At 40.2% G+C, this 244,341-nt stretch overlaps 5 protein-coding genes and 1 long non-coding RNA gene across 21 annotated transcripts; 4 read left to right on the top strand and 2 right to left on the bottom strand.

Annotated features, from left to right (window-relative positions):
- Positions 1-12,046: 12,046 nt before the first annotated feature.
- On the top strand, positions 12,047-16,353 carry LYSET (lysosomal enzyme trafficking factor). Of its 3 annotated transcripts, none has more exons than XM_040068635.2 (2): positions 12,047-12,176; positions 14,229-16,353. In XM_040068635.2, exon 2 carries the CDS (start codon positions 14,245-14,247, stop codon positions 14,638-14,640), a length of 396 nt encoding a protein of 131 aa, XP_039924569.1. In that variant the 5' UTR covers positions 12,047-12,176; positions 14,229-14,244; the 3' UTR covers positions 14,641-16,353. The 3 variants fall into 3 exon arrangements, with proteins under 3 accessions (XP_039924569.1, XP_039924570.1, XP_039924571.1); XM_040068636.2 differs by lacking the exon at positions 12,047-12,176 and adding an exon at positions 12,211-12,448; XM_040068637.1 differs by lacking the exon at positions 12,047-12,176 and adding an exon at positions 12,623-12,641.
- Positions 16,354-20,394: 4,041 nt separating this feature from the next.
- Positions 20,395-21,543, bottom strand: GON7 (GON7 subunit of KEOPS complex). Its single transcript, XM_040068220.2, has 2 exons — positions 20,983-21,543; positions 20,395-20,885 (listed from the first exon to the last, which is right to left on the bottom strand). Exons 1-2 carry the CDS (start codon positions 21,218-21,220, stop codon positions 20,758-20,760), a joined length of 366 nt encoding a protein of 121 aa, XP_039924154.1. The 5' UTR covers positions 21,221-21,543; the 3' UTR covers positions 20,395-20,757.
- On the top strand, positions 21,369-31,288 carry UBR7 (ubiquitin protein ligase E3 component n-recognin 7). The gene is made up of 11 exons (XM_040068219.1): positions 21,369-21,571; positions 21,697-21,830; positions 21,974-22,034; positions 23,105-23,200; positions 24,311-24,364; positions 25,211-25,316; positions 26,385-26,569; positions 27,113-27,244; positions 27,629-27,791; positions 28,561-28,622; positions 29,357-31,288. The coding sequence occupies exons 1-11, from the start codon at positions 21,407-21,409 to the stop codon at positions 29,447-29,449; spliced, it is 1,251 nt and encodes a 416-aa protein (XP_039924153.1). The 5' UTR covers positions 21,369-21,406; the 3' UTR covers positions 29,450-31,288.
- A 1,344-nt stretch (positions 31,289-32,632) lies between these two features.
- On the bottom strand, positions 32,633-84,503 carry BTBD7 (BTB domain containing 7). 5 transcript variants are annotated; one of them, XM_040067242.2, is made up of 13 exons: positions 84,401-84,503; positions 65,183-65,368; positions 59,215-60,294; positions 50,139-50,347; positions 48,912-48,987; positions 46,471-46,631; positions 46,007-46,150; positions 45,662-45,775; positions 43,982-44,171; positions 40,586-40,764; positions 39,501-39,929; positions 37,412-37,537; positions 32,633-37,132 (listed from the first exon to the last, which is right to left on the bottom strand). In XM_040067242.2, the coding sequence occupies exons 2-13, from the start codon at positions 65,262-65,264 to the stop codon at positions 36,722-36,724; spliced, it is 3,201 nt and encodes a 1,066-aa protein (XP_039923176.1). In that variant the 5' UTR covers positions 65,265-65,368; positions 84,401-84,503; the 3' UTR covers positions 32,633-36,721. The 5 variants fall into 5 exon arrangements, with proteins under 5 accessions (XP_039923176.1, XP_039923172.1, XP_039923173.1 ...); XM_040067243.2 differs by having other exon boundaries at positions 36,729-36,905; XM_040067238.2 differs by having other exon boundaries at positions 32,633-37,537.
- An 18,628-nt stretch (positions 84,504-103,131) lies between these two features.
- LOC120754299 (uncharacterized) lies at positions 103,132-105,841 on the top strand. Its single transcript, XR_005701373.2, has 2 exons — positions 103,132-103,596; positions 104,438-105,841. It is a non-coding gene; the product is annotated as an uncharacterized LOC120754299 (long non-coding RNA).
- A 1,170-nt stretch (positions 105,842-107,011) lies between these two features.
- Positions 107,012-222,659, top strand: UNC79 (unc-79 homolog, NALCN channel complex subunit). 10 transcript variants are annotated; one of them, XM_040067868.2, is made up of 53 exons: positions 113,950-114,005; positions 115,774-116,057; positions 119,370-119,490; positions 125,068-125,372; positions 128,720-128,890; positions 131,748-131,840; positions 133,129-133,184; positions 133,809-133,938; positions 135,519-135,583; positions 137,351-137,439; positions 138,596-138,636; positions 139,917-139,945; positions 140,986-141,215; positions 141,551-141,722; positions 144,725-144,955; positions 146,724-146,914; positions 147,737-147,860; positions 149,173-149,313; positions 150,631-150,852; positions 151,490-151,717; positions 153,104-153,245; positions 153,626-153,705; positions 153,790-153,938; positions 155,649-155,806; positions 156,147-156,328; positions 157,606-157,807; positions 159,406-159,585; positions 160,652-160,717; positions 164,501-164,787; positions 168,409-168,591; positions 169,312-169,474; positions 172,317-172,469; positions 173,776-174,999; positions 176,807-176,914; positions 181,210-181,326; positions 183,395-183,478; positions 185,153-185,255; positions 186,997-187,137; positions 191,049-191,087; positions 192,055-192,167; positions 192,252-192,337; positions 193,163-193,336; positions 194,921-194,989; positions 195,607-195,717; positions 201,172-201,276; positions 204,855-204,932; positions 207,402-207,491; positions 210,853-211,028; positions 212,691-212,877; positions 214,211-214,408; positions 217,004-217,081; positions 220,637-220,678; positions 221,364-222,659. In XM_040067868.2, the coding sequence occupies exons 4-53, from the start codon at positions 125,126-125,128 to the stop codon at positions 221,562-221,564; spliced, it is 7,929 nt and encodes a 2,642-aa protein (XP_039923802.1). In that variant the 5' UTR covers positions 113,950-114,005; positions 115,774-116,057; positions 119,370-119,490; positions 125,068-125,125; the 3' UTR covers positions 221,565-222,659. The 10 variants fall into 10 exon arrangements, with proteins under 10 accessions (XP_039923803.1, XP_039923800.1, XP_039923796.1 ...); XM_040067869.2 differs by lacking the exons at positions 113,950-114,005; positions 115,774-116,057 and adding an exon at positions 107,012-107,108; XM_040067866.2 differs by lacking the exon at positions 115,774-116,057 and having other exon boundaries at positions 113,916-114,005; positions 125,227-125,372.
- Positions 222,660-244,341: the final 21,682 nt, after the last annotated feature.

Below are 244,341 nucleotides of genomic sequence, written 5' to 3'. Positions count from 1 at the left end.
CCCTCCCATTGTGGGCCCCCTTCTCGTGCCTGATGCTGCCCAGCTGCTCTGCTCTGAAGGACTGGGTGCCCATGGAGATGGCACAGGACAGGCCTTGCCAGCTGGAAATCAGACAATCATTGCACAGTCAGCTAAATCAGGTGATGCTGTCCAAAGACACCAAAAATTGCCACTTGTTCTCACTTTCTGCCACAGCCTCCTTCACATCAGTTGATGTGCTTATGTGACTGTGCAAGAACAGAATAAGGGAGCCAGGAACTGAGATGGACCTAAACAAACCCAGAACATTGACAACCGTATTTAAGTCAGGCTAAACCAATTCCTTAGTCTGGATCACCATTTTTTTTCCTACCTGTTTATAGTGGCACAAGGCAATGAAGAGGTTGGAAAAAACAAGCCAGGAAGAGAAGGCATCAAACTGCTCTTTTGGTGGCAATCCCACTTCACAGTAGCAGCAGGGATGAGGAAGGCATGGTTCACCTCTACTCCCTCACTCACCCAACAACCTATGCAGTTTATGCTTCAGTATTCCTATTTCATAAAGAAAAGAAGGATTAATGAGTATTGTCTGAGGCTCATTGGTATTTCTGATCTTTTAGATATCAGCAGAAGTAAGTCAGGTAAAAGAGCTCAAAAACCTTCCAAAAGAGGGTAACAATGTCTGGCAGGTGACCAGCCCATGCAGGACCATTCAAGGATTCCTGAGCCCATATCAGCCCCAATGGAGTGCTGCTTAGATGGCTGCCTGTCACACTGAGAGCACAGCAAGCTCTTTTGTTCCAGCCATGAAAACAGGGTAACTACGGGGGGGGTTGAAACTGTAAGAAAACCACCTTTACGAGGAGGTTTACATCTTACTTTATATACAACCCAAAATGTTTTTTATCCTGAGCTCTGATGAATGTATATGCTGCAGGAAAGTAAGAAAAGGTCTGGCTGCCAAGTTTACTTGCTTGTCATGTAGCATATCGGGGACAGACTCTGTATAAGCTCATAAGCCAAGGAAAGTCTTTCATCAGTGAATAAAGAATTTGAAGCCACAAAAACCCCGTGTGGCTGAGACAAAAAATGACAAAGTCCTGTGCCAATATAATTATGTCAGTAGGAGCAGATTTTTTCAAACTGCGTAACTTCTGCTAGTCAAAACCCAACTGTGGACACAGACGCACAGCTACATTACTGTAGCTCTCTTGCCTTCTACTATGGCAATCAGTTTTGTGGAAATACTGCTCATGCAAACTCTTTCAGTACAGACATATGGAGATATATACTTAGGTGATTGCTTCACCATAGTTAAAATTATTCAAACTTTATGTGCAAGGAAATCCTGAAGGATTGTTCTCTGAAGAATTTGGGTGACCTCACAGTTTATTAAGGTTTGAATTGAGACTTGGATAAGGATTAGGCTGCAGTGGTGGGGTGGGTTTTTTTTGGTTTTTTTTTTTTTTTTTTTTTTTTTTTTAAATTGGGTTGTTTAAAGTACCTATAACAATTCTGGGAGCATGCTTACAGCAAAATGAGCCATCTTACCACATATTTTGTATTGCTGTAATTTATTATCTATATAAGTGACCTGGACATATATGAATCCTGCCACTATTGTCCCATATTTTGCTGGCTTTCATCTGTCTTTGCTTCTCTTATTGAGAACATGTTCAAGGTGACCTAAAGAACATATCCTCATTCCAGTGGTTCTTCACTTCCATGAGTTGTTTGGGGCTACAGTTGAACCTTTTAAACTGCTAAAACTGAGAAAACAGGAAAAATACAAGTCCAGTGTGGCCACACCATCACTTGCACTTTCTTCTCATGCTTATGCCCCCAGTGATTGAGGACCCTTTTCCTGTTTTGTTTAAATGCTTCCTTAGAGTTCACCAACAGTTCACAGGCCATTGTGCTTGCTGATTTTGTACAGTCCCATCAGGAGACACTGGCTTTCCTCTCTCTGGGGAGGGCAGCAATTTCCATCTTTTTCAAAAGCTACCACAATGTATAGTCTTATAAAAGCAAAAAGCATAGATGCAGAAGAGCATTTCCAAAGCCCATGCCAGCAGTATTCCAAAGCCAACTAACTTTAGTGTATTAAAGAAAAAAAAACAACCAAACAAACCAAATCCATCTGATAGTATCCCAGCATATGAGCATGTTGCATAAAGACACACCTCATTTTTGCCAGTGACACACAGAGGAAACTCAAGCTTCATCAACAGGATGTAGAAAAGCTTTTGGAAACTATCCCAATCCTAACCAAAACGAGCCTCCCTTGGACAGATGAGTTCTTTTGGGTATGCCACAACTATCCTGAAGTTAACTAAGGATGCTCCTGGGTGATCATCTAGAGGCACTGTTGGGAAAGCCCAGCTTTGAGTCAGGTGCTGTTTCTCTTATGCTCACACACCTTTCATACTTAGGCATCAGTGGTGCACTAACTTGATTCCTACTTACTACTCCCCTGGAGGCAGGAATATAACCTGTCTTGCTCCACCATCATCCCCCATCCTTGGCTTTTTCCCACTCAGAGTACATTTCGAAACATTATCTAATCCCCACAGTCAATAACCAAAAGATGCTTTTTTCCCCCTTCTTGTTCAAGTACCAGTCTCATATCCAAAGATTAAACTATACATATACATCTCCTCCACATCACCAACACTCTGTCCTGTAACATCCCGTTCCTGCCTCCTGCTACATGCAGCCCTTCTAAAAGAAGAAGGCCATGTAGAAAAGAACTGGGAATTCAGGAGACAAGTAGAAAACAGGAGTTAATCAGCTGTAGTGTAAAAGGAAAAAGGGAAAAAAAACCAAGCCAAGCCACCAGCAACAAAACGAGCTGGAATAAATCAACTGAGACCACAATTTGGTTATAGCCCTGAGCATTTAGTAGATGCTCAGGCTTGTAAAGTGAAATAGAGAGCTCATAGCTCATTTAGAATCACAAACTTTCAGACATTTCAGATTGCCTAGGTCCTGTAAGACACTTGTAGTTGCATAGATGATAAATTCCATTAATACTTGTTGTATCACTGTGCTATTAAATTTATTATCTCACATACTCAGCGCCTGACAGTCTGTAAATAAAACTTAGGCAATGAGCACATCTTAAGCCTCAGGTTCCGGTGTGACCTCTGAAGAAAGCTTTTCACATGGATGAAAAGTTTGTCCTAACCTGTGCCTATGAAGATGCCCATTGTTTGATAAGGGATGAGCTAACATACCTATTCCCTCCATCAGAAGTGCCAACTGTCCCAATACATATAGAACTCAGTGTCTAAAAGAGGTCTATGTATTTGTTTTTGAAATTGTGTAATGAATACAGATACATACACAGTCCTTCTTTTTTGGGAAAACAAACTTAACAACTTGGAGGACAAGTTAGAAGAATGTTCTTCTTGAACTCTCAGCACTTTGTGTAGTGGTTATTTCTGCTCCATTTGCACTATGAAGTGGGATTCTATTTCACATAGAGGCCTGCCAGGAGAAATCAGAGAGGTTGAGGAACTTCCTAAACCAGACGAAAGCACTCATGCCACCATTTAGATGGCAGAGGCTTCAGGATATACCAAGGAGCTGTCATAAAAGTGTATCAAAGCACTTAAGTAATTTTTTGGCTACTTTGACTATAGAGTTCTCTCAAGAAAATGGTTTTATAAGTTGAATTAGAAGTTAGCCCAGATGTCTTCAGGGTAAAGTTGATAGTTGGTTTCAGGTTAGATTTTGGCTACTCTGCAAAACCAAAAGAACCTGCCAGAAGGATTTACCGCAACTTGTAGGACATCTTCTGAAGAAGATGAAGCCTGGATTAGGGTGGGGGAGAATAATACACACGCGGGTCTTGTCAAAAGATCTCATCTACTCCATCTTGAGAGAATTCAAACCTGAACTCCTCTTTGCTAATCCTCTTCACTCACTATCAATGACAATAGCCCCAAAAGACTGGTTTATCATCACCCCACACAGCTGGGGAAAGGAGAATTTGCATGTGTCACAGACTTTTCTACAGTAACAAAACTCTTGCGTTGCTGGCTAATATTGGTGGGTTTTGGGGGGCCTAATTTGTGCAGATTTCCAGAGAAGGGGCATCTACACCTTCTGTTCTGCTGTTCTCTAATTTTTGCTGGGTGGAGCCACTCCAGAAAAGTATCAGGCTGCCTAATTTTGCCAAGCTAAGGATTTTCCACTGCTTCAGAGGCTGTTTTGCCAAAGCACTTAGAACTATCACTTCAAAAACATGCAACAACTTGAGAATTATAGTTTCTAGATAGTGGGGAGAAAAAAAAAAAAAAAAAAAAAAAAGAGAGTGACAGAATAGAAGATGAAAAAATCTTGAAATTGTAAGCTCTGCTTCAACACTCAGAATAGGCTTACGTTTGCATCACAATCCATTGCAACATCATTATTTATGCACTGGATTCACTGCTGAAACACTTCAACTGGTAACAGTTACCCAGAACACCATAAACTCCTGGAAAACGAGCTCTGCACTATGTAGAGGCATCATTTTAGAATGGAGGTGTTCTAACTCCTATTAAACAAAGCAGTGCAGAAATGCACCTACAGTGACACACTCATTTAAGCCAGATACTTTTTCATGTGGAGAAGGTATTGATTTGGATGCACTTAAACTTGCTACAGTCTCATAGCAGTGTATTTCTTTACCCTCCCAGTACCTTCATGTTGTTATGATGACTACGTTTACATTGATGAAAGGCAAATGTATATTTTTGTGGAGAAGTGGACATTTCCCCTCTTTAAGAATGCCAACAAATGCAGTAATAGATGTGCTAAGCAGGAGACATTTAAATACTCACTTAGAATGGTATGACAGATTATGGCAGTAAGCATTATTGAAATTTCATTTTATATAGCACAGAGAAGAAGCTTAAAAATTCTGCACAGTAAGGAAAAAATGTAATGCTTTTTCCTTTAAAGATTTGCAAATACTGCTTAATGTGCTTTTGTTAAATGAAATGCAAATACTTACTTACTAATAAATTATTGAAAATTTCCCTTTGAGAGTAACCATCAACTGCTGTTAATATCTCTGTTCAAATGTTTGAGTCATTCTGTATCTCTGTGCTGATTTCTGGTACAGACCTCTAGTATGGGCTTCAGAAAAAGGAAAATTCAGGTGTAAGACTAGGTAAGCACTTAAAAGCTTCACAGCTATAGTTAACTGACTTATCTTTCACTAAAGATAAACAGGACAACAACAGGAGCCCTCCATACAGATGAGGAAGATTTACTTCCAGTTGATGTCATTTGTATGAAAGCCTCCCCTCTCACGCTAGCCTCTCAGTTGAGCTGACAGTGTGCACTTGTGACAGCTGAGCTGACATTGAGCACTTCAGTGAGTAACGAGGTGCTCTGCGGGTCTGGAGCCTCGATAAACCATCAGGTACTTCTGTCATTCAGCCTACTTCTGACAGTGATTTCCCATTGCCTTGGACAAGTTCTGTTTTTTTATAATCTATGCAGACATTTTTGTGACTAAGAACCTATCAACCCCCACATTATCTGGGTGGATATCTTACACATATGACTCTTGCTGTACATTTTAATGTTAGTAACTATGGGTAATTCCTAAGCTCTAAGAGGACAGAGGGGAGTGTGGGCCTGATATTTCTAAGTCTGAAGAGATTTTAGCCTGCTAGCAGTGCTAACTGTTTCCCAAGGGAAAAGTTCTCAAGAAAGCCTCTTCTCAAAACAATCTTGGCAAACAACTACCCCTTCCCAAAACAATCTTTCTCCAGGTGGTGTTTTGCTGATTCTCTAGTTTCACCAATGGGATTAGAGAGGTGTCATTCCTAGTCACCAATCATGCTGAGTCTGTAGCCGAACACCTTACAAAAAGTAGTAAGAATTAGACAATAAAGCCTTCTATACTCTTTGCCTTCTGAAATACTTGGAGTCTTCAGTCTTTCTTTTGTGTCCTACAGCGACAAGGGAAGAGGTTCCTAAAAGACACACACAAAAACTTTTGTTTGTTTGTTTGGGTTTTGGTTTTTGTTTGTTTGTTTGGTTGTTTTTCTTTGTTTGTTGTTGTGGTTTTGGTTTTGTCTTTGTTTTTGAAAGGTTAGATTCTGCAAATCTTAAACAATATGCTGTGTACCTCCTCCATACCTCCATCCTGGTCTATGCAAAAAAGTTGTGATCCTTTGAATTTGGGAAAAGGCCTGATCTGAACTGAGTTCTTTCACTGTGTGTTTAGTAAAAGAAAGTTATGTTTCTGGAAAGTGTAAATATAGATACTACCTGTTGCGTATAGTTTACAGTCTAGAGCAAGATAGGTACACCCTGGAAACTGGGAATCTCAGAAGAGACAATAACTAAATGTCTTTAAAATTATTCTATGGTATTACTGACTTGCTTCACATAAGCACCACTGAAAGAGAGATAAATAGTGGAAATTTTTTTAAAAAAGATCACTCATGTGAGGATGGAGCAGTCACTCTCTGAGATGATCAGATGTTTCTCCTGCAGTATCTACATGGACAGAAGAAGGATTCTGTTTTTCTTTTTAACATGGGTCATTCTTCAGTTAACTTGTTTAAATAATCAAACATGTTGACAGCAGCAAACTCAGCATGGAAATTCAATAACTGTTCCTTTCTGGCATTATGAGCTGACTTCAGTTGAAAATGTGAACAAACAGAATTCTCAGGAGTTTAATGGCAGCCTTGGAAGTGGACTTGGGGTGTTTTTTTTAATATTATTTGTGGGGATTTAATTAAAAACAATAAATTGTAATGAATAAAGGTTTTGTTGAAATGCAATTTATAACTGTAAACTATTTTGAAAAAAATTCTGCAGGAAAACTCTCTTTCCTCCAAGGCCAGTACAGTGTAGGGTCATACCACTGGAGCTGTGAGATCAATATCTGCATTTCTTCTGCATAAATTATATTTGTCCTCTGTTTGAATAAATGTCATGGAGAGGAATAGTCAGTTACCAGACACCTCTGCCCATATCCTTTCAGCATGTTTTGCCAGTTATTGCTCAATTTTGAAGCCACTTTGTAATTGGCTGAAAAAGAGAAGGTAAAAGCCAAGATTTTATCTCTTTCCCACTGGAATTGTTTTACCAAAGACGATGCAGCCATGAGGGGTACATTCAGAGGTAACTAATGAATGAGGAGCATCTGTGTAGTGAAGACAGAGTTCAGTCTAAAATATCAAGGCCCTTCTTCATAAAAGACTTAGTTCTGTATAGGCATTTTGACAAAGGGTAGTAGTATGTAATTCTTCCTTTGGCAGACATTTACTGGGGATGTTTGAGAGAATGGGATAGCTATTCCATTTGTAAATATCAAAAAGTTTGTTGGAAAGATAATAAATATCTCTACAACTAAGAACAAAGTATGAATGGTATTCAAAGAACATGGATAGCGTGTTGCCTGAAGCTTAACTCAGGTGTGGCTGCTGCTAAAAAACAAATGGTAGAAGCAGAATTTCAGGAACTGAGAATTAAAGATTAAGGTAATTTAAGGTCCCAAAAATTCAAAGTATACAAAGCAAGTCAAAAGTGGAAAAGATCACATTCCAGCTCGCTGAATAGCTCTGCTTCATGTGGTCAGTGTAGTCAAATCAAGCAAATATACTATTTCAATTTGAAATGAGAAGAAATAAAATACAAGAATTCTATCCTATAGAAAAGTTTCTTGCATGCTCTCAAACGAATGTGCTACACTCTATAAGAAAACAGGCGTCTGCAACAAAAAAGTTCAAAACCAGCACTACAGACAAAACAACCACCCAAGAAAAAATGAAATCAGATTATAGCCTTATTTTCAGAAGAAACAATAGTTCTAAAACACAAACTAAAAATTCATAAAACATATGAATTGAAGCAAACGAATGTTCTTGACTCACACTAAATTATAAGAAACTGATCAAAATTACTTATTACACCACAACATAATACTACTAAACTCACTGTAACTACATCTAATAAATAAAATTCCTACAAGCTGCAAAAACACTGGGCATGCACTCACTGATAAAAATTCACAGAAGTACTGTAAGCATTGTTCTGAGGAAAAAAAAAAAAAAAAAAGAGGCATTCTCTTTTCCCAATGTACATCCTTAGATTTTTCATACGTAACTTCAGATTAACTTAAAAACCTTTCCTTTCTGTATTTCGTTATAAATACAGCACTAACTTCCCTTTTAACACAAAGGAGAGTTGGCCTAGCTGGAGCTGAGGGCAGATGTCATGTGAGGCTTGAGTTTCCATGTGTGTTTTCTTTCTCCAGTCAAACACTGATTCTTCAATTTGCTCTGTGCCCTACCTTTGGAGCACAGGGAAGAGATGCGAGCTCATAAGGGTCTGAATAAATCTTCCTTTCTTCCAGTTGTCCTTTTCCATAACTGGCAAGCGAGCATTTTCAAGGAGCTTTGTGCTTCACGCCTCACTCCTCAGAATCTTAGCCCTACCCTAAAACTAGTCTAACTCTCTTTGCTTAAGGTTAGGTATGATCTTCACAGGACCAGCACATGTGCTCGTGCCCTGTTCTCCTCATTTATGTCAGTTCTCTCCTTGGAATCCCAACATACATGCAGTCTGTAAGGATTCTAGTTCTCTAGCCAAGAGCTTGGTTTAGAGTAGGATTAAGAAGGAAAAGATCCAGGAACGTGATGTTCTAGATGAATTAAAGATCAGTGTCCTTCAAAGCAGAAGGCACATGTCATCTTGTCAGAAAGTTCTCTGTTATTAGATTCTCACTTCTTGATGTTGGGGAGGATGAAGCCAGAGAAGTAATTTCTACACTTGATCACTTGTCACTGAGAACCTAGTAAAACTCTGCTAAATATAAGATCCACCCCAAAGGATGTGAGATACATTCTGTTTTTCAGCTTCTGCCTTCCATTTGGAAGGCCAACTAATTTCGGTTTAGGATTAGATTACAACTCACCCTTCTGATTCCTCTTGCCAACCCTCATTTATCCTATGTAGTTTGTCAGGATCCTGAGCACCCTAACAGGCCTCATTAGTCCCAACAATCCTCCCCTGACCCCTCCCATGGGCTCAGGAGCCCCACTTTCCCCAGTCCCGTGCTTTCAGATCATGACCTGTGTTGTGTTAGTACATGTCCCCAGCTCAGCCATGACTGTGCCAAGCCATGTTTATCTGAGTCTGGAGATACAGACTGACTTCCCAGCTTGGCCTCAGTCTTTTTTTAATCAGTATGGATCTTCATGGCAATTGCTAGGTGATGTGTGACTCTAGTTCTCACTGAATCTGACCCTAGCCTGTGGGCTGCCTTCACAGCTTGACCTTGGACCTGCCTTGTTACTTGCCTGATGCTCTGTACTCCTGGCTGAATCTGATGTGCTCTGCTTGCATTGCTCAGGATCTGTGGGACTGGGCCTGGGCAGTGAGCCTCTGGCCCATCACCTGTGGTATTACGCTTGGCTTCTGCCCTCTTTGGAACAGCCAGTTCTTGCTGCTCCATTGCTTTTTTGTTTTACCTTCAAAATAAACCAAAAATTTCTATAAAAATACGTCACATGTCAAAAGTAAGTGAAACACCTTTTTCTTTTAATGCTACAAAATCCCATGATTAATTATCTGATTCTGTTCATTAAATATTATTTCCTTTGGATTCAGCAGAATTCTATCTTCTCCTTTGGTTTCCCAAGCTGAATATTACCTTTTTGAGTCTCACCAGGTGTATGTTCTCATTTCAATATGCAGAGTTATGAGTACTTTCCCCTTATTATTACCAGCACTTGTGACTGGAATTTGTCTCAAGCTGAGAACAGTTGCTTCTTGTTCTACTAATTTTGGTATTATTCCCTCCCCACTCCGAGGCCTGCTGCTGAAACTAGCCAACCAACAAACTCTCAGTTGAGCGATGTGCTCTGTCCCTTCCTATACTATGGCAGAGATTAAGTATAACACTGAATTTATGTAGAGATTAAGATCTAGCCCAAAAATACTACAAATCACTCTGTCTGGTGTTATGCCTTAGCTTTCAAAGGCAGCTTGTGATTGTTATAACAAGTCTTCAAATTTTTTACATCCTTCTCTTTATAGCCACAATCTCAGGTTCTTGGTTACCACAGAAGACTCCTGGTTGAGTCTTTTAACATACTTGGTTTACAAACAGGTTAAATCCTAAACCATCCTCTCTTTCCGACTCCAGCCATTCAGTGAAAAGACAGGCTTCTTAAGTAGGAATAAGATACACATTTCACTGATTTTTCTTCAGAATCTTAAGTGCAAATTCAGGTTTTACACTTAGCACATGTATCCACTGCCAAGCCGTGCATTCACACAGTTGTGTGTTAATTTGTACTGAAACCCTTCTCTTTGACATCTAGGTGGGTATTTTAAAATAAACTGGTTCATCATTACCTCTAACCTCAATATAAGAAAATGCAATATAGCCATGCTTGTGTGGAAGGTCTGTCAGCAACACAGGAGTTTTATTCACTTTTAGATCATCACCACCTGTAAGAACAGAAAGAATGCCATTTAGTTGAGAGAAGTGTCCCAGGGGTAATTAACTGTATGTAGCTATTCATATCTACATGTGTCATCAGAACTACACTAATAGTTTATTTAAACTTTGGGAAAGATAATGAAATCTTCATTCAGCTGAAGAAAAGTATAAAATCTCTGACCTGGGAGTCAGGGTGTTTTGCTCAGGTTGGCTCTGCCTGTGGTGCTGGGCGCCATCTCGTGTCACTTTTGGGCCTTTAGTTCAATGAGCATTAAAACAATAATAATAAGTAAAAACCTCCAAACAAACAAAACCCCAAACAAAAACAACAACAACAAACCACAAAAAAAATCCCACCAAAACAAAAAACAACTCCACAAACAAACACCCCACCAACACCCAACAAAAAACAAACAAATAAAACAAGCAACAAAACAAACAAAACCAAACAAAAAAAACCCCAAAACCCAGAACAGTACGACTTAAGGTGAAGTTGCTCTGTGACAGGGGATTTGTGTCTCTGACTCTGATGGGCTATCAACAGTGTCCCTTTTCTCTCCTGATATCTGCAGTGCCGTGCATTTGTTCATCAGGTGTCCTGACTATAATCCAAAACACCAGCTTCTAACGCTTTCCATTTGTAAACACCAAACATAGCAGGCTAAGCCATCAGATATTAGATTTTGCAGCAGCTCTTATTTGCTGTCTCACATGCACCTACTACATCCCCAAGAAAAGTGGCAGAAGATCCTATGTACTTAAACATAAAAAAAAAAGTTATTGCTTTAGCATCTTTCATTTCTTACTGGGCATTCCTTTTAAAATCCTTTTTTAGCCTCCTTCTTAATGACAGCTGTCTGAGAGGGGATTGTGGCCGCTGCTGCTTTCTCTTTAAGAAATGGTAGTTTTCGCATGACTTAAGGATACAATTTAGTAACACTTAATTAAGTTTCACTTAATTTGTAACGCCATGCAGTTTCGGCATTACCAGGCACGGAGCTCGCCTCACACAGTTTCAGAATTCAGGCAAACACGTTCTGCACACACAAACTCTCCCCAAATCATCGCCGTCATTGAACAGCGCACACATAACCGTATAATTTTGCTGTCAATTTAAATGATCTTTTAGCGTCATTAAAAGCACCTCGTTAGTAGATCATAGAAACATATGGACCTTAAATATCATCTGGTCCCAACCCCCATTGCCATGGGATAATAAGCATATCTCCTGATAATTTAATTTAATAGAAATAATCCACTACGTCATGTTTACGTATAAGCATATACTGGGGTTTGACTACACGTATGCCACTTGCTGGACCGTTTCAGTCTCTGTTGTAACTTCCTTAGTAATCTTTGCTGTTACTTCCCTCGACGGGGTCACTCCGCCACTGTGTCAAAACCCCACAGTTCGGGTCTCTCCCCACCCCGAAGGAGCCGAGCGCCGCCTCAGCGCGGCGCCGCCATTTTGGGCGAGGCCACTCCGGCCGCAGAGGGGCGCGCGCCCGAGCCAAGATGGCCGCCGGCCAAGGCGCCCGCCCCGGATGCGGCCGCGCGCCCCGGCAGCCGTAGCCCCGTGCCGGAAGTGGCGGTGCCGGCGGGCGGCCATGGCGGCGGGCGGGCAGCGGGGCGGGCCCGCGGGACTCGCCGCCTCCCGGCGCCGCGGCGCGGGCTGAGGGGAGCGGGCCGCCCGCCGCCGCCCTCCCGCTCCCTCCTTCTCCGCCGGAGGAAGGTAAGGAGCTGCCGGCGCCGAGAAGGGGCCCGTGGCGGCGAAGCGCGTCTCGCCCGGAGAGCGGGTCCGGGGGGCGGTCGCGTGAGGAGACCCCCAGTGGGGTGAAGGGCTCCGAGAACCCTCGCGGGTGTGCCCAAAAGCTTCAAGTTGGAGTTGGGTGCGAAAAAGGAGAATAACAATGAGTAAACTCTTTAACCTCAGCCTCTTTCGTATAACCGGGAGCTAGGGCTTCTCTTCTGGCTGCTGCTCAAGGGCAGGATCAAAACGCGCTGGTATTTACCTTCTTAAGTCTACTGCTGTTTTGATAGCGTTTGTGCTTTCAGTATGTATATACCTAGGGACGGTTTGTTGTCCTCGAAGGCGACAACTCGTGAGCCAGCTCGGATATGCCGAACTGCTGGAAAAAACAGGCAGCGGCTTATTTCGCGGACCTGGTGTTCAAGTTTTTACCCTGTGGATTAACAGGTCCTCTCACGATTTTTTCAGTTGTTCTACTAGACGTATTGACTGGGGGTAATAAAGGGACACGTGCAGCTGAGTTATACAGAAGGATCAGCTGAACGAGAAGTTGTCATTACTTAAGTCTGCAATAGTTCTCTCAAATATTTACTGTTCCTTTGCAGGTATTCACTGTTCCTTCTCAGGTATTTGTGTCCCTGTATGCTTGACTCTTTTAGCCACCATAAATGCAGCAGTGTGATGGCCAGAATAATATCTGCAGGGCTGCCTTGACCTGCCAGATTCTGTCATGTCAGGATTGGGGATATCCCTCAGTTATGTAAAACCAGGAAGTAAATTTTTCAAGATTGCCAATCAAACTGGCAGATTAGTCAGTCTCAGAAAGGGTGATTTAGAATGGTGTAATGATTTTGTATAATTTATGGTAAATTTTCTAATGCTTCCATGATTTGTTACTGTTTTCTATGCATAATTAATTTTTCAGTAAGCATTTCTGCCTGATATTTTAAGGGCCTGATATATTTTCTTTAAAAAGTACTACATAGATGGATTTTACACTTCTCAAGGAAAAGATAGAAGTAAAAGCCCAAAGGTCTGAAAAAACTTTTTTTATTTTGGAGAGCCCTAGTCAGGTACAGAGAAGCAGTGGTTCTCCCTGCCTTGTGGAAGGGCTGTTTGGAGGGAAGGAGGTGATGACTTTGTTTGTGTGGAGGTCCTCCAGCTGGGGTGTTTGTGACTGGCTTGAAGAGTGTTTCCAGTCACCTAGACCCTTGCAGCCAGCTGGAGATCTGAAGCAGCTCAAATTGAGCCCAGCGGTGTCTGTGGGGCTCCAATAAATAATTTGTGCTTTTCCTGAAAAGTGCCCAGTGGTGAGCGTCTGTTTTGTTCTGTGCCGAGGCATTGAGCAGTGAAGGTGTGCAGCTCAGTTCCTCTGGAAGGCCTGTGGCAAATGTCTGCACAGGAAGAGCAGTTAGGAGCGAGTAACATGGCTATAGCACCTTCATGTGTGCAGGTACATACCTTTAGTACAGCCTAAGCCTTGAACCTCATGTTCAAATTGAAAATGTCCCTTTCTGTGGTTCATAAATGAGCACTCAGGTAGAGCTTAGTACAGCTGGATGTTGCTGCACCACCGACAAGCAGTGGTACCATTCCTGGCTGTTTAGCAGCATGTTTGTCTTGCAGGCATCAAAGAACTTTCCAAACTTTCCGTATTTATAGAGAAACTTATATTATCCCAACTCTGTCTAGAGACATTGAGGGCAGATGGGGTTAGTAACTTACCCGACTGATGACTTTTGTTTTGTTTTGTTCCCTGAGTACCTAACATTAGCCAGGTATATCCTGGTAGCCAGCAGGCCCTAAACTATCCAGAGCCATCAGTGGAGCTTCTTATGTTGTTGCCATTAACATGTTGCTGGCAGAGTAATGATTTTCTATGATGTAGGAAAAACCCAGGTCTTCAGAAATTGATGTGTGTGCTGTTTTAACTAATGTGTAATGCAAAGTTATAGAAAGTTAACTTAAGGAAACCACCTTTTCCAACCCCTCCTTTTCCAAGCAGTACTGAATGTTTGTCACCTTTTGTTTCAGGTGCAGAGCATGGAGAATGATGAACTTCCGCCAGAGGATGGGCTGGATTGGAGTGGGGCTGTACTTGTTAGCAAGTGCTGCGGCTTTTTATTATGTCTTTGAAATCAATGAGACTTACAACAAACTAGCACTGGAGCACATTCAGCAACACCCCAAGGAGCCACAGGAAGGAACCACATGGACACACTCCTTAAAAGTACGACTGCTATCCTTGCCGTTTTGGCTGTGGACGATAATATTTTTAATACCATATTTACAGATGTTCTTGTTCCTCTATTCCTGTACAAGAGCTGACCCCAAAACTGTTGGGTATTGCATCATTCCTATCTGCTTGGCTGTTATTTGCAATCGTCATCAAACATTTGTGAAGGCCTCTAATCAGATCAGTAGATTACAACTGATTGACACTTAGCTCAACTTCTAGTTTCTGTTGCTGCTCCGATGCTGATTCTGTTGCTTGATCTAATCACAAGACTGAAGTTCTGAGTGAAGGCTGGAAAGAGCCTTTTCTTTCAGACTGATAAGCAATGAAGAGAGTGACTGTTTTCTATTTAAAACAAATGAGTAACTACAAAGGTTTTTAATTATGGATCTATCAAGTGGTCAGTGGGAGAGCCCTGTGTGACACAAGATGGAAGTATTCCTCATTTTGCCTTAACGATGCAAAATTGCAACTCTCCATCTGAAATGTCTTGTGGGGAGACAAGTTTCTGGTCCACAGCTTTGCTCCTCTGTGCAAAAAAGTGATTTCCTACGTTTTCCCTTGGAGTGAAATCAGTGAAAAGATACTTCATTTGTGGTAAATGTAAAAGGAAAAAAGAAATTAAGATCGTGATTATAAAAGCTGCACTTAAAACAATTCTTTGCTTTTTCTTTTTTTCTTTTATTATCTACATCAGTGCTGTTTTTAATGACTTTTTAAAAAATTAGTTTGGATATAAAAACAGGAAGCAAAGAATAAAGTTTGTGCAAACCTTTAAAGATAAAAAGTACATTTTTTCCTGTGGTAGCCTACTTGTTTTCAGTCAGCACAACAGTCCTACACTGTAGTAGGCAGGCAGCGAGGAGTGGCATAGGCCTGGAGCTTGGTGCTTTAAACTGTTCCTACATCAAAAGCAGCCTATGCTGGCATTGGCCTGTGGTCTGCATAGAAATTCTTTTGCATTTCCTTCTGTTGTGTCACTTGATAAAATCACAAGCTAATGAAGTTTATGACCATTCTAATTTCACTCCAGATATCATGCAAAACCATATTACAGGAGAACTGATATATTAGAAAAACTTTGAATTTGGGAAAGTTAACTGGTTGGGGTATACTACGAACAGGTTGTAAGACAGATAATCATGTTTCTTCCAGAAATTCAAAGTAAGATATCTTCTTCTCATTCTTGTAATGAACGCAAATTTCTTCAGTCATACTGAAATTCCACTGAGATTTCTTTGCCATAGTTTCAACCTCTATTTTTCAGTGCTATTTTGGAAAAGCATATTTTGAATAAGACTGAATCTGTTCTTTCTTCCTGCCTGTTTTTGTTTCTTCTGAGAAAAACTAAATTTTTGTCCCAGCCGTGATGGAAATAACAAGTATGAAAACAGTGCAAAATATACTTCTCAGAAGCAGTAGGCTCAACAGAATTGTGAGCTAAACTCCTTGACTATAACTTCAACTGTATGTGATTGTTCATTCCTAATCATGACAAATGCTAGTCCATTTCTGACTGCATTAAGGGAATCCCGAAGAGTGTCATCTTTCTCTTGCTTTGGGAAGAGAATACTATTTTCAGTGTTGCTATGTTTAAGCATAGCATTTCTAACACCTTAAACTTTCTGTTTGCACTTGGAGGTACTTTTGAGACAATGGTTTCAATTGTCTGTTGAATTGTCAGTGTTGGTGCTAGGACCTAAAAACAATGTAGCCATTGCAAGAAGGTTTTGAGTTCTAAGTGCAATATGAAAAGGAGGAAGCTGCCATCTTAGTATGCTGGAGTAAGAGTAAATTATAACCTCTGACGAGTAGTTAGTATCTTGGGGAGTCAGAGCTTTTAAGTTGTGTTGTTTCTCAACTTTTAAAATCACTATGCTATTTATCTAAAAAATAAAAACTTTTCAATGTTTATAAACACAAGTCTATTAACGCAGATACTTATCAATAGCTTTTCATTTTTGTTGTTTGTTTTTTGTTTAGTGGGGTTTTTTTGGGTGTTTCATGCCAGACAGCAGTGCTGGCCATCAGTTGCTGTAGCCTGTGCTCATGTCCTTCCCTCAGTGTGCGTGTTCAGTTCATTTTTGTTGTCCTCTTATGCTCTGTGTCCTAATTACTTGTTTGTAGCCTGAAATTTTGGGGCTTTGCTGGATGGGATGCAACCAAATCCTGGTGTTTCTTTGTGTGAGAGATACCTCTGGCTGGACTGTTTTTAACTTGACCCTATGGTTTTAAACTGAACAGTTACATTGTGTGCAAATGGAATTATTTAAAGAGCCAAGAACATAAGAGGAAGCATCAAAAATAGAAGATGATAGGGAAGAACTGCCTAATTTTCTGTCATGCAAGCATGTGACCCTTAGCAAATTCGCTAGGAGGCCTGGTGGGATGACCCACGCTGTCTGGATGTGGAGCATGTGCTGGGCATGGCAGGGACTTGCAAAACAGAGGCTCGTGTTCATAGACTTTTCCATCAGAAGCCTGGTTTTGGATTACAGCTGCTGACAGGCATGTGCTTTGCAAGTAACTACAGAAAAACACAGTCCAATTCAAGCAAATGCTATGTGTGTAAGGATTTGAGCTTGAAGTGGAAAGCAGCACTGGAGAACTATTAACATAGTGTATACAAATACTAGACAGTGGAAGTAGGAAAAGAGCTAAGTTAGCTCTGCTGGTGCTTCCAGCATTTTTTGGCAACAGGAGAACATCACCAGGTGAAATTTTACCCACAGGGTAAATCATTGAAAGACTATAAAAAATAACGATAAATTGTTTTTTACTGTAGTATTTAAAAAAAAGAAGTAGTGAAATAACTTTCACTTGATTATTATGAAAATTTATAGGTATTGTAGGCTGATTGCCTGAGTCACCAAAGACCTGCCTGTAACAGAAAATAACATCATCTACAAACTTTTGGGATAATCAAGCTTGAAGTTTTGCAATGTTCTGAGCTTTAATGTTCTGCCAACAAAGTGAGTAGCTGTAACACAAGGGTGATTAATGATCATCTGTATGCCACTTACCCTGGATTTCTTTTTATCCATTTGTGTCACAAGATAAAGGATTGTCAGACTGCTTGAACATCCCTTGAGCAGTCTCAGTGTTAGTTTTTTAGCTGTTTGACCTTCACCTGACAGTCCCGTCCCATCTCAGGAATGGGTCTGCCACATATTTGTAAGTGCTACTGAGCCTGTTTTTTACTTTCTGCCATGGAGGAGCAGGTCCAATGAAGAGCATAACATGAGGCTGCAGCCCTTCAAACTTGGACAAAAGTAAGTTCCAATAAAACGTGTTCCTTATGACACGCTTCTTCCACCAGCAAAGTAGGACCACAAATTTGATTCCTTTTTTTAAATTAAAAATGAGTATTGATTTATTCCTGGAACAAAACATTCCAGTTGGTGCAGAATAGGTATTAACTCTCTTTATTTTCTCTTGCCAGGTCCATTGTTTTCTTTCTCTAGTTTCTCTTACTAGTTCTTTAAAAATCCTGCATTTTATGTCACAGTCTTTGATAAGAACCACTTTTCTACAAATGACCTAATGCACAAAAGCAGTTTAATAATTTTATCGTGTAGTTAAATTTTAAGAACTGACTTACCATAGGTCTCCTTAAAGATACCCTTATGATGCAGATTTCTTCTGGGAAGAAAGAACATGCTACAGCCATAAGAAGGTACTTCTGCTCAGCTTGGGCCTCAGGACCCATGTCTAATCCATTTGGTTGGTGCATGTGCCCAGAACCACTGCTCAGGTGTTCACACTGCTGAGTGCTAACATAGTCACCACAAATTAAGCCCCATGATGTCCCAGCTACCAATTACTGGGTATTTTACAGAGAATCTGATACTCATAATAGCTTGTGCATAAATTACCTTTTAAGATGGACTGAGTGGGAATTAAATGATGGCTGTGGATCTCTTTCCTTGGAGCTAGGAAAGGCATTGCACTTTTAGACAGTACCCCAATTACTGGGCATAATGGGATTGCCTCCTTTCCCTCACAGAACTGAGTGCCTTGCATACTTGAGACTTAAAGTTTTGGTGTGTTTTTTATTTTTTTGTTTGTTTTGTTTTGTTTTTTGTTTTTTTTAAACACCGAACACTGCAACCTGTTAAGTTCCTTCACGAAGCCTCAAAGTTGTTTGAGCCAGCAAATTCAGTATTTCAAAACAGTAACGAGTATGTCATATAATCCCAGTCTTTGTGAGGGAGGCAAGCTTTGACATTTTTGTTGTAACATTTTGTAACTAGTAATTGGTTCTCATCAAAATACTACCAAGAATTTAGTATCCCATCAGCTCTTTTAATATCATACAAACATACCAGCATTCTCCCTTTTATTTTAGTGAGGAAATCCACTGAGCCCGCTTTGGGCCAGTAAAAGGAAGTTCTATTAGTAAGATGTACAGACTTCACTGAACAGTGCAGATTTGGTGAACTGATCTTGTTCTGTGCCCACGTGAAGGCTGGTTAGGTACAAAAGTACTATGTCTCTCTGAGGTGAAGAACATAGCATCTTTTTTTCCATTGAGGCTCACCTCTGCCTAAAATTCAGGGCCACAGCTGACCAGATGGAGTTCAGAACACAACTGTAGGGGAGTAGGAGGGTAGGGAACCACATCACACTAAAGCTTCCTGAGCCTGGTAACCTCGCAGCAACTCTTAGAAAAATGAAGTCTGTTGAGTGAGGGCACTTTTGCCACAAGCAAACCTTAAACTTAGAATTGCATACGGTCCCCTGAAACTCGAGTGCTCTTTTGTCATTTGAAAGTTTTGGTAGCTACAGTAAGGACTAGCAAGGATTCTTAAAGGCAGAAATTTGTGTTAGTTTTTGACTCAATGCTCATTGGTATTTTCTGGAGCCCAGTGCAGCATATTCCGTGTCCAGGCTAACAGAATAAAAGAAGTATCCTATTACTGGAATGTTACCTGCACTTACTCCTGTGCTAAGTTAGGGTCTGTTGCTTTAGACCAAAGGTTTTCAGTCCATAATACACCAGTGGTCTGTTTGCACAGTTTATATGTAAAGGCCACAAATTCCCCCCTAATGTTAAACTTCTCAGCCATCACACAGTTCATATCATTTCTGGAGGAAAAGGGAAAACACTGCTCTCAGATGCAGGTGTAGAAGCTTCCAAAATTATAGAACAAAGCTCATATAAGATGTCATCACTTTAACATAGACCATATGAAAGAGCACTTCTGATACATTTATCAGACTACTTCTTTGTACAAAGTGTTGCCTTTGTCATTTTGATAAGACACTTCCTGCCATAAATTATCTACCCTAGAATACTTAGAGCATTTTATCACTTGATGATGTTGCAGCCTGACACAAGATTGGAGTTAAGTATAACATTCTCTCATCCTTGGCAACTAAACCTCCTTAGTCTTCTGAGTTGGTCTTTTTAGTTATGCCTCTATCCCATCTGCCGACAGAAGAATATCTTTGAGTATCTGAGTACATAAATTTCAAGGATACATTTATTGGACCTCATCTCTGACTGCTCCCTGCATTTCAAATCAATGCAGACAATTTTGTCCTCATAAAAGTTAATTTATTTCCACATTTTGTCCTACATACGTAAATCTCAAGATTTGCTCAGTTTTCCATAATATAAACAAACTGTGTCAGGAGAACACAAAAAAAAAAAAAAAAGGAAAATAACCCCCCAAAATGCTTTTTACACTATTCATTCAGGCTGTTAAATTCTTCTACAGAACACTCAGGCTCTATGCAGTGACTCAAGAGTGTTTTATACCTGTTCACAGAGGCTTCTTGATTGACAAGTGACTAAACCCTAGTAGATGATAGGCAAAAATAATCTTCCACTGCAGGATTGTACAGGAACAGGCACAATCCTATAAATGCTTGTTAATTTTGATACTTGTAGTGATCTTATATTGTTTTCTCTCCATCCAAGTTGTCTTGTACTTTTTAAGATCGTATTTGACAAAATAACTCTTCAGGTTTTATTGCTTTATTTTAAAAGTGGTATCACATGAAGAAATACTGTGACTCGGAATAAGTTATTAAAAAACATACCAATCAGATTTGTCAGGAAAGTTTTATACTTGCCAACTAGTTTACCAAAAATCTGGTGTCAGCATAACACTGGCACCCCGTAAACACCACGCTGCTCACACCCAGGCGCATCCTTTCGGAAAGGCTTCCGTATTGAAACAGTTGTCGGGATGGACATTTCGCATTTAAACAGGAGCAGCAGCGCCGCAGGAGCCGGCCCGCGCAGCGGGCCCGGGACACTTACAGTCGGTACAGCCGTACGCGGCTGTCTAGGCGCGCACCCGGCCTCCAGCGCCGCCCTCACGGCTGCTGCACCTTCGTCCGCTTCAGGGGAGGGTCACCGCCGCCCACCGCCGCGTCCACGTTGTTTTCGTCTTCGTCTTCATCCTCCACGTCGTCATCATAGTCGTCGTCATCCCCGCCAGCACCTGCCGGAATTCGGGCGGGCGCGGGTGACCGGTGCGGGGCGCGGGCGGCGCCCCGGGGCCGGCGGAGCCCCCTTGGCGCGTCCCCCCCGCCACTCACCGCGCGGCGCGCCGTCCGCCGCCGCCCGCTCCTCCTGCACCAGCGGCGCCAGCAGCTCCACCACCCGCTCCTGCAGCTCGCTCAGGGCCCCCCGGAGCCCGCGCAGCTGGGCCGCCTCGCCCTCCTCCGCCGCCGGGTACGGCACCCGCACCGTCAGCGTCCGCCCGTCGCGGCCCCGCAGCTCCGCCACCAGATCCCGCCCCGGGCCCGGGTCCGTGGCCGCCACCGGGTCCGCCATCGCCGCTCTCGCGCCCGCCCCGCCGGTCACGTGCCGGCCGCGCGGGCCGCCCCACCCCGCGGTGACGCACCGCCCAGGGTCACGTGGGGCGCGCGCGATTCCGCTTCCGCTGTGGCGCCCCCTGGCGCCTCCTTGGCTCCGGGTTTCCCGCCTCGCTTCGCGCTCCTCGGCCTTCGCGGCCCGGCGATGGAGGCGGCGGCTCCCGAGGGCGCCGAGCCGGGGAGCGGCGGGAGCGGCGCGGAGGAACCCGTGGTGTCCCTGGCGGAGGTGCTGGCGGAGAACGAGGAGCTGGAGAAGGAAGCGCGGGCCGTGCTGGGGGGCAGCGACCACGAGCGCTGCAGTTACTCACAGGTGGGGGCGGGGCCGGGGGCCCGGGGCCCGGGGCGGAGCCTGAGGCGGAGGGGCGGGCCCGGGGCGTGACCCGGGGCGGGGCGGTGTCCTTGCCCTCACGCCGCGGCCGGTCCGTGTCTCCGCAGGGCGCGGTGAAGCGGCAGGCGCTGTACGCCTGCAGCACCTGCACGCCGCCCGGCGCCGAGCCCGCGGGGATCTGCCTGGCCTGCAGCTACGAGTGCCACGGCACCCACCGCCTCTTCGAGCTCTACACCAAGAGGTACGGGCGGGGGGCGGGAGCGGCCGTGTAGGACCCTCACAGCTGTCGTGGCTCCCGATGAACTGCTGGGAGTTGTTAAGAATGCAAAACTCAGCGTGTTCTCGCTTAATCTAAACCCTGAAGCGCTACGTTTTTCTTTCCAGGAATTTCCGCTGTGACTGTGGAAATAGCAAGTTCAAAAATCTGCAGTGCAAGTTACTCCCGGTAAGTCCAGACGTGTTTCAGGCATTCAGAATCAAAACAGTCTTGGGAGGTTGGTGCCTTGCCTCAGCCAGTGCCGACTCATGTGATGCCTCCAGTCTTCCCAGGAAGTTAAAAAAGATGGGAATATTACCGCAGGGTATAAAGATGTTAAAGGACCAAAGGGGAATGCTGGGTGGAGAAGGAACATTTGATACTTGTCATCCACGAGCAGCAGTTCTGCATCCATGGTCAGCACACTTACAGAAGCAGGGTGTAGTGTTTCTGCACTAATACATTTCATAAGCTTTAAGCTGTTTCAGAATAACCTTTTGGTGTGCAATTTTGCCATTGCATTAAGAAAATTTAAGGCTGTGCTGCTGTCAGAGGGACAGTTCCCTTTCCTTCTTTGTGGTGGCATTAGTGCCTTAATATTTTGTCACCAGAGCCTACTGATGCAATGGTTCTTTACTGTACTAAGCTGCCTGTACTTATGTACTTGGAGGGCATTTTGAACTTGTCAAGCAGCTGGTAAACTTCTGGGAAGCAGCAGCAGGATGCTGCTTGACTCGCTTGCAGTGGTGCTCCCAGGATTAATAACAATCCAAGCATTGAAACCGACAGGGGTTGTGTGTATGCCTAGTTTGTTTGGAGAGAATTGAAATGGATTCAGAGCTACTCAGCAAAGTCAGGGTGCAGAGACCCCTGTGACGATTTTGAGGTGTTACCATTTCTCATTTGAGTCAATGAAATGGACTACGTGGTTGTTCCTTCTGCTTCAGTTCAGTGAAAATTAAATTGTACAGGTTAAGTGAGCTTCAACATTTGTCCATTAATCTGTCTTGGCACTGCAGTTGCCATTTGTTACAAAGGTGAATAGACTGTTTTGTCCCTTTGCTTTTGAACCTTAGCATTCCTCATGTGTCCTGTCTGCTGCTCAGTGTTGAGCAGAGGTGTCTGGAAAATATCTTCCTTTTGGTATAGTCAGATTGATGAAAATAATGATGCTTTTAGGAAATGAGGGGGAACATAAACTGTGTTTTTACTGGTTTTTATTGTGTTGTCTATTGAGACTTTTCCCCCTTTTCTCCTAGGAAAAGGTCAAGGTGAATTCAGGAAATAAATATAATGACAATTTCTATGGATTGTACTGTACTTGTAAGAGACCTTACCCTGATCCTGAAGATGAGGTAAGAATTACAAAATCTAGTAGTAATCTTATATAGATGGTATTTATGTTAGATATTGTGTAAAGGGTGGTCACTGAGCTGCTTTTCAAGGAAGATCCCACTTCAGGAAATCCTTATGTTCCATATTGGTTGTCTGAAGTAATTACTTGATAGATTTTTTTTTTTTTTTTTTTAAATGGTAAGGTATGTTTATGCCATAGAGACAGATGAGGAGGACAAGGCATCATTTGGACAAAATGGTGCTGCAGCTCCCTGAAGTTGCAGAGTTCCCCTAGGGGACAGGGTTATCATCATCTTGAGAAATGTGGCTAGTGCAGAATAAACACATTGCATGTGTTAGCAGAGACCAGAACCTACTTCCCCATGCCTGCAGCAATGCTCTGGCAAGGCTTCTGGGAATGGGGAGTGTCTGTCCTGTCCTGTAGCACTAGCTACAGTCCTTGATGCTAGTCAGACTTTTTTGTCTCTCTGAAACAGTAAAACACATCACTGGATTTGCATGTGCATGCTGTTGTTTGCAGTCACAGAAATCAGGTGTTTTAAAGAACAGGGAAGACACAACTCTTTCAAATACCAAAAAAGCATTTTATAAGCTTCCCCCTCTGAAGTTCAGAGACAGTTAAAAACATTTCTGAAGAAAATGAAGTAATAGTTGTTTCATAACAGAGCACTTCAAACTGTCCTGGATGGTGACCAGTTAAGTTCGATTCTGGCATCTTATAGACCTGATGACAGTGTGAATATCAGGATCTTTCTTCTGCTGAGCTGTCTGTTCATGCATTTCTGCTTATAGGGAAAAGGATACCAGTAGTGTATTAACTTTTATCTCACCTTTCTGTGAGAAAGTCTTGCCCTGCTGGGAAGACTGGTTTTGTAGTAATAAATGGGATTTCCACAGCCTCAGTCATAGGAGAGATGAAGTGTGCTGTTGAACCAGAGGGAAGCAAACCGACTAACAAAGCACTAACTACTTACTAATGGCAGCTCCCTGTGGGGGATGAAGAGGGAAATGCAATTCACCTGAGCAGGATTTGCATGATAGTGCAGTTTGAGACTTGTGGAAGATTCTGGAGGTTGCTGTTAATGCTAACAAAACGATTGTTCATCTAGATTCCAGATGAGATGATTCAATGCATAGTTTGTGAAGACTGGTTCCATGGAAGGGTAAGGAAACTATAAATAGCAGAACTGCCATTTGCACAGGAACAAGTTGGTGATGGTTAGGTTTTATGGTAATTCTTACTTGGGAAGTTTGCTGTAGTTCTCAAAAGAGATTATTACATGAGTTCCAAGGCATTTGTTTTCAGGTTATGCAGAGGAGCACTGAAAGTAATCCTGCACTGCTGTCCACTCCAGTTAAAAAAATACTGGAAAGAGTCCTACCTTTTTGAAGGTTAGCACTGCAGAATAAAATAATTACTATAACTGTCTCTTTAATTAGAAAAATCAGTATAGTTGATGAGGAAAAGATTCTTGCTGAGGCATATCATCAACTACCTGAATAGTTTTTCCTTCAAAAGAGTGCCTTTTAAACTCTTAATTCTTTTACGTAGCATAGAACAGACTGTGCTGTTCATTCTTGATTTCAAACTTTGGGGAAGTCTTTAGAAAGCAGCCAAGCACTGTAGTGAGTGCCCTAGTAAATGGGTAAGCATTAAGGATTCAGCCTCTTGTGCCTTGAAGGGCACAAGTGAAATTCTCTGTTTGAAGTTGCGGGATCAAAGAGTAAAAAAGAGATGATTTGCTTCAATAATGTGTTCTTGTAGATAAACTTCTTTTGTAAACTTTTTGTCTTTTGTATTTCTTTTGTATTGTAACTGTATGAATAAAGAGTGTTGTGCTGCATACTATGCGCTTTGCAGGAATACTTTTTCAGAAGAAAGCCACTAAGTGCTTTTAATTGCCCAAATAGTTCTCATCAATTTATGGACAGCTTTGGGACTTAATTCTTCTCAAATTCAGTGACCAATATGAGTGCTTCAGTACTGTGTGCTTGCTTCTTTCTGACAGCACCTTGGTGCAGTTCCCCCTGAAAGTGGAGACTTCCATGAGATGGTGTGCCAGGCCTGCATGAAACATTGCCATTTCCTATGGGCTTATGCATCGCAATTAGCAGGTAAAGAAAGTTAAGAGATCTGAGCCATTATTTTGTGAGCATGTATTTCTCATATGTAGTTGATTAATTATGTAATACTGGCTTTAAGTGGTTGGAAAAATGATACTCGTTAATTTTATTGGACAATCACCTTCAGCAGTGGAACATGTGGGGTGGCAGTAACTTGTGTAAAAAAAAAAAAAAGCAGTTTTCATTCTTAATTCTGTGCTGCTTGCTTTTAGTTACTTTATCACAGATGTTTAGCACAAAATGGTTGAAGATTTAATACTTGACTTAAGGAACTTAATTTCTAAACTGGATTAAAGAACTGAATAGCCATCCTAAGGGAAACAGTGAGGCAAACAGTTCTCACAGATGCTTTGGGCCGCAAAGAGTGAATGATAGTGACATGAAATGAATATATTTAATGTTAATCTGAGCAGGGCTGGGGTTGTGCTCAGGACACATGTTCCCTGTGGTCACACCAGGCCTCTCTCAGCTCTGTGGACTTAAAAGGATAGATGACGTGATTTTCTGTGGAAAGAGCTAGTTTCTCATAGTCTCCTAAAAAACACTACTTGTATCAACTGCTGATAGATTTCTTATGTGCCTAAAATTTCAATGGTATTTTCAAGGATGGCTACCTGGAGTTCTTTTCCTTCTAATGTAAATAGCACGGAACAGGGCATTTGTCTGTTTTTGGTTTTCCTGCTTCTAACCAGCTTTGTCACAGGGCACATACTTGAATTGGCATCAAAACAGAAACTTTTTTTAAATAAACAAGAGATTAGTGTATTTAATCTGTGGTGGTGTTTTTGAGGTGTGTTTGGAGAAAATGAAAAACTCTGACAAACTGACATGTGCAAAAAAGCACATGGCAGTTACTGAAACTATGATAGCTAGCAAGGGGTATCAAGAAGGACAAGCATCTTGGTGAAGAACTCTCGAATTGTGATACCCTCTTCCCTCTCCTAGGGCTTAGATTTTGGGAAGCAGAGTGTTTTAGGATAGGAGAAGCAGAGAGAACATCTGTAGTGATCTGTACTTTTTCTGGCACAGTATTTTTACTTGTGGGTATGTATCTTCTAGTTCCTCCTTTGACCAAAGCAAACTCCCTTGAAGATGAAGGGATTGTCCTGAAGGTAGAGGAAAATGAAGAGCAGAAGAAAGACATAAAAAAAGAAAGTGGAATGGAACACCATGACACAAAGGAGGAAAAGCAATTGGAACAATTTAATGAGCCATCCACTAGCTCTGGGCCTGCCTGTCCTGAGGTAAAATGTACCTTCTTTTCTGACCTGGACATCTTCATGCTGCTGATAGTTGAAGTGAAAGCTCCCCTCACTCAGTACAGGCTCAGGGAATGGGTGCTGTGCTCAATCTGTTCCCATGTTCCTCTTCAGTCAGTGACCTTTCAGAGCTGCAGTCTCTGTGGAGCACGGTGTAGGCTGCAGAACAAGAGGTGAAATGTCTCTTTGCAGATGGGCTACATCTGTCCCTTCTTCTCAGCCACCTGGCCAGTACGCTGAGGTGACTTCTGTTTGTTCTAATACATGGTGCAGCTGCACTTGCACGATGGTCCAGCTGTGAGCTCTTAAATTCTTAGAGTGTTGCAGTAAATTTCTACAGAAATTTCCCATGGAAATTGTTGAAACCATATCAGAATTCTCATGTGGATGGTAAATAGAGGTTGTTTATAAAAATAAATGTGTTTGAGACAAAAGAAAATTCTTGCCTAAGGAAAAGGACATGCCCAAAAGAACAGGGTGTCTTTGAAGCGGCATTATAGAGTGCTGACCACTCTCATTTTAATTCAGGTAGTTACTAAGAGTGAGGAGCCAGTCTGCAAGCTGAAAGAGCTCCAAAGCAAGCCATTTGTAAAAAAAGATACTGCTACCTTTTGGCCATCGAACTGGAGGAGCAAATTATGCACTTGTGAGGACTGTCTGGTATGTATGTTCTCTTCATTACCATCACAGATGTGGGAGGGGCAGGGAGGAGCTCCCAGACAACCACTGAGGAGAAGCTTTAGGTAAAATCTGTGTGAATATTCTTAATGCTGAAACTTCCCTTCACTCCACATAAGGATTCACACTGAATCCTATGGAATTAATATAACATGAAAGGGCTTCTAAATGTTTGTCTTTTCTTTGCTGCTTATATCCAGTGTTGGTTGGAAGTTGTTGTCAGGAGACTCTGAAATACTGGATACAGATTCACTGTGTTATTTTTATTGTTGTTATTTGTGATACAGAACACAACAAGGATTGGAGGAGAGCACCTCCATCTGAGAAGTTTTGTGACATAAAAGTAAATTTTACTTTATTCTCCAGAAAATGTATTCAGAGCTTGAAGTCCAGTTCCTGACAGACGAATGTGACACTGTCTTGGCTTATGAAAATAAGGGTACCAGTGACCAAGAGACAGAGAGAAGAGATCCTTTAATGGACACCCTTAACAGTATGAACAGAGTCCAGCAAGTGGAACTCATCTGTGGTAAATACAACTTCATTTTTAGAATCTGCCCTAACACACTTTACCTGAATAGTTTGCCACAAGAGATTGATATCAGGCCTTGCAGTGTACTGTCAAACAATTTTGGAGTGACATGCAGACAGCTCTATGACAGGTTGCACACCTCAGTCAGGCTTGGTCCTCTCTGAACTTTCACCCTATTTAACATCTTCGATACTGTAATGATGGTGATGTATTGTAATGTGAATATTTAAACATTAATTTGAACTTCTGCTGACTGGCTGATTTATCTTACCCCATTCTGTTTGGCAATCTCCTGTTGGCTGGGCAGTGCCCGCCAGGCGTCCCCTGTAGCTCTGCTCCAGAGCACAGGGATGAGGCCGTGCTGAGGGGTTTTGTACCTGGAGCTGTGTTTCTCTCTTGCAGTCAGGGCTCTGCACTCTGGTGAGGACAGTGTCCCAATCCCGAGTTACAGGCTGGGCCTTTCCACCACCACCCACACAGGCTTTGTGGGGGGAAGCTGGGATCAGGGGCAGTCTTTTAGTTAATTATACTAATTCACTCACTGATCTCTAGGCCCTTCTCTGAAATCAACCCAAACAGACACACTACATAGGTTAGTCTCATAAATTATTAGGCTTCTCATGTTTACATTATTATTATTAATCTAATTCAAACCTAGAGTTGTCTGAAATAAACCTAACAGATGACAAGAAGTAGGACAAGTTGTGTTCTTGAGCCAGTGTTAAACTAAAACTGGGTATCTTACTTTATTTTCTTTGTCATCCAGAATACAATGATTTAAAGACAGAACTGACTGACTATCTCAGGAGGTTTGCAGATGAGGGAACGGTAAGGTGCAATTTCCAGAATTTGTTTGCCAGAAAACGTGTTTTAAAGAACTGTTGAGGTCTGGGTGATGAATACCATGATGTTCTGTTGTAATGTTTTTTCTTGTCTGTTGGAGTTGCTGGTACTGCAGTAGAATTCATAAATCCCTTATTTCATTCAAGTTTAACAGTTCCTTAATGACATTGTTGAGAGATAATGGGAACTTCACAGAAGTTCCTGTCTCCAAGGTACTGAGAGCTGTTCTTACATTTAAATGAAAGTTCTCTTGCTCTAGGTAAGATATTCAGGAAGAAAAGCTCTTAAATTTTCTGTTTTTTCTTAGATTGTCAGTTGTTTCCCTGCAGGAACTTGCCTTTTGTTTTTTGGGTTTTTTTTTTGCTGACTTGCTGTATTGCCATTCATAGTTACATTGGAATGACCATGAAGTGAGCAAGTGAAAATCTTGCTTTGTGTTAAATTTTCTGATGGTAAAAGCAAGAGGTCAAAGTCATTAAAATACCATTGGAAGCTTTGCTCCATGTGTTTGTTCTGCCTTTGGGGAACTCGTTTCCCTGTTCGTATTATCTACAATAGAATTTGGGCATTAATCCTCTCTGTCGCGTGCAACGGGAATGCTGTACCAGAGAAAATTCAGGGTATTTGCTTTTCTGTGCTTTGTGGATTATGTGTGGAGATAAAACAGGATCCTTTAATTAAGGTCTTGCACTACAACTTGGGTTTCATACTTCTTCTAGGTGGTTAAAAGAGAAGACATTCAGCACTTCTTTGAAGAATTTCAGTCTCGGAAAAGGCGACGGACTAACAGGATGCAGTACTACTGTAGTTAGACTGAGAGGGTTTGGGTCTGAAAGGACAACTGGCAAAACAATGCTCACTGGCAAACAGAAAAGGCATCTTCCTTTTTTGGCTTCTCATCAAAATCCTGCTGTCCAGGAACCATCATCATGTTGTCTTATACTTCTTTCATTTGCAGCACCTAAAACATGTTCTTAACAAATGCTTACACTGCACTTAGAGGGATTTCAGTACCGATCATCTTTGTATTCCCGTGAAAGCCGGCCTTGTCTCCCGGGGGGGAGGGCTGGCACCGGAGCAGCGTGTCCTGCTGCTTCCCTGTCGCCTCTTCCCCGCTCACCGCCGGGGCCCGGAGCCGCGGCTGCGCTGCACCCGCCCGGGCTCTCCCCTGCACTGCCCTCGGTGCAGGGGACGCGCTCCCGCCTTTCCTGCTTCAGTGGCTGTGTCTCCTCCCTTCGGGCTGTAGCGATGCGCGGGAGGTGCCTGTTCCTGCCCTCAGCGGCTGGGATGGGCCTGGCTGTGGCTGAACCCAGCCCGGGGGCTGCTCGCAGATGGGAAAGCAGAGCTTAGGCTTGCTGCAAAAGAGTCTTCTATCTGGTTTTATACATTTAAAAAAGCCCTTATTTCTACTATTGAACAGTGGTGAAAAAATTGTCAGATTATCTTAATTCACTCATCGGAACTTAAGAGCTAGGAGGAGGTACTAAATTACAAAGTAAGCATGGGGGAGGGGGTTTGTTATATGCTTTGATTTTAGCCTACAGCCAGTTCTACTTTATAAATGTTGCTGAAAACAGTGCAGCGTCCTGGTATTTTGCTACAGTATGAAATGTTCTTTTTATAACCACTGTGATAATCATGGGACAGGAGATGTTTCACTGACTTTTAAGACTACATTTAGCTACAATTAAAAATTAAGATTTTGTAAGTTTGGAGCCTAATGTAGTTAGACCCCAAAACATATATTAAAGTTCTAGTTTTTGAGGATTTCTTTATCATGGGGTACTATTCTGCTTCCATGTTAATGGTTTTTGAAAAGCAAAGGTAGACTTCTATCATTCTCACTATTAACTGTTTCTGACCACTTTATTTACAAAGAGTAGTTTAGCATAGATGCTCAGCTGAGCAGTTTCATAGAACATAGAATATTCTGAGGTGGAAGGGACCCATCAGGCTCATCACATCTAACTCCTGGCCCTGCATAGAACACCCCAAGAGTCACACCCTGTGCCTGAGAGCATTGTTCAAACACTTCTTGAACTCTTGTCAGGCTTGGGGCTGTGACCACGTCCCTGCGGAGCCTGTTCACCCTCTGAGTGAAAAACCTTTCCCTGAAATCCAACCTAAACTTTCCCTGACACAACTTCAGGGCATTCCCTCAGTCCTGGCACTGGGCACCACAGAGAAGAGATCAGTGCCTGCCCCTCCTCTTCCCCTCTCAGGAAGTTGTAACTGCAGTGGGGTCTCCCCTCCGTCTGCTCCAGGCTGCACAGATCAAGTGACCTCAGCTACTCCTCACATGGCTTCCCCTCAAGGCCCTTCAAAGTCCTCCTGCCCCTCCTTTGGACTCTCTAACAGCTTTGTATGTATTTTATATTGTGGTGCCCAAAACTGCCCCAGCTCAGAGAGGCGGGGACAATCCCCTCCCTTGCCCAGCTGGCAGTGCTGTGTCTGGTGCCCCCAGGACAAGGGTGGCCCTCCTGGCTGCCAGGGCACTGATAACTTATGCTCCATGTGTCATCGACCCCCAGGGCCCTTTCCTAGTTGCTTTTAAATTTAACTCTGGGTATTGTACATGATCTTTTTTTGGTAGCAATTGTTATGGGAGCTGTAACTGCACATCTAACTTCAATATAAAAAAATTAAAAGAACTGTTCACTGTGTACTGTCTTGTTTTCTCTCAGTGCTGCTGTAGTGTTTTGTTTCCATCCATGATCCAGGCAGACACAGGGAACCCAGTGATGGCCTGTTTGCCAAGCCACCCCCATAGTGGGGGCTAGTCAAGCCCAGGATTCCGAGACCTACCAGGTGTGAAACAAGGAATTGCAGCCTGCTGGCAAGTACGGTTCAGATCAGGACAGGGTCGTGCTTCCTCTATGTTGCAGTTTCTGTAATTCACTGGAGGAGTGGGGGAGAGAATGCCCAAAGGCAATTGTGTTTTCCACAGGAAAAAAGCAGTGAGAGGCCCCAGTGACCACTTGTAGCCCAGAGCCAGCCTTGCTGTGTTTGAGAAAACACAGCAGTGATGGAAGGAGTGAGTTCAGATGTGGAATTCCTGTGGCTCCAGTTGCAGAGCACAGGACCAGAACTGACCATGAACACTGTCCATTCCTGGCATCAGCCTGTACTGAAGCAGGGCCTACCCCTTTCCAGTGCTGAAAGCCTCCCCTTAGCAAAAAGACATCAAGCATCCTCTCCTCTGAGGTTGGCCGGCTTAGAAGCACTGTTGCACAGTGACAGAAAGCCTGTAACAAAAAATGTTAACATTGTCTAATTTAGGGAGCTGCCAGAAGTCATCTTCCTGGGTGTGGGAGTGAAGATGTCAGTAATTAACACCTGGTACCACACCGCTCTCCCTCTCCTCACCCACGTGTGCTCTGTGTGAGGGTGTAACTCACAGTATTTTGTTCCTCTACATCAGAGTGAGACCAGGCAAGGCCAGGTGCCACTTCTGAACTTCAGTCATTGCTCTGAAGCAGCGAGCCACTTGTTCCTGAGAGGGAGCTGCAATGAACAGTCAGCTGGAATAGTCAGCAGGGAAACTGCAGCCTGGGAGTGCTGGGTACTGAACATATCTGTCCAGCTGCTCTGACGAGAAAATGAACACTTGCTTCCTTGCACCCAGGGCTGCGCCCCAAGGCCCAGCTCTAAGCAGCCCTATTGCCTTTCACAAGGCATGGCCTCAGTCAATTAGGCTCTAGCCAGAACTCACAGAACTGCTTTACTGAAATGCTTTTCATTTTTATTAACTGCCTGAGGAGAGTGACTGATTTCAAATCCCTCTTTACACTGGTTTATTTATATCACGCCTTTGGTGTTCACAGCGTTATTGTGCACCTTTTTTCCCAAAAGCCTTTACACTTGGAGGGCATCTTTCTGTTTGTACTGCTGGGCTCCTTTCCCAGGCCGTGGCCCCTGCAGTCTGGAGGGAGCAGGGCAGGGCGGTGGGTGCAGCCAGGCAGCAGCAGCTCAGGGGAAGCAGCCACACAACCACGTTCTATACAAGCCATTTATTTGAAATGCCAACTATACGTAGGATAAAGTCAGTGTTACATGCTTCTCAGCAACAGTAGAAAAATAGAACCAGTGAAAACCTTTTTACAACTGTAATGGTACTCAAAAGAGAAATGTATTGTTTTACAATGCATCACACAAGACTAGAATTCAAGTTTGGAGGTACCTAAATAAAAATACTATTTTTTTAAAAAAAACACTATGTACAATTGAAGCGTAAACAAGTTTTACAAAGTACTGGTTATGCAGGTTGTAGAAAAAACACTTGCATAGGACATGAAGTCAGTTTAAGAAAGTTTTCTGAGCCTTTAGCATTGAAGGCACTTGACTTTATACCAGTAACAACACAAGGACAAGAAACAAATCCTTAACACTGCCAAGGGCAGGGCTGCCTTCTGGCAGTACAGGTAATTACAGAAACCCCAAATGCGGTTTTACAAGTTTCCCTCTAAGCTGTTCCCTGCATCCAGCAGGGCTCAGCACCACCTCTACCACACAAGCATAGAATTATTAGAAGAACAGTGCCTCAAACAGCATTAGTGTTCTTTCAAAAAAAAAAAAAAACCCACCCAAAAACAACCAACCCAGAAAAACAACCAAACCAAAAACCCACACAAAACACCCAGCTCCCCTGTGCCCTCCCCCTTCCCGAACCCAAACCAAAGAAATCCCTAAAGACGTACATTTGGGACATTCTGAGACCAAAACCCAGGGCCTACAAGTACAGGTGGCCACAGCCTTAATTTTTGTAAGTGAAAATCCCGAAGAACAGGAAAATACAACATGAAACTGCCAATCAACAAAGCAGTTACTAATACACAACTACAATAATTCCGTGGAACAACAAAACATTTCAAAGGAAGAATGTGTTTTAGGAATTAAGTTATTCATCCATATATTAAGGAAAAGAGGAGTTGGGTTTGGGGGAAAGGGGAATAAGACCTTTTTGCACATTGCTCACTAAATGCAAGTCTGAGCTCTCTCTTTAACAGAACAAGGAGCATGAATCTCCCTCATTCAAAAAGAACAATGCTTATACCTCTGTCCTCAAGCAAAATAGTCAATAATCTGTCATCTCCATCTAACTTATAAGAGGAAAAGGTGTCAATCTCCAGCCTAATCAGAAAGTGCTTCATGTAAACAAGGAGCTTCTGCACCAAAGTTTCAGTAGACAGAGAACAAAGAGTAGCAGGTAGCACAGGTACCTGTGATGTGCGAGTGAGATGTAGGATGAACACTGGCTTCTGATATATGCTGAATAATGCTGCCATGAAAAATGGTCTCGCCCCTCTGCACATCCCAAGTAGGAAATCCTGCTCTGGAGTACAAAAACAAAGTTCCAGTAATTCAAGAAATCCTTCTTTTCCACTTCACACCAGCTGCCATTAACTGCCATCTTCTTCCCAATTCAAAATATGCAAGTGAAAACACAGATTGTCTACATGGCCTGATTGTCTTCATGGCCTCAAAAGGAATTGTATTTCATTCTGCATCTACTTTTATACACTATATTCATTCTTTTTTTAATACTGCTCAGTTCCTGAGACTTCAGAAACAATTTTGTATTCTAAAATGCAGACATGTCCTCCTCAGAGGCATTTCTCACCACCTTATTCCAAAGCCAAAGCATTTCATGATTTCCCTAAAACCATAACCTCAAAACTTCTCATTTATCAGTCACACCCCCCATAAATTTCAAGTTTCAAAGTTCTATCTGTAGATCTCAGTCCCACCTCTGCCCAAGTACACAGTGCCACTTCAAACTATGATAATCAGAATTGTTTTCCTGAAGTACATCTATCAGTTTTAGGCAAAAATATTGAGAATAATACGTTTTCTGAGGACAGCTGTAATTTTTTAGTAGTCAAGCTGCCAACACACATGATGTAAGGGAGTTTTGGGGTTCTTGTGTGTGCTGAAAGTTACTGGTTCTAGTGAGCCGGTCTCATGCTGGTGACGATGAGACCCTCGTGTGCGGTTAGAGCTCTGCAGTCTGCACTGTGCTCAGATCTTCAGAAGAAACCCAACCAGCCTCAGTCTCAACCTGCAGCAGGCACCATCCCCCCACTGACGACTTCTTGCATTTAACAATGTTCTACACCACAGTCCCATGGAAACCCCACAGATGGGTGATGAAGCCAGGAACACCCCGTGCCTTGACTGTGGGTTAAAAACAAAAAAAGCTGATAGAGGGGAAAAAAAAAAAAAAAAAAATCTCCTCACCCACAAGACACATCACCTGCAGAGTTTAGGCAAGTTTCTGCTCCAGTCCTACACCATGCTTTCCAGGGCTGCATGTCAAAAGGAGCACCTGCAGAACTACCATGGAAGCAGGTCTATAGATGTGTCTGCAGGAGATATAGGGTTTATTGGTTAATTTATCTAGAAGCTATTTGGTAGCTTGGAAATGCAGTATTCAATATATTTCAGTAACACTGTATTGTTACCGGGCCCTTCATACTTTAATGAAACACATTAGGTAAGAATCTGCCATCAGCTAAAACCAAAAGTAAAGTTGCAGCTAGATTTCTTTTAAACAGTTTTAAGCACTTTGAGCTGCAGGAAGCAATTCAACCTACCCTTAAAGCACTCCTTAGGTCACATCTGGGACTATAGTTTTCTGCTACAGGGAAACTCATTATAGAAACTGCATTTAACTCACCCCAAACACGACTTTACCAGCAATCACTACTCTGCAGTTGCATCAGATCCCAATCCTGAATGCAATGAATTTGTTGTTAAAACTGCACAGTGAGTATTAAGGATGTACTTCATGATTGTAACCTTTCCCCTGGTGCTCTGCTGAACCCCGCCCCAGCTAAGCATCCTTCCCTCCTCACATCCTGTTAACAGGAGAATCTCATTGCTGTGCTTTCAAAGAGCACATCAGGCAATGGAGGTGTAATTTAAGAGTGCCAAAGCTTCACACATGTGGCGATGCCGAAGCAGTGACTCTCTACTTGGATTCTGCTCGCAGAACAGCTGCACCTGTGGGGCCAGGTAAGGAACACTGAACGTTGCTGAGAGTGAAGCCCTTTTGTAAGCACAGGCAGGAAAAAGCAAGGCCATGGGCTGTCACCCTCCCACATGTTCAGGCAACAGCAAAGGTTCTATGCCTCGTCTCCCTGACACTCCAGTTAGCAGGAATCCGCTCCTCTGGTCTTCGCTTACCATGGATGAGCAGCTGGAAGAACGAGTAATCACTATAATTTTTACAGTATTTCTAGATTTATTTCTAAATGGGCAAATCAGCAATTCTAGTCTGTCTAGTAAGTGCTTCCTGCTTCCAGGTGATCATGGAGTCCTCCATGATCACAGCTGAAACAGACTCAAGTTGTCATAGTCCAGTGAATTTCACAGGAATTTGGATTCCTAAATATCTCTCTGGATTCTTAAAACCCCAAATGTAATTCTTGATGTGGGTTTACTATGTATATAAAGATAAGACCAGCTGCCAGAACTTTTCTAACAAAATACTAGATTGGATTCTTGCCATAGTCATAAAAATCAGGAAGATTTCAATCTAAACAAACGAACAAAAAATCCAACTAAAAATGTAGTTTTTTTGATGTGCTGTTCTTTGGAATTCCTATAATTAAAAAATAAACACATTGTTATTATCTCATAAGAAAATACATTTCATAATGTGCAACCCAATGCACATAGGGAATCGGCATGTGAAAGGGTAAATGCAAAAGTATGAAAATACAGTCCTTTAAATGTGACATTAAAGTTTAACATATTAGTACAAAACTAATACACTAAAATAGATGTACAGGTGCAAAAGGCTACCAGGTTGTAGAAAAAAGGTACCAGTTTCTGTTTTTTAAAAGGCTTAATTAAATCTGCTCCAAAAAAAAAAAAAAAGCAACAAAATAAACCCAGAAGCAGCTTTAAAACCAAACCGATAACATGCAGTCTCTAATAAAGCAATGTATGCACAAAAGAAGTGAGCAAAGCTGAAGTTTTCTGCTGGCGTGAAAGAATTTCTCCGACAGAAGTCAGGCCAGAAGTTGCAAGGAATGGGATGTTTACAGCTCTTAGGCACAGAGAAATACTGGAGGTTGCTTTCATAGGGCAGATTTTTTGTACAGGAAGTCTGGTTTGTTTGGAGACCTCCTTCCTCTGCTTACTCCATCTTCCCTTTCCAAATCTGCATTTCTCTGTGCTCCGTGTTCCAATGGCTCATCATCTGCCAGTCTCCTACCGGGTCTCTCTTCGGGCACGTCAGAGTTGTACGCAGAGAGTGAAGGTCTGTTGGAGGTTAGCCCATAGGTTAAATCCGTTTCCACTTTTGCTCTTCCCCTGACGTGAACAGGGCCATTCCCAGCGTTCTCCTGGGCAGCCAGTGCCAAGTCCAGTCGCTGGGGAGGTTGTTCTAAGACATCGAGGTGTATTGGCTCATTCTTTTGCCTGTGTTGATGCCCATCATGTGAGAGCAGGTATTCCCTCCTAGAATCCTCTTGCTTTTTGGGAGATATCTGGGAAGGTAGATAGGCTGACTTTAAGCCACTTGGTGATGCCTTATTGTGGCTGTACAAATCTGGGCCAAAATAAATGCCTTGTGAAGGCAAAGGACTGTGCCTGTTGGGTGCTGGAGTAGAGGGTCTGCATGCAGCATTAGAGAAGTCATAGAAGTCAGGATATTCCTGCGGATTTTCTCGAGCATCTATTTTTTGCTCTATTGCATGTTTTTTCCGAGAAGTAGGCATGTGTCTGTTCTGAATACATGAAATGTGCTGGGGTGGGCCGGGGCCTACCTCTGTAACCGCCTGGCTCAGCTCCGTGTCCACTGTGAGCTCCGGTAATCTTCTGTCTTTCAGAGACATTGCTGACACACCCATTGCGATGTCTGGCATCAGTTCATTCAGCAAGGGCTGTGTACACTGGAAAAGAAAAGAAATTGGTCCATGGAAACAAAGACAATGGCTAAACACAAACTGTATTTAGGATGGTTTTGGTCATTCAAAATGGCATTTTCTTAATCTGCTTTAGTCTTGCCAACTTCAGCCTGCAAGTTTCCTGCACGGTTTAAAGAACACATCTATCCACCAGCCTTCACCTTCCTGCTTCTTTCCTTCACGAAGCTGTTGTGTCACAATTACAGCTCCTCTTAAATGCATCTTGCCTTGAACATGCAGTAAAGGATGCTGTACTGCTGAACTTCTTAAAGGCAGGCCTGCTTTAAGCCACTTACAATTATCAAACCAAACAAGGTGTGCTTGGTGCAGAGCCTAACAAATGGTTGGTCACAGTCCACAGTTCCAGTGCAGGGAAGCCATGACACACATGTCATCACTATAGACACAACCCTTCTGCTTGCATTCCCCATTTTAAAATTAGTAAACTACCCAAGTGTGTGCAGGACAGCCTCAGGGCTTGGGGGAGCATCATTTGAAGGGCTCACTAGATCCACAGAGTACCTGGAAGCTGCTGTGTGGCATTCTTCACACCTACCCCATGCTTGCCTCACTGCAGAATTGCTCATTTTACAACACTCCATACAGAAGAGTGAGAACTTCTACTTACATTTATCATTTCTCATGAAAGCAATTTCAGTGATCATTGACTCACAAATTGCAGAAAGAATACAGACCGAAAATATCACCTATATTAAGCCTCTGCTCCCCCTTGCATTACTTATGGACACGTTCTAGCAGAAATATTTGATATGAAAAAGGTTACTATATAGTTTCCTTAGGGAAGTCAATATTGATCAAAGGAGAGTGACATGCTATGAATCTCACCTTTGTCCAAACAATGACACACATTTCTAATACGAAGTTATATATTTTATTCTAAAATAAAAAAGAAGTGCAATATATTTAAGACAATTGCTAATGGGAAGAAAATAAAATCCATTTTTCCAATCAAAACCCAAGGATCAAATCTGCATCTCATGTGCCACAACTATGCACTGACTGTTTTTTCACAGCAGAAATAAATTCTGGATTCTTCACTCAGCACTTCCTGCATTTCACAAAGCTATGTCTTTACTGCATATCTTATAGTTCACTGTCTTTATTGCATCATATTGTAGTTCAGCAACTATAATGACTGCTTTTAAACGTTGTAACAAACCCCTTTGTATCAACAATTACCAATTTCTGCTTGCCAATTCTTTTTCAAATACTTCTGAGCCGTAAAGCTTTCATACTCTTCATACATGTCTAAAAGCAACCTGCTTACTTCAGACTACTGACCTGTGAATAGCCAAAATATCCCCACAACTTCTACCTGTGAATTACAGTGTGCAGTCCACTACTGAAGTTGGCACATGCTTTGTTTTAGTGTAGAGCAAACGACATTTGCCACACAAGGGGCGGCTGAGGTCACTTGGTCTGTTCAGCCTGGACGAGACTGAGGGGAGACCCCACTGCAGTTACAAGTTCCTGAGAGGGGAAGAGGAGGAGCACACACTGATCTCTGCTCTATTATGACCAGGTACAGGTCTGAGGGAATGGCCTGGAATTGTGTCAGGAGAGGTTTAGATTGGATATTAGAAAAAGGTTCTTCACCCAGAGGGTGGCTGGGCACTGAACAGACCTTGTCGGTCCCTTCCAACTCAGGATATTTTGTGATACTATGATTTCAGAAGATTCCTGAGTGCTATTCGTCCCTCCTATAGAGCTCCTGCCCTGGAATGTTCATTCTCCCAGGGATTAGGGCATGCCTTTGGGACAGAGAATGCTGACAGACAGTTCTGTAGAAAAACCTCCTAACCAATGGAGATGCTCTTTTTATTTAACAAAACCAAGTCACTTCATCATAACGCTTCCCTCCAGCTCCTTCGATGAGGTACTTTGAGCAACCAAAAATCGGCAAAAGAGGAGAAATCACAACACTTACTACCTGTTTCTCAGCTGCCATCACTGCTGCCGCCGCCGCCACCGTCTGCCGGCCCAGAGCGGCGGTGTTGGTGCAGTCGGGAGGCGCCGCCTTCACGCCGGGCAGGTAAACGGGCGGCGCGGCTTTGGGGGCCGTCCGCGAGTGGAACAGCGAGTGGTTACACGGGTAGGAAAAGGAACGCGAGGGATGTTGACTTGGCACCCTTTGTTTCCAGCCCACTTTGAACTGGTTATGAATAGGAGTTGCTGGTGGATGGTATGGAGGTGGAGGAGGGGGCAATGGGGGATGGAAGGCCACGAAAGAGTCCAGTTCTGTAAACATGGTTTCTGCAGTGGGAGTGCTGTTGACGCGACATCGTCCGGACTGTCTCACTGTCAGCAGTGGGCTTTCATCCCCAAATCGCTCATCAGGAAAGAATTTGTGAGGATTCTGCGAAGGTAAAAAACACAGCATGTAACAAGACAAAGCAGGAAGCCATTTAGAAAAATCTCCCGAACTGACACTCTCAGAAACATGCTAATGCTGTAACTGCCTGGCTGCGCTACATACACGCTCACCAACACTCGAGGTGACTATGGCTACCATGCAAAATAGATTGGAGTTTTTTGAAAATAATACGAGAAGCATCAGATTCACTGTAAGTCGACCAACAAACGCATTTGCTTTAGCACCGGTGTATAATCAGAAGAGGGATTTTCAGTTTCCCAGTCCTGACATGTACGGTGCAGACCTACAGCAAAGTTAGCACTTTTTCTCCTCTCTGTTTTAAGAATAAATAATAATCTAGGTTTCAAGTTAGGGGTTCTACTGTTCTCATCAACTCTCGCTTTAGCAATTTTATTTTCTCCTCAAATTTTGTGTCAATAAGAGCCTCCCGAAAGGCAACGACTCTTGAGAAAACTATTTATACATTGCACTTACAACTTTATAAAATCACATACGTCAAATGCAACTGGCATTTGCACCTGAACAGTCCCACAGGTATTTCAAAGCGCTCGTGCACCTGCACGTATCCACAGCAAGTACTCCTATTGCAGAGTACACGGTCAAGCCCCTCCATGGTGGTCCACAGGCACTCCTCATACCTGCAGGAGCTCAGCAGCAGCGTCGGACAGCCCGAACTCCCGCAGCACACGGATCTGGATCTCGTAACTGACCGTGGCGCCCTCCCCACAGTTGAGCGCGTAGGCTCTTTGCACCTGCTCGGTGTGGCGCAGCTCCTGCAGCCGCTTGATCATCTCTTTCACAACCAGGAGATTGGGGACTGGAGGGATAACAGACAATGGGGTGGGCATAACAGAGAGGCCTTTTTTTCAACTGTGAGACAGTAAGTTTGATTGCAATGGTTAGATTTATTCGGAAGGAAAAATCTAACATCAGGCTGTCTTGGCTTATTTTTTTGTTGTTAAGAAACACTCTGCCAAGAACTGTTCAACTTACACGTGTTCCATGGAGCATCATTAAGCCACATGGGATAACACACCTGATACGAATGATAAAAACATACACCACTTCTCCAGCTTCTGCTAGAATGAGCCACAAATACAGCTTTCATTGTAAACCCCCTATGATGCAGGAATTCCATGATTTGAGGTGGGGGCAGGATATCTTAAATAACAACTGAATGTTCCCTCATGAATTGCACGGGCCAAGAATTCATTGATTTTTTTGGCATACGCTTCATACTTCTAACACAGTTCTATAATCACGAGACCATAACACCAGTATGTAACTAGAGAAAGAGCATTTTACAAAAGTTACATGAACTATCAGCCAACAAAAACCTGTTAAAATTATGTTGTTTTATGCAGTCATATTGAAATAATTTTTAAAAAACCATTCCAAAAGAAAGTAATGTATAATTTTGGGTATTTATCCTGTTGCAAGACTTTCTCATGCCATTTCTTACAGCTATTCGATGATGAATGGTATTTCTCTGTGATGTTTCTGTCCTAAGGAAAACGTGCATATAAATAGAGAAGACAAATCCAGATCTTTGATTGTGTAAGTCCTTGGCATCTGATCCTTCACCAACTTTACAAGTGTTATGTATTACCATGACCAGATGTCCGTAATGAAAGCTCATAAAAATTAAACAGATCATACAGCAAGAACAGTGTGAAAACACATTTGCATTACAGAGAAGGAGCAAACCCAACCCCACACAATTACAACTGGTCCAAATTTCACAAAGTTTACACTGGTACATGAAGGAGAACTATATGTAGTGCAAAATATTCCCCCCTCAATGGAGTTCCTGTACTGAAAGGGGAGGGAAGGAACCCATTCTAACACTTGTAAATAAGTCTTCTATGCTACCCTCCACACACTTTAATTGTTCTGAAAAATCCTGGTTTACCAGCCAGATGTTTAGCTACAGCCAGCATTTTGCTAATACTTAAAGAAGAGGATCTAAGAGAAGTCTGAAGCAGTTCTCCAAACCAGTAGGCATAAAAACGACATAAGGTTTTAATTAAAATTAAAAATACTGCCTTCTCAAACCCTGGTTTGTTTTGGTGTTTTTTTTTTACTATTATTCATGTGAAACACATGGAAGAAAGATTATGTACATAAAAAAATATAATTCTCTCGGTTGCAAGATTTCTAATTCAGACTGAAACTGGAAAATGCATAAAGAAACTCAACCACTTGCAGAACCTGGCCTCAAGTTAGAGTAGGCTTCAGCTGAACTCAATATACAATAGTGTTGCAGAAAGAGCACTAAGACACACTGCCAGCAGGTTTGTGCAAATACACTCCTCAGGCAGTGGGTCCTAGGAGAAGCCAGGGACAGATGGGGAGCAGCCAAGCTGTGAAGCACCCCCCGTTCTGAGCCCGGCCCAAGGGCCATGGAGGAGATGCTGCCCAGCTCTCCCCTGGCACTCCCTGTGCTCCATCTGTGCTTCAGGATGGATTCCTGTACAAGTCAGAGCTTGGGACAGGCTTTAATCTCCTCACATTAACTGGGCCCCATCTGCCCATTCCAGCAAAAAGGCACTGGCAAACCAATCAATTCTTTTGCTTAATGACAAGACTAAGCAAAGCAGACAGTTACCAGGACACAATTCCTGTGCTCCAACTACTGGCCAGGCACAGAGATCATATCTATGTTCAAATCAAAGGACTAGCAATAATTCCTACCTATTAAACTCTACAGAACCAAAATGCACGGGAGTTTCAAATTAGTCAAGTTGTCTCATGCTTGCCAACAGAGCCCGTTTTTTTTTTAAGAACATGAGAACTTTGGCAAAACACTGAAGACCTCTGAGAACCTGTTGCCTTTCTCAATTTCTTTGGAAATTAAGATTGAGCAAAGTGTTATCAAAGTCCTATCTTATATAAAATACTTTATATTCAATTCATGGTAAGTATGTCTACACTTTTCTGGGGAGAGAAGTCCCCAGAAGTACTGTAATGCACCATTGACATGTCACGTTTTTGCTGATAGCTCCAAATTTCTAAACAAACAACTGATACTTTTATTAAATTTTTCAAACAGAAATTTTCAGAAGTTCCTTTTCAGCTTTATCAAGTTTCTTTCCAGACTACAAACAAACAGATCAAAACCATTCTACAAATTTTCCCAGAAATATTATCTAAGATTTCTTAGAAATCTTTGCTTTTCCTAGGAAATCTGCAGATTCCTAGAAATCTTAAATTAAAATTCAATCTTGGTTATTTAGCTACCTAATCCTGCCCTCCAAAACATCCATTGACCCTTCCAACTTGTCATCAGTTGCAAGTTTTGCCAGTGTTTTCTCTATGCACACCGTGTATTAATGGAACAGGGGAAAGGCAGGAAGAGCAAGATGCTTTAGGAACCCCGCTAGATACATTCCTCCAGTCTGACACCAAAAGATCATATTCATAAATGACAAAATATATTTCGTATATATTTTCCTGGTTTGCCTATGGGGAATGTCACACCAATCATCCTGAAGTCAAGAGAGGCCATATTTACTTGAGCCTATAAAAATGTACCCTGACACATTCTTCCATAAGGAACTAGGCTGGCTTGGCTTCAAAGCTAACGTGGATTTGGTAAATTGAAGTAAATGTGCTTTGAGCGCCCACTCCCAGTGCTTTTTTGGCATCCTTCATTCAGCTGATTTCTTTACAAGTTATGTTCTTTGGCTCTCGATTTTTGAAAGAAATTTTTCAGACTCACAGATCTTACCTATATCGAACAACCGGTTTGCAGAAAACTGAGAACCCTGTAAAAAATTCTGAGAATAGAGAGCCAGGCTCCAGCAAGTGTTCTACTGTGCTTAATCAGTCCAAGAGTTTTGTTCTCTAACTAGTTACTCTGCCATCTGAAACCAGTTAATATCTTTAGGACAGACCAAAGCAAAAGGACTACTCCTGGTGCAGAGCTACTCACTGAGGAAACGATGAAGTTCAATAAGTGACAGTGACTCCCCCCAGGCCCAAGTGCCCACACCCAGGAGATGGCTCGGCACGGGAAGCCACCAGCAGCTTACCTGGGATCTCGTTGGCTATAACTGAGGGAGGGCTGGTCTGGTTCGTGCTGACTTGCTGGTGGGTGATCACGTGGCAGCACTGCGGCACGGCGTTGTTCACCATGTACAGCGTGTCGGGCACGTTGGACATGCGCACCATGCGCAGGCGAACCAGGTCCGTTTGCTCCACCATCATCTCGTCCAGCACCGACTGCAACGACAGCCACCAGAGGCTCGTGAAGGCGCCGCACGCAGCCACTGCCGCAAGCGCAGCCCCAGCCACACGAGTCCAGCCGTGGCTACACCACAGTAACATTGTCAGGTCACAAACAACGGCTGGCTTTTCATCAGCATTTCCCATTCCATTTCCCAGTCATGAGCGCGGCTGAGTTTCAGAGCTGGCAGCAGGCAGGAGAATAGTTTGGGAAGGACACTTTGTTCATTTTAACCTGTCAGATTAGAACTGACCCTCTCGAGGCCGGACCCTCTGAACTTAAGACAATTACTGCCTGTGAGTCTCAGCTTTCTCTGGCTTTGAGAGAAAGCACTAGCCTGAAATAGAAACATGTTTTCCTCAGACAACTGAAAGAATAGAAAAAGATTTATGCCTACCCTTTGAAGATTCTTACTTAAGATCAAATGAATTTATTTCAAAAAATGGGAGACTAGCAGGGGAGTAAGAAAAAAAAAAAAGATCAAAAATCACTCGTTCACAATTTTTTCATTTTACAATAATTAAACTATCTATAGGAGGAGTAAAGTTACCAGAGACTACGTATGAGAGTCCTCCCTCTAAGGGTAAAATGTTTTAAAAAATATTAACAGCATAATATGAAACAGTTCTACTTCCTAAGTAGGAATTCTGACAGGGGTGTGGGAGTTGTTAGAATGAACTTTTTATTTTGGATAAATACTAAAGCACGCCCTTAACATATACCTGAAAACTAAGAGTCAAAGCTTTTATCATGTTTTTGTTAGTTTTAACAATCTAAGACGCAAAGAGAACATTTTAACCAGATAGACTTCCTCTGCTATTTTAGTGCCACTTGATGCTAACTGCTGTGCCCAAAATGCAAAGTAGTTTTATTTCTTCCCTTCCCTCACAGAGGACATCAATAACACCTTACACTTTCAGAAGACATTTTCTCTCCAAGGCACAGGACAAAAGCTCCAAATTCTCCAGAGCAGACGTCAGAGTCTGTAGGTGATGTGGATGCACACATCTTCACCTAACCCTCTTGCTCTGATTTCACCTGCACTGCTGGGACTCACAAGCTCTCACCTCAAGTCAGAGCTACCAGAAGTGGTGGCATTGATCAGTGACACAAAGGCTCCCATTGTGTCAAACAGAGCGTGGCACATTCCTGCCCCACACAGCACCAGCTCCACCCTACCACCAAACATCAGAGATGCTACAAGATCTTCGGCTTGACAGTGTTCATGCAAGAAATTAAACAGGGAAGCGACTGCCTGAGAGGGAAACAAAGGACCTCATTCAGATTGGACACAGGATATTTATTCCATTTTGCGGAGGATCACAAGATTTTGGGTATGTTCCGATTCAAACAAGAAGATGAAATATCAGTCCTCTGCCCAGTGGAATAGCAGCTCCCCACCCAGCTCTGGTGGGAGCTGGGGAGCCTGAAAGAGCTGGCACCAAGGTTGCTGACTAGCTGCAGACTGGGACTCTCAGGCTCTCACCTTGCCATCCGCCTGCCAGGAGGGCTGCCGAGGAGCTGGGCCGGCAAACTGGCTGGAAACCAGGGAGGTTTCCCTCAGAACGTTGCTTTGTTTCCGGTGGAATTTCATCAAGATCTGTCTCGCAAAAATTTCAATTTCGACAAAAAAAAATTTTGTTGAAATTTTTTCTGACCGGTTCTAGAGACTTGAGCCTGATGATCAATCTTGTAAGTCTTGTTAAACTGAAAATGTTAGTATTTTAGGCCAGTACAAGTAAAGACACACAAACCATCCCAAAATCTTTCCCTGCTTACAGAACCCCCTGATGACTCCAATCTGAGAACAGTCAAGTGTTGCTGATATTACCTTAGCCTCCTCCACATATGGCGAGAACAGTCTTGGCCGCACATATATTCCAGCATTTTTTTGCCGCAGCCAGGCATTTGACTTTCCACCTTCTGATGTTGGTAGCATGTCTGAAGGAGGAGTACTAATCAGGCCTCTCTTCATCTTTAGGAATCAAGAAAGAGTTTTACGGTTTTTAAGATATGAATATGGTAAAAACTTGTAGTAAATTAATTCTTTACGCCAAATCCTCACACCACTGATTTTTCTTTAGCCTTCTGATAGATTTAAAGAACACCAAACCTAACCAGAAAAAGAGTGTTATACATCTATTACTCTCAATGATAACATTTTAGAAGTTAATCCTTAAAATAAACAAACAAAACCAACACCCACCAAAGCAAAAACCCCCTCACACCTGAACACTGTAACATGTGAAGAACAAAGAACCCAGAGATGGTAGTTGTATGAGACTGCTGACTTACTGCATCACTCAGTACTTCACTGTTCATGGGTAAGATGTGCTCAATGCGGACAAAAGGTAAAAGTGGAGACAGGATCTCCCTCAACTCTTCAATGTCAAGATCTCTCCTTTTCACACCTCTTTTATTCACACTGTGAGCAGTACCACTGAGTAAATTAGGCTCTGTGGGAAGGAACAAGACATGCTAAGTTTTCATCAGAAAGTTTAAAGAGGAAAGCACGAGGTGCAGGCTTAGAGTAAGTTAAAGAAAAGGAAGGAAAATTCTCATTTTGTATCAGTAGCGCTCATCAGCACTGTTCCACAAAACTAACAACCGAACATAGCACTTGGTGCTATGCTCTATTTGGCAGAGTGGTGGATTGATCAAAGGATGGATTCCCTGAAACTGGAGGTCTTTTCCAACCTAAATGATTCTATGATTTTGCCTCGTGTCTTAAAACCTTATATGAAGCATGCACAGAGACAGGTTCAGTTTATACCTGCATGGGCCATTGGCACAGCTGCCAGTTTCAGTGTAAGTCAGGCAGAAAATACAAACATAGCATTTGTAATAAACATTTGGAAAGCTCTATAAAGAGCTATGCTATGAAACAGTTGTGCCTCCCTGCTAGCAGTTTCCCCAAAGACTATCCCATAGCTCCTCTGCCTTTCCCCAGTAGTTGTCAAAGACACTTTCTACAAAGTAAGGTCTGAAGAGTCCTCAGGAATATATTATTCTAGCTTCCTCATGTAACCCACCTCAGCAAAATGGTGTCAAGCCCACTCAAATTGCTCTCATGGTCACAGGACACCTCTTTGTACCAGAAGTGGCATCTTCCTGGAGACAGCAAGATAACCAAGCAGCCCACACGTGTGTTTTAGCTACTGTACCCAACCTGAATTTGACTGAGTTGCTTCCCTCTTTGAGGAAACCTGTCAAACATATCCACCCTCCCTTGGTACACTCAGCTCAAGTCTTGGCCACAGCTCCTTACATTCTCTAATGCTTTGTGGCATTTTAGTGACACCATCACACATTCAGAGCTGCAATATAAGGAGTGCCACTGAGGAATTTAGATGAAATTACTAGACTAAATCTGGTCCTAATCTGACAGAATTTGGCATCTCTATTTCTGCTTCTGCTCATTGTGTTACCTGATGATCCCAGATAAGAGATGTGAGCTGTTTACTTAATGAATGCCAGAGCAGGAAGCTGTGCTGTGATCCCAAAGGACCAGCTTCTGCCCCAGCCCAGGTCTGTTACTGTTTAACTGGCTCCACTCATGTTCAGTGTGGCCTAGGACAAACTTGGAAAATCCTGGTTTGGAAATAGGTTAATACTTACTCAGGACACTAGAAGCACATCCTTTAACTTTTTGTTGCATTTCATACAACATGTCCATGACAAAGCAGTTGTACTGCAAGCAGTAACAGTGAATTTCAAAGGTATGGCCAGCCTTCCCAAGACAGTAGTTACACCAGTACTGCTCTGTTTTCCTCCAGCAGGCTCTTCCATTTCTGTTCCTCTTCTGGCACTATGTGATTGACACTTTGTAGTGCAGATGAACTACAAGATCCTTGCATTTGCTATTTGTGACATACATGTTTAACCTATTCTCATACCCAACACGTATAAGATTGCCCTTGAAGTTACCCTTGTAGCAATGATGTGCATCTAGGCTCGTAAAAATACATTTACATCGACTTCAGGGAAAACACTGGTGCCACTTGTTGGCTCGTTTCTCACTACCACAGATTCCTGTCAGAGAGACACACTCGAACTGAAGTGAAAGGCTGCCACAGTGAATTAAGAGTGAGACTGCTGTGAGAAGCCTGCATAACAAGATACTGCAGGGGGCTTTATTTGAAGAATTAGTTACAAGAAAAATAATTCTGAGACAACAGGAAACCAACCAGACTTCAAAATCAGACAGTCATAGAGGTTGAAATGTTTGAAACTCTAAAAGTTTTGTTCAGTCACAATCTCTTCCCACACCTCCCCAGGTACATTGCCCTTCACTGCATCCAGCTGGGATGTGAATACCTTCAAGGATGGAGATCCCACAACTAATCTGGGCAATCTGTGCCAGTATCTGACCATCTTCACAACTTCTTGTATTTCAGTTAATGCCTCATTGCCTCTCATCTTGTCCTGGGAGCCAAGAGAAAAGTGCTGCTGCTCTATTTTCTTTGCTTCCTGCCATTAGATATTTATAGATTCTGCTAAGATCCCCCTCTAAGCCTTTTTTTCTTCAGGCTAAACAATCCCATCTCCCTCAGAATGCTGCGTTCTCATTTCAGATAACAAAACCTTTAAAGCAAGCAAGAGCATTTGCTCTGTTTTGACTACACTACGGACAAAGTAGATTGAATTTCCCCAAGTTACAGACAGACTCACAAAATAGAACTGCCATAAATTTTGGGTTATTTGATTTAGTACTGCATGGTTTAAAGGATCCTCACCTCGATCTGCTATCCTCTTCATCAACTGGTGTTCTCCCCATTTAATCAGATATTTAAGAATATCTTGTTCACTTGCCTGTAGAAAGAGGAAGTCAGTAATCTGTATATGCTTAATGTCACATGCACATACACAAAAGAAAAAAAAATATCACAGGTCTTTTACAGCTCTAAAGAAACACAGTTGTACCTAAGCATGAAGTGTTTGCATTTTGTGATCTGCTTACCACTTTCTCCTAATATTTTAAGCTGTACTACAGGTATATCACCACCATAATTTCTAGATTCATATCACTTACTGAATCCCTAGGAAGAGGAAGAAGTTTTGTATAGAAGGAAAAAATTTATTTAATATGGAAACTTACAGGTGTAAAGGTTGAATTACTACATTTAATTAAAAGGGGCATTTCTATTTCTGGGTGTTTCAAGCTTTTGTTTAACATTACAGATTCAGCAATATAAGCTCAGGAGTACTGTTAACTGTAGTTTCTGAAATGTTTCAAGTAAGTAAACAAAACTTAAAAAAACACTTTAAATAATCTCTAGCACTTCATCATTTACAAAAAAGTAAGATTGAGATGAATGCAGTTAAAAAATAATCTAGTAATCTTTAAGCTATTAAAGGGTGGTCATCATTATAAAGATATCTCCCCTGAAGAGCAATGGCAGCAAAAATCCAGACTCTTTCTTCTGGCCAGTACAGTTCTCTCTCCTTAAAACCATACAATCACTGAAGGCAAGTCACAATAAAAAAATAAAAGAAATTCTGCAATACTTGTCAGAGAACGTATTTTTCTCTCTGCATGAAAATAAATTGAGTTTTCTGAACCATTTCTAGTTTATCAGCTCCCACTGCCCCAAATTAGCATGTTTATTGTAACAGCAAAACTACTTCCACCATGTAATTTTATAAATGCTTTAAACAGGCATGGCAAATGTTAGGTTCAGAAATGCTTTGTTTAAAATAATTTGCATCCATTTATAAACTATTATTACAATTTTAAGCAACAGCATATACCACATTTAGGTTGTGTTACAAGCCAAGAACAAAACAATTTTTTTAATCGCTACTTCCATTTCATTTTTTTACGTATTACAGAAGGAGCGCATAGTGTGCACCAGCCCTCTTCAGCCTACAATTCAAAATCAACTACTCCCAAGCATTTCCTAATAATGGTAGAATACATCCTGCCTCTAGCAGGAGCAGCTGTGTTCTGCATGGCAGGTTACCTGTAAATAGTCAGACTGAATAGCTGTGAGCAGGTGGTCCTTGCTGAGCTCGTAGAAGACCTCTGAAGTCATGACCTGGGTAAACTCCTCACAGAGGAAATGCAGCGCTTGGCGATGTACCCACTTGGAACCGTACGGCTGAGAGCTCCACTTCAGAATGGCAATTAAGGTGTCCAGAGAGATGCTCTCAGCAATAATATCTTCACAGCCTAAGAAATAAGGGTGACAATCAACCATGGTGTTACAGAGGCACTTTGACCCTGAAGGAATAATACATGTGGCTAAATCTGTATATATACACCCAGTGAGAGTAAAGACAGGTGCCCTACAGACCAAGGTTGAAAACAAGGTTACACTTTGTCTAAGAGTACAATAATTTTAACAGTGGTTTATGATTCCAACTATACAGTTATTTACTTTTTAAAGGCACATGAAGCATCATGGCTGCTGGCATGCCTGGATAAACAACTGGAAAGCTAGTTCAACCCAGTCAGAATCCCTTTTGGTTATCTGAGTTTTTAACACATTTTAACACTGAGAATTTCAGTCACTACTGTTGGCAGCAGATTTACAGAAACCCATGAACTGTAACAACGGTGGGATTTCTGCCTGGATCCCTTTGCTCATGGACCCTCCTGAGACAGACCAGGCAGAGAAGAAACGCAAGCTGTAACAGTGTTGGTACTCAGCTACTCAGTCCAGGATGAGGGCAGCAAAGCATCATTTTCTGACTCACAGAGAAGGCAGGAAGCAGTGGATGGCTGCTCCAGGCCACCACAATGGCCCCAAGTATCCAGCAAGGAACAGAGGGCACCAGGAAAGGGAGCACATTCTCTGACAGGGAAGCAGAAGGGAGGCAGATTTATGGAAAGTCTGTTAGAGTTTCTCCCTACCCACTGCTTTCTTAGGATCTACTCTTTCACAGGATACACATCTTCTGGAGGAGAGAGAGTACAGTTAAAACTCCTGAAGGGAAATGGAGCTGATTTGGAAGAAATGAGGGAAGACATACTGTGGGAGGGCTGAAAACATGGGTACTTGGGACTACAGAGTTAAGACAGATGGCACCACAGTGTTGCTAACTTGAAGTCTCCAATAGCACTTTGTTATTCCATTTGTACTTCTGGTTTAGCACAAAGATAGCAATTTAAAGAAAAAAATTCTCAGAATTATACATTCCAGTCTCAACCCACTACAGCCACAAAATTACAGCTGTGTTTATGCCTCTAAGAGGTCCCCAGACAGTTCAGAGCTACATGTCTACACTGCAAATCTACTTCTTATACATCATCATTTTTCTCCCAGTTTCAAAGATAACTAAAAATTAAACTTTGTTGTTTAGGGATGTGTATTGCATTACTTTGACACAGTAATCTCAACCCTAGTCAAGACAAAGATGGGTCTCCTGATGCTACCAATTTTTTCACTGGCTGCATACAGATAAAAATGCACTAGCAACAATTAACAGAAATGAAAGAAAAATCTTACTTTTCTACATAGAACAGCATACAGAATATACAGTGTTCATTCCATTTCCATTTTAACGAATAACGTGAAAGACATGTTTTTAAGGAGTAGGTAGTAACAAGTGAACAAGCTTCTTCAAGCAGGATGGAATCTATCAAAGGAGCTACTATTTAGAAATAGTCACTAAAATGGGAATTTAATCAGGAGGTGAAGAAGGTAGTAGAAACCAACAGTTTAAACACGAGACTGGTTATAAATTTACTTGTCTTATTAGAAACACATATTTGTACCCAATACTATAACAACCACAATGTGCTAATTGTAAGAACAATATTCTACCAATAAAATTTTCTAAGCATTTTAGGAATATGCCTGAATGTATACGCAGTTTTGGACACAACCTTCATTAAATTTCTAAAGCAATTTATAAGGGTAATGTCTGTCCCCCAACAGCAATGCATTTTGCACCAGTTCACATTTAAACAAAACTTTCCTCAACAAGCAGCTGGACAATTTGGTTTTTTGCATGTCTGATCCACCTGAGAAAGGGAAAACTGAAGGCAGCCATTGACAGAAGGGCAACCCAGAGCACACACGCTTCTGACCGACGCAGCACATGCAGCATTACACTTTGCATCCCCAGACAGACTCTCCATTTGCCTCTGGCAAAGGGGTGAGCGGTGAGTCGTGCTTCAACACAACTGCTTCGTCCTTCACCATTACTGAAAGAGCATGGCACTTCCCAGAGCCACCCATCTCCACGAGGTTACATAGTACCATTACTACTGCTAGTAACCGCAGATGGCTCGTTACATCTAGATACTGGCCTCTAACCCACATGGTAAGCACTGGCCTTAAGTGAGCAGGGCGCCGGCAACAAGGATGGGTTGGAGGCACTTGGAACATCATTCCAGTCATCACCAGTACAGGTAAGAGCAGAGCATGAGAATTGTTCTGAAATACACTCTGTGAAACTGCCCCTCTAGATGGGGGAATTCCCCAGATTCCTAAAGGATGAAGTCTTAAAAAGTTCTGGTCAAGAATCTGAGAAACCGCCTTAAACAAACAAAAAAGAAACAACTAAACCATCCAAAACGCAACTTATCATCAAAAAAAAAAAAGAGCTCAAAATACTTCAGCATATGTCAGGAAAATGAGTAAATGAAGTCTGAAGCTTTCCACTTCATTATCCATTTTTAACCAAACAGCAAAGGGCTGACATTGCATTTAACTTTGTCATGGAAGTCTCTCCCAGCTTTCCATTTGGGGCTCAAGAAAGGAAAATGTTAAGTTAGCAGTAAACCTGGCACGTGAACGAAAGCAATGACTAGCTGCAATTTGCTTAAGAGAGGAGTTTGACTCCCATGAATAAGAAACAAAATAGTTTGAAACCATTATTTAGGGTCATCTGCACTCATCCTTCCCCTGCTAAATCCTAACACAATTTTTTGCATGCAGTTATTCTGCTTGCATGCAAGCTGACTTCAGCAGAAACTGAAGAAACTGCATTCCCCTGAACACTAAACATCACACGTAAGGACTGCTCCATTTCAAAGGCAGTAAAGTAAACCCACACACTGCAATCAGTCACCAGGAAACTCAAACTACAAGAGCAGAGACTTATCTCAAAATTAATGCCATTCCTAGTATTTCATCTGATATTTATTTTTGAAGTAAAGATGCCTGCTCCTTGAAAAGACACCAGAAATGCAGTTCTAAAGATCTGAGCAACACCGATTCATAGAAACAGTGCATCAGCTCAGTCTCAATTCTTCTGTCAAGTTCCATTATTGCACAACTGACAATGACATGACATCAGGTGAAAAGCTCATTAGGGATGACTAGCAAATGAAACAGTCTTTTTCCTAATTTTAGCAATGGGTCAGAAGTGTGGGATTATTAAAAGTATTTCTCCTGAAGTAAGCATAAGGTAATAATTAAAGTGTTTTTTGAGCTTCTAAATAAATTGGGGCAACCCAATTCTAGCTATGGAAGGAATCCAACTTCCTTTCTTCTTTGGCAGAAGTTTTTTCTGCTTTAACAATCAGCCACTTGGCAAAAGAAGTAGTCATCTAATAGCCACAATATTGCTCTTCACAGTGGAATAGAGTGTTTTTTCTTGTGAATACCATTTTTTAATACTCAGGCAGCAAGAGCCTTCCCAAGATCCCTCTGCAGTGTCCCACAAGCTTCTGTGACCATAACTGCCTTTCAGAGAGCCAACCTGGAATCTACAAAAAGGAAAGACACCTATCAGATTTTGCACAAATGATGCTATTCCATGCACTCCTTTTGCTGGATGCAGATGGACCCTGCCTACCATCAGGTCCTGTCTGCTTCCACAGCTCTCTCTCTAATGCAGTCCCACACACAGCCTTCCAGACAGAACCTTGAGCCCACACTTAGCATTCTAGCTACTGGCTTGGGATCAGGACAGTTGACAGACCTACTGAAGACAAATTAACTGCCTTCAACAGATAGCAAAAGTGGCATTAAGCAAAGCTTTTACTACAAAACTCATAGCTTGATTTAATTCATTCTGTGCTGAAGACTTTCCCCCTAAACTTGTGCACACCAGTGGAGCCAATGGGAAAAAAAAGTAGTAGGAATTCATTTTAACACTGAACTGGAATCTAGAAGCTAGTCAATGTTTTTTGTCACATTAGGAGAGACCATACTGGCAATCACAGGAACGGTAGTTACTGAATTTTTTTGAATGTGTATTTAATATAATCTACCATAGGATCCCTGGCATTTCAGTATTTCAGCCCTCCTCAGACCAAGAGTACTTTTGATGTCAGATAATATCTGCTTCTAGATCAAAGCTGTACTACTGAATATGGTTTACAATAAAGTTTCTAAGTTCTCATACTTGTCAAGAGTAAACTCAGCACCTAAAATAAAAGCGAAGGAAAGCAAAAAGTCAGAAATTGAGTTACTTTTTGTCAGTCTTTAGAAAACTTTGAATCTGGTGACAGAAAAGGTTCTCAGGTAAAACTATTTCATAAGGTCCCACTACCCAAAAGTCTATCACAGCAAAACATTCTGTAACATCACCTCAGTGGGAGTATTCATGACAGTGGGCAATAGGGCCAAGATGCAGTAGAAGATTCACATACGTAATATAGATATCTAATAAAACTAATATGCCTGAAGTCAAACTTCCCTGCAACAGCAGGGCAGTACAGTGAGAATGGAAGTGGGGAGCAGGGAACTGACCTGGTTTTAGTAACTGTGCTACAGAAGAGCAAGGGGTAAGTGATATTAAACCCAATATTTGTGAGTCAATGTGTTAAAATAATTGCACCAGTACAATTGACAGAGAGCAGCGATGTAGCATGAAGACAGAAAAACTGCAACTGAGGGTAGAAATACAGGCAGAGCACAGTAATGTTCCACTAAGGGAAGTGCTCCAACCTCCTGGAGAGGGCTCTAATCCTCATAGCCTCTGTGAAATCCCTGAAGAGCCTCACTTCTGACAGCAACAACTACCAGAGCACCCCTGAGAGCAGTGTCAGTCCTATTAGGTACAAATGGGTTTCAGTATGATCAGCTCTATTGACCAGATATGCCTGCTGATTAGTTCATTTATTCAAATTAGTTCATTCAAAGATCCATTTCAGTTTCTCTTGGAAGATAAGTGACAGTCCTTAGCTACAACAAATTAAGATGAAGGCAGAGGGAATTCTAGATAAAGGTAGTCCTGCTTTACTTGGATGATAAAGATTCATTGCACATACTCATACTATCACTGTCTTCACCACAGGGAAACTATTTATTAAATCACAATAGTCAGAAAAAGGGAATATCACTGTGTTAGGAATGGGAAAATTTCCATGGAAAGAGTCAAAGCTGAATCATCTGAAATGGAAGAAAAATTACAACAGCTGGATACTTAGAAAGGTCCCTGAAGACAAATCAAACTAAAATCTGTTGAAAATAAAAACAGCTGATCAGAAGCTTTAAAATACATCAACTTCACTTGACACTCAGTTACAAACACCCAGGCAAAAGCGAGTGCAAGTGAGAAAAATGAATTGGAAAGAGTATCCAGACTTAACATAATAATCCCAAAATATTTTCCACGAAACCAGGGAAACAAGCTTTTGCCAATTTGCATTTGGCTAGCAGGAGTGAACTGAAACAAAAAACTTTAGCCGAGGGTGTGGAAATCTAGAGGAGAAACTTAAGACATCAGCTACTGTGAAAGCCAGTTGATGGGATCAGTCAGTACTTGGGCAGAACTGGACACCTGCTGCACCAGAGTGGAAAAACACTGCCAGAAGTCCAAGCTCAGAGACCTCAGGAGAACTGCCTGCTCAGTGGCCTCCAACACCTACACAGTGCTGTCTCTTCCACATCACTCTGCATAACATCTAGAGGTCAGATGTTTGAGTGACAGCTTCCAGCATTGAAGTCTCTTAGCTGCAAAATCAGGGAACAGGATGAATACTACTGAAATTAAGATCTTCCATCTACCTCATGTTAAATACCATAATAAGTGAGGACAAGATGCTACAATGAAGTCAGAAACAAGAACAGAGGTCAGGACTAAAGCACATCCTTAAGTGATGTCAGTCACATGGAGGCATAGAGCTTTCCCTGACCAAATAAGATTCCTTTTAATTTTGATTATAAGATTATACCACAGCAGTTCTTCCGTGTCTGCACAGTACCAATGACCTAAACATGAACTCTGCAAATTAAGTATGAAACTATTAGATTCTGACTCCACTGGCATATACAGATTTACAGAGTGCTTATTACTTTCTCCTGTAGCTAGGGAATGCAACACCAATTTGTAAAATCCTAATTAGGTGAAGTTAACATCCAGAATTTCAATATCTGAAGGAGTGCCAAACCTACATTTTCTGGTATTTGATAATTTAATAGATTTCAACACTTGCTGATTTTACCGTATTTCTCCCCTATGTATAATTACAGCCCCACCCCTCAATCTCACTACTTTTGTGGTCAAGAAGGGATTTACTACGGAAAGAAGAAAACCTCTGAATGCCACTGCATCCTTCTACCTCCTCCCTATGACCACTCCCAAAACACTACAGCCCCAGTTCACCCAGAGGGCTACCAAGACCCCTGCACTGCTGTATTCGCTGGCTCCAGCCACTCAAGCGTGTTGCTGAGATACAAGCCCAGTGCAGCTCCTGCTGCTGCTTTTCTTTTTACTCTGCTAGAGGTAGTACTGGGGGAACACTTCCAGGAAAAAGTAGAGATCTGGTTACCACTGACTCATGGAATATACATTCCAGAGCAGCACCGTTCCGTAGTGCATTACTGAAAAGAGTGCCAGTTTAGGACATGCTGCTCCAAGCGAGCTCAACTTAAAGAGAGCAGAAACAAACTCAGCACCAAATAAAATATCAGAAAATAAAAGTAATTTTCCCATCTATAAGTTTACCTAAGTTTCTCTTGAATGTTCTCTGTCATTGTTTTTCTGCTTTGCTATAACTGACACTGCTTCATCAGAGCATCTCCAGATCACAGTTGTTCCAGTTTAGGTTTCCAATCCGAGGAAAAGAATTACACCCTGTTCATTTATGAAACAGTGCATACTTATTCAGTGTCTCACTGAGGGTTTCATTCTTCATTCTCCATTTAATTCTCTCATTAGTATTCCCTGAGCATGTTAAATCCTTTTAGCACTTGTGTATATGAGCATGCACCAAAATTGAGAAACTCCATCACCTCTTTAATTTCAACTCATTTTCCTTTCTGGCTTTCAGCTGATCTACAGAGCTGTTCTCAAGTACTATTAGATTGTACATATCATACAGAAATTAACTTAATGCCATAGTTCAACTATAGTAAAACTTCTTGCCCCTTCTAAGACATTAAGTTTCTAGGTGTACTGAGAAGGAAAGAAGAGAGGGTCTGAAGGAGTGCCATGATGTTGACCAAAGTACTGGAGAACTTAGCCTATGAGGAAAGACTGAAGGAAGTTAAGTTATCTTGTCCCTCAAGAAGAGAAGGCTCAGGGGACCTTGTCACAATATTCCCAGACCCTGAGCTACTGTAGGGCAGCTATAAAGAGGACAGGAGTTCTCACAAGAAGAGAACAAGGGGCAACAGGTGTAAGTTGCACTGGAAAACATCTCAACACGAGATGTTTCTGCAATGAGAACAATCACTTTGCCAGGACAATCTCCCCAGGGACACAGTATAGTCTCCATCACTGGTGGTTTTCAAGAACTGATTGGACAGAATGCTGGACAATCTCACCTAGGCTCCCTTTCTCACTTGCATAGGTTGGATCCTATCATCTTTTGAGGCCCCTTCTAACCTGGGCTGCTCTATGATGGGATGATTCTGAGCCTAAGAACAGCCCAATTGCATCCTGTAGAATGTTGCCTCAAAAAATACATCCCCTTTGACCTGTGCAAGTTTTATTGCAGTACAATTATTTCAGCTTTCAGCACAATCTGAAAATTAGTTTCCTAATGGCAAACACTACATGAGCTACAACAGTTCTGTTAGTTTCTCATATCCTTATCACTCTCAGTTTCATGTAACTATTAAGAGAACCCATTAAAAATATGACCTCTTCCTGCAGTACTTATGCTGCCCTTTCCTGTCCACTCTTTATCTAGTTTCCTATTTTACTTAGAACTATTTTATAGCTTACAATATAAGGTTTCTATCTTGTCAAACTTAATTTGACAGCTAGAAGTCATGGATGTACAGATCAATTTTGAAAAGTTACTTTAGTTAAAAAAATTAAGCTGGTTTAAACAAATTATGTTGCTGATAGGCCAGTGAGTTCCGTTTTCCCTTTCTCAGCTCAAAAGTAAAATTCTTATTCCACATCAGCAAGGCCTGAAGCAATTCCCATATTTCAGTATACATCCCATGGCCATTAAATAGCTCAAACACCAACAGACAAAACTGTGGGCAAAGCTGCTGCCATCACAAGAAATACCATTAGTTCACTGGTGCTTGGACACCTCACCTGAGATTGCAGTAATTCCAGTCAGGAGGTTGTATGTAAACAAGATTTGAATGATGTTCAAGAATAATGCAAGTAGTAAAAGTTTCCAAACTTTATGTCTGAAAATACTGACTGACCCTGCCTTCAGTTCTGTTCATAGAGGGGCAGACATTAAAGACCTAACACTACCGCAATTAAGCTGTTTAAGTTTTCCTTCCAACAGCAAGATTGCAGGGTTGTTGTCTTTGACATACACTACAGAAACAGTCATTCAAGTTTACAGCTTTGTTAACATATACAGACACTTCCTAACAAGTCTAAATATTTCCTCCTCTCGAAACGGATCTCTCTGTAGTTTACACCCAAAAAATGGACTGCAGAAAGCAGATAAGCTTTCTAAGATAAGCATTAGAAATATCAAGACCAGTTATACATACTTGATAGAATTAACATGCTTCAACAGTGATGCACCATGCAACTAAATCTCTTTCATTTCTTCTGTCTCTAGAAAATAGATGCATTATTGACAACTTACAGATGGAAAACAAATTCCATCTCTAAGGGAACTATCAGCCACTGACAGCTGACATCCCTAGGCTGCAAAATTGCTAAAACTTGTTCTAATAAGGCCATATATTCTACAGCGAGGACAGTATTACATACCTTGTGCAAGCATGTTAAACTCCAAGAACAGTGCTATGTGATAAAGCTCCATAGCCTCTTCTGCCCTAGTCATGTTTAGTTTTCCTGCTACAAGAGCCTGAACTTCACTTAAACTGCCCACCGAAGGACTGGAGTGCAAAACAGAGAGGTCCACCACATCTGTATACATACAGTTCAAAATGACCTTAGCGTATTTTTTTGGTATGATAGACTCATCCAATATAATTCTAGTTGGAGTCCGTAGAGTTCGGTCTGTGATTTCTTCACCAGTTCGTATCCTCCTCTGCAGCAAGTGACGGAAAAAGGGAGACCGTGACGAAATAATAGCTTTGTGAGCTCTGAGCTCTTCATCTAGACAGTTCTGACTCCCACCAAAAGTTTCAACTAAGTCAGAGTTGGATGAAAAGCTAAGAACCACATCGTAGTAGCACATATAATCAAACAGGGCGCGCATGTCAACATCTAAGGAATTTGGCGTTCCAAATTCTTCACTAAGCTGCACAAGAATATCAACGTTTTGGAATCTCGAATCCTCCATGCCAAACTCGCCCGTGTAAAGGTAGTGTAACAAAGCAGAAAACATAGGCATATCTATGCCAGCTGTGTTAATATCCATTATTATTTCTGCCCCGTACTCTGGTGACGAAGAAAGCAGCGTCTTAAAAAATGGACACCTTGCCGCCAATATCGCACGATGCACAGGAAAACAAGTTTCTTGAAATATTAAGTCTACATCAGTACAATATTTGTATTGATAAAGTTCAGCCATGTCTTTTTGTAGCGTCCTGGCTTCTGGTCTCGCCAAATTAGCTTGTAGATAAAGTTCCTTTAAGGCCGACGTTCCTTCGTATTCTTCTACTAATGCATTAACATCTCTGACATCCCAGCCTGAGAGGAGTTCACGCATCTGCTTGGCGTGGTCAGCAGATCGGCTCGATTTCCGACGCTTAATGAATTTCTTTTTGAGGGTGGCAAGACCAGAGGTTTTCTTTTTCTTGTCTTGAGGTTTCTCGTGGCCATGGTCAAGGCTATACAGCTTCGATTCACAGCCAAAACCTTGATGAGAGTAGGATGATGTCCCTAAAGGCAAAAAGGAAAATTGAACACATTTATTCTCTAAATTTAAAAAGAAGGTCCGTAACACCTAAATACTCCGTCAATGATGCTGCAAGTTATACAATTTTTTCTTCTCCTCATATCAGATACTATAACAGCTGAAAACCTGACGGAAGCCTTTTCTGGCCATTAAGAACAAAGCCTTTTATTTGCATCTACAAAGTTTCTAGTTTGCTGGGTTTCAGGGTGTTCTGGCTTGGTTTTAATTTTTTTTTTTTTTTTTAATGTATTCAATTTTAAGAAACAAGCAGTGCCAGTTGATGTAGCTCTACAGCATATGGTACACTTATCTAGGCAGGAAGAGAATATTGCAGTTGTAACATTAAAAGTGAATACAGTACCAAAACACTCAGGGATTATTTTCAGAGCAAATTTAGCAATAAAAGTAAAAATCCTGTCATCTGATAACCAAGTGATGCCAAAGTCGAACACGTAAAATAGGCTCCTTTTCACAGAACTATAAATACTAATTTGTGCATACACACCATCAAAAGGAATATGGAGAATGGAAGTTTTACCATATTATTAAAGATTTCCTTTGAATAGAGCATTATACAATTAAATTATACATATAATTATTTTTCTTCTCAAAAATAATTTATAGGGAAATTATATTATGAACTAATACTGATAGCAATTCAGTGAGTAAAAAAAAGGAATTAGATTCTGTATTTCTACAAGTAATGGAAAACCAAAGTAGAGTTTTAGAAAACAAAAGGAGTCTTTAACATAGCTTTAAGGTGAGTGTCATGCTTCTGTTTTAGGGTTATTTCCTAATTTAAGTTTATTTACAGAGCTTTCACTCTAAGCCAGATGGTGAAGAACCTCAGACATGACAAGAAAAGAGCAAAAGAAGTATACAAACCCAACCTCCACTTCTGGACCAAAGAAGAATGAGAAGAAAACATTTGCAAATGCTACACAAATCAGTAACAATCACAGCTTCATCTGAAATAGTATTTGTCAGTTTTCTGTCAGGAACAGTTCATGTTTCTATTAGTGTAGCTTTACTACTTGTTGCCTTTTTTTTTAATCTTCCAAAGCCCATCCTAGAACCAGAGCTTTTGGGGCCTTTTACAACTTGTTGTATCACTGCAATCTCACAGCTCCACCTGTTTCAGGCAGATTCACTGTGATGCTGTTTTGACAGTGATATTATGGGTCAGTCTGATAAAATCCAGGGCATTTAGTTGTCTTGTGATTTCAAGCATTTCTCGAACTTTGAAACACACAGGAGTAATTCAAAGCTGTATTTGAGTCTAAGGCAGCTGTAGCAATCTAACAATTCTGTAAACTGTTTTATTGCTTAAGACTCAATAACTAAGTTAAATTAAACCAGTGACTTTTATTTCAAGCTAATTAAAACTCCCACAAATCATACAATGCAGTGGTTTTATGATTCTTCTAAAGTTTTACTAATAGTAAAAACTTTGAGAAGGAACTTTGCTTTATTTGAGGAAAGACATCTAACCATTTCATCCAAGTTTATAATTTGCTCGATCAGGCAACATGTTATGAATAATATTGAAGTTTCAAGAAGTGAAAAGAATATCAGTTTAAATTAAAATAACAGGAGTAACTCAAGACAACTTCAACAAAGAGGTTGTGCTGCAAAATCCACCATAAAAATTCCTTCCATATGCTATACTAGATATGACAATGGAAAAGTTAGAGATTCGGCCTCCTGCTGATAGAGACAAGCATAGAATTTCTGCTTCATTTAAAGAGGTACATTTCACAATAAAAGTAAAACTACACTTCGGTCACTCTATAATGACAGATTCTGTTTCCAGAGAACATGCCAGCTCATTTCTGTTTGAAGTACGTTGGATTCTAATGGCAAATTTGAGTGCAGAACATTCTCTAACATTCTACTAAAGAAAAACTAGGACACTGCAAGTCTCAATTCCTTTCTTCCCTGAAGGCTGCTGTGAAGTATTACTTGCACATGAATCCCCACAAAATACTAAAACACCATTCAAACCTTTGTGGACCCTGAGCTACTTACAAGATTTAACTTTGGAGGCAGTGCAAACAGTGCTTTTAACCCTTACAAACAGATAAAGCACTGCTGCAAAAGCACCACCACACAACTGCTTTTTGAAGAAAGAGAGATGCACCATCAGAGTCTCTCTGTGTTCACAACAGCTGGTGGCTTCATATCCCTCAAAGAAAGAATCTGCAAGAGAATCTTTCTGGGCTGCCTGTACTCCTTCATAAGGCAGCAGCATTAAAAGTAGGAAAAAATAAATTATTCCTCAGCATTATACTAAAAGGCACCAGTCTATTAAATGCTGCTCAAAAGCAATTGCTACTTCATGCCCCTAGACCATACCCAGCTTGGGACAGACAAGTACTTACAGGAGCAGATGACTGCCAAGAGGAGCTGCTTGGGAACTTGACAATGAAAAAGGGGATCTGTTTAGTCCTTTGCATGCCCACACATTTTAATATCTAATTATAGAGCTCTATTTAAAAAAGCAAACATCTTGAACAGATGTACCACCCTAGGAAATGCTGTGAAATCCTCCTCCTGAATGCTGCAGGCAAAACAGCAAGAAGATGACTAGTTAAGCTTTTGCTAAAACAAAAGTATTATTTTCCAGTAAGCACACTACACTATTTTTACTGATTTCTCTCCTCTTCATAAACTATAAGCAACTAGGATGAAGACAACTAATAGAAACTCACACTATCAAACTGCTGTGCTTTGCCATATCGGTCCTCAGACTTCAGCGTTCATCCTACATTTAGCATGAAACACAGTGTGCTGCTTTAATGGTAAAGCAGCACATCTAAAACAAACCCATAAGCCTAAATCCAGCTTCCCAGAATAAGGCAACATATTATGCAGCTATTATAACCCTATCCCCCAGTTCTTTAGGGTAGTAAATAGATCTAAAGCCGCCTATATAAAAAAGCCCCCACAATACAATAAAAACAGACACCGCCTCCCACCCAAACAAATGAATAAAACCGCCAACAGCTAAACCCAAACATGTAAAAGCTGATACAACATTAAAACATTATTATTATGGCAAGTGAGGAAAACCTCAGCTATCAATTTTAGAATACACCTATTTTCTACTGAGAAAGCTACAGAAACCAATCATCAAACCAAAATCAAAATGAGAACGAGCCAAATGCCATGAAGTGGGAAGAAGAGATGTACCCATGTGATGTAGCTAGCACACCCATGGAACCCCATAATATCAGGATATTTCAGCAAGAATTTAACCCACAACACTCATCTGCCTTCCCTAAGATGAGAAGAGCACATGCTTTTAGGCCTTCCTCAAAAAGAGTCTCAGGCACAATTTACCCTGTAGGTAATGGGGGTCAGTAAATGTAATGTAATGTAATGTAATGTAATAGTAAATGTAATGTGATGTATTACATAATGGGTTTCTACTTTGAGTTTAATAATGAAGAGTATCAACTAAACCTTCCACATATCATGTAGAAAGTTTCTTGGGAATTTAATGAAGCCTTTGGAAATCTCTTCAAATCTGCTCAAAAGGTGTTTCAGCCTGCAAATCTGCCCGTTTCAAGGGCTCTAAGGGTTTCTCTTCACTCAACATAGTGCCAGATTGAAAAACACCAAGACATGTAAGAAAAGCATTTTAGCTGCATTTTAGAAAGCATATATGCAGTCTGGAGCAAATCTTTTACTAGGTAGTTGTGAAACACTGAAAATATATAAACCCTTGAGGGGAACTTTACAGCATGGATATCCATGACGTTAGGACTAGAAATTCTTCCTCTACATGCTGTGACAGCACACACATCCTGAAATGTAACAGTTTGTGGTCTGTCCCCAAATGAGATCTCAGAGCTAGGAATGCCATGAAAGCTGAGAAAAAAGAAAATTTACAAAGTGAGTCAATTCTTCCTCTGCTAAGGATGTCACCCTGCTTTCAATGGTAATTAAAAAGAGAAGTAACACTGAATATCAATAACTACTTATGCAGTGTTGCAAGCTGAGGCATAAAGGAGAAAAGCATTTATAAACTATTGATGTTATTTACTGCTAAGATCATTCTTCAGGCTGTCAGGGTTGTATTTTTTTTAAGGAATATTTATCTTCTCAGAGACTGCCTTCTTTCAGATTCATAACATAGCTGTTTATTATTTATAGTGTGACAGTACTTAGATCTACACTGAGGTCTCTTTGTACTAGACTGAAAAACACATAAAGGTAATGCCTGCCCCAGTTACAACTAGGATGAGAAAATACTTCCTTAAGGGCACTTCAACACATGTCTCCAGCTAAGCGAGGTCCTGGCTTGTAACAATACTGTTAGGACAGCAAGTACCCCCATTCCCCATTTTACAGAAACAGGAAAAGGAAGAGAAGCTGTCTTCAAGCCTGTTTGTTACTTTAACAGGTTTATTACTAGAGAGATCTCTTCTAGCAGTAAGAAGGTAATTAATTCCCTTGGACACAATGTCAATACTACAATGAATACTGATGATCAAGGGTTTTACATGTTTTGATACAGTTTGACAGAAATTCTGAGTAAGAGTAGAAAACAGTACAAGTATTACCTGAAAGCAACTGCTCTTGAACTGGGAAGACTAGCACGCATGGTTTAATTAAAAAAAGCTCCACTAATTTTATTTAAATAACTTGACAACTATTTACTGGCAAAAGGCAGATCAACTCTTTGCGTACATTGGCCAAACAGATGGACAGAACTGAATTTCATGCACGATTAAGCTTGAATGGATTCAAACTGGTGACCTAGAAAATAGAAGCTCTCCATAACATTTCTGCAAGCAAATCAAATCCAGTGCATACACAATCCACCGAGTCATTTACGGAAGTGACAAGATAACTGAAAAGAGTTACCTATGAATGTCTGTTGTGCCTGTGAATTTCCCCCTACCCTTGGGGAACATGAGTGAGGGTAGTTAGATGCATTAGCACCCATTTTCTTCAGTCATTCAGGCATTCCGCCTGCTGGCTCTTCAATGTATAATCCCATAATCCTTCACAAATCTTCAATCCCAGGTCCAGCGTTCTGTTCCTCCATTTCTGAAGAACAAAAACACCAATAAGGTACTTCATTATTTGTCACTAAATGTTATGTGGTTTAGATAAAATCAACTCAGCTTTCAGCACACAGTATTTTCATAAAATCTCCAACACTTTCAAGATAGCCTTTTATTTGAATGATGAAACCAAGATCAGAAATAGGGGTTTTTTTCCCCCTGTAATTTTCCAAACCATTCACAAATTATATGATATATTGCAACATGGAACAGGATGGCTATCAAACTTTTAGCTAAGAAATTTTCAAGGAGAGCTTGGTCTAGACTAGGTATATTCTCCTTTGACTATACCAAGAAAGACTTTTCATACATGTTTATACCTATTCCCACATGGTTAAAAAATCCCAAACTGAATAATATTGATAGAGAAAGCTAAATAAGGCAGTCCTACTGGAGATTATACCATCATCATTGACTTCAGCTGCATTTGTATTCATAACATTACATAGTTCTCATTCAGTACTGTTTTTCAAATTTAGACTTGAAAAGACCTAGAAGTACATTTAAAATAGTAAAAATAAGGCATTCAAGGATTCATTAAGGTTTTTTTTTTTGCATTAGAAAACATCTTAGAAATCAGTTCTGAGGTAATTTGAACAAGGATTCATTGCTAACGTACAACAAAGACATCCTAATTTATTCCAATATTAGCAGTGTTAAAATATTAATACTGAAAAATGAAAGTTACCACATGAAGACCACTACTGTCAACTGAACACTTGTGCCCCCTTCCAAAACAAACATGAAGATAAAGTCATACAAAGGTAAAATCTGTACTAAGAATCTTTTAGATTCCCTTAATATTGTGAACACACATAGATTTGCTATATGCTTCTGAATTTTTTTCCGTTCTTGGTAGTCTCTCTTGGCATGTTAAATTGGCCAAGAAAGTGACATGCAAGTGCATCTTTCACGGAAACATGCAGTGCAGATCCTGGGGAGCAGAAATCGAGAGACAAGCCAGGAAGGAAAAGGCTGCAAATTGCTGTAGGCACAGAGGGGACAGGAATAAGTGCTCCAGGATTTGAGGGCTGGTTCCACAAGGAGGAAGAGTAGGGAAGGGTTTGAAAACTTGGCTTTACAGACGTGGTTATCAGGCAGAATTGCTGCTCTGGTGTTTCCATATCCCAGGGTGGCCTCACACACTGCAGCCTACTGAGCACTAGCGGAATTCTGCTAGGGCAGGAGACACAACCACAGTCCACAGCAACTTTCCAGCCAACTTGAGCCAACCTGCAGGGTTGTAAATGAGAAAAGGGAGCTTCCATGCCTGCCCTCCCTAGTGAGATGGCCAGGTCGTCTCAACTGCATACAATCTTGAACTCAGCTCCATGCAGATTCAGCTTGCTACACATCAGGAAACACAGATCAAATACCCTCCTACAGGAATGGAATCCTACTCAGGATGAAGATAGAACCAGAGCACACACAAAACAGGCAACATCACATCACTGAACAGCAGTAAAACTTCTCAGCAAACACAAACTGTTGGATCAGTTCAGTTTTAGCCGTTGCACGCACTCATTTTCTCCCTTGTGCAGAAATAAGCTGTTCAAAGATTACAGAATCCATATGTGCAAATCTCTACTTCATTTACGAAAAGCTTCACTGACTTAAGAAAAAATGCTTAGAAAATTCATTAAAACAGTGACACTCCACGTGATTTCTGTATGTACCAGGAATATGTTGCTTGAATGTGGTGTAAATTTCTAGATGGAATTAGTTACAGTCAGGACAAACTTTGTGAAGGTAAAAGACACCCTTCAGTTTGAATGCTAACTTACTCACAGGTAAAGAGTAGCAACCTGAGTAGATATTCCAACAATTTTCCTTTTCTCACCTAAAGTTGGGACTGGCTTATTTGGACGTGAGTCCTGGAATAATGCCATTGTTATTCTACTTTTCTGCATTCAGCTGTGGTGTGACAACTCATATATTAGATGTCTACTAACAGTTTTCACTTCTTCCTAACACAGGAAAGAGCTCAGGAGCTAAGTAAAAAAGGGAAGAAAAAAAGAAGTGTTGGGCTTTTCTTCTTTTTATAAGTAAGCACTCAATATTTAGAACCAAGTCCCAGGATGAAGTTAATAACTTCCATCTCCTTCCACCTGGCAATAAATACGTGCCAAAAAAGAGAGGGAATGCAATCAAGGAATATATGCAACTGTTCAATACCACTAGCAGTCAATGCTTGAATTTACAAACCAGGATTTAAATAAACTTGAAAAGGAACGTCATAAAAAATTCCTAAAATACACAATAGATAAAATTATTTTATTTGGAGGCTTACCACAATAACATTGTTACGCATTAAGCCTGAGCATAGTGCAGAAAGAATTCACTCCCTAAATTTAGAATACATAACTTCCATGTTCTGCTAAGTCATGGGTGTGCAGGCTGATTTCTTAAGAGTTTTGCATTTTGAATTCAAACATTTTGTAATTCATAAAGTATATTGGGCCCCGTGGCTCAAAACCAATGATAGCTTTAGTTCCACTACTGTCCTTAACCTCATGTATCAACTGAAAGTACATTTCTTTTATTTTTTAATACAGTACTAAATTTTACAAGATAATATTATATAACCCATGTCACATTTCCCAAAAAATTTAGCTAGTACCAGTGATGAACTCCGTCCTGGAGGAAGTCCTGCCTTCCTTTCTTCATTCTCATAACCACTTTTCCTATCTTGTTTGTTCTGTCCCTAGTATTTTGTAAACCAGATACAATGACCCACATTAGAGCCAACCTAAACAAAAAGTCACAAGAGTATCAGTCAACCAATTTGTTTGTTATGGCATCACATGAATACTTGCACTATTGCATCTTTTGACAGCAAAGTGTACTTGAAGCACTCATGGATTCAGATGCTTTTTTGGTTTGGTTTGCTATTGTCCACTTCAGCCTCTGTACTAAACACAGCCTACCTGACAGCAGTTAATCTAGCATATAACTAGCTGAGTCTAGTCAATACAACTCAACTACTGCAAAAATGCCAAGTCGAGAATGCAGCTTCTCCACTTTGAAAAGCACTTGTAAAAGGAGAGGAACATAAAAATGAAGAAAAAAACTCCAAATCACAAACAATTAGACCTTCAGCTGCAAAAGGAAAGATAGATTTCGTCTTTTCTCGCAGAAGTTATCCTGCATACCAAAAGTTCCCTTATTTCAGCTTCTGTGAAGAACTTTTTAATTGCATTTTAGCCTCAGAATACGGCCATGGAATTTTGTTTGTTTTAAAAACTACCATCAGGTGAACTTTTCTTTCCTTTTTATTAAAAGCCTGCATGCATTCCTGTAAGCATTACCAAAGTGAAACTAAATTCAACATCTGCTGACCAACTGAAATAGTTGTTGAGAGCAGTGACGCATGCACAGATGTGTTATGGACGTACACACACAGGAAAAGAGTTAAACTATGTCAAAGCTTGTTTAAAAAAGCCTGTACTGCAGAAAAACTAAAAACTATATGGTGCGTGTTATGCGAAACAAGGAAGTTAATAGAAACCAAGATTGCCACCCCAAATCCTACAAAACAGCAAAGAAGTGACTTTCAGATTATACTGATACTCAGAATAAAATTTAAAAAAACACCCCAAAACAAACAGACAAACAAACAAAAAAAAAAAAACACAAAAAACCCCCACTCCAACAAAAACAAAACAAAACCAAAAAAAAACACACACAAAAAGACTCCCACAAACAAAAAAATCCACCCCGTAAGTCTGGTTAAAGGTTTCAGAACCTGAAATAAGTTTCTCAGTCTTCTCAGTATTTTTCACACTGAACCTAAAATCCTACAAACCAACATGACATGCATCTGAGGTATCTGGGCTGACTGCCAGGTATTCCTAGACTGGGAGTTTTGATCTAACAAAACGTGTCTGCACAGAATGGACTCAGGGTAACAGCAACATTTTGTTTATATCATCACTCAATACACACGTTTCATAAAATTTCCCGTAAATCACTGGGATCCAATTAATATAAAGGGCAAGTTGGGGAGTGCTACAACAGGTTTTACAACCATTTGATATTTCCCCTGTAAAATTTTAAGAACTTTGTATTTCTTTTGGAGTTGCTGCCATAGGATTATGCAATAGCATAATACTAAAACCAGAGTTGGAAATTATATCTAGTACATGCACATACCTGTACCAACATGGTATCTCAGGTTTTCTTTTTACCTAACATGTTTTAAATATACTATGAGTAAATGACAAGAAGTTATCATAATAACTTATTCAAGTTTGCTTAGATTTTTATCCAGACCATATAAAATGCTATGCTGTTTCGCCCCAGCATCTCATTTCAAGTAACAAGGACAACTTTACTGCAAGATGAGATGACAAGATCCAGCAATAAAAAGCATCAACCCCAGTAAGGAAACACATCAACTAAACTTCAGCAAAGACAAACGTATCTCCATAGAAGTTAGGTAGCTCAATAACTAAAACAGAAAAAACTCGTGAGAATGGACCATTGCTGTAATGCTAAAGTATATCCCACCAGCTTGCCTTAATATTCTGAACCTGCCTCCAGCAGAACAGTGCTCTGGTAACCAAGAGAGAGCCCTGAGCCATCACAAGTGATTCAGGAACAATCCCATGTTCAGAAGAACAGAAGGAAGTTCCCATCCACTGAGAAGTTTCCAGAGCCAGCCCTGGCCATGCTGGTTGTTATGCAGTACACCGCTGGAATAACAAGTTAACAACACTCAAAGGCACAAGCTCTCAAAAATGAAGACAAAGTTGCTCGTGGCTGGAGTTCCAACTGCTTGTTCAGATGTGCATGGAGTTATTTACCTCATTTTTCTTACTGTGCTACTCTTTTCTTACTCCTTTCCAAGTAAGAGGAGTTGACAGAACTGAGTGCTACCTGTCCTGACCTTCCTCTTTTTCCATGGATGGGACACTCAGAGGTACTGGCACACTCTCACATTTTGTGACGTGGAGTCTCCAATCTCACAAGTGTACATGCTAAAGGACTGATGCATATGGGACAGTGTACCTGAGAGAAATTGTCTAACTGGCAAGTAATTTTCCGTTCAAAGGAAATAACTGAAGTTTGAAGGCTCAGATGATTATGCCAGACACACATGCAAATCCACGCAAAGCCTATTTTGATTCCTTTTTATAATCCAGTCAAGCAATCAACCTTTATCATTATTCAAAATGAACTGGATGATACAACAGTAAGATTCCACTGAAACAGCTGAAAGTTTGTGGTTTAGATCAATTCTGTACAAAAAATACGAAATGGATGACTTTCTTTATGGGCTAATGAATCTGTGTTATTCCATTATTTACTGCATTAGAAAGAAAGAAAATTCCCATAAACAGAACACTAGAACTTAAGCCACATCAGCAGTTACCAGCTCAAGAGGGCAGGAAAAAGCAGATATAACTAGATTATGAAAGTGACTGCATTACTCAGTGCTCTGCTGGGAATCATGTGTTCCAGCTATCACAAAGAACCCTTTCTTATAGTTAAGCATGAAATTTACAGCATTTTCTCTTCCATGAAGTAGTATGCTTCTCCATCAAGAAGTTCTTTCAAAATGGAGGTGATAAAAACACAACAGTCCTAGCTTTTTATTTCTAGATTTGTTGAGAATCACTGGACTGAGTTTTAGTGGGAAAAAACCTGTACTGATTTTCAACCTTTTCTTTGAGGACTCAGAGAGATAGTTAAAAGAACTATGCTTAAATAGAGCACAAAGGAGTGTCGACTAGAAGATACACACACTTAAGAAATTGAAAACACTGAGCAGCATTTCAACACTGAAAAAAACCCCACACAACTTACAGGAAAAAAAACTCTTTTCAATGCTGTCTTTGCAAACAGAGCTCAAAGTAGTATTTCTGATGATCAGCAAAGGAATTTCAAGAAAGATACGAACATGTCACATCACAGAAGTAAATAAATAATGTCATTAACAGGACTGACAGGTCAAATCACTAACAGCAGTGTGGAGGCAGGTGACATCAACATATTTATATTCCTCTAAACACAAAAATTTCCAGCAGCTAAAAAATTCAAACACACAAAGAACACAGAGACTAACTGAAGTACAGCAGTACAATCCTGCATGGAATAGAGTGCTCCTGCCAAGCAACTTAAATGTCCTCATACACTGGCAAATAAATTTTCATCTCTCTACGTCAGTAATTCTTCCAGTTGGTCACAAAAACACACTAATTTACCAAAAGCCTATTCTTACTGATAACATTCATATGAAAGACTTAACTAATGCTCCTGAAGATGAATTCAAAACACTTCTTTCAGGCAAATGAGCAAGAGCTCATTTATGGCCCTCTAGGACTCCCTTGAAGTGAAGTGACAGCATGTATTCTTCAATGACTCTCAATTTTTTCACAAGTTAACTTGAAAGGAACATTATCTGATTTAGATAAAAAACATCATTAAATCTACTTTATAAGAGAATCAGAGAAATCCTATCCACCAAATCTTTATCAATATCACTAAACAGAGTAATTAGGTATGAACACATCCATTTACAGGAAAATGAGTATAATTAATTTTAGCCAATCTAGAATAATTGCAGCATATTCTGACATACTGTGATAAATTCTGAGGACTCTAAATTCCTAGATTCAAAAGGCCTCTTCTGAGAAAAAATTACCCACATGATTTTTTAAGAACAGCAAATATTCTTTGGTTCAGATATATGAACACATCAGCTGGTTAAGAGAGAAAAAGGAACTTCCAAGTTACATTAAGTGTACCTCAAAAAATGGAATAGACTTTTTTTTTTTTTTTTTTAAGTAGTCTGGTTTTTTTTCTTTCCATTGAAGTTCAAGGCCTACACTTTGTCTTGTCAGGCAGTGCGCTAACTCATGGAGATTTCAGCTAGATTCAGCTTCAGACACTGAGGCCAAATACCAGTCTGCTAAGAGCACTGCCCTCCTCAGTGTGTCTCCAGACAATGATTGTCTATTACTGCAGCAATATCCATGGTCACCTGGTCCTTTTCCCCCACTGAAAAAGGCAGAAGTGGAGCAGAAGTAACCCTCTACATGAAGCTCTACCACCTTTATAAAGCCTGTTTCATGGGTTCTTATCCCCGTACCCTTTATCTGTCAACAGGATTGCTGCTTCTTCTGGAACAGGGTAGTCTTTCATCTCTGCAGTCTTCTACTCCCATGGAATTTTATTCTGGTTAGTCTGAGAGTGCTCCCCAAAGATCTGTGTCTCATTAAGGGAATTCCTTCTCTTGCTCAAGCTGTGACCCAACCACAACACAAAATCCTGTTTTCAGTTGTCAAATCTACTAAGACAGGAAAATCTTGGCTCAAATCCCAATCAAATGCAAGATCCATACACCCTACAGTTTTCCTTGTACTAGAGTAATTTTCTCTTTTTATCCAAGCCCAATTATTTCACAGAAAGCCATTTACTCTGAATGAGGACATGGGAGCTTCCTGTACACAATAATGCTTGTAAATTCAGCGCACAGTTACATTCACACTTCTCTCAGAATATGCTGCCTCTGAGAACATTAGAGTCACTAACAGGGCAATCCCAGACACTGTGCTCTCCACCTAAATAAGCAGACAAGCAGCACCCATGCTATCCTCATGATTTACTATTTTCAACCCATCTTCAAAAAAGCAACCTTTTAATCACTCAGCTTTAGTTTCCTTATTAACTTCCACAGTCTGAGTCATCTCTAGTGATGACATTGCTTGGGGTTTTCACAACAATAGCTCCAACATCAAAGCAGACTAAAAAGTCTTGGACCCACAAACTGATCAGCCATCCCACATGGGTGGCCTCTTTTAATAGATCAGACAAAAAACTACTTCTATCTTAATTTGGCTGCAATCAACTCTTCATCCTGCCAGCCAGTCATTGTATCAGTAACAACATTTTGTGGTATTTCTGTTGCTTGGTTCATCATTCCTCATGACTACAGTGTTTCCATACAACACTCTTCCTTTATGCTCAAGCTTCCACGATGCTTGGTAACAATACACAGCTCATCTATCCACTGAAACCTCTGCCTGTAGCTAAAAAGGCTATTACCAATATTGTCATATATCCATAACATTTTTCTCTACACTTCAGGTCTTAATACACCACCATTCCTTTTCTTTTGTACACCATCCTCTCTGTGGGTCCTTTTGTCATCACACAACAGCCATTCCACCCATTCAGCCTTTTCTCCTTGATAAAACAAGGCTGCTAGCATCATTCCTTATGCATTTAACACTAATGTGTACATCTATACACAACAGAAAAACTGGGGGAAGGAACACGAAAAGGTGTAGTAAAGAACTCAAAAGGCAATTAGTCCAGTCATACCATGAGACTTCATGAATTTTATTAAAGAAACACTGATTTTCCTCACTGAAGACAGCATTAAGTCACAGCCAAAAAATTGCTACAGTTTGAATACTTTGAACATTTTACAGCTACAGTTTCAATACTTTCCACAGTAAGCCACAAGCCAGGACAAGTCTTGCATCCAACAAAACCACAGTTGCAATCTGGATTTAAAATGCATTACTTGGTATGTACAAACCCAAGTTGGTTCACCGACACTGGTTCCATGCACTTTTCCTCAGCGCCAGCGCTCACCACAGCTACCACCAGCATCTCCCCAAAGCTCCTCCATCGTGTCAGCAACTAAACACAAGTATTTTCTTCTGTGAGATTTTTTTCTCCCCAGTGTAGGTATCTCCCTGCACCAGTTTCCCAAACGGCTCAAGGAACCCAGATGATGCCCCAGGGAAGGAAGAACAGCAAGAAAAGGTTACTTTTACTACCACAATCAAACACAACATGCAGTTTGACTAATACTCCGTTGACGGTCTCCAAAAAATAAATATTCCCAGTCCCCAGGCACCTATTCGTGTAGCAATGCTGTATCCCTTCACTGTAGCAGACATTTGGAAGGCCATGCAAGTCCTGACTGGACGTGTTTGTTTTCAGTTGATCTTTTGGTGCGCCTGCTCCAGCCATTGCCCAAGAACAGCACCGCCTCAGTCTTCATTCAGCCAGCTACCACCGTCAGTGAAAACATCTTACTTTAAGTGGGCAACTATAAGCCCACTTTTGCAATAGTCTTTTTCTTCTCCAGAGCTCCTAAAAAATTAACAGTAGGAAAAATTACCGGCAAAGCAAGGGCAGTCCTAGCAGAAAAAGGAAATTCGGACAGCAGTAGCTACTGCTAGGATTCATGATGACAGTGCTCCCTGTATCCAGGTGGCTGATTGCTGTTTCTTTGGCCTGTACTTATTTTTCTCTGTATTTGTGCAGTTTGTTCCCTCTTCGGTTAACAACACTTCACACAGCAGCCATAACTACTAAAGAGGTCCATGGGGGTTGTTGCTTTGTTGAATGCTTAGATGATTTTAAATTTGCAGTGCCAGAACATATGCATCTAGGTATATTACTCATATAGGAAAAAATATAAAGCCAAATCTATGTGAATTTTAATATATTCCCCTCAATATAGTGAACTCATTCTCTGACAAGGAGAAGCTAACTGTGCAAGCAGGACTCACTGCCTGTCACCTCTTAGCAGGTACATCAGATACTACCACTAAAGTCAAACTAGCAGGCAACTGTACTTTTCCCTCCCACTCCATCCTGCCAAGGGGTTTTCTTGCTTCCCCTCACACTACATACAGAGATTATACGATCACAAACCAAGTAATTTTAATTTCTGATCCATTGCCCCACTGCTGGAGAGAGTGGCAGATAACAGACAGGGAGAGAGAACTCCAGCACGTTTGTCTGACAGGCAGCTAAAACTGGAACAGGATCTCACAGCTCTCAATATGAAGAGAGCAGACTATTCCTATAAGACTGCCTCACAGCCCCACAAAACTATACCCCTGTAGTAACTCCTTCTGTTCTGAGTGACTCTTCAAGTCACTCTGGCCCGGCACCAGTGTTGACACTCACACCTTCCCCTTGTTTCCTAACATCCACAGTCACTCCCAAGCCCATTCTGTTCACTGCTGCAGGAAGCAATACAAAATCAAATTGTAAAATTGATTGTACATGGTATTTACACAACAGCTGACTTACACGAGACCATGTAAACTGGTTATGTACTGCTGCCTCCCTGAGCAAGGGTGAAATTCCTGGTCAAACCCACAGAACATTTTCCATGTATTTAGAGGTCTTTAAGACAAACCTCCCTCCCCTCCCCCAGCACAATGATCTTATACCTGTTCCTACAAATCAATTATATCTGTATATACTAAGATTTTAACAGTTACTTAAAAACTTACACATTCGAAAGATGTCTCCTTTGGTTGGACTCTTCTGTATGGTTAATTTAAATTCATTAACTTCAGCAGAAAATGTTAAGATCCACACTGATTTCACCAACTAACATTTATATCACATCTGATGCCAAGAAATCTTTCTATGCTGTTCACTTCAAAGATTTCAGCCAGTTTGAAGATAGTAGCAAAATACATTAATATCACAATACTTCCCATCAAATCCTTCCAAAAATTCCACCAGTAACTTCAGTTTCAGTAGTTGCCTTCATTAATACCTACATTTAGATTCCATAAAAGTGTAGCAAGAACTAAATGCTCCCAAACTTTAGGGAATATCCTGCCCAAAACTACAGGAATTCATTTCAGAAAATATACTTTCTCAATCATAAAAGAAATCAATTAAGGAAGGAAAGACTTAGTCAGAAAACCAGACTAGTACTTAGCCTACAATTAAGTTGGAGCTTTGTTTACATTTTCCCCTTGGCAAGAAAAGGAAGTTATGTCTTCCACATTTCCTGCAACAAGCTCTCTCTGCACTTCCAAAGCATTTTTTTTTGTTCTGTAACATGAATATGCAAGTTTTACAGAACAGTCAAAAGAGCATCACACATGTTGACATAACGTTGTTTCTGAAAACAGACACCAATCATGTACATATTTAATGAATTCAGCCACATCTACACATAACTCATGAACACAGACTTTTAAAGGCTGCAGAGTCAGAAAAGCTTATGGGGTGGTTTTTTGTTTAACTATTTGCTAAGGCAAATCTGCCCTTTGAGCAGACTTGATATGCCTTAACTCCTCCTTCTCTCCCCACAAGATTTGAAGCTTTTCAGATCTCCCAGAATACTAAAAAAAAGAAAGAGATTTTTCAAAGAAATCAAACAAAACTTTTAGAAGGAAAGCAAAAGTCTGTTGCATTGCACTAATTACAGGAGTTACTCCATTGCAGAAACCCATTGCTTCTAACATAATTTTGGACCAAATTTTGCTCATCTTTCTCTCTCATACACAACTGTCCTTGATACCACAATTCCTTTACATTCAAATAAAGGGCAAAATGCAGAAACATTGCCAGCCTGTGCTCTGCTTCTCAAACCTCCTTTGATTCTTCCATGATTTGAAAAGTTCATTAATGTATAGAAAAAAAGACAACATTGTCACACACACACACACACACACACACACACACACACACACACAAAAAAAAAATCTCACTTCCCTCTCTATCTAGATATTATTCCCACTCAACTCTCCATTCATGTTCAATGAACAGGAAAACAGGAACAGTTTTTAGCTGGAACAGTTTTCATATTAACAAAAATAAAAGGTTCATTTCAATAAGGAAACACATTAATCTTGTATATATGGAAAAAAGGGCAAGTTCCCTTTCCTTCCAAACATAAAACAAGGATGAAACTCCAGATCCACAAGATATTTAAATAAAAGCACCCTCATTACTAAGTTGAAGATTGCTCGTGCATAATACAATTGAGCTTTGATGCAGCTAACACTCAGTCACAAAATGTGGAATTTTCCAATTCAATTCTCCAGCAAAAATAAGTTGGTAGCTAAAAACAGAATGAAGGAAGAAGGGAAGGAGGAGAAAGGACAGCAGATGCCCAAGGTAGTGGTGGGGAAATACCTAGACTGGCACAAGTCTGTTAATCCAAAGGGGAAACTTTGAACCAATAATTAACTGAGAAATTATGCAGTAACAAAATTACCTCAGATGTTCTCAGCGGAGAAATTCAAATGCCTTGAGAAACTTAGAACAAGACACAACAAATTCTATTTTACTTGCAGTGGAAAAGCCCTTAGTAGTATGAACAGATATTTTAGAAAGTTTGTAATAAGACTGTACTTCTGATTAATATAATTTTCAGAAAACATGCAATTTAAGCTTTAAAACCAACTTTAAGTAGTAACTGCCCCAGTTATAACATCAAAGACTAGGGTCAAATGCAGTTAAAGACAGGCAGCTTTGATGCAGTGCAGAAATACATCTAAGTGTCACTTTACTGGAGGTTACTAGGTCTTCAGATCCATGCCTAGAACTACAAAATACAACTAGACAGGTCTTATACTATATGTTAACCTTACTGTGTTAGAAGGGTATTTTGGCATTTCAAGTCCAAATGCACATTTCCAGAAGTGCTTAATGGAGGACTAAATCCTACAGAGATTTTAATGACCAAATAAGAAGCACGAGGTACTTTTTGATCTAAATAATGTACCTTTTAACATATTTTTAAAAAAGGATACAGCAAATTATTTTCTTAAATATTATCTTTGGCTATACAAAAAAAACCCTCCAAAATAAGAAACAATTGGCCAAGCTTGGATTTAAGAATTTAAAGCAGTAAACACATGTTCTCATCCAAAATTTAGATAAGCTAATCACTCATGAAAATAAACTGCAGAGAAGATGGAGACACTTGATAAGCTGGGAGCATGGGGAGGCTCACAGGAACCCTGAGTAGCTTCTCATGCTGTCAGATACATTCCTTTGTAGAAATTATGGTGCTTACATCCAGCTCACCAGTAACTGTTGCCTCTTAGTACTGATCCCGCTTAGATTAGCCCTCATTCATTCCAAGGCCATCAGTACACTGAGTAACACAAAGCTTCTCATCTCCAGCATGCATTTTGTCAACTCAGCATTCTTATATCTTGTTTGTCTCTGAGGTATAATAATAATAATAAAAAAATTCAAAGTCTTCCTAGAAGTACCTCATTGTAGACTGGCAAAGGTATTTTCAATTTAAAATGACAATATAAGCAATTCGATGTATTTGAGAGAGCAGCAGTCACTATTAGAATGATTCTAAAGAAATCCATGAACCTATTAACATTAACCTCTACCTCCATTCTAGACATTTTATATGCATTTCATCTCTCAAGATGTCTGAAGTTGAGATGTCCAGTATAGGATGATCCAAGGTACAACATCAGCCTTTAATATATTCACATGCTACGTTAGTCTGGGATTCTTTGGGGTTTCTTTAAAAAACCCAGTGTGTATACGTCTAGACTCTTCCCTTCTTCAGGATGAAATCTTCTGCTCATTCAGTTAAGTACCACAAGCAGCTTCAGAGGTTGTTAGCCATTTATGTATTTTAAGACATATATCTGGGTACATGAGAAAAAACCTCTGAATGCCCCCACATGTAAAAAGAACTTCAGCACAACCTCATTGTACACACTGCAAAATTTAAGTGGATAAGCATTATAATTATCACAGCAGCAGGAAGGCTTTAAATAAGACATGTTTCTAGACAAAGTCAAAAAATCACCAAATCTACAGCAAACCCAGTTTAACAGTGAACGAACCACTTCTCCCACACTTCTACATCAAAAATCATCATTTGAAAAAAGCTAAAGTAGAACATCAAAAGAGATCAAAGAATAAGGGAGCACCAGTCCACAAAACACTGTCTTGTTGCATTCTGATTGTATTTGTTATGTTGGAATGCTTTTAATCAGCTCTCAAGTAGCATTTCCAATATCGGGGTCAGAAGAAAAAAAACCATGAAAAGGAACTTTTGTCACTCATACTGATTATTTTTAAAGCACTTAAAATAACCTACCCATTTACAGAAGTGTTTTATATTCTTCATTGCAGTAGAGATCTGGAGTAGCAGATAAGCAAAGCAGCACTTCAATTTCTCACTAATGCAACGTGATCTACTCGGTCAGTCAAAAAATACTTCATATAAATAGGTATAAAGCTTTACTCAGGTCAGATGCCTTCATAAGACACTGGTATTCCTCCTCTTTGTATATGAAACCTTGATTAAAATCTCAGTGGCAGACTTTGAGAACAATCTTCTCTCACCTAAAGCGCAGTTTAAAATACACAGGCAAGCACACACAGATACATTTTGCAGCTCTACTGATCCCACAGAGCGTCTGAAAGTTCTGGGTCACAAAATAATAAGCCCAACTAAAGAACCAACAGCAGTCACTTTTTACATTACTGTTTCCATCAGCTCCTTTGAGTTTAGCCGTTGTTACCATCAGCAGAATGGTAAAATGTCCTGATGGTTATCCTGAGACTAGGTTTTAACAGATCTTGGACAAAGTTTCCAAATTAGAAGAATCTTGCATATCATTAACAAGCTTGATCTCTCTCCAAAGCCCTTCCCACTAAATAATGTTAAAGATCAGAAGTGATGTAGAAAAAGAGATTAATCTTAAAAGCTGCAAGTTACCACAATGAAATGATCCTGTAAGAAAGAGGAGAGAGTAGAAATAAAAAGCCTCTTTAACAATATGGGGAATCACAATAACTGCAGAACTAGGAAGATAGTCTTTAAAAGTGATTTTTAAAAATTAAATTCTACCCTTTACTATTTACTACAGTGGGGTGGAAACAGGGTATGATAAGAATGAAAAGCAAGGATGAATACATAAAAAATCCCATCTTTATATAGGAAGAGCTGAACAAACAGTGACATTTGAGCGCCATAAAAAATATACAGTATGAATGATCACTGAATTCAAACAAAATTTGAGGACTAAGATCAAATAGGATTTAGAAAATGATCAGTCAGTTACCCAGGTAATGGTTCACACATGAATGCCAAGTTTGAAAAACAAAGTAAGATCACTTAGAAGGTACTTCCGAAACATAAAACTGATTTTAGAAGACGTGGCCCAAAACACTATACCTCCACACTTCATACTGGAAGTTTCTTCTTAATCAGTTTTGACTGCTGTTAATTTTTTTCTTGTATGTTTTAGCACTTGAACACCTAAATCACCAGTTTAAACCCATTGATGATAGAAAATCCACAACAGACTAGACATGCCTGCAAGGCCACCAGTAGTTAAAGTTCATATTCAGTAGTGTTTGGTGTAAGCTTGCACAATACCTGCACACAATGGAGCAAACAAATCAGATTTAAATTTAACTAAGTGTCTAGTTAGGTATGTACTTGAACCCAACACATCAGGCAACACAGTTCCACCCCAATCCCCCTTACCTCCCTGGCCTCACCTCTACACTGTGCTGGCAAACTGAATTTCCACAGCAATGTGATGACCCAGCTGAAGGATCTAACATGAAGTTATTTTGTACTTTAGTGGTTTATTTTTCATACAGAGCAATTTCCTGAATGTTTCAGAGTGAAGCCATGTAAACAACACTACCAACACAGCTGAGGGGACAGTGCAGGAAGTAAGGAAAAGAAGCAGTGGACTTAAAGTGTTTAAACCAATTTCACCAATAAGCATTATCAGGAACCTAATAGGCATCCTTATTATTGTGGGTTCCCCCTACCAGTAGGACAGGGAACAGAATCAGGAGTAAAAGAAATGCAGTAAAACTCATGGGTTGAGATAAGTACAGCCTAATAATTGAAATAAACCAAAATATAACAATCCTAATAACAATTTTGATCCCCTAGTGTCCATGCATTACATAGAAGGCATCATTACTGATGGTATCCTTCTTGGGAAGACATGTAGGACAGACTGGATGGGTGTAAAATGCAAGACTAGATTCAAATGTGGCATGGGCAGTCCCTTCTTGTAGCTCAGGCATACTGGTAAGCCAACACAGGAAAGAGCATTCTAAAAATCCACAATAGCTTCTATCCAAAGATTTAAGGACACTGACAAGATTTATCCTTCAAAGAACCCGGGAAATGAAACAAAGCAAATAGCTAGATGACTCACTGGAAGCTCACCTAACACACCTGAACTAGGACTCCTGGTCCCCACTGCATGTACAACAAAGTTGTGCATCAGGTTTCCAGCCTAGCGTGAAGAAACGGGAAAAGCTATTCATGTGGTAACAGAAATCAAAGGCCATGTAAATATGTTGAGAAAAAGCAAACAAACAAAATGAAATTTAGAGTTAATACTAAAATGAGCAGTTCTCTATCAAGATTTGCTGTAAGAGCAGTTTCTCATCAGTCTCATTAGGAATACAGTTATTTCTTCTTAAGTGCAATCTCAGAGTTTCCTTATAGATCTGTTTATTGATTAATGGGAACTACACACAGTCCATCAATATGTCCATAGGATGTTTTCATTCATCTGTTTGCCTCTGAAAGGCAGCCAGCTACAACTATCTCAGTCACCACAGTGTACCCAAGACATTGGAATAAATTCCCCTTTTCTTGCACGTGGGCTGGTATATCAAGAGCAAAGAAGCATCACGGCGGGAGAGGAGCAAGCAGGGTTAGTGTCCCACCTCCTCCTACGGCCATGTGCAGGACCCCAAGACAGCACACCACCAATGCAGCTTGCTAACAGGACAGAAAACATTGTTCCCTGCCTAAAATTCAGCCCTAGCAAACCTTGAAATTAATTGTCATCAGTGACAATTAATCTGTAAACCTTGACACCATGTACAGAGCAACTTGAAAGGCCGCCTTCAAAATGAAGACTCAGTATTTTGTTGTTAATTCATCAAGCTCTGGCAGTTTCACTGAATTAAATTTAAAAAGCTGGCTGCAAAGGCAGCACATTCTGCTCTAATTTAACAGTGAGCAACACAGCTTCACAACAAAGTTTGGAGCTTCTCAGACAATCTTGGAAACTAAGAGGGGGAAAAAAAAACCAAAAATCCCACTGTGACAAATCCATGCAAGCCTTCCAGGAGAGCTTATAAAAGTAATTCTATTCTTTCATGTATGAGTCTTTGCAAATCAGTCCATGCCAACTATAAGCATTACACCACCACTGTATCTATGACTCAGCAAGGGAATCTGGACATATGAAGAGAATTCACTTACTAATGTAAGAGGTAAGGATTTTTAAAATGGCAACAATTACAACAATGCTACAGTAAATGAACCAAGACAACTTGTGACCGTGCTCCTTGTATGTTTAAGCATACAAACTAGATTAGAATGTCAAATCCATTTGTACATTGGCTGAAGTTTGAAAGCAAGTAAAACAATGCTTAGTGCAGTTGAGCTGAAATACAAAGGATTCAACAGCTGTTTTCATCTCCAGTGAACAAAAACAAACACTGGTTGTACATCTGATGCAAAACACTGAGCTCCATTTCCAAGATTACCTGTGTGCAGCCCGAGCTATGCAAGTCCAGCTTTAGAGGTAAATACAAACCAGAGAGCAGTTGGCAGCTTTATGTTGTAACTTGATTTACTGAAACACTCCTGACACGTTTACATATATGCAAGAACAGATAGTAATGTTTACAGGACAGCAACTGACACAGCAAAGTAGCAAGTTCTTAAATGGCTCAATAATGCTTTGGTCCATCAACTGAGACTAGTTATGTAGTTGACAAATTGTCCCAAAAAGGGAGAAAACATCACAATCCATACCTTCTCAATACATTATCTTCATACAGATATTCTACACAATAAGCACTCAGACCTTGCCTTGTAAGCATTACGGTCCACAGAATCTGTCCATTAACAACAGACTTCTGTTCCACATCCTCATAAATAAAATCTACAGAATTATTTTTGTTTCACTGCTAGCAGACTCTTAGTCAACAAGGGGTGGAGGAAGAAGTATTTTCATTGAATTCTTAAGTAAAAAGTTCAAATGGAGAAAGATCTAAGAAGAAATTCCCCTCTCTGCACCAGCCTGTGTGAAGGACACTAATACAGAACTAGGATGAAGTATTTGAAACAATAAAGGAGAAGCTTAGAACACTGATCCTCTTCCCTAAGATCTTTCAAACAAAGAGGATATAAAGCTTTACCTTCTCAAGCTTTTCAGTGTCTCAACACGAGTTATGAGGTTTAAAAATTTTTTATTTGAGCTTCTGTTTGTTTTTTTTTTTTTTTTTTCCCTGCATCTCTAAATGAAAACGGAGCATGAAGTACGTGGTAAAACCCGAGGTGATCACATACCAACGGTGTATCTGCCAAACACTCTAAATTTGTTATTATGTTACACTACTTTGAAGCAAAGTTTCGAGCGATGCTACACTGCCGAAGGTAAATTCTCACACAAACTATCATTGCATCAACACGTATTTTATTATCCTACTATCGTATTTTATGTTAGCACTCGACATGTGTGTCATCTTTCACCCAACGGCCTCAAATGGGATGGTGGGGAAGAGCAAGTAGAAACACGAACAAACAGAAAAGCACTTATCCCACTGGCAGCAGGAATATTCCAGAGGCACGAGCGAACACATCACCTACAAAGCTCCCCAAGTTTCTCCGGGAACACCGCGGTAACACCTGTACAGAGAGGAGCGGGACCAAACGCCACAGATGCCGGGGCAGCGGCAATCGCCGGGCCGCGGGCACAGCCACGGGACGGGCTGACCGGCACGGCGGAGCCCCGCGGCCGCTCTCGCACCGGAGTGACACGGGCGGAGCTCCGCGGCTGCGGGAGCACGAGCCCCGCACCAGCTCCTGCGGGAGGCGGCTTCAAGCACCTCTCCGGCCCCGCGGGGAGCTGCGCCGGGGCGGAAGGGAGAGAAGAAGGGAGAGAGGAAGAGAGGGAAGGGGCGGCGAGGCAGGACCCGACAGCGCGGACAGGCACAGCCGAGGCCGCTGCTGCCCCTCCGGACCGCGGACCCTGCGGGCCGGGAGCGGCACGGGCAGCAAGGCTCCTTCCCGCGGCGGGGCCCCACGGAGCCGCGGGCTGGCAGCGGCTCGGCGGGACAAGCTGCCCGCAGCCGGCCCGGCAGGGCGCGCACCGAGCCCCGCCGTGGGGACGTCGACGGTCTTGCCCCCTTCCCTCCGCCGTCGTGACACCGAGCCCGCGTCCCCCTCCCGGCCCGGCTCCCCGCGGTGCCTCACCTCCGGCAGCCGCTCGCCGCCGCCATCCTCCCGCTCAGCGCCGCCCGCTCCCGCCCGGCCCCGCTCCGGCCGCCGCCATTTTGCTCCCGAGCCCCAGGCTCGGCCGGGCAGCGGGAGCGCGCAGGGCGCCTGCGCGGCGGCGGCGCTGCGGCGCGCGAGCCACGTGGTCCGGGAGGGCGGGGCGGGGCGGTGCTGAGGGGCCGGGGCGGGGCGGGGCGGGGCGGGGCGGGGCGGCTCTGAGGGGCGGGCCGGAGCTGAGGGGCCGGGGCGGGGCGGGGCGGGGCGGGAGGCGGTGGCCGCGGGTGCCGGGGGGTCCCGGTGGGTCCCGGTGGGTCCCGGCGGGTCCTGATGGGTCGGGGACCTCAGTGCTTTTCCCCGCACGGCCAGTCTGGGCTCCTGCGGAAAAGCCGAGCCCGGCGTTTGTGCCCCTGCCGCGATCCCCTCTCCAACGCCGCGTGCACTGCCTGCTCTGTTTGACACGTCTCCCAAGCTTGTTGCCATGCCCAGATGCAGAGGTGTCTGCGATGTAAGTGGTGTGTCTGCACATGTTCTTTGTCCTTGAGACTAAAGTAAGCTGCTTATGTTAAGCCCGTGTCTGTCTCCTTGCTTTGCCAAACTGCTGTGAGCTTGTTAGAGGCAGGGCACGGTCAGATTCCAGTTTTATTGTTCTTACTAGGAACATGTACTGCCCACCTGGAAATAAACTCCCACCACCGTTCCAGCTTCTGATGACCTCTCTCAGCATGAGAAATTAGTATTTCACTCGTCTAGGTGAAAATAGGTGCCAGCAGTAAAAATGCTTCTAGCTGTTCCCAGCATTGCTGGTATCACGCCGGCTGCATTCAGAGAAAGGTGCATGTTGATACAGTCTTGATCAGCGCATATTTGCTACCTTGTCTGTAAGATCACTGTTTTCTAAATCGGTGAGAGTGACCAAAAATACCTGTTGGCATTTTATTAGGACAATAAATACTCTTAAGTGAACTGAACAACTTGTGCCCGCTAAAAGAACAAAGTGCCGTGTGTCTATATATGAGAAGGTCTGAGAAAAGTTCCATACATGGGCCGAAAATTTGATTAAATCACATGTTAGAAAATACTCAGCAAGCTGAAAGCCACATCTATGGTTCCTGGCTGGTAAAAGCAAGCTATGACTGATTACATCCCCTCCTGATTCTGCTGACAGTCCATTTCTGGAGGGAAGCCTCCCTCCCACTTGGCATCCTGCTTTCCTCCATCTCTGTAATTAACTTGCCTGAATGCTGCCGACCTCCCTAACTACCACTTGGCACAGCATCCCATAGTGCTCAGCAGCTTACCAAGGGGCTAGGGATAAAACAGCTTCTAGTATATTTGGCAATGCTGTAGACTGTTTTCTTACTGATTTCAGCCTAAAAACAGAGGAGAAATGCAGTATCATGTGCTCCTGGGGGTTTTAACCATCTTAGTTATTTATGTGTTTTCTGATATTGTAGTATACAAGAGCATCACCTTTACTTCCATATCTGCACAGTACCAGAGGTGTAGGAATTTTTATCACTGGAATATAATTGCTGAAGTTCATGCTGTCAGGGTTATGCTTATATCTGTTCAAGGGGGTCTGTTTCTTGTTAATGGGATGTCTTTGCAAGCTGTTGTTGCTGTTGTCATGAGAGCTCATAAAACTGACTGGTGGGCAGAGCTCAGCCTCTTTGAACTATTGCCTGCTAGAGCCTTCCCACCTTTCTATTTCAGTCTCTTTTCTTGCACCTGTCCTAAGCCTGCTTTGCATTTCCTGCTATTAGGAATATTCCTGGTATGGAATGCCATATACACAGTGTCCACCTTAGTTTTATTTTACCCTATTTTTCTGTAGAATTGTGTTACATATGTTCATATTGCCTGCCTAGACATATAAGGATTTAAATCTATTACCTCTGTGCTAAAATATTTTTAACTCAATCCATTTCTCATTCGGGTCCTTATGCAATTTGAGGAAAGGCTGAGCCACCAAAGTCAGGCAGCCAACAGAAAGAAGCAACTAAAAATTAAACTGCAGTAGTTTTAAAACACATAGAACTGTTAATTTAAATGTATTTGTTAGGAGAAAGTGTCACAGATGAAGTTCTAAAATATGAACAGTGTGAGACAACCCCAGCCTCTCTATGTCTTTCATGATTTACGGTATAATTGTTAAAATTATAGCAGTGGCTTGCTGAAAGCAGCATAGAGATAAGAACAAGTTGAAGCTAAATAAGAAATGTTCAGGTCACAGAGTTCTTAGAGTGAAGGGAAACAATACATGAGCTTGGTTTTCAGGTGAGAGGAACCAGTTATGAATTTGCTCCCAAATTTCTGTTGTTAGGTGAAAAAGACCAGTCAATTCTCCAGCAAACCTGGCTCATAATCTTATAGGTAATGAAAATGAGAAAGGAAAAGAAGTCTTGCAGGCCGAATGTTTGTTTTGTTAGTGGTCTTTTTTAGTATTCTAATACCATTAACTAGAATGTAGTCAAAATGGGTGGTCGGATTAAAGTACAAAGATCTTGCTCTGCAATAGTCATCCTTCTAGTAGCTAAAATAAACCTTCTTTCTTATGACTCAGAGACAAACTGTGTGTTGGGTAACAGTTTAGGGGAGATATCTGGCAGGTTGGAAGGGAGGATGGCTACCATGTGTTTTCTTTTACATGAGACTTTAAAGCATAGAGGTCACCCCTTGACTGTAGCACACTGTCATTGTCTTTGAGGATTGCGTGGTCTCATGGACTAGACAGCTGGGAAGAGGCACACCAAAATAAGCTGACTAACTCCTTCTGCCACCTGGGATCTTGGTGCAGAAGACAGGTACAAACCTTGATGTGGAGGAGTGGGAAATGGAAGCTCATTGCATTTACATGCAGGTAATGTGTTTTCTGAGATGAAAGGATAGGAGAATCACACAACACCCCCATAGCATGTGCACTAGCATCACTTCCCTGATCATTTAATTATAATCCTCACCCTGCATTCTGAGAAATAAATTGATCTTCCATTTTTATCAGGATTGAGATATATTTGGCTTGATCAGTTTAAAATAATCTCTTGATGTCCCAATGAGTAAAACCTTATATATGCCTTAAATATTGTAAAATGTCATCTCCTCTTTAGAACATAGAGCATCTGTCTGAGCTGCACAATGGTTCTCAGTACCTCTGCTCATACAGAAGGATTACTGATATCAGTAAGTAATTTATAGAAGTCGTTGCAAAAACATGAATAAAACACTCATACAGTGCTTTATTCATGTTTTTGAAGGGACTTCTTTAAAATACTTACTGATGATAATCCCTGTACTGATACATTGTATTTTATCTACAAATGCAAGAGTGTTATGAAAAATTGATTATGTGCCACAGCTTATTAAAAATAAAACCAACCCCAATGTATGTTGTAGTTCACTTACCCTCCATTTTCACTAGGAAGATCAAGCTTTGAAATGCCCTTTGGATGATATTTATCAGAGTTTATTGAAGTGAAATATACTTGAAAAAAAAACCCCAACTGGTTCATTTCCATTTCTTATTTTTTTGTCTGTGATTCACTTCCTAGACTTTGAGATGTTTCATTTGATTTCCATTCCCAATGTGTACCGTTTGTGATTATTAGTAACATTTATTGGTGTGTTGTGTGGGGGCTGTAATCAAACCCAGGGTCCCTCTGTGCTGGATGGTGTGCCAAACACAGATTACGGTACATGGTCTAAAGAATTTATCCATTAACTGCAAGATGTGATCATGGAAGGTACCTCCTGCAAACCAGTGAGAAAACCAGATGTGTATAGTTTTCAGTGAGAGCTGGGTCATGCCCCATGTTGCAGAAGGTACTTCTGGGTGCCATCCTTACTACAGAAATAATGTCAGTTGCATGAGTTAGAAAATCTGGTTCTGTCTTCCGGTAAATGACATGGTTTTATTCATGACCATTTCAAGTGTAACTTTCTGCCATTAGATACAAAATCTTTAGAATCCAGTTTACCCTGATTTTTTTATTTATTAGTGTATTTCAGTTCAATTTTACAGCACTCAGGGAAGTGTATAATGGCTAAAGAAAAAAGCCCAGAATATTTAATATATTGTCTGTTCATTGGTAACTGATTGACAATAACTGAATGCTCAAGGGCTGAAAAATGGATTGAAGACTGAAGCTTATTTTTCTAAACAGGCTTCATTTCTATCAGTGGTATTTGTGAGATTCTGTGAATATATAGAACTGGACCATAACAAACTCTTTAATGTTATTCTTTGTCTGTTGTCTTTCTTACTCCCTGAGCTTTTCTCGCTATCTAAACCTACTTAAAAATGTTGTAGATTGTTATTTACCATACTCATACAAACATTGCTCACACATTTACAGCAAGTGACAGACCCTCAAAGAACAGGATGCAGTTGACACACCAGCCACAGCAGCTGACTTTCTGTAACCAGTGAGGGCAGAGCAAGACCTGTGTTCCTTATGTGAAATAGGTGCTGTGGAAGCACAGCAGTGACATAAATGCTCTTTCTGCCATGGTTTTGCTTGTTCTTTCAATCACCAGATCTTCACACAGAGACTGAGTCCTGTGTTCTGGCAAGAGAGCTGAGGAAGGAAGGTGAGGGTAAAGGATTTTGTTTGCTGCTAGCAGAAGAGAAGGAGGCTGCCCAGGGGCATCTGTGATGAGGGCCGCCATGTACCTGGGATCTGCTATGAGATCTCCGCCTGTACTGTGATGAAGAGAATTCCCTCTCAATATGTGCAGGGCAAAGCTGAAGGGCACAGAGACACTTTGCTTGTCTGAGGAATTGAGTGAGGTGAGATAGCTGTATCCAGCTAGAAAAAAGTACAAACTGTTACTGTGAAGATGTTAAACAGGGCCTGGCCCAAGCACGTGGTAGAAGACGTACATCAGGGGCCTTTGAAGAAGCACAAGGGAAAGAAGGAGCATCAGATTCCAAGGTAAATGGGGAGGCCTGGAGATAAGTGTCTGTGGAGCAACCCGGCACCTTAAGAAATGATAGGAGGGTTGGTGGTGGTTTATGCCAGGAGGTTAAACCTTACAGAATTAATGGCCTTTGAAGTCCGTGAACTGACAATGCTGGGCAGCCCGTGGCCATTACATTTAGACAAACCTACATTGGGAGGTACAATCGAGATCTCAAATTAAAACACACAAAATTAATTGGCTTGCCTGTGTGACCTTTATGTAGCTAACTTCTGCATGTTCACGGGGAATATCTCTCGCTCTCATCACCAAAGCATTTCCTAAAAGCAATGTTACCTTATTGTAAATCAAATTTCATTTGGATTAACCTTTAGTTGGGTCCTTAAAAGAAGGTTGTTATGTGTACATAAGGGGGTTGGTTGTTGTTACTGATGTTGCAGTGTGACTGAGGTCTTGGTGAGGGTATAATCACTCACCCTGTGGCTGCATTCCTTGGTAAATGCTCTTTGTAATTTCTCAGTACAGAGAAAGATGCCAAACCCAAACCACTGATGATGATGGCAAATTTATACAGCCTTGGCAGTATAATCCTGCACTCCTGGTCTTTTCCTACCATGTAGTACTTATCAAGTGATGCTTTTTTCTCCCATTCCTGTGTGCAGTGTGCACAATGTAAGATGTCTGTGGAATGAGCAGTTACTCAATACATTGATCTCTCCTCACAGTTCAGTGTGACACCATGCCTACTTTGCAGCACACTTCAACCTAAATGCAGAGTTGCTCCCTTCCTAAAGCCCTTTCTGTGGCACCTGAGTCCTTCACAAGCACTAATGAATTTTCAAGAAGCAGTTGCTACAACCACCCTGTAGATTACAACGTGAGGATTGTTATTCTGTAATTATGAATAATTACAGAATTATTCATGTGGAGAATCTGCTTGCTGTGGGGGCTCTGTTGGGTGCCCAGGCCCATGTGGGCTCTGGGCAGCACTGCAGCACCTGCTGTGCTTAGAACTTGTGTCCTGTTCTGTTCAGTTGCAGCTGTGAGCCTGCCCTCCTGCAAACTGGGCTCCAGGATTTCGAGTCAAGCACTCAGAACATGAGGAACAGACAGCTAACCACAACTTATGAGAAGTTCAAGTAATAACTGATTATTACACTGTTATTCTTTGGCAGAGGCAAAGTTGGATCCCCAGGAGAGCACTTAGCTAGGAGACAGTCATTTCTCTTCCTAAAATTTCCTGCTTTGTCCCATCTGTGCCTTCCAAGTTCTGCAGTATGCTGACCAAAGATTAACATATGGACATTTTTTTTTTAAAATGTGCATCCCTGATTTATACCCAGAATAGATTCATCCTATAAATCATCTATCTGTTTAGACCCAGCTATGACCCAGTTGGATCTGGCTGTCATAAAGTGCAGTTACTGATGTTAAAAATAGTTTTCCAGTGGAACTTATATACAACTTTTTATTACATAGCATCCGTTGATTTTGTAGCACTGACTGGAATTTGTCTATGTATTTAATGTATGGATCAAATAACAAACTGATTGGGAAGTTCATGCCAGAAAGGTGATAGTAGATCAATGGGAGGTACAAGAAGTAATAACATGCGTATAAAGCCTGTTCAACGAATCATAGAATCATAGAATCAATTAGGTTGGAAAAGACCTTTAAGATCATTGAGTCCAATTATTAACTCAGCACTGCCAAGTTCACAATAAACCATGTTCGTAAGCACCTCATCTGGACATCTTTTAAATCCCTCCAGGGATGATGACTCCACCACTGCCCTGGGCAGCCTGTTCCAGTGCTGGATGACCATTTCAGTGAAGAAATTCACACACAGAATCTCACAGAGAATCACTTAGGTTGAAAAAGACATTGAAGATTATATACTCCAACCTTTGACCTATCTCTCTTCTGTCAGCTAGACCAGAGCACTAAGTGACATATCCAGTCATTTCTTGAACACTTCCAGGGATGGTGACTCCATCACCTTTCTGGGCAGTAGGGCATTCCAAAGCTTAGCAACCCTCTCTGTGAAGAATTTTTTTCCTGAGATATCCACACAGATCATCTAAGCCCAAGTCCTGGCCCTGCACAGAACAGCCCTGAGAATCACACCATGTGCCCGAGAAGTTTGTCCAAATGCTTCTTGAACTCTAGCAGTCTTGGTGCTGTGACCACTTCCTTGGTTCTTTGTACTTAATTTAAACTGGTAAGCCTCCTAAGGAGCTGCTTGATCAACAGTGGATGTTATTACTGTCCTTGTTCTACTGTCTCAACAAAGAAACCTGGATGATGAACCTGTTATCAAGCTGAGTAATGTCTGGACCAGACTGAGTGGGTCTGGTTTTTGAGAGAGGTTGTGCTAGAAATGTATTGAAACAATCAATCATTGTGAAATCAATCATTGTTAGTGAAAGAGAAATGCTAACAATATCTTCAGATGCTGGAAGGTTTTGGCTAGTGAAGCAAGAACAACAGGTAGAGTAGCCAGTGGTCAGGGTGGGAGGCAACCTTGAAAGTAGTCAACATGATGGAGATCTAAGCTCCTTAAAGAGAGCTGAGCATGGTAATGGACTGCTCTCCATCAGCAAAATTTTCCTAGTGACAAATCTAAATATTCTTTACTGCAATTTAAGTTCACTACTTTTTGTTCCGTCAACAGCAGGCACGGGAAACAGTTGGTTATTCTCTTAGTCTTTTCAAATACTTTTATTGTACAAGTCTGGAAGACAGTCACCTTCCCCCTCCTTCTGTACTTAGACTAAATAATTCCAACTTCTTCAGCTTTTCCCTGTGGATATGTTGTGGTTCTTGGTTGTTCTCCTTACACTTCTTTGTTGTCTTTGTGATTAGGTTACAACTTTCTTGAAGTCCAGGTCCCAAACTAGATGCCAGATTGCAGTACAGGTTATTCCAGTAGCATGTGCTGTAGGGGACTCCTTCAAATGCTTCATGATGATGCTTTTGTGCATATCTCCCAATATTTTACCTTCTTGTATTTTGTGTGATCAGTTATCCTGGGTGCAGAATATTCTGTCCTTTGTTATTTGTCTAAATTTTTCCTTGTTCATGTTGTGTTGCCTGTGATTGAGACAAACTGGCTTCCTTACACACACCTCCTGTTCTTTCTCCACTTTGCATTAGTGCAACTGTGCCAGTCATGTTTTTCTCAGGGCGGACAAATTTTCTGAGACTTCTTTTCCTCTTGGTCATATTTTCCTTAGGACCTGTGTGATTTTCATGGAAAGCAGACTTTATTCTGCTGTTCTTCTGCATCCCTTAACAAAAATGAGGAGCACTTACTTCCTAGTCTCAGCTACCTTTTCTCCACATTCTCAACCAGTTTCCCTCTACTGCTTGCAATCAAATGGAAAGTGAGCTCTCTTCTACCTGTATTCTATGTATTCTATGTGTTCTACCTGTATTCTATGTATGGTGTTCACCTCATCACTAAACATCTTCTAAGAGTTTTCTGGACAATCTGTTCTGTATATTTTTTTTTTTCCTTAATAAAAATGCAGATGCTGAATCTCCATGGCTTACTAATTTGTACCTTTGACTGATTCTACAAGCTGGTCTCAAAAAGAGTTGTCTGCATCATCTGCCCTGTGACACCACCCTTGTGCATTTTCTTCTTTGCCATTATGCATATGTTAATATTATAGTAAATGGATTATTCCTCTCTCAATTGTGCAACTTCAGTAGTAACTGATTTATTGTATTTATGATTCCCAGCATTTCTTGTTTATTTCCTGTATTTCTTGCATTAATAAACAAATATCTGAGGTGTTCAGGAAATTGACTCACTGTCCTTCACAGCCTTCTTATGACCCTTATGAGTACAAAGCAAAGATACCGATCCCCACTTCTCGAAGGTGGACTGAACATCTATGCAGTAATTTGTAGAACAGTGTTTCAGGAATCCAAGCTCTTCTGCTGCTACAACTTATGCAGACAAATGTTCATTTTCAAGATGTCTTTCTTACTGTCTTGCCCTTAAATCCCAACTGGAAGAATAAAAAAGGGTTCAAGGTGACTCCCCTGCTGCCTCACCCTCTCTCTTTGCACCTTGCAGTTACTACCTGTCCCTTCAGTCTTTCTTCTAGAAGTATCCTTGGCACTCACATGGATGAAGAGCATGAAGAAATAACCACTAAACTGGTGGGGCTTCTAATCTCATGAAGACCCAAGTCCTGGAAAGAAGGAAGCTATGAAGCATTGACTGAAGATACTTTGCCTTTTCAGACTGAGAGGTGTATAAGACAACAGTGTTGGTCGTTCCATGTGTGGGATTGACCCGTTTTGCTTCCTGACAGTAGTAGTGCTGATGGTGCCAGGGGGATTGGCAATTCCACACCAAGCCACAAAACATTTCAGAGATAAATGAAATGTTATTGACAGGTTTTAGTTCAGAAGTAACAGTTAATGAAAACCTATGACTCCTACGATGAGACCTGAGATAACGTTAAGGGTGTTAGCAGTGTCTCATTACGACAGAAAAAGTGCATGGAAAATCACACAAATACTGACACTGAGATTCTGATGAGTCTTTTAAGTAAGAATTTAAGATGAAGAGGTCCTGTATGAACATAGTGGGATTATATTATATTCATGGGTTAACTGCTGGAGGTGGGGGACTGTATCCCTGGATCATCACAACCAAGGATTAGAATTTGCTGGAGCAGCCCACAACGTATATGGAATGGGTAGTACTCACATATCCCATGAAAAGCTTCGAGTTAACAGCCAGAGTTACAACAATTGCCTGAATGAGATGATTGCTTTGGAAGCCCCTTTAAAATAGAAGTAGGTTTAAGCTGTGTCAGATGTAGTTCTATGTTGAATGATGATTCAAGGGGTTTTGTATGCAGAGTGTAGGTGCAGATCTGAACAGATAAAGTGAGCCCTGAATGCAGTAAACTGAAATTGATAGCACATCACTGTGATTTAAATTAATAATGTGCTGAAAGTCTGGTTTTGCTTACGTTTCAAGATTTTGACTCTGCTTTCCTTTTTACCTTTGAAGTTAATGTTCACTGCAGAGTGATGCTCATTTTTTCCCAAGCACTTTCATCCTCTGCCTCAGGCCATCCCATGTACATGAGAGGAGATCTGTGTGAAAGGTTTTTTCAAATCCCTCCTTAAAATTAATTTCTGCTATGAATCTTATGATAAGCTAATGATAAGCTGCTACTGTTTGCTGTGTTGCATGTGGTGTTCACCTCATTACTCACCACTTTCAAAATAAAGGAGTCTAATGTGCCAGAAGCTATAACCTTGGTAAGACCAGTTCTGCTTCTGTAGACTTTTGCAGCTGTCTGAGGATGTCAAAGCATAATCCGGCTGTGAAAATGGTATTTTAGGGTAAAGATAAGCCTCTGGAGCTTTGTTGGGACAGTGAGTTCACCAATTCCTTTTGTGATATTGGAAGAAAAAAATGAATTAATGTCAGATCCTGATAATTTTTCTCCTTGGTGTCTGATTCTCCTCCAACTTCACTTTCTAAAGAGTTTCTTTATTTGACCTGTTTAGATTCTAGCATAGCTCCTGCAGTAGTTTGTATGTTGCTATATGGATAGCACCCAGCTTTGTGGCATAACATCGACTGGCAATGCATACCCTCCTGAATTACACCTGTGCTCTGGAGAGAACAATCCAGGATTAGGCACGGTGAGCAAGTCTTTTATTAGAGCAATGGAACTAATGCAACCAAGCTGTTACATCACTGCTTGGGGATATTAACCTAATCCCAAGAGTAGTACAGATATTTAGCAAGGTGTTGGGCATTTCTTTGCTGCACACCAGAGGTGTACTCTTAGGTTCCTACAGGTAATATTCACATTCAGTCCATAATTCTCTGCAGGCAAACTTTTGAGAGTAAAGTGAGTGTTGCAGGCAGAAGGTATTACCTTTGACAAAAATGTCAAAGACCACCAACTGAAATGGATGGCCTGGCTCTGCACTGGACCCAGGATTACAGTATCCTTGAGAGCTGAACATGGCAATTACTTTGTGATGCCTACCCATAGCAGCAGAAAAAGCCAAAAGATTATGTGCGCTTGAGACCTCATGAAAAAGATACAATGGTGATCTTAAAAGCAGGCACAGTACATTTATGCAAATTGGACGAATGGGGCTACTGACTGGCTTGCTTTTGCAAGCCTCCAGCTGATAGCAATCAGCTATTGGGATAAATTTTTTATTGTCTTGTCCAAAATCCAGTGTATTGAACAATCATACCATGGGTTGTCTCCTCCCTCTGTCTGCATTGGCCCAGTGCCACAGTTGTACAACGCCAGTTTATACCAGCTGGGACTCCTGACTATGATTTGCTTACTCATCAGGTTCCAAGGGGAAAATATAAATAGTACTTAACTCTCTTACTGCTCTTTACAAAAAACCAAAAAAAACCCCCAAACTAAACAAACAACAACAACAACAAAAAAACCCCAAAAAACCCAAACAAACAAAAAACAAAACAAAACAAAACCCCAAAACCAAACCAAACCAAACCAAACCAAACCAACAACAAAAAAAATCCACAAAAAACCCCACCCCAAAACCCAACCAAAGCCTCCCCCCAACAAAAACCCCAAAACAACAAGCAAAAACCCACCAAAACAAAACAAAAATGCCCCTACAAAAACAAGCAAAAAAACCCCCAAACCCAAAAACAAACGAAAAAACACCACCAAAGAGTCTCATGAGTCTCATCGACATTTAAACAGAAGAGAAAAGCTAAATACTGTCCAAGGTAAAGCACTGAAATTTTGGTGTCTCAAGGAAAAGGGCAAAAATCTGATATTGTCCCACTAAAATAGATAGAAACACTCTCACTGGTGGATGTAGGATAAATCTTCAAATTGCCATAAAGGTCCCTTAGGAAATTCAAATAGCTTTCAGAGGAATTCAGCATTTCATTGCCTCCACCAGTGTTAGCAATATGTTGATTATTTTTGTGATTGCAAATAAAGGAAGCAGCCAGTTTGGGTCTTCACCACCTTCAGAAATATCTCCTGTAAAAACTTGCAAAATGCTCAGCTTTTCTCAAGGCAGTTACTTTGTATTGAATGTGAAACAGAATCAGAAGCAGAAAGCAGGATCCTCCTCCTTGTGCCTGCACCTTCTGGGAAGCGCCTTTCAGTGTCTGGAGGGTCAGGCTGTTGTCAGCCCCCAGCACACCCAGGAGCAGCCAGTCACACAACACTGTACCGTGCAGAGGTTCAGACTTTCAGCTGGGACTTTGCTGCATTTAGCCGTGCCAGAACTGTGGGAGAAATCTTAACCTAGTCATGTTAAGTAATGCCTGTATCCCAGCTCTCACACCATTGACTATTTGAGCTTACAGAACAAAAATGTTGTGTACTACATACAGCAGCCAAAAGCACAACAGAGAATATCTGTTGTCCCAGGTTTCAAGCAATTTTTAAGTTGTTTTTCGTGCTATTTAACAAGTGGATAAAAATCTTATCCTGCAGCAGAGCAAAACCAGAGCTAAGTCGTTGTACACCCGACCAGCTGGAGGTAACCGAGCCTGCTTGGTATGGCACAGTGAATTAGTGCCATCTACAGCGCGAAATGGGTCTTGACGATGGAAAGCTGTCAGGGGTTTAAACTACACTCAAATCAAAACCTCATGCACAAAAAATTACCTTACAATTTAAAACCAAATAAAGACATGATTAAAAGCCAGAAGAAATGAAATTAAAAGCTTGCTATGTATTAAAATAGTAATAGAAAAATTAATATATTTGAATAAAAGTTTTGCTCTTGAATATGCTTGATCCCAGCATAGATCGATGTATTCATATGTTATAGAAATTTTTTTCTCATCTCATTTATTTTTGCTATAGTTATTTAACTGAGCTTGAAGTAAATAACAAAATGTCACCTAGTGCCCTTCTTAATAAGCTTTATGCAATAACATGTTAAACCTGCTCTGGGTCCTCTGGTGTCATTGGTATTACTTACTTACAGTTCAGGAGGAGAGAATCTGAACTCAGTTAAGTAAATTCCACATGGTGTAGTTTTCCTTGCTAATGCAGTTAATCAAAACCCAAGAGCATGTTGCCCTTTTGAGGTGCTGTGCCCTTGACCAAGGCATGTGAACATTTGATTGAGCTTTACCTATTCCCATAGGAAGTTGTCTCCATTGTCTCTTATGTGCTGTGTTCAGGCAGTAAAAAAGGGGGATTTTATGATAATAAACTGAATGATTCACTTCTTCCTCCCCTTGTACAGTCTCACAGCAAGGGGACTGAGCCTGATTGCTCTTCAGCCTTTACATGCCATAAATACAATTTGGATGGAGAATGAGTTTCTGACAACTGGATGTGGAGTTATCCTAAACTCTTACACAAATTGGCAATCAGGTTCTGAAAGCAAGAGCAGCATCCCAATTTCTGCACCTCAGTGCCTAAGTGGAACCTCCAACAACAATCTCTGAGAGACACCAATAGAGATTGACTTCTCCATTTGCCACTACTGATATTTCTAAAATTAAATGGACCTGAGAATAGGAACTGAAGAAGCAGGCTCTGATCTCAAGGTCCCCCACAACTTTCCTCACTGCTTCCCTCTCTCCCCTTCCCTCTTTGCTTGCATTTCTCCTCAGTATTTATATGTCTTTGCATTTAGATCCATTGTTTTCTTATGTCAGTGATATTATGTCTATTGTACTTAGGGTAGTACATGGCAAATCCAAGGACATACTTTTTCCTTTTTTTTATACATACTGTGTATAACAGACTTATTAAATGTTGAAGCAATACTTGCAGTAATATAATGTACCAGCCATTCTTTCCAGGAAATTCATAAGTGTTTAGAAATACCCAGTCTCATTGATCAGTATGGATACTGATCGATCCATGCAGAGAGCCCACACCAGTTGTGAAAACCTTGTTTGATTTTCTGAGCCTGGGATCAGTAAGGCATTGATTCCTGCCATCAAATTTAATCAAGTTGTCTTTGTCAGGAGCATAACCTCTCTTAAACTCAGTAGAGGAAGATGGGAATATGCCCTGTAGATTAAGATTTTAGGCGCACACTGGTAGAAAGGGTAGATCTATACCATTGAAGAAATCAGAAACAATGATAGAAAGAATTTATGACGTCCATGCTCCTTAGATACCTCGATAAAGTCTGGAGGATGAATTCACTAGAGACAGGAGCTGAAATGAAGGACACTATTAATATATATATTTTTTTCCTTTAAAGTCAAAACAGCTGTAGCATTATGAAGAAGTCTGTTATGTCTGTGTTCAAGGACATGAGAATTAATCAGCTGTTTTTCTTAGAAGGATTATGTTGAAGAAATACCTGCTTTCATTTTTCCTTCTGCTCAGAAACAACCTGTAAAATATGAAATACTCAGTAAGTGCTCAAGGCAAAATGCCATTTATAATTAGCTTGAAAATGGTTTGTTTATTCAAAACACAGTGATGACTTCAGTGTTATTAAGCCTGCTTGGGCAATGCTCTTGAGCAATATATATTCCAGATTGTTAGTATGCAGCATCTGATCCCAGCATTTGGTTCCTCTCTCTGATACATTCTAGAAATTCAGGAGAAACTTCTCACAAGGGAATGAGCTTTCCCTCTCTTGGGAAGGGGAGCAGGGCTGAGCTCACTATCCACGATGTGTGCCTGGAGAGCCAGGAACGCGCAGGTCGCGGCTCGGGGACACGCGAGATACCCTGCCTGGGGTGTCCCCTCACCTTGGCCAAGTCCCATCGTTGCATTAACACCCCCCCCCCGCCCTTGCAGCCGTTTCTTCCAAAGGTTCTTCTCGTGCAACTTGAACAAGGTTAAGGTTCAGAAAGAAAAGGTCATGAATTTATGGTATAACTCGTCTAGATTGTGTCTCTTGCGAAGCGTGTTTTCTGTCTCTAAAGAAGCAGCTCACAGCAGGGTCACCACCAAATCCTCTGTATTCTACTATAATTATCATTGAATTGCAATTTATGGAAAAAATATTACTGATACCAGGCACATTTATAAATGTCAAATGTATTTCTTTTTATTGAAGGCCGTTTTTAAAAAGGCGTCCAAGTAGCAGAAATAGAATTTATTTTCTTCCAAATATGAAATTTATGCAGGGCAAGTTAAAATGTTAGAAATTTCTCATTAAAAGAAAATAAGGCTCAGCCTTCAAAAAACTTCAAGGTAATTATAGAGTACTTCATTTTCAAATTAAATTCTTACATTTCAACATAGTTCTAGAGGTTAGATACTACAATCAATACAATTGTCCTAAATTTATGTCGCTATAAGACTCATGTTTTGAATTCTTCTGTATCTTCATGCATCTTTAATCTTTTATGACAATGATAGTTCAGAAATTCATTCATTCCTACTGAAAGGTTTTCTGTGAAAAAGCAAAGACAATCACAACTAGTCTTTAGAATATAACATAAAGAAATTTATTTATGAGAGTATTATTATAGGCAGACCAAGGAAAGTTCCCACAAAACACCCAATGGTTAAAAAATTTCTCTCCAATAATGTCATTGGAGCCATTTTATCAGGACTGTGGATCAGAAGATTAGTGATAATGAGTGATAATTTTCAGAGAAATTTCAACATGTGTTTAGATCTGTATGTTCTATTCTCTTTAAAATAAGGATTTCAATGTTTATATCCAGGGAGGGTTAACAATCCTCTGTTCAGCAGGCTCGGTTCCCCCAGATGATATTCTGAAACCAAGTACTATGAAAAATAGCATTAACTTCCAGTATTGCCTTCCTGCACACTCAACTCACCTTTAAAAATAAAATAAACAAGTAGTCTCACACAGAAATCGAACTGCTGAAACAGCCTTACACTGTTATCTACAATCTTCCCCCAGGAGCAAATGAGGGAGAAAATGAGCTACAAAATCAGGGGGTGGCGCTGTCTCTGTGTGTTAATTACAAGTGCTTTGCACTGGCACTAATGGGAATGTTATTACCTGTATCAGCATCCGGGTGGCCAGAGAACCTGCCCTAGGACCTGCCCTCGCAGCTAAGGTGTGAGGAAATGGTACAAGCAAATTAACAAGGGACCTCAGCAATTCAAAAGCAAATTATTCCAATGACAGCAGTCTAAAGAGCAAATACTCTTAAAAGCAGGGCTCTTAAAGAGTGAAGGAGCAAGGAACCACCCTGTGGGATTTGGGAAAAATCTCACCTATGCTGGGAAAAATACAGAATTTATTTTTATGATAGCGAAGAAGAAGAAAGCACATAGATAAACTGTGCCAGGGGAGCTTTGAAGTCCTCCTGCCATTCTGATGGGACCAATAACAAACCTAGGAACAGCAAAAAGCTTTTAAAATCTAAACTTAACGCGAGAAAACTCCTAGTGTTCACAAGTGGTGTATAAGTACTGTCTGGAGGGTTGGCAATGCGAGTATGGAGGAGGCTGAGCGTCCCCAGGCACTGACTGAGACAGACTGAGTGAGAAACAAAAGGGCCAGTGCTGAGCCAAGAACAGCTGAGCCTTTTGGGGGACACTTTTGACAAATATTGTTCCGTGCCATGTGAAGATAGCAGTGCTCTGGCTGTCAGTGCCAGGCTACAGCTCTGTTCTGAGCTGGGGCAATGGTCATGGGCAAGGGTGGTTTGCATTTACAGCTCGGTTAGTGGAAGGTAAGTGAACCAAATACATGCAGGAAACATCAAGATGACCACAGCTCACAGCTGAAGTGCAAAAAATAGATTTATTCCATCATCTCACTGGCTGGAGGATTCCAAAATCAAATGGAGACACATGTGCTGCTAAGCTCATTTTAGCAGGGGTAAAGTGTGGCTAGGCCTCAGTCCTTTGTTACAGAAAAAAAAGGGTCTTGGACATGCACAAATCTTCCCCCGGCTGTGTTTTACAATCTCTGAACTTCTTATTTCCCTTCCCCCTTATGAAAAGGCTGCCAGCCTGTCTGAGGAATGCTGTTATGTTTGTTAACAACACTTTGCTATCTGCGTGAGAAAGCTCTTCTATAGCAGACAGAAAACAACCCAAAGTGAACACAAATACATGAATTTTCTCACACTGAGAGAAATATCTCCCAGTTGCAAGGTTAGTTTTTGAGCGAAAACAATTCTAGAAACAACTTGTTTTCCTCTCTCCGGAGGAGAGGTTCCGAAAGCTGAAAGATGAGAGCCAAGCACAGCAAGATTAATGAGAGGCACTGTTGCTATTGTAGGACAGCGTTTGATTTAATTTTAATACAGGAATTAATGCTCAAGTAGTCTGAGCAGGAGATAGAAAGGGGAATCTGAGTAAGAATTTGTGAAGTTTCCAATCCTCACAACTAGGAAAGGAAACTAGTAAGGAAAAAGAAAATCAACATAGGGAGCATGAAACACAAAAGCAAATACCCAAAAAGAAGTAGCAGAACTCAAACCCTATTACTTTAAAATATCGTGTATCATATATCTGGGACAATCTCTCTTGCTGCTGGAGGGTCTGTCGCAGGAAGTTTGCTTGCTTATGGTTATCCACTGTGTGCTTGGCTGCTGTTGCCTCAGCTGATGAATATAAATCAGTCTTTTGCTTTCTGGTTACTTTAGACACATCTTCCAGACGTATTTATTTATGGATAAATTCTGTATTTGTTACAGAGAGATAGGATATTTAGTGTTTGGGGAGAATTTACAGGGAAATAAAACAATCAAAAAACTCCAACTTGTCTCACCCTCCATAAAATCAAGCAGTTAAATTTACAGAGATAAGAAAACCACAGCTCTGGCAAATGACATGCCAGATATGTCTGTTTAATCACTGATCCACCACAGTTTGTGTCGACTTCTAACTCTTTGTTCTTCATGCCTTGCTAACCTATTCTGGACATTGTCAAAAACCCTCATGCTGAGACTCTCCTGACCATCAGTGTTTTTGGAAGTGAGCTTCAGGGGTGTACTCTGATGAGAAGGATGCTATAGTTACCCAGTTCAGGATTTGATAATTAAAAGCAAGAGGAAACACAGCAAAAATGAATAAAATACATTTAGAAATGAGTAGGGAATCTAATAAATCACCTGTTTACTGCAGCTGAGTAAAAATCTTCATGTCTGCATATAACAGGCATAGAATTCATCTCTCAAAAATGTCCATACTGAAAATGGCTCAGTCCATAGCTGAGGGGAGCATTATTTACTTCCCTGTCTCTCCACCTCTGGGTGCACATTTTAAACAGATGTGTACAGACTGTCAGATGTCTGATTGCTGTGGCTGAAAGCTGCCTAGCTATAAACCAGCCCCAGTTTGCAAGATGAGCTGCTTAATTAGGCGCTGGTTCCTGGGCTAACAGCTCCTAAGCCTGGGCTTAGAGCCATGGAATTGTAACTCTCCAGTCCTGCATGCAGAGTAGACATGTCCATCTCTGTGTCTGCCCAGCTACTTGTGTGCTTAAATAATCTCCTACCAGAAATGCTGGTAACATTTTTCTGCCTTTGTCTGTTACCCTATCACACATTTTGTTTTGATCCTGAGCCCAGGCAGGTGACTTCGTGTTTCCTTGCTGTGGAAGGCTGCTTTCTCAGGAGGGAAGCCTCACAGCTCCACCGTACACGTGGATTAATGATGGTTTGGGTAGGGTGTGCAAGAAGGAGATATTCTCTGCAGTGGGAGCAAGGAAGTATTTTATTCAATTTGGTCATTTATGGGTCAGTTTCTTGAATGAAACTAGTAAGTGAACTAGTACGCAAACAGGAATTTCAGAGAGTACGTAACTGGGGTGCAAGAAATTTGTGTGGAGAGACATATGCGTAGGGGAAGGTTCTTGTCGATAGGAGGACAGCCAGCTTTCTCCATTTTGCTCACGGCATCGGCAGCAGCAACAGACTCCTCCCACCCCTGGGCTCAGCAGCTTAACCCGGTGTGGCGGTGGGAGGTGGCTGCAACATGCCCAGGTGCTCCTCTCGCAGCCAACAGGCACAAGCACACACTCCTGCTGCTGCTGACCAGGGACAGGGCTTGGTGCTCCTTGCACCCAGCTTAGAAACCAAGGGACTTGACTGACAAGCGGTCTTCATTGAAGAGAATTCAGCATACAGGCTTTGAGCAACAGACAATAACAAAGGACTGAGAAATTCCTGGCAGCAGCAGTCACTTGCTAGTCAGGATATCCCAGCTGCGCTCTCTCCTCTCCGGGCTGAAATGACGGGCCCTGTAACGCATTGTGGATCTCGGCTCTTCTGCTTCAGGTCTGCCACTTGGAGCAGTCGCTGGATCCACAGCTCCCCACCCGAGGACAAACAGGGACTGCTGGTGAGTTCTGTCTCTGAGCCTTTTAATTTTTTTTTTTTTTCCTCATGCAAGTCCATCTTCTTGGAAGAGCTTTCTCTTGCTGTTCTTTTTCATATAGAAAATATTTGTTTTCTTCATACCAACTAGAGGCTAGCTCTGCCCAGGAGCTCCCTCCACTCCTCAAAGAAGTTTGTCTCCTCCCGTTTCCTAGAAGGGAAATTTGTGCCTGAGAGGAAGGGAATGCTGTCATACCATCCTATAAAGTCACAAAATCTATTTCTGTGGGGTGTTTTTTATAATCTTTGATTATAGCCTCCAGCACAAATATTCCAGCATGTGATTATAGAAGACCAACTAAATTTATTTAACTGAATAATTTAACTAAAATTTCAGCACCAGCTCTCTACCCTATTGTTAGTAAATACCCAAATCTTGTTTATCTGAATAGTGGTGAGCTGTGCTACTGTAACTATTAAGCAAATAGTACTGTTTCTATAAAGATTTTATTTATAAAAAGCTCAAGAAATAGGCACTGATGTACTGAATCTGTAGGAAAATAAGACATTTGCCTAATATCTTTTAATGTGCCTTTTATTGTTTTAAATGTGTCTTGTATAAGCATGTTGGTGCATGGATTGGACTAAGATACTTTTCTTTCCGACTGCCATATATTGCTAGTGCTTTTAGTTCCAACATGTAAAATAATCCTCTGTGGATTATTTTTCCTTAAGAATCTGTCCCATCTCTGGAATATTAGCTGCAGAAGTTCAATAATACTACATAATTTGCTTGGCAATAGACATCTTAGTCTGGGAGCATTTCAATTTGTTTAGCTTTATTTAACCTTATTTCTTTGATTTAGGAGACAATCATTGGATTCTCAGCATTTTCACTGGCAATTCTTGGACCAGCTGGATGGGTCCTGTGCCACCTTTCAAGCTATAAAAAGAAATAGAAAACATCCCTCCGAAACTAAGACCTGAAGACTACAATAAACTATAATCCTCCAAACTTGGACTCTCTTTAAATTCCCCATTCCCACACTGTCACCCATCCCCTGGGCCAGATCCCAGAAAGCATTTGCAGATACTGAGATATTGATACTGATACTTGTAGAACTGAGCCCAGATATACAATGGTGTAATGATACAAAAGAGTGGCAGGTCTACTCTGCATCACCTGCAACATTGGACCATTGGATCTGTCATCAGGTACTGTGAGAAATGGAAGATTGAGGAGGAGGACTGTAAACACGCTCAGTTTAGCTGTTGAAAAACACATATATCATGCTAATTGTTGTTTGACCTTGTGTTTTAGACAAGTAGAACATCTTTGTCTGGGAAACATAGGCCTGTGGTAGACTTAAAGGCACCCTATCAAACATGCTTGAGTATCCTGCCCTTCTGTGGGCAAGATTAAAGCACAGTGGTAAATTATACTTGTGTGAATCCCTGAAATACAGGAAAGAATAACAGGTTTGCTGATCCTCCACCATGGACCAAGCTTTGCAGTGCCTGTGTTCCCACTTGTGTGCCTCTCCTGTCTGCTGCTTTGGTGATCCCTGGTTAGTAAGGTAACAAAAATTAGTTTACTCTGCCTTTCATCCATGGTTTTATCATTGTTACTGTGTCCTCTCTGCACCAGCTCATACAGGCACCATCAGCAATTTAAAGTAAATAAATGGAAAAAAATACAGTAAAAATATTTTATAGTCATCTCAGACTAAATCTCTGAGAATTTAGGACCGTTTTCTTGAGAGTTTCTCTTTAATCTTTACATGTCTTCTTTTGATGTGTTCCTTTTCCACAAGTATATATGTTTTTCTGCAGATGATGATTGTCAGGTATTTCAATTTATTTTCAGTTTCTAGATTAAGATGTTTGACCTTTGAGAGATTTTTCCCATGACTGCTATTTGCAATTACTAGGATAAATACTTTGAAGTCTAGATTAAATTTGAGAAATGTACGCTAAATAACACTTGTTTTGCCATGTTACATGTGTAATAAAAGAATGCCTTCTAATGATTTCATGTCTGTCTTGCAAGAAAATACAAAATATGAACATTTTGTGATGCTTAAGGATTATGTATTGTCATGCTTAAGTATTAACAGAATATAATTTAAAATTCCATTAAGTCATTTGTGCTGTCTAATATCAAAACAGATTCTGAAAGTAGGGCTGTGAATGTGAAAAGTGTATATTCTTGCTGTATTTCTAAAGCATGATTTTCAAATAAATTGTCTGAGTTCCTTTCAGCCTTGTAACGGTGACTGAAGTTTTTGGAGTGAGAATGGAAGCATTCATCCTGAGTGCTTAAAGAAAGTCATACTAGTTAATTTTTTTTCCAAGAAATTATAGCTTTGTCACTTAGTTGAACAGTCTGATGTGAAAGCCCAGTTGTGTATGTGGAAAGTTTCACACAGATTTGAATGAGGGTTGGATATATGCCTGCATTCCTGGTATCCAGAGAAAAAGCAATGCCAGTAACTGAAAGGCACTTGGACAAGCAATCTTAAGCTTTGCTTCTGCACACTGTGAGCACATCCTTTGGAATCATAAGGGTATTTTGCAGAATCTTTTGTAAAAATCGGGTTTGAACATTTCAGTGCATCTGCTTGTTCTGTATCTGATTTCATCATCCTTCTCTCACCTAGTAGTGCTTAAATAAATCAGTAAGATATTACATTTCAGTTGTACTTGTCCTCTTAAATTATGGCAATGAGTAATAAGATTGCCTGGTTTAATACATACTTGGGGGATGTGAGTAAAGCACTGAGAATTGTGTTGGATGGAATGAGGTAACAGATACATAGGGATGTTTATACTGAAGCAGGGATAATTTTTAGAAACTACTCACCTGAAGAGCTTAAAATTTAAGTGGTTTTTTCAAATATTTTTTTTTCAGATTTTTCAGTCCACTTCAAGCATTTATTCCTGAAAGTTTCCTAATTTTTTCCTAATGATTACATTTTCCCTAATTTATTCCTAATGATTACATTTTACAGGCATTTAAGAATGCTTCAGTCTTCATGTAACCATCTTTACTGAATGCAAATAGATCTTTAAGCCTGTAACTGGAAGCTCTGGGGAATGTGGTGCATAGAAAACCAAGATGAAAAGGAGAGAAGCCACGCTGTTGCAGGAGCCTTTATTGCTTACACTTAAATTAAGAAGCCCAGTAGTGTTCAGCTTATGGTCCATAAACACTCTGGGTCTGCAAGAAGTAGTGGGGGAATATTATGCTGTGGTCAGTAGGCCTGAATTTGTAATAGATGGGACAATTTTAAGGATCTGCAGATGAGAAAAATATATCCCCAAGTAAGGTGCAGCAGCATTCCTACAGTGTGCTTTAGGAGTGTCCCCATTCCGTCAGTTCACTTTCTGTTTCCACCAAGGTTCCTGTTTCTGATAGTCCACCTTTTGTTTTGTCTTAGGTTACTCCTAGACTCCTCTGTAGAACAAATCAATTTGGAGGAGAGACTAGACATCTTACTGGCTCCTAGAGAGACAGCCTCCAAAGGCAGGAGCAAGGTCAGTCAGCTTTACTTGTTACTGAGCCAGGATCTTGACCCTGGCGTGGGTCACAAACTTGGTACAGGTGTGGTAAAGCACCAAGGACCTCAGCAGTGTTGAGTGTCACATGCTTTCTCCTCATTTCCTTGTGGAAAGTCTCTTTTGTTCTCTGTAATGGTTTTTGCCCAGCACAAACATTTTACAAATGTTTTTACTTGAGTGTAGAAACTAAAGCAAATGTCTGGTTTCCTTCATTTCTCTGTTCATTTCTTTGCCTTTGGGCCGTGATGCTGTGCTAGGTTTAAGAAGGCAGTATTTTGACACTTGTCATTCTGATTCCTAAAGCATTACTACCGCTACAATGTGCTTTTATTTTAGTCATGTAGGTAGGTGGTATCATCAATTCTGCACAAGTCTGATATTAAAGGTAAGAAAAAACCCCAGCTTTTTGCGAGGGAGCTATAATTCAGCCAGGGTGATGCTAATTTCCACAAACTTGGCGTGTTAGCTGTCACAAAGACTGCCTCTTAGAATAGTATATCCAGTCTCTGATTTTATAATAGTCTCAGTGCATGCTTATCAAATTTGTGCTAATTCTTTATGCAGGTCACCATGTATTTCTGAAACTCCAATGCTATGGCAACAAATTAAGTATTTTGTTCACTTAGAGGCTAATGACATTACTCTAGAAGAGAAATTGAGGGCATTTATCACAGATTTGTATAGTGACAGATGCTGACAAATGTAATAATAAAGCAAACATCCACAGACTTATCTGATGTAAGTATCAGAATAAGAGGAAAATTACGGTTTTGTAAGTACAGTCAAATAACCACTGTATTTCTTAATAACATTTTGTTTTCCCGAGGTCTTAATTATTCTAAATTGGGGAAAGAAAGAACAAATATCAACACCACAATCTGGCTACTCTGTTGGAAACACATGACTAGCAATGAGACATAGAGCCCTTTACTGCTCCATCTCTCACTTTAAAGCAGCCCAAGCCAGTGATGACTGAAATGAATTTGTCACATGCCAGATGGCATAACTGATATGGGTCGGTGGCTTCAGCCAGGCTTCTGGTCACATCATGATCACTTCTGCCATTACTGCCAACTTGTTCTCTATTCTAATGCTCTGTCCTATCCAAATGCCTATCTTACTATAAGCCTTCCTTCTCAGAATAGTTACTTTCCTACCCTCCCACAGGAGGATGGTTGGATTGATATTTTTTCTGTACATAGTGCTGTGTGATAGTACCACTAAAGGAAGTTTTCTTCGCATTTTTAGGTCTCAGCACAGAGGCTAAAATTAGATCTCTTCATCTCAGAAGAAATTATTTCCCTGCACAAGACTACAAGCTGTCAGTAGTATTGTGTTACTTTGTGCAGACATGATTTTCTGTGAGCAAGAAGAGGTGCTTTCCCTGTTCACTGTCTCTTGGATGATGCTGGTTGACCCAGGTGCCAGAGCCCTGAGGAACTGCTCTAGAAAACATCCTGTGGCAACCAGGATACATGCTGTAGCCTATCTGACTTAAGCCTAACTGCTCAGTTTAATCCCAGACAGACTTTTACCTCAAGCGATTATATATTTTACAATCATTCATGAGGATTAGTTCTTACACAAAGCAAAGATCAAGAGACAAATTTAATTTAGTATAGTAAAACTGTTGCTGTGAAATACACTCATCTGAGCCTGAGGGACTCCTGCTGTTTGAGTCTGGCAGGGAGGAGGTTGGTCCCTCTGCAGGAGGTGTTCAGGGGCTCCAGTTCCATACCAAGACCCTTTCATTGGCATAAGTTTAGCCTTGTACATATCCAGAAAGCACCATGTGGATTGAAAAATCCTGCAAGACACAGAAACTTGACTCCTCCTGCTCCAGTTCACTCTGTGTTTGGCTTTTCTTATTGCAATTACCCTTGCCTCCCTCCGTGCCACAGCCTTCAATTCAGATAGGCTTGTAGTGATTAAAGGAAAAATTTAAGGCATTCCAAACTTGTCCCCACCTCTACTGCAGTTTTTAATATCCCTGTCCCAGTGCAGTTATTGATAATCTCCTGCCAAAATTGGTGAGGAAGTTTAAAAAAATTGAGCCATTGGCTTAAAATAAATGAAATTGGAAGTTAGCTGTTTTTGTTTGGTGTTTTGATAAAGCTTACAAGGCATTTCCTTGCCTCTCATTCAGGCATTGAAATCCTCATTTGTTTCAAACGTTGTTAATATTGCATTGAAGTCTTTGAATATGTCAGGCAAGAGTTAGTTTTTATTTAGAATTCAAATAGAGACCCATGTAATTACATGACTCAAGAAGCTGAGCCTTTAAGGAAAACAGCATGAGAATGTTTCAAGGGTTGATAACAGTGAACATGTCTGGATACAGATGTGCAGATACATATCCCTGTAAGCTCATACATTGATTTAGTCTTATACATGAATGAATTCACTTCAATTTATGAACAGTTGAATAAATTTTCTGTACATAATTCAAGGTAGGAGGGCTTAGGATTTGTATTTTTCAGAAAGGATTACCTTTCTAAAAGTAGATTAGAATGCTTGGAGATTTTAAAAAAGGGAACACTAGATTTTGAGTCTTTTTGAAGCTGAATACTTGAAAATGTAATTCAAAGTGACAGTAGTCACATAAATAGTGATTTCTGCTCTTGATTACCTTTTTTCTTCTTACAGGATATTTCATTAATTTATTCCTGAACTATGTTGTAACTACAGTACACACTCTTAGGCAGGGAAAATTTAGTTAGAAGCCAGCACAATCCACAGAAAAAATATGTTCCACATCCCTTCCGCACCTTACCTACCTTATCCTGCAAAAGCCACAGCCACAAAACAAGACACACAAATCCAGGGAACATGATAGGATGCACTCACAAGTGCTGAGGGAGTCAGCCAATGACACTGTAAGACTGATTTTTATTATCTTTTAAAAAGGCCAAAGCAACTGTGAGAGTCCTGAAAAACAGAAGAAAGCAAGTGCCACTCCTATTTTCAAAAAGGACAAGCAGGAGTATCTGGGAAATTATAGGTCATTTGTCTTTACCTTGATTCATGGGAAGATAATGGAGCAAATAATCCTGTAAACCACTTCCAAACACATTAAGGACAGGAATGTTATTTGGAGTAGTCAGTGTGCATTTGCAAAGGGAAAACTATGCCTGACCAACTTGAGAGCCTTCTGCAACAAAATTACAAACTCGGTGTGGGAGGAGAAAGCAGTGAAAGCTTATCTTTAGCAAGACTTTCATCAATGCTTCCCATTACATCAGCAAAGACAAGTTGATGAAATATGGACTAGGCAAGATGACTGATGTGAATTGAAAAGTGGCCAAACAAACTGCCAGGCTCAAAGGGTTGTGATCAGAGGCAAAAAGAAATCCAGCTGGGGACCAGTCACCAGCGTTGCACTGCAGGGATCAACCCTGGGCCAGTACAGTTTGATGTCTCTGCCAGTGACCCAGATGATGGGACACGCTCTGCAGATGATGCAAAACTGGGAGAAGCAGTTGATCCACCAGCAGGGTACTGGCCAGCGCTGCCATTCAAATGTGTCTTGAGAGCTTGGAGATGTGGACCCACATGAGTCTCATGAAGTTCAACAGGTGAAAATCCAAGTCATGCATATCAGAGGGATAACTAAGCACCAGTACAGGCTGGGGCTGAGCAGCTGAAAAGCAGCTCGGCAAAGAGTGACGCAGGCGTCCTGGTGGACACCAAGTTGACTGTGAGCCAGTGATGAGCCTTTGTGGCAAAAAGGCCAACAGGATCCTGGGATGCAGTAGGAAAAGCATGGCTAGCTGGTCAAGGGAGGTGTTTATACTCCTCTACTTGGCACTGGTTAGACCTGACTGGAGTTCTGTGTCTGGTTCTGGACTCACCAGTACAAGAAAGACATGAGTATACTGGAGTAAGTCGAGGGAAGGGTTAAGTGATGAAGAGACTGGAGCACCTGTCCTATAAAAGGGTGCTGAGAGAACTGGGATTGTTCAGCACTAAAGTCAAAAGATTTGGTGTGGGGAGTGGATCTTGTCAGTGTGTATAAATACCTGAAGAGAGGGACTAAGATGATGGAACCAGACTTTTTTCAGTGGAGCTCAGTGACAGGACCACAGGCAATAGGCACAAACTGAAATACAAGAATTTCCACTTCAACAGAAGAAAAAACTTTCTACTGTGAGGATGGTCAAACTTTTGAACAAGATGTGTAGAGAAGTTGTGGGGTCTTTATGCTTGCAGATGTTTGAAACCTAGCTGGACATGGCTTGGAGTAATTTCGTCTAGCTGACCTTGCTTTGATCAGGGAAGTTAGGGTAGACAAGCCCCAGTCTTTCCAACCTCAAAAATTCCATGATTCTGTGAAATTTCCCCTCATCAACTCAGAAAGTAGCATTTATTCTTTCAGTTTTCATCGGTTGGTATGTAAAATTTCCACTCCTCATTCATTTAATGTTAAAAATATGTTCTTCCATTAATGATTTGTGGGCTTTAAGATGCCTGCAGCTTTTATGTGTTCTCTTAACTGAGTGTGTGCAGAGGCAAAAACCATATGGATGTAAACCTTACTGCTTAAAATGGTTTCCAGTGGAGAATTGTACCCATTTTGTTAGGCATATTCATGAGGATCTTGCTGAGATATTATGACTTTGGTTCAGCCCAGAAACTTGAGAAATTAATTCCCAGAGGATCACGTTTCTATATTTGCTCCTTAATGACATTTGTTCACAATTTAAAGTGTAAGTCTCTATACTTGAATTAACAAACTAGGCAACTATTGAATTATTTTACTGAACAGACTACTTGCATAGGATTTATTTAGGGCTTAAACATTGTTTAGACAATGCAGAAGGACTCATAAGTAATGAATTGTTTACTGTGTATCTGAGCTACATGCTGTACTATGTAGGACCTTGTTCAGTAAATGCAGGCATAGCTGCAATTTTCAGGCACTTAAGCCAAAGAAGAAATTTTACATGAGAAATGGAATTAATATTTTCTCAGTGTACTCCTGCTTTATCAACCTGAGTGTTTTTAATAAGCTCACCACTCTGATGTGTGAACACTTGGTATATTTTAAAGATACTTATGGAAGCTCAGTTCCCCTCAGTGCAGAATTTCCTATTGTTCTATAATGAGAAATAAAGCTGTTCAGATTGATTTGTTGCATCAACAGACAGAAATTCAAAGATGAAACCTGTCTTCAATATCATGAAACCTGTCTTCAGTATCTTATTTCAATGAAGTCTGGAAGCCATTTGGCTGTATTTTCATCACTTACGCTCCAGGTTGTGACATGTGGGTTGGGGGAAGCAGATTTGTAGTGTCACATGGCCTCTCTGGGCGCTTCACTAAATAAAGCTTCTATTAAAAGAAAAAAACTTAAATATTTACTCTCAAATATTTGAACGTAAAAGAGAAAATAGTGATGTAAGTTGGCTTTGCTCTGTCTTTGGGGCTCACAAGCAGCAGGGAGTGTGGAAAGAACTATGGCCTCCAGTAAGAGCTCTGTTTTGCACCTAATTAAGTGGTGTTGAAGAAACATTGCTCACGCAGTATTTTTAGAAAATTGCCTTCAGAAAAAATGCTAACCAGTTAAATGCCAGCGAACAGCATCTGCCCCTTCCTCGAGGTTCATGGCACCAAATGTGCCTTGTCCCAAGCTCAGGGCAGCAGTAATTTGGAGGCATTGCATTTTATGATGAATAAGAAAACATATCTATTTTCCTCCACCTCCACAGCACAGTTGTCTTTGGCTGCCACAGGCCTACTTATCTTACACAGCCCAGCATTTTGAGGAGAGTATGTCACAATGGATTTTTTTTGTGTGTAAATATCAAGACTCCCATGCCCTTGCTGATTAAATACTGCCGGGCAGTATTTTATTACTTCCACATAGCTTTTTCGGAGGTCTGAGGATCTGAAAAACAGGTATGGAAATTTTCAGAAAAGAAACTCATAGCTAACCAGGTCTCATTTCTGAGACCTGGTAAGGTCAGGTCAGGACGCTGGTGAGGCTGACAGGATGCACAGCAGTGAAATAATTTCTCTTGGAGCAAATAAATTTTATTGTTATTACTGCACTCCCACTACAACTGGACGAAGGTCTTTTCATCCCACCTTCGTCCTGGGGCTGTCACAATAGCTGCGATCTGGTGATGGAGAGTGACACGGTCGGGGCTGAGCGCAGCTCTTGTCTCCCCGGGAAATGCTTGGCGGTCCCGCGGTGCTTGGTGCACTATGGAAACAGGCAGGGGAAAGCCGGGCCAGAGAACCTGACTGCCCCCGCCTGGGGTACACAGCTGGAGCCCAGGGGTCGAGGGGAGAGGTGCGCAAGGGAGCTGCGGTCCTGTTCCGCGTCAAGGATCACACGGAGCCCACGGCAGGGCTCCTGGAAGTGCCACCACCGCTGTCATCGCTCAGTGCAGCTCTCGCGGACCCGGCCGGGAGGGCACCGCCAGCCCCTCCGCGGCACCGCCGGGGCTTATCTAGAGCTCCGGCTCGGCAGCTCCCAACTCGACGTTGTGACGAGCTCGGCGGGGCCACAGCCCCGCTGGGGCGGGTGCCCTAGGACTGCCCCAGGGCCAGCCGGCCTCCCCCTCCCCATCGCATTCCATCGCATCCCATCGCATCCCATGGCGTCCCCAGTCCCCCGTTCCCCGTCCCATCTGGCACCCCGTCCCTGCTGAGGGTGCTGCTCGCCGCGGCCGCCGGGCGCGCTGCCCCTTTAAGCGCGCTCCCGCCCGGTCCCGCCCGCCCGCCGCTCCCCGGCCCGCAGCCCTGCGGCACCGGCGGCGGCACCGGCGGCGGCACCGGCACCGGCAGCTGCATCGCGGCCGGGGGCCGGCGCTCCGCGGCGCCGAGGGGCAGAGCGGGGCGGCAGCATGTCCACCAAGGCGGAGCAGTGTGAGTAGGGCCGGCGGGCGCCGGGCCGGGGTCCGTCCGAGGGGAGGGGAGCGGGGCCGGGGGCGCCGTCCCGCCGATGGCGCTGCCCCGCCGCCGCCCGCCCGGCGCCCCGGCTCTGCCCGGGCTCCTGCCGCGGTCTGCGGCGGCCGCGAGCAGGCGGTGCAGGGGGAGGGGGCTGCCGGCGTTCTGGCTCTTTCTGTCGGAGCCGCCGCCGGCGCCGGTGGCCGCAGCCCCCGGAGCCCCTCGCCGTCCGGGCGGCCCGCTCGGGGCGGCGGCGCGTTCGTGCAAAGGCGGCGCCGGGGAGCCGACGGGGGAAATGGGGGATCGGAGCTGAGAGAGGTAATATTGAGACCGCCGGCTTCGCCCCCCGCCCCACGGCGGGAGCGGTCCAGCCTGCCCCGTCTGCCGGCGCTGCGCCCTGCCCGAAGGATGCGGCCACCTGCGAGAGCAGAGGTGACGCACGCGTTGCCACCTTGCGGGTGGTCCTGCAGAGAGACGGAGCGAGAAGGGTCCTGCTGCCGTTCTTGCCCGGGCCGCTCACCTTTTGGCTGAATGTGGGCTGGGTGTTTGTGTCTCGCCTGAAGGCCGCCTGGCACGGTGCCCGGTCCCAGCAGGACTCCCCCGGGTGCGGGCATCCCCCTGCCCGCGGCCAGCGTGCCTCTGCTTGGCCGCGGGTGTTTTACCCACCATGTTGGCTAGATCTGATCAGAGCACGATTCGATGACATGGTGGTTGGGGTACCTGCATCTGGGCCGTGGAAGTGCTCCCCGCTGTTATCGCTCATGACACCTGGTGTGTCTGCAAGAGCCCTGATGGTATGCTGAAAAGAAAATGCTGGGCTAGTCGAGCTCGTCACCCATGTCAAAGCTACTTTCTTGTCTGGTACAGTGTCATGGTTATGAACAGGCAGTCTGTGACCAGGAGGCTGGACTGATATTTGTCATGGTGACGTGATGTGATTTGACACTTCACATGCTGAGACTTGCTCTCTTTCTCCTCCAGGTCACTGAGAAGATCCTTGTGTTTATATATACCAATGCTGAACTGATCTAACAAAAAGTACCTGTGTGTTTTTTTTCCTTTAGGGTTTACTGCTTATTTGCAGTGATGGATGATTTTGCTTTAAAAATATTGTGCAGATGTTAATTCATTGCTGTAAAGGTGCAGTTCTAGCCTCATAAATAGAGACAGTGTTTTGACTGTGCAGAAGCCCTGAATTGTGCAGTGTTTGGATTTGTACTGTTCTGTTGTTGCTGCCTTCCCCACCTTCCACCTGAGTTCTGTAGTTTTTTCTTCTTTTGCGTGATGCTTACACATTAATTACACTTCCTTCACACTGCCTTGTGGAAGAATTTGTGCTACTTTTTGTCCCAGCACCAGCTATGGTGTTTTCTTCCTTTTCTATTCTACCTTCTCTGTTCCTCCATTCCTAATGCTTTTGGTCTGCTCTGTTTGGGCTTCTCTTTCATATTTTATCCTTGGCTATTTTTCTTTTTCCTCCCTTTGTACTTTTCAAGACACTGCGTCTAGGCCTGCCGTATCCCTATTGCTCTCTATTTGAAGATTTACTTAGGGTCCAGATTTCAGATCTCTCTGCCTTCTAATGTTCCTTTTCATGATATTCCTGAAAGAGTATTTGGTTAATGGACATATCCTGTGCATTCTAACCTGCTGAATGTATTTTTTTGTCAAGGCTGCTCCCCTGACTAGTTCTTATGGCATTACCAAATGTCTTTGTCTCTACCTAACTTCAAGATTCCCTCACCAGCAATTTTTGAGTAATGGACTCTGACAAGGATGTGTTGGTGTGCATACATCACTACCAGTCAAACTTTCAAACCCCAGCTGTCGCTGTTGTTGCTTCTGCCCTCACTGAGTGACAGGCAAGAGCCAGAATGTCTTGGGAAGGACTCAAGTTGCAAGTCATAATGAATCTGTTTACCAAGAACATCAGTGAAACACTACGACTGAGGAATCACACTGATGGGAACAGAAGATGTGCTGGTCTAAACATGAATCCCACAGCTCTTGGGCAGGTTCTCTGAACAACAGGTAAAATGGTGTCAGTCTGGGAAGTTGCCTGGAGAAGCTTCTCTTTTTTGTGACCACACACATCTTGTGTTGCATACCAGATATATCTACAGTGACTTTCATCATTTGACTCTTTGCTTGAGATGTTCTGATGTTCTGTTGTATTAAAAAAAAAAGTGAATTCTTTTTCACCTTATAAAACAGTAATTGGTGTTTAGTTGTGGTAAGTAATGTCCTGGGAATGCCTGATGCCTGTTCCCCTTCAGGACAATGGAGCAACCAAGGCCATCTTTGAGGACTCCAAGTGGTTTCACTCTTGGTTCAGTCAATGCTTACAGGGGGGTTGAGGAGTTTAGGGAGGTGTGTGTAGATGCTAGAGAGATACTTATTTGTTTTTGGTGGTGAACCTTTGACAGTGGCCAAGTACTTCCACAGGGTGACATCACTTTTTGAAGTGTGTCTCTGGGTACTCTGAAACTCAGAAAATTGGGTCATTCACACGCTTGCTGTAACTTGAAAGCTGGCAAAGTTTTTGCTCTAGGGCTTTCCTTCGGAAATTTCTTTGTGTTCTGGGAGACTGTGGTGAAATGGACAGAGTTTTGGGAAACAGAACTGAGAAGTGAGGCTGAAACCTTTAGCCTAAAGCTAATGTTTATATTTAGGCTTTATAAAGTTTTCTCTCTTGATATTTGGCCTGATTCAATTGCACAACAATGCCAATTAATACAAATAAATAGATTTCCATCTTTATTTTTAAAAAAAGCAGTTTGAGTGATTCTAGATACCCTATGCCCTTTATTTAAAGTTAGTAACTGTAGAGAGGAACACAGCTCTCTGAAATACATCTAGATCTGAATTCTGTAATAATCTTTGGCGGTTTTTTAGTCCATTTAATTTACATATATCTGACAGCAAACCATGGCAGCCACAGTAATCTGTGCACCTTGCTGTGAATTGTTCTTGGTTGGGTACTGTCTTGCATAGTCTGTGTCCTTGACAAATATACTTAGTTTCATACTTTTTTCCCCCCGACCAGAGAAAGAAACATCACAAAATACATTTAAGGAGTCATTGCTTTCTTAGTCTAGGAATTAAACTAGATTAGTTTTTGTGACAGTTGAAAGAAATGTCTACCTTTTAAATTATCTGATGAGATAGCCTGCAAATCTGGGACTAAAACTGAGATTAATGGCAGAAAGGATGAGGTGTGAGGTGAAGAGGGGAAAAGAGTCTTGGACTGCTCAAGTCAACCTCTGTAGTGTGGAGAGAAACACATCCTGCCCAGATGTTCCTACCCAGGTGGTTTGGGGGCTCTACAGGCAGCCGGTTACGGCTGCTCTCACACAGCACAACCTCCTGCAAAGCACAGTTCGTGTGCCACAGGCCAGTGTGGTGGCCTGAAAGGCTCTGCTCTTGCTCCCACCTATCCCGAGGCGATCTGAGACTGTGTGACAGAACTTCTGTTTTCAATTGTTTGAGGGGAGGGGAAAAAGCCATGATTGGTTTTTAGTTATTCATTGATGTCACCTTAAAATAAATTTGTGAAGTAAAAGACTTAAAGATGAGGAGATATAGCTCAAGACGCTTATACATTTTTAGTGTGTTGCTTTTGCATATGCATTGTGACAGTGTCCCTGGTTGAGTTTTTGCTTGCTGGTTTCACACAGACCTCAGCCCTTCAGTCACATGATGGGCTTTCTCCTTGTGATGAAGCCAGGTAATATCATGAGGGAGACTTTTGTCTGTAGAAGCTTCACTTGCTGCAGGAACTGGGGAGTGCTATCCTTAGAGCGGGAAATGAATGACCTTGGTTGGGTGCTGCAAGATTGGATTTCTTGACATGCATTCAAGAAACAGTATTCTTCATTTGATGATGATGTGTGTATTCCTCATTTTATGGATAATTAACTTGAAATTCTCAAACCTCATTTGTTTTGTGGCTCAGAGAATCTTATGTTTTCTGGATCTGAAAGTCCAGTGTATACTGTTACCTATACTTATACCTATATGTAGCCTATAATGGCTCTCAGTATCTCAAGCTGAGCCTCCAACAGTATTTGCAGACACTTTGCTTTTAGTGTCTGTCCATCTGTCTTTTTCTGCAATATGGATACAGTGTCACCCCTTCTCATTCAACTTGCCAGTGGCACAGAAAAAAAATCAAAATTCATGAGCTGTTCAGCTATCTCAGCAGGGAGAAGCATAGTGATGTCTCTCAGGTTGTTAGTACCTTTCTGTTCAGTGGAGGACTCAATGGTATTCATTGCTTAATAAATGCCATTTGACCATGAAAATAAAACAAAGTATTGACTAATTGCTTGTTTAGGAAGCATGATTTATCTTCCACACTGAAGGAACCCTGTAGGGGAGCAAGGTATATCTTGGTCTAGTGAAAGACTGTTATAACCATATGCTTAAGGGTTGAAAGAATTCAGAACCATCTCCCCTTTTAACTGTCTTGTACAGTCTGGGTGCACTTTTAACATGATGAAGAGTTCCCAGGCAGCTGTCCTTTCATGAGGCTGTGTCTGCAGTGCAGCACAGCTGAGCAGCCCTCTGCCCAGCCAATACACTCTCTCTCAGCAGAGTTGATTAATCTGAGTGGAGCAAGAACAGTTGTGTGTGTGTAGGTGTCTACATGAGACTGTCTTGTGCTGTATAGGCAATATAAGGCAAAGCAGCCAGGGTGGGTAGTCACTTTTTTTCCCAACACTGAACAAGGATTCCTATTAGAAAATAAGCCCACTGTTACTTGTAATACAACCAAAATTGGTTTCAGTGGAGGTGTACACCTCCGATTGCTCTTTGAAATCTCCTTATCTGCTTGATCACACTTCCTAAGACAAATAAACAGCAGACGCTTCGCTCTTTTCATATCTTTAGTTCATTGCATAAAGTAAATGTATGGCTCACAGTAAATCACATAAGATCTCTCTGTCTTAGCTTATATCTCTGCTTCGGCTGTAGAAGTACTTATCTGTCTTACATGAACCTCCTGTGGTCCAATGACTCATTCATTATAAATCAATCTTGAGAGGCTTGGAGACATGGAAGAAGTGCAGAGTGGTAATACATATTTTTTAATTTGCTAGCACTAAGTTTGCCTAATACAGATGCAGAAATTCACTTCCATTCTCCCTGGCACTCTTTTACATTTTTTTTGGTCAGAACAGAAGGAACAGAGAGATTTTTCTGTTTATTGAGTTTAATACTTAAAAAAAAAAAAAAAAAAAAAAAAAAAAAAGGGAATAGAAGAAACAGACATGACTCTGTCAAGGTCTGCAAAAAACCTAAATGAAAGTTTTTGTGTTTGTCTTTTTGTCTTTCATGTAGTTGCTTCCAAAATCCGTTACCTTCAAGAATACCACAACCGAGTTCTCCACAACATATACCCTGTGCCCTCTGGAACTGACATTGCAAATACTCTGAAATACTTTTCTCAGACGTTATTGAGGTAAGTTTTGACTAATGCTCTTGAAGAAAAAAGAGCTAAAGAATTATAGGGGATATTGATTGGCTTTGAATTGGTTGCCAGATTTAATGGGTCAATGGTCAGCCAAAAAGAGTCAGAGCATAATTTAAGAAAAATATGATGTGAACGAATCTCTTCAGTGGCTGTTGCCCAATTTGCCCAGTTAAGCCCCCTTACTGAGTGACTGATTCTAGAATAAACTTGGTTGATTATGCATTTGCTTGGCCCTCCTAAGACTTAGCTGAATGCACAAATATGCTGAACTTGTGAAGAAAGGAGTTTGTGACCTAGAGAGTTTTAGACGTGTGTAATCATGAATGCCTTGGCAGTTCTGGTGCCTCAGAATCCCAGAGTGATGAGCCAGCTGAGCAAGCACAACTGGGTTCCTTCTGTGCCGTAGTTCAGCTCTCCTGGGTTCTGGTTCAGTCCCTTGGAACAACAGGAGGAGACACAAAGTTTGTATACAGATCTGGATTTGGATGGCAACAACACATCAGGATCGTTCTGAGCCACCGTTTTTGACTTAGTCTAATGTTTAGTAATAATATATATAGTGCTTAAATACAACATGAATACAGAATACATTATGGATAGGAAATAACTACCTCTTGTCTTCCTAAAAAAATAGAAAAAAATGTGAGACTTTATTAGGAATGATGTACACTCCACAGTACTGCTTAGTGGATTTGTATTTCCAAATTGTTTTTAAAATGGCTTTTGACCATGAAGAGGGGATTTTTACCTGCTGGTTTTGGCTCGCACTGGTTTTCACACCCAGAAAAATGCAGTTCAAACTGCATTTCTATGCATAGCTTCCTGGTTTATACCTGGAAAGATTGTCCCTGCTGTCAGAAAGTAGTTTGGCAATAAAGCTATTTGCCTTATTTGAAGAGGAAACATTAACAAAATGCAATTTACCCATATATTTGTACATATACTCCTATGATGTGTACAAGTTGAGAAGCAAGAATTTAAACTTGAGCAAATGAGAACAGTTCATTCTAACATTCAAAGAGCCTGGGATACATCAAAATTTTCTTGACCCTGTTTATAAGGAGAGACACTTAGAAATAATATTTAGTGTAACACCTGTTCACAGCAAACTTGAAACCTCCTGTTTACTTTTGAAAATTTCAAGAGCAGAACTGTTTGTTTCCCTCCTCATTTAGACTGTTGAAGAAACTTACAGCAGCCAGTAGGACTTTTTGTTTGAAGGTTAATAAATTAAATTTTGTCTCATTGTATTGAGCAGTGGGAAAAAAATGTTCAAGGAGTCACTGAACATATTTCTGAAATGTGTCTCTGTTCCCACATCAGGCTGTTATGGTGGACTGTATGCACAACACACACTTAAATTGCATTTAAGCAAGATTACTTATGATGAGACAGCTTTTGCTTAAATACTGTGAGCCTTTAAGCTGTTAAAGCAAGAAAGTTGGACTTGATTCTGAATGTTTTCTCTTTTAGCTGTAACTAGCAAGTGCTATAATGAGGTATGTTTCTTTTTGGTCAGAAGTTCACTGGGTCAGGATAGTTTAAGAATTTAGATTTAGAATGTGCTGCTTAAAGAAAGCATCTTTACAGCACGCTGTGGTCTTCTTCTTTCTAAACAGTACAGCTGACCTGACCTGTTGATAAATTCTTCACACTCCAGGAGCAGTTCTTGGCCTTACTGAAAAAGTTTTCTACTTAGCAACTATGAGAGCAGATCAGAAGTCAGGGTAGCTGTTGCACAGTCGAGGAACTCCATTTGTTTTATTTCATGTTCAGAATGGGACTGAACCAAAACCCTCTTGATAATGCTGAACCCCATGGGGCAGAAGTGATACTCATCTGATACACAAATGGCTTTGTCCTTCATGATCTGGGATCTGATCAGCCTCAGAACTGAAAGGATATGAGAAATTAATGCCAGGGCTTGGATCTAAACTTAAGTGGACTGAGTTCTGATACTCAGCAAGGTCAAATTCACATTCTAAATCCCTGTAACTGGGGAGTTTGAGCTGTGGGTCAAAGGCTGAGTGCTATGGTTGAACCAGTATAAGTTTATACACTTGCTGATACTAAGAAAAGAGATGGATAAAAAACCAAAACAACACACCCTGTATTTAGTGTGGCAGATGGAAAGAAGGAAACTCCCACCCACTGTGTGCAGATCTCTGCAAGATTTATCCTAAAACTAAACAGACTGGCTAAGAACCTTTCTGAAGAGCATGTTCAAAAATTCCTTTGAATATTATGCAGGCTGAGTCTCCTTTCTGCCTCCTACACTGAGACTCCATTGCACAAGGGTTAACATCAATGATAGAAGTACATGGTGGAGAATAATCTTTCTAGCTTTACACAGAGCATATGCAATCAATTTGGGCTGTTAGGGACAAACAATTCTTGGTGAGGATGTATAGTCATAGAAATAATGAAGGAATAGTCAGAGAAATTCCACATAATGATTGGGTTTTATAGTAGATTTTACTGTTGATTATGCTTTTACCTTTCCATATTATGGACACGCTGACTGTGTTCTTTTCAGTGGGCCATGCCCACTGTTTTGAATCACATTCATATGTGTGTCATTTTGCTGGCAAAAGATGGATTGCACAAGAGATAATTTGCTCCTTTGCTCTGTATGCAGCCTTCATAAATTACAAACTCAGGGGTGGGGGGAACTGATGTGGAATGACTGAAAAAAATAAATTCCTTATTTCTATAACAAACATCACATAAAATCACCATACACAATGCATAACACATTGATTCATTTAGTTCTTCTTTAATTTTCTCTTTGGGCAAAGCATTTCTTTACATTACAGCATGAATTTGTTTCATGCCCTACTCATTTTCAGTGATTTCTCCCTCATTTGAGGAATGATCTAAGGCTTAATAAACACCTTGCAGAAAAGCTTATTCCTTCACACTTTCCTGAAGAAAATTCTCCATATGTATTTCTAAGTAAAGTACTTATTGTGAGGCATAGTTATAAATGCCTTGGTGGCTAATTAATGGTCAAGCTTGTTTTGCTGCCTTGGTGAGATGCAATTTCACTTGTAGGCATTTTAGGAAACCTTTCCAAGAAGGCACTAATTTTGGGATAGATCTGCAGCAAAGATATACACATCTTGAAATAAGCCTTGGTAGCTTTGCCCCTTATTGCAGAGCAAGTTCAGTATGGAGTAAATTCAGTATGGAGTTATGATTTGCAGATACTCCAAATTCTCAGTACTTGGTTTGCATTGAACCAGAAGCAAACTGCAGTCATTGTATCTTGGTCTTAAGGGACTTCCTAGATTTTCAGTTTTTGACTCCTCTGTTTATTGCCTTTTAAAAACACAGGTCAGGCAAAAGCCTGGACATGAAATTTTTGGATTCTTTAATTTGTTTTTTTAAACAAATTTAATTTGTTGTTTTAAATTTGGTGTGGTTCCAGCTGGAATTTAGATCTAGTCTTATTACTGTTAAACAAAAGGAAGCCCTGATCAAAATACAGTAAGTGTCCTTCGGCATCTAATCCAGAGATGGGCCCATAGCTCAGTGTAAAAAAAAATAAATTAATATCCTTTCTGGAAATAAATGCTGTTGGAGTGATGTTTTGGCAAGTAAAGAGATGGCTGATTGGTATTATCTGTCAGTAGACAAGAAAGGAATATAGTGTAGCACCTTCATATGTCTAAACATAAGCTGAAAAATATGGCAAATGAACATCAAGCAAATTAAAAGGAATCAGCACTCTGATAATTGGTTTTTAAAGTCATACTAGATCTTAGGTGATGTTCTGATACAATTTCGTAAACACCGCTGTGAGAGCGATTATGTTTATTTTACTGGACATTGGGTAACAGAAACCAAAATAATCTGCCAAATATGTGAGGCACGATAAAAAAAAAAAAAGAAAAAAAAGAAGGAGTTTCATAAGACAGACTGTGTCTGTCATCTCTGACTGCAAGGGTGATGTAATAGTAGCCAAGTAGCCTTGGGATAGTAGCCACTTGGCAAAGATCTGTTTTTGTAAAAGTGTTTTATATTTATGGCACCTTAGCAAGGGTTTGGCTTACTTGTGTAAATTGTTGAATTGACTTGGAGGTAAGATTTGCTGAGGTGATTTTATGGTAGGGATTTCTGTACTGTTAAAGAGAAGAGAGGTTTCCAGAAGTGCTCTCTCTCTTGATATAATTCTGCTCTACACGAGTCAGTGGAAATCTTAGTGCCATTGACTTGTCTTTTAAGTTTTAGCACTGACTGTGGGAACAGAGTTAAACCAACAGCAAGTGCTTTTGGAAATCCCAATGACTGAGAGGTGCAAAAGGTGCTTTAAAAAGGAAACAAACAAACAAACAAAAACCATTGTGTGTGGGTTCATATATTTAAAAGGTATATTATATTTCATAGGCACATATGGAGATTATGAACTATCCCCATAATTGCTTGATAACTAAAATATAACACTGCTTAAGTGACAATTTATTTCTATTTAAAATAGTGGGGTTTATCTTTTTTAAAAATAAATTAGATTACCATGTTTACAACCATGTTTGCAACAATTTTAAAACTACATAACAAGCTGGTTGACGTATAGCCTCTATTTTGATTCCCACTAAATTCTTTTTATTTTTTGAAATTATCTCTCCTTTAGTTTATAGTGAGTTTTGTTGAATAATAACGTAAGTAACAGCAGGAGTGTATGGTAACATACTGTCTGATCTGCAGTTACATAATTGGTCTTGCTTGCTTAGCCCTTAGATTTTTGAAGGTAACTATTTACCCAAGGAGTGTTTGTATTCATAAAGCAAAATGTTTCCTCCCTAAACATGGGCAGAATTAAAAACACACATAAACAACCATTATCATTAGCTCACAAACATATGCTAAAGACCATCTACTATATATTATTTTATGACTTTTCCAAATGTAGTTTAGTTAACATTTTAGAAATATTATATTATTTCTAAATCCATGTGCCTGTTTAAACTTCATTATCTCAAATGATACTGAGTGAGTGGTCATGAAACAGTATCATAAAATACATACAGACATTATTTTAATGCAATAAACATGTGATTTTTAAGACTATCTTAACAAACACACATGTTTATTCTTTGCTAAAACATGTTTCTGCAAGTGCCACACCTATATTTTGCATGTTTTCAGTCAGTTGGCTCAAAAGATTATAGGGGGGAAAAAATAAAGCTCTCAAAATCCTCAGAATCTCAGAGCAAAATACCAGCCTGTTTTGACACAGCTAAACACTTATAAGTCTTAGAATTTTTCTTAACTGTGAAACATGGGTAGGGCACTGAAACATGCATTTTTATATTTTTGCTCCTTATGAACCAGATAACACATGAGATGCAATGAAATTTTCCTAGATGCCAATTTCTAATTCTCTTATCTTGAAGCATGGAAGTAAACGGTTGCTAGATTTGTAGACATGCTGGTTTCGGTAGTGATTGCATCTTATGTGGGACGTATCTGGTCTTTTATTATTTGTTTTATAGTGTCATTTCAATGTAATGTGCTGTTCTTTGTGTCTTTGTTGTCTCTTTTTTTTCTTTGTCCCCCCAACAGCATTTTGTCCCGCACAGGGAAGAAGGAGAATCAAGATGCCTCCAATTTGACAGTGCCCATGACCATGTGTCTTTTTCCTGTGCCATTCCCACTCACCCCATCTCTAAGACCACAGGTCAGTTCCATCAACCCTACTGTTACTCGCTCCCTCCTTTACAGCGTCCTGCGAGATGCTCCATCTGAACGTGGCCAGCAAAGTCGCGATGCTCAGTTATCAGACTACCCATCCTTGGACTATCAAGGACTTTACGTGACACTGGTGACACTACTGGATCTAGTTCCCTTGCTACAACATGGGCAACATGGTAAGCAGGCCCTTGAATGATTCCAGTGCTGTGAATCCATGAGTGATGCATATATCCAGTAGAAGAGATGGGCCTAAACTGACCTGGATCTGGATTTCAAATCTCCTGGGATGCGTTTGTATCCAAGTGTTCTGTCTGACCTTCTTAAATAAAGGAATTTTTTTTGCTGAATGTGGATTTGGGTTTGAATTCTGAGGTTGTCTGATTTTTAGTGATGTGCTGGTGGTATGTAACTAAAATACAACGATATGTTACAAAAATTAGACAGATGGGTGTAAAAATACCCAGATTTTTAACTTGAATCTGCTGGGATAACTTCAGACTGTCTTTTTGGGTTGGGTCTCTTAAAAGCGCACAAAGAGCTTGGAAATGTGTATCTGGCCTATAACAAATACACAGATTGAGTGTTCTGGTGAAGGTCCATCTCTACACATTGGAGAAAAAACCACAGTAATTGTGCTTTGAGATGGCTTTAAAATACTCCTGTGTAGAAAAGATACCAGCATCTCTGTCTGACTCAGAGGAAAACAATGTTGTCTTATATTTTAAATTAGCTGCAAGTGGTTTTTGTGGCTGTGTTGTGTTTGTATTGTTTTCCTCAAGTTCTGCTCTGCATCTGTCTGCCTTGTTAATCTGTTAACCTTTCCATACTGGGATTCAGTGGCCCAGCATTCTCCCTATGTATTAGCCAATATTAATTTCCACTGTGGTATCATGCTGTATTACTTATATAGATCAGTATAGGAAGATGGTTGTCTATCTGATAATGCTGTTGAAATTCTTCAGGAGGAAAGTTGTTTCTGCTAAGTGCTGAATTCCCTTTGAGCTGGCAGCAGTATGTTTGAATGCAAGACTGCTGCTTTAGGAAATGGTATGATCTTGCAAAAGCAAGGCCCATAGCAAGATGCAGACTTGTTGGCTTCAATTCTTAGAAATGGAGTTAATTATCAAAGAAGTCTTTTCCTAAATAGATAACATGGTGATAATTAACAATCACCGGAGACCTGTAAAGAACAAATAACATTGGGCAAACTTTTTTTTTTTTTTTTCCATGCCAACACAATGGCTCTCCTTGTGTGGTTTTCCTGTCCCTAGTCACATTTTTGTTGCTGTGTCACTTTACATTCTAGTAGGTAATCCTGGGACATGGTCCCCACTTGAGTGAAGAAAATAATCTAGGAGTAATTACCAGTGGCTTGGCAGCTGGAAGGGTATACTAGTGGGAAATCTTACAGAAGTCTGTGCTGCATCTAGTGTTACTAGATATTTTAATTTTTTTATGTAGCTGATAGAATTTGGATTTACAAGTGTTATCAAGGTGTTGCTAGCATGTGCTTTGTGTGACAGATATGTGACTGAAGTCATTGTGGCAAGTTGCATTCTTTTTTGAAGCATCTCCAAAGGAGAAATGTAGAATACTATGCTTAAGAGAGAAATTAAAGAAAATAGAGGCAATACTGGCTTGGAAGCTGTATTGCAGAGAGCTCTGGTTGCTAACAGTAGATCAGAGAAGACTATAATTCACCAACATATAAATAATATTCTATCAATGTATAAACATTTTTTTTTACATATGAGACACCCATAGCATTATGTTTATTATTTTAACAGCCCTAGCAAAGCCTCATCTGGAGTAAAATTTTCAGATTTGTCCATCTAGCTTCAAGAAAAACATGTACTGTTTGTGAAGAGTCCAGGAAAAGAACAAGAATGACTTGAGGTCTAGAAATTGTGAACAGTGAGAGGAAACCAGAAAAAAAATTGGTTTATCTAGCTTAGAGAAAAATGGAAGGGAGATGTGATTGTATGTGAAAATATGTAAAGGTTGCTGTGAGGAGAAATAAACTAAACCAATCTATTTGTGGTTACAGTTGATCAGGATAGGAAGTTATGCACATAAACAGCAGCATTGGAAATTTTTTTAATAAAAAAGATCTTTATATGATAAAGATGATTAGGCATTAGGATGAATTGACAGGAGAAGGAGTGAAGTGTCTTGCAGGTTTTTAAGAACATTTTAGATAAATATGTGCCAGGAATAATTTGGTTGACTCATGCTTGGGGCAAGGGGAGATCGCTTGCTATTTTGTGTGGTTTCATATGGTTCTGTGTGCGGAGAATTAAATTTTGCAATACCACTTGTGATTTATTTCTTCCTCAGCTTAGTAATTAATTAAAAGAAATACGTATTTTTTTATTCAGAACAATCCGTGTGGTTTGGTAAGTACAACTGCTGCGCAAGGCAATCCTGAGCTTTGGCCCGATCAGGCTGTAAAAGCTGTATTAACTGGTGAATATGTATTGCAAGAGAGAAGCACTCTGCAGCATTTAGGATCTGGTTAGTCTCTTGCATGGATGCTGGCCAGAACCACTGAAATGGAGTGCCAGTTTTAATTTTCGCTATGAGCGGCAGATCTCTCTGCGCCTTACAGAGACAGTTTTAAATCACACCGTTTGTACAGGTGAGACTGAAGGCCTGTGTAATGTACTTAAACCGGGGAATAATTAACAAACACAGGAGGAAAGCCTTCTGATGTCTTTGGATTGTCGTACAGGTTCATGCTCAGGGTTCATTGAGTGCTGCAACTTTTGTCAGAGGGTTAGGGGCACCAGCTCTCATTTGGGAGAGAGTATGAAGATTATTCCACAGTGCCACAATAAACTATGCCTTCCCTTAGGATCTTAAAATGTTGAACAGTTATTAAGTATCCTTTCCAAAGAGTTACAATATGATTTATTAGAATAAGTATTGAAAATCTTGATAAATATTCCTATCCTTTTAAGCTCTGGCCACTTTTGGCTTCAATGGTTTCCCTGGAGATCAAGCTCTGTAGTTTAATCACATGTGGTTTGAAAAACACAGTGACACTTCCTGTAGTCAATATATGTGAGGTACTTTACAGAACTCTTGAGGGTAATTAAGATAAACTTCTTATTTTAAAATGACTGATAAAGATTAGAATGCTTTTTGCAAAATCTGGCCTTCAATACAATGTGCATTTTAAATTCTGATCCTAGTAACATCTCTGCTTAAATTCAAGCCATTGTACATTAATCACCGTGTGATTAAAATCAACATTGATTTTAACAGATTATTTTGTAAGCTATAGCTTTGATATTCCCTTCAGACTCTCTGGAGTTGTATTCAACAGCTGTTTCCCTCTATTTAGGAGGGACTTAAAAATTGAGGGTGAACTCACTTGTCTACAGTGATTAGCTACCTAAATTACTTTGAGAGGAATGCTAGAATTGAAATATAATTTATTTTTTAGTTTTGTAAACAAGTACCTAGTCATAATTGCGTTTTCATTGTAATGATTCTATATTTCTTTCATTTTATTCAACAGATCTTGGGCAATCAATTTTTTACACTACTACATGCTTACTTCCTTTTCTCAGTGATGATATTTTGAGTACTTTACCCTATACAATGATTTCAACATTAGCTACCTTTCCTCCATTTCTGCACAAGGATATTATAGAGTATCTCAGCACATCTTTTCTGCCCATGGCTATATGTAAGTAGAACTCAATCGAGTGTTGTTTTGTCTTGGCACATAATGGCATCAGACCGTACGAGTCAAAATTTGATCTGTCGTAGAATTGTAATGGAACATCAATCTACTTACATACATAAAATAATTTCATGTGACTATTTTTCAAAGGGAAATAGCTCTGTAATTTTTATTTATTTGTTATGCTGTGTTTTGGTGTGAATTCTTCCTTCATTTAAAGTGTGACGTTTATTTAAGAAATCACTGTTTTCAGATTCAGAACTTTCAGTGCCAGGAGTGGGAGTTTTGAATACAGAATCAATGGGCAAACTTCTCCTGAAATAATAGATGCAATAGCAACATGCATAATTTTTGCATCTGGACTATATCTGAATGTACAAGTATGATTTTTCTCAGTGTGGTGACGTTGTGGTGAATTTCTGATTTTCTCCCTCTCTGTCTTCTTGGCACTTTCTCTCTAAGTTCTGTACTAAATAGCTGTGCCTGTAATGTCTCCTATCCATAAGAGTTAGCACTGAATCTGATGGTCCCTGCCTTTTTTCCTCTTTTTTTTTTTTACTTCCCCTCTGTCACATGACTACTTAGCTTCGTAGTCCCTGCACAGTGTGGATTTGAGGTGTGTTCTGAATGCTTGTCCATGTACCTGAGAAAAAGCTTGATAGGACTTGAGCAGTCACGAGAAACGTAACCATTTTCTGCAGAGAGAATCACTAGGGTCAGTATTAGGTCAGTTTTAACCAACAAGCTTTTTACTGTGTGTGACCAAACACTGGAGCAGTTTGCCAGAGCAGTTACAGATTCTCCATCCTAGCAAATGCTCGAAACACCATTTGCCCTGGGTACCTGCTCTAGTTGGCTTTCTTTGAGCAGAGGGATTGGCCAAGATGATCGCCAGAGGTCCCTTTTAATATCAACCATTCTGTGGTTTTGTGAGAATGTCTCCTCCTTGCCTCTATATTCCCGAACTTTGTGGAAGAACATGAACAACTTTTGTACAGAGATCAAGAGTAATGTCATTTAAGCATGCAGAAGATGCTGAAAGAACCATAGTCCAGTGTTTTTAGATTAATATTTGATGCAAGTTTAACACCTGTATTTTCTGATTTGACCAGTCAATGATCTTGGAAAAGTCCCCTAACTATCTTGGACCTCAGTTTTTCCATGTAAAATATTAATTTTCAATACATTGTAATGAGGTTTTCTTTATTAACTTTGACATGTCTAATGACAGTGTGCAAATCAAAATTGCTAAGATGTATTTCATACGTATGTGCAGTAGGTCCTCTTTGGGTTAGGAGCAGAATGTTGCATTAAACAACTTCTTTTTCCACTGCTGTAACCTGTTAAAGAAGAGCTGAGATTTATCCTTTTTGTCCTCAGATCTGTAGAACTATACCTCAGAATAAGCATTTGATGAGTCAAATCCTTGATTTACTTAAATAGATGCTGTTCCCCAACTGCCCTTGACAGAGATTGCATCCTTGCATTTGCATTTGTCATGCTGGCTTTCTTCTCTCTCAGTTTTGGTGAGATTTCTGTATGAAACCAGTCTGCTGCTTTTTAAATTTACTAATCTAGTACAGCGTCCTACTTTTTTGCTGATGGCTATGTTTAATTGCCCAGTTAGAGCTATCAAGTATTTTTTAAATTTAAATCCATAAAAAATACACCTTTCTGTAATAATTTGGGGCACTTATTTATGCAGATAAGATTCAAAAATAAATGAATGAAGTGCAGTGAAGAGAGCCATAGTAATGTTGTGTCATGTGGAGAACAGACAGGGAGAAATTCTCCATTTTCTCTCCCTCCTTTGTTTCTATTTGAGTGTTCTTTTAATTGGTCTCCTTGTCTTTCCCTGCTGGGAATTATATATGCTCCTTTGCAAGGCAAGTGCAGAACCTTTCCTCCCTTAGTGTTTAGTTCTGATTCAAACCAAAAGAGAGGATGCAAGAGATTGTCTAAGCAGTTGGAGAGCCAGATGGGAGGGATGAAAACAGCTCACTGAGCTGGTAGCTACAGTTCTATGCTTCTATCCCAAATGCTTGGTATTTGGGTCCTGGCAGGCAGGCTTGGGAAAATGCTGTGAGGGTGGAAAGATGCTTGTGGCATCTCTGTGTAGGAGCTTGCCTTCAAAGCCACGTTGCCATGTGAAAGTTCTGCAGGGTTTTTACAAATATATACCATTTAATAGTAACCCACTTCATGGGTTACCAGGAGGAACTCTGGCCACTTTCTGTGTGAGGTAAAAGATACTGAGGTAAAAGATGCTCAGTGCTGCTGTTCATCATTATCTCAGCACAGTTCACATAACAATGGGACCAGGGTTTCTCCTATGTAGCTGTAACTTGAGCTCTTAGCCGATGCTCCCTGAGAAGCAATCTGTGCCATACACCGGCAGCTATCACCAGCCCCAGCCCTTCCCTGGCACACCTCAGCATCAGGCTTTCCATTTGTTCTTGACTCCAGTTCCTCCTTGCCCTTCCTACAATCCAACGCCTAGGTCCTTGGCTGTACAAGTGATGTTATTTGGACCAATCTGTGGGTTCTGAAGGAGAGGGCCTGAGAAGGCAACTGGTTGATGCAGTTTTAGGGATGAAGTTGCACTGATCTGGAAAACGGGGTGCATGCTCCGTGGATCAATACCTAGCCATCTTTCTCTTCCACCAGAAAAAGTGCTTCACCCCCCAATAAAGAGTGTTTCTAGATTTTTTAGATTTTTTTTTTTAATTTGTTTGGTTTTTGTTTTCATGACATGGCGCCTTGGGAATTTTATCTGCATGAGTTGGAATCAGTTACATGCATTCTCATGTGATTTTCATATTACAATAGAAAAATTATTTATTTTTTCCTTTTTTTTAAGTGGGATCTTCAAAACGAGAAGGTGTTCCAGCACATGTCAATCTGTCTGCATCATCAATGCTGATGATTGCAATGCAGTACACATCAAACCCAGGTATGTGAAAACATGCAACATGGTATCATTCATTCTGAAACTATCAGTCAGGAGGTATTGTCACACACAATCAGAAAAGTTTTCATTATGGGAAAAAACTGTGTTGTTATCCAGCACAGGATGAAAAAAATGATTTATTTTAGTCAAAACTGAGGTTTCTGAACATCATGCTGGAAATAATAATTATGTAGATAAGAGATCTCTTTGTGATGAAGAAAAAGGAGTTGGCCCAGGATTGGAGACTTTGATCTACTCATGTTTGACATCAGAATATAGTGTTGATATATCTAATGCCAATGTTGGAGAGAAGTTCCACTTACCTTGACTACAGAAATTCATAGTAACTGTCTTATACTATGATTCAAATATCACTGAATTCACAACTGGTACTGTCTTTCTAAAGAAGACAGGTAATGCTGTCTGCAGGCTTAATGGAATTATAATGAAGTTAAATGTAATTACAAGTATCTAAACAAAAGTCACACAGTCCCTGTGAAACCATTGGGATCACATAACCAAATTGAAACAATATTTAACTCCAGTGAGCAGTTACATTGCATGATCATCAGCTGTCAACTGTCTCCTCTCTTATGTGGATGGGTAAAATGTGTGTGGAGGAACCCCACTGCATTGTGTGAGGAGTGTCACATCATCCTAATGTGCTTCACACAGGTAAATGAAAGCAGAACACCGTTTTAAAAAGCTGCTTGCAGAAGTCAGGGTTTTTTTCATTAAATGTTCTGTCTTTGGTTTTGGTGATTTCTGTGTTCGAACCATCGGAGAAAAATGTCGCCCTGTGGTTTTTGGGAAGTCAGACATGTAAAGTACTTCACTCGGCTCTCATGTTTGATACAGAGTGGCTCCTACAGCCTTTGGTGTATGTGGGAATAATATGTTGTTACGTGTGACTTCCATTGTTGCCTCAAGATGAGTGACAAGATACCCATTTACACTGTGGCAGAGGGACAAAGGTTTAGTGGATCAGCAGATATTTTTCAATTAGATGTGTTTGAAAAAGATCTCCATTGCTGCGCAAAAAGCTGTACCCTCATAGTAATCATCTTCTTGCATTTTTTGACAGAAAGAAGTTACTAATATTCAGTTTTTTATATTTTGTGATGACTCTCAGGACATTGATTCTTTAGCAAGCCCTTTAAAATAAAAAAAAATATTTGAATGAGGCATAGAGTTTTGGATGGACAAAGCAAAGCCAATCAACTGATTACGTCACTTTTGTAACCTGAGTTTCCATGTTTGTATTAAGTCTATACTGTCTTTTCTCTCTCAGTGTATCACTGCCAGTTATTGGAATGCCTTATGAAATATAAGCAAGAAGTATGGAAAGTAAGTTTATGATCATATATCCTTTGTGGAAATGACTGTGCTTGGGTAGTAATGAAAAACAGATGGCTTGAAAATTGAACTGACTGTATGCCAAGAAGTTGTAAATGATCTTTACATCCAATCCTCCCTCTGGATTTTGGAGAGGAAGGTCCCTCTAATTTTTAGTTTACAGAGGCAATTCCATGTTTTATAGAACAGAGCTCTGTTTCCCTGAGTACTGTGTGGTTGTGGCTCTAATGAACAGAAATTTTAATAATGAGCAGGCTTCTCAGTTCATGTGGGACTGGACTTTTATGAGAACTGTTTGTGGTGTTATTGTCTGAATCTACTCTGAATCTGGTATTTATCTGTATTTCACCTCTTTGCTCCATGGCTAGACAGAGAATTCATTTTGCTCCGTTCATGCTCTGTGGGGTGGGTGGTTGCTGTTGCATGCTCTGATCAAACTCAGCATTGGAGTTTGGTCATCTAATGTGTCTCTAAGAGCAAATACAAAGGAAGTTTCTTAGGGCATGAAATGTATTAATTTTGTGTGTTCAGCTATCTTTGAACAGAAGTACAGTATATTGAATTGTGGGTTTTTTACCTTGCAAAAATAAACATTTTGTACATGTCTTTCCGTAGGATTTGTTGTATGTAATAGCCTATGGACCATCTCAAGTTAAGCCTCCAGCAGTACAAATGTTATTTCACTATTGGCCCAATTTGAAGCCCCCTGGGGCTATCAGTGAGTACAGAGGACTGCAGTACACAGGTCAGTGCAACTGGTTTGGTACAGGCCAAAATAAATAAATAAATAAATAAATAAATAAATAAATAAAGTGAAGTGTTAGTCACATTTTTACAGTTCTATGATGTATTTTGACTTTTTTTGTTTGAGAAATTGTACTTTCATAACAATATGCGATATCCATTTATCTGCATTTTCAAAAGATGTTGTGAAAAATAAAAACTCAGATCGCGGCTAGTAAATATGTTATCTTACTCACAATATTAACTAAACCTCAACAAGAGAAGAAATAAATATCGTGTTTGTAACAAATAGTCTATGAAACTTCTGCCTGGGCCTCCCAACAGTTCTGATTTATGCTCCTTTCAATTATTGCTTTGGTTGCTTTTGTTGTGCCAGCTGCTAATACTGCTGCTGTTGCTAAGACTTCTTATCTGGCTGTTACTGTCAAATAAAGTCAGGTGATGTCGAGTGCAGTTAGTGTAGTGGATAAATTCTCAGGGTTGATTACAGGATGAAAATGTGGGACAAAGTCAGGAATGCAGCTGGAGTAGGTGGATGGTACCAAGTCCTCTGCCACACTCCCCCGAGATACTGATGGGACAGTGCTGCTACAGGGGTGACTGTCCAGCAACAGCTAAGGACCTGCTTTTCCTGCCTGTCTGTCTCAACTAGTTTCAAATAATCTCTGGTATATGGCATATGTTTTGTTCACTTTTAAAGTTTCTGAACCAGAATGTGACATTTTAAATTATGAAAATGAGGGGTTGGAAGAAACCTTAGAAGACCCCTAGAACAACTCAAGTGCAGCCTGAAGGTTCCCAGTAGAAGTTTTTCTGATCTGTTCTAAAGCCTTCCATTGAAGGGTTGATAAATTTTCTTGACTATTTAGAAAAGAAATTAATTCTTCATGTACTGCTCTGCATCACTTCTTCCATGCAAGCAGGTCTGTAAACTAACCATGATAATATTCTTTTTGAACTATTACTAGCACTGGATATACTGTTTTTTTTCCTTATATGTAAGTTTTTTGCTAATATATCCCAGAATGGGATGAGTATTATCTGCAGTTGCATGGCATTTTGACCTGAGGACGTCCCGTAGAGCATCCAAGTGATGCCTTTTGAGCATCCCTTTGTTGTTTACTTCCTGTCATTACACACCTAAGATTCCTTCTGTCACTGGACTAGTTTTCCTTGGTCATACCTGTGTTTTCATTTTGCCTGGGAATGTAACTGAATTTTCTCAGCTACTCCTACCATCTTGCTCCTGGGGTGGAAGGATAGTTAATTATTTCCAGATGCTGGTGAGATCAAGAAGGGTCTGCAGCAGGAATGTCTGTGTCTTAGTTTTCCCATTTTCTCGCTGAATCTATGGTTCATTTAATTATGTTGTAAATAAGTCAGAAGGCCTGTATGTTCAAGGTTGTTTATTGTAATTATTAATAATTACTGTAATTGTTCCTGAGGAATGGCTATTTTTATTGTACTGATATTTGTGTAGTACTTAGTATGAGAGGATCTTTTTCTTGATTGAGACCACTAGACACGAAGGGTATAAATATCTCTTCTCATTTATTAACCAGCCCTGTTTTGGTTTTGCAGCCTGGAATCCTATTCATTGCCAGCACATTGAGTGCCACAACGCGATTAACAAACCAGCTGTGAAGGTACTGCTGTTGCTTTAGGGGCCAAAGCCAGCTGTCTGGGGCAGGGGAGGTTGTACTTTGACCCCAGCCATGTGCTCTGGTGGTGTGCAGGTGGCCAAAAGCAGGTGCTATGGCAGCACAAAGCCAGTTGAGACCAAGGGGGCCACACCTTTGTGAATATGTTCTTCAGCTGCCTAAAGCAACTACTGCAGAAAATCTTGAAATTAAACATGGCGATGGTTGTAGAGAACTTTATAAAATCCTAAACTGGCTCCTGGTTAATCCATGTAAATGTTTTCCTGAACATGTATATGTATATAAATATGTGCACAAATATTACTGTACACAGGAAACATTATTTCAGTTACATAGGTACATATTCACCTTGGTATCTTGATTGATCTCATACAATGCACCTACTCTGGTTATGATCCTTTGCTTGAAATATGTCCTAAAGCAAAGAGCAATAAAGCTTTATTTAACTTTTCTGCAGCCCTCTTTGAGGGAGGTAGATTTTATCTTTACTGTTTACGTGTTCAGTAAAAATGAAAAAGGTTTGATCAGGCTCACAGAACAATTTGATAGCAGAGGCAAGAACAGCAACCCAAGTCCAGAGTATATTACATTTAGGTGTAGCGATGAATTCGTTTGTATCTATTTAAATATGGAGGTACAACCAATTTTCCTGGCATCAATTTGTATACTAATATTTCTTCAGTCAAACATTCTTCTGTGAGGCTTTTCCACAGTCTGTGATAGGACGTAATGATGACGCTTATTTCAAAAGTCCTGCAAGGGACCACCTTCTTGCCAACTCCAATCATTCTCAGTGATCCCTCTCTCACAGGAAAGGAACACCTTTCAGCATTTTCACAGGAAAAATGCTGAAAGGTGTTCCTTCATGTTGTAGTGCTCACTAGATTCAGGCTAATAACAAAATAGAGCAAAATATTTAAAAAGTACAGTTTCAAGCTTTTCAGATTAAATACCTGAATATTTTTGATTGATATGTTAGGCTAATTTTGACAGAACCAGATTTGACCAGTCATCACTCAGAAAAATGTAGCCTATTCTTTCCTGAATAGAGGATTCGGTTAACAAAGATGAAAAACATTCAAAGAGGTATTTGTCTTTATATATAAAATCTGGCACTCAAATGGAGTAAGAAACCTTTTGATGAGAGTGGTTCAGATACAGTGCATGCTTAATACGGTTGAGCGTTTCCTTACTAGTACAAAACAGTTGAACAAATGTGCATGGAACTGGCTGTTAACTGTAACTGTTTTCTGTAATTGACTTATGTGAAAGGATAAAAGCTAATGCAAGACAAAGTCTGGACCTATGTTGCCAAGGGAACTGTGAGTCTTTGTTCTGTCACTGCAGTTGTGCTCTATACTTAAAAATAGTGATGGCTGAAAATTAGATTTTGCTGGAAGAGGCAGTTTTGAGAGAGAAAAATCTAGACTTTTCCATTACCTTGTCCTAAACAATGGATCCTTTATCTCTTTGGGGAAAAAAAGTAGCAGTGTATAGATATAACAAAATGTACTTGTCTTTCAGAAAGTGATAATATTGGCGCTGAAATATGTCCTGTTTTTTTACAGGCTCTCACATCCCTGTATTTGTTAGAAATATGACACATGCTGAGTATTTTCTTTCAGAATACTAAATGCTCTTAACACATATCAAAGCTATGTTATATTATATGTCCTAGCATTAACATGGTGAACTTTTTCAGCAAGCTTCAATGAAAAGAGATGTTAATCCTTTTCCTTCTCCTTGTTTCAGATGTGCATTGACCCATCTCTGTCTGTGGCTTTGGGTGATAAGCCACCTCCCCTATATCTTTGTGAAGAATGCAGCCAAAGAATTGCAGGGTAGGTAAACCAAGAACTGGAAAATGCTTAATACTGTCAGATTCCAGAGTTCATAACTTTGGAGTTTTGCTTTTTTGCAGTACGGCTAGCATATAATTCATATAGGTAAACCTACTGAAATATATGGAGCACACTGCCACAGTGTGAATGAGGATTACAGATATTTACCCCACATGATCAGCATTTGCACCTACCTTAAACAGAGCTTTTGAGATCTCTGAAAGAATAGATACTGTGGGATGCATTGACTATGATAGGGAAACCTCATTAATGAACCAGCTTATGCTTATGAAACCTTTTTGTACTTGTCTATTAGTTGTCATTTAAAACAGAACATTACACCGAAAGTTCTTTGACAGAGCTTTCACTAATGTTTTGTAACATGTATTTCAGATTAGTCTCTCAGATATACCATGAAGCAGCAGAGATCAAAGAAATTGATCCATGATTGGCCAGTACTTGGAAGGAATATGCCCTGAGATAAAATAACCTCACTTTGTTTTCATATTTGGTTGTCTTTTTACCCTTAAATTGCTACTTTGGTTTGCTTTAATATACAAAATCTAATACTTACAGTCAGTGTCAGTCATTACTTCAAATGGACAAGGTTACAAGTAGTTCAGAACCTAAGGGAGTGTTTTTCTCCTCAGTTTCAGCCAACTTTAAATTATACTGGCTGTGGGAAAATCAATTACTTCTCACCTTAGGTTTATAAGTCATCATTGAGTTAAAGCTGCAGGAAAAAGTAATTGAATTCGGTAGAAGCATATCTTCTAAGGACACTCACAAAAAACAGTACTGGTACTTTGGTTTCTTTTCTATGTTCATCTGTTGTTCTTCACTATGATTTCTTAGCTGTCAGACTTTCAGAGCACACTCTCTTTTAATTTGATAAATTTAGGTTCAAAAGTAATTCTTGAAAGCCTTGGACATGGTGACCAACATCATCAAAGTGGCAATTTACAGTAAGACAGCACAACAAAGAGATATAATATAAACCAGTAATTTATAAAACTACATTTGAAAAAAGCAGCTTCAGAATAATGGCATTCCTACCACATTGATTTATCTAAATTTCCTCTGTGCAAAAATAAATCTGTGTATACATATATATTTATGTATAAAAAGAAATGTAATTATATATGCATTTTTACAGGGATCACAGTGAATGGTTGATTGATGTTCTTCTGCCACAAGGTAAGAGGTATTTTAAGGATAGGTACAAACTAATCGTAATTGTACAAAGCTATGCTGATATTTGTCCATGCTGTATTACTTGAACTGCTGCATTCTGTTCAAAACTGTTGGTTTGTTGTTGTTTTTTATTTATTTATTTATTTATTTATTTATTTATTTTTATTTTTTTATTTTTTATTTTAAAGTAGTTTGTACTTAATGCTGCTTAATGTCCTTAAAGTACTATGAAGAATTGACTAATCCTCTATCTGAAATACTATGCATCTCTTTGTGTCTGAGGAAACAGAGACAATTGAAGAGATTTTCAAATCTTGAAGCATTCCCAATTGTAGCTGAATTTTAAAAATGTATTTGTGTCCCACAGCACTGTCCAAAAAATAGGGCTAGTTTTTCCAGTAACCTGGGTCTGATTTGGGAGCTCTAAAAGCTGCTGAAAATCTATAACATGAAATTGCAAAGGATATCAGAAAAGGACATAAAATATTTTTCAATGATCCAGTCATTGGTCCAGTCATTGTCCTTTGGCCAGTGAGAAAACCTGATATTTTGTTATCTACTAGGGATGCAGACAAAGTGTGTTGAGAGACTAATCAGTATATTATCTAAAACAACCCTTCCAGGGATAGAATGAAGACACTGCCTCTCTCTTTGCTTTGCTAACTGAAAATTCTTAAGCGGTTGAGATTGTTTTGCTGTCTGCTTTTAGTTGAAATGTCACCCAGATTAAGGATGCTTTATTTACTTAAGGGAACCACTTCTTTTTAATCAGCCACTTAAACTTACTGAATCATATGTTGCCAGGGCTACAGCTCAAATAGCTGCTGCTTACAGGTTGGATCAGCAAACATTTCACTCTGAAATTATGGGCCACAGACATAGTGGCTGCTTCTACATTGTTCGTCCATATTCACTACCCTTTTATGCCAAGAGCTTTCATAAGCAGTGCTGGTCCACCTGAGCGATGTCTCCTGCAGCACGCCGCAGTCGTGTGTACGAGGTGTACAAGGCTTTCACAAGTCTGTCTGTGAGGCAGAAACATGAGCAGAAGGTGGATGGGTTGCAGAACACACCACACTTAATGCACCAAGGCTGTTATTGCATTTCAAAGTAGAAATAGCCGTAGGCCTAAGTGTACAGTGTCCTAACTTATGCAGGCTTATCTGGAAACACAAGTTTAGCCCAGAGACTTCCTTGCAGGATGTCCATCTTCCCATGGCTGCCGTAGTAAACCAGAAAGACCGTCACTTTGTGTTCATGTTTTGTATGCCTTCCCCTTACAGCTGAAATTTCTGCTATATGTCAGAAGAAGGTAAGATTCAGCCATTTGTATGATTGGGCATGATTTGATGTTGTGTGTAATGTCATTCCATTACTGTGTAGTGTGTTCTTCTTTGTACCATTCCAAAACTTCACATTTTTCATGAATGCATTTATTGGTGGATGGAAATGATTCAGCAGCAGCAGGTTTCTTTTTGTTAAAACTGACAATGTTGATTTAAGTTGTAGGTTTTATTTTAAGCGGCGATTAGTAAAGCAATCCAATTATGCAGTTGAGCTCTGTTTGTATTCTATAACTCTGCTTATGAAGAGGATAGAACAAGAGATGAATTTTAAATCTAAGTGTTTATATATCTTCTCATCTCCTTGAAGTCTTGGATTAATCCTAAGTTGGACAAAAATCATACTTTAAAATGTGTATTTTTAAAAATACACGGACTGAAAATCTTCAGTGCTTGGCTCTAAAAAGGTTGCTGACAAAAAGAATCTGCTTGCAGTACATACCAGCTAATGTGTTTTATTAAGACTTACGGTGTCTAACATACTATAATTCTCATGTGGTTAAGAAAACTTTTCTGTTGGGCTGGATTGCTAGGTGGCGGAAATTTCAGGTGCTTATTTCAAAGGCTTGTACAGTTTCCTATGATAAGGCAGATCCTTACGTAGCATAAACTGTGGCATGGTGGCACCATTTTTTGCACTCCTAAGGATCTACCTGTTGCTACCTGTAACTTAAAAAGACCTTCTGAAGCATAAGCAGGTGTTAAGAGAACTACTGTAAAATGTAGAGATTGCTCCAAGCCAGGAGGTTGAGGTTGATGACTTAAATGTCAGTTTGGTGTTTCAGAAGAGGAGCAACTGTGACGTTTAAGTCCAGGCTCAGCATTTAGTCCTGAGCTTATCTTTCTGGAAGGTCGGCGATGTTTGGCATCAGGAGGTCGCACACAGCTGCGCTTGCACAGAGCGATCTTGGAAATAGCCGACGCTTGAGCCAGCTCCCTAGTGCTGACTCCCACCCCTGGTTCCGGTTCCATTTCCTGATACCCCGCGGCCCGATTTTTTATTTTCCAGAACTGCAGCTCCCACGTCAGGAGAGCTGTTGTCACGTGCTTCTCGGCGGGCTGCTGCGGCCGCCACGGCAACAGGCCGGTGCGCTACTGCAAAAGGTGCCACTCGAACCACCACAGCAGCGAGGTGGGCGCGGCCGCAGAAACACACCTGTACCAGACCTCGCCTCCCCCCATCAACACGCGCGAGTGCGGGGCAGAGGAGCTTGTCTGCACCGTGGAAGCTGTCATCAGGTAACGCTTGTGACTCAGGGCGGCTTCTGCGCCGTCCGCGCGGGAAGCACGATCAGGCTTTCACGTAAACATTGCCTGCGGATCTCGTGCGGGTGGATTTTAGTTTCACCGGGATAATTTGAGAGCGGACACTGAACTTCTGCTGCTTTAGCAGAGGATGGCTCAGGGGGGAGTGTTGTCCTGATGAGGAAGTCAGCCTGGAATCGTAGGATTTGATGTTATTTAGTTTCAGGAAAGTGATGACATCATATGGCTTAACGTCTAGTTACTCTTGATTACGTACCTGTATCCACTGCAGGAAAGGCGCATTCACTGACCGTGAACTTGTTTCACAGCTTGCTGAAAGAAGCAGAGTTTCATGCAGAGCAGAGGGAGCATGAACTCAACCGAAGGAGACAGATGGGGCTTTCCTCTTCCCATCACTCCCTGGACAACACAGACTTTGATAATAAAGATGATGACAAGCATGACCAACGCCTCCTGAGCCAGTTTGGAATATGGTTCTTGGTAAGAAATTCTTGCTTTCTTCTCTCTTCTTGGCTGCTTCTCTTTTACTTTCTGAAGTCTGTTTTACCTATTTTTATTTTTTTTCCCCCTCTCTTCTTGGCTTCAGTTGGAGACTTATTCTGATTTGTAAGCAAAACTTGATCCTGTGAAGCTGTCAGACTTGGAGATTTCATAAGTAGTTTGGGTGGAGCTGCTGATGGCCTCTGAGTCTGCTACAAAGTGTATAATGGAATTATTCACCATCAGTTTTTTAATTGACTTCGTATTTGCCATGTTCACAAGTGCCTCTTATTGAGTGCCATTATTTTAACTTTAAAAGGCAGTCCCTTAAAAATCTATATTTCACCTTCCAGCTTTCAACATCACTTTCTGGAAGCAGAGCTTTCTCTCTTACCTCTGAATAGGCTGGAGGATTCTTAGTGGGATGCTGCTCCTTCCTGCACTCAGCTTGATCAAGTTGTGTCAGTTTTCTAGGGTGACTTTATGATGCTTGTATCCCCAATGGTCTGTTCTGTTTATGCTGGATGTTAAGTTCTGCACCTTTAAGACTGGTTCTGAGAGCAAAGGGAGGAAAGAAGCACGCAGTTTGTTTGCAGAAACTGCACTTGCTCCTCCGCATTCCCTCTCACAGACTGCTGTCTGCAGCACGGACGGTACGATAGAGCTCTCCTCTGCTTTTAGTTAGTTTTTTTAGTTAGCTGAGGCAGAGAAGTTCCCCAGACTGTGGCTTTTCTTTTTCTTGGAGCTGATCAGCCCTGCTCTGGACTGAAAACCCAGAAAAACACCGGGAGCTCACACCTGTGGCCCACCTGGGTCCGGGACATGGTATTTTCCAGTGCAGGAGGGACTGATAAGAGACTGAGCAAGCCGAGCTACACTCCACAACAAGGACCTTCTGAATTTGCCATCTCTTCAGAACAGCAAGAGGTTCCATTGTTTAATATTATTCATTTTTTATGCTTGTGAATACTTGGCTTGTTAAATAAAGTTTCTTCCACTTTTCTCCAAGGAAATCTTTTCCTGAACCAGTTGGGAAGGAGCCACTTGAGTCTGCTTTTTAGAGGGACCCCTTTGGAAGTTTCCTCCCAAATTTGCCCTAAACCACGACAGTCAGTCAGTGTACTCCATTCACCTGGTGTGGGTCAACACAATGAAGCCCTGCTGGTTCTTCCCACACAGTAGCTACCAGAAATTATTCCAGAACAGCAGGACTGCTGCTGGCTAGTTCATGAGCAGGCCAGGCTGCAAGCCTGATAGATCCTCAGAAACTGCATTTTGCAGTTCTCCTTAAGGCGAATTCTCTTGCTCAGGCTCCTTCCAATTCACCTTTCCTCTCAGGCTCTCTCTTCAGTCACCCAGTGACAGGCGGGCAAATAGCAGAACCCTCATCCATTATCTAAACAGAGATAGGATCTCTGGGTGGCAGGGTGGTAAGTGTGGAATTCCATAGTGCCAAAAAAGCTGCTCTGCAGTTTCAAGGGACTACATGAATAAACTTCATATTCTGCTGACATCTTGTGGCTTTTGTTGTTTAATGTTGTTTTAGAATTAAAGACATCTATTATTTTTTAATTGTGTCATGTGCATGTATTCTGTATCAAATAATGTTTTATTAAGACTGAAGGCCTATATTTCGAGAAGTGGAATTGAAGTGCAAACAGAGCAAGTTGCATTTCACTGTGTGTGCCTCATCCCTGACATTCAAAGTGTACCTTTCTGTGGCAGGGAGGAAGGACTCATTCATTCTGTTCTTGGGAAATCTCTTGACCTCTCTGTAGTGGGTATTGACAGAGGTGACCGCACAGGTTGTGAGAAATCTTGGGCTGCTGCTTTCCTTCATAAAAGGACTATCTTTCATGCAGAATTTGGATGAGGGTCAAGAGTTCCTACTAAAAAGGCTTCCAGCTGATACTGCCTTTGAGTCAATGCTCAGCTGAGCCAAACACAAGGAAGCAAACACCTTATCTTCAACCTGCAATGAAGTAGAAGACTGTACTTTCAATTGGCAAGAGGTTTGATAGCTGCGAAATCTCAAGAAAAATCATGGAGGAAAAACATTTGTTGAATGGGTTCTGGTTTCTCTGGGAAGGAGAGCTGTAATTTCTTTCTCCAGATATGACATGGACATTTCTCTGTTGTTCACTTGCTGCAAGGCAGTGGTCACCATTTTCAGGTTGCCAAGTGCTGAGAGTGCAGCTTTCACTAGGAAATGACAATGAATAGCTGATAGGTGGTTAAAGGAGCTTCTAAATTCTCCTGGCATCCATTCTTTGCATTCAGTGCAGCAACCTGACTTGAAACTTCTCTTCTGAACCCAGAGGATACCAAGAGCTCAAACATCAGCTAATTAAAAGCTTAGCAATGTGCTGGCCTGTGAACTAGGGGTAGAAATTGGTCCCAGATTTGGGACAGTTTTACAGTCCAGGTATAATTTTAGAGAGTTTGGAGAAGGGGAGAAGAATGTTAATCATTATGTGGGAATTTCTGAGGACTAAAAACTCATATTCATACCCCAAATGAGGATAAAAATTCAAGATTGGAATCTTTTTGTAAAGTAAAGATCGCTTATTACATTAGGTAGGCATTTTCTTTCAGAATTTTTGAAGTTCCTGATTTGACTTGTCTTTTTATCTGGTACATATGTGTGTGTATGTATATCCTATATTTTACTAGGTATTACTGTACCTTCTGAAATTAAAAGTAATTTTAAATTTCAAACCAAGAAGTTTGTCAAAGCACTCTATACTGATTTTTTTTTTTCAGTGTTGAAAGTAAATAAAAAAATTCAGTGCCTGGGTTTTTTTCCCCTTTTATTGGTACTTTCTGGTTATGAGAATTTTTGTCAATTGTCCTGTACCAGCCTCTACTTAAAACAGATCATCTCATTTGTCTCCTATGTAATCTGCATCCTCATAACTCTGAGAATATGCAAAATATAGTGGACAAAAATTTCCCATCTTTAATTCTGGAAATGAAAGTTGGTTTGTGTTTCTCTCTTCCAGGTGAGCCTTTGCACTCCCAGTGAGAACACACCCACGGAGAGTTTAGCAAGGCTGGTTAGCATGGTGTTCCAGTGGTTTCACTCTACAGCTTACATGATGGACGATGAAGTTGGTAGCCTGGTTGAGAAGCTGAAGCCCCAGTTTGTTACTAAGTGGTTGAAGACTGTTTGTGATGTCCGGTTCGATGTCATGGTTATGTGCCTCCTTCCTAAGCCGATGGAGTTTGCCAGGGTAAGAACAATCTATCTGAGGCTCCCTTATTTGCTACAGAGATTAAGGTCTTAAGTAAAATCACCTTTTCTTTCCCAGCTCTGACAAGACAAAGAAATCTCAGTGGTAGAGGGAGCAGTGGAATTTGGGAATTCTTCCTCTTCATAGCATTTTTAGTTTTACTGTGTTAGAAATTAGGCATTATTTACACTAACGTGAAGGCAGATTGGAAGAATATTATAGGTATTGAAAGGTACTGTACATTTTTGATAGCTGCACATTTTCATTATGCTGACGTACCCAAACTTGTCTTTGCTAAAAGGTATCATTTGCCTACTCCCAGGTGTAAGCCTGTCCTTTAGTGATGTTTCTTTGCTCTTTTCATGCTTCATGTCTTCAGCTGTGAATTAAGGTTTATGAAATCACACAGTTGTACCTGAAGGGAGCACTGGGAATACTGATGCTGACTTCAGAGACCTAATTTGAGTGACTCAATCAAGATCCCAGCCTGACATGGTTTGGGTTTGCTTGTTGCTGATGGAGAGAGAGATTTACCTGGAAGGTTATCCAGGGTGCCTAAGTGCAACCATTGGTGCAGCCTCTTCTAGAAAGAGTCATTCTTTCTGTCCATTAGTCGTGGAGCAGAATTCACCACTTAGTCATGCTTTTTTAAGACTCTCTTTTTCTGAGCCTCTCATGCAAAATATCCAGAGGACATGTTGGCCTTGTTTCCAAAAATTAAGTGGCTAGACTTGCAAGGGCCATAAAGATTTTGTGTGATGTGTTACATCATCAGAAATGAACTGTACATCCATGGCTTTTCATGACATAATATATGGGACTTGCTGTACATGTGCAAATCAGTGTGGATGTGTGTTTTACTCTGAACTATTGCTGTAAGGTACACCTGGCTGTGGGAGGATTGAGGTCAGCTGAGGCAATTTGAAAGGTGGATGGATGCTTTGAATATTAGAAACTGAACAAAAGAGACTGGCTTTGAGGTTAAGGGGAAAAGGAAGAACTGAGCCTCATGCTGTAATCTCTTACAGATTTTTTTCTTGGATCCAACCCCTCTTTTGAGTTTTGTTACCCCCCTACTGCAATACTGAAGACTGGACCAAAAACTTGCCAGATTTGCAAGGATTCACTAGAACATGAAGACAAATAGCCATGAAATTAGCTGTGATAAATGAAGGAAAAATAGTTTGCTGGCCGAGATTGCCAGTAATTGCTGCCAAAACAGCAGGCATCTCTAGAGCCATTAGTCAGGAACAGCAGATGTGAGCTGAGGTCAGTTAGAATAATTAATCTCTGTATGCCAATTACTTATGTACTTAGAAGCATATTTTTTTGCTTCCATCACTTAGAACCTTTCTTCAAAAAACCCTAAACAAACATCCATGAAAGAACACCTTGTACAGACTAAGTTTTTCAGAATAAAGACCCAGAACTATAACAAGTTGCCCAGAGCAAAAAACTGATGGTGCAAGTTTGTCCAAATAAATCTGTGCCTTTTTGAGAATTGTAAATAATCATACACTGAATCATGGCTTGGAAGTGAGCAAACTTCATTTAAGTCTTGGACAATGCTTTTGTGTACTGTCAGTCAAATGAAAGAGGAAAAAACAATGCAGCTCCATGGCTGAATTCTAAATTCTGACTTGAAGGTATTAATGATCACCTCCAAAAATTTCCTGGCTGCAACACACTGAGCAAATCTGTGATATCGAGCATGTTACAGGGACTAGAAATACTGTTCATCAGTATAATTCCTGGAAATAACCCACAGGTTGGTGGATACTGGGACAAATCATGTAGTGCTGTAACCCAGTTAAAAGAAGGGCTGAATCGAATCCTCTGCTTGATTCCATACAACGTGATAAACCAGTCGGTGTGGGAGTGTATCATGCCAGAATGGCTGGAAGCTATAAGGACAGAAGTGCCTGAAAACCAACTGAAAGAGTTTCGGGAAGTGCTGAGGTATGTAGGCATGTGGTGGAATCAATCTGGCCTTGCATGCGTTTGTTGAGGTTTTAGTATTCTAAGATGGTGACAATAATAAAAATGCCTATGTGTGCAATAGACAGTAGGGAGTGAACGCTTCGGATTTGTTCTTATATCTTATGTTTAGACTAAAGGATTTAAGCTTTGGGAAAGTTTTCTTTTATTGCTCCTGATATCTTTGTATCAAGAGCCAACTACATGGATGCTTCTTTGGTGTGAGCTAGGCGCATTTTTAGTGTGCTTCGTGCAGCATGTTGGAAGGACCATCTTTCTCCTCCTGTCAATGAGAAATGGCAGGGATTAATAGAGCTGGCATTGATGTATTTGTTTAGCTAATATCTTTCCCTATTGAGTAAAGGAAACACCAGAATAGGAATAGTGATGGAGTCATAGTTTTACGTCTGGTTTATGACTTTGGCAGTAAAACTTCACATTGCCTTTTAACTGATGACAGGGCCCTGAAACTGACTGTAAGTTCACATTTGTAGGTATTGCTCTAAACTTTTTTTAGTGCAAACATGGAGTAATGGACTAATGAGATGAGAAATTTTCCAATTTTCATTGGAAAAGATATTGCTATCAAATGAAACTGGACGTATGTGATGTCAGTTCTTAAGGTGCATCACCAAATTCAGAGATGGCCTTGTATAGTCAGGACAGGTGATAGCAGCAGCCTAGCTCAGCTCCCGTGGAGGGTGAGGCTGCAAGTGACATTAGCTTTCTACCAGTTTTTTGTTCTATCTCACACGTGTTTGCCATACTAACTCACTGATGCTATGTTTTTGTTCTATTTTTCAGCAAAATGTTTGACACTGAGCTTTGTCCTCTCCCTTTCTCCTTGGAGGAGATGTTTGGCTTTATTAGCTGTCGATTCACAGGGTATCCATCTTCTGTGCAAGAGCAGGCGTTGCTTTGGCTGCATGTAAGTGTCCTTGCTTGACAAGTCATGCTGAAACAGCTGATAGTTTTGAAAAAGAATCTGCTTTTCCAAAGTTGATGTACCCCTCCTGCCCTTTGCTTAGCTCCAATGTAAGGATGGTTTGTAGACAGACCCTGAGGTTGCTAACCCATCATGAGCAATAACCTAGTTGGCAAGGTGGGGATCAGTCAGAGGTTGCACTCAGTAGTCTTGGGGATTTTTTCTTACCTAAATGATTTTGTGATTCTTTAAAAATGGAAGCCTGGGAATTTCTTTAACCTTTGTCAATTGAGCCTTTAGGGCCATTGAGTTGGCTGACTTTTTTTACAGCATTACTTTTTAGTCTTCACAGAGATTGGTCTGTGAATTCCAAAATCAATTCCAGACTCCAGAAACAGCTGGAGCTGTTCTTGCATATGAAGAGCTGGATTAGACTAGCTCTGTACCCACCAAGCTTTCTTCTGCTCTGGCCCTTTTTGTGCTATATTTGCCCACAAAACTGGCATTCAACCAATGTTCATATTAAAAGCTGCAGGGATAATCATGTCAGCTGAGGGCAATGAATTCAAAAAGGATATAAAATTTTCCACAGCACCTCAGAATAATACCTGTAATTTTCACTATTCTTTTCCACAGAGAGTTATTTTAATTAAGCCTCTGCAATGACCAATTTACCTGATTGTAATTTCAATTTTCAGGTATACAGAGTTTTCAAGTAAAGCATGATTTTTTTTAGATTTTTTTCTTGAATTAATAACACTTAATGACAAGTACAAATGAGCTTATGTTTATCTGAGTGTTAGTGGCATAATAGATTGTGAATGTTCTCTAAGTGATGTGCAGTTAACAATCCTGTCACTATGCTGACACCTGTAGGCTACCATTCTGACCAGATTCTTAGAATGAAAAAAGGAATTCAGTTTTAAGGAATAATAGATAAATAAATAGTTACTCATTCAAGTATTGGTAATACTTTTGCTTTACATATTTTTTTTTTGTGGAATAACCTCACATCCTTGTGTGTTTGTGCATAAAACTAATCTTAAGGTGCACCAAGTGGATGCCAAGAAATATTTTGAAAATGCCTGTTTTATTTTGCCCTGATTCTAACAGCAGTCTAAGCTTGCACCTCACCTCATTGAATCCCAAAATTAAATGCACAGAACTTGCTAAACTGAGTTACTTGTTACAGATATATTACATATGTTACAAAAATGTTAGAGATATGTTGCATGTTACAAAAATGCATAAAATGTAGCTGCTGCTTGTGATCCATCTCGAAACTCATACTTTCTTATTTATTGTCTTTCCTCAGGTGTTGTCTGAACTAGACATTGTTGTTCCTCTTCAGTTACTAATCAGCATGTTTTCTGATGGAGTTAATTCTGTAAAAGAATTAGCAAATCAAAGAAAATCAAGAGTCAGTGAACTGGCGGGAAATCTTGCAGCTCGGAGGGTAACTGTTATTTATCCTGCTTATTTTTTTTTTGCTTATAACAGTCTTCCGAATAGAGTCCACATGAAGATTTAAAAATCCACTTTCATTATGGCTATATTTGATTGAAAACACTGTACATTTTGAAAATGAAAGAAAATTCACATGTCTTCTGTTAATATCACTCTCATATAAAAGTGTAAAGATGCTACAGGTAGGAACTTGGTGTCTTTTCCAACCTTTTTTATTCTTTGCACCTTCTATTGATAACCATCAGGAATAAATTGTTATAGACAACTGGTCCTCCAGAGTGACCTTTTGTATTCTGGTATGAATTTGGTGTGCCTGGGTATGTTTTGAAATGGTGAGAGAGCAGAATTTATTTCTGTTTCCCGGCATTTTTCATCCCAAACACTAGAGATGCAGAATTTGATCTAAAGTTGTCTGTCAAAGGCTTATGGTCTAGAAGAAAGCATGTACAAATCTGTAGATGCAACACATACTTGGTCTGATGTGACAACTTCCAAGTAGTTTGGATGAAGTGTTTCAAGGACAGCAGGAGCAAGGTTGCTTGAAAGACTGGATTCTTTAGATTCAAGGAACTACAGCATCTAGGCAGTTGATGATTTCTTACATGTGGTCTCCTGGTCTTCTGATGTAGCTCTGCAGCGAGCACTGCCACACCTTGCCCATGATCATTTCTAAACTAAGCAGAAGAAATGGCCAAACTTACTGTCTGGTCTTTCAGACCATACCTGGCCTGAAAATAGACCTCATGTGTCATCTAAGTGTGTCTCTCCCTGCAATGCCTCCAAGTTCTCAGGATGTTTTAGATGCCGTGCTGTGGTGTGGGCATAAATCACTGCAGACATGCACAGCTTATTGCCATTGTGTCTAATTAATTTCTGGCTACCTATATCCTTGGTACAGCCTTAGTTAACAAAGTTCTCTTGAGGTGGGATCCTTTATTAGCCTCCTGCTATTAAAGTCAGTGTCCATGGATTATGAAGCAGATTGTTGTAAGCTGAGGCTGCTTTACTCTCTGCACCGATTTTCAGTTTGGTTTTTGATGTTGAAATTCTCCTTAGTAGGAATAACATAATGGGTGTCAGCTGCTTAGCTTAAGAGAACGCATACATCTGGGCAGAATACGGCTCCTGTACTTCCCTTGTATCTTATTGTTCTGTGGTGTTAAAGGACACCTGCATATTTTGAAAAAAAGCTACAGGAGGGAGTGGCAAGGCTGTCAGAGTTCTTGCTATTTTTGCCATTTTCATATAGAATGAGATTGCTTAAATGTCTACCAGTCATTTGGACATGTTTTTTTTATGTTTTCAGGTAAGCGTTGCTTCTGACCCTGGGCGCAGAGTTCAGCACAACATGCTGAGTCCTTTCCCAAGCCCCTTCCAGAGCCCATTTCGGAGTCCAATACGTAGTCCTTTTCACAGCCCTTTCAAGAATTTTGGGCATCCTGGTGAAAAAACAATTGATTTTGAATGTGAAGATGAGGAAATGAATCTTAATTGCTTCATTCTGATGTTTGATCTAATCCTAAAGCAGGTACTTGCAGAAGAAAAATGCCCACGTGCAAGGAACACTGAAGTTCTGTAGTCACTTTTGGCCCTCCTGTATTGATTATCTTTCTGCTTATGGCCTGGCATTGATTCTTTTGATCCTGTATTGATTCTCTTTCTGCTAAGGGCCTGGTGTGAAGTGTAAGGCATTTAAATCCCAGTACAGCTGTCATCAGCCTTTGTCTCTATAGAAATTATAGGTTCATGTTCAAAGAAGTACCTCCACATTCAGGTTAGATACTAACCTGACACTAGTGAAAGGAACTTTTCCTTAGAGTTTTGTTTATTTTTACAGACTAGAGGCAGAGATTTGTTGATAAGCTTAGGTTAGATACTCAATTTTTGGATAGCTGAGTTTCTACATTGTGAATCCAAGGACAAGTGCTTTGGATGATAGTCTCCAGGTAAAATTAATGGATTTTGTGCTTGAAATTGTCTATTTACTCTAGCTGTTTGAGCTTGGGTCTCAACATCAGTGGCCGTTTAAAGTTCTGAGTTACAATTTATCTCAGATTCTTCCCAGTACTGTAATGTAAACTACCAGAAACATAAGAAGAGACAGACAGTTTGTACTCTGCCTTTTAAATGAATAATAAATCCTTACTCTTTTCGCTTCCTTTCAGATGGAACTCCAGGATGATGGTGTCACTTTGGGCTTAGAGAACAGCATCTCAAAAGATATAATATCCATCATAAACAATGTGTTTCAGGCACCCTGGGGTGGTTCTCACACCTGTCAGAAAGATGAAAAAGCAGTAGAATGTGGTCTGTGCCAGTCCAGCATTCTGTGTTACCAGCTGGGTTTTGAGCTGCTGGAACAGCTTGCTCCAAAGGAAGAAATCAGGCTTGTGGTAAGTAGAGCAGGAAAGGCTCTGTATTATGGGTGTTCTGAAAATCCTTCACTATTCTCATTCCATTGTGCTCACGGGGGGCAAAGCTGCACTGACTTTTGGCATGAGGGACTCGGGAGATTAAAGCAAAATGCCATTGAACTGTAAAGTTTCCTGAGTTTGAATTGATTCAAAGAACCCAGGGAAGATGGCAATATTCATCCACTATGAATGCTTCCCCCATGAACACTGAAGTGCTATTTCACTTTGGAAGTGCATCACTCCAGTTCTACTGTGTCTCAAATAAAATGTGAAGTGTTAATACTTATCTTTTGTTAAAAGCAAAGAGTAGATACTTTGAAATGATTAATGATTTTGAGTGAATCAGTTGTCCAGTGAGCATGCCTTAGTTGGAGCTTGACTGAAATGCTGAGCACAGTGGAGGGAAAACTGAATTTACTTCAGGTTGAGTATCCAACTTTATCAGACCCAGATATGTACTCTCCAGTCACTAGTCATCATGAAAAGTTCTCTGTAGCTTTGCAGAAGAATTGGAGCATTTCAGTGGTGGTCTGATGAATTTATTTTAAGCTGGACGTCTATTAGATGTAACTGTTCCATCTGGTAGTTGAGAAGAGGGCATCATTCCATTTACTCTGATGCTCATTTGCTGTGGTGTGTTAGTAGCAGATTTTTATTAGCTTTTTTCTTCAGTGGAGGGAATAATGATGCCTTTTTATGTGTCAAATTTTCAGAATTTCATTAGATGTGTATGCTGGAAGTAGGTATTTCGCACATAGTATTCAATAACTTGTGCAAGAAAAATCATCTCACGACCCTCCAGTACAGATTCTCATCTCAACTGAGAATTAGCGAGCAGTGCAGTCTTTTGGGTGCTGGGACTTTTCCAGAATTCACCCTGAAATTTACAACATAAATGTCACAATGGGAGCCTTTAATCCTGAGCTTCTTGCCATAGGCAGAAGTAACTCCAGCCTGGAGTTCATATTTTTCAATGTGACAGTGGTTGAGGTAGGTCCTGCTGCTCAGCCTGCGACTCCACACTAGTGCAGGGAATACCCTGCTCCTGTTTGTTACTCCTTTCAGGCAAGGATGACAAACTTGGTGCAGTATTGGCCCTTTGTTTGAATCTCCTTTAGCTCCAATATGGATTTACAGTTTCTGTTAAATCAATGTCTGCAACACAATTTTTTTTGTCAGTATGCATTTGCTGATGCAAAATATTAGACATGTAGGTGATTTGAGTGACAAATGTACACGGAACTAAACAAAGTCTACCTCATTTGAGCTCAGTTTGTCACACCAAATGTAGCTTAGACAGCAGGATGTGGCCTCATGTATGTAGGAAACATCAAGAAATGAATTTAACATATTATATTCTTAAAGGAGCCCACAGATAACCTCGAAGATAGTCTTCTGTATACTAGACCTGAGTTTATTATAGGAACTGAAGGAGAAGATGAAGACAAATCAGCACCAAAGCACGGAGAAAACCCAGGACATCACACAGAGACCACAGAAAATGCTGGTAGGTAGAGGCTGAAAAGGTTATTGCAGTAAGGCTTTAAAAGAAATACTCATATACAAGACAGGTGTCTGAAGCAGTCGTAAGTCCAACAGTGCACAGTCACTTTTTTTGTCATGCATTTAATTATTTCTCAAGTGAAAGGCTGTAAATAAGTTGATAGCAAGTGTGACTGTCTCCCAAAAGTGTTAAGGGAAGTGTTGGCTTTTTGAACATATAAAGTAGAAGAAACATTAGATGCCACATTCCATGCTATGCTAACTGCTGCTTACAGGGTTAATGTGCCTAGAATTAATCTCTCATCACCTTAACATTCTTTAGTTTAATTTTGAATTTGTAGATAAAAGAATTTTAATATTGTCTGTAACTTACCTTTTTAACAGCGATAAAGAATGACACAGAAAGGAAGTTTTGTTATCAGCAACTTCCAGTTACCTTGAAGCTCATATACACTATATTGCAGGTAACATTGATTACTTGTTAGTTTAGTTTGTGTTGTTGACAAAGCGGTGTCATTGTGTTGAGAGAGGAACATCTGTTTACACAGGAGATGTCAAGGTTTGAAGAACCAGACATTCTTTTTAACATGCTGAATTGTCTGAAGATCCTGTGTCTTCATGGGGAATGCCTGTATATCGCAAGAAAAGACCATCCACAATTTCTTGCCTATATTCAAGATCACATGTTGATTGCAAGGTGGGTTTTTATTGCACATTTTGTCTTTATACTTCATTGGTTCTCGAAGTTACACTTGTTACTGTCAGAGAATTTGCAAGTTTGCTATGAAAAATTAACAAGAGCGGTAGAGAAGTGTGGAAAGATTAAAAAACCTGTATAAAAGTTATTGCACAGGCTAATTAAGATGTAAATTAAATCAAGGTAACCCTGCATTGTCCATTATGGCTACTCCATTGTGAAACACCTCTTTTGCAATGAGTCAGAGTCCCTTATATTCAGCAATACCATTAGCTGAGACTGATGTGTCTTCCTGGACTCTACAAAATAAAATAAAGGATATTGTGGAGGCAGATTGTATAAACACAGTTTATAGGGCCTTAGCATGAAAGCTGAGAGAACGGTAGTATTTCAGCTTATTTTTTTGAGGGACAGGAAGTTTGTTCACTTAGAATCCGAGCGAATTGGATTGAAATCTTTGTGTTTTAAGATTCTCTTTGGAGAAAGGGACTTTTGTAGAAAACTAGCTGAGTAAATATCACCATTTGATCTTCTGAAATAGTGTTTGTCAGCACTTAACAGGTGCTCTGTATCAATTTCACTGAGCATCTCCCAAGTCTTAGGGTTTTAGCAGCCTAGAGAATGTCCTGAGTCTAAATACCAGTAAATTGTGAATATCCAACTTCTTAGTTATATGTGTGTTCATGTGATTTGTGGTGCCAAGACAGTTTGTGTGGCTTATGTGGCGTAGATGGTCATGCTGAAACTCCTAATTCTTAGCATAGATTGTGTTCCATGGCAGTTGTCTTGAATTAGGCAAACTCTTTCAAAATGAAGTATTTGAAAATGAGGAATACCTGAGCCTGGATTTTCAAGATAAAATGCTGTAGTTGAAGATTTGCAAGTAGCTCTGTGTCCTGGTTTAGGACAAATTAGGAAGAACTTCTAAAGGGGTCCCTCTAAAAAGCAGATTCAAGCAGCCTCTCCCCCAACTGGTTTGGGAAAAGATTTCCTTGGAGAAAAGTGGAAGAAACCTGTTTATTTAAAAAGCCAAGTATTCACAAGCATAAAAAATGAATAATATTAAACAATGGAACCTCTTGCTGTTCTGAAGAGATGGCAAATTCAGAAGGTCCTTGTTGTGGAGTGTAGCTCGGCTTGCTCAGTCTCTTATCAGTCCCTCCTGCACTGGAAAATACCATGTCCTGGACCCAGGTGGGCCACAGGTGTGAGCTCCCGGTGTTTTTCTGGGTTTTCAGTCCAGAGCAGGGCTGATCAGTTCCAAGAAAAAGAAAAGCCACAGTCTGGGGTACTTTGCCTCTGCTAGCTAAAAAACTAACTAAAAGCAAAGGAGAGCTCTCTCCCGCTGTCTGTGCTGCAGACAGCACAGTCTATGAGAAGGAAATATGAAGCTCTTATCTCTAGGTTTTGAATGCAACCACCTCAGACATTCCACCGCTTCTCCTTCTCCCCCTCTTCATTCTCAGATCTAGTTTTAAAGGTGCAAAACTTATTTCTGGGCTAAACAGATGAACAGGGTTACAATTCAGCTGCATAAAGTCACCCCAGGACACTCTGTTTCCTACTCTGTTTTTTCTACAATCCGCTCCATAGTATTCACATAAATGCCCAGCATGGCTCAAAGATTTTCATGGCAAGTTTTTACATTTAGAAGAAAGGATATCAAGGGAGTGTCTTTATAAGCAGGCTTGCTCTCTTTTGTCTTGCCAGCTTATGGGGAGTTGTGAAGTCTGAGTTCTCTCAGCTTTCTTCCCTGGCAGTCCCACTTCTTCTTCATGCGCTTTCGCTTCCTCATGGAGCTGACATTTTCTGGACAATCATAAACAGCAATTTCAACAGTAAAGACTGGAAGATGAGATTTGAAGCAGGTAGGCCTGAGAAATGTACTCTATTTTCTCTTCATTTCTTCTCTGAAGAAGTAGCGCTTTCTCTGCAGTAACTGAGATCATCATCCAACATATAATGGATGACGATCTTTTACTACTTTGGAGAGTTTGGGAGATAGTTTGGTGCTTAACTATGGCATAACAGTGTGCAGTAAAATAGAGGAGAAGATGAGACATTTTGGATAACAAAAATCAAAATTACAACTCTTTCTTGCTATTTTTCATTGTTACTTTCTCAGCTGTGCTAATTTCTAGGAAATGTGTATTTATTAGTACATAAACCATTGCCTAAATGAATATGCCTCTTGTCTTGATGCTACAGTTGAGAAAGTGGCTGTGTTGTGTAGATTTTTGGATATTCACTCTGTGACAAAAAATCACCTACTGAAGTACTCTTTGGCTCATGCATTCTGCTGTTTCCTGACTGCTGTGGAAGATGTCAACCCAGCAGTGGCTACAAGAGCTGGACTATTACTTGACACCATAAAGAGGCCAGCTTTACAGGTGGGTGTGCTGCATGGGAAAAATACATTCCAATGGGAAACTGGCTTTTCAGATGGAGTTCAGATATACAACATCACAGTCACTGCTCATAGCTCTTTAGGCAAGCGTTATTGGTCTTTGTGCTTGACATGTGCACAGAACAGCCAAGGGAAATGATACTGCCCTACCCCCAATTTAGAATCATAGAACCATTTACATTGGAAAAAATAATTTTTATGATCAAGTCCAACCATAAATATTTCAATGACTGCAGTGGATTATTATTGTGTTTGAACTGCTGTTGTAGAAAACTGTAAATGTGGTTTTTTTTATTATTTGAAAACAATTATTTTTCAATTTAAAATATATTTCTAAGTCTTATAAGACCCTGCTGAGCTCACAGTGAAAAAATATATTTGAGAACAACCAAATATGGTCTTGATCTTTTCAAGATTTACTTACCCATGCAATTTTATGAATGTGACTGCCAGTCAGGATTCACATGATTAAATCTAAACAGATAAGTAAGTGAGAAAAGCAAAATAAAAAAAAATAAATCTCATAGAACAATCCAGTTCTAGTTCTCTGTAGAATAGAATAAATATGTATTTTAAAAACTTCAGGGTTACTGCCTACAAAAAGCTGTTAATATTTGCTAGTTTAACTCAATTTGGTACCTTTTCAAAATAGTTTCCAGAGAGCTTGAGTTCAATGATACCGTTACTGAACTTGGATTCAGTGAGACCAATACACTTCACTTTCACATTCAATATGTGGTCTTTCTTCTCAGATGTTAATCTTGACACTACAGACAAAATTCTAGTGCAGATAATGTACAGAAGAATTTTGAGGCAAAATGCCTCTGCTATGCTTTACAATGTAATCTTTCATCCCCTGTTTAGCCTTGGTGATTCAGTCTTTTTGTAATTAAGGGCTTGATTCAGGTACCTAAATGTAAGGTTTTTGTCAGATGGAGAGCGTGAGCAGAGTACTTTGATACTCTGTATCAAATATGCAGTAGGATAGAATGTTGCCTGTAACTTTGTATTACTCAAAATCTTAGAAAATTCTACCTTCAAAATATGATGCTGATTTATCTCTTTACTTACCTTACTTTCCCTCTGATATCAGTAACCTTAGTTCTGATTTAAAGGACTTGGTAGAAAAAAGGAGCTAAACCTTGATCCTGCACTAACTGATGGGAGAAGTTATGAGCTTTGACCTCCCTTTGCTTTAAAAAAATCCTTAAAAGATCTCATGTCTCAGTTTTGTGTTGTTTTCTTTGTTTCCCTCTATAGGGTCTCTGCCTTTGCCTTGATTTCCAGTTTGACACAGTTGTCAAGGATAGGCCCACAATTCTTAGTAAGCTTTTGCTACTTCATTTTCTAAAAGCAGATATCCCAGCTTTGAGCTGGGAGTTCTTTGTGAATCGTTTTGAGACCCTATCTTTGGAGGCACAACTTCATCTGGACTGCAACAAAGAATTTCCTTTCCCAACAAGTAAGCACAATTCAAATCAACCTGATCACTTTTTATCAGCTTCTGGAATTTTAGCTGCCTGCAAGAGTCTGAGAGAGTTGCAGGTCTCACATGTATAAATTCTCTGAAATTAAGTAATCTTTCAGGCCAAAATAAAATAAATTGAAGTAAGCATTTTTTACTTCCTGAATACAGATTAGGCTGTATTATGTTGCACCTTTGGGTGTCGTGTTTTGCTCTCACTAGATTGCCAGCCTTGGTTGAATTGTGATCTGGTTCTATGATCACCTGCAACCTGCATTATCCCACTTGTTCCACTGTAGAAATTCTAATGCTGTCATATTTGCCATTCTCCACATTCCAGATCATGCCCAACCCTGTCCTGTGGTGGTCTGTACAAAGTCAGCCCCAGGAGTTGTTTCACCCTCAAAAAAGCCCTAATGTATTAGGCACAGCATAAGAGATACATGGACTCCTAGAGCTAGTGCTCAGTTAACTATTTTTGCAGTGACAAATGTTTTTAAATGTTTGTCCTGTTCAAACTTGGTTTCTTGATGAGACATCAAATCTCCTTCCTTTCACTATAGAGATACTAAAAATTAATTCATGCATAATTTTTTAGAATGCTGAATAATTGAAAACTTCCTAACCCAAGTGGTGGCCCATGAATCAGATCTATTTCCAACTGATTTTCCTGGAGGAGATGGGAACAGCTGTTTGAACAGTGCAGGTTCCCTCAGCATCCTAATGCTTCCTTCTACTTTTGCATGGAGCCCTGTGCCTAAAAAAGTCTAGGAGCTGCAACTGCTCCACAGGGGAGGGGTGGAACTGCAAAGGCGTTTTCTTCTCCATTTGTGAGTAGCTTGACCCACTGCTGGGAACTGCTGCTGTGGCCTGCGGATGGAGTCCTGGCACTAGTTTGTAACACCTCTGGCTGTAAATGTAGGGCATTATCTTTAAATCAGAATATTTTGGAGTGATTTAAAATAAGCAGAAAATAATTTGCAGATTTCTTTTTAACCTTTCTCTTTGCCATTTCAAAGAGATGGATGATGCAAAGAATGGGCTCACTGACTTCAGTCACTCAGATGATTAAACTCAAAGGGTTCCAGTGCACTATACACGAGTATGGAAAAGTATTGGTGATCCCATTAAGACATGCAGTGATACTGCTGATACCACTGTAACTCCATAATCAACAGGGTTTTGAGTTCAAAATCAGGATGGTAGGTGCAGGCAGAACAGGAGGTTAATAAGGCAAAACTAGAGGCCATTGTTAGGTATGAGTGCACTAAATGTGATCCATACTGGTGAGATTTTTGAGCTTTTAAATAGGGGGCACCTCATATTCTCTTAGCCTGAAATTAACTTTTGGTTTCAAGAATCTTTTTTGACCAAGTAACAGCATAATTTTTTGACACAGTTATGCCTTTAGGAGTTTTATGGCTTTCAGAATGAGAGCATGTAAATGAGTACCTTGCAGATGGACCCCGTGGGCCCATTTGAAACTTTCTTGGCTTGAGTGGGACGCGGGGCCCAGCTGCATTTGGCACTTGGCAGCAGTAGGACCTCCCCATGCTGTGGAATGAATCCTAACTTGGTCCATTGCATTTGCAAAGCGATCACTGCTGTCCGGACAAACGTGGCCAACCTCAGTGATGCGGCAATGTGGAAGATCAAGAGGGCTCGTTTCGCACGAAACCGCCAGAAGAGCGTGCGCTCCCTGAGGGACAGCGTGAAGGGACCCGCCGAGTCCAAGAGAGCGCTCTCCCTTCCAGAAACCTTAACCACCAAAATTCGTTGAGTACCTATTTACATTTTTGTGACACACCTCTGTCGTCTCCCCTAGGATCATATCCTGTTGATGGGTACACATTGGAGTTGTGAATATTTTTCCAATTGGGATAGCAAGTTTAGGTTTCTGACTGCTTTGGGCATTACTCAGATAGTGACAAGTTAGTGAGTTTGACAAAGAACACAGACCTTGTGTCTAGATGTGTCTGTTTGAAATGCCAGAATAAAATGCTCCAAGACTAGTTCCTCTTTTCTAGATCTTATTTTCTATTTGCGGCTAATATCCAATAGTTTTGTCTTAAATAGATACAGATTTTACAGAAAATGTCCTCTATTACTAAGATATTTAATTAGATCTTTTAATTATAATTATTAATCAGTGCATGCAGCATATGCTAGATGTCTTAAAAGCAGCTGTTAATGTTTCAAATGAGTTTTTGAATATATTCACAATTCTGTCGTTAAGGAAACAATGTCCATGCAACATATCCTTCCTGCTGGCTTCTACAGGAGGACTTTGGTGCTGGAAAAACCATAGGATTGTATGCAGACACCTTTCCAAGCAGAAATAACACTTATTTACACTTGGCTGTTCTCATTTAGAGAATTTTGCAAGCACAGATTAGTCTTTATATTCAAATTGGACCTCTCACATTAGTCTTACCCATATAATAGGAACTGATAAAACTTTTGAACCCGGGTGCTAGTGAACTACTAACTTAAAAGGTAATTTTCTTTCCAACACTGCAATATATATTTGCTCCGACACAATCCCTTCGAATACTTTGGGATTCTTAGGTAATCCTTCATGACCAATTACTGATGCTGCACAGACACTCCTGTGTGGTGACTCTTGTACCAGCAAAATTAAATGATGGAGAAAACTAGAGTTATAGAATATGGTGCACAAAATCTGTAGGGCACACGAGTGACATGTTCCAAGCAGTTACACTCACTGCCTGACAACAGTCCATGAGTAAATGAACATAAATGTGCTAGCACTGAATATATGCAAAGTGTAAGATGTCAGGGCTACCTTATTAAACAGAGTTGCTCTTGTTTTTTTTAAAGCTGTGAGCTTGACCAGACATGAGCAGTCTGCACCAGCACTTGGAGGAACACCAGAGCAAACACCAGGTGGGTGTGACAAAGGACGTGTGTTTTGATGGAACAGGAACAGGAAGGCTCTAACTCTGACTTTCTTGCTGAATCATGAGATAAACTTACACAAGATGGGAGTTGTCTTAATGGCAGAGTGAATCACATCTCAGCATGGTTCCAAAAAGTGTAAATTGAAGCTGTGCTCTCCATCTGTACTGAAAGCTGTCTCCAGTTGTAAATAGGTTGTTGGAGTTGGAAGGAGGTTATTCAGTCAGTCAGCTATGCCAGCAGTGCCTCACCCTCCTGTGTTTGATTGCCCACAAGTAAATATTTGCTAGACTGGCCCATGGGTCACGTGTTTGAGTCTGATCTTTGAGTCCTTCAGGTTTTAAAGACAGCAGACAGAATGCTTTTGCCTGTCAGCACTGTATATTGCACTTGTCTCCTCTGCATGCTTATAGATATCTCAAGTCCATTATTTTGTATTTACTGACATCTTCTGAAGATGTCACCCTTCTGTCAGGGGTGTAGAATAGGTAGCGCAGCAGGATCCAAGCAATCTCTCAATAATTGTGGCTACTGACAGTTATTGCTCTGAGTCCTGTGTAGACTGATGATTTGGAAGTGAAAAGATGTCAGATTAAGATCTTTTCATGTTCTGTCTTCAAGACTGAGAGTGCTTCCAACAGATGTAAATTCCTAATCAAAATATATCAACTTATTCGATGATCATCTGAAAGGAAGACACCTTGTTACTGTGGGAGCTGACTAAGCTGTGAAATGAAATAGGGGAGTTTCTGAGTTAGCAGGATATAGTGCTGCTGTGCTAGCCCAGTGAGAGCTGGAAATCAACCAATTCCTTACAGAACATATGTGTGGGTTGTCACGGGCTCACAGAGGGAACAAGCGACATAATGAGGCAATAAACAGGTATATCAGTGGATGATTGTTCTTCATTTAATAGCACCGACCACCTGCTCAATACTGGGCTTAAAGGAATTTGTTGCATAAGAAGTGTCAGTCTCACAGTAGGCATTATTAGCCATTGTGGTTTTATTAGGTGTGTTTTGGTGTTTCTACACTTTACTTTCCAGGCTTAGGTAGTTCATCACCTAAGGTTAAAACAAAGTTTCCACTAAAAATGTGTTTATAAAATGTTTCATGTAGCTACTGATCTCAAGAAAATTCTGATAAAATGATTCAGAATATGACAGATGATTTGGGAGCTGGAAGACTAATTACTGTCCCTTTTCTCCTGCCCAATATTTATTATTTCTTCCTAAAAGCTTAAATGTTTGTAAAAATATTTTTTTGTGGTTTGTTTCAGTTTTTAACACTGTGTTGGCAGTACTGAGCATGTCTGATTCGGCTAAGGAACTGACTCCTAAATGGAGGATGTACATCTGTTGTAGAAAAACATGTATTTTATACATAGCCCTTGAATGAACTGGTTTTCATGCTTATCTGTTCTTTCTGGATCTAAAACAGGCATCCTTGTACAATCCAAATGCAAGCTGAATGCAGTGTGCATCCTGTATGGATTAAACACCAGGAGCATATCCTCTACCGTATCCTGGACAGTCAGTGAGAGAGTTTCATTGATAGGGATCACAGCTGGGGTGATGCAGCATGATGTAATTCTGATCTGATGCTTTATGTTACATTGTGATATACCTTCAAGTAATTTGAAGGTAAAGGGGTCTGATAGAAGTGGCACATAAATAAAGAGACGAATCTTTGGAGGTGAGGCTAGGTTGAATTCAGGTGTGGAGGCTGTGTAGTACCTGGCTGTCTGTGTGTTTGGTGATGTCAGAAGGTTTTGATGAGGGTTGGGGAGGATATGTGTGTGTGTCTATATACCTTGTATAGGCACATACAAATGCACATTAATTTTAAGGCATTAAAGTTACCTTAGCCTCTGTTAAGACAGAGCTGTCTTGGTTTTGCATTCCTAGCTTAGATCTAAAGAGCATCATGTAATAACAGATACCCTGTATCTTGTGTTGATGAAATTAATGTTTAGTTTAGACTTGGTACAACCTAAGACTCATTTCAGACAGCAGAAGAAGTTTTCCAGACTCTGAAGATCTCTTGATTAAACTGGATTTTACAGTTTTTGTAGTTTTAAACAAGTAGTTCTCCATTGCTGGTTTTTTGCAGGTTCCTACATCAGAAATAAAAAGGAGGGTGACTGACATTCCATAGACTTGATCCTTAGTAGATCTATAACAAACAAATGAGGGTGAAGCTCTGTTCACTCTATCCTGCTGTGTAGTTTTCCCTGAGGATAAAGTATGAGAAATGAGATCTTTAAGGCATTGGAAAGTGTAGTAATATTTCTGGAAAAATAAAATGTCAGGACAAGTCCTGGGAAGTGTTAGAGTTATGAAACACTTTCACAGTTGAACATTTTATCACTGAGTTTCTAAATTATATTGTTCAGCAAGTGAAAATAAAATGGTTTAATCTTTTCAGATTAATTACTCTTTGAATTCTGTTTGGAGAACCAGTATTTTTTTAGAGCCCAATGATCTTTCCATTCATTTCCTCTTATCTCCTTCTTTATTTTATTGAAAAATCTCACAACATGTTACAAAGATGAAAAGAAATATGGCTGAATAATACAGTCATCCTTATGAAAAGTGTGTCTTTATGATATAATTACATGGAAAATTTTATCCTGGCTGTAATATTATGTAAGAATATAAGATTATTTCTCAGTTTATGTCCATGAAGCTAAGATTACTTTCTGTGTACATTTTTGAAGTACTTGTGGAATTTTTTTTTGCTTTATTTCTGATTCTAATTATTTCAGAATTCATTGTTTTCTTTTTTATTTGCAAATCTTGGCCCAGCAAAAGCTTGGGTAAAGAATTTCCATTTCTAAGGAGGGTTTTTAAGTAAAAAATCCCAGTGAAAACTTTCTGGAACAAAAGATATTGTATAACATAAAGTTCATTATTATAAGACGAATAAAGGAAAGTTATTCTTAATAGAAATGGATCTGAAAATTCCTGCCCCCTGCATAGTTTTAATTTTCACCTGTCATAGAAATGACAACCATCTCCCATGCTTTGCAAAACAGCCAAAAAAATCATAATCACCCACCAAGACAAGTGCTATATACTTTAAAATTATTTTTTAAAATTACAGACACTGCAGTTTTTCTTGTGAAGAACCGAAGAGAGATATACCAGAAAGGAGTCTTTGGTCAGAATAGCATATCACATTAAGAATATGGGTAAATTAGAATATTGAAATAACACAATTTATTTAAAAGTTATTTGTAGTAATACAAGTTTTTAAAGTTATTTAAGAGAAATACATATTCATGCTAATAGGAGAAGTCTTCATTCTGTGTTTAATCATTATTTGTACAATTTTTAATATTTCCTACCCTTGCCATTTTGTACATTTTCCACTGGCAAAGACTGATATCTGTTAATATTTATGGAGGAAAGATTGATACCCATACCAGATGAGAATTTGGTGGCAGTAGGATTTGATGAATGTGGAAGAATAATAATGTTCAATTTGGTGGAAGTGCACTGGGATGGGAAATGTGGTGCTCCACTAAAGCTGAGAGAGTTGAGTGTACAGAGTATGTGTTTCTGTACTGTTGGACCTGAGGCAGCAGAGGAACAATGTCCTCAGAAATGCATGCCTGTCTCCTGCAATTTCACTGTTTGTATTTGGGCAGAAATGGAGAAGTGATCTCTGGAAAAAAAAATCTGCTGTGTTCTGCACCCCGTTTTTTTGATTTACAGAGTTTACACAGTGTTCTCCAGTGTCTTATAACAATGTCTCTTGTGCCCATAGGACAACCTTCCCCAGAGAATGATAATACAATAAAAGACCTGCTGCCAGAGGATGCTGGGATTGACCACCAGACTGTCCACCAGCTCATTACAGTGCTCATGAAGTTCATGGCAAAGGATGAGAGCAGCGCAGAGTCGGATATCAGCAGCGCTAAAGCTTTCAACACCGTCAAGCGCCACCTGTATGTCCTGCTTGGCTACGATCAGCAGGAAGGATGCTTCATGATTGCACCCCAGAAAATGCGTGTTTCGACCTGCTTTAATGCCTTTATTGCTGGAATAGCACAAGTAGGTGAAGGCACTAACTAGTTTTTTGCTGCTATTTGTTATTGCCTGTTGTTGAAATAATGGTAGCACAGCCTTCTGTATAGCAAGATATTGGCTGAATGCGGTAATCCTACTTAAAACTTCAACATCTTTTCAGCTTGTGAAAAAATTTCGTTTCACTGGTGGTCTAAAGCTGCTGCATCATTGGCAAAGAGATTGTAGTTTTGTGTGCATGGAGGCATGCAAATACTACCACTGTGTGAAAACCTAGACTGCTTCTAACCTCTGCCTTCTTTCACTAGCCTTTGAATGCCCTACTTTCCTCATGAGTATTTCCTCCTTTCTTCTTCAGGAAGACCTGGGATCTATGTGTTCTTGTTTTGTTTCCCTGTGTGAATGGTCTGTGAACTCTTCAGCATTCTTCACTTTGTAGGCAGCTCGTTTTTCTTTCTTACAGTGCGCCAGGACTTTCTGTTCTCCCTAGGGAAATAGCACTCTCCCTTTTCCTAGGGTGTGCTATTGCCAACAGGAACTTTTGACTGTATTGCTATGATAAATGACCAAGCACATCCCTTGCCTTGAGCCTTCATTCTCCATCTTGTAAGGAGGACCATAATTTTCTACCTCACAAGGTTCTTCTAAGGCTCAGTTAGTTCCCACTGATAGAGTAGTGGGTCATACTGTGCCAAAGAATGTTATGCACTTGCAGAGTATTGCTATTTGCAGTGGGGCATCATCATCACTTCAATGCTTTTTCCTTATCACAGTCTCTCATAAGGGATTACCTTAGGGGAGGAAGAGGGCTGTGATTTCAGATGGCCATTGTAACCTTCAAACTTTGCTCGAAGCTATCCTTGTCTCTTCTGGATCTGCAATTCTTACCAAGATTTTCTGGTTCATGCATTGGTGATTTTTCAAAGTTAAATGTGATGTTGACAGTTGATAAACTTTCACAGCTGGGGAGATATCAGGGATCCGTATTTCAGGAGGCAAGTATAGATGGTGTTGATACAAACTGGGTAGCTGCAAATGCATCGGGTTCCATTGTCCCAGAGCACTATGGCTCTGTGTTAATCATCCTGCAGTTGTGCACTTTTAAATTAAAGAATGTAAAAGGAGATTCAGACTTGTTGCCCTTGTATTGAGAGTCTGGAAGTGGCAGTTCAGATCACAGGGCAGCATCTTCCATATTTGTGTTTTCCAAGTTTGGAAGCCCAGATTTCAGTGATTATAATTGGCCTGATTTTCAGAATACTCCTTACTGCAACTGTAAATATTAGCCCCTGCCTTTCTCTTCCACCTTTAAAATGTCTTGTGAGAGCCAAATTCATAATTTGTTTTTAAAAGCTTTATAACTGAATCCTGTTTCCTCTGATGTCAAAAGGAGTTTGAGAGCTTCAATAGGCCAGGGTTTTTCCTCTGTGCAGGAGACTTTAATTTGTATTTTAGGAGAATTCTTTTCTTAGCTAAAGATTCTTTCTAATCATTCATTTAGCTTAGGACTGCTTTGTGTTTGGAATCACCTTTCTTGCAAGAGAAATGCCACTTGCAATCCGAAGATGTGTTTACAGAGTGAAAATGGAGCACTGACCTCTTAAGAGATCTATTTCTTTCCCAAGCCATAAATACTTGCTTTACCCCGTCAGCTGCATAAAGTTTGGGATTAGGTTAGCCTTCTGGTTCGTTGATTTTGATTCCAAGCGTGGTTCGAGCGGACAGTTCGATTTAAAACCACCCTCAGTTGTCTCAGTATTTTTCACCGTAAACTCGCCGTGCTCTGGACTCCCAGGGCCCGGCTTTCTCTGCACTGGCGGTGTGTGCCCGCGCGGTGGCGCCCTTGCGCAGCGCCTCGTCCCGGCGCGGGCTTCGCTCCGCCTCTCCCGCCGCCTTCGTTCCTTCGTTCCTTCGTTCCTTCGTTCCTTCGTTCCTTTTTTCCTTCATTCCTTTTTTCCTTCATTCCTTTTTTCCTTCATTCCTTCGTTCTTTATTCCTTCATTCCTTTATTCCTTCATTCCTTCGTTCCTTTATACCTACATTCCTTTATTCCTTTGTTCCTTCATTATTTCGTTCCTTCATTCCTTTGTTCCTTCATTCCTTCTTTCCTTTATTCCTTCATTCCTTTGTTCCTTTATTCCTTCGTTCCTTCGTTATTTTGTTCCTTCATTCCTTCTTTCCTTCATTCCTTATTTTCCTGCCACAGCTTTGCGTTACGGGATGTGCTCGGTCAGGCAGCGCTCTGTCTGCTTTGTGTGGATGAGCTTTTCCTAACCGTGCTGTGTAACTGTCCCTTCCTGAGGGAATGTGGCATTACAGGGTAGGACCAAATTTGGGGATTATAAATCATATATTCCACTGGATCACCCTACATGGATAGATGTGGGATTCATCTGTTTAGCTGTACACATGTAACACAAGCATTTGAGACAGCTGCACATCAAAATGGAGAGTTTTACAGGGAAAAACGTCTAGTCAGCTTGTTCAGGAGAGAACTTGAGACCACCAGTTTATTGTTTGTAAATTAGCGTCATCTGCTTCTTCTAATAAAACCAAAACAAGTATAGGCTGTCTGTTTAGATGTAGAGAGCTGCTGATAAAATTCAGTAAGTCCGCTGAAGCTGCAGGGACATGTCAGATCTTGGGGGTTTGCTGGACTTGCCTTGCCCTGCTGTTACACGCTCCCAGGTGCCAACCAGCATAGGGCAGCATCAGGCACAAGGGCTGTGTGGAGCCTTGTTATGATCTAGTTTAACCGTGATTTTAAAAACAGCTCATGTTGGAAGACTGATAGGGAGATTATAAAAAATGCCATTGCTGTTTCAAGCGAAAACACATTGTGCCCAAGGAGTGGGGATATATGGGTTTTCTGCACTTTTGAATCACTCCTAGGATTCAAACCACTGGCCCCAAAGAGCATGATGCTCTCCAAAGGTCATGGTGGAGGTAAGACATGTGACTAACAGTAATCAGAGCAGCCTGTCTGCAGCAACACCACTACTTAGGATTGATGAGCATTTTATTTAGAGCAAGATATTTTTAATTTGCTTTATTCTTGGATCCTTTAGGATTTATGTGCTTAAACTTCCTAACATAGTACACACTCTTACCTTTGGTAGAGAGTGGGAACCTAGTGTTCATTACCTGGTTCCAGAACCTGGGGCTTAAAAAACCTTAAGGCCTAATGTCACAAGCCTATTGAGAAAAAAAATGAAAACTGCCAGTACAATGCTAAAATGTTAACATGAAGCCCCCAAATAAGCAAACTGCTCAGCTCCCCAAAACTCACAAGTGCATCCTGTTAAACATGGGATACGCATGATATGGTTTCCTGTACTGAAGCACGATCAACTTGTGCTATAATACAAGGCTATTTCAGCATAATATATTTTATGAACTTGCCAGTCTATCCTAAAATGTAAACTGTGCTGGATGAAAGGCTTTCAGAACATATTTTCTCTGTTTCATTCTGCCGAACTGGCTAAAATGAGAAGGTGGCAGCTTGCAGAAAGCTTTTAAATGCTAGTGAGATTTCCTTAAAACCACTGATTTCTTTTCACTTAGCTAATACCTCAACTGTATTAATGATTTTGTTTTTTAACATCAGTGGATTTGGTTTTGGTGAGGTAACTCCTGTGTTCTTTTCAGGTGATGGACTATAACATCAACCTGGGAAAACACCTTCTTCCCTTGGTGGTGCAGGTGTTGAAATATTGCAGTTGTCCTCAGCTAAGGCATTACTTTCAGCAGCCTCCTCGCTGCTCCCTCTGGTCCCTCAAACCTCACATTCGGCAGATGTGGTTAAAGGCTTTGCTTGTTATCCTCTATAAGGTGAGTGGTCTTAACAAGAGGAATTCCACAGAAAAATTTACACTTCAATTTGTAATTTGTTACAGGGAACTCCTAAATGAATGGCAGGTGAATGGAACTGTAAACGACAATTTTCTTTGATATACTTACTCACTGCATTTAATTTAAGTGTCTGAAATAGTTAGGATTTAGTCTATGCTATGCTTTGCTGTGTTTCTGCAATCTTTATTGTCTTCCAAGTGTTTACTTGAGAAAGGAAAATATGGATAATAAAACAGGAAAATAATGTGTGAAATTCCAGTGAGGACTATTTTGAATAACTCGGAATTAGTTTTAAAAAAACAATAGTGATTTTAAATGGGGGAGTGTGTCAGTTTAGCAGTTTGTATTCTTCAGCTGAGTGATGCTTTTTAGGAAATACTGTTAAAATGTAATGCTTTTATGCACTGAAATGGAGATGTGAATACTTTTGATATGCTTAACAAATTTCTAGCAGGTCTGTATGGCAGACAAGGAAGTGCAGACACTAAATGTTACTATTATGGACATTTAATATTTTGTTAAAATAATTCTGTGTACAAAGCTGGCAACAGTCCTGCTTCTCATGATATGTTTGGAAATGTATAATCAAAGGGCATCCAGCTGACAATATTAATGTAATTTTTCTGTTTTACTGCCTAAATGTTTGTCCAAGGAGAAGAGATTGTTTTTAAGCTGAAGTTTTTCTCTTTTGCTGACCAGTACCCCTACAGAGACTGTGAAATCAGCAAGATTGTACTTCACCTAATCCACATCACAGTCAATACCCTCAACGCTCAGTATCACAGCTGCAAGCCACATGCAACTGCTGGTCCTTTGTATAGTGACAACAGTAACATAAGCCGATACAGTGAAAAGGAGAAAGGTACTTTTAACACTCTAATTTGTATAAGAATCATTGATTTAATTCATTAAGTCTTGCAGATGTTGTAGAAATGGGTAAATACAGTCTGAACTTTAGAACATAATTCTTGGAGTTGAGTCTGAAATGTGACTTACCTGACCAGGATAGCCAAATATAGTGAGAGACGTTCTCAGCTGCTCCCTACGCTGAGCATAGCACAGTGGCCTCACATCTCTCAGGGGAGTGTATCTTAGACTTAATGATTCAGTCTGCGTGTCTGCAGAGTCCTTGGCCTTTTCTATGGCAGTGCTAGCTGATCCTGCAAACACACAAAGTGTGCAACCGGCCTGACTCCGCATTCTGACTTAACTTTGTAATAACATGAAATAGTAGCAAATATTGTTACTGAAAAGAGAAGACTGTGAATTCAGTCTATAGTTTGCTTTTCTCTTTAAAGGAGCTGAAGTTGACAAGGTTAATGCAAACATGTAGGTGGGTGTCTAAAAGCAGAAGAATGGTTCAATACTTTGTGTCTGTGAGCTCTATATGTGCCTGCTAGGTGTAGCAGAGGTACTGTGATCAGGTGAACTGGTGTAAGCTTGGGCTTCAAATGCCATGGTGTCCCTGAGTGTAGTTCCTTAGGTTTGTGAAGTTAGTTACATAAGTTAGTTACATAATAAGTGTTAATGATTAACAGGTTCTTTTGGTATTCTGTCATCTTCTTTCAGCTATTTTGCCTTTTAGCTGCTTATTTGCTGTTTACATCTTCCTTCTCAAATAGTCTTGGTAGTATGCAGCAAACTCCTCTGAAGAAAAATCCAAGAAACTCTGGTTTTCATGTCAGTATCTTTTCCTCTTTTGCTGCTTGTTGCTTGTGAAAAGATGACCAGCAAAACAAGAGCACAACATTTTGTTTACCTGAACACCCTATTACTCTGCTCCAGCAAATTAAAGCAATCTTAATGTTGATTTAAACTATATATTGCATAACCTCACTCAGCTGGACATTTTATATTGTTGTGGAGGGTTAAGACACAACTGTGGCCTTACTATGAATCTGTCTTTGTTTTGAGGCAAGTTAATGACTGAATCCATAATGACTAACTAATGCATTTATAAAGTGCACTAACTTTCTGGATTGATTCTGAGACATTTTAAGGACAAACTGAGGTACCCAAGTACCCAGCTTGTCCAGTACTGGTTCCGTGGGTGGCCTTGTGTCTCAATTCAGCATTGTTTCCTTATGTTTACAGTAAGGAGAATAACATTTACTTGCTTCCCAAAGCTATTGTGAAGGGCTTGGAGCTGCACAGAGGTAAAGGACTGTAAACGGGCAACTTTTACTCTGTAGATACTGACTTAACCACAGGGCTTGTTCTCCTCCTTTGGGGAAGGGCTGCAGAAAAGGGAAGATGTAGAAAGTTTTCTTTCACCTGCCAAAAACAGCCAGTGTAATTCCATAGGTACTTAGAAAGTTGAAGGCTTTCCCACTTTTTCTAAAGAGACTTGTTTAATCACTGGGCAGGTAGTGTGTATGTGTGTTGCTGTCATCATCAGAGGTGGTGTTTAGATAGTGAACAGATGAGGATTTTGTTGTCAGGCAGCCAAAAAATCCTATGCTAAAGATGGATCTCCCCACTGTTGAACTTTTTTCCTAATTTTTCTGCCAAACTTTGTTGTGGGGATCATGAGTGTTGTGGGGATCAAGTGTACAGAGTGCTGTAGAACTGATGCTAAATATTGTGGCAAGAAGCATTTATTGCTAAGGGGAAGAAGAAGTTACACATAGGACATGACATAAAAAGTGATCTTCTAACTTATTAAAGAGAGTTCCTGTAGAAATTCTTACCATCAACTTTGATTAATCTTTCTGGATTCATCATTTCAATTAGGTATATTGTCCCTGATGCCTTTAGGTGGCAGTTTCATAGCTTCACATGTACTAGCAGCTTCTCAGCAATTTCATAGCAGAAGATATTTATGTCTCTTTTAAATCTTCAGTTTTTGTCCATTCTAGCTCTTTGACTTACTTGCCCCTTCCCTCCCAGACACCAAATGCATTTCCTCTCCATATTTTCTTGCTAGAATAAACAAGGCAAACTTTGTTTTTCTTTTGAGTGCTCTGTTTTCTTTATTGTCCCAGTAGTATTTCTTACTTCTTTGGAGATGAATCACTGGATGTAGAATTACAGAATGATTCCATGAGATAGATACGGATTTTTTTTTTTCCTTTCTTTAATAGACATTTCATAAAGATGATATGGCATTTTTTGACGGACAAATAGATTTGGATCTTTTTCTTTGCCATTTTCATCTGGCTGGTCTCAAATCAAAGCACAATGTTTTACTATTACTACTTAGATCAATAATTTCATAATTCAAACTTTTAGGTCTTATTCTATTAATATTATAATTATCAGGTTCCCGAGATGATACATTTCTTTTTTTTTCACTGTCTTATTTTACTGGTTTATTATTGCCTTGCAGTTCTTTCACTATTTTCCATCCACTTCAATTTACCATTTCTCAGTGAGCACTACAGAATTTGTTTACTCAAGTCATTGTCCTGATCTAGTCTATTTCTTCCGTCTAAAGAATCTCTATTATTATCACTAGAGAAGATCAAATTAGAATGGTAAAAGCTTTGCTATGCTTTTGTTGCACTGTAACCCATTTTTCATTTGTCTCTGACCTTAATTCAAGATGTAACAAGGATGACAGAGTTAAACCTGGGATAAAAATTTCCTTGCAAACTTCATTTTTCAATTCAAGTTTAGTTGACACTAGCTGAGGTTTTGTTGGACAGCTTTTCATTCAAGAAATTGCAGTTTCTTAAGAGTAATAACATTTTTTCTTTCTCCAGCAGAGGAAGACAGTGTTTTTGATGAATCTGATATCCATGATACACCAACTGGACCTTGCAATAAAGAGTCTCAAACCTTCTTTGCAAGACTGAAAAGAATTGGTGGCAGCAAAATGGTGAAATATCAACCAGTTGAGATGAATGCTCAGAGAAGTATGAATTGTTTTGTTAGTATAAACTCATGCAGAAATACAATTTCCTACTCTTAGTTTCAAGCTACCATCTTTCTTCGTAGAGTTTGTTGCACTGCCTAATTTTAGTATAACTAATCTGCCTGACTCTGAAGAACACTCATTTCCCTGAATGAGTTATCTTTCAGGAATATCGAAGTAGGCACTCCAGAGTAAAAATACCTAAAATCAGCAGTTGTTTTCTGAAACACAATTAAGAGGATTTTTTTGAATTTTCTTCAATCATTGGGCTGAAGACTTTTTACTTAAATTATTTTTTCCCAATAATTGATTTTGTTGATAAGGTGGGACTATACACTAAGCAACTTTGTTGCTGCTGCAATTATTATGGTTTTCCATTGGCAAAAATGGGGTTTTCAAAATGTAGGAACTATTTTAATTTCAAATCTATGTGTATGGAATCAATAGTCTAAAAAAAAGTTGAAGAGATTTTCAGTACCACCCACCTATCTGTGTTTTGGTTTTTTTTTTCCTTTTAGGTGCTTGCAGAGGGAGGGGAAGTGATTCTGGCTAGAGTGAACGCTTAAACTTCTATCACTGTTTTTTCTGCACAGTGATTCGTATGTGGAGTATTTTGAAATATGGGGATATTAATGATTAGGAATATCCTGTTTTATGTGAAAATATGTAGTATTTTCACCATGATAATAACAATGGTGATAACGTTTGGAAATGTTCTCACTGAGTGTGTGCACAGTGGCAGTGCCAGCAGGTGTAGCTGTGCTCACTGCCCTCCTCCCCAGGATGAGGAGGGAGGACTGAGTGCTGTGATAGCTGCTGGACTCTGCTGGGTTCTAGGATCATCAGGGAAAAATTCTCTGATCTCAGGTTTGTGCTGCAATATCCTCACTGCCAATACTGCCCTTGCTTCTTGAATCAGAAGCATCCATTTTAAGCCCTTTCTGCTGCAGTAAATAAGAGGTGTACTACATGCAGCCATCCCAAGTATCTGTGGAAATTACATGCCTATGCCATCTCCTTTCAATGCACAAAGTTAAACAGTCTATCATCAAGGTACATCTGTCCAGGATGAATAGACTTTGGACAGCATTTAGGTAAACTCTGCTATCCAAATTGCAGGGTTTTGCTATTATTTGTTGTAAAAATCCATATAATTTAGTTCTGAGGTTAAAACAAAATGTAGGCAATGTTGACTAATACTGGGTTTGTATTTAAAATGTCAGTCATGTTGAATTGTGATATAAAGATGAAGGTATCTGCCAAAAGTCTCCAACTGAGGTAGTATTAGCTTTTTCTGTTTTGATCAGGTGAAATAGAGCTGGCTGAATATAGAGAGACGGGGGCCTTACAAGACAGTATTCTACGCTGTGTGAGAGAAGAAAGCATTCAGAAAAAAAAACTGCGCTCTCTGAAACAAAAATCTCTTGATATAGGGAATGCAGACTCCCTGCTGTTCTCGTTAGACGAACATCGCAGGAAGTCCTGCATAGACCGGTGTGACTTAGAAAAGCCTCCTGTCCCCGCTGCCTACGCCACACACAGGCACAGCGATCTCGGACGGTCTCGGCAGAATTCTTCTACTAAAGCTGAAAACATAGACATGCAAGAAAGCCTTCCTCATACAGAGAGTTTCCAGGAAGCAAAAAGACCTGTCATACCCGAGGTTAGGCTAAATTGCATGGAAACCTATGAAGTGAAAGTGGACTCCCCGGTTAAAACTGCTGGTCCCAAGGAAGATTTAGATCTGATAGATTTGTCTTCCGATTCAACATCGGGTCCTGAAAAACATTCAGTGCTCTCCACTTCAGACAGTGACTCTTTAGTCTTTGAACCACTTCCTCCCCTTAGAATAGTGGAGAGTGATGAAGAAGAAGAAACAACAAACCCGCTGAATGATGAGGTCTCTGGCAAAACTGCTGTTTCATCTCCTTCAACTCCTATCAATGTGTCTGCACTCAGCCTCAGCACAACTCCGCTGGTACAGTTCAGCATTGAAGATTGCTCCAAAGACTTTAGTTCTAAGGATACGAGCAACAGTGCTTCAGCAGGAATAGAGGAGGTCATTTCCACTTCTCCCAAAGATCAGAAGGACTCTTCAGAGTTAGTTAAACCAGAAGAATTTCACGACATGTCCTCTGGAAACTCACTGACACTGAAACAGAAAAGGGACCTGCTGCAGAAATCGTCTGCCCTTCCAGAAATGTCCCTTGATGATAACTCTGAGCTCAGTGTGGAGGAAATTAAACCTAGTGGAACAATTCCAAGTCCAAATGTAAAGACAGTCCTTATTAAAGTCCCTGAAGATTCTGAAAAGCAAACAGAAAGTGATAAACTTGATACCAATACAGAGTCTGACACTGAACAAAACACAGAGCAGAAACAAGAAGGGGAGACTGAGGAGTCAGAATTTAAGATTCAGATTGTTCCTCGCCAGAGGAAACAGAGGAAGATTGCTGTGAGTGCTATTCAGAGAGAATACCTGGACATTTCTTTTAACATCCTTGACAAGCTGGGAGAGCAGAAGGAGGCAGGTGAGCTCACTCACCCGATCAAAAGGCTTATTTTTGCATGAAGGTTTTAGTAACAGACCTGTGTAAGGGAATGTGTATATTTATAGTGAGACGTGGGTATTTATAGCATCTGATGTGCTGGCTGAGTGCTTTCAGGTGCTTGTTTCTCACAAGGAATGTGCTAACCATTCAGGTATAATGATTGTGTAAAGGGCCCATTTGAAAAGGAAATGGAGTTCTGTGACAAAAATACTCATTCTGATATCCAAGTTCGGGAATGAAACCCCCTGTCCTCTTTATGCTGGGAGTCAGAAAAATGGTCATGCTTCTGTGCCTTTTATCCTGCTAATCTAGTCCATGCTACCCTGATTCTCTTTTGGGGTAATGATTTTTGGCCCTTATTTCTTTTGCCAGGTTAAGGCAGTTGAAAGCAGAATGCATCACAAAGTGTAGGACTGAGCAGGCTGTGGACTTCAGGAGTAAGAGCACTTGGGATTAACCATAGTTTTCATTTAGACATAGACATACGTATATCTTTTGTTTTTGTACACTAAAACATGTTTTTAGCCTTCTTTGTACTGGTTATCCACAAAGTTTTCATGGCCTGTGTTTGTTAAAGATTTAAAATACAAAGAGGGGCAATCCTCTGTGTACCCTAAGGTTTTTTTTTTTTTCTTTTTTCTTTTTTTTTTTTTTTTTTTTTTCTTTTTTTTCTTTTCTTTTCAGGTGATTTCAATGCAAAGTTTTGTTACTAAGTTTTTTCAGGTGGAGAGAAAGTGAGTTTTAGCTTTTCCTCAGATTCCAGTTGGCTCTATCAAACCATTTGAAAAACTGTATGCTGCTGCCTTCTTAATTTCTTGGCTGTTTTTTTTTTTTCCTTAGGATTTTTCAGTTATTAGAATTTTACCAGGGTTTTTAACATATTAACCAAAAAGGACAGAATCTGTCAGGCCTCAGTTCTTTGCTGTCATTAAAGTGAGGGGGAATATTTATGAATTCTTGACCTTGCTTTTTTTCTTAGTTACTTCAGAGGGAGCCACAGTATAAATTCTTCTTAGGATATTCCACTTTTACAAGGTGAAATTGTTCCATGTAATCATAGTTACACTGTTCCCTTTATGTTTCAGGCCTGTCGTCCCATTTATGGTTCTAATAAGCTGAAGGACTACTGGAGCTTTATAAAAATTAAAGAGAGCTGAGTGCTTTTGAACCTTTCATATAGGGACGCGTGGTCTTGAAAGAATTGTTCAATTAGACTCAGTGCTTTTTTGACCATTAACAAGGGCCAGTTTCCATGCAGTAATGAACACTCTTACCCTTGAAACTGCTTGGAAGGGCTGTCCCAGTTCTGAAACACCATGTGGAACCTGTATAATGCAGAACTTTAAATTTTGAATCTTCAGGATCAAATGCTAAATCAGCAGTCTCTTGTTTGAAAACTGATGACACATTGGAGTTAAGGATTTTAAAAGATGCTAAGCTGTCACTTAAATTAGCTTTACATCAGTGGTCTCTCTCTTATTTCCACGTTGGTGGTTCCAATAATCACTTGAGTGGGATCAATATCAAACTCTATGTGCGTTTATTAGTTGTGAGTTCTAAAGACTACAGGCAGAATTCTCCTTTGAAAAGTGATTTTAAGAAATAGATCCCTGTTCCCCTATAAAAATTCTTATGACAAACACACTGAATCCTTTTAAAACTACTGGGAATGCCAGATGGTGAATGGAGGACTGAAATGATGTGTAAACGGCATCTAGGGAGAAGGAAGATAAAAAACTTTGTTGATTTTAAATGCTGAGAGTTTAAGCACGATTTTCACATGCAGATCCTGCTGCCAAAGGACTTTCAACGCTGGAAATGCCAAGAGAGTCATCATCTGCACCAACCCTTGAAGCAGGTGTTCCAGAGACAAGTAGTCACTCTTCCATATCAAGTAAGTTTACCTCTGGTCTGAGGATTAAAATCAAAGTTACTGTATTTGTGCATCAGATGCACATCATGTATGGTAAATTCTTTCCTCTGAGTTCCCTTGATTCTTCAAAGTACAGCTGTTTTGGATATCATTAGAACTGTTAAATCTCTGATGGTCAGCAGAGTTTTAAGAGTTAGTAGATAAAAATTTTCTCTTGGGACATGGCAAGTTTGAAAAATGTGGTTTTCTTGAATTAAAGCAGGTAGCAGCTAAGAGCAGTAATTCACCAAAGCTGAATGTTTATTTTCCCCTGTGAGAAAGCATTGTCAACTGTCAGTGCATAGAAGCAGAAGCTGAGAGTCCACAGGGCTGTTACTATGGCCTTTGGTAGATTTTTTGCTATACCTTAGGAAATAAAGTCTCTTGTTATTTTGTAAAATGCCTTGAATGCCACTTCCTCAGCTGCTCGCTGAAATGTGGTAGCTCTTTAGCTGGGACTCCCATAACCATTTCAATTGAAAGGGAACTATGTTGTTTGAAGTAGACATGACACATGGCTTAACAGAGCACAGGAAGACAAGATGTTAAGGTGGAGGTACCTTAGAACACTTAACGAAATTCAGCATGGTGTGTCCATCTAGGTAACACATCTGAAGGCCAGAGGGGGAGAACTGTGGCTAGTAAAAAAGGGAAGGGAAATGACTTTGATACCAGTGAACTTCTCGGTCAGCTCAACTGTCTTGCTGAACTTCAATTTCAGATTACTATAGCAGCGTTAAATTTTAGTTTCTGAAATTTGTCATCACTGATTTGATTGGAAGGCATGTCTGGCTTATTAAAGGAAGAATGTTATTTTAGACATGCTAGTTCAGTACCTCCCCAGTTTTCCCACAGGCATCTCAGGTCGTGTACATCTCGTAGAGTACATTTGTTGGCCACCTAATGATACAGATGTCACTAAAGCAGCTGAAGAGGTGCCAGTTAAGACCGATCTCTCTTGCTTTTAGCCTAGTGCTAGTGGTTCCTGGAAATTCCAACATATGAAACTGAGAATAGTACCTATATGATGCTGAGCCTGCACTCCTATGTAAATATTTCTTTACTCTTTCTGGAAACTTGCCTCAGTTTCCAGCGGCGGAAAGGGATATTAATTCTTCCATTGTGTCTCCTGTACATTTAGACTGAAATGGTTTTAATCTTCTACTGTGTATCTTTACAGTGCTTTGCATAGTAGGCCCAGATCAGGAGTGTGAACACGAGGCACTTCTGTTAACACAAATAGGTAATATTACCTGTACAGCCAGTGCCTGGCCACACAAAGAATACATCATTGACTGCAATGGGAAGATTTTGCCTTTGGGCTTCTCTTTTGGAGTAGAGAATTCTACAGGAACGGAAGGACTGACCAGATCAGTAGATAACAAATGGAAAATGTTGCCAGCCACTGTATGAAGGTTACTGATCTTTTAATGGGCTTGTTAGGTTTCTTGTAGAAAACCTGATAGAGGAAAACCTCCTCCCTGTCATGGTCTAACTCCAGCCACCATCCAAGCCACAGGCAGCCACTTGCTCACACTCCCACCAGCAGGATAGGGGAGAGAATGGGTAGGGTAAAGCCTGGAAAACTCATGGCTTGGGATAAAGACAGTTTAATAGGGTAAGCAAAACCCATGCATGCAAACAGAGCAAAACAAGGAATTAATTCCCTGCTTCCCATGGACAGGTAGGTGTTCTGCCATCTCCAGGAGAGCAGAGCCCCATCACATGTAATGTTGACTTGGGAAGATGAAATTGATCACTCCAAATGTGTCTCCCCTTCCTCCTTCCTTAGCACACTTTATATACTGAGCATGATGCCATATGGTCTGGAATAGCCCTTTGGTCAGTTTGGGTCACTTATCCTGGCTGCATCTCTTCCCAACCCTCCATGCATCCCCAGTCTCCTCACCAGTGTGACAGCAGAGAAAGCAGAAAAGGCCTTGGCTCTGTGTAAGCCCTGCTCAGCAATAACAAAAACATCTCTTTATTATCAACACTGTGCTCAGCACAAATCCAAACACAGCCCTGTACCAGCCATGGTGTTGAAAATTAACTCTACCTCAGCTGAAGCCAGCACAACTCCGCTTACCACTAGTCAGTCACAGGCATCAAAAGTCACATGCTGGTCCACAGAAGTCATCCTGAATCCAACACTCTTCAAAGGCTGGTAACTCTGATATTTTTGGAGTTTTAGATTTTTTTGGTAGCTCTCTGGTGGTTTGGATTTTGTTGTTTTTTTGGTTTTTTTTTTTACCCTTATCATTATTTGAAATCATTCCTGTCATTGAGAAATCAAGTAAATAATCCTGGAAATCCAAACCTGATTAACAAAAGCCTGATTATGTGATATATTCACTAAGGTTTTTAATTACAATTGCAAAAAGCTGCTAAGAAAATTCAAAGAGATCATTTTCTCTATTTTGAGTCATCTGTACTCCAGGCAGTCTTGTCAGTTCTAACATTAATTGCTGTTCTTTTATCAGGAAATTCTATGCTTGATAAAATTATATAGCATCTATTTAAGATCATTGCCCTGGAAACGATGGAAATTTTATTTTTCTCTTGATTTGCTGTGAAAGGCAGCTGCAATATAACTTTTAAAAGTGAAACAGAATGGTCTCTTGGTCTGGTTCAACTCTACAGGTTCAGTTATACCACAACTATTTCACAGAAATGCTGCACTTGGGCCAAAAAAAGGAGTTTAAATGCACTTCAAAAGGATATAACTGGAAAGGATTAAAGAGGAAAAACTTAAATAAATCTAATAAAAAAAATTTCAGTGCAGATTTTCATTGAAGTATTCATTTTGGTTGTTACTACTCAAGGCCTGTATTTGTTTTGTTTTATCTTTGAGGGAGTACTCTACTTTGAATTTTAAACTCTCTGATAGAAAATGAGTAAGGCAAGTTTAGGAGAAGGCACTCAACCCTTCTGAGCTTTCTTAAAATTGCAGTTTGTCCCTTATCTGTACTTCTTTATCACAGTTAATAATGTGAAATGCTGTGTTTAATTTCACAGCTTAGATGATTACTGTTTGGAATTTTAGAATGGAACTTCCTGATAGTGGTCATTTTAATGCTGTTGAATGTAGTTGCAGATGAAAATGATCATTCAGAGAAGATTTTACTTTGATGCCCTTGCTCCAAGAGCCTGTTGAGGGAAAAACTTAAAACTATACTTAAGGCAGCATTTTAAAAGCTTTCCTGAATACTTGTGTCAGCAGTTTCACTTGTTCAAGCAGGGCCTTAAAACTCTGTTTTCATACAGTGAACAATGATTTTAGTTTCAATGGTGGAAGTATTGCTCAGGCTCAATTGTCCAAGTGAATGTATTGTGCTCATTCAGTTTGAATTTTTTTTATGGATGGAGAAAAAAGTGAGACTGTCAGGAGTAATGTATGATCTCGTTCTTCCTCAATTTAATTAGAGAAAATACATAGAATCATTTAAGTTGGAAATGAGCTTTGAGATCCTTGAGTCCAGCCTAAGATTGCTAGTCCATTGCTAAGTCATGTTCTTAAGCACCACATATGAACCAAAAGTCTTAAGTCTCCTTTGTGGTTTTACTTAGAGCATTATCCAGTGTCACATATCTCATAAATCAATCTTTTTAATGAATTAAGTTGTTGGATGAATAGAAATTGAATGTTTGTTGCTTGATATCTATCTCTGTAAGAAAAATGGCAGTGAAGTTACAGAAGGGTCTCATCTTCAAAGGCTGCTGGCTTCCCACTCCAGCAGAATGTGCAGGTGTTCTGCCTGAGGGGTGGGTATGTAGGGGGCGAGTTCAGGTCCTGCCACCCATGAAGGATGCTAGTGGTACACAGTGTCAGTGAATTTGTTTTTCTAAGGTCAGCATGGACACAGCAGTGCTCCATGCTTTGCTGGGAGGAGACTGGGTTTCCTTCTTCGGTATGCTGTATGTGAGTGAGAGTCAAGTGTGTACATTTATTGCCTCTCAGCATGGGAGTTTTGGGGCAGTATTTTAACACTTCACAGACACCAAGTCTTTTGATGAGCTTTCATAATGTTTGGAAGCAAAAAGGCACTGACAGTTGACACAGTGAATCAAAGTCTCTTCTGACTGATGGCACTGGGGCCAGAATTGTACCCTGGATAGTTGTATGAAAGGTGCATACTGACTTGAGCAAGATCCTTAGAGCAAGCCATCATTGTCATTTCAGTATTTATATCATGCTGGCTTGTAAGATCAGGAAATGAGAGTAGTTCTAAATGTTGTCTGAGCTCCTGAAATCCTTTTGCATTTCTGACTTGCAGCTCAGTTCAGACAAATGAAAAGAGGCTCTTTGGGAGCTCTGACAATGAACCAGCTAATGAAGAGGCAGCTGGAACACCAGTCTAGTGCTCCCCACAATATCAGCACTTGGGATACTGGTGAGCTGCATTTATTGTTCTTTATTTCTATTTCCTAAACCAATTACTGTGTAACAATCCACTTTAAAAAAAGAAAAGAAAAGAAAAAAAAAAAGAGAGTATTTCTATTCTACCATTGCAGATAAGTGATCAGTATCAAGTCTAAAGTGAATCTTTATAGAGAGTACAAGATTATCACCTAGTAAGAGTTGGAATAGTTACATATTTGGGAGGTAGACCCTCTGGTACAGTGTTGTCTCTTTAATTGTGCATATTATTCAGATTATTTCCTGGTCTCATTGAAAGAAATGGAAGTATCACTCTTGAATCCATTAGGTATAGGATTTCATCCTTGGTGCATGGAAACATTCATTTGTGTGTGTGTTTACAATGGTGTTGGTACACCACAGAGTTGTGCCTTATACCAGCCGGTTTTGTTTCTCTTTAAAGAAGTTTTTACCAACTCATACTGAACACCTGAAGTTTCTGTTTACTCACTGTTTTTTCTCCTTTAAATATGAATGCAAAGCAATGAAAACTGAATTAAGCATGTAATTTACTTGCTACTCATTTTATTTTTTTTTCCTTCTGTAAAACACTTTCAGTTATAACAAATTCATAGCAGATATCACTAAACAATAAATTAATTCTGGTTTATCAAAAATGCTAGATATTTTAGTGCCCATTTTGATGTTAGTGACATTACAAAATTGTGCTTCTCAGAAATTTATCAGCAGATCCAGATGCATCTAGAGAAGGAATGCTTAAAATATTATATGGAACTTAGCATGCTGAATGAATATCTTACCATCAGCCCTCGACAGCTGAGTTGAAATTTTTGGTTAATTTTGTCTTCAGCATCAAGTTTCCATCAAACTAAGTTGTGTTGCTGAAGAGGGGCTAAAGATATGGTGCATAGTTGAGGATTATCCTTTCTATTCCAGTCTGCTGAATAGCATGCTCAGCATGAGACCCTTAAATCATAAAGGTCAGAATGTGCCAGTGGTAACAATGGGGGGTTTGTCCTATCAGCAGGTAAGTTTATTTGTTGAAGAGACTTAGCTGGATCACCTCATCTCTCAGGCAGAGTTTTAGAGATTTAAAAGTTATTGCCTTTGTTCTGCAAGGAGTACTTAGCCTGTGTTCAAAATGAACAGGTCAATACTCAAAGCTCAGAATCTCTGAGTTCTGAATCTCTGTCTAGTTAATCTTGTTCCAAATCTAGTAGCTTTCTTCACAACATCGATGACTTTTCCCTCCAATATTCGGTTCAGCTAAAGGCCTTCAAGCACGGAGAGGCAAAATGAAATGCTCTTTTCTGGAAAGCTTTGCACCTCTCAGTCTCTTGCTCAACCACTAGATTCAGAGTAGAACTTTTATTTGGACAGTGGTTTGTTTGTTTGTTTGTTTGTTTTTGTGGGTTTTGTTTTGTTTTGTTTTTTTCAGGTCAAATGCTGACTCTGTGACAGTTTTTCATTTCAATGTCACACCACAATTTTAAGACTCATTATACTCATGCATACCAGCTAGGAAGTAGTCTCATCCCACATAAATATATGATGTGTTTGGTACATGCATGCTTTATTAATTTATTTTTTATTGTTGTGTCTCTTCCATTCTTATTTCAAACCACTCTTTTCCCAAGCTTGCTGTCTTGTAAAAAAAAAAAAAAAAAGTTTTGTGCCTGGTTTCTGTCAGTACAAACTATATCTTCTAGTATCTTGGTATTTCTAAACACTTGTTTCTTTCTCTTTTTGTGGCTCAGATATTCTGTAACTTGTAGAATCTTCGTGGTTAGCACTTCCTTTCCTGTTTAATGACTTGTCTAAAATGCCTTCTTTATTATTAGAGGTTATCTGTGTCCTTTCTCCTGTATGGGCTTCTTTGATCTTTCTTCCCCCTTCTTTTCTATGCTTAAAAAATAAACTTTTTTTTTTTCTTTTTTTTTTCTTTTTTTTTTTTTTTTTTCCCTATAGCAGTTTTGTTTATCTTTCTCTTGTTTTAACTGTTTAAGACTTGTGGTGCTGTTGACTGGTTACAGGTGCTGGACTTGTGGTTCTGGAGACTGAAGTTCTTTCTTTATTCACAGAGCAGATACAGCATGGAAAGAGGCTGTGCAATGTCCCTGTTTGCCTAAACCCAGATTTGGAGGGACCACCACTGAGAATCAGAGGTTAGTTCAGCATTTGTTTGACCTGGTCCTCTGCCAAGACTACCAGGAAGATTTCATGGTTAATACAAAATGGTGCTGAATTTTGTGTTCTGTTCAGCTGTTAAAGCCCTCAACTGTCCTGCAGAAAGTATGCAGAGAGTGGCTGAATCTCATTTCTGTATAAACTCTCCTCCCCCACAGCTGAAATACATCCAGACTCTCTTACAGCCCTGCAGTGGGGCACTGACCTACTTTCTTTGCCTAAATCATGTTTTTTTCCTACTGTTTATTGCACAAGAGAGGACATTTTTGAGTAGTTAAATCTTATTCCAACATTGTAACATGCATTATGACGGCTGTTAGCATTTGTGTGCTGCAGTGGAACTTGTATCTAGAGAATGTGAATGAAACTTCCAAAGTTATGGCAGATGGATCTTCATGCATCTGAGAGGGGAAGAAAAACCTGTCTATGAATTCTATACCTATCCCCTGCATTCTAGATGTTGTTCTACATCACTGGAGTATTCTAGCCTTGAAGTGTCTGCTCATATCCAATAAAACCTTAGGGAGCAATTATAAAGTTCTGAACTATGGATGTAAAATAATGTTTCCTTCCATGCTTCATAAAATGGTTGTTTAAAACCTGCCTTATTCTCATTTCACTCCACTTACTTTGAGTTCAGAAATTGGGGGAGCTTCTTAGCTTACTTTGCCTGTGAGCTGATGTTAAATTTGCTTTTCCTGCAGTAACCAGGATTATGTCATAATGAATTCCATCTAAACCCCACATAGAGAAGCTTCCTCCTGTTTCCATAGTTAAATATTACCAGAGCAGGCTAATGTTAATATTAAATCTGAATCTATAGATTGAAGCAACCAGAAAGAAAATTGGCAATGGATTGCTTAAACTGTAATTTGGGAAAGCAGAACTTGGAGAAGTTCTGGAGAAGAATTTGGAGTTCTTTGAGAAGAATTTTGATCTTCTATAATGCCTAACTTTTCCTAGTAAAATAAGCATTTATCAGAAATTAGGTGCACAAAAAGTGCCAAGGGCAAAGGGAGCCCCATATGTTGGCATGACCGCAGTGGGTTGTGCTCTCAGCTGAACAACTCAGCTTTGAAGAATAAAGATACTTTTGAAAATTTTCTGTGGAAAGCATTTCTGGTGATCAGCCCTCTAATATTCTCAGTTCCTTATGAATTGTTTCTTCTCCCTGTCCTTTCCTGGTTTATCTCCTGTGACTCTCTTAGGGATAGTATGAATAGATTGATGACCTGCTGTTGAGACATGTGAACTTGATTCCTTCTTCCTGTAACTGAGAACCATGGGAAGTCAATTCCCAAATGTATGGGGGGACACTGCAAGTCTTCTGATGTCCAGTCTTGTAGCAACTGTAGAATCATCTTCTCTACCTAGTAGATACAATTGCGTCCAATTTCCTGGAATTTTTGGTTTATGTTATCTTTTTTCCCCAGGGATTTATCTATTTTTAATTGATAGTTTTAGGTAATTGGAATAATCTGGTAGAAGCAAAGAATGTGCTTATATGTCTTTTTATAGACACAATTTATTTCTTATTTCTAGGGACAGTAAAGTCATTGTGGATATTCTTTAGAAGTCTGCTTATCAAGCATTTTGGATTTCTGCTTGACGATTCTTTCCTTTTTTTAAATTCTTTTCCTAATTGCCTTAAGGTGCTACAAAATCTAGTTTGCTGTCAGCACCGAGTATAGTCAGTATGTTTGTACCTGCACCAGAAGAATTTGCTGATGACCAGCCCATTCTGATGACTGACAAGTAAGTGGGTTTTTTTCTCTCCTTTCAAAGAACTAGCTGAACTTCAACTATGTCAAGTATAGATATACTTGATGCAAATACAGAGTCCGTTCTATCCTTTATCTCCGTGCTAAGTTGTTGGTTTGTCTTTGGTTTTTTTTAGCCCCAAGATAAAGATTTTCTAAACACTGCTAGCAAGATGTGTTTTCAATTCAGTAGCATCCGGATGATTGTGCACAGGTGAAATGATGACTCAGGCTATTGCATGTGCACAGAGGGCTGGGGAAGAGCTTTCCATCTTGCTTTAAATCAAGGGTTCCTTGTGATGCATCAAAAACCTCTTTTGTCTTAGGGGGAAGATGAGAGAGGTTCCATTTAAAAATTTCTTTGGGTTTCTGTTGAAATCAGTAGCTGTTGATGTGTCATCATTTGTAATCTACATAGCTTTTTTAATGCTGATACTCACTGATCCTCAAAGCTTTTGCCAACCTCTATTGTTTGGTTAAAATGCCTGTAAAGGGAATGTTAAACAGAAGTGTATTCATTTAATAGAGTAGTAAAGCAGTCAGCAGAGAGCTATGCATTGATTTGTTCTAAACTTGGGAAGAGAAACCACAAGTTCCTCTGTGTGCTCAGTCCAGTAGACAGACAGACATGCAGGGATGATCACTGCAGAAAGACAGGGCCATTGTGCAGGCTGAGACTGCTGGTGGACTTTATTGTGTGACAAAGTGAAACACCCCAAAGTCAGTCTGGTCTGTGTCACTTCCCTTGGCCATTTCCCCAAAGCTCAACCACTACCTATTAACATACAGACCAGCTGAGCTTGACTTCCGTGACTTTGTTGGCATATTTTCTTTATGTTCGGTAAAAAAGGCAAGAAAATTGCCTGTTCAATCCCATGAAGTTAAAATCTCACAATCTGTTGGAGTCATTAGCAACTCATGGATCAAATTAAGCTAGCCTTCTTACTAGGCTGAGATAAGCCAATTTCCCACATTGGTTTGCCTTTTTCATAGGTTGTGAAAGCCTTTCTCATCTCTCCAAAATCTGACATCCCCTTTATAATTTGACATTTTGGAGCCCCTTCAGACCTTCATCAGTTGTCTTTGAGCATTTCAGGAAGGATAAATGACTCAGCTGCAAATCTGCCCTGGGAAAGGAGACTTTTCTGAAATCTAAGGTTCTGTGCCCCCGAGAGGTCTTTTCATTTATTTCTTAATAGCTGTAACTGCTGTGGGAACCAATCAGATCATTGTTTTCTAATTGTATAATTTGTTATTCATAATTCATGACTGACAGGAAGGGCAATGTGAAATTGTTCCATCTCTTTAAGATCATCAGTGAGTGTCATTGTTTGTGTCTATGGTGCCTGGGACTTAGCCCAAGCTGCACAAACGGGCTGCGCTCGCGTTGCTGAGGCCAGTCTTCACCGCTGCGGATTTCTCTTGGATAGTGCAAACTGATGCAGTCCAGGGAGCTGGAGCACAATTACCAATGAAGGACTCAAAACAAGGCCTGCCCTGTGGCCCTCTTTCATTTGTCACTAAAGAAACAGGCGGTGTTGCTAGTGAGAAGTTTTATTAATGTTTGAAAACTACGGAATGTTACTAATTATAGAATTACATTATCTTTCTAAATAAATGTGGAACAGAATGTACTAAGTAATAATACTTTAAAAAGACATAATTATACACAGTTCTATGTGTAGTAATGCTTTGTTTGAAACTTGTTAACATCAGGATTAAAAACTTCCTTGCAGGTGCCATGACTGTGGGGCTGTTCTGGAAGAATATGATGAGGAAACATTAGGCCTGGCCATCGTTGTGCTCTCAACCTTCATTCATCTCAGTCCAGACTTGGCTGCTCCCCTGCTGCTGGACATCATGCAGTCTGTAGGAAGGTAAATTCAGGACTTTCCTCTCTCCAGTGAAGTTGAAAGAATTTTGTACCTGTATGAAGTTCACATAAACTTCAGTATACAAAGGTGTATTTTTTAAAACTCTTAAGTAAATAACATCTGGTTCTGTCTTGTGTCTTTGTAACTCATAATTTTATAAATTTCTTCTGTAGTTTCTTCCACTGTAAGTTCAATTTTTGCCAGCTCCTTTGATGTTCTCCCTTTTTACCCTCCAAAGGGAAATTCCAGCTCAGGAATCTCCTCAGTTTGTCCTGCTGTAAGCAGTGATGTCAAGAATAAATTCAGATTTTCTACAGTACCCTTATTTTTTTACTACCCTGTTTATTACCTGAACAGCAACTGGTGCAGCAATTGGTGTGCTTCTTAATCTTGGTTCTTGAAAGAAAAGAAAATTTAGTTAGAAAATGTTAGTTTTTATTCCTCCTGCTAGTTGCTCCTAAAACTGTTTGGGGTTTTTTTTGTTTGTTTTTTTTTTCCTCCCTCCTGGTGGTTTTTTATACCCCATTTGTCAGAATTTATGCTCTTTTCTGCTCTTCTGCTTTCATTTGAGACAGGACTTCATCTTTTTGAAAGAAGCCTTCTCTCTTCCAAAAACCTCCCTTACCTTATTTTCATCTGCTCTCTTGAAGTCTTTCTTAACAACTAGAGTACCTTGGCCCTGCATTTCCAGTATAATGTTCATAAAGAGCTTCTGTGCATCTTAGAAAAATTCTCTTGGCTCCCCCTTGTTACTGGTTTGACAGAATTTTTCACTTTTATGTGGTTTCTGCTTTAGAAGTTATGCAGAAGTGTGGTCAGCTTTTCTGAACTTTGCTCCTGGAGGGGTGTTGACTCCTAGATATGATCATTCATTAACATACCTGATACTCTCCAGTCTCTTCAACCATATTTTGCATGCTAGGTGAAAGTTTGCATTGCCTTATAAGGGCTTCCAAACCAGCTGCTGTATGAAATTGTCTCTGAGAAATTCTTGAACATTTGCTGCTATTATTTTTCTGTTACTTCTGCCCACTGTGCATGGGATAATTAAAGTGTACCATTACCATTGAATTATGTGTGGCTGCTGTCTCGGCCACTTCCACAACTTCTTGCCTCTGAGGTGAGATGGATGTGATGGAGTGTTCCAGAATAAATTTCTGAGTAGCACTAGACATGCAGAAACGTTGCACAGCTCTCCTCCTCCATGTTCTTTTTGGTGACTGAAGTTCAAATTGCTTGACTGTGGCTTCTCTAGGGGCATGGCTCTCCACAGCCCTGCTTCTCTACTACCTCCCAATTCCATTTCCACACAGCAGCTCGAGTCCTCCGTTTCCATTAATTGCAAGGCTGCAGTTCCCTGCTGTCACTGCTAATTAACTCAGATGGAGGCAAAGTTTCTGCTCAGATGGATGCTGCACATTCTGTGTGACTCTTGTAAATACAGCAGTACTACAGCCACAGAGAGTAAATAATTTGGAAGATGAATTATCAGGGAAGGAGGGTTAAGTGGGCTGCATTCTTCTGTGTTTTGAGGAGGAAATGCTGCATCTTTAGAGTCCGATAGCTGATTGTTCTAGAGCAGCAGATGACAGTGCAACATGGGATATTCCGGGTAAACGTCCTGTCTTGTTCCTGCTGGTTGCAATTTCTGGCAAATTCTAGGTCCAATAAGAGGCTCCCCACAAAGGAATTACTTCAAAAATATGCAAAATCAGTAGTATATATAAGCAGAGAGGCATTCAGGTGCCTCATATATACACCTTGCTCTTTCGTCAAGTGGAGCTTACAAATCGAGCTACTACTTTCATGCATAGAAGAGGAAATAAGGAGTTAGGAAGTCCAAAGTCTTTCAGAATACCTAGACGACACACGGAAAGATTTTTGAAAGTTTTTTGGGTACCCACAGGCACAGGTAGGCAGCTGTTGGGATTTTCAGAAGGGAAAAAAATTCTGGATTCAAGTTACTGACAATTAAAGCTTGAAGTGTTTCCAAGACTCTGACATTTAAGTTTATGATCTGGTTCCTGAGTCAAGCTTTTTGACTTGGTGATTGTTATTTAACTGATTTCCACTGAGATTTAGCTTTCCAAGGATTAAAGCTTTGTTTGAAAGTTACATTTAGACTTGAGTTAGTGAGGAGCTGTGAAAAGCTTAACTTCTGTTCCTAACATGTACAGATTCAGACACATCTATTTCCTGTTCTGCTTTGTGGTCTGCAAAGTGGAGGTAATGATGAGAGTTCATGGCATTTGTGCAATAAAATATTTACAGTAGTAATGATAAATATATACAGACTGTACATTTCAAAAAGTTTCCGATGTTCCCAAATGTTTATTGTAGTTCATGTCAGGTCAAATTTTTCCAAAGTTAGAAACCTAGTGTTTTGTTTGTCACAAAACCCACTCTTGCGTTATCACATTCAAAAGCAGAAGAAAACCCAAAATTAGACTTTGATTTCTTTTAGAAAAAGGATTTTACACTGTGTTTCTGTGCTCCAGTAGATTTTTGAAAACAGGTATCGTCCATTGGGCATGTGATTGGTCTCGCTGCATTCTGCAGAAATCCTTGTGTGCCTAAATGTAAGCTGATGCTACAGATATTCCAGAATAAAAGCCTGTATTGCTTGACAACAGCTTCAGACTGTTCTCACCCAGAATTAGCTTTGCACATCAGAAATAATATGTTGTATTTTAGTATGGATTCCTCTTAATGATACTGGAGTCAGGATCTCTAATGTGTTTTTCTGATTTATGCCAGAACAACTGAAGATAATATTACCTTTAATCTCCTGCATCATCAAATTTGAGATTATTGCATTGTTGGAAGTGTGCTGTGTCCCCAGCCTGTCATGCATAATTCATTAAAGTCGCCATAATTTTGGTTCACGCTGTTGAATGGCTGCCTTAGGGTCCTTTTTGGATTTTACTGTGTTGATTAGAGAGGAAACTGTCTTCAGAACAGGAGGTGACCAAAGATGAGCAACAGCTAAGTCCAGGATAGAAGGATCATGAATCAAAAAACCCCCACTGAAGATTAGATACAAAATAATGTAGCTCTATGAACTTTTCCCTTAGACTTATCAACTTTTACCATCTGAAATACTGCTTTCCAGCAGATTAAAGTAAAATTGTTATAGTGTTTTGTATATATGGGATGCTTCCAGTGTCTGTTTTTATATTGGCTTTACAGTGTACAGCTTTCTAATATTTTTTGGTATTAAAGGTGTTTTGCTTTGATAATGTAAGCCCTGATTCTATTCATTTATTTGTGCTGCATATTGAATTGCATGATTTTACTCGCCACCAAATGCCCATATTTGGCCATAAAGTCTATATTTAGACACTAAAATAAATGACCTGGTTTTTGAGAATACCGTAGTTTTCATCTGACTTTGGAAGAGCTTGTAGGTAAATAGTGGGTTTGAAATTAGGCTAGTTATTTAGGTGAAATAAATAGGTTATTTAGTTTATCTGAAACTAGAAGCCTCAATTGAGATGGCCAAGCAAAGAATTTTTTCTTAGTCTGTGTTGCTGCATTAATCTGAAACAATTCAGTCAGTAGGCAGCTTCTGGAAAACTTATTTTCTCTCTAAAAAAATTAATTATCCATGATATGCTGTAGGGCAAAAATATTACCTCATTATCTTTGTGCTGCTAGAGGGAGGCAAGATTTATCTTTAGAGCAGTTGAGCGTTAGTGAGACTGCAAGACTGAATAGAGTTTATACCATGCAAACATAATTTTTCTGAATTTAGGCACTCTTCAGAAGATCTTTATGATAACATTTTAAATGTTCTCTAAAATTTGTGTGTATTATTTGTTTAAAACGGTACTTTATTGTCTTACTTAAAAATGAAACATACACACACAAAAAAAGCATATGAGCTTAAATTTCTTTTTTTATTTTTATTCCAGGTTGGCATCAAGTACCAGTTTTTCTAATCAAGCAGAAAGGTACGTTAGCAAAGGATACCTTGACAAAGGTGAAACAAGCAGTCTAAAGCATCATCTTCCTTGACACTGAAATCAAATAAATTTAACCTTAAAAAAATGTTATTTAAAATTTGTGAGTTAAAGGGAAAAACTGCATTTTCCGCTTTTTTTCACATATCCTTTGTTTTCTGGAGATGAACACGAGCCCATAATTATATATGTTAAAGCTGGAAAAAATCAGGTTCAGATGCTGTTTGGTCTTCACAATTTCAGTGCAGCTTTTTCTAACTGGTTCCGTGTTCAGTATTTGTCTTGATAAACTCTCTCCATACATTCAATCAAGTGAATCATCCTTGGCCATGGAGAATCCCTGGTAGTGATGCCTCATTATGTAAATCAGATGCTGAACAGGATAAATTCATTTTGTGAAGCTGTAAAGCGTGTTAAGATGTGCAATTTGTGAGTAAATAGATAATACTTGGGCTTTTAAAATTAAACCACTCATTTATGAATGATTAGGGAGTACTTCATCTTTTGAAGGAAACTGCAAGGGGCAAATGAATATTATAATGTTTTTGCTTACCTGTTGTTCATGCGTTTTGTTGTAAGCCAGTAATCTTATTCTGTGTCATTGAAATGCACAAGGTGAGAGCAAGATAATATTTCAAATTCAGATGACTCACAAATAAAACTACGTGGAGAATCAGGAAAAATATAGCTATTTATTGGGACAAATACTTGAAATATGTGTATGTATTTTTTTTATCTATTCATAGTTGAGCTCAAGTCATAAAATTAACATGCTGTACTTTTTTTCAGGATCAGGACACTTCCGTTTTTGAGTGCCTCACTCATAACTGAACACTTCCATAATTAAAAAGAATAGCATCATCCTTTTTTTCTCCATGTAGTCAGCTATGACAAGTGTCTAATCTGCACTGCAATGCAATTTTTTTCTTCTTTTCTCTTCTCTTCTCTTCATTTTCAGCATGATGATCCCTGGAAATGCTGCAGGTGTGGCCAAGCAGTTCCTCCGTTGTGTGTTCCACCAGCTGGCTCCCAATGGCATCTTCCCTCAGCTCTTCCAGAGCATTATTAAAGGTAATGTGCAATACCTGAGAGCATTTCTGACCCTCAGTTTCCTCTGTATGAACAGCCAGTGCAAAAATGTCATTCAAATTTCAGATGGAAGCTTTTTACGGACCTTAGCCACGTCTCTGATGGACTTCAGTGAGCTGAGTTCCATTGCTGCTCTGAGCCAGCTGTTAGAGGTACGTTGACAATTGGCTGTGGAAGTGATGGTACTTTTATTAGCATTATCAGGGTCATTTCTCCTCATTCGAGTTCAAACTTATTTCATCAAAAACACTGATTTTTTGTTTTGTCCTCCCTGGAAGTAATGAGGCTCTCCTCACCACAGGTAGTGTGTCCCATTCCTTCCCCAAGGACTATTTTTTGTTTTCAGGAGCATTTCTACTCATACATCTCAGTTCTCCCTCTTCATTTTATCTGATGACAGTTTCTCTTAAGTATTCCAGAAATCTATTGCCTGCCTTTGACTGACTGCCTTCTATGCAGCTGGTTTATTTCTACTGTACCATTTTTCCTCCTGCTAGAACTAGTCACTTCTCTTCCAAGAACATTGCAATTGCCTCATACATAGATGTTGGTATCGCTTTAAAACTGCTCCTTGTCTTTCCGGGCCTCACCCTAGGACACAAGCCACAAAAGCATACATGGTTTACAGAACGTTAATGAATATATCTTCTTTAAAACTGTCTAAAGGAAAACATGAAAAATCTGCTGCTGAACACTTTGACTTTGGTTTTTTCTACTGCCATGCCAGTCTAAGCAGATTATGAGTTAGAGCCCTGCTTATAACATTTTGGCTCAAAATCTTTTGGTCAGTACTTAGGAACTGTTAGACTAACTTTCACACAAATAGCTCAAATCCCCAGCACAACACTATCATTAGTATTATAGAAAAAATATGCAGTACTTGGTCCCAACAAATTAACCTCAGCACTTCCAAATACCATGTCAGGGTCCATTTCTGCGTGTGTATGATTGTTCACGGTTCTCGTTTTGTTTCCCAGGGTTTAAACAACAAAAAGAATTTGCCGGCAGGGGGTGCGATGCTGCGCTGTTTGGAAAACATTGCTGCCTTTATGGAAGCCTTGCCGATGGATTCCCCCAGCAACCTCTGGACCACCATTAGTAACCAGTTCCAGACCTTTCTGACTAAACTCCCATGTGTTTTGCCTCTTAAGGTAGGGTGTGTGGACATCTGAAACAAGCTGGACTTGGTCAGGATGTATTGAAACTGTGCAAGAACTGTGGATAACCTGTCAGAGTGGGTTGTGAATGTTTCCCGATGATTCAGCTAATGTTTCCAGAGGACTGGATATATTGTGTCTCTGGTCCACCCCTTTAATTAAGTGTTCTGTGGGTAACAGCACCAACTCTGGCCAGGGTACTTTTCACTTCTTTCTTGGCATTTTTCCTATGCATTTTCTATGCCCTGTCTCAGTCGGATTAGAATGCTGTGTTTGAGAAAGTCAGTATTTAGACAATGAAAATCCATCTGTTTTTAACTGTTTTTAACTCTTAAGAAGAGCAGCACCACCTATTTAATTTGCTAAAAGTACACAGTAGTCAGGCAGAGAGAACTGAGACTATTGGAACTTGGGACTTAGCCAGTTTATAGCTCTGCTTGTAATAGAATGTTGTTACAGAAACTGAATTCAGAAGCTCTGGGCTCTGATTTCTGAATGCTCAGAGGTCATACAGCAGGATCTTATATCCTGGTGTATATATTTCAGCAAATACAGTAAAAACTTTTGAGTCTTTCCAGTAAACTCCCGTAAATTAAACAGAATCCTCATGCACTTACTCTGTTTCCTGTGGTATGAATGAACCCAGTGGTAATTTCTTCTATACAAAGCAGTGTTGTTCCATATGGGCTGAGGGATCCAAAATCTAAATCTGACTGATAACATTGTCTTCTAAATTAGTTGTCACCAACTGGCTACATGAATGATATTAAATTCCTTGGCACTATTATGCAATAGTCAGATCTTGAAACCTCTTTAGATTTTGGTAAATTATGGCATTATACTTTAGTACTTACTAAGCCAAACAGGCAATAACCTTTGCTTCTGTGTACTAGCCACCCCAATCTGCTGTGTCTTACGTAACTGAAATAAATAGGAAGAAATTAATTGGATCCTAGTGGTTCCAACTGCTAATCCACCATTCATGGAACCTTTAGGTGGAGTGTCTACTCTGATTTCCTTTCTATTCATGGAAGGTATTATTAGTGATACAAGTAAAGCAGTTGCTTTCTCCTGAACTTTCAATCTCCTGTTGTTTTCTTTAGGGTCATAGGGGACCCTTTGATATTCTAGGTGTTTACAGCAGGGGTGAGGCAAGACAATGGATTGATCCTGAAAAGTCCATTCAGTACTGTAACCTGTGTGATTTACTTGAAATAAAGATTACATCATAAGGAACAACTTAAGGAATCTGAAACAGCTGCTGCCAATGTTACAGGTTGAGAGATGTCTTGAGATGCTAGGGAAAATATCATAGTCCAGGACAAGCACAGAAATATAAAATAAGGTAGATGGTGGGCACCTATGCTGCGGCATGTTACCACTGAAGGGGTATGATTGGGATATGTTTGTGTTGAAGAATAAGCCAGTTTAGAGAAAAAGTTAAAAATCAATCACCAGGGATTATTTTTCAGACTTCACTTGTAAGTTAGTCATAACTGCTACCACTATAAGCAAGATATGTACACAGAAAGATACTAACTTCTTTTCTTTTTCTTTTCTGCCTTCAACTATACTCAGTGTTCTTTAGACTCTAGTTTAAGAATCATGATTTGCTTGTTGAAGATACCTACCACTAGTGCCACCAGGGTAAGTTCTAAGAAGACAAAATTCTATTACCTCAAATTTAGCCAGCCTGTGCAATTGTATGCATGTGTTCATATCCCCTGGCTAGGAAAGTATTATATGTAAGCATATAATTGTACTGTCCAATACTGTTTGGAAAATGATAAGAGCTTTGGAATCTAGGTTACAGTAAAATGGGGGTAGAATTACATTCTTGTGTGGGTGTGAATGTATGTCTTCTTAAAGATTTGAAGTTCTCTTTTTTTATTCTCTCCTCTATTTTTTTCCTAAAAAAAAAAAAAAAAAAAGAGGGGAAAAAAAAAAAAAAAGAGTGATGAGCTTTTTTAGACATTTTCCAGTACAATTCCACTGAAGTCAGTGAGGTTTTCCAGCATAAACTCTACAGAATCTCTTATAAACACTGTGTCACAAGTGAAACTATTTTCTAACTTTTTGTTTCTAATTTCCGAAAGAAGCATGAAGGTATATGATACAGCTGTTTGACCAAAACAGTGTGAATCCCAGGAAGATAGCCTCTGAGCTAAAAATAATGCTGTTCCATTCAAGCCTTTCAGAGTCGGAATGCTGCTCTGCTTTTTTGGGCAACGAGTTATTGATTTCTGTAACACATGTCATTGCAGAGTCTTCTGGAACCTTTTTCAAAATTACTAAGTTTTGTAATTCAGAATGCTGTCTTCACTCTGGCCTACCTGGTGGAACTGTGTGGTTTGTGCTACCGAGCCTTCACAAAGGTAACAATGACACTGTATCTTTTTTAGGGACAAGTGAAAATAGGACAAAGTCGTGCTTCCTACAACTAGTTTGGAAGTAAAGATGGAGTCAGTGTCAAGCTTCAGGCATGACAACAGTTTTAATGTTAATCAAGTGGTCATCATGGTTCAATGCCTTTTAAAAATGCCGAGTTTTACATTCACAGTAAAGACACTGAATGATGAGAACCTGCTGCAAATGGTGCTCAGAAAACTATTTTGATGTGATTTTGGGACTTGGACTTTTTTTCTCATGTTGAGAAGATACCTGGTATTCGTGCATCACTTAAAATGTCTATACAGTCATATCTTTCCTAGTGCACAACTTCAGCCATGTAACTTGTGAGTAAAAATTTAAATATTCCTGGTAGTGCCTTTTGAGAGGACAGCTGTGAGGGTAGGGAGTAGACAGCTAAGTAAAATGGAAGACTCCAAGTTAGGAGCTTTCCATCTTAGATCCTGTCCATTCTGTATTGGATATTTTCCTTTGTCAGGCGTGCTGTTGCTATGTAAAAAAGAAAACAGTATATGTACACTTCTAAAAAGTTTTAAAGATTCCTGGATGAAAGCTGTGGTGTACAAATAACAGTCATTACTTGGTTTTTGTAGCTGTCAGTGAGAAGTTTAATAAAAATGCAATTGCACCTAAGGTCATACATACTCCATTACATAGATTGTCAAGGTATTGAGCAAAAATGTTGCCTTCACCACTACCGTGCACAGTTTTCCATTCTTGATACGTTTGCCAGAAGAGTAAATAATCCTCAGGAAACATTCTGTCATAAGTAGCTACATGATTTTCTCTTTTGATAATGTACAACTGGAACATGCTTTGCTTGAGTCTTGTTAAGACTTAAAATATCACTGTACAAACAGTGAAGAAGAAATGATAAAAGCAGTGACACTCTCACAGGAAAACTGCACCACAAGAAAATAAGAACCATTTTTAGAAAATGTAGTGGTTTGAAACATTAAATAGAAATTAACTGTTTAATCACAGCAAGCAAGTTCTAGCTTTTTGTCTCATTTGAAAGAGAAGTGTTTATGCAATGGAATAATCCTGAATACAGAAGAGATTGCCTAGCTTTTGGAATTATTTTGAATTATATGTATAGTTAAGGGTTTGGGCAAGGCAAAGCGAGTAAAATGTTAGCTTGAAGCCTAATAGTGGTTTTTTTCATTGAAACAGAAAAGCCTCATTTAAAACTGAAGCAAAGATACCCCTCTTGCATTTGTGATCTTATCAGAGTGTTTCATATACCTGCTAAAGCAAATTGTGAACTACAGGAAATTTTTCACTTTCGTCAGGCTCTGCAGTTTCAGAAAAATGTAGTTGAAACCATGGTATTAGAAAACCCACACATGTTTCTTGCATGCTTCCTGGTTGATTGTTCTATTAATATAGTGAGTACTTAATTACACCCAGGAAGCTTGGATTACAGTGCTTGGTAAAATCTTCTTCATTTAGTTTAATGCAACCTGATGACCCAGAAATGGAAGCCTTACTGAATGTTCTGCATTTGTGTAGCCACAAAATAGTTAATTTAGTGGAACTCCACATTACATTATATTTCTGAAAGCTTACTGTAGTTTTGCCTTAGAAATGTCAAATTAATGACTGCTGTTAGAAAAAACACCAAATCAGTTATGATGTCTGTGTTTCTCTACAGTGGAAATCACTGTAGGTTAATAAGAGTGCTGTGGTAGAGGCTCACATACAAGTGAATTCCAGAAGGAATATAATTGTGAGCATTGAAACTATTCAAATGTAATTGCTTGTTTTGCAATTTTGAGTGTGCTGACTGGAACGAAACACCAAGTTTCAGCTAAGCTGTGGAGGATTCTTGTCTTTTCAAAGAGCAAGCTACTCTGGCATGCACTTTGTAGAGGTCAGTGCAGTACAACCACTCCAAATCTTTTTTTACTCCAATGTTTTCCTAATACCCTGTGGCAGGAATATCTGAGTTTCTCTTGTCTTGGAGCCTGAAGACTCACGTCAATCTGATATTTCCTTGTCTGAGTTTCTGTTCCAGGTCAGCAATTTGGTTTTTTCAGTGCCTTTGGAATTCTCAGTTGAGAGTAACATCTCTTCTGTGGATTGTAATCTTCTTATCTTTAGTTTTCCTTTCAAGTGCCTTAAGGTCCTAAATGGACACTTTCTGGCATTCTTATCTCTCACAGCTGCAGAAGCTTGAACCTAAACTTAGCCTTTTGCTAGTGTCTTCTTGTCCCTTACTAAAGAAATGATTTTAACGCCGCATGATTTTATGACTAATTTTTTTAAATATTAAGAGGTGGGTCTTCAGTATTTTTAATTACTGTAGTAGCAGCAGTGATAAAATAAAGATTTTTGCTTATACTGGATTACTTGGAGGATAACAATCTCCATTAAAGATCCAAATTTACTCTTATTACTGAGTTTGGACCCTGAGGTACTACTAGAACTTCAGTAGTTTCATGTTCTACATATTGCCTTGTGGTTAGTCACAATTTGAAGGTTGTAAAGCTGTTTTCTATATGGATGTCTGGACATTTGAGAGAGTCAATTTGGCTGAACAGTGGCTGAAGTAGTGTGTTCTTGACACTTCTGGTACGATTTTTACATGTGGCTCCCCTGGGTGTTATTCTCAAGAAACAATGGCTTTGTGGCAGAATGTAAAGTTTATACATATTTATCACCATCAGGATGATAGGAATAAGTAGACTTGGATAGGAATGATACTCTGGGCTGTTGACTTATACGCCATCACTCCTGATGTACAGTGCAGGAAGCAAGAGGTCAGATGTCAAGAAACCATTTTGCCTGATTTTGCTCAATCTCTCTTCATTGCATGTGCTTAACAAACTTTAAGAGTTTAGACTGTGAGACAGGAGACTTCTTTGAGAAAGAGGCAGTTAGCTGTTGTATTATCCCTAAAGCCAAGAAAAGCTGGGATGCATGGACACTGTGCTTTCTTTCCTGTGTTCTGACAAAGCAATTTATTATGGCCCAATTATATCCTTCATAGCATAGATGTTGGTATGTAAAATAGCTGAACGGTTGTGGAAGAATTATGTCTTCCTTCTTTTTCAGTATGTGCAGGCTACTGGACTGGGTTACCAATAGGAACTTCTGCTCCACTCTTTAGGGGGATGTTATTGTCAACTGACTTGAGTGTGGCACTGCATAGTCCGTGTCTCAGGTCTGAGAGGGCTTGAGATGGTGGGAATGAGGGAAAGGACACTCTTCCTGGGGAATTCTACCAAGTAATCAGGACTGGTTTACACCATGGGTATTATGCACCCTACTGGTTCTCTCAGAATGTCGTAGTTTCAGGGACAGTTCAGGTAATGACAGGAAGAATGATCCAACGGTTGGAGTTCCACATACTGAGCAACTAAGTCACGGCTCTTCTGTCTGAAAGAGCAGCAGCTGATGGGAATGTGAGAGAGGTCTGCAAGGTCACAAGTGATCCAGATAGGGATGGGTAATTTCATTCCTTTCTAGTGCAAAGAACATACTAAGTTCATAGGAACTAGACAAAGCAAGTAGAGGGAAGTGATTCTTCAACAGCATGTGACTCTTTGCCAAGTATCATTTGTGCTAAAGGTTGGCATGAGTCCCAGAGGTCAATGGACAGTTATGTGGAAGAGAAATACATTGAGAGCTTTGAATTATACGAAACCACACTGAGCTCAGAAGTTCCCTGAACTGAAAATAGTTGGTGAAATTATACATGCTTGCCTTGTTCTTATTCTTGCATTTGCTTCTGCTTATGGCCTTGTTGGAGGTAACTTACTGAAGACATTCGTTCCCATCTGACCTCTCCTGGATATTCTTATAATGTATATTTTTTATCAGAGCACCACTCATGCATGTGAAATGTGTGACTTTTGAATACTTGTCCCCTCAAGTAACGGTTTCACAATACAGCTGATTCTGGAGTGTTAGCTTCCTGCAAGTTTATCTGCCTAGCCTGCAGCAATATAGTCAGACAAGGACAGGGACTGCAGTTTGGGACCCATTCTGTCTTCTAAATGTGTTATCTGTTTGAACACTCCATGTAATCGAGGGGGAAACTAGGAGCTTGAAATATGGTCTCTTGATTCACAGTCATCATAACTTCCATGAAATGCATTCCATTCAGTTGTCTTGGTACCTTCTCTCAAATCGTCTTGATATTTAAAATCTCTTTTCATTCAAAGATGTGTGGGTGCTGTGGGAGACATGCTCTATTCCTGCAAGCTTTCTTTGACAGTATGCCACACAGGTACTGTGGGGACATCAGTTCTCTGAAGAGGAACCCTGGTGACTGCTTGGTCTGCTGCAACAAAAGCTCACTCTGACTTTCAGCTTCTCCTCTGTGCAGCTGGAGGTGGCCTTCAAATTGTCTCTCCTAATTAGCTCATAAAACTTCTTTGAGGAAGAAACAAATGATCCCATTTTACAGATTTTATGGAGAAACTGAGGCCCTGACTGAGTAGAAATTTTCACACGCTTAAGTAAGCAGGCAAGTTCATGGGCTTTACAAGATAGAGGATGCTAGGTTTTAGATTTTAAGCACACTTTGAATATACTCTCATTATTAGACAATTCATTTCATCTCTGATGATTGTCTGAGATAGAGCATGGTGCTCCTGCTTATCAAAATTCTTGAGTCGCTGTAGTCAGTAGCAGGTTATAGATTAGTTTCATGTTTTTATCTTGTCGTCTAAAGTTGGAGAATGTCAAAGTAAAATGTATAACAAGCCCATCTTATCTCTTGAACCTCCTTGCTGACTCAGCCCTACAACTCTATTCTTAGACTTCCGTGTTCTAATCTGCACTGGCTGATTTCCCCCATGTTTTAAAGTTTTTCTGTTGTAGCAGCTGTAGCCAAGACTGTTTTTATCGTGGAAGTGGAAAAGTACTGCCAGTCTAATGAGTGGAAATAGATGGTCCAAGCAGCTGTACTGGAGGCACTATTTTTTTAAAGGGGAATAACAACAGAAAAGGAGTATGGTGAAATGTAAACTGTTTTTGGCAGGTTCCGTGGAAGAATAATGCTAAATACTCTAGCAATCTTGTTCTTTGTCAGTCCTTCCTGCTTTCCTTTTTTCATGGGACTACTTAATGAAAGCTATGTTTACATGCCTGGGCTTTATAACTGTTTTATAAAATCTATCTGTATTTCATGTGTGAAATACTAAATCTTGAATATAATCAAAGTTTTTCTTTGATGGTTTCAAGATTTGAAACCATCAGAGAGAAATAACTATCTTCATTGATGTCTGTTCAATTAAGTCTGTAGAATTATATAAATTATGAGTGATATTGGCTTTTTCTTTAGACAGTAGAAACCAGTACATTTCTCTAACTTTGTTATTCTCAGACTTAGATAAAAAGTATCTTTAAGTTTTACTAGTTGCTGTCAGTGAATTTCAGGACATTCATAATTCTGTGATTTTTTGTTGCAGGAAAGGGACAAATTCTACTTGACACGCTGTGTTATATTGGAGTTACTGCAAGCGCTCAAGTTAAAGTCACCCTTACCAGACATGAATCTGCTGCTGTTGGTGCAGGTACAGAAAATTCTGATGGAATTCTCACACTGTTCCTGTCTTGCCCAGGTTTGGGAGTAGGGCAGAGGCTGAAGAGCTAAGTCCAACATGGTTACAGAAAGTACCAGCAATGTCTGGGGAAGCAAGAGCTTTTTAAATCCAAACCCAGTTGCATTTGTATGCATTGGTGCATACATTAAGGCTCCTACATTAAAATTTAAGAAACTAAATATGGAATCCAAATTTCACATAATGATAATGACCTGTGCATCACTGCTGATGTATTGAAGATCACAGAATATATCATGATTTGGAAGGGACCCATAAGGGTTGAGTCCATTGAGTTTTATATCATGTCCTGTTGGGGCAGCTGCCCCTGGTGCTGCCTTCTCTTCATATCCTAGCCTCAAACCCTTGTCATCAGCTTGTGTGGGAGGGGGTCCTAGTTGAGTGGGTCACAACTCAGTTTCTGGCAGTAAGTTTTTCTCCAGTTCCTGTCGGCCATTTTGTTTCCTGTAGTTTTTTAGCAAAGGATACATTGACAATATTTCTGCTGCTTTCATTCTGTGGGGTCAAGCTACCACTGAAAAATATGAGGAAATGAGATACAGACTTGTGAAAACTTCTGCCTCCAATAAGGGAAGTGTGGCGCAGTTTGGCATCGCAAGCCTGTCCCACCAAAACCATTTGCTGAAGTCCATCAAATGTAATCACAGGTAGTGGGCTCTCATTGTTTACAATGAGATAATGATATGTAAGGAACTTAAATTTAGAAACTTAAAATTATGGGGGACCAACATAACAGCACTTCAAAAGGTCCAGGTGAGGTGTTTATTACACAGATCCCTCATAATGCTCCCAGCATCACAGCTCCATTCACTCTTTCCCTTCCCATTGTGGGTCAAAGCTTCATGTAGCTTACTATGGACTCAATTTCTTTTGAGTACTGGTACATTACTCATAGTAAGTAAGTGATAGCCAATTGAATAATACAGACAAAATAATAATAATACAGACAAATGAAATTATATAGCAGTTAGGATAACTCTGAAAACAATTATTATGCCATCAGTGTTAGGGGAAGAAGCTGGGAAGGGAAGACTAACACGTGAGGTTTTTTTTTCTTTTCATGGTTAAAGGTTGTTTTTAAAAATCCATTTAAGTTAAAAAGCACAAGTCTGTCTTTTTTTTTTTTTTTTTAAAATTATTATTAAACCCAAACTTATTTTTTTCAGTCCCAGGCAATACCATCAAATAACAATCACCAACCTCTTTCTGTTTTACAACTGCAGTGATGCACCTTGATACCATGGACATTGATTTTTGTTGACTTGAACTGACTTTCCCTGTATTATAGAATAAAGAAATTATTCTGCATTACTCCTATAGTTCAGTTTTGTGTCCACCCCAAAGCATTACAGTCCCCTAGTCTAGTCCTTCTTGAATTTGTCATTTGAGAATGCAAACAGGCCATGTCATATTTGGCAGTGGGGCTTAACTGATTTACACTTGTCCTTCATATTGAGTCAATTGCCTGAGAGACCCAGTAATCAAAACTCTCTCTTACATTACCTTTATCTCATAAAGATAAAATGGTAATTGCCTGGATTTTCCTCCTAGCACTGTTTCCATATGCTGTATTCACTTTGGGATGTATTCATACCTAACACAACAGCATCTAATGTGGATATAAATGTCTTTTATGATGTCTCTCTTTCAGAGGCTGATGAAGTGATTCATATTTCCTGCTATCCAAAGCAGCCAGCTTCTGTTTTTATGCAGTCAGTGGTGAAGAATAGGGGTTGTATTCACACCATCTGCCAGAGATGCCTACTTGGAGGCATGATGACTGCTTCTCCCATTGACTGTGCAAATTGGCAGCTGTCAGTAGTATGTGGTCTGAATCACTCAACAGCCTCTGGAATTGCAATACCATAGTAACCACTAAGCCCATCCTAATCACCACTGTAATTTAAGAAATCTGCCAGTAAAAATGCATTTGTCTCTTATTTTTAAATTATCTCTGGTGCCATTAATAGAATGAAGGGATTGGTTCACCTCTTTACCACACAAAACCACTACGATATTAATTCATACTGTATGCTTTTGAATGAAAAAAGCCATAGCAGAGTTAACACAGCACCAAATAGAAATGGTTTTAATTTCCAACAGTTATGCCTTCATGGACATGTTAGCCTGTATGTAAGATTCCATACAGACAGTGCACACAGAATACAGAGATTCTGTCAAAATGTTCCAGATAACAAAGGAGCTAGGAGCACTTTGATTTAATGATAGATCAGTCGTGGGCTGACTAACAAAGGAGTTCCTAGAAAGGTACATTTGACACCCACATTTATCCAGATTACATGGTGCCATCAGTGTCATTGCTGACATTAAGGCTAAGATGAGAGTTAACTTTATCCCACTTTGCAAAGAATGAGAATTTTTAACCAGATCACTCCAATCTTTGCTTAGGTGTCCTGGATGATAAAGGGTACGGAAAGACTGTCTCCTTGATTTGTCCTAGCAAATGAAAGCCATCATGTACATGCTGCTGTTCCATGGGTTTCCATAGGAACTGCTTCTTCACAGCATTTTGTTTCCCAGTACTTCTCTCCTGCTCACATTTCATCATCACATATCTTCAGGAATTCCATTGACTTCAAATTATACCGGTGTCTCTAGAATTTACTTGTGCAGTCAGTCTCTAAGATTCAATGTATCTGATCTGTTTTGTTGTAAAGCTTGTAGAAGTGTAAGAGTAAATTCTAGGGTTGTAAAGGATATTTTGAAATACTTTCATGAGGAGCAGTCAAAAACCAAACCAAACAAAAAAACTTGCTCAAGTGCAGAGACAATGTTAGGACATTGTTGTAGGAACAACCAAATCATTTGCAGGGTGTCCAATGCATTATTGAAGTTTATAATGATTACATAACAGCATTAGCAAGTTTAATGTATGAATGATGTGGGCATTGGAGATTTTAGGTCAAGGGATTGGGAAACAAGGAAAAAGGTAAAATAAAAGCATGAGAAAAGCAATGAGAGATATGCTACTGCAATAGCATGCAATGACCATCTCTCAGAAACAGCTTGTTTATGTAGTATTGTGCAGCAGTTATACCACACCATACTAGTATGTTGTCAACTTCAAAACTCTTTATATAATTCATCATTGTAGAACTTCAGTGAACATGTTATAATATCACAGTGAAGAATATGGCATCCTGCCTTATTCTCTCTCCTGTTTCACTCTATAATGGAAGAGGAACATTTGATAAATGCAAGAAATAGCAACTTTTTTTTTTTCATAAAGAAAATCTGATTTGTTGCACAATATTCTTCAAATTGCTCGTGCATAGCATATATGTTAATTAAGCACATTAAAGTCAGATTTTTTTTCAATAAAATTATCTCATTTATAATGGTGAGTTAAGTAGGTTGTTTATAAAAAAAGAGATCTCTAAAGGCAAATTTCCTTGAATAAAAGCAAGAAAAGATCTGAACTGATTTTAATGAAGTAATGAATAAATTATTAGTGTCTTCAGGTTCCTCAAAAATAATTAAAAAATAACTTGCCTTTAATTTCTTCTTAGTTTGTTTGTGCAGATGCTGGAACAAAACTAGCTGAATCAACAATCCTACATAAACAGATGATTGCCTCAATGCCTGGAGTAAGTATTGAAGCAAAGTCCATTTCTTAGTTCTGTTGTTCTGATTTTTTTTTTTTTTTTAATACATCTTATTCAGCTTGCTTTGCTTCATTTTAATGCTCTTTCCTTTTCATTTCTCCTCTGATTGGCAAGATGTATTACAGGCAGAGGTTGAGATGCTTCATCCTTTTTACTAATGGTGGAAAAGTTCTGAATTTGATGTTGCTTCCCTTGTTTTCACTGATAACCTGTAGTCATGTAATTGACTTCAGTGGAGCCTGTGCTCAAAAAGTCAAATCAAAGATCTGCAATTCTCAGTGGGGAGCAGACCAGCTGAATGCATCAAAAAAATGGTAGCAGGATGGAAAGTGCAAGCCATTGCCTCCATTCTCACAAAAGATTATCTGATTAAAGATTGGAGTTAATGGTATTTTTCTAGTAATGTGTAAGTCATTCACCTATATCCTGCTGATGAGTGTAGCTAAATTACAAGTACTCCTAATTGCCCAGGCACTGAATATGCACCTGGTGAATATGGGAGGAAGTAACACAATGGGAGGTCTTGACACATGACACACATGACTGAGTACCCAAGCAGATGGAAGAGGGTTAGCCGAGGATTGCTTCACAAGCTGAGTGAGGAAAACTTGTTTCCCTATGTGTGTGTCAGCTTTAGGGATGACTTAATAGGATCTTTCCCATGTATCTTCTGAAGTGCGTGATTTTTTAAAATGCTAATCTTTAATAATACCTTTCCTCCCAACAGGATATTTTAATTTATACTTGCTTTGAATAGATAGACTAACACTGGTGTTACAAGGTATGATAGGAACATGATAATTTCAGAAGAAATCATAGAAAATTAGGATGCCTACTGCTTGCATGAAACAGAACAGGTTGTTGGAGAGAAGTCTTGTGAAACTGAGCAGTTAGTTTCAGAGACTGGAGTGTAATCTCTTTCATAATTCTATTATTCAATATTCCAGAACCCAGGTCAAATCCTTCTTGCACATAAACTGAACGGAGGATATACTGACAGGGTTCCCAATGACCATATTTTACTGGTTTTTATTCTGTCATGGGAACTGACAGGAACAACATTTGAAAAGCCAGAAGGTGGCATAGTAAGGTAACATACAAAAATGAGGAGTGCCCAGGTCAGTTGTTTAAATATAGAATGCTGGCAGTTTTTAAAATTTCAGCCACTAAAACTCAACTGTGGCTTAATAATTTTGTGACTAAAACTAAATCTAGTTCATTTGTATGCTCAGATAGGATAATCGGCTTCTATGCTTCAAAGTGCAGGTAATCAAAAGGAGGTCAAGGAACAGTAGTTTTCTTCTGTAAGCTTTACTGCAGTGTTCTGCCCTGAGCCTATAACTTCGGATAAAGTAGATTTTTGTGACTTCAAAAAGATATCTAATTTAATAATGTAATCATTTAGCCTCAGAAGTTAAGCATTTCTTTTACTTGGTCCCTAAGAATGAGGCCTCCATAGTTCCTGTTGAATTCAGCTAGCATTATCTTCACCTCAGACTATTAACATATTAACAGAGGTTTATGTGATACCTAGTGGGTCGGTAGTATCACCTTTGGAAAGCTTCCCTGCAGGGTTCTCTGATCTATTCAAACCCCTTATTTAATCTGACAGCTTTGTTCTGTTGACTGCTTTATGCACCTTGGGCACATCTTGTGCTAGCTGAGGGCCAGATTCACATTTGTCACTGTTCTAGGAAAAGGATTATGAAAATTTGTAGTGCATGAATACAGCAAGCACCACATTGTGTCCTTTTGTTTTCCCTTTGAGGTTGTTTTTGCTCTGGCACAGGTGGCTTCTCAATAAGCTCATACCTTTATGATCTAGCTGGAGCACTGCATAGCTTAAGTGCCATTAAGATGCTGCATTTTGAATGCTTTTTATTCAGAAATATACAATAAATATTTGTTAGCTCTTGCGAAAAGGAAAAAATATAATACATTTCAGTGATGCTCATTTTAGTGATGTTTACATATAAAATACCTGAAGTTATTTAAACTGTTTTTCCATTGTGATTAATGTGAAATAAGGGCATCTGTGCCTGTGATTGAATTTTGTTCTCTTTGATTGCAACTGATTGGCTCCAATTGCAGAAATGATCAGCTGCTTGAAAAACTGAGTTGTTCAATTCTCACGGAGTTTTTAAGACTTTGATTCTGGGCCACTATAAATTTCAGGATGACATGACAAGAATATTCTTGAAAGTTTCATCAGTTAATCTTTTATTGCTGTCATAGATAAGAGTATTTTATGATGCATGAAGAAATTACAGAAGCTGGGCTATCTTCTTATATTATAATCAGATAAGAGGACATAATACAGTGAGAAGAAGAACATCAAAGAATACCTATTTCTAATTATTCTAAAAAGTAAAATAAAGAATTTGAGACAGACCAGTTGTATTCTGGTGAAGCAAAACCTGGTACTTAAACTTCTTTTTTTTTATGTTTTAGTGTGGAACAGCAGCAATGGAATGTATGAGGCAGTATGTTGGGGAAGTGCTGGATTTCATTGCAGATATGCATACCTTAACCAAACTGAAGGTTGGTTCTGGCATACATTGATCTAAAGTGTATGAATTTTTTTTGACAAAAATAGTTTTCTGTAAGGAACCTGCCTAGGAGACATGGTAGGAAGTATTTGAGGATGACTGACAGGTTTTTTCTTTTTCTTTTAAAAAAATATTAGTGCTGTTCTAGATTAGAGACTTCTGTGGCATCAGTAGAAAGTAGCTTATGTGGTCTTGAAATGGAGGCCAATTCAAATATTGTGAGCACACAATAAAAATGCAGGCATGATTTTTTTAAAATGTTGAAGATAAGCAAATATCATACCAAAGTCACTGTGAGAAGCAGTTGTGTTTAATATCACCCAGGGAAGCATAAAACTCCTTGCCTGTATAACAAGTACACGCTTGTGGAGGATTCCTGTGTCTCTTTTAGACAAAGTCACTTAAATTTATTTGAAGTTCAGAGGTAATTAAAATGCGGTAATTAACCTAAAAAGGGGAGTTTTCTCTTTTTCTAATGGATGCTGTTGTTTTCTTTGTCAAGTTATATTCTGTTGAGGTGGGGAAAAACCAAATACCTCTTACCTCTGTAGTCCAAAATGCATTCAATTTCTTTATCGTTGTTGAATAGCAAATTGATAAGAGGAGTGATAGGAAAAAACTTCTGTTAAAATAAAGTATTTTATTTTAACAGAATGCATTTCATCAAAAGATCCTAGTACTCATTAGCTAATCAAAACCTAGAATTCCTGTTTCATGGAGCAACTTCATGTTCCTATTAAATTTCCTACAGAATGGAAATTCTCTAAGATGTTTTGAAAAATAAGTAGCCTAAGTAACATTGCTGCTCTGAAGATTATTTATGAAGCAATGAGATAAGAATTTTTACACTACTAGTTTCTCACACACTCACTTGTTCACTGTCCCTCTGGCCCCTCAACCCCGCCTTGTGCCACCTTATTGCATGTTAATAATACTTACCACAAAGGAAGAAGAATCCCAGCTAAACTGAAACTTGTGCCTTGAAACTCATGGTAACTGTATTTTACTTGGCCAAATATTCCTTTCCTAAATTCTTACCCTGTTGGCCATGAATTCCTTTGAATTGAAAAAAAAAAAAATAGTCTCAGGGAAGCAGCCTGTTGTGCTGGAGCAGAAATTTACTTCAAAGCACAAAGTAATTAGTCATTTGAAGTTGAACTGGATTGCCTTCCCACTCTATCCTATTAAGTTATTCACCCATTTCTGTTACAGTTCAGAACTGCTTTCAGAATAGGTAGGCAAATGAATCATAAATTAGGCAAGAGATGCATCTGGGTTGCTAGTTCCACAAAAAAAAAAGAAAAAATGGGCTTACCTGAAACCAGGAATGGGGAAAATTTCTTATAAATACTTGCAGGTATCCTCTGTCATGTGCAAAATGTTTCTGTAGAAAAGTTACTGTCGTTTGAACTTTTTCCTTCTGCCCATTTCCCTTGAGCAGTAGTCTGATTTTTAGAACTATTCTTACAGTGCTGAAGTCTGATGGTTACTACTTCTCCTCAGTGGGACTATTCATTTTTAAAAAATTTATATATGGTTATAGGTAGAATGTGAACTTAAACTTTTACCTCTTTTTTCACTTTCATGTTTTGAAATTGGACAAGAAGCCTCCCAAATCAGTCATCTGACCATTTAAAACGAAGTCAGAAATTTCATGTTGTTTTGATTTAGCCATGTAATACAGGAATCTGAGGACAAATTTAGCGTAATTTTATGTATGGCAAAGAATAAGCTTTTCTGTCTTAGAAAATTAAAAGGCAGTTTTTATTTAAACAGATAAAACTTACTTTGTGGTTTCAACATGTTTGAGAAAATATTTGTAAGCATTTCTAAGTTTACGAATAGTCAGAACTTCAAACAAATTCACAACATCTAGGTTCAAATTCTTGCAAGCTCACTTAATATATTTGCTTACATTGCTTGGGTTCTATTAACAGAGGTGTTACTCCCTAGAAAATGAGTCCTAAGATCATCCGATTATACAATTTCTTATGACAAGTGTGTATGATCAACAGCATCCGGGGTTATCGCTAACAAGGAATGCCATATGATTTATATGACCAGTAACAATCCCAACAGCTGAAGGTGGTTTTCAAATTTGGAAATTTGTACTCTCTGTAGGAATTCAGAGAACGGAGGCAGTTAAAGTTGTTTATTTATATCCAATGTCATCTTTTGCATATCCAAGGATAATTTCTTTGAAAGAGGCTAATTATTTTCAGTCCTGTATTTTAGGAACTACTGCACTGTAGAAAAGGTATAAATGTTAATTCTCAAGATAATTGGAATTCAGTGTACTGTTTCTGTTCCGTTTCTTATGGTTTCTTTTTCCCTTTGAGATAACATCCTAATTGGTAAAGCTTAGCAGGATTTCATTTAGAAAATTCCACCATTTTTGAAGATTTATAATGTATCTGCATAACTGTTTGTCCTTTTTACCTGTCTGTATAACAAAGTCATTAAATATTCATGATGGTACATAGAGGATTTTTCTCTTGAAAAAAACTTTAAGTGCAATTTGATAGTGTAAGTTTCTGGGGTCAGATACTTATGTGTTACAAAAATATTACTGGTTCAGTGATTTCTATCCTGTAATAATAATTGAATAACTGATGACCTGATTTTCTTTTGCGAAGCATATGGCTCTCCTCTTAAGCAAGCAACTGCAGTCAGCATGTGTTCTGTTATAGCCTAGTACCAGAAGGTAATGCAAGGTTAGCTAAATAGAAATACAAAAGTATCTCAAGAAGCAGCAATGAAACATCCCTTAAAGCTGGCAAAGCGGAATAAATTATCTTTACAGGCATAAATGTTTGAGTGTTTCTTGGTAAGAGTTTTGGCCTTTTTTATTGCCATGGCTTAAAGGCATTTGTAATGCAACAGTACAGTGTAGCTGATTAGTGCAATATAGTCATTGCTGGTGAAGAAGTGAGAGCTTCTTTCTGAACATGTAAGTGGAATATTGCACACGGAAGGCATTTCCTGCCCAGGTGCTGTCCAGTTAAATGGTTAGATTATTTCATTTTTACCCAAGCTCTCTGGATGTGCAAGCATTAGTTTGTATTTACCAGCTGTTGAGTTTGCTGATACAAAAGCTGTCTGTACATTTTGCCCAATTTATATTTTGTCTGGCCTCTTGGAATTGCAGCCCTCTGTGGGAAGATCTGCATCATACAGGTGTTACTAATAAAGGGATTGGAGAAATTTTAAAAGTCTATTTCTGAGCTTTGTTTTGTAGACACAGTTAGAGATCCTGTGAAGGAATTGAAGGAGAGTGAGATAGAATATGCTGTTTATGTGTAGTTCAAGTAAAATACTCTTTTTGGGTAGGAAATCAGATATTTTCCTTGCAGAGTCACATGAAGACTTGTTCTCAGCCACTGCATGAAGATACATTTGGTGGACATCTGAAAGTTGGTTTAGCTCAGATTGCTGCTATGGAAATCACCCGGGGAAACCACAGGGACAACAAAGCTGTGATCCGGTATTTGCCTTGGCTTTACCATCCGCCTTCGGCCATGCAGCAAGGGTGAGAATGCTTTTCCACAAAAAGGAATACTAAAATGAGTTAGAAATCTTCACAAAATCATATTATTTCTAGATTCCATAGATAAGACCCTCAGTAGGAAATGGTGGCAGTGGGACATTGAAACAGCTGCTCAGCATCTCGTTGATCCTTAACTGAGGAATTTGTCAATGTAATATTTAAAGTACATGCCAAAGGGATAGTGGAGGTAACTCTAGGGGCTTGACTGGAGTAACACTGGAAATTAACTTGATTCTTGGTCTAGGTGAAGACATTAAAAAGCACACAGGCACTTGATCAGTCCTAGAATTACAGAAAATATTCTCTGAATTATAGATAATACTATATTACAATATACATTACAATACAATACATTATATTACAATACCTTTGAAATTATGGAGTGCAAATGAGTGAGAGCTCTTAAGTGTAGGCCTAATGACGTATGATAAACTACTAACTTCACCTGGATAAAGTTAAATGAGAGAAATCCTGCTCAAGACATGTTTTCTGTCCAATTTCATTGTGAGAAATCCTGATATACAGTGTTTATTTTCTAAAAAAAGGGGGAGTACTGTCCCTTGTGTTACAGTGACGAGTTGTTTCAGGTGTAGGCAATTGGACTACGTTTCAACAAACCTGTATTCCTGTCCCAGCTTTGTCCCAGACTATCTGTCCAAGATTCTGAGGGCTAAGCTATTTAGGCTCCAGTCCTTCAGGTATATCTCCATGTGCATTTACATTGAGCATATCTGCACTTGGAAATAATGAAGTGCTGATCTCCTTGCACTTTAGCTACTTATATGTTAAAAAAAAAAAGGAACACATGTTCCTAATTGAAAGTAATAAATTACTGTAAGATCCTATAAGGACTTGAGGAAGAACATTGTATCAGATTTTTTTAAAAACCAAAAATTAATGGAATGCCTCTTGGGTAATATGAGTCTTTGACAATGACATCAATTGGAAACTAAAACCAGCAGGGAGAGTGTCCTAGTAAATAGTAAATACTGATTTATTGATGGAAAAAGAATATTTTTTTCCCCTATGCCTATGAATTCAAATGAGCATTTGGTCAGAGCTTGGAAGTGGCAAAAGGACAGACAAGATGGCACCAGTAAAGGCCTCTTCCTTTTTAGATTATATAAGCACAATGCTTTGCAATTAGACACTGCACTAGATGGTGGATAAATACTTGTGTCACAAAAAAGCATAGTCCCTGCCCTCAAAAACACAAATATGCAAGGAGAGGCTCAAGAATGCAGAAATTAACTGCACTTTACCAATGGAGAAGTGGAACACAGTGGGGGTGAAGCAGCCGGCTGGTGTCCAGGGGAGCTGAGAGGAGCATTTCCACTTGGGCAATCCTTCCCATCTGATGATATCTGTGTGACAAAATCATTGTATGTGGAAGCAATGGATCTGTGAATGCTTTAACCTTTCATAGAGACTGTTTCTTCAATCCACCAAATAGGTTCTATTTGACTTGTATTTGGTATGTCAAGGCCTCCAAGTTCTGTGTGGTTGGAATCTTCCCACACGCTGTACCAATGATCTGGGTCTCCAGCACACTGAGACTGTATCTGCCAAACGTGCATAAGGCTCCATATTTTGGGGAAAGCTAGAAAACTTAGTATCATTGTAAAATCTGCTCTTTCTTGACAGGCCCAAGGAGTTCATAGAATGTGTCTCACACATTCGTTTGCTGTCCTGGCTACTTCTGGGGTCTCTGACACACAATGTTGTCTGTCCAAATTCTCCATCATCTTGCATGCCTATTCCACTGGATGCAGGTTCACAAATTGCTGACCACCTTATTGTTATTCTGATTGGGTTTCCAGAGCAATCAAAGGTAAGTGATTATGTGTTTTCAGTAGAGATATATTATGTATTTGCCTTATTGCAAACATCTATTTTTAGTAAGAAAAAAGGAGGGATAAAAGCTTAATAAAACCCAGGACCCAGGAAAGAAACGTCTGCACAGTTTTCCTTACGTGCCTAAAAAACTGATGCAATTAGTACACTTAAGTTTGAGGCTTGGCTATTCCAAAATGTCTGAACACAGGAGTGAGGAAAGAAACACTGAATTCCAAATTGAAGCTTTAGCAATGACTGTCTCTGTAGCAAATCTCTCAGAGTTATTTATTCTTGTTGTATGTTTGCATTGGATAGCATGTAAATGATTCTATGATCAAAACAATTACAAACTGATGATTCAAGCACAACTTTTTTCTTCAGGTGTTCAGGAGAAGAAGAGTTATTACAGATTACAAGACATTTGTGACAGTAGTTTAAGACAAATATAGAAGCAGTCTTTGACACCAACAGGTTTTTATTAGTGACAGAAGCAGAATGATCACAGATTTATCTTAAAAATAAAATTGTCCTTTCCTTCCGTCCACCCAGCCAAAACACTGATGCTTCCCATTCATTTCTTTGGCCTTTTTTTGCTCTTTCAAATACCTCTTTCCAGTTACCAAGCAACCATTGCAATGTTTGGTGCAGTCATACTGCCACAGAGCATGAGTCCCTCTTGTACTTGCAAACTGAGAAAACATCTCTGACCAGAAGCATCTTTCGTGTAATGAAGTAGTTAATGGCCAGCAGTCCTGGAGGCTCAGACACTGTGATATATAACAAGGATTAGCAAGGAGCCATGCCTGAGTATGCAAGATGAATTCTCTTTCCTTGACTGTTTTCTTGTGACTATGAGCAGTCCCAGCAAAGGAGAAATGGCAGATTAACAGAACAGATGTAAAATTATGTGTTTTGTATGATAACTGTCCTTTCAGGTTCTGAAGTGGAGTCATATGTGCCAGAGCCTTCAGGCCTTCCACAGATTGCAGTGGAGATTTCCATTAAGAAAGTTACAGAAATAGTCCTGAATACCTGTTTTGCAAAACTAACTTTATTTTAAAGGGACTGACCTTAATGATAGGCACTTAGACAGCGTGGGAGCGTATTTGCAAATGCGGTTTTTGATCTGAAAATATAAACCCATTTTTTAAACATGGAAAAAGTGTTATCAAGGGTATTTGACTTCCTAGTTCCTAATGGGAGGGAAACACGGGAAAGTGAGGGGCAAAACTGCACAGTGGGACACATGGCAAGGGAGAAAAGCCTCTGTACTGTATCCCAATGCACGTATTTAAATAAACATTTTCGTCTATTTTCTGGTTCTACAGACATCTGTTCTGCACATGTGTTCCCTGTTCCATGCATTTATATTTGCTCAGCTCTGGACAGTGTATTGTGAACAAACAGCAGTAGCTCCGACAGTCCAGAATCAGAATGAATTTAGCTTTACAGCGATCCTCACAGCCCTGGAGTTCTGGAGCCGAGTGACACCGAGCATCCTGCAGCTAATGGCACATAACAAAGTGGTAAGTCATGTGCTGCAGACAGATTTAGTACAGATTAAACTCAGAGGAGGCTTGTCTCTGTTTCAGTGGAATACAACAGACTATGAATAACATCATAAAGTGACTTGGATGCTTTTGAGAAATTAAAAGGATAGCTAATTAGTAGTTATTTAACCTCACAGGGGGGCTGAAACAGGATCTAGCCAGAATCTGCCTGAAACTGCATCAGAGGCTTGTGTCGCTGGTTGTTGGATTAAGAGCTCCTTGCATCACTTCTCATTTTATATATTCCTGCTCTTAACTGTGGTCTGTTCTTTATCTGGCTCTGCTTTACAGCAGAAATGGACTGTTCTAGGATAATTCTGTGAATATCCATTTGATTATTTTTTACCACGTGATGATGAAAAAATACACAACTGCTGACAACTGGCCACCCATAATTCACAGGTTACTCATCATAAATAAGCTACATAAATATCCCTTGAAACATTTTTGAGTAATGATTGACTGGAATGAGACATCTCTAGAGATAAGATTTAGAAGGGAAACGTTCACTGTGTCCAGAAGTCATCCAAACCATTTGCTTGGAAATTACCTTTAAACGTTTGTTTACCTCAAATACTTGCTTCAGTTGGAACAACTTTGCACAATAAGAACCCGGGGGGCTTCCAGCAGCCCTCTCATAGCTGCTCCTTTGCTTACCCTGGACTAATGATTCTCTGTACCTGCAGGCTTAGGGTTAAGAGCTTGTTGCTGATGGGCAAGGCCTATTGTGTTTCCCACATCCCAGATAGTCACGACAGGTCAAAACTTTTTAACTGGCTCTGGAAAGCCTGCTGTTAGTGGGAAACATTTTTATACATGGCCCATTTCTCTTAAGTTAGGTCTTAATGTTTGGGTTTTTAAGGTTTGCTGCTACCCAAGTTTTCATTCTTGGTTTGTTTTGGTTTTCTTTTTTCTTTTTTAAATGTAGACCTGCTATGTGTAGGGAAATTGTTTTATGTAATTTCCCTTTCCCCATGTGAAACATCTTCCATCCCTGGCAGGTATGGACCTTGCCCTTTTAATTGTAATTGCATGGGCTGCGCTTGAATGTCTCAGCCAGTTACTATTTCCTGTGTCTTGTCCATATCAGGCAATGACCACCTAAAGCTGTCCCTAGATGATGTTTTAGCCTCTGACATGTGTTGAGGTCTCTGTGGTTCACAAGCCATTGCTGGGAACAGTAGTTCAGGAAGCTCCATTTGAAGGAAAGGGAAGTGTGTGTAGCATTTCCAACCAGCCCGTTGTCTAGTTAGACACAAAAGCCTCTTGTCGAGCCCGAGGACAAGAATATGACTGGGAAGTCGCAAGTTCCAATCCTTTTTCTGAAAGTATATCATGATGTAGCTTTAAAGCTACAGTTATTAAGCTCTCTGCCTCAGCTCTTGTTCTGTGAAATGTAGATGATAATACTTGCCTGTCTCACAGGGGTGTTGTGAGGTTTGTTAGTTAGTGTTTGTGAAGCACTTTGAGAAGCACAACATAAAAGCTAAGTTTATTATTATCAGGGGGAATATACATGTAGTTTAGACAGGCACTGTAAATAGTCATTGCTGGCTCAGGGTGTTTGTCTTGTACCTGTGAATTTACACAATATAAAACATAAAAGCTGTCTACTACCAAATAACTGATATTTGCATCTGTCATAAATTATGATACAAAATGGAGAATTATGGGCTAGCTGTCAGTTCAGAACAATAAATTGACTTTTGATGGGGGATAATAAGATGGGTTTTGTGAGCATGTTAATTTTCAAAGATTCAATAAATAAAAATACCAATTTCTGACGCACAGATTGATGAGAGTTTCACAGTGAAGACATAAAAAAACTATTTATGATGTCTGAAAAGAACAAAGACAACTTGTTTTGATGTGTGGTAAGAATTAAAATATATCAAGGATTGAAATATTTAACTGATAGATGTTACCACACTGGAGTGAAACTAAATAAAGAAAAACATCCCATATGTGCTTATGTAATATTCAATCTTGTATATAATTGATTAATAAATGCACACCTTGTGGTACAGTATAACTGCCTAGCAAATATAGGAAGATCACACGGAATCTCTAGGTTGGAAGAGACCTTCAAGATCATTGAGTCCAACCCATGCCCTAACACCTCAACTAAACCATGGCACCAAGTGCCACATCGTCTTTCTTTAAACACATCCAGGGATGGTGACTCCACCACCTCCCTGGGTGGACCATTCCAATACCTTATCACTCTTTCTGTGAAAAACTTTTTCCTAATGTCCAACCTATATTTCCCTTGGCGCAGCTTAAGACTCTGTCCTCTTGTTCTGTCAGTTGCTGCCTGGAGAAAGAGACCAACCCCCAGCTGTCTACAGCCACCCTTCAGGGAGTTCTAGAGAGTGATAAGGTCACCTCTGAGTCTCCTTTTCTCCAGGCTAAACAACCCCAGCTCCCTCAGGTGTTCCTCATAGGCTTGTGCTCCAAGCCCCTCACCAGCCTTGTTGCCCTCAAGATCCTTCCTAGAGACTCTTGGTTTATCTTACTGCATTGTTGTGCTGGATATTAATTTGGTTTTACACTTGATTTTTCTTTTCCAAGATGGTGGAAATGGTGTGCCTGCATGTGATCAGTTTAATGGAGGCTTTACAAGAATGCAACTCTACTATCTTTGTAAAGGTAGGCATACAATACCATGAATATTTATTAAATTATTTTGCCTAATTATTCTGATTTCTAAATGTATTGTCCTCTGCTTCCCCTCCCACTCAAAAGAAGAAAGTGGAAGAAACTGACTTGAATTTTAATGCCACTATATAACCTAGCAGAGCATACTGAAAAATAAAATCCATGGCAAGAAGACCAGACCACAATCTCACATTCGAGTTCTCCTGATTTTCTTTAAATGAACATCTAATCTACTTCCTCTTTCCATTGCCACTAATGATCTTATTCTTCTAATAGACACAACTAATGTCACTGACTTTGAGAACCTCTAGCTACTGCCTGAATTTTCAGCCACTCTGTATCTTTTAACCATCATAGTTACTTTGCAGATCTCCTCTGTGTTCTGAGCCTCACATTCTTTTAGGTAGATAACAAAAACTTTTTGCCATGGTGGTTTTCTTGTTATTATATGTGTATGAGTTGTTTCTTTGGAAATCCATAGTCAATCTTCCATGGGTTATCACAGTGTTTGCAGAAGGGCTGAGGTAGTCTCACAAGCATAAATCAATTTTACTATCCTTTTTTATGTTTTCCCAGTGCAAGAGAGTTTCCACATAAGTAGTTAAGGTTAATATAGTTTTTCTGTTGCCATAAAGGAAATTTCTGACTACTGCTTTACTCCAGTCTTTTATGATCAAGCAAGAATTGAAAATAAAGTAGCTAAAACTGAAGGTCTTTATGTCAACGGATGTGAATGCATTCACACTCGTGAAAATATAGATTTGTAGTGTCTTGATTCACTACAGAAATTCTGTCACTAAAGGATGTTAAAGTGATTATGGCAATGTCTGAAAGACATATGGGCTTCTCTTTTAACCAGTCCAGGATGTTCAGAATTTGACAAAGATGAAGAGTGGCTTTAAAGCTGTGAAAAGAGAGGCCTTTAGGGCCAAATCCTTGTCACAAATCAAGTGAATGCTTTCAGGGGGCTAGGTTTGAGAGTATATATCAATATAATGCTGTCATGTTACTATAAAATCAAGCTCATAAAACCGTGGAACTCTGAGTTAAGGTGCTAAGCTTTCACGTTTAGTGGATGGGAGATGGAAGAGAAGAATTTGGGTGATCAAATCCCCTTTACTCAGCCCTGTGAGTGAAATCCTGCATGAACAATATACATGCATATACATGCATAACAGTGCTATAGGGTTTAAAGTTCCAGATTACTATTTTCTTTTTTTTTTCTGAACTAACTGATTGTAAAAATATTTATTGTAGATCAGAATGAAAAATAAGTGCCATGATTTAAGGACTTAATGTATGTTTGAAGTCCTTCAACGATGCAGTGGTGCAAAGATAATTCACACAGGAACCAGTGAGTGGCTTCTCTAATTTAAAAAAATCAAATTTGAGATGGTCTCTTCTTCAATGACTGTTAAATGAAATGAAAGTGTTCAACTTTTCTCCTGCTTTTCAATGTCAAAGGAACTGTGAAAGTGGCCATTCCATGTTAGGCATTGGTGTTGAGACCAGCGTCTTGCTGGTCACATCTTTGACAATCAAATGTGTATCTGAGGAACTGGGTAGCCTACAGTAAAGACAGGAACAGCTCAGCTTTGCAGAGACCCAAGGGTTTTAGGCAGCTCCAGCAGCTTTTTAGAGAGCTGGGCAGGCAGCAGATTTGGGGAGCCAGAACAGCATCGTGACCAGCATGTTCTACAGCCTGCTTTTCCTTTAAAAATTAAACTGGATTTAATATAGCTCTGTTGAAAATATAAATTCAAAAAAATGATAGTGTCTGACAGCACTCTTTTCTTCCAGCTGTTCTTTCTAACTAGTGTTTTGTATTCTTCCTTTGTGAAGAAAAGGCTGGCTGAGGATTAGTTAACAAAACTCAAGTGCTTCCATAAAAATGTCTTCTTGTGTGACTTATCTATCTGGCAGCTGTAGCACTAGAGGGTTTGCTTGCTTGTGCCTGCAGCAGAGTTTCATTTCCCTAAATATGTCCAGAGCCTTCAAGACAGAATTGGTGCTGGAGGACAAAGATCTGTATCTGACCTCAGACTTGTCCAGAAGAGATATTGATAAAAGCTAGTTTCCATGAGTGCCCTTTACAGTCTGTATTTTTGGACATGATTCATCTTAATCTATTTTAGATACTTGCTTTGGAACAAGATGAACTGGATGTGAAGTGCTTGATTCTCTCAGCTGACTGTAAAAGTTGTCCAGTGGATTGGTTCAGATGCAGAGGGGCACCCTAAGTTTCCCAGCTGGCTTCCCCTCTTGCTTGATGTACTTCTGACACCAGTCCTGCCAGCACTGGCTAACTCCACAGGAGCTCCATCAGTGCCAGATGAAATTGTCAGTGATGTTTTGTTGATGGCAGTGGGGTGTGGAGCATGGCCTCTCAGATCTGTTCTCTCCTCACCAAAAATCCACCTTGGGATTGTGTTCACTGCATCTTATTAAGCACTTCATTAGTGTGAGAGCCCATGGAAGGATGTACAGAGCTCACATGTCTGCTGCATCTGGCTGCGTTACAGCTGTTTTGGCATTCATCTGCCTGTAGATGCTGAGGTTTGACGATGGTTCTTCATGTGGTAGACTAAGTAATGAGTCCTGACAGAGCTGCATATAATTCTCCAGCAAAGGAGCACTGAAATTGAAACCATTATCATTCCTTTCACAAGGGAAACAGCACTTTATCTAATGTTGTCAATAGTGATTAGGTTTAACTTGCAGCTGCCGGTAGCGTAATTGGCAAATTGCAAATTTTAATGCCATTTGGAGGAACATTTTAGAACAGTAACCTCAGTGGTATGAATACTTTTGCTAGAAATTCCTCTCTGGCTTTCGTAAGGTTGTCATGTTACACTTCCTCAGAAGTAAAAGTTCCCTAAGAGCAGGAGTCTGAAATACATATCACTTCAGTCCAATCACAGCTGACAAATTTGCAGACTTCCTCACCTTGTCCTTCTGGAGAGCTTTTGCCTGTGCTCCCCAGCCTACAGAATATCTCACATTCTGCAATGAAGCATTGATGTGGCTAGTGGCTTAAGAAATGTTGGGTACCATTTAAATGTATGACCTGTTATTAAGAACTACTGCTGCATGATTTTTTTTTTATTTTATATATATATATATATATATATATATATATATATATATATTTTTTTTTTTTTTTCCCATTTCTTGTTGTATACCTCAAGGTGTAAAATGCTTACTCTGTTTACTCTGATACTGCTCACCTGCACAAACAGAAACCTTACAAGGAAAGTAATTAGTGACTTCCTGTAACAAGTTTAATTCTGTATTTTCATCATTGCCTTAAACAGGATAATTGCTGCTGGTGACAAGGGAAATTGCTACTATAGACAAGGGAAACTGGCTTCTTTACATCAGAGTTACCTTCTCCAAGTACTTAAAATAACCACATTTTCAGATTTGATGTTCAGACTATGCCAATTCAAATGGCTAAATACATTAGATGTATCCTTCTCTGTCTCACAGTAACTGTAGCATACTTACAATCACTTGTATAATAACAAAATGCACCTCTTCTTACAGCTCATACCAATGTGGTTGCCAATGATACAGTCAAACCTAAAGGTAAGTTGTTTTCTAGTACCTTATCCTTTCATTGTTAGTATTATACATTTATGTAAATTCTGTAAATAAGATGTGTTCTCCATATTCTCTGAAAATAGGTAATTGTAGCATATGCAGTTGAGATGAAAGTGTGAGCGTAGATAGAGCATCATTTGCTGAGATACTTGCCTTCCAGTCAGTACTGCTCTCCTTTTCCCTTTGGAACACTTTCCTCTGCCCAGGTTCTGTGTTGGGGCCTTTCCACTCTGTTTACTGAGATTGGTTGCTCCCTGGCCTGTGGATTTCTTAATGTCTTAGGCTTGACAGATCCTTGACAAATCAGGATTGGGACTCTTGACTCTGGAATTAGATTTGGGTTCTAAAGATGATATTGTGTGCCTATTTGCTTGGGCAAAACTGTACCATCTGGCCCTCTTTGTAAGGGAGAGCAAGGTGAGTGTGTGGTTTGTGAGTCAAGAAATTTTTGGTGAAGAGAAGAAAAGTTTTGGAGTTGGCCTCAGTGTGGAGTTGTGTCTGTAAGCACGTTTGCCTTCCATGGCAACAACACAGGGCAGGATGTGGAAGAAAGAAATTTGACGTGGGGCAGTGTAAGAAATTCCCTGGCCAGCAACCAGTACCCTTCACATTGCTGTATTAATGTATGCATTAAAGGTAAGAAACTAAATGTTTTGCATCATTTCAACAGCATTTATCTGCTGGACTTCAGCTCCGCCTCCAAGCCATCCAGAGCAATGTCAACCATCACAGCCTGAGGATGTTACAGGGTTCAGGACAAATGAACAACAGCTCATCTGTGCTCCGCAAGTGGCTACAGTGTACCCAGTTTAAAATGGCTCAAGTAGAAATTCAGTCGTCAGAAGCTGCGTCTCAGTTTTACCCTTTATGATTTCCTCCAAAATATTCATTTTTTTTAGCCTAGCAATAACAGGATTAGAGCTGTAAAAGACCTTTTGTATAAATCCATATACAGAATATATACTGTAGCTACACTTTTTAGCCTAGGACAGATTGTGAAAAATGGGTGAAGCTAAGAGCCTGCTCCTGTCAGTTTATAATTACAGTTACTCAGGATCAACAGGTTCTAAGTCTGCATTCATGAACATGGATTGGACTCAAATCTATCACATTGTACATATCTCTCTGATCACTGAAATAACTTGTTATTAAATGTTCCTTTACATTATTTTTGAAGCTAAAACAAAAATCACTTTTCTTTACCTTCTATTTTTTTTAAAAATATAATTGTGAGTATTCACTAACATGGAAGTGCTATGTTGCTATTTTTTGACAATTACAAAAGAAAATAGGGTTTTTAGGAACCTTTATATAAGTTTTTAGGGGGGATGTCTTTTTCTTTTTTAGATTCACATCTGGCAATGCAATAAAATCTGTCAGTATAAAACAGTGATGTTCTAATGAGGCTTTTTGTCATCATCTTCTGGGAAAACAGCAGCTTGTAAGGAGAGTTGTTATGAAGTGCACTTAGAAATTAGGTTGCTAAACTGTGCCAATTAATTTGTGGGTTTTTTCAGTACATTTTCCAAAACTGCCAGGTCTGATTTATTATTTTTTGAAATACTGCTTTTACTTCATTGAATCTCTGCTGCTCTTCTTTGTAGGTTTCATAGAAGCCTCTTTGATTTTGTGACTACTGTATTGTATTCTTCTGTCGATACTTGTATACAGTGCAATTAAAAAGATATCCCAAATCTATTCTTATTTATGTCTACAGATTTTATGTTGCAAACTTCAAGAGGAGCATGACTGGACTTGAACTTTTGCATAATGATATTTACAAATCCCAGCATTTGCATACGATTGCATACGTGATGTTTAATAACAAATGGATTTTAATATCATTAGGAGACTCAGCCAAAGCCCATTGGAATCTAAGGAGAATCAATTAACTCAGTGGATTTTACATAAAATCTTGAAAGTATAATGATTTACCACGTCTTATAATAAATACTTAAATCTGTGCAATCCCAGTTGTATTTTCTGTATTTATTCTGTAATGCACTGATTAGAGAAATAACAAAAATTAAGTTGTATATCGGAATGTTATTAAATTCCTAGTCTTTATTATCACTCTCAGAATCTGCCTGAGTACACTCCAGGTTTTGTGAAGGGTCAGTCTTCCCTCACTGATTTACTAAAATAAAAATGGAAATGTTTGCAGATATGCCAATTAAGTACTGTTATGCTTTACAAAAAATAAAACCAACCAATGAAACAAAGAAAAAGCAGTAAGGCATGTGCTAGCTTGCTTAAAAAATGCCTCCCTCTGTGTTTTCGGTGGAGAGAATTTGATTTGGATAATCTAAAACTGAAAGCAACCTAAAATGAACTACTTGGAGACTGGGGATGAAAAACAGTAGGGATAAAAGGGAATGAGAGAGACCCTCCCACTGAGTCAAGATTCAGAGCGGACACCCTTGCCAAAGTGAACCCCAGACATGACCAACAGTTTTTGGGCCTAAAGGTTTTAACAGCACTTAATCGATAGCCTAATTTAAACAATTTAACAAAGTATTGTATAAACACACCAAGTCACTTAGAAGCCCCTCTTACTTACACACCTAACATACTTAAGAATGCAAGAGAGAACAGTCACAGTACACTTACTACAGCACATTCACACTCCCATACACACAGACCTAGAGTATGTACAGGTGCAAAATTCCCCTGGAGTTCAGTGCAGTTCACATCGGGGGCCTTTGCATCTTCTCAACAGGTGATGGTGGAAGTGAGATTCCAGGAGCGGGGGTAGCAGCCCAGGCTCTGTCAGCAGCATCTGCTCAGAGGGTGGTGGCCAGTGAGCCTTTCTGAGGTTATAGTGCGGCCTGAGGAGGAGCAGGGAGGGGGAATGCACCAGCATGCCATTCTCTTGAGTTTGGAGTAGGTTTTTCTCAAATACTAACCATCTTTCTTGCATCCTTCTTTCATCCAGGATCTTATCTCTTGGGACTCTTAGCTCTCTTATCTCGTGTTTATTCCCCATCCTGTGTGCATTAATATACTTCAAGTACTTCGGAGGGATGCCCAGTATGATTTCCTGAAGGGGTTTTGGGATTTTCTCTGTAATGATTCCGTGTAGGCACTTCCTTGCTCATCTGCAGAATGCTGCTGGTTGAGCCGTGTTTTGTTGATTTTGGGATCCCTTCCTTTCACCCCAAGCTCTGTCACTCCCTCGTGGGGGTGCAGTACCATGCTAAGTGGTAGGCAGTTGGAACTTTGCCTCTGGGCAAAAAGGAGCTGTGGTCTGTTGTTTTCAGTGGGACTCACTCCTTCCATCCCCCAACTGTGTCTTCAATCTTGTGCCTGCAACACAGGTGATACCTTTGCTAAGTAACTACATTAATAGTGGACCCAGGTGTAGGGGCTGGGGTCATCCTACTGAAATGGAAGTGCTGTTGGGCCCCTGAAAGTGGGGAGAGAGATTTTTGTATTTTGATGTGCTGTGATCTGGTGAATCTGAAAGACAATTGAAAGACAGCTGAGACACAAGGAGAGGGAAGGAATTTGAGGCCCTCAGACATGAGGTGGGTGCGGTCGGATGGGCAGAATGGAAATTGTGGAAACCTAAAGGGTTAAGAGAGATGATTTGCAGGAGAAGAGCAGAGAAATCTTGTTGTTGAAACTCACTTCTGGAAAGGAGAATCTGTGATCAGGCATGCCAGTGGATAATGCATGGAAGCAACATTGTGAAAGCTCTTTCCCTGCCTAGCAGAATCTCCTTCAAAGCATCCATGTTCAGACCGGCAAAAAAGTATGCAAAAACAGTGGTGGGGAGTTGTTAAAATTAAGCACAAGCCAAAGACAGACCTGCTGAATCCAGGTCTTTAAACAGTTTAATACTGTGGAATTGAGATTTAGTTTCAGCTCTGGGTTTAGCGATAAGGGTTGGTCACAGAAACTACTCCCATGTTTCAACATAGGATTTAATACGTATCTGTCACTGATTATAATTAATATGGTTCTTATGGAGCTGTTATGCCTAGGCAAATTAGGGCTACAAGTTATTAAGAAGCTGCTTTAGCATAGGGGATAGAGCCTGGAAGATGGTATGACCAATGATTAGGAGTGTTCAACTAATAACAACAAATAACATGGGGCTCGACCAGATATGTGTGGTTTAAGACATCAGGAAAATCTTTGAAGTGCACTCTAGGGATCTTCAGAAATACAGAAATCTGCATTAGTAGTTTTTTAAAGCACTGTAAAATATATCTTTACAGTGCCTGAGGTCAATATACAACTCAAATGAGTCACTCACATTATCTCTCTGAAATAGCCCAGAGCAGCAATTCTTTATATTCTGTAGGAAGATTAGGAAGTAAATAACATTTGGTGTTCCCTGAAAACCAAACAACAGCGGCAAATCTTCCTCCTCCGCCACGCTCCCAGCACGGCTGTGTCTCTGGGTGTGTGTCAGCAGGAGCAGAATCCATCCTCTGTAGGATCATAGAGCTGCCATTTAGGAACAGTGTTTAGTCTTCTGTTGCAATAAGCTGCTTAAATCAACGCTTGTTGCCAGGCCTGACCTAGTAAAAGAATTAATTTATTGTGTGCTGAACTGTGAAATTCCCAACAACGCGGGGCACTTTGGATGAAGCGGCGGTTAAACCCCCACCACTGCTGGGTTACGTAACCCGTGTCCTGAGCGCGAGGTTAATGTCTGCGTGGGCATCTCGAGGGGCTTTCCTCTGCCTCTGGAGAAAACCACAGCCTGAGCTACACGCAGCGTCACACAAAGGCTTTTACAGCACATCACTTGCTACCTACATACGTGCTTTATCTTATACGGAATGTTTCTGCAACATGTCATTAGAGCCGTGGCAGTTCAAAGGCCCTAAAAGCACAGTTGGTTTTCTGGCTTTGTTTTCCGTGCTATGACAGCAGTCGCTGTGCTCTAGGACTGACGAACGTTCTGAGACGGAAGATGTCTCTGAACTCTGGCCTGCAAAGCCTCCTTTCAAGCTGAATGAAGATAACCAGAGCCCAGGGCTGTTTGTCTTTGCTAGCGTGTCCTGGAAAAGAGTTCTGCAGCCAAGAATCCTGTGCTATTCCCCCAGCCGCACGCAGCTCTGGGAGAGTCTATCCACAGATTTTCTCGTTGCCTCTTAATGTGACTCTTCGACAAAGCTGAAGTCTGTTTTTATTTTCAACAGGATCTGAATCTTGATTGCACAAGAGCTGCTTAGCCAATGATGTGTGTCTTCAGCTGACCATTCTGAAGTCAGGCAGAGGCAACAGCACTACAGTTTGTTGGGCTTGATGCAAATGAAGAGAAGGGCTCTGCATTTGTTACTTGGTTTCTAACTCTTAATTATTCTAGCCACTTCTGCCTCTTCCAGCTGGAGTCTGAGCATCAAGGGACAGCAGTGAGAATAGCCATCCATGAGGAAGGTGTCCTAGTGCTCCGCAGCTGCAAAGTGTTTGGGAAGAGAACCTGAATCCACCCTTGCCATTGGCCTTCCCAGGGTTTGTTGATGGGCAGTCAGTGGCCACCACTGGAAATGCCTCAGGTCAAAGAACAGGAGGCCACATGACGAAGAGTCCTGGCCCGCCTGGTGACCCGCTGTGCCTTAGTCCTGCAGCTGTGAACTGCGGGGTTCCAGCTATCACTGTGTGTGGTTTGGGAATTGTAACGTGCACAAGGAGCAGGAGATTGTGAAGAGCTGGTAGAGCTTGGGAAGAGTGACTTGTTTCTCATCCATGCTTACAGAGCATTAATGTGGAAAAGTGGAACCCATGACTCAGTCACTGGAAGCCTACAGTGTGAGTTATTTTACAGTATTTTGCTGGATTTGATAGATACCAGAGGGCTGTTATCAGTGCAGTGCGCCAGGTAACCTGCTCTGACAGTGCAGTTAACCAGCTCCCCATCAAACCTGACAAGCCGTGACTGTGAGCTGGGAGGCTGCAAGTTTGATAGACACCATGTAATGCCAGGTCAGTTTTCTCAAGGTGTCAGTTTTCTCAAGGTATAATTCAGGCTGGACAACATAACTATTATGGCTGTTCTGCAATTTTAAATTCTTTTAGAAAGGCACAATAGCATGCCTGTGAAGTTTGACACACAGAATAAAAATTTTATAGATGATAGATTTTTTAGACAGGTTTGCTCTTCTTGCAGCTCCATTCCTTTTGGATGAAGTCAAATTGATTGCAGTGAAGTACTTTAAAACAGGTTTGCTACACCTCTGAATCCTTGCCATGCAGTAAAGTGTCAATAAAACAGCATATAAAGGACCATCACTAAAACAAACAAACAAACAAATAAAACTGTTACTTAATTTGTACTGCTAATGAAATCCTGTGTACACACTGCTATTTTGTGTTATCCAAAGCAAGTGCAAAGTGCAGTTGTACCGAAGTCTGCAGAGAGACACCGTTTGTTCCTGTTGGGCATCAAACCCCTATGTATAGCTCAGAAGGAGCAGGGATTGATATGGTGAAGTGACCACAAAAATATGTGTTTCAGGTGTTTGTGGATTCCAGGGAAGTGTCACATTAAGCTGCTAAGCTGATGCAGCCATGATTTATCTTCCTCCAGATACATTTATTTAACACCAGGTGTTGTCTTCATTGTGCAGTTGAGCCAACAATGCAGGTTTTCTTCTGAGTCATGCCTGTGTGTGGCCCATTTGTTCCCCTCTTCTTGCCTCTTGGTCTACTCTGACCACACACAGCTCAGAGCTCAGCATTTTCCGAAATCATCTTAGTGCTCCAGGAGCAGCTCAACTTCTGCTCAGGAGATCCTATTAACTGTACCTGACCAAAGCATTTTCCAAGCTTTCAATCACACTATTGGCATTTTCTTCCTTGTGATCACCACCCTGAAGACACTGATCTTCAAATATCAGATATTTATCTGCTCTAAGTGTGTGTCACGGAATAACAGTAGCCCAGATGTGTTTCCGAGCTTTCCTAGGAAGAATGTTAGGGGTCCAAATTATTTTACCGACTAATTTTCCTAGGCCAGCCTTTAAATTTACAATACTTTACTTCCTTTTCCTTGCACCAGACCCTCTATCAGTCCCAACATCTATGCCTGGATCCTAGTCAGAACTTTCTCAGCCCATCTCTAATGATTATTTAAGATCCATTAAGGGTTTTCAGGGTAATAAAGGCTGCACAAGCCCGGAAGAAGATATGCTTCCTACTGATAATATGAAATTCAACCTATGCATCCCCAGCATTTACAGATAAAAATTTCCACGTAGAGACTGCCTTCTTTGGAACCTTTTCTGCAGTAATATTTATCTTTCCATTATAACTATAGTATTTTTTAACATTTCTGTCAAAACGAATCGCAGCTGATTCACCTAATGTGTACTAATTTGCAAATTAATTCTATTAACTGAATTAGGCTTAACTGATCTGTGTTGTCCAATTATTCATCTGACTCACCCATCCACAGACAGGAGGAGTAGCCTCAATGGGTTATTGTTCTGTTCCTTTTGAATCACAAACCAGCTGCTAGTTTTCCACAGCTGTGAGGCTGAGATCAAACATTAGGGCTGCTGAAGATGCTTCACTCCAAAGGGGAGGATTAGAGGCAGGGAATTTAACGCTGCCTTGAGTGTCACAAGGCGGTGCAGAATGACATGGCTTGGAAACCAAAGAGCAAAAAGCTCTGTTTGGTCCCAGCTCGAGAGTGTTTTCCTGTGTACTGTGGCATCTGTACTGGGCTTCACAGCAGGCATTACAGCGCTACCCAGAATGCGTAAGGGAGAGCAAGGCAAACAACCAGGCCCCCTTATGGCCGCTGTTGATGGAGCAAACACCAGTATAACATAATGATGTTTCCTCAAACTCAAAAGAGGAAAGGGTTTGGTGAGATTTGGTGACCGCTTCCTGAATGCACAGAGCATGGCATGTAGGGACCTGAAGACTGAAGGAGGAGTTGTTCCTGCCCTGTAAGAGGTGTGAGTAGGAAAGGTCACACTAAGATGCTTTGGGATGTGTAGGTGGACCTGTGCCAGTCTGAGGCTTCCCCGGCCAACTTTTCCAGCAGAGAAACCTGGATCTTAAATTTTAGCCACAAGTTGGTTTTCAGGTAAGTGGTAGCATCTTGGGGTATTTAAAATCCAGCTCTAGTAAAGGGTAGTTCCAGAGATTAGGAAATGAACTTTTGATGTTGGGACCTTTACATCCCTTGCAACTAGTAGTTTTACTCTTTGTCATGGGAGAGCTATTTTGGCTGGTACCTTGAGCAGAGAGAAACACAGCAGGCACCTCAAATACATCTGTGGAGTGTGAATTGAGGTTAGAGCTAATTTAAGAGGCTAGGAGGCTTTTGTCATTATTCCAGTGCAAAAGGAGCAGCTGATCTGAGTCACAGACAATGTGAAAGATCCTGGCATCATCAAATAAAAAAACCTAAATATGATTTATCTTAATTTCTCTAAGCCAACAGTATCTACCTGAGCTGTCACACGCTTTTGAAGTGGATCCAAATCTTACATATGCCCTCCTAAGTCCACCCTTAGTAATCTCAGTAAGATAATAATTTTCAATGCTGCTGTCATATGAAAAGCTGAAAGTGCCAGTGAAGTGTATTGATTTTTAGAAGTGAAAATTAAGTCCCCAGGGAGTCTGGCTAGCTCAGAGGGTTGGGTAACGCACTGCTGGACCTGACAGCCATTCCTGTCTCCAGAAGGGAATGGTGGCTCACGGCTGTAGAATGTTGCTCACTTTTGGCACACTCTCAGGGAGTACAAGCCTTGACCTGTAGAGTTTTCTGGGCATTCATCTCAAAGGGAGCAGGCACTTGAAAATCACTGCAATTCAGGGCTATGCACCTTCAGTTCTTGATACTTAAATATTTTTGTTTGTTTGTTTTAGAGGGTGTTCCGTTGCTGAAAATCTCACTTTAAGAGGCTTAATAGAGATGGATAGCAATTTAAGAACTGCATAAAGGAAAATATATTTTCATCATTGAGAGCATTGATTTTCAAATTTTGAGATAGAAAACATATTTCAAATTCAATGATTGCTGCTTCTCCTCCTTAGTATGTTTAATCAACATCAACATAGCTCAGAAAAACTGCAGGAGTGATCCCCAAAGTGTCTTTGAAAATACCACCTTTTTCTGCTCTAAATACTGCAGAAGCTTCTCAGAACAACTTTTTAATTAAAGCAACAAAATGTGCTACTCACCACAGAAATGAAGTGGCCTCCTCTTTGCCTTCTAAATAGGAATTATGATTTCAGCTCCTTCATCACCACTTCTACGAAGCAAGAATCAAAAGCAATCAAGTCTGAAGAACCATAGGAATCTCAGATTAATACAATCAGCCTGACAGTAGGGAGACTTCTTCTTTTTTTGGTATAAAAATAGCAAATAATAATGCCAAGTAGGTACTTTTTGTTTTATTTTATTTTTTAAAAAAATTTTATTGCCACTTTCTTCACACCATTAAATGCTTTGGAAGAAAGACACAGTGACTGCAGCTATTATGGTTAAACTTTAGATGAATGTACTTGTCAGAATATAAATGAAATCCTATATCACTTTGCTCATTTTGTTTTGTTTTCCCCATCCTAAATGAAATTACAGAGAATTAAATTTTTGAAGCATGACCGTTGCACAGAGAATTATTCAGCTAAGAGCTGGCCACCTGCAAGAGGTTCTCTCCTCCCTCCCCTTAAGCTTGTTATTTATTGTCTCTGTTACTAATTAGGTTTCCTGACTTAAACTTAGTTTGCAGATGATGGATTTTAAAGAATATTGTAAAGGACAGGACATCAAGGTCAATATTTGAAACTGGCAGAGAAGTAACCTTCAGAGGGCTCATGCTCTGTGATAGCCCAGGACAGAGAGAGGCTGTGAGCTGAGTGGACAGTCTTGTTAGTGGCTTTTGTTTGTTTTCTGAGGTGTGGGGTTTTTGTTTGTTTGTTTGTTTTTTTTTGTTTGTTTGTTTTGTTTTTTTTTTTGTGTGTGTGTGTGTGTGTGTGTGTGTGTTTGGGGGGGTGGGGTTGGGGATTGCGTTTCTGGTGGGTTTTGGTGGGTTTTTTTTCACCCTTAAATCACAGCAAATAGCACTTCTGCTAGTGACTCCGTAGTTACAACAGTTAAAAGCCTTACTCATTAAAAGCAGCACCTGGTATGTGAAGGGCTTCCCTGGACATCTGGGAAATGCTTCCAGGGTGGAAAAACAATGTATTTTCTTGCAATCTAAAGGTAAACTGACAAGAAGCACAAGGGAGAGGGAAGCACTATCAGCATTTTAGATAAACATTGACTGCTTTATTGCTGACTGAAAATTTAGAAAGGAGCATTGCAGGGCTGAACAAAGAAGAGTCATAATTGGATCCATGGCTAATTCTGCAGCAGTGAGGTACAGTAGCAGCTAATCTCTCATATGTATAAAATGGAAAATTCCACTTCAGTCCACTTCTGGTGCTAGATCTACTTTAAATAGCTATTTTCTCCTCCATTAGACCTAATGACTTCATTACAGTCTCTTGCAATGTAAGGCACCGCTTGGAGCAAATAGGGTGATAGGAGAATGGTCCTCCACTTGTTTCATGGTTCAGGGCACTCTCTCAGGAGCAGAGTTTCACCATTGGCCTATGGGGGCTGGGAATCACAAGAGGAGTATTCTCCGAGAATGAGCCCAGGGTGAAAGAGCAAATGTGTATGCACTTTCAGTGGAGTCTCTCTTTCCAAAAGATCTGAGGCTGTTTGTTCAAACAGACCGGACAGTTTCCTTCCCTGATTTATGTGGTGGTGCCAGAATTTTTCTTCTTTGACTTCTACAGTTCTTTTCCTTTAGACACGACAAACTGAGGCTCTAACTTGTGATCAGCCCAGAACTGATCAGGCAGTTGGAATAGATGATCATTGTAGTCTCTTCCAACAGAAATAATCTATTTTGTATAAATATAGATTATAAATATATCCTATTATAAAATAGTATATAAAATATTCTTTTTATTCTACTCTATTCTAGATCCAGGGTACCATGTCCTGGGCTGGGAATTTGTGATGATTGTTCCTGGAGGCTCTTTTTAGAGCTGTCACAAGCATAAACAAACTCTTGGCTAGATCTTCAAAGTCTTCTGTTAAGACTTCTTCCTATGAAATGCAGGTGGCTGGGGCTAGAGCCTTGAGAATCTTCTCTAAGAAATCAAGTAAGTTGTAATACCTATGACTCATTCATATACAAACTATAGCCAGGATGACAATCTGAAATAAACTTGGAATCACCATTCAGCTGCTTTACAGAATATTCCAGTAACTCATGCAGTACTGACAGAACAACCCAGGTACTTCAGGGGGATTTTGCTCCATACTTGCTTGTGATATCTTGGCATTTATCTATGCAAAGTCTATTTTTTCCCACTGAGATTAAGTGGAGGGAATCACTCATTTCAATCACTCTTACATCAGTAATAACTCAGCTCTCCCCAGCAGGTTGATTAGGTGCCCTGGATACGACAGCTGTAGGATCTGCTGTGGCAGGAGAGAGAGTGACTGCTGAAACACTGCTGTCCATGGAGGTGATTCATTTGGGAAATGAACAGTGGGTGAGATGGAAAGGATGTGTTTGAGAGCTTAGAAGCTCATGATGGGACATGCTTCTTGCTACGAGAGAAAGCAGAAGACTTGGAGTAGTTGTTGCTGTTTTTATTCCAAGTCACTGCTCTTTATTGGATTAGCCAAACTAAAATCCCTTCTAAATTAATGCTCAGGAACAAAACATTTTTAATGAAAGAAATAATATTTATGTAATTAAATTTGTTTGTCCTCAAATTATCTGATCTCCTTTGCCATCACAGAGAGTAATATTTTAAAATTTGCATTCTTTGATACTACAGTCAATTCCAGCATATACAGCTTTAAGTTGTCACTGAAGTATTGAAACAACCATTTTATGCTTTTGTGAGGCAACTAAATAAGGGACTTGTATAGATCTACTCTGTAATATACAAATAGGGGGGAAAAAAAATTGTTTCATCTGTGGCATGCATTGAGATACAGTGATTACACTGACTCTAGTAATTGTCAGCAAATGACCTTCATGGGAATGCCCTGGGAGAGGACATGGAGAAGAGAGGCCTGACTTCCATCTTCTTGGTCCCAGACTAGCACCAGTCTTAGACCAAGCATCTGTGTCTCAATTCCTTTGTCGTACTGCAATGGAGGTAGGACTGACCTCCCTCAGAACAATTTTATAAAAATGAGGGGTTTATTTGTAAAGCCCGCTGAGAACTGTCAAAGGAACTTGCCCACCCCCTTGTCTCTGTGTAAAGATCTGTGCACAAAAGATGGTTCAAAAGGAATTTTAAAGGCCCAAGAGGTGGAGATCTGAGGTAGCTATAGGGTCTCAATCGGTCAGTGGAGGAAATCCTATGAGGACCAGTAAGCAAACAAATAAAGCCAAACCAAACATTTGTTTGCCAGTTTTTAGTAGATTCTAGTACTTCTAGAGAGGATATTACTCACTCAACAAACAGATAAACTTTTTCTGGATGTGATACACAACTTTGAGGGCATATCAAATTAAATGAAAAAGTAGATTAGCTCACATATCACATAGGGCAGAAAGAATTTAATTTATTGAACCTTTACAGATTGCATCATGTTTTGAAATTTGGAAGTGAACTTATAGTCCAGATTGAATCTGACTGTACTTCATGCCAAAAAGACTGATTATAGCCTAAGAAGGGCAATTTGATATGTTTTCATAACAATATTTTGTTAGCGTTAATAGGCAGCCAAATGCCAAACAGAAGATTAATTGAAACAACAGTCAGGCAAGAGCTGAAGTTTGGCTGGGAAGTCCTTAATGAGAAAAATACAAATTGTGCATCACTGTCAGTGACCCCTAAACATTTCTAGGATGAAATATTTCTTCCTGTTATGAAGAAAAGAGATGTTTTTTAAATTTATACAAAGGGGAAAACTGGGAAAGAAAGGTCTTAGTAATAAAAAGGCAGAAGGAGGAAGCATGATAAGCTATAAGTTTGCATTTTCTCTAGAGAGATGGCTTTTAGTTTTCTGAACATCTGATGCCTTCAGTGTTTTGTATCACTGAAGTTCTGGATCCTGAGCTACCAGTGGTCATTCGTGACATGGTACATGTCTGATCCCTTTGTATGCCTGAACTAGCTCCTTGATGTCTGTAGGACATCTGCCTGCGATGCATTAAGCTGCTGCTTCTGCACAAGGGAGTTGTAGCTCATCTTCCTCCTGAGGGGCAGGATTTGCTGATTGGGAAAATTCTGCTAAAAATCCAAACTTCTTCAGTCCTTCAAAGGTTTGAAATGCAGTTACCAACCTCCCCAAAAGACCAAAAAGACGGAACTTTGCAAATACCAGACCAAAATCCAGCGCTATTGTTCAGCAGTCATCAACAGTGATAAGAGCTCTGGGTTGGGCAATGGGGTGGGTTCAAAGCAGGAGGGATGGCAGAATCCAGCCCATGAAGGCTTTCCAGTCTGCCTTTTTTATCCAGATATGTAAGAAAATTGGGGGTTTTGGGGAAAAAATAATGCTGCTTACAAAAGCAGATGTTTTAATTTCCTTACTTATGATGAGGTATTTTAGTTAAAGGTTAAGGCTTATATAAAATTCTGACCCTCCAGAAAATATTTTCTCCTCAGATCCAATTTCTATTCAATTTTCATCAGCAGAACAACTTCAGGCCTTGCATGGCAGAGGAGTAAGAGCTATTAAGCTTCAGTGGCAGGAAGCGATTAGCTTAGCAAAGATGTCACAGGGTGCCTTGCTTGCAGGCATGTGTGTAGGGTAACAATTCAGGGACAATCACTTAAAGTCCAAAACAGGCAACTTCTTGATCAATGAAAAAACACACTCAGAAAATTAAATTGCTAAAAGTCAGGCTTGGTCATTCATCTTCTATAGAGCGTGATGGAGTAGGAAAAGCAACAGAAAACAAGCTCTCTGGCCTCTGAAGGCTGCTCCCTGCTCTGTGCCAGGTTTCCTGCTAAGTGCCCTCTGTGTTGGTTCTTGCAGGTGTGTGAGTCTGTGTTGGAACAATTTAATTACCCAGCCCAGGAACAGTGGTGGAAATCCTGTGCACTTCACCCAGGGGAAGCTCTGAGCTGGATGCAAGCACTGTCCTCTCCTGATCCTGACACAGAGGCTGAAGGGACCCTATATGATGCACCACTTTTCCTGCCATGACTAGAAGAACTTCCAAGCTTTGAATCTCAGAAACTTCTGGAGGGGTAGGAAAGGGGTGGAAATGTACTGAATAGACAGCAAAGCTTTTTGAGGTCTGGCATGGTGTCAGGGCTGGAGACAGCGGCATCCACTGCAGTCTGCTGGCCTGGCTGCTCCTCAGCTTCCCCCCTCTTTCTGGGATGAGGGTGTGTGACTCCGGGGGTGGCTCTGTGGTGGGCTGGCCTTGCTTCCCTGCTCACTGCACTGTGACTGCAGTGTGGAACAGCCATCCTGAAGGACAGCTGCCTGTTTCCTTAGTGTCACATAAAGTCAGTGTCCAGGGGCTCTGGTGGTGACTGCATGGGATGGAGAAGAGGGATGATGGATGTTCTCTTCAAATATATGAATATTTATACAAAATAATAGATGCATGAGTGAGTTATTGCAAGGGAATGGAGCAAGGGCACGTAAGGTCCTTCTGCAAACGTGTACCTATTTGAACCCTGGCATGAAAATGAGGGTGTTATTTTCAGTGATTCACTCCATGCCAGCTAAGGTACCTCTGTACACTGCTGCACTCAGAGCACAGATATGTCTTCACTGTCTGACTTAATGCTTGTCAACACATAGGGCCCTTGGGATACCATGGAATACTTTTTGGGAAGCTGTAAAAGCTGATGAAAACAAGCAAGCTTGTATATACCTGCAGCAATCCTTGTGCTTGATGTTTCCAGAGGGGATTTTCTGCAACCGGGACGGACTGGCTACCACCTCCTTTGGGTTCTCTGCTGGACGTCTGCTGGGGGTCTGGCTTTGATTGTTGTGTCCATGTTTTTCTTATGAGAAGAACACGACAGAACGGGGATTTACACAACAGTAAATGCCTCCCTGCCTTAAATTAAAAAAAAAAAAAAAAATTCAAAAGGAAAGTTCTTTTGGATTGAAACTAATTGTGAAGGGAGGAATAAAGGAAGTTGTTTACAAAGTGTGGGTCATTGGTTCACAAGAGAAGAGAAAATAGAATTTATGTAATAGGTCACATAGCTCACACTGTTCAAATTTAAGATTGTGACTGTTTACAGGAAAATTTTATCAGAAAACTGCAGAAGGATAACCAGATATTGGGGTTTTTTGGATAAGAAATAATGAGAAATCTTCTTGCATGAAGAATTAAAGATCCTAAATGAAGAAACAATGTCAGGTCAGAACATCGGCTGCTCAACTAATTAGCTTAATGGATTTGGCTCTCTCTAGAGAAGTGGTTCTGCATCATTTTTCCTTGTGTGGTTTTTTTTTTTTTTTCTTGTTTGTCTTGCTGTTGTTTGGTTCTTTTTAATTCCACAATTGTGCAGTGTTAATTTTATCTGGTTTCTCTGATTCTGTGTTATCTCAATACCTCAAAACTTCTGTAGAACGTTTTCATGCACAACAGAAAACCAAGTCCTGCTGACATTAGACCATAAGAGACAGTTTTAGTTTTATGCCCATTTGGTCAGTGGAAGCCTAAGAAGCTTTGCCAGTTTTGCTGGCTACATTCATATTTTGACCTTTCTTTGATATGAAACAGATAAATATAGCAAAATTGGTTTTCACATCTTTGGGGTAGATAATTTTCTGATGGAAATGCTTCTCTGAGACATGTTCTTTTTTGTTTTATGAACTTTTTTCCCCAGCTAGAAAGAAAAATAGAAACCTTCCTGTCCTAACTGGTTTGGGCAAGCAGGTCAAGAAGGAATCCAGATGCTTAGAGTGGTAACAAGAAAATGCCAACATATATGTTCTCTTTACCTTTAGGAAAGTTAGGAAAAGATAGACAGCCTTTGAACTGCATCATCCATAGAAAAAGAAATGCGTTTCTTCCAAAAGGAAAAAATGCCAAAGAAAAAAGCAGCAAGAAGAGACTCTCATTTCCACCACAGATAGTGTCTGAAAAAGGCAAGTAGTCAGGTGGTCAGAAGAGCAAAACAAGAATGAAGGAGTGAAACACAGAAGAGCAGATCAGAAGAGGAGAGCAGTGCATCTAGTACTGCAGCATGGAGATCCCCTATTTACAGAACATTCTTCAGGCAGCAATTGATTTTTAAGGAAAGGCTGGGTACTGTGGATAAAGGAGCATTACTATAATAATGCAGATAAACTGGCGCCCTGGAACCCGTCTGGGGAAGTGTTCTGTGTTTGCCTAAATAATGGAGATAAGCTAATGAAAAGCTCTGGGATGCTGGAACTATCCTTGGGCTTAAGGCAGAGGGCACAGGGCTGTGCAGGAGCAACCACTGCCACAGGGAGAGGGAATAGGGCAGATACTGCCTCAGAACAGGAGAACTTTTTCTTTCCTGACAGTTTGGTGAAAGGAGAAAAAGTGTCTTTGCTTTCAATAAAACCGAAGATCCTTTGCTCCAGTGGGGAGGTGAGCTCTTACAAGGTGACTATCTCAGCTCATTTCTATGAATAGAGCAGATTTATGGCAGTTTCTCTATTTTGAATTAAGAAACACAATTCTATAGGAGGAAGAGATTGAAGCATGAAATACTAGTGGGGCAAGACTGTACTGTTTCTGTTCTTCACTGACAATCAGAAATTGGTAAGTTACCCATGAGACTGTTCTTTCTTTCATTAACTTGGAGCTTTTTTGTGAAGAAAAAAAATCCTGTAAACCATGGTAGTATGTATACATAGGGTATATATCTATCTATAAAACATGTAAAGTGGAAAAAAAATGCCACTCATGATTACAGAACCAACCAATAAAAACCTCAAAATATTAACAAAGGGAAAAGGGAAATGAAAAGAAAACAAAATTTTGAAGTGTGGTTCCATTTCTGTTGCCTCAATCATTCGAACTTAGTGACTGGAAATGGAATCAGACAAATGACTTTTTTCCAAGTTTATCCTTTCCTACAACAGCCACTGCCAGTATATGTAAGGTATATGTTCCCATGGGAGCTAAGGGGCCCTGTCTGAGCTGTCACAATTGCCTTCAGGGAGGTGGTTCCTGCATATGGAAATAATTAGTGCCCTGGGGAATTAGAAAAAAAAATTCTTCTGACTCCACTAAATGCTCTTTGTGGGCCCTCCATTGATGTCTCCAAAATAGTTGTCTCAGTTTACCTCAGCTTTGAGGCTCCATTCACTGATGCTGCCTAAGAGAGAGAGCACCATGACCCAGGAGGCTAATGCAAAGTCAGCAAGGGATGGTTTGTCTGTTGCCTCTTTCACCCACATGGTCCAGGGTGAAACTAATGCTATGGTGTTCCACAGATTTCAGAGGATATCCAGAGCTGTGTCCTTCCCTTTGTCCAAAGCCTTAAAGTGCAAGCTAAATCCAGAAAACATTTATGCTTAAAACAAACTAACAAACAAACAAACAAATGCAATGAAGTCTCCTATGATATGAGATCCATGTAGGCAATGAGCAGAGAAGAAACAAAATGGTTGCATGAGCTGCAGTGCTGTGTCTGGAGATGAGAATCTGAGTACCTGCATTCTATCAGAGCCTGATGTCATCCACCGGCTCTAGTGCCACTAGGTAAGGACAGAAGAGCACATCTCTACAGCCTCACACAGGTACCCACAGCCTGCCAGCTGGCATGGGGAAAAGCTCCTATCCCAATCTCTAATTCCATAAATTCAGTTTCCATACAGCTGGCAATTTCTCCTGAGGCACTGTTGGTTTGTGGATGCAGTTGGTGTCCATTGGGGTGCTCCTACACTCAGAACAGCAGAGAGAGGTTTTAAGTTTGGTCTGAAAATGTGGCTCTTACCTAAAAACCTGTCTTTTTGTTATTTTGAGTGGCAGAGATGAAGAACCAGGAAAAAAACCTAACACCTTCCTTTATCAGGCTCATTTCAGCTTTCAAAGACCCAGTTTCCTTTATTCTACCAGTAAAATCGATCCCCTGAAAGTTTCTCCAAGAGTGCACAGGCTGGCCTTGTGCTTACCACTCAACATGAATCCAGAGAGGAAGACGTGATCTACACCATGGCTTCATCAAAACAGGACAGCTTTTCCCTCCAGTGCTTTTCCAGAGCTGTGACTTTCTCTAAGGATGGCTCCACGCAGCACAAGGGGCTGTGAGGCTGAGCCAGAGCAGTAAGGTGCAGGGTGGGATGGGATGCTCATTGCTCAGCTCTGTGGAGTCAAATATTCAAATTAAAAAATATAAGCATCTGCTGACAAAATCACATTTAATTAGAAAAGACTAAAATGAACATGCAGAATGTTCAAAAAGGAGACCAGAGCTGATGCAGAAAGGAAGTTGAAGTAATCCATCTGAGAATTCTCTGAATGATTATTATCAACAACACTGAGCACTCATGTAGCGTTTTTTGGGTCAAGTTCATTGCTGTAAACCATCACAACAAATGTGGAATGTAGGTTACTCTTCAGCATCCAAATGTCATGTCTAATGTATATTAATTTAGTTATCACTGTCAAATGATAAGGGGGTCTATTCTGTCTTTGTAATTGAAGGGCTTTCCCCTCTATCCTGCAAATAATAATCTCACCACTTGTGCATCACCTGTGTCTGCTCCCTGGCATATTAAGTATGGAATAAAATGTACAAAACCTAATATGGAATAACTATTTTCATCTCCAGTGTAGTTTTAAAATATGTTCCTTTATGCAAAAGGATATTTTAGACACCTATTTTATACTTTGGCTTCAACAAACATTATGTCCCCTGCTCTAAGCCCCAGAGCTCTGTGTGGAACAGCACTCACTCTCTTTAGTCTGGAAAGCCTGAATATGAACCCACCAGCAGCCAAGGTATTACAGCAGCCAGGTCCATGGGAAACCAGACACTCAAATAAGCACACTCAGTGCACCACCCTGTAAAACCCATGGAGCACGCAACGCTGCTTCCCCTCCTCAGTTCTTCATGTCTGGCAGCTTCAGCAGATCCTTAATCATCAGCAGCCACGATCATCTGCTGGGCACTGCGCTTTCTACAACACCTTTGATAGTCAGAATTCTCCTCTCTGATCTAATATCAAGGGTTTGCAACCTCAGCTGGTGATCTATTTCATTCACACACATTATTTACAGTCCATTGTCTTAATTCAGTTACAGTTGAAAATTAATACAGGTCAAAGCAAGATTTTACATAATGATTGTTTTCCAGACACACTCTGGAGACTGATGCATAATCTGACAAAGCATCCTGAAGCAGATTTCACTCTTTATAGACAAGTTAGTCATGTAAGCAGGATACCAATTAACAGGTTGGAAAAACAATTGTGAAACAGTTATTAAAAAAAAAATAAATTCTGTTCATGCTACAAACAGCATCAACAAGAACATTCCTGGTGTCGATGTGCTTGAGAGTTTGCAATGTGTGGGGAAAGGTGAGTTGGTAGGTAGTATATTTTGGATTTTCTTTTATTTTTATATTTTATTTTTACTTTTTAAAATTTCTGCTGATTAAATGCAAGTCAAGGCAGAAAATCCCTGAAAACACAAAACCGAACGGAGTGCCGATTGTTTTTAAGCTTTCCCGAGCTGATGGGGTGTCATGTTGTTTTCAGCTGCTCGGTTCCCTTGGAGAAAGGGCACGTCTGTGCAGCGCGTGCTGAATGCAGGTGACGCTGACAGACTGCAGCCATCAGAAGGGTTGAGTTGGCTTTTCGGGCAGCTCTGGTCATTTCTGTTGACAGCGTGTGACCAGCCGAGCTGGGCAGACGTGCGGCTCCAGCCCTGGGGCTCGAAGGGCGTTCGCCTCCTCGCCTCGGGCTTCTTCCCCTCGTACCAGAAACCGCTCAGAACAGGAGGAGAACAGATTTGAAGGGGGTGTCCCACGGCTGCTGCACTAACCTAAAAAAGGAAAAGGATTGTAGGGAAGGGAGCTTCATGCTCTAATATATTTCCAACCTGCATTTCCGTGTTCACTTTAACGATGAAGCGCTGGCCTTGCAGTGAGCTGGGCTGGGACCTTGGGCTCCTCTCCCGTGTGCTCTCCAGGCCCCCCTGAGGTCCCAGTTTGGGTTTCTGTCTCCAAAGAGAGTAGCTGAGCCTCTGGGCAGCCCTGACCCCGCAGCTGCTGGCAAAGCTTGTGCTGGGTGTGCTGCTGCTGGGAGTCAGGGGGAAGCACTGTGGGCTCTCTGGTTGTCCCCTGCAGTGGGTGCCGCACCAGATTGTGCAAGTGACCTCGAAGGAATTGTCTGCCCAAGAGCTACTATTTTCAAAATAGCATTCATCTAGGCAGGCTGAACTAAATTTCATCCATGTACACACACACACACACACGCACACACACACACAAGGTGTTTTCATCAAATTTCCTAAATTGTAAACTTCCCAAATTTGTATAAACACAAGTAGTTTTGTATTAATTAATCGACTGTATTTTCCAGGATAAAGCTGCGTTTTCTTTACAAGTTTGTAATAATATGCCCAACTTTGGGTTGACTGTTTGTACTCTGAATATTGATTATAATCACCTAATTTTACATTATTTTCCACTAAGATGGGTATCTGACATCGTTGGACTGGATACCACTCGCCCTGCCAAACAGCCTGGGTGCAGCAGCATCTGCCCTCTCAGCATCAGTAAATTCAGACTCTGTGAGACTTGTCCTTTGTTACAGCAGTTGTCCCTTGACAAAGGAGAATGGGGTTGTTCAGCCCCCCCAGGCACAGGTACTCATTTCAGGGTAAGATGTATTGCCATCTGGAGCTGCTATCTTTCTCCATTGAAAACAAAGTTCTGGAGAGCTTAGGTATATTAAACACTGCATTTTTTTTAAATTTGGTTAAAATTAGATAAGAGGAATCCTGCCTCAGGTGCTTAGGCTTCATAAATCACAAGTGTTGAAAATAAACCTGTTCTCCCCTATAACAAATGACAATGCACTATTATTGATATTCCTCAAGGTACTGACAGCAGAGGTGGAACCAATTCAGATCACGTGGTGCTGCACAGAGAATCTGTCACCATGTTTAGACATCAGCTAGCACCGTAGAAATACCAAATGGGAATTCATCACAAGACTCCTCTTGGTAAGTCAAAACTCTTTAGACTCTCCAATGGAGTGTTGAATTTAGAGCATCGTTCCAAATTTATGATAGATTAGTTTCCTGTTTGTACACTAAATAGCATTTCAGAAAAGATTTTTTTTCCCCCCTCAGAAATGATAAATTTTAATTTTAAAATTGCTTGGCTCCATCTGGTATGTCATCAACACAATTCCAACACAACATTACAGTTACAAAAATAAACTTCTGGTGCTTTTCCCCATGCCTATTGCTATGGAGTAGTTCTGCTTTTAGTAGGGCTGTTAAAAGTAGCATGTGACTTTGTGGACACCACACAGCCTGATGCTTGAGCTAAGGAAGTGTTTGCGAATTTTTTTTTTTTTCTTTTTTTTTTTTTTTTTTCCTCTTTTTTCTGCACCATCTCCTTGAATACAGCTTTGGCTCAGAAAGATCATGAGCTGAAACCAGTAAGTCTCTTAAATGCAGCCAAAAACTGAGTTAGGAGACCTGAATTCCTATTTCAGGTGATGATGCATGAGAAAAAAACCAAAACACCAAACCAAAAAACATAGCTACCAAATCAGTAATTTCTCAGTTTGGGCCCATTCCTACATTCCCATGCAGACTCGTTAACTTCAGATATGCACCTCCAGCACATTAAAAAAAAAGTGGGGAAAACCACAAACTCAGAGATATTTCTCACTCCCTTCCTACCTTACTCCATAATTTTCCAAAGCGGAATCAAATCATAACAATTTTGCCTCAGTGACTGGGGCAGGGAGAAAAGCTTTCTTCAAAAGATGCCCTGAACAAGTTAGGCTGCATTGTCATGGAAAATTGCACACAGTTGCTGCTCATTTCTAGACAGGCAGTGTTTGTGTGTGCCTCCGTGCAGGAGGCAGGGAGCCGTAGAATTGTACCTTTGTCCATGCAGTGCCCAAGGTATCAGGAAAGAGGAGAGCAGAGCAGATTCATGTGGTCATTCATCTGAGGGATTTCTCCTGCTGAGGGTCTCTACCTGCATGTATGACCAACATCACCTGTTCCAAGGTGAAATAATACCATGAGTGGAAAGCATCTCTGTTTTATTTCTGCTAAGTGGTTTTCCTATTCTACTAAGGTCTGTTTCTACCAAGATATCCAAAGATGAGGCCAGCAAACTTCCTTGCTGAGCAAAACTCACCACTAATTTTGAACCAAATTTACAATGGTTTTGATCTTCCAAAGGTATAGTTTTAAAAAATAAATGAGCAGAATTGCTTTTATTTAGCTCTACCCCTGACTTTATTCACAACCATTGAATGGTTCTTGAAGAAGAATTGATTGAAATTCAGTATCTTAATTTTAGTTGGAATGGTAGAGATGGAGCAACCTCACCCCAGAGAGGCTCTTCAGTGGTCTTATTTATTCAAAATAAATGGCCTCTGAAGAAGGGAAACCACGAGTTTCCAGATTCTTGTAACTGGCAATGAAAGCATTGGTCTTCTTGTCAAATTTAATCCCAACTCCAAATACCCAAGGAATTAGAGATTCTCAATAAAACAGTCAGAAGTTACTGCTAGGTTTTAATATTTTCTTCACCTAATATCATTCTTGGAAGTAACATAACTGTTCTGCAACTTCTGGACAAATGCAAAAGGTCAGCTTAAAGCAGAGTGTTAGCACGGAAAATTTCAGCACAAACTGTTCACACCTTTGTATGTTACAAGCACACTAAATGCTGGGTCTTCAAATAGAATCACTCAAGGAAAATTACCACTGTGTCTGGCATCCACATGTACTGTATGTACTTTGTGGGCTTTTACCATCCAAATTTGCCCCTGCATAGTACTTAAAATGAAGATGAGGTAGGTGTGATATGTTCCTGGGAAGTTTTACAGGTGAGTTTTCTGCTCCAGAGATTTTCTGAGGGGCCATTGCAGGAACACCAGAGGCACGTAGCCTGCCAGGAGACTTTTACTTGATGATTCCTGATGCTTTCATCACCTGCCTCTAAAAGTTACCAGAGGAATGACTTTGAACAATCCAGATCTGTGTCTGTCAAAGCTGTCTTGTCTACCAGCCAGATGGTGGATAGGTGAGGGCAACCTGCTGCTTCCAGGGCAACTTCCAAGGGACAAGACAAATAGCATTTCTTCTCCTGGATCCAGAGGTCACAAGAGACCATGCATTTAAAGTAAGCAAGGCTCTGAGCCATCCTTGTTTGAAATTCCACCTGAAATTCTTTTGTTATTGTTATTATTGTTATTATACCCAGCATTTAACATCACTAAGGAATCTCCCAAGCAGCCAATATCTCCATTTTTGGGTACAGAGCCATGCACCTCGCGGTCATCCTGCAGGGATTTGGCTGCTGGTGGCCAGGGCAGGTGGGGTGAGCAGGGTCATGGTGCTGGGCAAGGGACAGTGCAAAGCCTTGCTGTGCATGAAATAGGCACAGTGAGGGGCTTCCAGCTTCTCCTGTCACCTCTGAGAGGGCCATGGGTCCAGACAGGACTTTCTTCTGCTGTGTGGGTTCAGTGCTGGGACCTTGGTACAGGGTGATGA

The sequence above is a fragment of the Hirundo rustica genome, chromosome 6, assembly GCF_015227805.2.
Source record: "Hirundo rustica isolate bHirRus1 chromosome 6, bHirRus1.pri.v3, whole genome shotgun sequence".
NCBI lineage: Eukaryota > Metazoa > Chordata > Aves > Passeriformes > Hirundinidae > Hirundo > Hirundo rustica.
Note: the sequence above shows the minus strand (reverse complement) of the source record. Positions and strands in the feature narration are given on the sequence as shown.

What these genes read in the sequence shown, in the direction of transcription:
- LYSET (XM_040068635.2), top strand. Translation starts at nt 14,245, where the DNA reads ATGATGAACTTCCGCCAGAGGATGGGCTGGATTGGAGTGGGGCTGTAC.
- UBR7 (XM_040068219.1), top strand. Translation starts at nt 21,407, where the DNA reads ATGGAGGCGGCGGCTCCCGAGGGCGCCGAGCCGGGGAGCGGCGGGAGC. An exon ending in TGCAGTGCAAGTTACTCCCG is followed by an intron (nt 22,035 to 23,104) that starts GTAAGTCCAGAC and finishes CTTTTCTCCTAG; the next exon opens with GAAAAGGTCAAGGTGAATTC. An exon ending in GCACTTGTGAGGACTGTCTG is followed by an intron (nt 27,245 to 27,628) that starts GTATGTATGTTC and finishes TTTATTCTCCAG; the next exon opens with AAAATGTATTCAGAGCTTGA.
- UNC79 (XM_040067861.2), top strand. Translation starts at nt 113,984, where the DNA reads ATGTCCACCAAGGCGGAGCAGT. An exon ending in ATCATGCAGTCTGTAGGAAG is followed by an intron (nt 187,138 to 191,048) that starts GTAAATTCAGGA and finishes TTTTTATTCCAG; the next exon opens with GTTGGCATCAAGTACCAGTT. An exon ending in CTTCCAGAGCATTATTAAAG is followed by an intron (nt 192,168 to 192,251) that starts GTAATGTGCAAT and finishes TTCAAATTTCAG; the next exon opens with ATGGAAGCTTTTTACGGACC.
- BTBD7 (XM_040067238.2), bottom strand. Translation starts at nt 65,264, where the DNA reads ATGGGTGCTAATGCATCTAACTACCCTCACTCATGTTCCCCAAGGGTA. An exon ending in CTGCTGCTGAGCTCCTGCAG is followed by an intron (nt 39,930 to 40,585) that starts GTATGAGGAGTG and finishes TTACCTTCGCAG; the next exon opens with AATCCTCACAAATTCTTTCC. An exon ending in TGGCAGCTGAGAAACAGGTA is followed by an intron (nt 37,538 to 39,500) that starts GTAAGTGTTGTG and finishes TTTCTTTTCCAG; the next exon opens with TGTACACAGCCCTTGCTGAA.
- GON7 (XM_040068220.2), bottom strand. Translation starts at nt 21,220, where the DNA reads ATGGCGGACCCGGTGGCGGCCACGGACCCGGGCCCGGGGCGGGATCTG. An exon ending in GGCGGACGGCGCGCCGCGCG is followed by an intron (nt 20,886 to 20,982) that starts GTGAGTGGCGGG and finishes GAATTCCGGCAG; the next exon opens with GTGCTGGCGGGGATGACGAC.